The 246065-nt window shown below is 50.8% G+C and overlaps 3 protein-coding genes and 1 long non-coding RNA gene across 10 annotated transcripts; 2 read left to right on the top strand and 2 right to left on the bottom strand.

Moving 5' to 3' along the window:
• Positions 1–5682: 5682 nt before the first annotated feature.
• On the bottom strand, positions 5683–77839 carry ESYT2 (extended synaptotagmin 2). Of its 2 annotated transcripts, XM_072964056.1 has the most exons (23): positions 77426–77839; positions 52280–52321; positions 51073–51207; positions 48966–49042; positions 45156–45228; positions 44821–44910; positions 38118–38173; positions 34161–34281; positions 32105–32281; positions 31132–31214; positions 30288–30336; positions 29240–29329; positions 28733–28828; positions 23830–23892; positions 20449–20523; positions 19551–19637; positions 15393–15542; positions 13658–14043; positions 12613–12711; positions 11172–11303; positions 10165–10270; positions 9754–9803; positions 5683–9666 (listed from the first exon to the last, which is right to left on the bottom strand). In XM_072964056.1, exons 1-23 carry the CDS (start codon positions 77735–77737, stop codon positions 9621–9623), a joined length of 2595 nt encoding a protein of 864 aa, XP_072820157.1. In that variant the 5' UTR covers positions 77738–77839; the 3' UTR covers positions 5683–9620. The 2 variants fall into 2 exon arrangements, with proteins under 2 accessions (XP_072820157.1, XP_072820158.1); XM_072964057.1 differs by lacking the exon at positions 23830–23892 and having other exon boundaries at positions 77426–77747.
• Positions 76935–80814, top strand: LOC140697259 (uncharacterized). Its single transcript, XR_012074103.1, has 3 exons — positions 76935–77077; positions 80009–80244; positions 80495–80814. It is a non-coding gene; the product is annotated as an uncharacterized lncRNA (long non-coding RNA).
• Positions 80815–87021: 6207 nt separating this feature from the next.
• On the top strand, positions 87022–129702 carry DYNC2I1 (dynein 2 intermediate chain 1). 5 transcript variants are annotated; one of them, XM_072964039.1, is made up of 25 exons: positions 87022–87234; positions 94614–94667; positions 95290–95707; positions 97429–97520; positions 99056–99352; positions 99817–99872; positions 101135–101189; positions 103421–103486; positions 105390–105467; positions 106136–106355; positions 108395–108497; positions 109629–109758; positions 111986–112097; positions 112406–112494; positions 113460–113589; positions 115115–115287; positions 115994–116156; positions 118651–118764; positions 118855–118954; positions 119214–119278; positions 121531–121591; positions 123870–123969; positions 124144–124275; positions 125839–126062; positions 128727–128791. In XM_072964039.1, the coding sequence occupies exons 1-25, from the start codon at positions 87220–87222 to the stop codon at positions 128743–128745; spliced, it is 3066 nt and encodes a 1021-aa protein (XP_072820140.1). In that variant the 5' UTR covers positions 87022–87219; the 3' UTR covers positions 128746–128791. The 5 variants fall into 5 exon arrangements, with proteins under 5 accessions (XP_072820140.1, XP_072820139.1, XP_072820138.1 ...); XM_072964038.1 differs by lacking the exon at positions 128727–128791 and adding an exon at positions 126615–126952; XM_072964037.1 differs by lacking the exons at positions 119214–119278; positions 128727–128791 and adding exons at positions 119317–119368; positions 129238–129702 and having other exon boundaries at positions 87023–87234; positions 118855–118916.
• Positions 129703–146202: 16500 nt separating this feature from the next.
• VIPR2 (vasoactive intestinal peptide receptor 2) lies at positions 146203–209565 on the bottom strand. 2 transcript variants are annotated; one of them, XM_072964034.1, is made up of 13 exons: positions 209344–209565; positions 206914–207013; positions 190364–190471; positions 187749–187846; positions 171471–171568; positions 158293–158434; positions 154080–154230; positions 153353–153413; positions 151991–152060; positions 151400–151491; positions 148338–148467; positions 148220–148261; positions 146203–147199 (listed from the first exon to the last, which is right to left on the bottom strand). In XM_072964034.1, the coding sequence occupies exons 1-13, from the start codon at positions 209404–209406 to the stop codon at positions 147026–147028; spliced, it is 1329 nt and encodes a 442-aa protein (XP_072820135.1). In that variant the 5' UTR covers positions 209407–209565; the 3' UTR covers positions 146203–147025. The 2 variants fall into 2 exon arrangements, with proteins under 2 accessions (XP_072820135.1, XP_072820136.1); XM_072964035.1 differs by lacking the exon at positions 148220–148261.
• Positions 209566–246065: the final 36500 nt, after the last annotated feature.

The following is a 246065-nucleotide window of genomic DNA, read 5'->3' as shown; positions in this document are numbered from 1 at the left end:
CCTTTGTGACACTGAGACAGTTCAGAAAATAGCAAGTGAAGTAATGGCCATTAAGCACGTCACCTCACAGGAGTGACTCTACTGCGATGACTTCACTGTATTTTGATGTGTCTGTACCCCTAGTTCAGAAGGAGGGGATTCCTTAGGAGGCAAGTTTGTCATCCTGAAACGTCTATAAAATCTGCCGGTGGGACTACCTGGTTCTTTCGAGCAGCGGTGAGATCTTGGGCAAATCGTCTTCTTTGAGAGCCTGGCTCCTCGACTGGGGAATGAGAGGTGGGGCTTCAATGACCAGCGGTTCCTTCCAACTCTAAAACTGCACAGTGCATGCAGAAACTCATCATCAAACCTTCACCAGCCTCCAGGTGCTACAGTGGCTGCAGCATCACCTAGTGGGACCAAGGCTCCCGAGGGAACAGGAGGCATCAGTCACCTGCTGCCCCAGACCCATCAGGTGACCACCAGCGGATTCCTTTCTAGCAGGATGACATGTACTGAGGACTTCTGTTACGATGCGAATGAATGTATGCTTCTGCACGCTGCCCTGCTCCTAGCAGCTCCAAAAGACAGGATATAAACGGAGAAAACCACAAATGCATCGCTGTGCCATGGGGCGAGAATGGGGCGGGACTGCAGAGGCTGTGGGCGTGCCAGCCCCCGATATGCAGGTGCAGCCAGATGCAGCCCTTGGAGGACCGAAACGAGGGCTGGGTTCACCGCCAGGAGCCACCCAGGAAAAGTAGCTGAAAGTCTCCCCAGCTGGTGCCGCTGGCACAGAGCCGTGGACCAAGATACAGGCGCCGACCAGTGGTCACACCAAGCCCCCTCCCACTCGGTCACAGGAGCTGCTATCTGGAAATCTCAAATACCACCAAGAAGGGCATCTCAGAATGTCCTTGAAGACCTGCTCTGGACCTGGGGCCAGGAGGGAGAGACTGGACGGGGGTGGGTGAGCTTAACGCCCACCCCCTCAAAGCGTGAACATCGTGTGGACCACCTTCTCTGACCTCAGGGCAATTAAATTCATAACTGACACCAAAAAGGTGGGGGAAATGTGCTTTGAAATTTACAAATGGTCTACATCACTCACGGAATAAAAAGTCAGTCTGGGTGGAAATGGACCACGCCTAGATCCCACGAAATGTGTGCTCCCAACACTTGGGAGATGAAGCTGCAGCAAGATGTGGGGTGAGGTCTATAGCCTTAAAAAACTAGATTTAGTTGTTTTAAAAGAAAGACTGAAAATAAGTTTGATGTTCAACTCAAGAAGCTACAACAACAACAGAGTGAACCAAAGCAGTCAGAAGGGGCAGGAGCGGGTTTTACTACAAAAACAAGAATGAGGAACAAGTGACACAAAAAAACAATAAGCAAGGTCTTTACAAAACTAATAAGATGCACGGATTTGTCAAATCAAGCTACCCAGTCAAGAAAGAAGTAGAAGGCACCAGCAAATGACATTAGGAAACAGGCAACTGCAAACGTAATAGGGATGCTGCATTCACAAGAAATACTTTCCAATAAAGTGGAACGCATGAAACAGATAATCTTCAAAATTGATTTGATGAGAAACTGAAAATGAACTAACACAAAACTTGAAAGTGGATGGGTCATCAAAGTCTCAGGCTCAGAAAGTTTTAAAGACAAATTTCACCAGATTTTTAAGAAACAGATGATCACCATTTTATGAAAACTCTTTCAGAGAACAGAGAAAAAGGAAAAGGTCTCACTCTCAGGCCCACATTCCCAGACAAACCACATGCACACAGGCCTTGCCTGTGGCTCTGCTTTTCAGACTCAGACCCTGGGTTTGAGAAGATGGTCTTGGAGGAGCTAAACACACACGTGTGCACTCACACATGAGTATGCACACACGCGCACATAACATGCATATGCACAAAACACGTGCACACGAGCACATTTACATGCGGTCGCACATGTGCGTGTGGACACGTACGTAACATAAGGCGCATAGTACACTCAGGTGCACACACAGCGCACACATGCCCATGCCCACACACACGTGCACACACACGCGTGCCCGCACAGGCACATAAGTACGTTTGGTCCGTGTAGGCAGGTGCTGACCCCTCACAGCCTTGCACACATGGCCTCGTGCGTGCGTGCTGGGCTGCGATCTGAATGTCACTGAGCGGGACGGAGGGTTATCAGCGTTTTGCCTTTTATTTTGTTTGGAGAAGGTCAACCAGGTGCGTCTCGGGTTTACAGTTTTAAAGAAGGGGAATGTTGAGTCTACAGTAGAATTTCCCCAAGGCTGTCCCGATGCTCAGCCTGAAAGAACAGACGTCACAGCTGTGCCGGCCCTGGTTCCTCAGTTTGGGACACTCACGTTTGGAAGTTGTGAGGGACCCTTTCACGGCACCACCTCCGGGCAGGAGTTTGGAAGAACTGTTGATAAAAAGTGATCCAAGAAGCGCTGGTGTTATGTTTCATTTAAGTAACATTAAAATGTTCATAAATAAAAAGCTTAGTCTCTCAAACTGAGGGTTGAAGCAGCTTGCAAAATCGTGGACAAGTAAAAGGAAATCTCAGGCAAAACAAAGAGGTTGTTTGATACAAATATTTGTAAGGAAGGGAAAAGCGAATTCAGAAAGGAGAACCAAAGTGTACATCAGGAGGAGGTGAGGTTACATGTGGAACAGGGGCTGCGTCTCCACCTCTTTATTTAATTGGAAAACTTTCACAAATAGCTCTGGCTTTCATTACGGAGAGAAATCCAACTTCAGCAGCTCAAGGAAATGAAAAGACCCAAAACACACAGGACCGGGCTCCCCAAGGCCCTCAGTCAGGGTTAGATTCCAGGAAAGCTGTGGCGAGTGTGACTGTCCTGGTGAGACTGCGGACGGGGCGGCCTGCTGTCAGAGCCCCGTGAGGCGCAGCCCTCCACCCCATCCTCACGTCGGAGGAGATCCACGCTGCGCTTGCTGCGGTAACCGGCCTGGTCTCTGGGGTCCCGTCTGGAGTTCCTTCGAAGGAAAGAGGTGCGTGTGGTGGGTCCTGCTCCAAGGAGGACCCGCGTCCCAGCCAACGGGGGTTCCGTCTGGGGGAGTCTTGGGGACAAGGGAGGGTCTCTTTTGGACCTAGAAGTCCCTCTCTCCCACAGGCCTGGCCCCGCAGGTGCATCTGCAGGGCTGTGGGCCGGCTTCTTGGAGGCAGGAGGTGTACAAAGCCCGCGCTGACCAGCCTCACTTCTCTCTGCAACGCTGCTCTCGCCCAGCCCTGCCCCAGGCCAGAGACATCACGCGTCTGCCACAAACAAGCCCTAGAACAAAAGCCAGGTGCACTCAGAGCTCTGACTCTGACTGGCTCACCTGGAGGGCGGGTGCTGGGATAGGAGCTGCTGCCGCGGGAGGGGGCCCGGGCTGCCGCGACCTGGTCACGTGGCAGCCACAGGTGAAAATTCAAGGCAGAATAGTCAGGGTTTCTGCACATTTGTGTGTGTTTCATACCCCAATGAAGGAAAGCTGTAAACACAAACTGTCGCCCCTTTACACTGTGGGAGGGGAGAGGAGGCCGCATCATCCGAACCAGGCTGGGCGGGGCCCGCAGTCTCACCACCGAGCAGGCCTTGGCCAGTGCCTGGGATGGCAGGGGATGGTGAGGCTGGTGGCAGCCACCGCCCTGTCTGTGTGGCCGCCTGCCAGGTGAGCGTGGAGCAGAGGCTCCCACATTGCGATCTGAAGGGGAGGGCAGGGCGGGGAGCCAGCTCACCCTCCACCCTGCCCCTCCGCCTCCCGGGCAGGCTCACGGCCACCCTGCTTCACGGTGGGAAGCGGCAGCAGAGGTGTGTGGCTTGCTCCCGGTCAGTGGGGCCAGACGTGCATCTGAGCACGGAGGTGGGGCCCGGAGCCGCGGTGGTCCCCGGGGCAGGACCCTAGGGCTCATCTAAAGAGAGTGGTTAGGAGCAGCCCCCAGTAAGAGCACGCAGACACCTTGCGTGCTCCTGCAGGGCAGGTGGGCCAGCAGCAGTGACAAACGGGACCGGGGGCACCTGCGCCCCGGCCTCGCCCTGCTCCCCGTGGTCTCGCGCCAGCGGGCGGCAGGGTCTTGCTGAGGAGCCCTTGTGTGTACGGCCCCTCTTGAAGTGCTAAGATTTTGTCTTTGACATTCACCAGTTTGAGGAAGACGTGCCTGCTGTGGCCTTTAAGTCTGTCTGACCCGGAGTTTGCTGGGCTTCTTTAATGTGTCCTGTTTTCCACCAACTTTAAGCATGTTTGTCCTTTACTTCTGAATGTCCTGGTTCTGCTCCCACCTCCCCTCTGGGACGTCACTGTGTGTTGGTGACGTGTTGGTGGCCTGTTCACTATTCTTGTTTTTTGTCCTCAGACAAGATCTGAGTGACTTCTCAAGTTTTCTGACTCTTGTGTCTGCTCAAACCTAGTGTTGAAATCCTCCAGTGAAATTTACATGCCACTTACCGTACTGTAAACTCAGAATTTCTATTTCATCCATTTGATAATTTCTTTCCATTGATTTTTCACCGTTTTGCTGAGAATCAGCCTCAAACTTCCCTTGAAACCTTCAGACATAGTTGTACTTGGGTGCACTGGGGTGGCCGCTGACAGGTCCACCTGCCTGTCTGACATCTGGGCTTCCGCAGGTGCACTTCCTGCTGGCTGCTCTTTCGGCTGGTACGGCCCATTATGTGCGGTTCTTCACATGCCTCATGTTTCTCTTATTATTGTAAACTGAACATTTAAAAAAATGTTTGCGACAACTCTAGAGTGCTCCCCTCCAACCTGGGTGTTTCTTAGTAACTTTCTTGGAGTAGTCGGTTAAAAATTGTATTCTTTGTTATGTGCGGCCTCCGAAGTCTGCTAGGTTAGCCTTCTTGGTCAGCTAGCTAACAGTCGGAGATTTCCTTACGTACTGTGGACGGGTCTCTCAGCCTCTGCTGAGGGCCTGAGGGTATGTATGGAGAGCATGTGTGTACACGGGGGGAGTGTGTGTGTGTGAGGTGTGTGTGTGGGGAGTGTTGTGGGGGGGTGTGTACATGTGGAGGGGGGAGTGGGGGGAGTGTGTGTACATAGGACGTATGTTGGGGGAGCATGCGGGGGAGGAGCGTGTACATGGGGGAGTAGGGGGGAGTGTGGAGGGATGGAGGGGGGAGTGCATGTGCAGGGAGTGGGGGAGTGTGTGTACATGGGGGAGTGTGTGTGCATGTAGGGGGGGAGGGCATGTGTGTGTGGGAGGTGGTCTGTGTTCCACATCCCGTCAGGCAGTCGACAACTGCCTTTCTTTGCGTCCCGCTTGCAGAGCCTCAACACCAGCTGGAGGTGGCAGACCGTTCTCGCACAGGCCTCTCCTGGGCAGGTGCACACGTCTTTCCAGAGCCCCTGGAACACCAGAGTTTTTCAAAGCGCCCTTGGGACCTCTCTTTCCTAGGTTTTCCTTCAGAATGTTTTGGTCAGCTCTTGTCTGTCCCAGTCGGTGACACTGCAGCTGCCTGGGGTGGTGCCAAACAATCGCCACAAACTGTTCTCACGTGGCTGCCCCAGGGGCCAGACAGGTGAGTGGTGACAGTCCCCTGGGGGCCCCCACCCATTCTGCACCCCCGACTGGCTGCAGGTGCTCAGCGCAGTTGCAGCTCCAAGGCTGCTGCGTGACGTTTCCCGTCATATTTTCTAATAGCCGTTAATATTAGTGCATAAGACACAGAAATTTAAGTTTTTATGACTGGCCCTTTATTCAATACTTGTTCAATTCAAAAGTTTTCAGATGAATTTCTTAGGTTTTTCAGGGAGACAATCTCATATTTGAAAATGACCTTCTTGCCCAACACAAAATTCATAATCATTTTCTTTTCATATTGTATTGTCCAGGATTTCCAGATTAACACTGAACACAGGTTCCCGGCTCCCTTCCCACTTTCCTGCCTCAGTGGCTTCTCAGATAACTGGCTTTGTACCTTGTCTCACAATGTTACTATGAACTGTCCATGGGCGTCTGTCTTTAAGTGGAAAATTACTGTTGTTTAAGGTCTGCCCAACTTCATACACCCTTTATCCAACAGATATTTATCCACCAACCATGTGCGAGGAGCAGTAGTAAACGATTAGAAAAGACTTAGAAACACCCACATAACCCTGCCCAGGAGCCCTACAGTCCAGGCGGGAAACGGCCGTAAACAGGGCTAAATCACACTTGTGTTAAGCATGACAAACAGGAGCAACGTGGCCCTTCCAACAGAAGACTGAACCTGGACCGAAGGGTCGGTCAGAACGTGGAGGAAACCACCTGCGGTGAGTAGCGGGGCGGGAGGGGGAGGTCAGATGGGGCAGGGTCGGGGAAGGCAGGTGTGAGTCCTGTGCGGGGCATCACGGACGGGGTGGGGCCGACAGGAGCAGATCCACTGGGAAGGCCCCGGGGCCCCAGGGCCACACACAATACACCAGACCACAGCGGTCTTTGTTCTGAGAGCAACGGGAGACAGCAGATGGTGCATTCGATCTGGACTTAAAAAGGTCCCTCTGGCCGCCATGTGGAGAATGTGGGCCAGCTGCGTGAGCTGGGAGGTAACTGGGCTCCCGGGACTCCTGGCGGACGGGGTACACCGCCCGCAGAACTAAAGGGCTGGGCGTCTGCGTGTGCAGACACACGGAGGGGGCGTCAGGATGGTCTAGGTCTCCAGCTGAAGCACTGGGCAGGCAGACGGGACACAGAGCAGAGGGACAGAGGAGAGGGGCAGACGGTCCTGAGCTTAGCAGCACTGTCTGTACGGGAAACCACAGGTGCCAACGGTATTAAGCAGAATGCAAAACAATAAACAGACCCAAAACCTGCGCTCCTCCACACTTACAGTCTGGGGTCAGAAGACAGCGAAGAGCCTAGAGGCCAGCAACGCAGAAGGAAACCCAGAGGGCCAGGTGCTGGGGGCCGGGAGGGGCGGCCGCACACAGACCCGCCCTGGCCCGCGCCTCCGTTTGTTCAGACCAGGCCCACTTCCACTTCTCTTGGCGCTAGTTACAAAGTGAGTGCATTTAAAAGACTGTTTTCTACTCGTGAGTATCTTCCAGGAAATAATCCCGTTTTCAAAGCCCAGAGTCTGAGGCCGGCTGAGGACAGGCCAATGAAGACAGAAACTAAAGACTCATGCCAGTGATCGGACGTTCCTTTACCAGTGACCTGCTTCTCCTGAACATGAAAGAATTCACAAACAGCAAACATAAATTCTATCATCTCATCTGCTTTAAATTCTCTGGTTTCACACTAAAAACTCACTTCAAGAGACAAAGGGGATACAAGTCACAAGCGAGCTCACGTGGAAGTCTGACTGAGTAAATCCCTGCGCCGTCGTGTAATGTCAGCTGAGCAGAGAGGACCTTCGGCCGCGTACCAGCACCTGCCGCAGCATCCGGCACAGCCCCAGGTGGGCACACACGCTGGTCTGCAAAGGAGGCCTGGCCTCCTGACAGGAGCGTCTGTGTGCGGAATTCCCACAGGATGGACAAATCGTGGCAAATACAGCTACAAGGCTGCTTCTGTTTTAACCTGAAACTTGAAACAACACCTCAGACTTCCTACTTTCAGGCACAGGATGAGCAATACAGTAACTGAGTTCAAACTCGCCTACCTTAATTTTCCCTCCACGTAGAGAAGTTAAAGTTCCCTTTCCCGGACCAGTCAGTTACTGAGCACTGGCGATGCACGTCCTGGGCCTCCAGCGTCCGGCCTGACGGGGATGCTCAGCCGCCCCGCGGGTGTGTGAGGTCGCCTGTGATGGCCCGTCTGCCGTAAAGGCAGAGTCTACGTGGGAGGAGTTTCAGTGACCACAGAATAGTCCCTTTCCACTCCTCCTTCCCTTTCAAAGAGAATGGAGCCGGCCACTGGGGGTTGTCCAGCCCCACCATCCACAGAGGGTGGGCCTCGTGCTGCCACTGGCTTTGTGTGGGTTTTGAACCTATTTGCCTAAGTGAGGCATTCCAGCAATAAAACACACTGAAGAGGGGACACGCATGGCTGCAAAGCCCCGAAACTGAGGATGTTGGCAGAAATCACTGCTATCCTAACATTTCAGAGTATTTCTCCTCTTTTAGAAATTACACCAGAAGCCCTTCAGCAACCCTCATTTTAAAAAAATCTCCAACAAACTCAATGCCACGGGCAGAGCGAGGTCTATGAAGTACATGTCCTTGCCATGCTGCTAACACACCGGCCTCACGTGTTCCATGAGCCTGCGTCCCTGCACGTCAGCGTCCTCCTGTGACGACAGGAAGCAGCTTCAGCGTGAAGTTTCACTGCTGAGGAGAGCACAAGAGCCTGCGCCGCGAGGTCAGAGCCCCTGACACGTCAGCCATGGTGCACAGTGTGAGGCAGCCAACGCGCCCGGGCAGCCCCAGCGTGCCTGTCCCACGTCTGCTCGTGGCCTGGCGTCCTCACTGCTCGGGAGTCGTTGGTGTCACCCGGCCTGCCCGCACAGCTGGGATGCTGTGAAGGAGCCTCCCTCCCAGAGGCTTCAGCTGTTTAAGTACAGAAAGCATGCTTTTCATAATCTAAGAAGAAAAATATATTCCCCAATGGAAACTGTGAAACAGTGGCCCAGCGCCGAGGTCTGGCAGCACAAGTGGGGAAGCCTGGGAGGCGGTCACAGATGCCCAGAGCCGCGAGCGGAGACCCCTCGGGCGGGTGCCAGCCCGGGGAGCCCACCCTGCGTGCAACGTCCAGACTTGGTTTCCCGTCTGCGGACCCCAATCCACCTCCCAGCCTCTGGGACACAGTGCGGGCTGAGAAAACACTGAAAATTGCACAAGAGCCTAACTGCTGCCATTGAAGATCTGCCTGAGTGACATTCCAGGAAAGGGTCGCTGTGTACTGAGCACTGTCCCATGAGTAAGTTATAACAAGCAACTGAAAATACACTTAAGACACTTCATTTTATGCAAGAAATTTCAGATAAGCACACTATGGTTTATGAGCCATGACAACTCTTAATATCTTATATTACTCAGTTATACATTTTTCCTTATAAGCACTTCAAGTGACTTCTTGATAATACATGTTTGTATTTTTGGAAGTGTAAATATTTTGAATACATTCTTTCATCATTCATAATGGGCAGAAATATACTAATATTTACTAAACTTTCAGCCTTTCTTTTTAAAAAGAAACACCACAAAATAGGTCACTGAGAACTTTTTCCTGCAAAGACAAAAATTATTATTTGTCATAAGAATTTAATAAGTTTTAGAAGAAAAAATATATATATTTCCTTGATCTATTTTCCTCTGAATTGAAACCAGCATGTAGAGACTATAAAAAATAGAGTCTATTTACACAGCGTAAGTACCTCAGCGATACACACAACAAGGCCACCATAGAGCACCTCCTAGTGGATGCAACCCACACACACTGCACGTCACACGGCAGCTAACTGCCACCCTGCTGCAAGCCGTGACACCTGGCGGGAATACTGGAGTAAATCAAGCATACAAAATTCAAGGATAATATTGGCTAAATACGCCTAAAATGTCAACATGTTTTATAAAACCATAAGGTACACGTGACTGAACACACGAAATTATAAAAACAGCATTGGTGCGTCCGAGGGAGGCGTGTCCGGGCACAGAGGCGGGGCAGCGGGACGGCTCCCCGGGCAGCGCCTACGGCACCGCGTGTGGCCGCATCCCATCTTCCGTGAGGTCGTACCTGGGAGTTGGGAAGAAGGCAGACACGGTCATGGGGGCACCCCTGCACGAACACCCCGGGCTCCCTGCCTACGATCGGGACACTCACCACTGGGTCCAGCCTTTGGTGAGCTCTTCAGATGCCAGGCTGACCAGCACCTGGGGGAGAAGACATTTGCTGGAGTGGGTTCTAGGCCTTTCACCATTTCTTCCATCTTCTCGGTCTTACTCGGGGCAACATGGCACCACCCTCGTCTTGAGTCTCGTTTTTCAATTTTTCTTCCCTGAGGAGCTGCCTGTGAACCCCACACTGGTCACACCCACGGGGGCCCCTGTGCTCGGCAGTCTTGCACTTAAGTTATTATGACGCCTCTTGGGGACACTGGCTCCCGTGCCGCTGACGGCAGCGCAGCAGACATGGGCTGTCCGCCCGTGTGATGCTGGTCCGAGAAAGGCACTTTGGGTACGTGCTTAACTTCTACGAAACGTAGGAACTGATCAAGGATTGTGTCAGACTTACTTTGCCAAGAAGCCCTTTGTCTTTGGACAGGAAGCCACCGCTGTTCTTCACTGCGACGTCCAGAGTCCTCCTCTGCACCTCCGGCAACGAGACGCTGAAGTCGAAGCTGAAGCGGGAGAGAGGACCACTCCTAAGCTCCTCTGTGACCTGCGCTGTTTTGTAGCAACTAAAAGCCATCTGTCTGAGACCGTCCTCATGTCACGCTTTGCCTTTATTGTAAACCTGAGTCCCCCAACTGGATGTCTGCGCCTGGCATTTCAGGAAGACATGAAGGTTTCTCCATTGCTTTCCTAATGTGAGAGGAGACTCCAGCACCTAAATGTGGGCAAGGCCCGACCGCCTGTGACCCCATGTCCCGTCTGGACACAACTCCCAGCTCTTCTGGGGTTCAGTGTGGGACTGGACCACAGACTCGAGGAGACGGACTCCAGGACCCGGATGGGCGGAAGACCGGCATCATGGGCATGGCCTCAGTGGAGGGCGGGCTACAGACACTTCCAGCGGCTGGAGCCAGCTGCTGAGGAGTAAATGCCTCTAGGAGCCAAGTCCACAAGGCAGCCATGGGGCTGCAGGCACAGGGCCTCTGGAAAAGCAGAGGACAAGGCCAGAGGCCTCGCAGAGACACACGGCTGTGACTGCTTTCCTACAAGCAAGCTGCCCACAGCAGGACCGGGTGTCTGCTGGTCAGTTTCTGACCTTGCTTTAGGTAAGGTCACTGTGAGCAACCACGATACCTTCCGGGTGGACATAAGCTGGGTTGGCGGCTCAAGCACCATCGACTTCACTGTCCCCCAATCACTGGCGATGCGCCCACCCTAAGCCCTGCAATAGCCATGCCAAGATGCGCAGGGCTCAGCTCGTGGAGTGCAGCCTGAGGGTTCACGTGTGAAGCCCAGAGCCTACTTGCTTATCTACACTGTCAAGTTCATGACAGCTCAGCAGGGCTGTGCGGTTACATCCTGGGGCCTTCCTGCAAGGGTCACCCCACCCCCCGCAGATGGACACACCTCTGGTCAAACACGGGGTTCAGCGTTTTCTTGGACACGTGTGTTTTCCTCCTTCCCGACCTCCTCTTGTCTGGTAACAGATACAGGCGGACGTAGGGGTCAGAGCCGTCCTCGGAGAAGGCGATGAGATTTCTGAGGATATAAACCAGAGAGCAGTTGGGTGTGAGACCACGGAGGACCGCGGCGTGCCCACAAGAACAGACCGGCTAAGGTCGCACTCTCCGTGCTGAGGGCACCAGAAGCAGCTCTGTCTTGGCCCCTCGCCAGCTCCTCACAGCTGCTTTGGCCTCTGCCCACTTCCTGGGCCCAGAGTTCGCGGAAACTACTGCCTGGCCTCCGCACACAGCCTCACTGCACTCACGGCCAAACGAAGCCACCCCTCTCCCAACACTGTCCGTGGACCCCCAGTGTACTCGGTCCTCCTTGGCTCCTGCACAGGCCGCTGACCCCACTGTCTGCTGTGTCCACCTAATCCCTTCACGGAAGAGGGACAGCTCCTTCCCGCAGCCCACACCACTCTTGTCTGAGGACAACTGGGCCAAATACCACCCAGTGTGTAATCACAGTTGACCCCTGAACTCCACTGAGGCTGAGGGTGCCACCCATCTGAACACACGGTCCTGTCTCCAAGGATCCAGCCAGCCACAAATCATAGAGTGCTGTACCGTTTCCTACTGGAAAAACCCCGTGCGGTGGAGCCACGCAGATCTAACCGGGTCGTTCAAGGGTCAACTGCATGTGTGGCCACTTCAGATGGTTCACTTATTGATGGACCTGAAGATCCAGCCAGGGACAGCCCTCCGGTCAGTGCTCTGCTCCTGGACTTCACACAGCCACGACTCGGGAGCAGGAAGGGGCTCCGTGAGCAAACACGCACTGAACCGGGCTCTGGGGCTGTGAGGTCATAGTTGTAAATCTCACTAATTTTATTTTCCTGTGTTTCCAACACCTTTTTATAAGATCCAAATACTTGTTTCACAGCTACTAGTGAAACAGACAAGTCACATAACAGAAAATAACCCGCCAGCTCCAACCAGCACCGTCAATCAAGCACAACAGAAGCAACAACAGCGTCCGGCTGCACGCCTGCCCATCAGCCCCGCGCACGCTAAGCCCTCCTGACGGCGGGGAAGAGTGGTGCGCCCCTTCCTGCAGGACCACGGCTTCTGCTGCCACGACCCGGACTCGCCCAGACCCTGGGCGGACACAAATCCACTCCTGGAAGTCCAATCCCCCAAAGACACTTCAGTAAAAGAAAAACTGCTCACTTTCCTGCCCTAAACACTCAACCACAGGGAGTGTCACGCAGACCACAGAACAGCAGTTCCAGGGAGTGTCACAACGAAACCAAGATGGTTCTGACTAGAAGACATCATGCAACAAGTGCAGTGAAACTGGGGCTACAGCCTCCCTGCCACTGGGCTGGGACCCGCGCTCTCACCTGCAGGAGTGCACGACCACCACCAGCTTGTTCCTCTGGGAGCTGTGCCGGACCGTCAGCTGGACCTGCCCCAGGGGTGACTGTCCCAGGGTCGTCCCGCTGGGGAGACAAAGCAGAACAACACAGGGGGCATGTCACTGCCACAGCCACACGTGAGACTATGCACTCACGAGGGGCGAAGTGCCCACGGACGCGACCTGTGGACCCGGGCACAGACAGGCCCTGGGCTCAGCCTTCATGTGAGAGGTGGACGTAACTCCGTCACTAAGCTGACGGCTCAACCTAAAAATGAGACACTGCATCTCCTAACCACAAACCCCGTGCTGCGGAATTCCTGGGCCTGGGCCTTCCTCAGAGCCCGTGAAAGTCACTCGCTGTTTCTCAGGGATGGGCCAACAGGGTCACTATGCCCTCATCTCTGTGTCAAGGCCCAGCCCTGGCCCAGGCTCTGAGACAGACGGGTGGCTCTGAGCACGGGCCCCAGGAGCAGCCGCGTGCCTCTGACCCCACATCTTAGCCCACACTCCTTGGTGCAGCAAAGAGGAGAACTACTTAAGAGGGCAACTTCCTCCTCCAGTGGACAGAGAAGCTCAGGACAAGTGCAGGCTTCCAGGCCCTTATCCAAGGAAACCCCAACACACCTCCAACTCAAGGCGTGAGGGACAAAGCCCCACAAACCTCCAAACACAGCACCAGCTTGGAGGTGGTAAGGAGGTTGGACAAGCAGACAGAGCAGGACCTGTTCTGACGCAACAAAGTCCTGCCAAGTCCTGCCCATTTAGGATCCAATGGATCAGCTCTAGACTGCCTTCCTGGTCTGGGCAGGACGCACAGGAGCCCCAGGGCCTCTCCCACTCGTGGCCACATCACCCCACTGGGCCTAATCTTCAAGTGAGCCGAACACCAGCCCTGGAAACGGCAGGTTTACATGGAAGCCAGAGGCCTCACAAGGCAGGGCAACACCTGGAGGCAGCTGAGCCTAGCTGGCACCCCACCACAGCCCGGGGCCCTGCACCGACTCAGCCGGGGTGGGGAGCCATGTTACTTCTCCAGCTGCCGCAGCCTCTGGCGCAGCTCCTGCGTGGCGATGGGCAGCGAGATGTCTGAGGCGATGCTCGGGGTGGGCTCCTTGACGGAGGCGTGGCTAGGGGAGCAGGCGGCGCCGGCCTGCAGGCTGGAGGAGCTTCTGCCCAGGTCCCCTGGCTCCAGGGGACCGGCCTCTGCAGGCTGGGCTCTCTCGTCCACACCAGGCTTGTCACTGCCCCCAGTGACCGGTGTAGACGGGGCGGTGCCGCTGTCACCGGTGCCTGGGGATGCGGGTGTCTGAGATCTGACTGAAACCTTTCTGCCCTCCTTGGAGACAGAGGGTCGCTTTACTTGAGCTGAGTGCTGGTGGTCTGGAGGTCTTCCTTGCTTTTCAAGGTGGAGCACCTAGAGGTGAAAAGAGACCAAAAAATAAAGCCAGTGACACTGGTAATAGCCTCACACATGAACAGCTTAGAGATACTCATTTGCAAGTGTTTCTTTAAAGCTTCGCACAAAGCACAAAGAACAATCCGGTCTATCCATTCAGCTCTTCTACCGTGTGGAGGAAGCCTAGGACAAGGCCCGTGGGAGGGAGGGACACAGCACCGCACGCGCAGACTCACTCCCGTGCGTCCCATTCACTTCCTCCACCTCACTTCCTCCACCGGCAGCGGGTACGCATGGCAGGGGCGGCGTCACCATGGACAGGTCGCGTCACGCCCTGGCCGGGAGACAAACCCCACCCCACGTGGGCCTCCACCCTACCGTCTCCACCAGGGTCCAGCAGGGGCAGCCACACCCTCCCCTGCGTGGGCAGTGGGTCACTGACTCTGCCTGCTTTTCACATGTGCTCTGAATTGAGCACACGGCCTGAGCAGATCTACGTCTGTGACTCTGCATCTGGGGTCACCTTGGCAGCCTGAAGTCTGTTTCTGCTTCCATGAAGTAAAGCTGCAGCCAGCGTCTCCAGTTCTGTTATTACCAGAAGCCGGACGTCCAGGGGGAGGGCTCCAGCTGGACAACCGGAGGGGCTGTGGTCCCTGCGGGAGGCCGTCCCCACACCCAGGGGTGACCAGGCACAGGAGACCGTTTCCACTGCGCCCTCCACAGACCAAGTTTGTTTGACTTGAAAGTTGGTTCTTCATTTTAATAATTAGGGGGTTCTAACATTTTCCCATATGTTTGCCAGTTTTATTTTCAGCAATTCCTTTGGTACTTACAAACAAATCATTGTCTATTTTGGGCAAAATTTATTTTTCCTATGACCTCACCTCTGCCGTCCTGCAGGGCTTTATTAAATTTTCTCTTCTTAATGAACTTTGAAAACTGAACATTAACAGAAAACTTTGTTGATCAAGATAGCAAATACTTTCAGGGCCAAAGGATTTAGAGTCCCCTGTCCCGTGTCCCACACTCTGATTCCCACTCTCCCAGGTACCCCACCCTGCACGCCGATCTCCGTCCTCCCGGCCCCACCCTGCACCCCACATCCTGACCCCTGTCCTCCAGAGTCCCACACCCTGCACCCCACACCCTGAACCCCATCCTCCTGGCCCTTCCCTGTGCCCCACATCCTGACCCCCATCCTCCTGGGTCCCCCACCCTGCACACCGAGCCCCATCCTTCTGGCCCTGCCCTGCACCCCATACCCTGACCCCCATCCTCCTGGGCCCCCCACCCTGCGCCCTCACCCCAACCCTCGTCCTCCCAGCCCGTTCCCAACTGCCTGAGCGGCCCGCCGCACACCGCAGTACCCTGAGGGCAAGCTTCATCTTCAGCGAGCTGTTGGGGCCTGAGTTGCTGAGCTGGAACCGCTGGTTCATAGTCATGTCCTCGCTGCTGAGCAGCTGGCTGAGGGGGACCCTCAGGTTCCCCAGAGAACACTGGTGTTGCTCGTCTCTGACCTGCGGGACACCACAGCACACTCAGCTCTGAGGACAGAGACAGAAAGCCACACGGTCCAAATCCCAGTCTTTGAAAACACTTCAGCCACCTCCTTTTACGTGTGAGTAGTGCAGCAGGAAACCTCTTCAGGAGACACAAAGCTCTGTGACAGGTGTTACAACGTACCCGGGTCACATGCACCTGTGTCTCCTCATCGCAGTCATCCCGAGTGTGAGAAAGAAAACCATGCTCTGTGACTCTGCGCTAAGAGGCAGCGGTCTGCACAGATCTGAGGGTCCATAGGAAACGCCTCAAATCCTATGAAAATGGTGAAAGCACACACTCCTAGTGATGTACCCAGCTTCTACTGGTGACCCTGGTTCATGGAGAAAACACGTTTCTTTCTTTTAAGCCTTCCCTATTCAAAATCTACAATATCTGCTTTGAATGCCTGGTCATTTCTGTCTCCTGAATTACAATCCTCAGCTTTATCCCTGCAACAGGAATTACTCCTGTTAGGCTGTTGTGATACAAAATAACTAACCCCAAAGAGTAAGAACTCTGGTGGTTTCACGGGCTATACAAAACCAGTCAAGGAAGTTAACTGCATGTGAAAACCTAAGTGTGATGCTTACTTTTAAAACTATGACACGGGGAGAAGGCACAGCTCAGGTAGACTGCATGCCTCGCATTCACACGGCTCTTGGTTCAATCCCCAGTACTTCCATTAAAATAAACAAACAAATAAACCTAATTACCCCCCCAAAATACAAAGAAAAATTTTTAAAAAACTATAATCACAAAAGCATTTTTAAATAAAATTATCATTATAGAATTTCAAAAGTCATATTTTTAAATTCAAGACTCAGTTACTATAGATTGTTTTAAAGGTAGTGCAATTCATAAAGGAAAAAGTTAGCTAGACAAGCATAAAAGTAAAAAAAAGTAGCTGGACATACACATTTCGTATAAAACAGTGTGAAAATATAAAACAACAGACAGACAGTAACAGAGCAGGCTGGGCACACCCGACCGACTGTGGCTGGCGCTCTGTCAGGAAGCTGAGCGACCCCCACGACAGGACACCCCTCAACCCCCAGACTTCAGGGGCTGAGGAACAAGTTGGAGTCATACAAGCTAAACAAAACCAAGGCCCTCAAACTCCTCAGAGACTGAGTGTTGGGAAGCAGGCCGTGCCAAAAGGAGCGCGGGGGCCAGAACCCGGCCACAGGGACGCCCCCCGGGAGCTGCGTGACCCACTGAGAACAGTGCTCTCCTTAGAGCTGAGACATGTGGGAGGAGCAGGCGCACATCCGAGTTTAAAAGATGCCAAGGACTTGTGCTTCTGACCATCACGGAGCACAGCAACCACATGTACCGTCCCACCTCAGCTTCAAAGCCGGACAGGTAAGCGAGGCAATGGGCTTCAGGCTGGACAGCACCGACCCTGGACACAGGGGTGCAGAGAGGGTGGACACAGGGGAGGAGCCTGACAACAGGGCTGGTCGCTGGGCAGCGTTCCGGCCACAAGGCTGGCGTGAGGACCCCAGACGAAGCCAGTGCCCCCGCACCGAGAACCCAGGTGAGGAAATCAGGGAGCAGGAGGCCCCCGGCAGGGGAGGGCTCCCCAGAGAGCTGGAGGCCTCCAAGGGCCCCCGAATCATCTGCTGATCAGCGCGTGCAGGGAGCGAACCAGCTGAGGCCAGAAAAGATGCCTCAGGAAAAACAAGCGGGCAGCTCCCAGGGCACAAAGTGCTGCAGACAGCACCCACTCCCAGCAAGGAGGAGAGGTCTCACGGCACCCAGGGCATCGGACCCACGACGTCACGTGGTCCCAAGACCACAGAAGCTTAAGTCAAGCCTCCAAAGGCTCAAAGTGTTTCCAAGTAACTTGTCTGCAAATGAGGAAAAGGAAACATAATATCCAGAGGCATAAAAACCCGCAGCACTCAATAATGGAAACTTCACAATGGAAAACTGGAGAAGCAGGAATATATGACCCATAGTGAAGGTAAGTCACTCGCAGAAGCAGATCCGGCACTGGAAGCTAGACACCTCCGTGACACACACGCAGGAACAGGGGAAGACGCGGAAGGGGAAGACCCGAGTTCAGCTGCTAAGATGAAAAGTCTGCAGGATGATGAGTCTCGGGGTGGGGGAAATCCAAGAAATCACGGCTAAAAACCCCAGACTTCTCATCAGAAACAATGCAAGATGGGAGAAAGCGGAAGGAAAGAAACCTACTAGCCAGAAGCGTCCTATGTCTCGTGAAAACACCTCTCGCAAACGAAGGCGGAACAGACAGCTTCCCAGACACACGATGGCTGAGAAAGCTCTGCAGAGCAGCCCCACAGGAGCCCTTCAGCGGAAGAGCCACGCCATTTGAAAACCGGGATCTCAGCAGAGTGAAGTCACCGGGGTGCTGAATATTCGTCTGAATAGGAAAGGCAGCCCCATGTATTTATCTTTAAAAAGCTCTTTAAAATATAATTGACAGTTCAAAGCAGAAATAATACTGCACATGGTGGGTTTAAACACAGGCACAGACGCAGAGTATAGAGCCCAGGAGAGGACAAGCCACCGCGGCCTGGCACCTGCACGACTGAGGCGGTGGTCACGGTGAAAGGCACCCGAAGGCACCCACTGAAAGACCAGGACAGAACAAGGAGATAGAATGCAATCAGCAATACACCCAATTAATCCAGGTCAGGCAAAACCTACCAACCAACCGAAGAGTAACTGGGGCAAAGCATGGAATTCCATCAAAAAGAAACAGACACCCTGACAGACCTGTGTCTATCAGTGGGATTAAACTTGAACTTGACCATCTTCTCTCCACAGGCTCGGACAGCTCTGGTAGTGAGCTCTACCGCGCACTCGAGGAAAACAAGTTCTAAACAGACTCTTCTAGAAAAATGAAGAGGAGGAAATACTCCCCAACTTACTTCAGAGGCTAGCATGAATCCGACACAAAACTATGAAAAGGCAGGACAAGAAAACAAAATTATAGATCAGCATCCTCCATGACTAAGATGCAAAAATCACTTGTCTTCACTGAAGCATAGTTTACAATGTGTCAGTTTCAGGTACACAACACTGACTCAGTAACTTCATAGACTACACTCCATTTAAAGCTATTACAAAATAATGGCTGTATTTCTCTGTGCTGCATAACATACCCTTGATGCCTATTTATGAGGCAAAAGTTCTTAACAAAATTTTAGCAAATTAAATTGAGTACATAAAAAGTATACTACATCATGATCAAGTGACACGCAGTTCTTTGATGTTGATTATATTTCAACAAATTAATTTTAAAATGCAAAAAAAGGTTTGCTTGCAAAGTTTTCTAATGTTAAATCTTGAAAACCAAATAAAGGTTTGCAAGCTTTATGATTTGAAAATCAACAATGCATTTCACTGTATTTACAAAAGAAAATTTGTATATTTACGAAAGAAAACCACATGATCATCTCACTAGTTGTAGAAAAGTCTCTGGCAATATTCAACATCCACTTGTGACAAAAACACTCAGCAAACCAGCAGCAGGAAGAGAGGGAAATGCCCTCAAACGTCACACTTAATGGCAGTGAGACACATGCTTCGCCCTTAAGTCTGCAGGAAGCAACGGTGTCCACTCATGCTGAGAGATAACGAGGCACGCCAAGCCCGGGCCGGGCAACGGGGCGCCCAGACGGGAAACGCAGAAGCAGAAGGGTCACTGCGAGCAGACCGCATGCAGGAGAATCCTAAGGCGTCCACACGGAAGCTACCTGAACCGCAGCGAGGTCAGCAGGGCTGAGAGTAAGATGTCGGCACGCAAAAATCAAGAACAGCTGGTACGAGTGACAATCAGCCAAGAGCTGACAAGTAAACACTGAAACCACACAGCATTTTCTGTACGACCACGTCTGACAAAGACACACTGGTTGCGGGGAGGGGCCCATAAACGGCACCTTTTAGATATGTGCGGTTCTTTGATGCTGATCATATTTCAACAAATCTATTTTAAAATGCAAATAAAATACCTCGACTTCAAGCTCCTGGCGCCTGGGATTGTGAACGAAGAAAGTGAAGTTTTCCTCCCACACAGGTTCACTGGTTTTGTACCGAATCTGAAAGAAACAGCCAGGTATCAGCTCTGTGCTACTGCAGCTGCAGGTCTAGGACGGCGCTGATTAAGTTCCAGGACACCAGTTTCCTGAGCTGGATCATCACTTACTAGTTGCAGAAGCTCTAGAGGGTGTCAGGGGTGAACTGCTAGCCACCCTAGCCCGTGTCCCACCCCCGGCGACATGGCCTGCACCGCGTGGTGTGGCCTCCCTCCCACGACATCCTGGGGCTGACACAGTGCTGCACATCAGGAAGCTTCTCAAATTAATGGTTAGCAGTTTAAAAAAAGAGTAATTCCTGAAGTATTTCCTGCAAGTAGGACACATTACAGCAACAGCAATGCCCTCCCTTAATTCCTGAATAAAACTGTATTTGCTGAATTTTAAGCACACTGTTGGCTGTCCTTTAAACAAAATATTAATAGAGCACTGAAAGGAAACTTGGAAATTTGTCCCATGTCATCTACCCATGAAATCAACCAGAAGCACATTCACATGTTCATGTTATTTTTTGATGTTATTTTTAAATGAACAGCATATTTGATATCAAATTACGTAGCTGGTTATCAAATGACTGATTCAAGAAAACAAAAGAACTCAGTGATGGGGGCCCACAGGGAGCCCCCGGGGTGACAGTGACGGACGGTCACAAGAAGCCCCTCAGTGACAGTGACGGAGGGTCACAGAGAGCCCCCTGTGACAGTGATGGGGGCCACAGGGAGCCCCCGGGGTGACAGTGACGGAGGTCACAGGGAGCCCCCACTACCACCAGTGACAGTGATGGAGGGTCACAGGGAACCAGTCAGCACCTCACCTTGCTCTCCTGGGCCTTGTGACCGACCGACATCTGGACAAGTGGGTTTGGGTTGCTGTTTATCTTCTTCCCTGACTATCCACAAACAAAAAACAGACAAAATAAACATCTTGAAATGGGGATTACTAAAAATGGAATTATTGGCTTATATTAAGTCATTTCTATTTACTTCTGATACTTCAGTTATAGGGAGTATCTTGGAACAATTTAATTGGAAAATACTTGCTAAGCATACCCCAAAGCCATAGTTGCATCTACATAAAATAAATTAAGGAATTTTATATTTGCAAACAATTTAAAAATGTTAGGGCCTTCTATTTTTAAAGCAAGCTACTTTGGAAAAATGGAATCCTCTGAAAATCTTTATGTTAATTTCAACTCTCAAAACTTATTCTACCAGGATAACAAGATGAATAAAGAGCAAACACTGGAAACAGAAAAACACCAGGAGGACAAGCGTGAAAGAGCGGGCGACTCAGCACAGTCTTCTGGCTGGAATCGCGAAAGTGCTGGAGTCAGAGGCGTGTTCGTACACTTTCAGTTCAGTGTGGCTACCAGGTGTCAAACCCTGCTCACCAGCTGCTAAGTAGTTCTGACTGGAAGAATAAATGTCAATCTAAATCACATAAATTAAGCAGATTTAAATGCAGTAAGAAAAATCCGGGAATAAGGAAAAATGGTAAAAATCATACTTTAGCACAGACGGCTGACAGAAGAAAACAAGGTGAAATGCAACACATATGGGACATGAGGTTTATTTGTAACTTAGCCCCACAAGATGCAGGTAAACATTTGTGTTAGTGGAAATTAACGAGAAGGTCACAAAACTGTCCTTAATAATTTTAGAGTCAAGCCTCAACACTGCAGCAAAGACAGAGGTATCAAATTCATGATTATGGGGATAAAATATTACTAGTCCAAACCTACTGTGATAATCTATTTTCTGGTTCACCTTTTTGATGTGAATGAATTCTGCAAAATGAAATAAATACTGTTACAAATATGCGGCTACAAGCCACTGCAGTGGAGGACTAGACTACTTCCCCTAAATCCACGTCTCCTCTTCCCAGACTCCGGAGCCCTGGGGGTGGAGCTGAGCGCCGGGTTCTCCATCGGAACCTCGCCTTTGGCCAACCCGGCACCTTGACTCTGCTGCCCGCTCCTTGGCTGGAGGTGGTGAGCACGACAGAGCACAGGCCACAACTGTCGCATGCAAGGGAAATACAGACTCCTGTCTTGCTTAAGCCACTACTGCCTCTGAGTCTTGGACACAGAAGCTGAATTTGTTTCACTAATACACTTACTTAGTCTCTGAAAAAGTAGCCGTTCATTCCCAGAGATTTACTGTAGCTTATCAACTGTAATGGATCCTTATTTTTAAAAACTTTTCTAACATCTCCGAAAACAAAATGAAACGAATGATTGGTAACATTAAGTACTGCTTTTGGGCAGATTACAGTAGAGTGGTGGTTATCACCGCCTTCACCAATTTATCTTGCTTATGTTTTCCTTTCGTGTGTGCATGTGAGTGATATGATAAAAATCTATGTTCATCCTAAGCCTGAAAGTTCTTTCAATAAGTATAAAATAAGCACTATCAAACCTTAACTAGCCCTTTATTTTCTTTCTTAGAGGTACATAAAACTACGGTGTACAGTTGTCCCTCAGTATCTTTGCAGGACTGGTTCCAAGAACCCCCAGGATACAAAATCTGAAGATGCTCAAGTCTTGTCTATAAAATAGTGTGGGATTATCCTCCCCTATAATTTAAATCATCTCCAGGTTACATACGATACCTAATAAAATGTAAATACTATGTAAATAGTTGTAAATACAACGTAAAAGCTGCTACTTGGAACTTTCTGTAAATTTTCTTCCGGATCCTCAGTTGGCTGCATCTGCAGATGCAAAACTCATGGGACAGAGGGCCGACTGTTCTTAAAATGAGTGATGTTTTAGATTGTATGAAATAAGGTTAAATCAGTGACTAAGTTTTCTTCAAGGATGCAATACTCAAAATGCATCAGCACAAGTAAGCGACACAGGTACAGTGAAAACACGAGCTTCTAAGTCAAACTGTCTTGAACTTAAATCTCTTTACCACTTGATTACTGAGATCTACTCAATATTTCACGTATTTGAACCTCAGTTTTGATGTCTACAACATGGGCATAATACCATTTCTAGACCCGTCAGAAGGCTTAAACGAGATATTGTAACAATGGGAAACACATGTATTATGCTAGCTACACTGAGCACTCTGCATGCATGACCTGCTGCGACTTACTCAGTTCTCCCCTGGAGAAGAGAGAACACAGCAGGGGGTCAGCACCTCCCCGCAGGTCCTGCTGACAAGCAGCTGGGCGGAGATCTGCGCCCAGACAGGCTAGCCTAATTGCAGAGCCTCATAACCACCGTGCTCTGCTAGGCAAGGTCTTCAGTTACCAAGGAAACAGTGAGGAAAGACTGTGGATATGATTCCTCCCAGTGTTCTGGTGAGGAGCAGTTATCTGAACTCCTGTGCTAAGCAGTGCCCCAAGGAGCAGTCCACCTCACCTCCCCAGTGGAGGGTGCGTGGCGAGGGCTTCACCGACACTGCATCAGAGCAGAGCTTGTTAGTCTTCCTCACTTTGGAAATTTAACTTATTCTTCCAGATGAAACTGAATATAAAATAGTCCTGATTTCTTTGGATAGAATTTTCTTAAAACAGTGACATTTATTTTTTTTTAAACAGTGACATTTAACCTCTCACTCCCCCAAATATTTAAGCATAAAATGTTCAAAGAATCAGAGAAAAAATAATAAAACATTTTAAGCTATAGAAAACCTTTAACAATACAGCCAGAAAACACATACTCATGTCGTTTTAGGGAGTGGAGCTTAGTTTTCAATACACCTCATTTCATGAAATTCAAAGCTCCTTGAAAGAGCCGTCACCTGAACCAGCAGCGCCAGAAGCCACGAGGTCATCGACTCAGAGGCGGCCCTGCCTCTGCATATTGGAAGAGGTGATTTGTGAGCGGCAAAACAGTGCCTGGGGCAGAACTTTCAGCCATAATCTGAAACTGGTCAGGATTTCAGAGAGAACTTCTATTTCACCACTTTCACAAATTCCGATCCAATTAAAGTGCCGATGATTTAAGGCCTAAGGCCCACAGGGCAGAAGTCAGACTGGTCGTGCTGGTACTGACAACATTTGTCTTCACAGTCGACACATTCTACTAACCCTGACTCTCGGCGGCAAGAGCAGGCTCTCTCCAGCTGAACCACCGTTGACTCTGTTACTCCACAGAGAATTTGTCAGTAAACCCATGAGGGTTAGAGCATCATCTCTTTCAATATGTTTTAATTAACTTTTGAAGGGAAAACTGTTAGTTTACCTTTAAAGCTTTCTGAACTGCAGCCTTCTTCAAGACATCAGGGTTAAATTCTAATGGGTTATTCTTTCAAGTCAGAAGAAAATGAATATACCAAGGGTTAATAAAACATGCAATGAGATTTATGTAAGGTTAATGACATGAAAATTAATGAGAACAAAAAAATCTTTAAACAAAAACCACCAACAAGAATTACACAAAAAAACATTAAAGCCATTTGTAAAATTATTCTTTATGCCCAAGTGTGTATCTGAGAGTAAAGGTTTAATCTGTAGACATCAAAACACATTTCCTTCCCCTCTATGATTACTATTCCCTGCCCCCGCTTTGGGATTTGAAAATTCCAAGAGTGATGCTTTAGGAAAGGACTCTATTTACTATCCTTCCCTTGAATAAATCCCTAAAATACCACCCATAACTAACCTAAAGGTTTTATCTGAAGTTCAAATGATGGGCCACAGACCATCCTGGTGCACAGCACAGCAGAGAGTGGCCTGCCCTACCCGCCCTCACGCTTTTCCAAGTACAGATGTAGAGGCTGATCAGAGCCCCTCGAAGTTTCCTCTGTTATTATGGGTTTTATGCCCTACTTTCACTGATTTTTTAAAAACTCATTACTTCCTTGCCCTCCAGAGGGCAGGACTGAGTTGTTCTGCAAGATCCTTGGAGGATTAACATTTAAAGACGAAAGATTTTGTGTCACTTTAGTTGTAGTTACCCTCAAATGACAAATGGAACTTTATTATTTTTTAAACTAAACAGCAGATTTTGTAATGAAGGAAGACGGACACCCAGCCCCCCGCCTGCCATGACTGCAGCAGGCGGGGCCGGCAAGAGAGCGAGCACAAGGTCAGGCTGGGCCTCAGCTCACAGGACCCCTTGGGCCCCCCGGACCCGCCTCAGGGCCCGGACAGCAAGGCTGGAACCACTGTCCTGAGGTGTGAGGACTGGCAGTCTGCAGGCACCGTGAGAGCCTTTCACTCTGAGTCCTGGCGCCTGCACCAGTGTGCACATCACTCTAACACGTGTCAACTAAAGTTAAGCGGGGACAGGCCTGGGTGTGGGCTGGGGCACGAGGAGCGTGCGAGGTTGGGAAAGCTGCCGTGGGCTGGGGTGCAATGGGCCACATGGCCCAGGTGCACCAGGCCCCTGGACATTACTGCACCTTCCACACCTCCTGCACTTTTGACAAAATGAACTCACGTGACTTCCACATAGCGCCTGGGACCATCACACCCAGGGCCTCCATGCCTATGGCAGCATCTTCACGTATAAAGTAGATGTTAGAGCAAACACCACTCCTTTCCATACACAGCATTATGAACTTACACACTTAATAACACGATAGCAAATTCACTTTGTACTAGGATGGACTGGATAGGAGGGTGGAGACTGAGGGCTCTGGGTCACACAGCTGAGTTCAGGTCCCTGAGCCACGACCCTGGGTCTCAACCTCAGTGCCTCATCCCGTGTGGTCTCACCTGAGAAGCAATCGCGACGGCCCGAGACTAAGCAAGCTGTGCACAGGGAGCCAGTGGAAAGTGCTGGGAAACACAGGTGGCCACGGAGGCCTCAGGTTCTGAAGCCGGGAGTCAGAGGACACCCTCTCGTTCCTCTGGGCAAAAGGAGGCGGGCAGAGGGCTGAGGCCCGGGAGAAAGAGGTTGTTTCCAGCTTGGGAGAAGGTCCTGTTTTCAGATGGGGACCCCTGGAGGTGATGCACTCGTTGGGGTGAAAATTTTAAGTGTCCTGAGTAGCAGAACGTAAGAGAGCAACAGGGTGGCCACCATCCCAAACCTTTACCGGAACTGGTGACAGGTCCAGCCTTTGAGGAAACTGAGAACAGGACTGATCTCACTTCATTACCGAAAGCCAATGTGGGGAAAGTAACCCACCTATTCAGGTTTATCTTGCAGAACATTTTGTTGGTGCTTGTATCTGAATCATAAAGCACAGTATGTTGATCTTGGTAACGAGGGAGGAAAGCCAGTCTGGATAACCCAGCAACGCCTCAGCCAAATGTCAAAAAGCAATTTAAAAAATCTTGGCACAGGGTCAGCAGTACTTCCTTCAAAAGAAGCAGAAACTTAGAGAAGCTCCTGGAGGGCGGACTAAGCTCACTTGGCAGGCTGGACTGTCACTGACAGCGAGCGGCCCACAGCACAGACCTCCACTAGGGACCACCTGATGGGAGGAGGACGGCTGGCCGCACGCACGGCACCCTCGTCTGACCCTGCAGCAGCGCAGCTCACCCACCTTCAGGGGCTTGACTGTCCTCACCTATAAAATGGGATAAAACAACTATTTTTCAAGCTCCCCCTCTCCTTCTTTTTAATACTAAGAATAAACTGAGAAAGCATGTGGAAACAGAAATGAAGACCCTTCAAAAACATAAAGCACTACCACCATCAGAGTCAGCGGCCAAATGAACTGTAGGAATCTCACTAGTCATCGAATTAAATCAATAATTAGTTTCTAGACTAATGAACAAGCCATTGGTGGCTTTCTCTGACTTCGCAGCAAGTGAGAATAACTCTGCCAAAGGACCAAGAGCAGTACCAGGAATCAAGGCACCAGAGAAGGCCCCAGGCAAACACACAATGAGGTTAAAATCAGCTTCCCAGAGAAAGCTAGAAATGCTCAATTAGCCACTCCAGGAAATTCTTTAAGTTCCTTAAAAGAAGCTGACCATAATTCAATGTATAGTTTACCTCCCTGAGCTGCTCTGGTTAAAAGTGAGGGAGAAGGCAAGGTTTCAGGGTGGCAGGTGAATTTCTGTCTTCACTGACTGTCTTCACTGACTGTCCCCGGGGCCGCAGGTGGGACTTGAAAGAAAGCCAAGTTCTGACACTTCTGTGTTTGGTCAGGAGGAGAAAGTAGATTTAAGGAAGCTTCTGAAAAGCTTGCAAACATTTATATCTCACACTGAGATGAACCATAAGAAAATCCATTTTAGTCCCTGTGGCTTCACTTTTTGCTCAGATGATTTTTTAAATCTGTTACAGGCCAGGAGCGGTAGGAGCCCGAGGCTCCCCAACACCCCTAGGTCCATCCACTCATCAGCAGAGGCATCACCAGCGGTGGTTATGGCAAAGTGTCACGTTTTACCAAACAGGCACAACAGAACACGCACAGCAGCGGAGATCATGCGGGAAACAGGCCAGCATGCAGGTCATTCCGCACTGAGGGGGTGCGTGAGGCACTCAGCCGCATTCTGGCAGCCCCACCAAGCACGAGGAGGAAAGAACACTGAGAACTCACAAATAGTGCTCTACAGACTGAGGCGGTATTTTCACAAAACACTAGTCCCGACGCTCGCCTCTCTTTTAAGTAGCCACACCCAAAGTTTCCCTCGTAGATACTCTTGGGAGAGTGGAAACGGGAGGAGAGAGCAAATGTCAGTGAAGGCGCAGAAGCATGGTAACCAGGGAGCAGCGGCAGAGGCGCAGCGCCCCACTGGCAGTGGCGCGGGCAGCGGCTCTGCAGGGCCCTCTGCCTCCGCCGGCCGGAGCATGCTTCCTGCACAGAGCGCCCTTTCAACAGAAGTGAATAAACTCACTTTTCTTCCTTCCTTCCTTTCTTTCTTTTTTTCTGCTTATGGAATTTTTCTTATTTAAATTTCAATTTAATGTGACACAACACAGTTCTAAAGGACAGGTCTAACTCCTTCTTGACAGTTCACCAATACTGTTCTCTACATCCTAAAATACACAGTAAATTCATTTCCATCAGGCATTATAAGACTACCATACAAATAATTCTGCAGAAAGGTGAAATCTTCACTGAAAAAAAGAACAATTATATACGTTTACACACACCCAGTTCAATCACATCTTTCCAATACAAAAAAAAAGATGATTCATCAGATTTTAATTGCTAAAAACTTAAAATAAAACATAGAGATGCGCAAAATACACTGACTTTGCTTTTAAGCAAAGCCCACGTAACACACAATTCGAGCGCTTGGAAGAAGCAGGTGTGTACTGCACACAATCAGGGACAGTGTGAGCACGGCGAGCCCGCATGCTCCCTCCACCTCCACCGAGGACACGCCCACGGGGAGACTGCCCACAACGTACAGACAGGTGGGCACCTGTTATCAAGTCCCGGGAGGAAACAGCCTGCATCTGGTGCCAGTGGTCATTCTTTCAAAAAAATTGGGCTCCCGCACAAGAAACAGAGCAGAAAGACTGCTGAGCAAGTGAATGGGCACTCAAAAAAATTCATCATTTTTAGTGACCACATCACCCTCACTGGGGGTTAGGGTACAGTGGAGGGTCCCACCAGGCCTCGTGTGATGGCACAGTGTGACTCTTCTCCTCCATGCCGATGGTTATCATCTACAAAGACTCTACTCTACATCTTCTTCTAAGAGCAAGAGAACCCTGATGCGAACGAGGAGGAGCACGTGGTCCAGGCCGCGTGTGCAGGGCTGGGGGTCCTGCCTGCTGCGCCAGTGCGCCCTGAGCACCACTGAGCCCCACGATGCCCCATTCCCACCGGGCCACCGCCCGGACGGACGTTGCTCTGTTACTTCACTCCCAGGCCAAAGGGAGACAATTTTCATCTTCAGGCAACTAAATTTTAATAATAATAATAATAATTTTAATAATTTAGCAACTTCCTACAGAATATCTTCTTCCCTAACTACTAGCTGTACTCTCTTCCTACATCCTGGAGGCTTCTTCATAAAACATGCTGGAGTAAAGACAGTTCTGAACATCTTGCCAGTAAGATATAGAAACACAGAACTACGCTCCTGAGGGAACTGCACAAGAACTCGTCCCCTGCCGCTCCTTGGGCCGGGGTGAAGTGGAAGCATGGCTGCGTAGGCGCAGGCGCGGCTGAACACACCAAGAGCCGCCACCAGGACTCCAGCACCCAGGCAGCTCCCGCAGCCACACCTACCGGAAGGTTCCTCGCCGAGTCCAAGTACAAGATCAGCAGCGAAGAGGACAGCCCGTCGTTGGCCTGGTCTTTGTCAGCTCTGATGTCCATCAGCACCTTCAAGGGAAGGCATGGGCCTCAGCAGGTGTGTTTCCAAAAGATTCTCGGTATTTCTACCTGATTATAATGCTCAGGAAAATAAGAAAAGTGGAAAAATAAACCACCCAATACAGGCAACACAAAGAGAGTGAACATGACAAGATTCTACAGAAATCAATCAAATGAAGCACTCAGTGACCTGTGGCTCTCAAATCCCTGCACAACATTAAGTACAACATGCAAAGACCTTGTAACACAGGTGAATGACCTGCTGATCTCCTTTTTAAAAACCTCTAATGGGTACCGATGCTACTGCGGTGACTCTCAGCATGAGGGTCAGAACGAGGGCTGCACTGTCCTAATCGCACAGCAGCACAACCCTCAGCCCCTCATCCTGCTGTGGGACTGCTGTCGCGGGCACTCCAGCACCTTGTCCAGGTCCGCAGCACTGGTCACCAGCGTGAGCCACTCCAGCTTCAGATGCAGCTTTCCTCTGGGGACCTCGTCCAGGGGGAACCACTGCGGAGGAAACAAGCAGCTCAGCACGGGCTCCGAGCCAGACACACTGAGCGCAGTCTGCCCGCGGGACGGCCTGAGAGCGGTGGGGACCTCACACGGCGCCGCCCGCGGCGGCGACACTCCAGACGCTCCGCGTGCACTAGCTCGCGGATGCTAACTCCATCCCTGCTTCACACCGGGACCCACCTCCCTCTCGTGCTCTCCAGCACTGTGGGCCCCTACGTACAGAACCTAACAGAACCTATGGGCCCAGAGAGAACATAATACTGATCCCAAATACTGAGTGTCAACGTCAGGCAGGCCGACATGCTTGTTTCTATTCATCTCTATGTGCTTAATAAATAGTGCACCCTTGTTTCAGCTTACAAGTCACAAAGCAGTTAACCAGGGGCAGTCCCAGCGCTCAGTACTGAGAAGGACCTGCCCGGAGCACAGGGTTTTGTCTCTTCAGCCAACACCAGCACTCTTAAGTGCCCGGCACAGCACGTGACGGATGCAAATGCCTGCCGAGTGCCACGCACAGGAAGGAGGGCGTGTCACTCTGGAAGCAGGGACCTGGCTGATCCTGCCTGACATGCCCAGGCCCTTCAGTCCGCGGGTGCCTTTCCTGGGACCTTTCTCACCAGCCGCACTGCGTCAGCTCTGCTAGGAACTCTATCTACCTGTGAAGTGTCCAGTTTAGGGAGCTTCTCCCAGGCTCTGCCTTGACCCCGCAGGAGAGTGCACTGCCTGAAATGAAGCGGACTTCTGTTGGCTCCCTGGGTATTTTGAGCATACAGCAGGCGCTCAATACACACTATCTGATTTGGCTCTGAAACTTACTTCACTTTGCTGTTACTAGGAGGCCCAAGCTCTCGTGTCTGTGAGGCAGATGTTAAGTTCTCAGATCACCAAGTGGGGGTGGCAGCAGGGACTCAGTCAATACTTGTGAAATAGGACAAACCCAGAGGACACTTACTTCATCTAAAAGGCGCTCCTTCTCAACTTCGGTAAGGTCAATCATAAGACTACAGAAACAACACAACAACTTCAGAACACAGAAACACACTTCTTACAACTGAAACAGCCTTAAATATTAGTCTGTGAAAAAGCACTCCAGACATGCAACAAAACACTAGTCTATCAGGAGAGAATGTGAAGCGAGGAAGGGAGGGGCCAAGGCAGTGGAGCCGGAGGCCAGTCTTCCCCAAGCCCTCGGGCAGGCGCACTCCTCAGCTCTGACCAGCTCCCCCGCCTCTTGCTCTGGGCGCCAGGGGTGCGTTCCCTCCCCCACCATCCTGCTCTGCTTGTGAGCCCTGGGCCAGAGCCGAAGAGGACGGAGGACCACACCCTTCCTCCTGCAGCCGCTGGCTCTCTGCCCACCCTCCGCCTTGGGCTAGCCCAGCATCCTTCCAGGCTGCTCCAAGAGCCTCCCCATGCCTGCCACCTCCCCTCCTCCCCCTCCCCGGGGCCAGCCCCAGCCCAACACCCTGACCCAGCAGTGGTCTGGCAGAATCACATCTGACCTGATCACTGCCTGGCTCAGAGTCTTTGGGGGTGCTCCTTATTAAATCATCTCATGAATGAATTCTGAGGTCACAGCTTGACAACAGGCCATTCTTGATGAAGCCAGGCCTGTCCAATGTCACCTACCCCCATATCTTTTCTGCCACAAGAAAGTCAGTTAAATAATAAGGATTAGGCTAAAGTATGCTTTTTGAAAGCTCACCTTTTCAGCTATACTGGTTGTTCAATGTAAGTAAACAAATCAGTGTTTATTTTTCCAATATGTAAGCACAGCGTAAATCACACACAGGACTGACCTTCCCAGAAAGTCATCCTTGTCCGGGTCTTCATCGAAGAGCTCGATCTCCAGTTCCTGTCCGGGATGCTCATAGACCAGAGCCTGGAAGGTTAAAAATCGTAGTTATTTCACATTTTACCGTCGAGTGTGGAGACCACCGGGGCGAGAAGCTGTCTGGCACTGAGGTTTCCCACCGGCAGTCCTGACACACTGCTGGACGCCTGGGGGTCACGTGAAACACCTGCGCGCATGGTCACAGCCCACTGCATCTGTCCTCAGTATCGGGGTCCTGTCGCTCCAGGGCAGGGTCACAGGCTGGGACATCTCTCCAGTCCTGCAGCAGCTGCAGTCAGTGCTGGCCTCCTGCGACCCACAAGCCACCCACCCACCACCAAAAGAGATCTGGCCACAGACGGGGCAGGGAGGAGGGAAGCTGGTAGGGTACGAGCTGCACCCCTCTCTGAGGAACAATCCTGCGTCTGTGTCAGTCCCTCCAGACGCAGGTAACTCTGGATGCGCAGCTCCACTCTGAGGAGCGTTATCTGGGGGAGCTTGGCTAAGTGAAGACAAATCTGTCCCATGACACTGGTGCGGCACCGGTTGCAACGCTGAACCAGACAGCCGAGACCGCTCTGGGCAGAGAAACGATGGGGCCTATTCAACTGAGCGGCGGCATTTACTGACGCGTAGGGACATCCAGAGACACCAAATGGAAGCTCACAAAACAGTATACAGCGAACCTCGCTTTTGTATACGATTTGTGCTAGTTACTCCCTGTCATAGCTCCATGTGATTAAGGTTTAAAGTTCTGCGTGCTGGCCTAACAGAGTGCTGCGAGGTAGCAACACCAGGTACATATTTCAGACGATGGGAACTTAAAGCAAGAGTGAGACCAAATCAGCACCTGAAGGAAGCAGGCGGGAGCGGGGCGGGGTGGGGCGGGACGGGAGAGTGGTGCGGCATGGCGTGGGCGGGGCCGGGGAGGGGCTCACCTCGTAAACCTCGTTCCACTTAGGACTGAGGCTCTCCTTGATGACCTTGCTTTGGAAGATCTGGTTGCCCACCCGAATAACTCCATAGGGGTCTGACTTCCCCTTGACAAGTCCTTTAAGGTAAGTGTCCTTCCCCTGAAGATCCTGAGCTTCAATGAAGTGTATCCTCAGGACACCCTGGAAAGGAGCACAAAGCATACTGTCCGCTGGTTCACCCAAGACGGAACCACAGCTGTGCCAGGAACAAAACGGGCCCCTCCTGGTGCAGCAAAGACAGCACAGCTGCGCAGCGCCGGGCAGGGCTGAGGGACAGAGCCCAGGGCCAGCGTGAGCCCCACTCCTCCAGGGACCTCCCCGGGGCAGCTCCCAGAGCAACAGCTTGGGCAGGGCGGGGTGGAGCAGCAGGACCACAGTCCTGTGTCTTGGTAGTGGAGACAGCAGCGGTCACTGCAGATACACGTAAGGGTAACCAGCAGTACAGGATGCACGAGCTCGTTACCAAGTCCTCACATGCACGGATGACCCCATCCAGTCTCAGAACAAGCCCATGACGGCCTGCCACTAAACCTGCTTCAAGGATGGGACACTGAAACTCTGACATACATACCACTCACAGACTTTACACACAGTTCTCTTTTTCCCCTAAAATGTTGTCTAATCATTAAAGTAAAAAATATCCACTTACATTTCTTTCAAGGCAAACACAAATGTGAAGTTACCTTTGGAGGAGGGGCATCCTACCTCACAAACACGTTTGAAAAAATTACCAGGTAACATTCCTGACCCAATCAGCAAGGGAAGATACACATTTTCACAAATACACTTCTAAAAACTTAACAAGCAAAATTCACTGTTTATATTTTCACACATCTAAAGCTTAGATACTCTGGCACACACTGAGCAGCAACGGCTTTAACCCAGTTGCAGAGGTCAGGTCTGGGAGGGCTCAGATGTCACTCCGCTCAGAGAGTAACAAGCCTCATGGCCAAGGACCACGGGACTTCTACGTGGAAAGTCAGCCCTGCATTTTCAGAGATGAGAATCCTAAATTAAGGAGAAGATATCCCTGTCTTGTATGTGGTGTCCCCTCAGATCTGCTGAAGGCCAACACTAACTAATTTGGGCACAAATGACTGGGGTGATGCTACTTCACAGAAGTGCAGAAATGCTCACCGTGTGTGTTGATTTGTGCACTGTCACTGAGCTCTGATTTAACTAGTAAGAGCAATAGGCAGAGGCAGAGTAACCGCCCACTTCCTCTTCAGGAAACACACACTGAAATAGGGCCAGCTCAAGACCTTCTGCAGGAGAGTAACAGACACGTGACAGGCGGCCCGTCCACTTCTGGGGCCCACGGTCAGGGAGACAGACCAGCCGGCTGGTGCGAAGCCCCGTGTAGGAGGCGCTCTCACTAACTGGGCAGGACCATCCCTCTACCACGTCCTCCGTGTGCAGCAGATCAGTCTCATTCCTTGACTGGCAAGCTCTCGCAGTCCTGGGACAAAGCTGTTTAGTTTACTCAAAGGAGGGCAACTCCAGTATCTGTGACCGACCTCTGTGTGCCAGGTATCACCCCAATTTACAGGTGAAGAGACTGAAGCCCAGCCCATCCCCTCCTGTCCCATCCGAGGCAGCTGTAACACCAACAATGCCCCTGCCATGTGGCTCACCCAGTGACCCCACCGGTGGCCACACTGCCACATCTGAGAGGGAGCTGGTGTGAAGTCCCAGCTTAGAAAATGGTGATACTTGGATACGTACAAGTGGATAAATCAGTTGTCACAGCTGTCCTTTACGATCTGCAACAACACCTGCAGGATTAGGCCCCAGGAGCACCTCTGAGCTTCACAGCTGGGGTTTTGGAACTGCCCTCAGTCTCTGGAAGCTTTCAGACCAGATGTCCCTTGGCCAGTCTCCTGAGGAGCGAGGCAGGACAAGCCCCTGCACTGCACGGAGGGCCACGTGCCAAGGTCACCGTTAGGAGAAACACCAGGAATCACCACACCCAGGGATGTGAAAAGCTGCCCGGCCTACCTGCGAGTGTCGGGGTGCTTACCTTTGGTATAGGGAACCGCAGCTGTGCGATCTGCACCTCGCTGACCAGAGGAACCGTGATGCGATTGGGAAGCACCAGGTAGTTCGATATGACGTCCAGAATGATAGTGTCTGACAAGCCACTGTGGGGGAATGAGAATAAACCATCAGACACTTCACGGCTAGTTTCACCTCCAACAGTGAACTCAGCACAAACAAGACAACGTCCGAGTTACATGGCCAAAGCTGTCTGATTCCTTCAGAAGCAGGCGCTCCGCAATGCAGATGCGATGCTGCCACAGTGACTTACCTCGGATTACTTCGAGGACACGAGGTCATATTCTGGCTACATTTCACAGTGTCCCAAATAACACCTCATACATTTGACGTAACTTTATACTGATTTAATACTGAATAACTAAGACACACTTCGTTAACATAAATATTTCAAACACCCATAAAAGTGGAGAGAATACCAAAATGAGCATCCACTCGCTCAGCCCACATTCGTTACATTAGATTTCTCTCTCTGGTTATGTGTGCAGAGCTCCCAACGAAGCAAAAAAATGTACAGTTCATTCCCTCCTCACACTTTATTTGGGTACTAAACCCTGCAATTGCTTTGAAATACTACACACCCCGCACAAAGAACTCAGTAGCATGAAGAAGACCGTGGAGGCTAAAGAAACATACACCTAACTCATCTGTTGTCTCTTCTTTGGGGTCAGTGTGAGAATTAAGCAACGTGTGTGACAACAGTTCTGAGAGCACACACGAATGAGGTTTCCTTGCTACTGAAGAACACCTTGAATCAGAACTGCAGAGCCTTGAAAGAACCGTTCTTCTCACCAGTACTTCCTACAGTCATTGGGGAGCAATGCCCGAGCCGGGCTGCAAGTTGAGGGCCTCAACTCGGGACTTTCGGTCCAATGAGGGAAAATCAAGCCACACCCCAGACAGCACCGCTCTGGGGTGAAGATGTCAGTTAAGCAGGGTTAACGCCCCAAAGGGACGGAGAGGGTTAAGCTGGAGGACCCTGGATACGTGCTCACCGAGCAGAGGTGGAGGTGGTCCTTTGAAGCTTTACCTACTCTTACTACAGGTGTTTTCCTCCAAAATACTGGTTTTATTTACACTGAAAAGTCTGTTGAAACACAAAACCCCTCATTGGTGATGTAATGTTTCAAGAATCCCTTAGCTGCTGTGGTGATGAGTCAACCGCCACCCCCACAATGCCTACACCCGGCAGAGGGCTGCCCAGTGCCCGGAGCAGTGCTGTCCATCACCCAGGAGCAGCCTCCTGTGGCCAAGCCTCCCGCCAGCCCTCCCAGTCCTTCCAACCGTCCTGCTCATCACCTGACGGCGACTTCCGGCCCCAGTCTCACTCCTCTTACACCCCTGACACTCAGGTCAGGACTCTGCCCCCTAAAACAGCAGGACAGCTAAAATTTATGAAGTGAAGTGACTCAGGCATCATTGCCACTTTATAACACCATGAGCTCTGCTTCATCATCAGTGCAAGCAGCGTGTAGAATGTTCATTTTGTAAAGCCTGCGGCATGACCTCATTAAGTTATGTTCAAAGTTATAGAATGTGTAATTTTGTGACAAGGCTTGCCACAGCTATGAGTTACTTGAGAAAGTCTCTGAGTCAGAAATAGTAGCCCAAGTTTTATGTTAAGTATGTGTGTATACATTTTATTACATAAAAATACAAAATTATATACTTACAAATCACATATAAATATGTATAATTTAAAAAGGATACTTTAATATATCCCTTTATAGCCTCATTTTTGAATGGTGTGTTTATTTCACATGAATATTTTTAGTGATATATGTAATCCTATATATTGCTTATGTAAGAATGGTTTATATATGTATTGTGTATATGAAAATCTATGTACAAAACAATAGTGAGAAGCTATTACTGCATAAAAAGAGCCCGTCTACATACAAAATCACAAAGTGGAACGGAGCTGTACAAGTGTCTGCATCTCCAGGCGCACACATGCGTGAGTGCGCCCTGCTTAACGGAAGGACGGGGTCTGAGCACCAAAGCAGCGGCCCGGGGCTCACCTGCCCTTGGCTCTCCACAGGCACTGACCTGACGCTGTCTGCAGAGCGGGTGCCTGACGGACCCCAGGCTTCCTTCCACGCAACGCTGAGAGGGGAGGCCAGTGCACACCCCTCTGCCCTGAGTGACAGCAGGACCTGCTCCCTTTCCCCTGCTGCTGCTGCTGCCTTTTTTTTTTTTTTTTCGGTTTTGGTTTTCGGGTGTTTTGATACCCCAGGTGGGACAAGAACCTTTCCCCTGCTTCTGATCTTCTGATGACAGTTCTTTCTTCAGGGACCCCATCCCTGCACTGGAGCTTTTTCAAGCACTTCTCTGACTCCCCTCTGGGTGGGCACAAGACCCAGACCTGACCTTCAAAATCCTGGGAATCTGTCCAAGGAAGGGCGGAGAAACAGAAGTCAGCCCTGGAGCCTTGGCCCGAGCTAGTGGGAAGGGGCTCCGTCCCCTGAGGTTGCCCCGCCGGCAGCGCAGGAGCTGGAAGCTGCTCCTTCATAGCAAGTGCCTGGCTGGAAATGGCCCCCAGTGGAAACACAGAGCTGGGCACTGGACAGAGAGCCCACGGCACCACCTGGACACCAGCACCTGGCTGCAGCTGAGGTCACCCAAACGAGGCCCCAGGCTTCTTGGGGACTGAGCCAGGAACGTGGGCTCCAGAGGACAGGCATCTGGCCGCCCATCCACAGCTGCACCCGGCACTCAGCACGGCCGCCGGCTCCTGGCAGGCACTCAGTACCCATTTGTTGGGTGAATGAATACACTGGCTTTAAAAAACAGTATTTATTTACTCACTTAATTAAGACCCTGGGAATTGCAACTGTTGTTGCAACCAAGGATCCCTACTGACACTTTAACAACACTTTAAAAAAGTTGTCCCTTCTTTCCAAAGATCTTTTAAAGATAACAGTACTTTTCTACATCCAATAAACCGCAGTACCTAAAAGAAACTTTTATTAAGACTATGTCTCAATTTAGCAAAGTCTTAATTTTTCCTTGATAATGAAACAAAATAAAATTCTTCCTAATGGTCATTTCAGGGACATAAACAAATACGTTAAGATTAGAAAAAACAGACCGAAACCAAGACTTTCAAATTTAATTTCCAAGCTTTTTTAGAGGAAAAAAATTCAGAGATTAGCCAAGTGTCCACTGGGAACACATGAAACTTAAACCGATATTTAATGCATTTTAACCTTCAATTACAATAGTGAAGCCAGCAAAAGCAGGCTTTGAGGCTGCAGCTCCGAGCTTCCAGCCTGGGGTGGGACTAGCAGGGCTGCCACAGGCGCCCTCCACCCTGGGACGTGGGGGCGGGGACACAGCAGGGCGTGTGCCTGACAGCTTCACAGGCTCATCATGGGACGTCTCCTTGTGCTCCAGACACCAGACTGCACAGATGACAAAGGGACTCTCAGTGACCTGATGCAGGAACTCAGTTCTGCCCCACAACCCGGCTCCTGGAGCCCCTGTGTGCTCCCCGGTCCAGGCCTGGCTGCCACCCTTCCAAGGAGTGGATCAAGGCACCAGGGCAGAGGAGGTAGCACAGCTTGAAAAGAACCCAGAAAGGGACAGTTTTGAAACATACAGTTTGAAAACTTTTTAAAGTTTGCCTTATTTTTCTGGGAAAATAAATACAAGCAAAATGTAACAGTTCATTTACAGGAATTAACAGCCTACTACTTTCCTAAAACACCAAAACCTGAAAACACCCGACAGCAAACGGAAAGGCCCTGTCCAGCCTCACCGGTCCTCCCACAGCTCGTCCGGGCCGAAGCCGCAGATGCGCTGCGACCACCGCCCCGAGGGCCTGCGGAGAAGGCCCACGGATGCCCTTGGGTATTCACGACACCCAGAAGGCACCCCGCACCACCAACAGGCGAACTACAGCGCGGGACGGAGTACTTACTTCAACCCAGGGATGTCGAGAAGATTAGTCAGTCCTGTCCAGTTAATTTCTAAAAGCTGTAATGAGAAAAGGGCAAAAATATTATGCATGCAAATTATTTCCAGTTATCATATGCAATCACACAGGTGTTTCTTTACAAACAGACGGGCTCCTGCGTAATGCTGTCCTGGGCCTCGTTCCCCACGCAGGAGAACTTGGAGGCTGCCGGCCCTGTCGGTGTGCAGATGGCCTGCCTGCTCTCGTTTTGTCTCTTGAGCTCATAGTTTTCTCCAGTAAAATCATGTGATTATTTATATACCATTCTCTTATTGATGAGCACTTTGAATACTTACAGTTTCTCTTTTACTGTAAGTAGTGATTTAGTATCTTTTTACCACATGTTCTTACATGCATGTGGAGACCAGTGTTCCGAAAGTGGAAGTTGTCAGAGACGTGTGTTTACTTTCTATGTGATAGATGCCACCTAGTTGCCCCAATACTGTATCAGTTTGTATTACAGCAAAAGTGTAGGAAGATATCCTTTCTTCTATACTCTCATCAAAGAGAGACATTAAAAATCAGCCTTTCTGGTAGTTAAAATATGGTACTTTACCACTCTTTCAATCTGCATTTTCCTGATGCTGGCGGAACATGTTCCTTCCGTTCATTCAACATTTGTATTTTCTGCTCATTTTCCTAGTAGGCATTTAACTGAGAAGAATTCCTACGTAGTTGGCTGAGAGTCTCTTAAATGGATGTGGACAGGTAAAGAGCACCAGTTAGAAACGCTGCTTTTCCTATGAAGACGAGCACTGCATGTAGTAGAATCACCTGGGCCTTGTGTGTGCAGAAGATGTCAGGCGAGACTGCATGGCCTCCACCACCCACACACCCGAGTAACAAAACTGGGAAGTACAAACATGAACGGGAAGGGTTAGGATTCATCTGGATCAAAACTCAAAAGCAACTATTTCAACAAGTCCTGAAAGTAGAACCTCCCGGCACCCCGATCATGATCTCAAACGCACTTTCCACTTAAAGGACGGGGGATTTTGAAGAAATCCAGGCCTGGGGCAAAAACTGTTATCGGGAGCCTGGGCAATCCTGCTGAACCAGAAAGAGTAAAGAAACCTCCAGGGCCGTCTCAGAGAGCCACCTCTGGGAAGGGACTGCAACCATCACTAGACAATAAACTCTCAGGAGACAGAGGCCTGCTCACAGGCCCCTTGTCAAAATGAAGAGACGCTACCCAAGCTCAGAGAAACAAAGCGCCGGGGTGAGGTGGGGGGGCAGGGGCAGAATTCATGGAAGGAAGGACTCAGCTGGGTTTGGAAAGAGAGGAGATTTCAACACAAAAAAGCAAGCCCCAGGCCAAGGGCCCCCATGTTCAAGGTCCTGAAGGCACATGGTGGGGGGGGCACCAGAAGGGGCTGGGGTCGAAGGAGGGGTGGGAGGCAGGGGGAGAGGAGTGTGAGTGACTGTGTGAAAGTGTGAGCGCATAAGTGCCCACATATGGGGACACAGGCAGGAGCTCACTGGGAGGGGCAGGTCCAGGCAGCGCTTTGGAAAAACAGCTAAAATTAGTGCCTCCCTGCACCCCCCCTCCCCAACTGAGATCTCCTTCAGGAAACTGAAGAGCCAGTGAGACGCGTTTCCCAGTGATGGGAAACCACCCCTGGGGCTGCCATGCTCTCCTGTGAGGAGCAACGAGTAATGCGGTCTCACTGCAACCGCACCAGCGCACGTGTGATCCACGGAAGCTCAGACTTGCACCCGCGGCCTCCCTGGGGACCCGCGGATGGTGCTACGGAGGTGGCAACCACAACCCTCACTGCAGCAGACTGCATGCCAGGGCCAGGCGTCCTGTGTGGGACATTGGTTAAAAATATAGACTGCTGGCTCCTGCTCCTCTCCAGAGTGTTTGAAATGCCTATTTGGGCTGGTGGTAAAGGTCACGAATGCTCTCCTTACATCATAAAGCTCCTGGGACTCCCAGCCCCTACTTGGGACGCAGGAAACTGGGAAGAGCATCCTTCCTAAGTGCACAGGGAGCTGAGGTGACAGAGCCCCCGGGGCAGCACAGCCAGAGGGGCCCTATGGAATCCACAGAAATCAGCACACACCCCATGTGGTGTGCCGGCCGACAGGACTTCCTGCAGGGAGAGGCCAGGGAGGGGCAGCTGCTACTGGAGAGACACAGGCCTGCCTTCCCCAGAGGACACAAAGAAGGAGGCCCACTGCAGCTGAGAGGAAGGAAGACAACCCACCCTCTGTGCCCTGGGGGCGGGGGGGACACCATCCTAGGCCCAGACCACAGAGATGCAGTACTGCTGGGGTTGTGCGCGAGACTCTCTCTCGCACAAGACTCTCCAAGGGCCACTGAAAGTGCGCCTGGACAACGGTGACGAGACGAGACTCTCCAACGTATGAAGACACCAAACTCCAGATCCAGGAGGCTCAGAGAACACCTTATAAACACCCCCGAAGCTCCCCAGGTGCTCTCAGTCTTAACGTGCAGTCTAAGTCCAGGCCCTCCTTAGTCCGGCAGCCCTGCAGGCCTGTCTGCCTGGCCCTGCCCCTCCATCTCCCTGCCGCCCACCAAGGGTTGTGGAATTGGTTTCTGGGAGCCCTGTTCAAACACCGGAACTTCCACTCCTGGTCTGGGGTTAAGGGCCCGTGTTGGGTGTTGCTAGAACAGGGTAGGCAAGGACAGAGTGAAGACACAGAGAGAAGTGAAAGAGAAATAATAAAATGGCCGCGCTTAGGCTAACTAATTCCTGGCCTTATACCTGCCGTTTACTTTTAAAACGGTCAGCAAATCTGACCGGACACTGCCCCAGGCCCAGGCCCATTGTTACAATTAGAGCTGGAGTTATTAATTTTCCTGTTTGTTTTACTTCACTCTGGCAACTGAAATTTACAATCATGTTTGGATTCTGAGTCATCCCCCCAGGAAGGGAGTCACCGGACAACCTCAGGAGAGTGACCAGACCCTCTGAAGTCCCTCCTGGCGCCTATGAGCCTGATCAGATGAAGAAGGTCACGTGCTGATGACACTCCAGACCAGTGGACAGTCCCATGATGCTGGACAGACTCGCCAAGATTCGGAAGGAAGCTTCACCAGAGGCTCTTGTTGATAGATACCCCAACCCCAAGACAGGCTCACAGTTCTGAAGGCACGAGCCTGCTGTGAGTCCCCTTTGCCAGGCAAAGTAATAAAGCTGCCTCTTTTCTTCTAAGAAGCTCGAAGACCTTGTCTCTGGGTTATTTGGCTCGTCGGGGACGGGGGCTCATCTTTCAGCAACAGAAGGACGAAGCCAAGGCAGAACAGCATGGGAGAGGGACAGCGGCCCCGGCGCTCACGGCCCACGTTCCATTCTGTCCCTAACCCGCGACTGCAGCCCCGGCACGGGCTTCATGAGGCACCTAAATATGCTAATTTGTTTATAAAGCAAGCCCTTCCTTTTCCGTCCTCTGCTGAAGGTTCCTCAACACTGGAGTCCTGGCTGGGAGGACCTGGTTCCTTCTCACAGTCACTCTAGAAGGAAGATGCTATTCCCATTTCACAGGTGAAGAAACTCAACCTGTGACTCAGAGACCCAGGATAACCACATTTAGAGCAAGTCCCAGACCATGCCCCGGAGAAGTTCCAGAAAAGACCTCCAGAGTCAGTCCAGCCTACTCCACACTCCTGCGACAGACGCAGAGGTGACGCAAGGACTCCCGAACACCCTTGAGCGTGCGTGCTCAGACACTCCCAACGTCTGCCAGGTTAGCGCGTGCAGGTGGCCACCCGCCCAGCTGGGTCGCCCCGGCTAGTGCCAGAACCTCCATCCAAACTTTTGTGCTTACCAATACTTGACCTCTGGTGTCAGACTCCACCAGAGTAATAACCCTACATTTAGGAATACTTTGGATTTCTTAAAAACCTGAAGACTTACACTACGGGCCTGGTACTGTACTTAAGTGTTTTACACCCACTAATGCTCCATCTTCATATCTAATCTTCCCAGAGAGGTGTTGCTGGAATCCATCCCCAAGTTGCTGTCGGAGAAACTGGGGCTTAAAGAAATTAAATACATCTGAGGGTTCCAGTTCCACATCCTTGAATTCAACCAACCACGGATGAAAACTATCTGGAAAGAAAAAATTCCAGGAAGTCCCAAAAAGTAAACCTTAAATTTGCAGCACTACGGCAACTATTTACATAGCATTTACATTGAATTTTAAACTATTTACGCAGAATCTACTGTATTAGGTATACTGATAATTTAAAGTACACAGGAGGATGAGCACAGGTCATGTCCAAATGCTACACCATTTGTATAAGGAACTTGAGCATCTACAGATTCTGGAATCCAAGGGAGGCCTGGATCCAGTCCCCTGCAGACACTGAGGGGAGACTGCAATCTGTTCAAAGCACACAGATCAAGGAAGAGGAAGAACCCGGGTGGAGACGGAGGCTGGGTGGCGCCTGCCTCCACCACGTGACCCAGAGCAGTTCAGTGTAACCCGTCCTGTCTTCTCTGCGCCCCACAAACCCAGCACACCGCGTGCTTTCAGTTTCTTTCTTAAACAAACAGCATGTTACCAACACGAACCTAGACAAACCAGCAAGCAGACCAAGTCTTCGCCTCTACGTCATCTGGAGGGTCAAAACCCCGTCTTTCCCTGGAGTGAGGAAGGACCTGGCACCAACAGGGAGCTTTGTTTTCATAGTTTTCAGATGGAAGTGACTGAAAAAGTCCCCTTTCTCCGAACCCTGTGTTTGGTGATTGTAACTCACCATACAAGGACACGAGATTTTCAACCTTTCATCGCCTCATCCTTCTTTTCTGAGCACTAAAATTTCACTTGGAAGTTAATACTACGATGTTAGTTTTTAAACTAAATACACCTATGGAAGATCCAAACTAAGGAAGAATATTGCTAAGTTAAAGAGTAAGACTTACAGATTTTAATTTTGTTACATCTAAACTGACAAAAAGGTCTTTCTGTAAATTGTTAAAAATTCCCTGTAAACTGAAATTATTTAGCATTTTGCTAGGGACTAGTCTTTTTATACTTGTTAATAAAGTGATTTTCTTAAACATTCTGGCTTTTAAACAACTTGCGTGTGGGGAAAAAAATCCATGAATTTTAAATCTTTCATAAATCTCATTTCTCAAAATTTTAGTAAATTAAAATTTAACACAGAAGTTCCTTAATAGTTTTTGAATTTTACCTTGTTTTCTGTTGTTAAAGTACATTCAAAATAAGCCAATTATTTAAGCAATAAAAAGCAAAGGCGAATAATAATTTTAGTGGTAACAAAGTGATGACACTTAAGTCTTATATTTTTATACAGAAAAGTGCCACTCACTTGGTCTAGATAAACCTGTATGTTAAAAACCTGAAGACAATAATTTGTATTCAGTTATTTGAATCAAATTACACACATGAATATCCCCACTCCAAATCACACATGATGTTAACGGTGCCTCCAGAAGGGCACGTCACAGGCTACAAAAGTGGCACCTGGTGAAGAGACAGATGCAGAACAGATCGACCTATTCATCCGACATTTACTCTACTGTACGGAGACAGATGCGGCTGTGCTTCAAGAGCTCCGGAGACGGGAGCGACCAGGCACAGGGCTCTGGGCGCCAAGGAGGGCCTGACTATCTGTGTCCTGGGAAGGGGAGAAACAGAGAGGGGAGGGCAATGCTCTGGGAGAGGAGAGAGGACGAGGAGGTGGTAAAGAGACATGAGGTTGGGGGCACTACCGTGCACTGTGACTTCCCGTGCTCAGTCAGCAGGGGCTGAGCCAGGAGAAGGGCTGGGGAGACAGGCCTCACCTGGACCAGAGGACTGTCTGCAAGCGAGAGCCGGCCCCTGGGGGTCAGTGAGCACCTGGGAAGACACGCCAGTGGTGACGTCTTCTGAGGATAGAGCCAGACAGGAAGCCAACTGAAGGCTGTAGAAGCCCAGGCGAGCAGCCATGTAGGGACAGGGTCACTGGGGAGGAGTGAGGCCACGGTGGGGGGAGCGTCTAGGTGGGAATGACATTTCTGTTCTCTTATTTTTGTGCCTAATTAGTAATGAGTATTGACTCCTTGTAACCAAAAATGGACCACCACACATATCTAACAATGTGAAATGATACTATTTCCCACAGTTTATCAAAGTGTTAGAATATAATTCAGTCAAAAAGAATCTTCGTGACTTTTCAAAAACTGAGGGTGTGTCTGTGTGCTTCACGCACTGCCAGCTCGGGGGCCGTGGGGAGACCTGGGGGCCTGAGGACAGCACCTCTGCCGGCCAGGCTGGGCCAGGTGCAGACGCCCAGACTCATGGTTCTGTGACTTGGACAAATCAGACTCAGTTCCTGGCCGGCAAAAGGAAACTGTGTGAGTAGGTAACTACAGAGCTATGAGGACTGAATGAGTAAATATCTATACATCCTACTCAGTGATAGGTGCTGAATATTAGTTCCCACCCAGTGTTTTTTTAAAAGTCTCTTTTCAAATTTTCTGTAGCAAATACTTTATTTTTATAATCAGGAAAAAAACTGTCTACCAAGAGATGTGAAGCCCTCCACCAAGCATAAAGAGATGAAAACACATAGGAGTCATGCTCCAGAAAGGGAATGGAGTGAGTTAAACTCTCTTCCACCACTCTGTATATTCTTCGTATGTGCACATGCTTGTCAGTGAGCTGGAGAAGGAGATAAAGGTGGACTTACTGGCTTCCTGAGGAAGAAGATCGACAAAGCTCCCACCAAGGGCATGTCTCCAATCAGCGGCTCCAGGATCACCCGCATGGTACCATGAATCTGAATTCAAACAGAGACCAAAGTATGTGACAGAAAACAAGTCCACAGGCCACTTACTGATGCGAGGAGGGGGTGCATGATGTTCTTAGTGATTTCTGAGCATCTGACTTCAGTTTTCTCTCAAGTATAACCTATGAAGAAAAACTTAACTTCAAAGAAATTCTGAGTTAATAAAAACTTCACAACTTTTTTTTTGAATAGAGCATAGAGAATTTGAGAAGACCATGAAACTTAAAAAACCTTACCTGTATACTCTGCACACCAGCTCTACAAAAATACCGCTTGATCTCCAAATCAATCTCACAATTTCCTACAAAACTAGCAAAGAAAAAGTTCTGTATTACATTCTCTTAATCACCACAGACCCGCAAGATATATAATTTGAATACAATGACAGTAACGCAACAACATCAGACTGCAGGCAAAGCTGTCGCCTGCAGCCCCGCCCATGTCCGAGTACGTTCCTGCCGGGGCACAGTGCTCACTGCTGCAGAGCCAACTCCTGCCCACGGCAGTGAGGCCCACGGCAGCGAGGCTCAGGATGTGCCCGGTGCCGTCAGGGGTTAGAGACATGGCATGTGTCCGGGCATCAATTTTACTCAGTGACAAGTCATTTCACTCTTTAGCGCGAAGCACACCTGGACACACGTGATGCTGCATGTAAGGCGTGCACCTCTTTTTAACACAAACAGGATGCTTTGCATGGCTCCCACCCTCGACTCAAGAAGCAGAACATTATGCTCCTGCTGGGAATCCCCAGGGTCAGTTTGATCATCACTGGACACAGAGTGTCTAAGCGCACGAGCAAAGTACTAACGAAAGGCATCTAGGGCATGTTCTCCCCATCTTTGCGGTCCTGGTGCAAAAGTCAGTACCTACAGGGCCTTCAAACTGAGCACGGGTCTCCTGCTTGTGGGCACATCACCAATAGCCTGCTTCAAAACCATCTCAAAACTTTCCCCTTTTTCACTTGTCAACTGAGAAAAATGCATGTGAGAGCTGTGAGTTAAGTTTCATTTGTGGCAAATGAGGACTCTGCCCCGGGAGACAGGGTCTCAGGTGGCTCTGAGGCTGCTCCAAGATGCGGGGGAGGTGAGTGCACACGGTCCTGGGGAAGCTGGAGGGACGTGCGGTCAGCACACGTTTAGGCAGCACACGTGCTGCTGGTCCCGAGGAGCAGGTGTTCCCGTTAATGATTTCAGTGCTTTTCCAAATATGAAGAGACAAGGATCTGGGCTCATAAAGTTTTCTCCTGGAAGTCTCTAACTATCTGCAGGCATGGTCTGCTGTCTTCCCCAGGGCACAGAACACCTCATTCTCGTCTCCGCCCAGACCTCCCCTCGGGGTTCTAGTGCTCAGGGCTGCAGCTCCCGGCGACGCAATCCTCGCAGAGGCACACAGCCAGTGACAAGTTTTCACCAATGCACTTTAAGCCTTGATCATTTTGCTTCCTAACTTCATTCAATCACTCCTTCCATGTCTCTACTGCCAATAACTTAGGTCCCTGTCTGGAACACACAAGAAGGCAGAGTACAGATTTTCTGGAGACACGAACATCTGAGCTGCATCACTTCCATGTGCCATGATGTCTGCTAAAACCACAAAAGCCAGATGGCGTCTTCAAAATGGCATCAGTCAACAGGTTCATTCCAACAAGTATTTAATAAACGTGTGAAACGCTCCCTTGTTGCTGGAACAAGAGGACAAGGTTTGTGCCCCGGAATCGCATGCTCAGCTAGTGGACAGTCCTTCCCAGGCTTCCTCTTCACTCCCCTGGTGGCAGCAGCGTTTGCAGTGGTGCCAAGTACACCAAAGACTCCCGAGTTTTCCACATTACGTCCTTGGAGCAGTCCATCCTCCCTTCTGTAGTAACTAGTCCTGACTCTGCAGGTTTACTACATTAACGCTCGTTCCAAACTCCAGGATGACATTATAAAATAATATCCCTGCTGCCGTGTGTCAGTCGCTGCCTCACAGCAATGTCACAGGCCTCAGGGAATGCGGGGAGCACAAGCCAGGTTCACGAAGGACAAAGACAAGAGCCGAGAAAACCCTACTGTGGGCACAGCACCAGGAGGCCCCAATTCACTTTTCCCAATTACCTTTTACTGTGGTGAAACACACGTAACGTAGAATTGGCCACCTCAACCACTTCCAGGTGCACGGCTCAGGGGCGTGAAGCACAGGCTGCCGCGCAACCACCCCCACCACCACTGCCAGAACACTAGCAATCTTGCAAAAATTCTATAGCGCTGACCAGCGAGCTCCCCTCCCCCGCCCCCAGCCCCTTTCTGTCCCTGCGAATCTGACTCCTCCAAGGGCCTCGTATGAGTGGAATCACACGCAACTTGTCCTTCTGTGCCTGGCCTACTGAGTCAGTGTGTCACCCCTGCTGCCGCAGGATGGACGCTGCTACCCCAGCACCTCCTTCTCTGTAAAGGCTGAATGACACTCTGCTCTACGAACATGACACTTCCTGCTTATCCACTCAACAGTCACAGACACCTGGGCAGTGTCCACGGTTTAGCTACTGTGAATAAAGCCTCTGTGAACACGAGTGTAAAATATTTCTTTGAGATCTTGTTCTTAATTCTTTTGGGTACATACCCAGAAGTGGAGTTGCTGGATCAAATGGTAACACTGTAAGTTTTTTGAGAAACCACTATTGTGCTTCTACTTCACACACTCACCACCAGGGCACACGGGTTCCAACATCTGTGACCCTCACTGAGCCGTCTTCTGAGTGATGGATCCTGCTGGGTGTGAGGTCGTTAGGGCGTGTGTCTCCCGATTAACTGTGACTTCTCACGTGCCTCTGTCCACTTGTGTATCTTCCTCAGAGAAATGTCCATCCAAGTCCTTTGCTCATTTTTGAATTAGGTTATTTGCTTTTTTGTTGTGTTGAGTTGAAGGAGTTCCTTACACATTCGGGACCTCAGTCCCTATGAGATCTATGATTATACAGATTGCACTGATTCTACAGCTTGCTTTTAGTGTTGACTTTTAACAATACTAAATCTTCCAAACCATGAACATGGGATTTACGTCTTCTTGTGTGTCTCCATGTATTTGTGTCTTTAATTTCTCACAGCAATGCTTTGTGGTTTTCATTGTACAAGCCTTTCACCTCCTCGGTTAACTCCTAAGTATTTTATTCTTTCTGATTACTGTAAATGAAATTGTCTTCTTACTTTCCTTTTTGGGTTGTTCATTGTTAGTATACAGAATGTACCTGATTTTTCTTTTTTGTGTTGACTTCGTATCCTTCTACTTTGCTGAATTTGTTTACTAGTTCTGAAAGACTTCGTGGTGGAATCTTTGGGTTTTCTACATTTAATATAATACCATCTGTGCACAGAGATAATTTTACTTCTTCCTTTCCAACGTGCACACCTCTTACTTTGTTTTCCTCGCACCTACTTGCTCTGAAAGAACCTCCATGTTGAACAGCAGTGGCGAAAGCTGGCACCCCTGTCTTGTTCCCAATCTCGGAGGCAAAGGTCTCAGCCTTCTACCGCTTGCGGGATGCTCACTGTGAACACAGGCCTTTCACTATGCTGACATAGTTTCTGTCTCTTCAGTTTACTGAGTGTTTTTACCAGGAAAGAGTGTTGAACTTTGTCAAGTGCTTTTTCTGTATAACTGAGCTGATCATGTGGCTTTCTCCATATTCTGTGAATGTAGGGTGTTACACTGATCAGTCTCTATATGTTGACCCATCCTTGCATCCCAGGAATAAACCCTACTTGGTCATAGTGTAGAATCCCTTCAACACGTTGCTGAATTCAGCTTGCTAGCATTTCGTTGAGGATTTTTGCATCACTGTTCGAAAGGGATACGAGTCTATGATTTTCTTTCCTTACAATGCCTGTAATTTCTTTTATTTCACACATTTTATGAGTGGCAATCACCTAGGTTATCAGGAACTGAAACCCAGGAAGTAAAGCAATGTGAGTCTTCAACAAGAAGCTGGTCAGACCCCACCCACAGCAGGTGAGAAGAGCGCTCTCACACCCTCCCCCCTCACGGGCGCAGCTGACACAACACACACTCACCTAATCTGAAGGTCCAAAATGATCTGTCTCTTGTCCACGTTTTCAGTGTACACTTTAACACCGTTGATCCTGAGGGGCTGAAACATAATCAACTCACTTTAAAAACTAAGGAGGGCAGAAGACAACCAGGTGCTGCGACACGGCAGAGAGGAAGGAAGAGGAGACTCCGTGTTCACGATGCCCTAGCTGCTTCTCCAGCAGCAAGCCACGAACCCTTGGCCCCTCAGTGTCCTCATCTGTACAACATGTGATGAGGGGACTGCTCCCGGGGAACGTGAAGCTACCAGACACGGAAGTATGAGGCGCCTGGAGCACTCACTGCCCATTGCAGCAAGCGCTCAGGACGGTGGACGCGGCTCCAGCTGTGACTGGCTTTGCTCCTTCAGGACCCCAAGCCCCTCCCCTGGTCTCTGCCAAATGACCCCGACTCTCCCCCTCTGCCCCATCCCCCTCTGCCCCATCCTTACTACATAGTTTAAAACATAAGTTTCTTTCATTTTTTATGTCATAATCTTCCATTTCTTAAGACTTTCACAAAAGCAGGGCTTTTCAATGAATGTATGTATGTATATGCATGACTGGGACACTGCGCTGTACACCAGAAACTGACACATTGTAACTAACTGTACTTCAATTTTTTTTAAATGAGGCTTTTCAGTGAATCAAAATACTCGCTATATTTTCAATACCTAATACACAATATAAAGTCAGAATCAAACAACTCTATAAAAAGAAAAGGCAGACTATAATAGATGTTATATTTCAAGGGCCCCGTTATAACACCATTTCCAAACCTTTTCTGTATTCATTAATTTGAGACCCCTTCTAAGAAAGTTCTCAACATCATATTTGAGCATTAAAACTCAAGCTGAAGAAATATCTTACCTATCTTGCCTACTGCTTCTGTGACAGGATGGGTGTCCTGAAATCTCACTCTTCAACCAGCTGCAGGACTAAACTCTAAGTCTACCTTTCCTACCGTCCCAGGTTCCGGGCTATTCCCCTGATCACACAGCTCAGAGACGTGCAGGATGACAGATCACAGGACACAGTGAGCTCACCATGTGGATAAGTGAAAAGCGGCACAGACACTCAGGGCCCCGAGTTCAAATGACTGCACCACAGATTCCCTTCCTCCCAGACGACACCTCATATTAGGGGGAGGAGGGGCCAACCCTGGGGGACCAGCACCGACCGAGGATGGACAAAGACCCCTGTGTGGGCTCCCTCTCTTCTTCATCAGACAGCCTGAGTCACTGTGGAAGACACTGAGCCCTCTCTGCACATAGAAAATGGCCCTCGATGGGGGAGGGGACCAGCAGCCACGAGATGTCGAACAGGAAAGAGCCTGGGGGCAGTGACACGGCCAGGGGTCAGTCCTCAGACACGTGCACTAAAACCCCGAAAGGCTGGAGCACAGACATCTGAACACACAGTCCATGCCTGGCTCTGCTGTGGGTGTGTTTGAAAGTACTGCTCAACTCCCAAATTTTATTAGGCATAGAAACAATGTTACCTTGAAAGTAATACAACATTATGTGTCAATTATGCCTCAATAGAAAAAAATGTTACCTTCAACCGTTACTAATAATTGTAAACACTGACTTAAAAATATAAAAACAGTCTTAAGGCTTCCGTAGAGTTAGGATTAGTGACTTTCCCTCGCATGTGAGATGACTCCGATAACAGGATCTATCTTTCCCTCCACCTGTGTCGTTGTTGTGGGCCGGAAAGCCTGGCACTGGGGCCCTGAGCTGTTGCCTCTAAACGTCTGGAGAGTAAAGCTTTCAGCATGTGTCATCACAGCATCACTGGTATGTCTGTACATCAAACTCCTTTTCCAGCAGAACAGGTGGCAGAAAACTGTACAAACGTAACTCTGACAGAAGAACGTGGGGCAGACACTGGTGGGGACCACGGGGACCACCGATGAAACTGCAGTGGCTGAAAGACCACAGTGGATGAGTGAGGTGAGCCCAGATGGAGGAGGAGAGGTCCTGCAGGAGGCTGGCCTGGGAGGACCTGCATGCACACTGCCAGCCTTCCAGAAGTTTCCTCTAGACAATAACGTGTATGCACAGGTAAGAACACTCAAGAGGAAACAAACCTGCTGCCCCATGTCAACCCTCGTGAAGCTGAAGGTGCTGAGGTGGGGGTGTGCCCCCCGCACAGCCGGCTCTATGGTTTCTCGAAACAACTTCTCCATAAACTGGCAAATAAAAGGCCACATCTGTTTGACAGTCTGGAAAGAAGAAAGAGCACATGTTACACAAAATGGAATAGTACTCAAGTCATCATGAAAAATCACACTCCTACAGTTTTTCAGAATTTTTGAAAATGGGGGGGGGCTTTTTTATTATACAAAAAAAGTATCTAAATTTTTTAAATGTATTACAATAAGCTTTTTTTTAAGTAATCAAACAATCATTTACCTTTTTATTTGTGTTCTACACACATTTGAAGTTAGGCAGAGCTAAAGTCCAGAAACTTCACTTCAAATGAAAAATGGTGCCACACTATAAAGACACAACCCACACTGCTCCATGCTGGGACCAGACAGTCTGTTCTTAGACTAACAGCAAAACAGGTAGAGCTGCTCCCTCTGAAAACATCTGGAGCACCAGGTGAACAGTAAAGTATTGATTAACCAATATGCTGCAGGAATCAATTACTCTAGCTAAATATTCTCTTTAAGTATACAGGCATATTTAATGATTGCTAAAAAAATCAGAAAATCCTGTGGTTTCAATTCATTGCTAAAAGCCTCTTAAAACTGTATCATTCTTAATAAACATTAATGAGTTGTTTTCAAGGATGGACTAACTTCCAGTGATTTTCTGTGGGTAATCATTATCCACATTAGTTTTTACTATATAAATCTAAGGATATATAAAATACAGATCTACTCCAAAATATAATGACCTAAAAACATAACCTTCTCCAAAAAAGATTATTATCTATCACTAGATTTCCTGGGTGTTATTTCCCCCTTCATAATAACATTTCCAAATTTTTCGCTTATGATTATCATAAAAGAGATTTGACCAGTGGCTGATCAGTAAGGGAGACACAGGGCCAAACATCCAACTGTAAATACATCATTAATTTTCTCACGTCAAAGACACAGTTTGCACTGTTTAGAAAAGGAAAGCAACATATCAGTTATGACTGAGTTCTTCTGGGAGCAAAAGCCAACCCACTAAGTCCAGATGAGTTCACACACTGTCAACATCCAAATCCCCAAATATGGAAAAATGGCATCTTATCCTCTAATTCCCACTGATATTCTGGTATTAAGTGTATTCGACTCTTACCTTATTTAGCCATTCTGCTCTTTCAGTGTCTGGAAAATGAACCTAAGAGAAAAACACACACACACATGACTTACTGACTCCTAACAACTCTAAGATGTCAGGCAGGCCGTTTAGCATTCTTGCTGTTTATCTGTTGTTTGTATAATGTTCTTTAAACACCCTGATGGGAAGCTGGATACAGAAACATGTGGCCCTGGCTCTCCACACCCGAGAATACTCCGAGGCACTTGCCCATCTCCCCGCTGTCCAGAAGAGCACCCGACCCCAAGCCCCTCCTTCCCTGCCCCGCTGCCAGTACTGTCACCCCACACCAGGGATCTGGGCTCAGAGCCCTGAGGTCTGCCTCTCCCCTCCTGCCCCTACTGGCTCCAAGGAGCCAGCACACAATTTCCCATCCTGGGCTCCTCCCCACACCATCTCCCAAATGAGGATTATAATTATAGTTCTCCATGCCTGGGGCTTGCATATTGGAAAAAGTAAGTGTTTAGGCAGGAAAAACCCTATTTAGAAAAATACTGAGAAAGGGTTTTCTTTGGTGTTACAGCCATTCCTGCAGGAAAAGGCAGAAGCTGTTTGGGGCAGGGAGCTCTCCTCTGAGGTGCCACATACTCCCCTCCCCACCCCTCAAAGAAGAACACACTGGCCATGCCAACGTTCTGAAAGCCACACTTCTGGCTTTGCTGGGTGATGGACCACAGTGACCGAGATGGGGTCAGAGAAATGTTCTCCAGAACTGCCACACTTACTTTCCTAAGTAACACACATACTGTAGCCAATAAAAGACAAGCCCCCATCCCATACTCTGGCTGAGAAGAACTGGTCAGGGAATGTTACCCCGGGGTGGGGTGGCCCCAAGGAGACAGCTCTCTGAGAACCAACTCCACCTCTTCTGCTTGGCCCCTAAGAACAAATCACGGGATGGGGCCCAGGAGCAGCCAGTTCCTCTGTTAGAGATAGGCCACTCTCACCACATATGTTGCGGCCATGCAGCTCTGCGGGAGGTCAGGCCGGGTCCACCTGCCCCGTGTCCATGTGCCCGAGCAGACCTGACCCTTCACAGGGCACCAAGGGAAGCCTTTAATTTGCCTGAACCGTAAGGGTGGGCGAGACTGATGGAAATAAGCTTTTCTAAATCAAGTTAGCTTGAGTCCGTTCTGGGACAGAACCGAGTAGATGACAACCTTCCAGAATTTAGGAAAAGGCTCAAGACTCGGGGACGACACCACTCAGGAGGCCAAGGTTCCGGTGAGAACAGTGGTGACGATGGCTCCAATCCGAGGCTCTGCCACTACAGAGGGGCCGGCTCTGACCCAAGTGGATCCAGATGACCAAAGGATCGCACTTCCCCCAAAGCCAGGAGACATGTGGAGCTTGGGGTGGGGAGAATTGGAGGGCTTGCTGGACCAGCCCGACTAGGCCACAAAATTAGCAAGTGCCATTCATCTGCAGGTTGTGCTCTGCTGTTTCTGGAAATTAAATATTAGAGTAGTTCAGTGCTTCAAAAGTCAGGTAGGAGGCTGTAAAGCAGGCGTGAGGCCATGGTCCCAGGAAGCAATTTACTTGAGACCATCTCTGCATCAAGATGACCCTTGGCACACCCTGGTTTACACTCAGGGAGAACGCATGACGCTAGGGTGTCGTGAAAGGGCAAGGGTGACATCATTGCTGGAGAACTTCAACTGCCACTCTGCTTCCAAAAGAAATAACCCAAATGTTAAGCGTCTTTTGATAAAATTACAGCAAAATGAGCTTAGTCTGTCACGTAAGCCTTTTTAAAATCTGTTTTCAGATCCTTTCTTCTCCCCCAAATACTATGCAGTGACAGGATATGTTCATCCCAGGAAACAATGGGACCACCACTGGTGAAAACTGACTTTACGTGTGGCTACTCGCTCTGACACGGCAGTCAAAGCAGACACAGAGAGCATGCAGCCTCTCAGGGCAATGGCAGCTCCTCTGCAGAGGGACATCCCCGACCCGCATAACCCAGGGACAGGGCGCCTCAGGTCCTGCCAGACACACCTGGGCCAGACTGGCTGCACCCTTTCCCAGTGAGCAGGGGCAAGTGGTTGGTTCCTTTCTGCTAAGTGGTGGGGAGTCATTTCCTCATCCTGTGTACCTCAGAGCAGCACTGTTTCTCTGCAGCTTATGTGCAGAAGAAGGTCCCTTCTACTACTGAGGGGGACAGTGTACTCATAATGGTTTTAACTTTTATTTTCAAAATAGTCCTTGGTTTCTTGGACGAACCAAATTCTTGCTGAGCTCTGAACACTCATAAACAAGCATCCTAAACCCTGTGCCTGGTGGGGAGAAAGCTCTGACTAATCCAGACCTTCCGCCCACTTCAAATCTAAGGGAGGCTCATCACGGCAGGGTCCTGTCTGGGCATCCACATGCCCACAACTGTAGGCAAGTCTGCCTGGAGACCAAATTCTCAGATTCTCATGGGGCCATTTAACCAAAAAGGACTAGATCACAGCACAAGGCTGAGCCCTCTTCAAAGCCTGTCACATGGAAGGTCCAGAGGAGTGGAAGGTGAGGGAGGCAGGACCGGGGACCTGGTCCTTGGACAGCCAAGGGACAGACAACCACTCCCCTTGAGCCAGGTTTCTGGAAGACCAGTGAGGGCGGCTGACTATGCTATAAACTCTACCTGTTCAAATCAGCCAAGTAACCACCATTTATTGAGTACGAGTTGCTTCTGACATGGCAGGTTCTGTGCTAAGCTACTCACACACAGTATCTGAGTTAATTCTTACAAGTCTACAGACGGGAATTACGAATACCCCAAGTTTACAGGACAGCAACTAGTGACAGACTGGAGGTGAAAAGGCAGCTCTGCCTGCGCTCGGGAAGATGCGTGCATGGCAGCGAGTGTGCCCAGAGCTGCCTGTAGCACAGCTTCAGAGCGACAGGGAGGGTCTCTGCGGTGACAGTGCCCAGGATGATCTGAATAACGGCTGTGGAATAACTTTCAGGATTTGTTTTTAAGTGAAAATACAAGTGGAGAAAAGCAGGTACAACTAGCTACCATTCATCTCAGAAGGTGGCGGAGACACATAAAAATCTTTTAATAAAAAATTAACAAGAACTTTAAAAACCTGTTCCTTGGGGAAGGTGAGGGCAGGGCGCAGGAGGCGGTGCAGATGAGCTGGACCAAAAATTACAAGAAATTACTACGCTTGGTAATAATAGAGGATACTGCCAGATTTACCAATAGATAAAAATTGATTAATAGAGGCCACATATGCTTAAAAATACTGCTATGTTTATACGTGTGTATATAAACCTATAGCTTTACACACGTTGTATGTGTTTATAAACAAACAGAAAAGAGTTTGCAAGAATATATACCAAACCAGTGGAACACAGAGGGGAATGAGGCTTCCACACTCCCTTCTATTTTCATACGTTCCAATTACTTGTAAGAAGCATAAACTACTTTCCTAATTACTATTGTAATTTAAGACTAAAATTAAGAATTTTCTAACACAGAAGTATTATTTTATACAAAAAATAACTAAAATTATGTGAAAATATAATTTCCATAAATTAAACTATATCTTATTTTAGAGAGAGTGATATTAAACAAGACTCTCTTAGAACATGAGTAATCTACTTCAAATCTGCTTTAAACATTTTTTTTCTGACTTATCAGGTTTCAAAGGTAAAGTATAACTATGTTGAAAGAAACACTTTCATGATTAAGTATGATAAAACGACTCCTGCAAAAACCATTCCAAAATGAGATATCTGCTTCTCTAACAGCATCTGGTTTCTCTGAGTTCACCGACAGTTCTTCAGCTAATCTGCCAGGGCACCAGCAGTTCCAAGTCACCCTGTCACCAGTCCCACGAAGCACCCACACATCATACCAGAGCCCTGCTGCCCACCACCATGCGCCAGGCAGAAACCGTCACCCGCTGTGAGTTCTGATTCTGTTACTGCATTTTTGTCACTGTGCTATTATTCCTTAATCTACTGCACATGTGTAGATTGTTCTTTGTGGAAAACAGACGGAAGAAGCCATTTTTCGAGCAGTCACTTGGGTCTGGCTGGGTGCCCAGAGCCCGGGACGTGATGCGGAATTAGACCTAGTCCCGGCTCAGGAGGCTCGTGGCTGGCGGTGGGCTGGCGGGGGAGGTGGGACTGCCAGCCTAGGAGGCAAGAAGACTTGCCGCCCCCTGAAGGGTCCACGACAGCTTCAGGATGAAGACGGTGTGTGATGGGCTGGAAAGCATTAGCTGGGGTTTGCCCTGCAAAGAAAAGAGAATTTTCCAAGCAAAAACAATGGCACCTGCAATCCACTCTGGCTAGGTGAGGAGTGGGCAGGACGGTGGTGCTGAAACCGAAAAGTCAGGTCAGCCCAGCCCGAAGTGCCTTCTGTGCCACGCAGAGCAGTGCTGCTTCGTTCACCGCTGCGGTCAACGCTGGGGTTTTCAAGAGAGAAGCTACCTAAGGTTAGGATCTCAGGGAATCTATTTTGGAACTACCAGAGAAGACAAGGCAGAGAAACCATATGCATAGTAAGCTTTCAACACAAGTGAACTGGCTACATTACTAAAATTCACGGAAGACGGATTTTGAAAGTCAGGCCATCTCTTAGTAGCAGAATCCCAAGGCATTCAATAGTTCTGAGGTTTTTAATTTACAAGTGCCAAAGAAAAAGAATCTATCAAAATGGAAGAAAGTAAATCTGTTACCAAATTTTAATTCTATTCCCTATGTCGAAAATCTGCTTCTTAGTAATACATATTCATAAACACTTGTTTATGTTCCACAAAACAGAATTTAAAGTAGCAAAAACATGGCAGAGAAAGGCAGAGATGTGCAGGGAAAATACAAAATGTGTCCCTAAATCATACAGGGATGATGAACACATGTCATCTGGTTCCAAATCTTATTTTTCAACAGAAACTCCCCACGCCCACAAAACAAAACGCCACTCAAATCTCCTTTATAAGTCTTATCATGAAACAAGTTTCATATTTATTATACATAGTATCTCTACAAGCTAGAAATAATCACTGTATGAGTATTTAAGTTTTGATTATATTTAAGAGTTGACACCACCCAAGAAATCTCTTTTTATCTTTTCTTTAAAAAGACAAAGGCATATTTTGGATTCTAATATGATGTTGATAATACCAAAGTTGTTTGTTTAGAAAAAGCAAACCAAACACACAAAGGCAGAACACTGACCATATGCCAGAACTCCGAATACAATACCTTGCCCAGTCCTCACAACAGCTCGTTAACAGTGATGCCAGATAAGGAAACAGACCCACGAGGGGGAAGTGACTTGCTCAAAGTTAGAGGGGAAGTGGGCTAGAGAGACGAGTCCCAGACCCAGAGGACTCCAAAGTCTTCCCTGAAGTATGAAAGATAGAACAAACTAACACATAGCTGGCATTTCCTTAACTTAACTCCTATCTTCCCCATTTGTGAACATGGGATAATGTTCAAAACTGAAGCTAAACAGAAGGACTGTCTGTCTTCAAACAGCGCTGTTCCTGCAGGCAGTGTTAACAGTCAGACCTCCCTGCTCGGCCCAGGGCGACCACCCAAAGCACAGCAGGTGCCTCACCCTCACAGGGGCTGTGGGGACACCTGCTGAAACCCCACAGCATCAGCAGCGTGGAGACACGCTGGGTAAACACACTCATTCCTTCCTTCTAAAAATCCAAATAGGGTAACTGATGTCTTAGAAAACATGAGGAAAGACGTAGGTCTATTACAGCTGAAGCAATACTGATTAAGTATCTTTAGTAAAATACAGAAGATAATGGATAAAATGATGATCATCTTGGAAACCAAATGTTATTAAACTTCAAATAGTAAACTAAATATTCAGGTTCACTTATTCACATTCTTCCTCATTCCAAAGATTTGAGCTTCGCTCATTTCTGCATAGCCCTTTGGGCACAGTGTCAAAAAAAAAAAAAAAAAACAACAAACACAAAAGCCAAAAAAGACCAACATCAAGAAACCCACTCAGTTCTTACTTGGAGAAATGACTGGTTCCAGGGGAAGAAGTCGCTTCGTCCGGGCCTGCTGCTCGGAGCGGCCCTGGGCGGCTGGAGGAGGTCCCAGCCTGTGGGGCCTCCGGTCACCCAGCATACCTGGGTGCATCTCACCACCTGTTGCTGACCCCCAAACACCACCTTCTCTCACCAGGCGATGAGCTCTACGTAAGACTACAAATTGGAAAGATCCAAGCAAGATTAAGGTTTTCTTGTCTAAAATCAACACTTACACCTCGAAAACTATAAACGGATGAGGCAAGACTAGCACAACAGAACCGCAGGTTCCACGAAACCATGAGAGGCCCGTGCCCTGCTGTCTCACAACAGAAACTCAGCTTTCAGGAACCTTCAAGCAGTCAACACACACCTTCGCCTGGAAGTACACGGCGGGTTCACTTACACAGACCTGACGTGCAATCAGAGGTCACAGGCTGGGGAGATACTAACCAAAAATCGTCAGGTGTTTAATACTGTTTTGTCTGCATGGGGATTAGTCTTAAAATCAGAGCAATGGGGAAGGGAAACTCACAGAAAGTAAAAACGCCCAGAAAAATTTTGGTTCACACACAAATCAACCAAAGGGGACTCCAAGGTTCCACATACAGAAGGACTTCCTGGAGAACCCGGGACCTGGGAACTGTGGTCAGTGATGGGGAAAGAGTTGGGCTGGTGTCCAAGACAGCATCAGAATCATCTTCACTCTCCTGACCTTGGTCAGGCGGACGTCCACAGCTCTCTAGCCAGCCCTTCCCGATGCGACCAACACAGGAAACTATGACACAGTACATATGACCTGCTGAAACACTGCGGGCAGCTGGGAGCATCTGCATGGTGCTTGGAGGAAAACCCATTACAGTTCTTCCATACTAATGTAATTATGATGGGGAAAATATACTGACACTGGACAAAACTTCCAAATAACAGGATTTAAACAAATTTTACATTTACATCACCAGAGCACACGCCACCTCTCTGTGGCTCCACAGCAGGGAGCTCCAAGTATTCCCAAAGACTGGCTCATGACCAGGTCAGGAGAAAAGGGCTCAAATGTAAATTGGCACCAACAAAAATCTGTACCCTCCAATCTTTTTATGTTAAAATGTCTCCACCCATTCCCACAGGGGTTATTACACCACCTCTGTCTTTCCTCACACCCCCGATTCCAATCCGCCCTCCCCCATCTTCTCCAGAGGCTCAGTATGCATGGAAATTGAAAAAACAGGGTCAAGAAATGTTAATATTTTTTCTAAAATACTGGGATGCTTTCTCTTAACAGCTCTTTCCATAAAGAAGAAAGTACTCAAGATTTTCCAAAAAGGTGAGAGAGAATATCTCCCTAAGAACCTCTGTCAAGGGTTATTACCAGTATGGCCAAATGACTCGCCTGGATGGAAAAGATGGCACAAAACAATTGGGCTTGTCTATTTCTGGTGCACATAAAAAGTAGGCAATCAATTAATTCACGCATTAATCACAGCAATTAATATTTTTCAAAATCCACAGTTAGAATTTTCTCAGTGGTCTGTCTGTATGAGCTCTATGTAGACTTTGATTACTGTGTAACAGTGAGATCTGACTGACCAAAAAGAACACTGCAGTACAAAGACATTAAAATAAACCGACATTGCTGGAAAAGTCATCTGTTTATGGCCTTCCTACCAGGAGAAACTTTCAAAATTCTCTCCAAGGTGTTTTGTACGTTAATGAGCAATTTCCCAAGGGAGGAAGAAGCACTACTGTCCTGCATCACCGCCGAGACCTCAGGCAGGGAGGGCCCGTCTCCACCTGCGCACCAGGAAAAGACCCGGAGTGAGTGTAAATGCGCTTCTTCTGTCGTCTCTACAGCGGGGGGGGGGGGGGGGGGGTGGCCTGGCCTGAGGCTCTGCCGGGCTAACTCTGTTGGTCAGAGGGGCAGGGAAGGGGAAACAGGTACCCACCCCATGGACAAACGCTCAGTTAGCGCACGTTCATCTTCAAAACTTCCTGGCTATTTCTATGCTATATGAATGACTACTACCTACTTTTGTAGATCAGAAATTGTAAAATACAAATTAAAAAGCTAGGCTTACCCAGCACACCTTCTGTAACAACGCTGCCTAAATTATGTGAAAACCAACTCCTATTTCTAATTCACTAGAAAGGAATGCTATCGTGAGGCTTTCTCTAATTTCACGTATCTGCTATATTAGATATACCGTTCATCTACTTACTTATTTTTGTAGGGGGACTTACATTTCAGTGTGTGCATAGAGTGACAAGGACATTTAAGCCAAGACTGATCGTCAACGGCAGAGTCAAAACTGGGACATGGATAACTTCTATACAGCAGAACAATTAGACATCCCTTCATCAAAATACTAATGTCAAGAGATCAATTTAATGCCTTACATACAGATGTATGTTTATGGAAATTTTTCAAAGATTTGAATCGTATTTTAACAAAATTCTAAAGTCATAACATTCTTTCTGTAACTGTTAAAAAGAAAAGCACTCACAGAAGTAAATTATTTGACAATCCTGATTTAAAGTTGAGATTTTGGCATGAGATCTATCATTCCCACAAATTAAAATGAGTCCGAGAATAGGAAGCATGTCTTCTCATCTCCTTCTTAAAACACTTAAGACAATCTGGTTGTTTTTTTACTTTACATCAAATCCAATGCTATCCTTCATATTAAACTCTTATGTCTTGACTAGAATGGACAGAAAGATAGACATGTTAATTACAGCACTGAAGTAACTGTACTTGTTCCATGTACTGAGCGGAGTCAATCCAGCTTTGCTCTATTATTAAAGAGCAGAAGAAGAGGAAGAAACTATGAGACTGTGAAGTTGGGGTTAAAATCTCCTCGAATTACAGACCTGACAGGTATACCAAACATCTACATGAACTCAGAAGTCACATCATGTTTGAAACTTTACTGTGACTTTTTCATTTTCAAGAAATAGGTTCACATGAAATTTCTCAGCTTAATTTTATTCCCTCACACAGACAGTAAATATCTTGAGTTATTAGAATGAAGTGAGAGGAATTTACCAATCTAAAATCTTCTCGTTTTCTACTTTTATTCCTTTATTTGTGTGTAATGGAGAAACACTAGATAATTAGGCACTTGGAAATATTAGGACTCTTCACCTGAATATACTCATTTATATTAACTGGATGTTTTAGACCAAGGTTCCAGTAAATCCTCCATAATGCTTATTTGCCATTAACTGTGACCATGCAACACAGAAACACAAAAAAATAAGACAAAACAAAACCAAAACCAACCGACCAACTGACCAGAGAAAACCGTCAGCTTCATCATCACAGGAACAACCCAGGGGAAGCATGCGGCATATCTATCGTTCTTTGTTTTCTGCACAAGGGACTAAAAAAATATCGAGGAACCTCAGGGAGAAAATTACAAAAATGTCTGGACATCCCCTGATCAAATCCCAAACTCTCTCCAATTCTTCCTAGAAAGTCCTCTAGTTTATTCATCACAAATGGACAACTCTATACAAAAACCAATAATTAGATCATAACATCACCCTCAAAAATCTTTTTCTTTTGAAATAATTACAGATATTGCAAAAAAAAGCACAGCAAGGCCCTGTGTACACATTTCCCAGGTCCCTCCGATGGTCACACCTTACACAGCCACAGCAGCACCACCACCGGAGAGGGCTGTGGTGCCTCCCAGTGATCTACCAGTCCACCCCTGTCTGTCACCGACCTCCCAACCTCTACCATCCATCCATCACTCTGATAGTCAGGGCCACAGAGCCTGCGTGCCGTCAGGCTGCCCGTACGTGGGATGTCCAGGCCAGCGACGCCCACAGACACAGGAGTGGGCTGCCGACTGCCCAGGGCTGGCATCAGAAGTGGGGGGAGAGTGAGTGTTGGTGGGCATGGAGCTTCTTGGAGGGAGGACAAAGATATTCCAAAAATAGATTTTGGTGATGGCTACAAAATCCTGTGAATATTCCCAAAAAACACTGATTTGCATACAGTTGACCCTTGATTAACTCGGGGCTTAGGGGAGCTGATCCTCTGCACAGTCGAAACTCTGGGTATAATTTACAGTCAGCTCCCTGCATCCTGGGTTCCAACCAAATGCAGGCTGCTTACCTGAATACCATGCTTACATGAATAGGCATTTCCCTAAAAATAACAGAACCAAGTACGTAATCCAGAGGCCTAGAGGTAAACGTGCAGCCTGATTCTGAGCTCTTTGTCAGTGGATCAGTCAACAATCAAAGACACGTCAGTGGTGCACTTGGCCTTAGAGCATACCTGGTCCACTCACTGATGGAGCAGTGGTCATGTCACTGTAGGCCTCAGGTAATTTCTGAAGTTAGTAACAACTTGGACATATGACAGAACTGAAATACTTGGTGACACCACACAGACACATGAATAAACTGCTTTATCATATTATATACTGTGTTTAATGACACTTCCAGCCTACTGCCTCAGCTTCCTCTACCCTATAAATTATTCACCTCCCACTTTAAAGCACTTTCTCCCCTCCCCGTGCCTTATCCACGCTGTACTGCCTTCCCCCACCCCCTCATTCAAGGTCCAACTCCTGGTTCATTTTTAAAAGCTTGAAGGGACCTGACTTCCTCAGTCCCAGACTCTGGCTGGGGCCACGGCGCACAGTGGCCACACTGAAACTGGCCTCGGCTCCAGACCCACGCTGGGCCCCCGGACCCCCAGCCCTCCTCGCACAGGAAGGGGGCTCCTATGCAAAGTTTTACCATCCATTTTTCAAAACTTTTTCCTCCTCCTTTTCAAGCTGTCTTCCTCCTGGAGCTGTAAGGTACAGAGTGAGTGAGACAACAGTACCCCCCCCCAAGAAAGGTGAGTTCACTAAATGGTCATGTTGAATAGGTATTTCCAGGGTTTACCTGACCTGTCAGGTGCCGTATCACAGGTGAGACAAGTGAAGCCCAACTTGGAATTCTTCTGCAGCTGTTTACTTCGTGCTCCACTGCTTAAAATTTAGTAAACACCTCATACGTTGTGCTTCACAGTAACAGTATTTTCCTTCAAACAACAACCACCAAAAAACCAAGTTCTTCAAAACCGTGAAACCCACCTAAACTCATTTACCCAGGGAAACATTTTGAAATAAATTATGCAAGTAAAACTGGACACCTGACCCCTTTCTCCTAAATCTGTCTCGCCCTCCCCTTCCAAGTGCGCCCTCAGCAACTGAGCCCATCTGTTCTCACTCTCACAGGGCAGTGTGCTAGTTCCCAAGTACTTCCCCTAAAAACAACACGGGCTTCCAGCTCCGATGGTCAGAGCGCCTCGCAGGCAACCAGACAAAAGGCTACGGCACAGGGCTGGGGGGTCGACCTGCTGCGGCTGTTTCCCCCCACCCCGGGCATGGTGCCAGAGGCTGAGAAACCCAGAGAAATGTGGCTGAGAAGCCAGCTGAGCATACGGAAATCTCCCAGACCAGGGAGACAGGACTGGAGTTGGGGTCAGCTGAGCAGCAGGACTTGAGGGCCAGGACCCCTAGGGGCAGGGGAGGTAAAGTAAGTTACCCTGCAGGCATCTTCCAAATTTTTAAGCTACTAAAGGCAAAAAGCTAGCCTCTGAAAAGCAAAACAGCTTTCGGCAGGTGCCCTGCCCTGAGAAAGCATAGCCTGGACTCTGAAACAGACCGAGGGAGGCTCAGCCAACACCACAGGTCTTCAGCTACCACCTCCAGAGGACAGAAGCCCAAGAGTGGGTGAGACCAGGCCAGAGGGAGCTCTTCCCTGCAACCCACCCTCAGGCCAACTCAGAGCCCTGCTGCGCTAAGGTGATCTGTCCCATCCACCCTCAGAGGTCATGGCGAACCTCTCTGCAGGAGGGTACAGACACAGCTCAGAGCGGTGGCAGAGTGGGCACCGGTTCACGGCCAACTCTTGGGGACTGCCGACTTCCAGGGCGGAAATATTCCTGCCGTGGCCAACGTCAAACTACCAAAAGAACCTCCCTAAGTGTGGAGCTGGAAGGAAATGCAATCATGAGGTGGTGGCATCAGTCACAGGGAATGCAAATCAAACCCACAGTGAGATACCACTGCACACCCACTACGATGGCTCGGAATCAAAAAATAGAAAAGAGAACGTGCTGGCAAGCACGTGCAGGAACTTCCACTGGTGAGAATGTGGAATAGTCCCACTACTGTGGAAAAGAGTTTGGCAGCTCCTCAGAAAGGTAAACCCACCAATCCCACTTCTCAGTATACAGACTCCCCAAAACTGAAACTAGGTGTTCGAACAAAACATCTGCAAGTCAAGTAAAACAAGAAGAAAACCTACGGAATGGGAGAAAAATTTCGCAAGTGAAACCAACAAAGGCTTGATCTCCAGAATATATAAGCAGCTCATACGACTCAATAAGAAGAAAACAAACAACCCAATCCAAAAATGGGCAGAAGACCTAAACAAGCCATTCTCCAAGGAAGACACACAAATGATCAAAAAGCACATGAAAAAAGGCTCAATATCACTAATTATCAGAGAAATGCAAATCAAAACTACAATGAGGTATCACCTCACACCAGTCAGAATGGCCGTCATTCAAAAGTCCACAAATGACAAATGCTGGAGAGGCTGTGGAGAAAGGGGAACCCTCCTACACTGCTGGTGGGAATGCAGTTTGGTGCAGCCACTATGGAAAACAGTGTGGAGATTCCTCAAAAGACTAGGAATAGACTTACCATGTGACCCAGGAATCCCACTCCTGGGCTTGTATCCAGAAGGAAATCTACTTCAGGATGACACCTGCACTCCAGTGTTCATAGCAGCACTACTTACAATAGCCAAAACATGGAAACAGCGTAAATGTCCATCAACAGGTGAGTGGATAAAGAAGAGGTGGTATATTTATACAATGGAATACTACTCAGCCATAAAAACCGACAACATAACACCATTTGCAGCAACATGGATGCTCCTAGAGAATGTCATTCTAAGTGAAGTAAGCCAGAAAGAGAAAGAAAAATACCATATGAGATCGCTCATATGTGGAATCTAAAGACTCATGGACAGAGAATACATACTTGTGGTTACCAGGGGGGTAGAGGGTGGGAAGGGATAGACTGGGATTTCAAAATTGTAGAATAGATAAACAAGATTACACTGTATATAGCACAGGGAAATATACACAAAATGTTATGATAACTCACAGAAAAAAAAATGTGACAATGAGTGTGTATATGTCCATGAATGACTGAAAAATTGTGCTGAACACTGGAATTTGACACAACATTGTAAGATGATTATAAATCAATAAAAAATTTTAAAAAAAATCTGCAAGTGTTCACAACTCTACTCACAAGAGCCAAAAGACAGAAACAACCCAAAAGTTCTTCAAAGGGTGCATGGGTGGACAAACTGGGTCTACCTATATGATGGAACACTATTCAGCCATAAAGAGAAATGAAGTGTGCTACAGGGTAAAATCTTGAAAATGTTATGCTAAGTGAAATAAGCCAAATACAAAAGGTCGAATATTGTATGATTCCATCTATATGAAATATCCAGAATAGGTAAAATCATAGAGACAGAAAACAAAGTCATGGTTGAATGGGCAGGGGGAGGGTGAAGTGGGGAGTGACTGCTAATGGGGACAGGGTTTCTCTTGGGGTGATGAAAGTTTCGGGGACCAGACAGAGGTGATGGTGGCACAACACTGTGAATGTACTAAATGACACTGAATTGTACATTTAAAAATATAAAGTAATATAAAATAAAAAATTTTACATTTTTTGAATTTTATTGCAATAAACATAAAAGAAAGAAATGAACCATCAAGCCAGGAAAAAATAAGGAAAAAACTCTTAAATGCCTATTGCTAACTGACAGAAGCCAATCTGAACAGGCTGCACACCGTGGAAAAGGCAAAACTGTAGGTAGTAAAACAGCTCAGTGGCCACCCAGAGGTTTGGGCTTGGGAAGGAGGGAAGACAGGAGTGAAACTAGCCTACAAACAAGGAGAGACTCCCAGTGTAAACGGTGGGCTGCAGTTAGCACTGTGTCAACACTGTTTCAATAACTGTAACAAACGTACCACGCTAATGCTGCATGATAACAACACAAGAAACTGTATGCGGATGGGGTATGGAAACTCTGATTGCTCAGTTTTTCTGTAAGTGACACAAATTGAGAAAATTTGTTGCTGTCCAACTTGCATTAAAAGAAGTATTAAAGTGAGTTTTCCAGGCAGGAGGAAAATGACCCCAGACAGAAACTGGGAAATGGAGGAAGAAAACAAAGACCAAGAAAGAGCATTTCTATTCCTTGTCCCAATTACAGAGATCAGAACCTCTGAAAACAGACACTACTGCCTAACACGACACTCAAGAATGCTGATGCTGTACACCCGAAGGTGGACTTGCTGTCAGGGTGGCCACCAGCCCAGGTCAGGCTGCTCTGTCGGCAGCAATGCTGCCCCCACCCTTACAGGGGCTGGGGCTGCCCACCCTCTGGGTACCAAGCAGCAGTGGAGAGGGCATGGGGGGAGGAACATGACCCCAGCCCGGCATCACCTCTGGTCCTTGCGTGGCTGTGGGTACTTGCTGAAACCCCCGGCCTTAGTCTCCTCCTCCAGAAAGTAGAAATGATCAAAGTGACCATATGAGACGATGTCTACTCCCCAGTTTCTTCTTCACCACCATCTAGACAGGAGGGGAGCAGAGGGGCAGATGTCCCAGTCCAGACTCTACCCAGGACCACGGCAAGCCACGACTGTCTCAAGTCAGCATGGTCTGCCTCCTGTCTGCACAACAAGGGTGACAGGTCTGTTGTGGGGCTTCAGTGACTCCGCTCTGCAGAGCTGTGCAGGCAGACGGTGCAGAGTAAGCAAGCACCAAATGAATTAACCACTTTCCTCCAGAGCCAGAGGGTCTGCCCAGGCCCTCTGGCCTGGTATCTGCACACTGCTCTGCTTTCCCACCACCCTTCGCCCGAGCTGATGGAGCCCCGCATGTCTCCGGGCACTAACCACCATCGCTGACTGCTGTGTGCGTGACTGCCCCTTAAACTCAGCGTTTATAAGACAAATAATCCTCCACCCTTGTCCCTGGGCCTCCAAACTATGTTTCCCATTGAATCATTCCTGGCAAATATCATCATCATGCCCCAAGCAGGTCGCCTGTAGTCACCTTCCACGCTCCCTTCGCTCCCAGTGTGGCCCCATCAGACTCAGGCTCTCCTTCCTCGCACTGGGACCCAGCCACCAGTCTCTGTCCCCTCAGTCCATCTGCATGTCATCGCCAGATTTATCTTCCTACACATCCCTTCTTAAAATTGGGGCACACCATTCTTTTAAATATTTTGATGTCTTCCTGGTGCCCTTCAGATCAAGCCCAGCTCCCCCGCTCACACAACGCGAGGCTCTGCTCTGTGTGCCTCTCACCTCCCAACACGGACACTTTGGCCCACGTGGGCCACCTTTCCTCCAACCCTCTCCCCACCACTTGTCTCTCCAAGACCACACGCAGTTCTCAAGCACTAGGGCTATGGCAGGAAAAGGGAAGAGTCAGTGTCGAATCCAAGAGGTGGCCAATGACAACACACGCCATCACTTCTGTGCCACAAGACAGAAAGAGCACGCTACCGAAATTACACGCGGCTGACAGGGGAATCTGAGTCCGGGCGTTAAGAGTAGGGGACCGTATCTTTCAGAACTGATGAAACAAAGCTGACCTGCAATGGCTGTTGTTGAGCCACCCTAACTTCTGCGAATTCCAAGACACAGGGCAGTGCTGTCTGGAAAACAGGTCCACCGAAGTCATCCACGTCCTAATCCCTGCATGGCAAAACCAGGACTTTGCAGATGTGGTAAATTAAGGATCCTGAGTTGGGGAGATTATCCTGCATTATCTGGGTGGGTCCTAATGCAATCACACTCATCCCTTTAAGAGGGATACATACAGGTGACACGGTGGCAGTGGCTGCCAGCTGTGAGGGTGGAGAGCAGCCCAGGGCCCAGGAAAGCAGCTCCAGAGGCTGGGAAAGGCCTCCAAAGGGAGCAGGGCCCCAGTGAAGCCTTGGTTTCATCCACGGGAACCAATTTCAGGCTTTCGCCTCTGGAACTGTAAAAGATAGGTTTGTGTTGTTTTAAGCCACCAAGTTTGTGGCACTTTGTCCCAGTGTCCCTAGTGCAGGCAGTAAAGAGGGCCCACTGCCTCCCCTCTCCTGCCCCGCTCACCATGGAGACCACCCCCTAGGTAACTCCTTGGAAGGCTGCTCTCCGGGTCACGTGGTGCTCATGCCTTCACCTCCCCCACGGTGAAACCATGATCGGACTCAAGCTATTAAGCAGAAGCAACACTTTCCAACAGCTACTGGACAGACGTCAAGATCTTCACTACGTGAAAAAATGGACACTATCGCTATTTTTGTTTCAGATTATATTTGGGTTTTTGGTTTTAAAAACCCAATTCTCAGACATTAGAAAGTCTTAACAGATTGTATGCATTCACTTGCTAGGCATTTACATGTTTACAGCACAAAGGTAATGAATTAATGATCTCAACTACGTGAAGTAGCAGCCACGCAGGCCTTACGCAACGAGTTACAAACTGGGTGCAGACAGTCCTAATAAAGCAGGCAGTTGGAAGTTCACTGCTCCAACAGCTCCCCAGGTTTACTGAGCAAACTCAGTGCAAACACTCTGTTAGATGCTGTGGCAGATATAAAAAGTCCCCGTCTTCAAACTCCAGACTCTACATACGATTACAGGACAAAGCAGGTCTAACAAAGATGTAAGTTCTCTAAGAAGACAGAAGGTAAGAATATCACTCAGATTAGTAATTTTAGCAATTTGATGCTGGTATCTCAGAATGTGAGTGGCATAATGGAAATCCAGTATGTAATATGTCCTGCAGTGTGACATTCAGGGCATGAAGCAAGTTGCACAAGGTTCTCTTTGCATGTTACCGGGCTCACCTTCTGCAGATCCACCTTACTGTGGGAAACCTAAATCATCGCAACCCACAGATGCCAACAGAGGGAAACAACTCCACATCTAAAACAGATCAAATCAAATTATCACAACAGACCCAGAAATAGGGTGTGCATTTTCAAATCCCCACTTTAGTCACTAACCAACACTTACTCACAAGAGGAAGGAAATGAGTATTTGAATAAAAAAAAATTGTATGACATGATACTGCCATAACGTAACTGTGGTTATCGACTGCATCAGGGCAGCTGCTGCAAATAGAACTGAGAACCTGTGTTGTCCGGACAGGTTGTTTAAGGGAGACACAAGGATGAGGGTAATAACGTGGGCTCCTATTTCAGATGTGCACAGAGAGAAAAAGAGAAATTACAAGTGTGAGGAACAACAAAGCAAGATCACAGATAAATTCTTAGCAACAACACAAAATAAACAAACCACAGTGAAACAGAAACAAAGAGAAGCTCAGATTTCATCTGTCTGCCCGCTGAAGTGGGGAGGAGGTGGCAAGGTGAGGAAGAGAAGGACTCAGGCAGCAGGAAGCCGGTGGTAACACAGAGCAACTGAAAGGAAGCATCAGACACTCAGATCACTAGCCCCAGGGTCCCACTTGCCACCGCTGCTGTCCCAGGCCTGCATTCCCCGGCCTTTCCTCGGTCCAGCCTCAGAACCACAACATGGGGTCAAGTTCATTTCATGCCCATCTAGTGATGAGGAAACTAAGTTCTAAAGGTGTGACTGAGGGATCCAAGTGCCCAGACTCAGGAGAGGCGGGTCTCAGGTAGGAACCCACGTCTTCCAGACCTAGAGCATGTGCCTGAGCAGCAGAGCTGCCACACGTGAGATCGGGACGCAAGGGCGGCCCACTCAGCCGCTAGGAGCACACACCACTCAGTAACCACGGGTGGCCAGGGTACACTACGACACCAGTTGCATGGCTGGTTATTTTCAGACAAGACCAAGGACAATCCAGGGAGCCTTCTCAGCAATCTCCAAACAGCCACCACGACACTGGGCGACATGAAGCCATTACTCCAGTTTACAGTCTTCCTCCTGTTAACCGACTTTCACATCCCAGCACAGCACAGAGGGAAGAAAGCTGTCTGAACAGTGACTCTGCGTGGGGGGAATGCTCTTCTTCTAAAGGTTATTTACATAAGAGGGGCTCCGGATAAATCTACTGTGCTTATTTTAACATCACAGCGTTCAAAACACTGTTTTCTAAAGCTAGACTTCTACTTATAAAATTATCACCCAACTCTTTTGAGCTCAAAAATAGTTTATATATCCTGGATAGATCTGATAAATAGCTCAAGCAAATACTCTTTCAAAACTTGAAAAGAGCAGAAAATCAAATGTCTAAAATTCTATTTTCCCTTTCCCCAACACACAGTATCTAACAATCTAATTTTTGGAACTTGTCCACCAGATATAATTTACATAAAGCACAGCACCCCCATAAAATGGATGCTATTGCAATCATCTGTCATATTTCTGAAGAATAGTGACATAATAGTGACATGTCCACAACACTGTGCTTAATGAAGGAGAATACAACACGTGCATGAACCCATATCTTCCAAACATACTAAAGACTCAGAAAACCACCAAAATGTTAATAACGGCTATTACTAGTTAGTAGGGCTGCAGGTAACTTTTTCCCTCTTTATTCTTTTCCAAAGCTTGAAATGTTCTACAATGAGCACGCAGTCTTTTCACACCAAAAAAACTGTTTTTAAAATCTGTCTAGCCAAAACATAAGAAATAAAGGAAAACATGACCAAATTCCATTAATAGAAAAATAAGGATACATTCACTAAGTGAATGAAAAAAAAAACTTCAAGTTCAACTTCAATGACATTTTTACAAACAAAAAGAAAACTCAAATGAATGACTGAAAAATTGTGCTGAACACTGGAATTTGACACAACATTGTAAAATGATTATAAATCAATAAAAAAAGTTAAAAAAAAAAAAGAAAACTCAATAAAAAATGTCGTATCAGTATTTCCACGTCTGCCACTTCTGCGGTTATCACCAATTCTCCAGTGTTGTCACCAGCTACAAAAATGGAGCTTTTTAAAAAAGGAAATCACTACTGCCGACACAGGGTGCACTTAAGATGTGTTCCCACTTTGTGTCGATACTTTCATCCAGACATCCTGCTGGGATCCATTAAAAAGACACCAGATACTGAACTACTGGCCTCAGAGGCATCCACTGTGAGTAATCACAGAACTACCTTTCACAAAATACAAAGACAGGATAGCATAAACTTGAATTTACATGCACAGCTACATCTACAAACCCTGGAAAAAAGTTTTAATCCTCATCCACACAATCTTTGTTTTACAATAGACTGATTTAAAGAGTTGAGCTATTATTTTAAGTGTACAATATGCTCTAAATGTCAATAATTAAAAAAAAAAAAAGAACCCACCACTTCCCCAGCTGAAAGACCTAATAAAGGTCTCCCTTTCTTTTTCCATATGTAGTTAAGTCTTGAAAACTCTTAGATGCTAAACCATACCTTTCTGAACTAATTTTTTTAGCATGGTTTATCAGTACAAACAGACAAATTCACAGTAACAACTCCATTCAACATTGATACAGTTCTTCACCAACTACTATTATGGTGGTTTGCAATTTATGCATAATGTTTTCAAAATACTTTTTTTTAATTTAACAAAAATGAATATGTATTACTTTAATTTAAAACAACAAAAACTGCCAGTGCATACTATGACTAAAACCAGGATAACACCTAGATTTGTGTTATTACCAGCTAGGAGACTTCTGAGTTGAAGGCCTTGTTTTATTAATTACCTAGAACAAAACAAATACCTAATAACTGTTGGCTGAGTGAAAAGATGAATCAGTAAAGGCTCATTTTTAGTCCCTGCGTATAAGCTGGACTTGTCCTTAAAATGTGATCTACTCTAGGAAAAATTCACCAAAATAAATGGTTTCCTTTAACAAATTTACAAGAATGTTTTGAATAGTTAAGGAAAAACAAAGAAAGAAAGAAAAACCAGTGAGGGAGAAAAACCATGAGAAAACTTGTGAATAAAACATATTAAATGGAAAAATGATTCCCTGCAAAAGAAACTACTGACCTTGTTTATGCAAGAACCATGCCCCACCCAGCCCCAGAAGAACACAGGTGACTCAGTGCTTCGGGCACAGTAAGGTCACGAAGAGAAAAGAGGACAGTTTATCTGGGGGATAAGCAGCAGTAACCTGGGCTCTAAATGCTTCGGCAGCTGAAGCAAGAGAACTCCTGCCCTGCACGGGGGTCTCCACTGTCTGATTTCACAAGCTTGGTGCTGAATCCATCGCAATGCCCCCTCCTCCTGCATCCAAACCCTGCGAGCACAGCCCAGGCCCCATCTGAACATGTCTCCTCCTCACCTCTGGGCCCAGAACCAGTCTGAGTCTTGGTCCAACCTTCCATCGCCCTCCTCACCTCACGCCTCATGATGGCAGAGCTCAGGCACCCCCAGGGTTCCACCCTAGGATATGCCAGATTCCCCAACTCTGCACTTTCATGTCTCTGTTCCTACTTACTCTTCAACGTCCCTAGTGTGTCTATGCGTGCCCCTACCACCAACTTCGCCCATCCTCTGCTCTGACCCACCCACCAGGTCTCTTCAGTTGTAGCCCTACCTTCTGTCTACCTGGAAAAGAGTACACACGTGAAGGCAAGGTGACATCTTATACGTCTGCATGCAGTGGTCCTCAGACCTTTAAATGGAGGAAGCATTGTCATGGAAACTAAAGAAGATATGACTTAACAAAACATAATGAAATGCAAAAGACTAAAAATAGTACATTCTAAAATCATGCTATGATAGAATGTATCTTACATAAAACAAGCCAATCTACAGGATAAATTTCTGAAACACACATTGTAATTACATATTGATACCCTGAATTAAAGATAAGAGTTTAAAACTTATAAAAAAACATACACATTTAGGATATTTGTATCTTTGATGCACAGTCACATTTCTATTTGTTCGTTTAGCCAACAGAGAGTATCAATGTTTAAAGCAACATTAGGCTTAAGGTAAAAATATTTACTTAGTTACTTTTTTCATTCATAAGCTTCCCTTTTCATTAAATAGTCTTTAAAAGTAAATGCTTCCAAATTTATATTGAAACAATAATTTTTAAAGATTATAACAGCTTTAGCTGGAATTCCATATGGAGGTTTGAACAGCTGTCTTTGTACTATAACTCATCACTGTTTCACTTCTTATTTTTGAAAGAAATTCAGTGTCTATAATATTTTTTAACAGCATTACTGAGATATAATTCACATGCCATACAGTTCAGCCATTTAAAGTGTACAATTCAATGGTTTTTAATCTATTCACAATATCTGTGATATTATTCAAGAGGAAATGCTGTAATCAACGCAGAAACCATGAAAACCCAGAGATCAGAGGTTCAGCAGAGGCCTGAGGAGAACACTGAATCACTAGTCAGTTGTTCACAACTGGTTCTTCACAGAATCGAGATCTATATTTTATAAGTATAGTTAATATAACTTAATATAACATATATGAACTTACTATAAATACATTACACATATTTTAAATTCATGTATCTATTTAAATTACTTATAGTTCTATCCTAGTTCGATATTCTATCTTGAAATGTAAAGTGAGGCTACTATTCATCTGAAACAGAAGTATTACTAAAACTAGAACATACAACCTGATGGATGCATGTCCTAAATTCAAATCCATTTTTTAGTTTAAACTAAAAAAACAGGTATTTAGTGTTTTATGTCCACCAGCCATGGGGCATTCAGCTCTAACTTTCTGACGTATTTGGACGACACCCTTTTCCCCTCTGAACTACAGCAGGAGTGGGTATAAATGAGACCAGAGGGCATTTCCGTCCCTTTCACAGGTAGGAGGAGGGTTCTAACATTTTCCCACAGCACATATCGCCCTTGGATCTAGGTGCTAAAGTTGCAACCACAGTTTAAAATAGCTAAACTGTGACTCCTGATTTAGCCACACAAACTGTTTTCTGTTACAAGTCTTCACAAAAATTTTCAAAAGTATAACTCAGTGATTAACACTGAGAATAAAAGTATTTGCCCTTCCTTTACATGAGACCAAAATGTATTCTTTTCTTTTGTTCATTTGGTTTTTGGCCTATACTTATTAAATTTTGGCTAGAGTTAAATTCTCCCAGACTTCCCAGAAGAACCATGAGAAGAAGAAAACTCTTCCCCAAATAAAGATCGAACATAATAGAAAAAAAAAAAGACAACATGGAAGTTGACTATGCTTTAAATACCAATCATCAATTCTCAGAGAAACAAAAAATTGACCGTCACTTACGACAGGTTTGGGTCTCCACTCACCAGAAGCCGTAGAATCAGCATTTACTGTCAGAAGTAAGAGCAAGAAAGGGGCAGACACCACACCAAGTTATAATTTTTCATATAAAAAAAAATAGCAGTGGGAAAGTCATCCTTACTCATCTCTACAAAAATTCCTCAATACTCTTCACCTATAATCTAATCTTACAGGGCCCGTTAACAAGGGGAGACCACTGGTACAACAAAAAGGTCAGTCCTCAATTCATCAACTCAAACCTGCCATGCCTTTTCCCTATTGATGGGAAAAAAAGAAGGGAGAATGAGTAATAATGTGGTTTACATTAAAGCTGTAGGACCAAAGTCTTACAGAATTATCACACATTAAGTGATAGCCGCTTTTCATAACCTAATAGCCTTAATTTGAAGCAGTACATATATATTTTTTTCTCAAAGTAGTAAGATCCATTAATCATCTCATTTTACAAAGACAGTATAAATTTTTTACTAAATAAAAAGAAGAAAAGCTGTCAGTAGACATACTCACAAATGGGGTTAGGAAGTGAGTACCACATTGGGCCATGTTTTCCTGTTCCCCTCAGCTAGGAATCATAGCTGTCCATGACACACCATGAAATCTGCACAAATACATCTCATTCAAAGCAAAAAAGCAGCCCAAAGTTCAGAACCCCCAAACCTAAGCACATACAGTAAAAATCAAAGTACTACTAGCATAGAAACCTCCATGGTTCTTGTGCACAGCTTCTTCTATTGTTGATTTGCCCTAGCTACTTCTAGACAGTGTACCTCACTGCTTTTATTATGAAAATAACACATGGGGGCCACAATAAAAACAGACATTAAAAGAACTCGCTCAGCCCCCAGACTCCTAGTGCTATTCTGGGATATGATCACTGTCAAGTTTTGTGTGAATCCTTACAGAAGTTTTCTAAACAATACAGGCACGTTTGAGTAAACATATGTGTGATATGAGCACAAATACACATTTGAAATAAATAAGTGAAAAATTCTGGAGAAAATATAAATTCCTTACTGTGAGATGAACACCGTGTTCATCAGTTTAAGTCACACAGAGGAAAACCCAAGAAAAGACTCTCTGGCCAATCATCCTTCTGTTTAAAAAAAAAAAAAAAAAGAGGAAGAATCTGTCTTGTCCTTCAATATGGCAGCAACTGCACCTGTTAATTTATTATGTTAAAACAGTGTGCATTTCATGACTTTTACAAGCAAATTTGATGTTAGTACCACTGCTCCATAATCAGGTATCTATGCATGTCAGCACCACCAAGTTCTATGGATTTCAACCCTGATAACACCAGCTGTTCTGTTAATGTACCTACTCTGTTCTTAGCTACTTTCTGGAATCATTTAATCTGGTGGAAAGGAAGACCACAAGACCCCCTTGAGAGCTCTCCTGCTTCCCTAAGTGCACCTCTGTCTTGTCTCTTCCCACCCTGGTTACTTTGAGGTCCTGTTTTCTACACCTTCCTCCTCTTTCCTGCTTCTGGCTGAAAGCTACACCACACTACTTAATATGATTCTTCCAAATACAACAGCAGGTATTGACAGAACTTTAAATTTCCAAAGTCCCCAACTATTAGATTCTCACTGCACCTGCAACTTGTCATCACAAGGTGGTATCTAGTAGGTCCTCCTGGAACTGAGGGGCACCCCTGCCTTCCAACCTCTGCCTGGTGTCACGCACTCCACGCCTTGCTTCAAAAGTGTCTTATGACTGGAAACAGGGATCATATCCAAGCCCTTGTCTCCTCTAAGAGAAAAGGACCCTTCTCAAAGTCACCGACTGGTCACTTTTCCATGAAGCTTACATCAAGCCTAATATGAGCATCCTTTATCTTAGATAAGCACTACTTCCTGCGGTCTGAAACTGTGACACCAACTTTTGGTTAAAAAGAATGAGGGAGCCAAATGCATTCGTTTTCCATGCTGCATAAATAAATTATGCAGAGAACTGCTTGAGGTAAAAACAGTACGATGACTCTTCCTAATAGGGTAACTCTTCCAAAACTTCCTCCCCCAGCCCCCTTAAATTCGCAACGCGTTCGAGGTGACCCTGCATAAACGTTACTCAGCTTATGTTACTTCCAAAGAAGTGAAACAAACCTTCAGCTATCGTAACATCAGCAGATCTTTCAGGGGACCCCCCACTGCTCTTCAACAGTGTCAGAAACAACCGAGAAACGGCTGAGGCTTCTCAGGAAGGGAGGAAAAACGCCCTTTCCCCCCACCGCTGGCTGCCTTCTCCGCAGGGGAGGGAACACGTCCAGGCCGGCTGGGGAAGCCGGCGGCCCCGAGCCCACATTCCAGAGGCAGGAGTCACGGCCTCTGCACGGGGAGGCCTGGCGACGTGGCCAAGGCAGGACAGCGCGGAGCGCGCCTCACCTGTGCGGGCCTCACCTGCGCCGCCCTGCTCGGACCCGCGCGGCGGAGGGAAGGTGCCTTTTCCAAGAGGGACGGCGGGCAGAGGGAGACACTGGCGGGTGGGCCGCGCGACGGCGGCGAGGACCCCTGACTTACACGGCACTCAGGACCCCGACGCCGACCCCGGCGGGGCTGCCGGCGGAGCTCAGGACGCCCCGACGTGGGCGGGTGGGCTGGGGCAGGCGGGCACCCCCCGACCTGGGCGGGGTCAGGGTCGGGGCCGGCAGGGGATCCCTGACCCGGGAGGGGCAGTGGCGAGCGGGTAGGCGGGGTCGAGAGGTGGCGGACCGGGAACCCCCGACCCCGGCGGAGCCGTGTCGGGCGGGGTCAGGGGCGGGGCGGGGTGCGCGGCGACCACTCACCCAGGCGGGCAGGTCGCAGGCGCGCACCCCCAGGCGCACGGCGCGCTCCTCGTCCTCCAGCAGCGCCAGCGCGCGGCACAGGCGGGTGGCCTTGAGGCCGCGGCTCCGGCGGCACCACACGAGCAGCCCGAGCGCCAGCAGCACCCAGCTGAAGCTCAGGCCCAGGTAGCCGAGCGCGTACACCGGCAGCAGCAACGCGAAGCTGCGCGCCAGCTGTGCCAGCAGCCCGGCCACGTCCACGCTCAGCGCCGCACCGGGGGGCTCGTCCCCGGCAGCGCCGGCCGCCGGGCCCGGAGCCCGGGCGCCGCTCATCGCCCCGCCGCGCAGCGATCCCGCCGGTCCCGGCCGACGCGCCTCAGCCAGCGCGCCAGCGCCCCTCTGAGGGGACCGTACTGCCGCCCCGCCCGCGGCGCCGCGTGACGTCAGCACGCAGGGCGGGGCGGCGGCGCCGCGGGGCCCGGGCCGCTGCCGGGCGTGGCCCTTTGCGTGGGCACCGCCCAACGCGGGGTGCGCAGGGGCCAGCGTGTGACGTCATCCCACCGCCGCGGCGGGAGTGGGCGGTGCCGCTGTGTGGTGTCATCTAGGGTGGGCGGGGCCGGCGTGGGTGGCACCTCACAGGGAACGCGCCCCTGAGGTGGGATGGGCGTGGCCGCCGTGCAGTCGTCGCGCTGGCTGGCGGAGTGCCCCTAAGCCACGGTGGGCGGGGCCGCTGTGTGCCATCGCGCGGGGTGGGCGTTGCCGCCGTGACGTGTTCGTGTGGGCGGGCCCCAGGGGAGGGGGGGAGGGGGAGGGGGTGGGTTACCCGGTTCTGGTGTCCGCCCAGGGGCGTGGGGACGGTGCTGGCTCCTGGGCCCCGGTTCCTGCGGGGTTAGCGTGAAAGGAGGGGCGCACTGTCCTGCGATTGTGTTGTATTTGCCAAATTTTAGAAAGTTACTGTTTCGGGTACTTCTTTTTTTTTTTAGATCAATCCCAGTTTTTTTTAATATATATATTTTTAACATTTTTATTGATTTATAATCATTTTACAATGTTGTGTCAAATTCCAGTGTTCAGCATAATATATTTTTATAGAAGTACTGTCAGTTTACAATGTTGCACAATACTTCAGTCACATAGGCACATACATACACTCGTCCACATGTTCTTTTTCACTGTAGGTTACAAGATACTGACTATGGTTCCCTGTGCTATACAATATGAACTTGTTTACCTATTTTATATTTATTAGTCAGTATCTGCAAATTTCGAGCTCTCAATTTATCCCTTCCCACCCCCTTCCCTCCCTGGTAACCGTATGTTTGTTTGCTATGGCTGTGAGTTTGTTTCTGTTTTGTAAATAAGTTCGTCTTTTTTTTTTTTAAGATTCCACATATGTTTCAGGTACTTTTAAGATATTAAAAAACATAGATTCTGTGGGCCGTAAAGCCTGGTGTGCGTTTCCAGGCATGCGGACAGCCCGCAGCATCCAGAACCCCCAGCCGTCTTGGAGACATGAAAATACGACCGCTAGGCTCCTGGGTGGTCGCCCGTCTGGATGTGCCCTGGGTGCGGGGCTGCTGAACCTGCCCTACAGGTGCACACGGCAGCTTCTCCCGCAGGTGCTGGCACCTGCCCGCGGCTTCCCAGAAGCATAGACAGCTCTCCATCACTGGTTTCTGGCAAAGTAGCTAGTAATTGTATTTGTTCTATAGGCTACTTAAAGCCAAACAGTTGCAGAGGACAGTCTAGGTCAGTGTTTATAAGCGTATTTAGTGAGTTCCAAGGATATTTTAATTCAGTTTATAACAAGAGGGCTAGTTCCCCACCCCCCAAATACTCTTCAAGTCTTTGTGTTGCTGGCAGCCTTGAATGATCACCTTCAGGAGAACAGGGATTACTGGAGAGAAATGTAGCTTGCATATGTGTTTTTAAGTTCTTGATGGACGTGTTCATGTCACATGGCCCTTCTCTGCTATATTGTTTGGATTCTGGAAAATGACAAGACAACTATGCAGTAGTTGCAGGGGCAGAGCCTGGCATTTACAGGATAAAACTGTTATGTCCCACAGGCCACTTTGCTGTGCAGACAGAAGAGAAAAAGCCTGTTAAGTTGAAGAAGAACTACAGCTAAAGACTAACTGCAGTCACAGCCCTGTTAGACGCAGCCAGCAAAAGACTTACTGCTCGCATGAACCTTTGGGTGTGGGAAGCATTTGCATGCATTGGTAGCTTTGCCAAAGTCTCATTAGTAATTCAACTAGGCTCTAAGACCATGAGGACAAGAACCATATTTATTATGTCCGTTATCACATCTTCAGTACAGCACAGTGCCTGGCACAGCAGGTGCTGAATACGTAAACCATGCCTCCCCTCCCCCATTTGAGTCGGTACATACTGTGTGCACATGTGTGCGTGTGTGTGTGTGTGTGTGGCTATGCAGATAAATATGTATCAGATAAACTCTAGGGGCTAGAACACTCAACTTTGGGCAAGGGCACTAAACCTCAAGCAAGCGAAGGAAGTTGTTTTCCTTTTCTTGCTCTTCCCCAAATTACATTATGTAAGTTGTAAATACGTAAATTGGTGCCTCTCATCCCTTTTCAGGCAGCAACTTGATGCTCTAATGCCACCTTTCACTCAAGACCGAATCACAACGCAAAACAAGTAATTGCCTCGTTAACACAGGAAGGAGCATGCATGAGCCTTTCTGTCATGTGATCCTTCCTCTAAAGAGCTGTTGAATCACATCCTATGGATAAAGACTTGGGTGAACACATGTCCCAGGAGAAGTCCTGTGTGTCTGTGATGAAGCCTTTGACCTGGGGGCCTGGGGATGTCAGGTACACCCAAGAGACAGACAGGCCCGTGTTGTCCCCCAGTCAGCCTCAAGCCTCTGCCACCTTTGTGACCCCACTGAACTTCTGGCCACTTCCCACAAGGCAGAACCCATCTCCCCGCACCAAGTCAAATGCCAGGCCCAGCCCAGCTCTTGGGGTTTTGCCAGCATTTTACTCTGTACCCCAAATCTCCTGTGGCCTCTTTATGTTACCTCTTTCCTTACCTTCTGCATGGATGATTTTCCAATGAAAGGCCCTGCTTTCCCAGAAGAGAGATGAGCATCAGTGTGAGTGTTCTGGTCAGAAGAATGAAGTTTCAGCCTCTGCACTCGGCCTGTCCAGTTTCAGAGAAGAGTGCTGCCTTCCGTTTCAGTTCAGCCTGTTCTGCTTTGTCTTGGATTCCCCTCCCACCTGGGACTGGGGACCTGTCAGCTATTCCACCCACCCCTCCCCCTTCCCTCTTCCCTATCCACCCCCCAACCTCTGCCCAGGTGTCATTGCAGAGGGTGGGGGCACAGTCTGCTTCTCTGCTTTTATGCTGCTGTCAACTGAATAAAAAAAAAAAGCACAGTGTGAGAGCTGTGAGTTAAGTTTTATTTGTGGCAAATGAGGACTCTGCCCCGGGAGACAGGGTCTCAGGTGGCTCTGAGGCTGCTCCAAGATGCGGGGGAGGTGAGTGCACACGGTCCTGGGGAAGCTGGAGGGACGTGCGGTCAGCACACGTTTAGGCAGCACACGTGCTGCTGATCCCGAGAAGCAGGTGTCCCCGTTAATGATTTCAGTGCTTTTCCAGATATGAAGAGACACAAGAATTTGGGCTCATAAAATCTTCTGAAAATCTCTAACTATCTGTAGGCCTGTTCTGCCAGCTTTCCCAGAGCACAGCATTCTGATCTCTGCCCGGAGCTCCTCTTAGGGGGTGTTGAAGGTCAGCAGCTGCAGTGGCTCCTGACATAATTCTTGTAGAGGCAGATGATCAGCGAGAATTTTTAGGAGGCAAGCAGAGTCATTTTGCCCAAACTCGTGCAGACTCCTGGTCCTGGGTTTCTGAGATGCTTCTTAAGTGACACCACCACACGCTCTTCACCTGAGCCACCCAAGCAGGTCTCTGTTCTGTACGTCTGTAGGGATCAGAAAAGGCTTGGTCCTTTCTGGCTTGCTAAGCTTATTACGAAATTTTCTGAGTTGATTGTTATCCCTTAAATTATGCCTGCTTTAAAATCTCCTTGGAGACCTTCCCTCCCCGGCACGGAGGACCAGTAGTGGGCCTAGCACTAGTGACTAGTCAGCCTGGTTGTACTTGCAAATAGACACACACACAGCGAACATAATGAAATCAGGTTTCTTGCCATTGGTGGGCTCATAAGCATGGAAAGGGGGAAGCTAGAAAGAGCCGTGAAGTGTTGGATTGGAATTGGAGGGAGTATAAACGAGTGTGTTTTGATGTATGTGCACAGATGGACAGACAAGTAGTTCCTGATCTTACTTCTAAATACCATTCCCCAGTGACGGGAAGCAGGATCTCTGGAGAAATAGTTGACTTCTGGGCTAGAGCGGGGAAATTGCAGGATGAGCCTGAAGTCTTTTTTGTGCCAGAAAGTAAGAAAATGCTCCAAGAGTCACATGACATCAAAGAACACTGGAGACAATGAGAGGGGCACCCAATGATTAAGCCGGGGATCATTTGAGCAGCAAAATCAAGGGCAATATTAGTCGATTACAGCCCAGTGAGTAAAGCAGGATCCGTGAGTCCTTACGGATGTCAGTGAATGAGTGAGCCAAGAGTGCCTGGGAAATGTGATGGAAACAAAACCTCCATTTAGCGGTCATCACAGTGCCAGGTGAGTGATCAGTGGAGGCCAAGGATGGCAGGGGGAGGTTCTAACACCTGCTACAAGGGACATATCAATCACAAAGGGAAAAGCCGGCAGTCAGGACCCAGCTACCTGTTGCCAGTGGCGGGTGGGGGAACCAGGTTAGTTTTTGAGACCTGATTCTTTGTGCTGAGAGGAGCCCAGCAGCATTTCTGGGGCACTTCTGCCAGGAAGTTGGATCCATGTGTGGCTGGGAACTCATGCAGAGATGCGGTGTTAGGGGCCCCCTGGTTTTTTACTGAGAAACTGAAGTTTCTCCAGGTCCCAGGAGACTGAATGCAATGTAAAACTGCATGCAGTGTAAGTTCCTGAGTGTTTGGGGGACAGTCTGTGGATTAGACAGCAGAGTTGGTCGCTGTTTACTTCTTGACTGGGAGGGTTGTGGGGTGGAGGTTGTCCTTGTCTGGGGGAAATAGGTGCTGGACTGTTTCAGGGTGATAGGTAACCATATCTGAAGCTCTTTGTCAAGTGATTTAGAAGACGACTTATGTAAGTGTGTGCACATAGACGGTAAAGGACAGACAGGTGACAGGCTAGTGGGAGCAAGCGTTGGTGAGGCTGACAGTGGGGGTCCGGGTGATGGAGACAAAGGAGTTCTTTGTACTCACATAGTTACCTAAATGTGAAATTATTTCCAAAATTATTTCTAAAAGTCCCTATTTCTATCAAATGACCAATTTAAATGCAGATTTGATTAATTCCCCTCCCTGCTTAAGAACTGTAGTTTACTTTGCTTCTACCGTGCACTTAAAGCTCCTGTGCACTGCAAACAGAGCTCCTCTCCCTCCTGGGGTCTGGGGTCCGGGGTCCGTGCCTGGCTGTCCCGCTGCTGCGCACGCTCAACACACTGTGCCATGGTCTCTCTCTGTTGCAAAACTCCTGAGCATCTTTCAGAGCCCAGTTTGTGTGTCTCCTCCTCTGGGAAGCCTTTTGTGGTGGTGAGTTAATCCTGTCTGCACCTCATGCTCGTCTCCACGATGCAACTTATCCACTGATACAGCTCAGCCCTCAGGAGCCCCTGCGGCAGCTCCGTGCCCGTGAAGGGCGCCTGATGTTCATGGGGGAGGTCTCAATTACCTGGTACATAGTAGAGTTCCCCGCGGAAGCCACGCACCGAGTCGCAGGCCCCACTTCAGTGTTTGCCAATGATGAAGATGCTGTCTGCGCAGCCTCGCTGGGTCCTCTGCTCGGGCCTAGTAAGGCAAGGCAGGTGTTGGCTGAACTATGGTCTCCTTGGGGACGCTCACCTGACATCATCTCCCAGCCTCATTGAGCCTGTAGGACTCAGGTCCCAGTTTTTGTAGGTGGACATCGGGGTCCCCCTCAGCTGTCTCCACGTGGCCCCTTCTGTCATGGCCGTTTGCTTTCTCCTCTCCCAGCAGTGACTTTCTGACATGTCACCTCCTTTTAATGTTAGTTAGGCCCATTCAGGATAATCTCCCTCTGACTTAGGTCATCAGTAGGCTAGTCATGGACTGAAGTTCAATCACATTCACAGGCCTGCTCACACTGGAGGAGAGTAGACCACGGGAGACCGTGGACTTGAGGGGCACTGGGGTTCTCCACCACAGTCTCCCTGTGAGTTGAGATAAGAAAGACGTGTTGATGGGCTCTCTGAAATTCCAGAAAGGGCTCCAATTCCTTTCACACGACAACAGATAATTTATGAATTTACAAATGAAGGCTATGATTGTGGTACCCCACCCATTTCCACCTGCTCTAAATGCTTATAATTCAGATAATGGTAGCAATAGTAATAAAAAAAAAAGCATTCATAACTAACATTTATTGAGTGTTCAGTCTGCACTAGGCACAAAGTGCTTGGGACTTAACAGAATTACTCCTTTAACCCTCTCAGTCCCCACAGAGCAGGTACCTGGTAATTCCCACCTTCACCGGGGAGCTCACGGAAGCACCGGGCAGTAAAGCACGCTGCTAGTGACGGGAGCTCAGACACGCAGACTCCTCACCAGGTTTTAGGTTTTGTGTCACACCCACACTCTACAGTGACACTATCCTTACGTGGCTTTTGTAACAAAGTTGTTTATTACGGCGAGGGATCGGGGGGAAGTTTTGTTTTTATCACAACCTGCAACTGTGCAGGTTTACAGTCTAGTGAGGAAGTTGGACATTTTTAAATTACAGGGAAGAGGATACGGGGAACTGTGACAAACCAATCGGATGCCGACGGAGCAGTGGAGGCTCCGGGGTGAGCAGGGCTGAAGCTGGTGGAGAGAAAGGGACAGGACCCCCAGCAGGGGAGCACCCACACAAAGCCCACCAAGCCTCCCGCCTTGTCTCTGGGCTTCGGGAGTTCCCCAGCCGCCCAGCCGTCCGCCAGAAACACAGCCTCCTCTCCCATGTGAAGAACATCACTGCCCAACCTAACTCTTCAAACCTGGACACCATGCCATTCAAGGCCCTTTACAAATTGGCCCTGTCCCCTTTCCAGCCTTCCCACCCACCGCATGCCCCCCACCCCCACTCACACACCCTCTGCTGTAGTCCTGCACCTCCCATAGGGAAGGTACTGGCCGCATGGGGCTCTGAGCACTGTAAATGGGGCTCATCTGAACTGAGATGTGCTGTCAGGATAAAGTACATACTGGATTTCAAGGAGAGTACAAAAAAAGTATAAAACAACTCAATATTTTAAATATATTTTATGTGACAAAATGATAACATTTTGTGTATATTTCGTTAAGTACAGTATATGATTAAATTTGATTTAATCTGTGTCTTTTCACTTTAAAAAATGTGGCTACCAGATAATTTATAATCAGCCCTGTGGGTCGCATTGTATTTCTGCTGGACAGCACTGTTATAGACACAGCTATCCCATTTCCTGCACCCTCCAGACCCTCCCTCCTCCCTTGGACTTGCACCCATATTCCTTTTCCCCTAAAATGCTCTCTGTGTCTCTCTGCCTGGTGGGTGATTTGTGCTTCAAGGCCTACCTGAAGTGAGGCCCTTCCCGACCTCATTCCTTTCTTCCAGACAGAGCCTGTCACTTCCCACTCACTGCATCATACGAGGAGTCCTCACACTCACATTCTTCCACAGCGGTTCACACACATCTCCCTCCAGGCAGTTGTGAGGGCTAGAGGTCCAGGCTGCGTTCATGGAGCTGTCTCCAGCACTCTACCAGTCCCCATGTCCTCAGATGAATAGAGGTGATAAAGGGATATCACAAGGTAAGATGCGAGGGGCAAATGAGCTACTTAGAAAAGAATTGTTTTAAGAAGTCTGAGGAGAGAAAGATTTTTTCACTTCCTCGGAACATTGACATTTATTTGGCCAATATGGTGGGGATGGTGAGAAGGAGACAGCATTTGCAAAGCCCTGTGAATACGGTGCATTTGGGGAACGGGGTGAGAGCCAGGTGGGGACAAGCAGGGAGTGATGCAAGAGTCACCTACTGGACTGCTACCTGCAAAGGAGGAGGATAGGCTGGTAGGGGCTGGAGTGGAAGAAAAACAGAATCAAGACACAGGGATGTTGACTGGAGCTTGAGACTGCACTGGGGAGGGGAGGGAGAGGGTTCAGGTCATGCCAGCAGCGTCCGCTTGTGACTTGCTCTAATACTGCGGCTGGTGACTTTATCCTTACAGTCAACAGTCTGAAGCTTTTTCAGTATCAGTTGTTTTCAGCTGACAAAGAGTGACACAGTGGTTAAGAGAATGGACTCTGGCATCAGACCATCCACCACCCTAGCTGTGTGAGCTTAGGCAACTGAATTATTCTTTCTCGGCCTCAGCCTCCTCATCTGGAAAACAGCAACAAGCCTACCTCACAGGACAGCTGTAAGAATTAAATGAATTACCAAGTGGAAAGTGTTAGTGTGGTGCCTCCTTTGGGAGCAGTTCCTAAATTAATAGTAGCTATCACTGAAATTACCTTTCATAACCCCCTTTCCTGTTTGCGTCCTTCCTAAGTGCTGCTGAGTGAAAATGAAAAAGGTAGTAGTGCAGAGGTCAATTAAATACAAAGGCTTCTTGGATCTGTGTTTAATTTCTCTAAGGCAAGGAGCTGAGTAAATGGCTTTTACGTCCGGAGCAAAGCAGACAGATGCATAAACCGTAAACTGGTTCCTAATAGTATGTGACTCAACAACACAACGTCTGCAAAATGTGCATCTACAGAAAAACCGTGATATCAAAATCAGAGACCCCTGATAACACACTCCCCGGCTGCTCCTTAGCGCAGGACTTGACAGCCTCCCCCTCCCGGTCTGTCTCCCCTTCTCCACACCCCCCCCCCAACGTTAAGTGCACTCTTCAAGGAACATTGACAGTCTGCAGAAACAGAGCTAAGTGTCAGTTAGAACGCGCATCACCCGACTGGGACCCACACCTCTTCAGTCTTGGGCTGGCTTTTAAACTTCAAATAAACACGGTTGTGGTAAAAATAAACCTGAGAGGCAGAATGTGTCTCAGTATTTCAGTCCTCTGTCTCTTGTTTTGTATAAAACCTGAATCTTTCAACAGTGACTGTTTCAAATACTGTTGAGTCCCACCAGCCTCGCAGGGCGTGTCCCGTCAAACACGAGGGAAAGTGGGCGGAAGCTCACTCCGCCGCCGCCGGGCCCGCGGCCGCGCTTCAGCTTCCCCGCTGCAGCTGCGGTGCTGCCGGCGGCCCGCGGGCCCGGCCCAGCTCTGTCCCCGCATCTAGAGTCCCCGACCGGGGGGAGACCCCGCGCCCTCAGGACGCCCGGAACCGAACACCATGGGCAGGACTCCCTTCCGCGCCCCTCCCTCTGGGCCGCGCGGCCGTCCCGGGGCTGCGGCCGCTCGGCGCTCCGCTGCCCCGCCTGCCGGTTGCTAGGAGGCGGGGAGGCGCAGGCGCGCTGGGGGACACCGCGGGGCACGTCGGGCCGGCGGTCGCTCGGCGCTCCGCTGCCCCGCCTGCCGGTTGCTGGGAGGCGGGGAGGCGCAAGCGCGCTGGGGGCCGCCGCGGGGCATGCCGGGCCGGCGGTCGTTCGGCGCTCGCTGCCCGGCCTGCCGGTTGCTAGGAGGCGGGACGCCGGCCGGGCCCAGCGTGCGGGCGGGCGTCTCCTCCCGGCCTGGCCCCAGACGGCTGCGCGGCCCCGGGCCTGCGCGCGGCGATGGAGCCCGGGAAGGTGGGTGCGGACGCCTCGCGGGAGGCTGAGCCCGTGGGCGCACCAGGTGCCGGGGCTGGAGTCCTGGCCTCTGGGGACGTTCCCGACGTGGCTTGTGTCCCCGCGGATCAGGTCGGGACAGTACTGGTGGGGCCGGCGGAGCCCTGCAAGGAAAAGTGCCTAGAACGGTGATAGTTTTTTATTCACTGAAGTCTAGTCTGTTGACAGTGTTGTGCTGGTTCCTGGCGTACAGCAGAGTGGTTCAGTTTCACACACATAAATACCTGTTCTTCATGCTCTTGTCCGTTATAGCTTATTACAGGAACCTGAGTATGGTCCCTGTGCTCTGCAGTAGGTCCTTGTTGTTCGTCTGTTTTATACACAGCAGTGTGTGTATCTGAAAAGCCCAAACTCCTAACTTATCCCTCCCCAACACCCTTCCCGTTTGGTAACCATCAGTATGTTGTCTATGTCTGTGAGGCTGTTTCCGTTTTGTAAATAAATTCATTTGTATAATTTTTTAGGTTCCACGTGTAACTGGTTTCATACGGTATTTGTCTTTCTCTGTCTGACTTACTTCATTCACTCAGTATAATAATCTGTAGGTCCATCTATGTTGCTGCAGATGGCATTATTTTATTCTTCTTTTATGGCTGAGTAATATTCCATTGTATAAATATATCACAGCTTCTTTATCCAGTCATCTGTCAGTGGACATTTAGGTTGTTTCCATATCTTGGCTATTGTAAATAGTGCTGCTGTGAACATTGGGGTGAATGTGTCTTTTCAAATTAGAGTTCTCTCTGGGTATCTGCCCAGGAGTGGGATTGCTGGATCATATGGTAACTCTATTTTTAGTGTTTGAAAGAACCTCCGTAGCAGCTGCAGCAAACTACATCCCCACCAACAGTGTAGGAGGGTTCCCTTTTCTCCACACCTTCTCCAGCATTTATTATTTGTAGATTTTTTAGTGATGGCCATTCTGACTGTTGTGAGGTGATACCTCATTGTAGTTTTGATTTGCATTTCTCTGATAATTAGTGATACTGAGCACCTTTTTAGGTGCCTATTGGTCACCTGTGTGTCTTCTTTGGAGAAATGTCTGTTTAGATTTTCTGCCCATTTTTTGATTGGGTTGTTTTTTTGTTACTGGGCTATATGAGCTGTTTGTATATTTTGGAAATTAAGCCCTTGTCAGTTGCTTCATTTGAAAATGTTTTCTCCAAGGCTGTAGGTTGTCTTTTCATTTTGTTTTTGGTGTCCTTTGCTTTGCAAAAGTTTATAAATTTGATTAGGTCCCATTTGTTTATTTTTGCTTTTATTTCTATTGCCTTGGGAAGCTGATGTAAGAAAACATCAGTAGGATTTATGTCAGAGAATGTTTTGCCTATGTTCTCTTCTAGGAGACGTATGGTGTCCTGTCCTATATTCACGTCTTTAAACCATTTTGAGTTTATTTTTGTGTGTGCTGAGGGTGTGATCTAACTTCATTGATTTACATGCTGCTGTTCAGCTTTCCCAACATCAGTTGCCAAAGAGACTGTCTTTTCTCCGTTGTATGTGCTTGCCTCCTTTGTTGAAGATCAATTGACCTTAGGCACGTGGGTTTATTTCTGGGTTCTCTATTCTGTTCCATTGATCCATGTTTCTGCTTTTGTGCCACCACCACGCTATTTTGATGACTGTAGCTCTGTAGTATTGTCTGAAGTGAGGGAGGGTTATGCCTCCAGCTTTGTAGGACACTGTTTTTAACTCAGTAGCTGTTAACTGTCGCTGTCCTGCTTGTCTGTGGATTCCCGCTAAAAGATGAGGAATTTAGTTTGCATACGTCTCCTCCCACCCTCCCTCCTATTACTTTCTTGTTTCCGTCATTGACTTTTATAATGTTTGTAGTATTGAGCAGGAAGTTAGTGCCCTCGCTATCCTCCGCAACTTCCTGCCCTCTGTCACCTTCTCCAAGATTCCCTTAGATTTTCAAAAGTTATTGTATAACTTAAGTTTTTTGTGAGTTGTTTATAGGTTGCTTTTAAAGTTGTGTTAGCCAAAACTTTAGAAATGGAGACCTGATTGAAATAAAAAATGTTTATTTGGTATTTGCTAAGACTGTGGCCAGGGAGACAGGAATTGAAGAAGCATTTGAATTGTGTTCCCAGGCTGTAGAGTGGGGGAGGATGGTACAGGCACAGAATGGCACGATCACAGTTGTCTGCATGAGTTGTTTGTCAGGAGTTAAAATTGGAGCTGGAAAGAAGTGGGGGTGCTTGTTGGGGGCCTGCGGCTGGCAGCTGCTGCTTGGTGGCTGCTAGTGTCCTTGGTCTGGTGCTGTTCAGACAAGGTTCAGGTTCCTGGTGATGCAGGGACGGGTCTGAGGCCAGTTCCTCAGTGGCCACCGGCCCCACCCTGTGTGTGCCTGAGCTGGGGTCCCCCCATTATGTCAGTTGTCATCAGTTACCGTTGTCGTCCGTGCGGAGCCAAGAAATGTGGCTGTACAGCCCTGGCATGGGGGCAAGGGGGCGTCTCTTTTCACACTGAGTGCAGTGTATCACAGTGTAGTTTACTTCCTGTTTCCTGTAGTTTCTGTTTGCCTCCTTCGTTGGAGAGAAGAGCATGTTCTTTTTAAATTTCAACCTTATCATTTATGACTCAGCTTATTAATCAGTCACATTATCTGTTGAATGAAATCTCCTTTAAAAAACCCTTCGCAGGGCTCACTGACTTTCAGGGCTAATTGTTTCAAGACCTTCACAGAGCTCTTCTGGGAATTTCTTTTCTTCGTTCTTTTGGGTTACATCTACTGTTTCTTGGATCCAATGCTGTCACCGCCCTTGAAATTCCCCATTTTTCCCCTGGAGTAAATCCTCAGACACCCTTTCTCCAAGGGTGTTATGCTCTGAGAACACGTTACTGCGCTGATGGCCCCATGCGAGAGTGCGGCCCAGGGTGGAGATCCAGTCCCAGCACCTTGACTAGCGTCTGCTTTATCTCCTAGCTACTGCTTGGCTGATGAGATACCTTTGCAAGTAACATCTTCTTTCTCTTCAGAAGATTCCGGGTCATTCTTCTTGGTGCTCTGGACAAATACGGCAGGAATCTGTTGTGGGTCTTTTTTCATTTGTTATTTTTCACATTTGATCATCCCTTTCAAAATATAAACTCAGATCGCCTTCACTTCTAGGACAGTTTTCCTGTTATTTCTGTATTTCCTTCTCCTGCTTTCCCCATTCTCTCTTTCTGGAACTCTGATCCAGTCTCTTGTAGGATGTTGAACTCATGGCCCACATTTTCCATCTCTGTCTTTTTCCCCTATAATCCAAGAGATTTCTCCAACTTTACTGTTGCCTCATCTACTTAATGTTTTACTTTGTTAATTTTAATATCGAGGATTTTTTCTTGTTCTTATATCGTTCCTTTTAGCAGCATTTGTTTAACTTGTGCTTATAATATTTTAGAAAAATTTGGAAGATATTCCTTTTATGCCTTTTTTTAAAAAATAAAGATTTCTCTTTATTTTCTTGGTCACATTTCCTTTTAGGATCCTTTTCTCCATTTGTTTATCTTGATTCTTTGCTCTCTCATGTTTGTTTTTCTCACTGATCTTTCATATTTGTGTGAAGTGCCAGATTAATTGTGTAAGTTCTGGGATTCCAAGGGTTTTCTCTGCTGGTCCTCTGCTCTGGTTCCCTGTCAGGCCGCCTGCACTGTCTGCAGAGTCCTGCTGGAAGCAGGGGTTCCAGCACAAGCCCCGAAGCCCCTCGGGGCTCCTCTCCACCAGTCCTCACACTAGTCATCAGACACCCCTTTCAGACACCTGTTTGCCTCTGGGACCCCCGTGAGTTCCTTTCCCTCCAGTGTTTTTCTGTGGTCTGGCTGAGATCACTCACCTGGTTTATTACAGTTTGTGTTATTTTTGGGTCACTTTTGGGATTTTTTCTGGTACATATTTATTAAACATTTAAAGTCACAAAAGCCACGACCTCAGGGCTAATGTTCGCTGGCAGCTGATGGGTGTGCACCTTAGTTCTCAGTTTAAGCTGGTCACTTACTTCTTAGGAAGTTAACCCACCGGTTGTTAGAACCTGATTGTGTAATTACTGTGACTTCGTGGAGTTACTACTTTGTCTCCTGACGCAAAGGGAAGGGTCAAGGTGGCACCAGCTTCTTGATGGTGTTTCTTCCGGCCCATGTCCTGTGCCAGCCCTTCCCCTTCCTCTGAGCATCTGTGCACTCTGCGCTCACACACACACACACACTCTGTGCGTACACACACCGCGCTCACGCACGCACTGCACTGACGCACACATACTGTGCTCATGCACACACACACACAGCGCTCACACACACGCACACACTGTGCTCACACGCACACACACACTGTACTCACATGCACACACACACACTGCGCTCACACATGCACACGCACTCTGTGTTCACACACACACGCACGGTCTGTGCTCACATGCCGGCAGTGCAACGCAGCAGGGCCAAGGCCTCCCTGCCCTGGGTGCTCACGGCCATCCCTGGGACACCGAGCATGCCTCGTGTCTCCTCGGCAGCACACCTGCTGGTAGGACCAGGCAGTGCTGTGAGTGCTTTATGTATTACACAGTGTTGTACACCTGTTTTACCTGGATGAAAGAGCACACTTCAGCTTACCTTGCTTACATGGGAATGGCCAGGCCCAGCATCTGCCCCATGGACTGGGGGCGAGGCCTGGTGTCAGCAAACCATGCAGGGTGGACAGGAGTGGACACGGGGGCAGCCCTGGAGAGGCGGGAGCCCGCGTCTCCCCCGCAGCCTCACTGCAGTGAGAACAAAGGACAGTAGCCATGTTTAGGGAGCGCTTCCTCAGTCACTGAATTAGATAATTCAAAAAATTCTGGGATCAGGCATAATTTTAAAAGATTAAGACAGCAAGAGGGAACTGTCTTGACCCCAAAGCGGTGTGTGAAGCAGCCTTTCCCCCTTCGGGACTTTTTAGCAAATGTTAGGGTGGTCTGTCACCTCTGGGGGTGGACAGCATCCTGTGCCCCTGTGGTCCTGGGAGTCGCGGTGATGCAGGGACCCCGCCCCGGGGCTGCGGCAGGTCAGGAGATGCTAGTCTAGCCGGGTGTGGGTGGCAGTGGCCTGGACCGGAGGGTGGAAGCAGGGCATGAGTTAGAGGAGGACATGCAGGGACCTGGTGAAGAGCCGTGTCTGATCTGAGAGTGGACCCGCCCCTGGCTGGCTGTCCGGGCACCAAGACCTGCACCGAGGTGCTTGGAGACGGATCCTGCTTGGCCTCAAGTCTAGGGAGCAGGGACAGCCGTTTTCACCCAACTGATGGAGAACGAAACAGCCTTGCTCTCTGACCTGCGGACTGGTTCAGTGACTGGCAGCTGTGGGCAGGCAGAGGGAGAGGTCTGCTCGCCCGGGCGGTGCAGGGCACTGGAGGCAGGAGTGGAGGCCCCTGCGGGGCGGGCAGCTGCCCGGTGCTGCCTGATGGGACACCCGTGAGCACAGCACTGCCGGGGCAGCTGGTGGAAGTCACAGCTGGGGTGTGTGGGGAGGTCCGGGCGGCTGAGCTGTTCGGGTGGGGAAACTGGGGAAACCACTTTTCTCCAAAAGGGAAACAGGGCCAGCAGGGCCACCTAGAGACCCAAACATGACCCTGGGGGTGAGGCCATGGCTGGACGGCCTGTGCCTGGCTCAGGAGAGACATGGTGCAGGGAGGTGGACCCTGCGTAGTCATGTGGGCCCCGAGGCAGGGCACTGGGGTCTACGGCGCTGCTTCCCTGGGCCCACCTGGGGCCGCGCCTGTGGTCTGACACCCCTGCCCCCTGGGGGCCCTCCCCTGGTTCCCGCAGTCTCAGGATGAGCTGTGGGCCCTGCGTGGATGGGAAGGGAGGGAAGCAGTGTGACCCCTTTATCCCCGCGGAGGTGGACGGACTGCCTGTTGCCTGGGTTCTCACTGGGCGCCCAGCAGGGCTTTGCTGTAGAAGCTCCTGGACAGCAGCCGAGTCTTGGGCTGCGTATGAGCGCTCCCTGTGTCTGTCCATCCCGCGCACAGGACGACACGCACGTGGGGTGCCAGCTGAGGTCCCAGCGGTAGACTGGCTGCTCCTGTGGTCGGAGGGTTTACTGTTCAGGCAGCGCCCTTCATGGAGGACATGCGGCCTCCGGCTGTGGAGTAGGTTTTAACTGCACTTGCTGCTCCGCGAGGCAGACGGGGAACACGGGCGAGGGCGGCTCCCGTCTGAAGCCGTGTCCCCGCGCGCACTCTGTGGCGCTGCTGGACTCGTGTGACAGTGAGCTGTGGTGGGCGCGAGGTGCTTGTCATTTTACAGCTTAAAAAGTGTGAAGAGAAAAGGGAAAGAAAGAAAAGTGCAGGACTGAGACCTGAAGTTGAGCTTTGGTTGGTGGGAACGTAAGAGGCGGGTGGAGAACCCTGGGTGGGGTCTCTGCTGGAGATCTGTTGCCTTCAAGATTTTTACTTTTTGACACAAGTGCTATGATTACAGCCACTTGGAGAGCCATTCCGATGGGTTCCCGACGCCCTCGGTCTGCTGTCCGGCCCTGGAGCTGGGTGACCGCGCTGCCGGCACATGCTCTTCCTTGGGTTTGGACCTTTTGTTCGGAAAAGGTCACGTGTTAACCTCTCTAAGGAGCCTTAACTTGAGAGAATGGATTTTAAAGTTCAGCAGCTGTGAGCTGCAGCCGTGCTGGACGCTGATCCTCTTAACTATATCTTCCTGTGACCCGTTTTGTTAAATCGACCAGCTTATCGGACGAAGAATACATTTCCTAGTGAGCGTGATGGTAGAGGGCGACGCGTTTTGTGGCCACCCTTTGGCCAGGTTCTTCCACCGGCTTGCTTTTTGTTCCTTTCTGCCTAGTGTATTTGTGAGCGGCTGTGATTTTCTTCTGCTTCCCTAATCTTCACATCACCAGGAAGACTTCTGTGTTTTGTCTTCATTTGGGACACCTTGGCTTTAAAGTCGGAGCACTCCAGGTCGCCCTGCAGCTGTGCCCTTAAGACCGTGTTTCTCCAAGGGAAGGGGAGCAGTCCACCGGAAACGCCCTTAGTCCCGTCTTACTGTTTTCACCAGGCCGTGTCTTGCATGCGGCTGGGGACCCGTGTCATGGGCTGGTGTCCTCTCAGCACCTGGGGGGCCACCTGCCATGAGCCCCTGGGGGGCCTGAGCCTGGGAGCGTGTGAATGTCACATTATGAAGTAGCTTGTGATCACTTGTGGGTGGTTTTAAGATCTGTGTTGGTGGTAGTTTTAATTCCTGTAGAGAGACTTGTGTTTTCTGGCATATGAAGGGCTGATTGCCACTGACTGGAAGTGACAAAGCTCCCTGGAGCAACAAAATTCGATCTTTTAAACTTTAATGATTCTGACTTTATGCTTTTTGTTTCAGAGAAGAACCAAAGATGATACTTGGAAAGCAGATGACCTCAGAAAATACCTTTGGGTAACATACTTTAAAGATTTGGGAAGAAAGACATGGACCTTGGATGGTTACCTGGGGCAGTTTTACCTGGTTCTCAGGGCTGCACGACTTTGCTCACGTGTGACGTGACTCGTTTGGGGCAGTTTTCACACAGAGATAAAGCCACGTGGTTAATTGCCCTGGAATGGCCCTGGGATAGGGTCCCTTCGCCCCCCGCCCAGCACCCCACCAGCTCAGTCGGGTTTCTGTCGAGGTTCAGGGCTCGTGTGTGAGACAGTGTGTCACTGTGCATGTGTGTACACGGGGGGCATCCAGGTTGTGATCCAGGCCTCCTGAGGGCTTACAGCGAGGGTCCACGCTGGTGGAGTGGGCCCTGGGTGGTTAGTGTCACACTTACTGCCCAGCCCACACCCTCTCTCTTCTTTCTGCTCCACGTGGTACTTTAGGGTCAATTTGCCAACACATGTAGGTGTCCCTTAGGTGGGTGCTGTCACCAGTCGTGGGGCCGCCAAGTCTGACCCCTTCTTGGGTTCGAGAGTGTTGGTCTAGGCCCGTCCTGCTGGGATGGAAAGCCCTCAGCCTGCACTTTAAGGCCCCTTAGTGAGTCTGACTCTGTTTCTGAAACTTGCCATCTCTTGTTCAGGCGGCACAGTCAGCTGGTCCCAAGGAGGATAAGAAACACAGAGAGAAACAGCCGCAGAAGGATCTGGAAACGGACCTCCCTGAATGCCGGGAGCACAGACGCAGGGACCCAGAGCGGGACGCCAGGTGCAGAGACAGGGCGGCTGAGAGGGAGAAGCCACACAGGCTTCAGGACCAGGACCAGGACCGGCATCGGGACAGGAGGAAGGACACCAGGAGCCGGGACAGAGAGAAGCCCAAGGAGGGACACCGAGAGCAGGCCACTGCTGAGAAGGCCCCCAGCCGGGGGAAGGAGCGCGAGAAGGGGGGCCACAGGGCACGGCGGGACGGGCTGAGGCAGGCAGCTGGCTGCCACAACCTGCTGGGCTGGGACGCGCAGGGGCAGCCACCTGACAGGCCGGAGCGCAGGACGCAGGCAGGTGTGTGCAGGGCGGCCTCCTCCCCGCTGCTCTCCGAGTTTTGTAAATGCTGGGTGGTGGGTTTGCAGTGAGAGGCCTGGGCTGCACCCTGTGCACCTGCCCCTGCCCCCTTCTTATGTTTTACAGTTCATCTCGGCGAGTGAGGGGGTAACTGTTGTCTCATTGTTTGCTGGGGTTTTACTGTGAAATATAGTTTAGACTTAAGTCTCCGTAAATCTTAGTCCACATAGTAAATAGACAAAAATAATGCTCTTTGATAGAAAGAAATCCTGAAAAGGAACAGATTTATTTTAAGCAATGTTTAAATATCACTTGTCCAGATTCCTAGGAATTCTAGTGTAGAGATAAATGTGCTTTTTTTCTCCCAAGTACGTATTTCATTATCTTTTATTACACAAATGGTGTGTTCTTCCTATAAGAAATTCAAACCAACCAACATAAACAAAAAAGGGAATGTCAGAAGAGTTCGTAGTAACTTTGGGAGTCCCCAGGCTAGGAAGCTGGGCTCAGGCTCCGGGAGGGGGTGTGTCTGTGGCCTTGGGCAGGGCCAGGCTGAGGTGGGTCATCACTTAAGTACGTTGCCTCTTTCTGGGGTTATTATGTTGGTGTTCTCGGTAGTTTTTTAAATAATAAGGCTGCAGGCTTGTTAAGCCCCCGGTGCCCGACAGCCCCCAGAACCTGCCCCCCCACGGCCTTCCCTTCCTCAGGCCGGAAAACCTGGGGACCACCCTGACCTGCACTTCCTCTCCCAGCCTGGGGAGCCTGGCCCTTCTCCCCTCCTCTCCTGCCCCCACGTTGGGCGCGAGCCCTGGGAGGGCCCCCACCTCCTCTCCTGCCCCCACGTGGGGCACGAGCCCTGGGAGGGCCCCCACCTCCTCTCCTGCCCCCACGTGGGGCGCGAGCCGTGGGAGGGCCCCCACCTCCTCTCCTGCCCCCACGTCGGGCGCGAGCGCTGGGAGGGCCCCCACCTCCTCTCCTGCCCCCACATCGGGCGCAAGCCCTGGGAGGCCCCTCCTGCTGTTCTGGCCTCTTGTACCCAGGCTCCTAGAAAGTGGCCAGTGTTTGGTGGATACTTCTGGACGGAATGAACTTTGTTTCAGTGATCGCTGTATGTTTAGTTTTGTCCTCATCTTTTAAAATATCGCGTCTCTTAGGACTAAGCCTAGTAACTTTGAGCAGACTCAAAAGAGAAAGTCTAGTTTCTCACTGTTGGACAAGGCTGTAAGTGGTGTCTCCACTGGCTGCCCATGCCAGGGAGAGCTCGCGGGTCTGGGCAGCAGGCGGGCTGGATGGAGCCTCGTGGTGGGGCCTCCTGGTCCACTACGCTGTGCCCTCAGCAGCGGGGCTCTGGGAGGCAGGGGCTGGGCCCAGCTGCTCGGAGGCTGGCACCTTCCAGCAGCTGAGCCCTCGGAGGAGACGTCGGCCCTCCTGGCCAGTTTTCCTGGGAGGACTGGGCTCTGTTCCTGGGCTCCTCTCAGCGGCCCAGGGGCTCCGAGGGCCTGGCATTGGGCTGCTGCCCCTCTCAAGTTTCCAGGGCCTCCTCTGACACCTTCTCCAGGCTGCTGGATACCAGCTGCCATTTATTCCATTTTAAGCCCGATTCCAGAACTTGCCACCCTCGAGACTGGAGAATGTTAGTCAGGGGTGTGTTTACATACGTGTTACTGTGTAGTTCAGTTGAAGCTGGAGTTGGGAATGTTAAAACTTGTTTTATGTTGTAGTAAGTAAAGCAAGGCCTGAGGAGAGGGAGCCAAAGGGTGAGGAGCCCGAAGGAGGCGACGAGGAGAGAGAGAGACGGTACCGGGAGAGGAAGGTACGTGGGGAGGCAGGCCGCTGCCGACTTGGGCTTGGGCGCCAGGCAGGCGCGTCTGTCCGGTGCAAGAGTGAACCGTGGCCGTTTGGGAGAATTTAGGAAAACCAGGCCCCCCCCAGAGAGAACTGTGGGTCACATCATGCACGTGTATTCATGTGTGTGTATGTGGATGGACATGTACGTAGAGACAGTTTTCTTAGGTTGGATTGTTACTGTTTTATAACTGTTCAAACTGAATACATCTTGAGCATTTTCCTAAGCTATCGTGTGTCTATGATATTATTTTATCCATAATATAATACTTAATGATATGGACTTGTCATGGTTTTCTTGACACGTCTGCTTTTTTTGGACACTTCAATTGCTTCTAATTTTTTTTTATTATGAAGACATCCATGGTGTAAACTTTTTCACTTATTCTGAATTATTTCTTTATGATTAATTTCTGGAAGTGAACTTGCTGGATCAAAGTCAGGGTGCACTTGCCCGTTTGCTTTACCTCAGAGCTGTGATTATGTATATCACCAGAGCGTGGCACCCCACGTCATCACTGTCAGTCTTTGCTCATCTGACTCAGAGAAAAGGGCGTTTCCTAAAAGGCTCTGCGGCCCTGCGTTGGGCCCGACCTGTGTGTGTGTGCGTGGCTGTCCGGCGGGGTGTCGTGCTGGTTTTGGGAGCGCCTTAAGGTCACCTCTGTGCCTGTCACGTTTGCTGGGGTTCTGTTTGTTCTGTTCATGTTACTGTGGAATCTGTATTTTTATATGTTTAAATCATGAAATAGTCAAGTCTGTCCTTCCGAATTCCCGTTGCTGATGCAATGAGCTCTCCTCCCCACACTTGCGTCATGTTAGGAGTCGCCCGTGTTTTGTTCTGGGTCCTCATAACTTCTTAAACACTCAGGTCTAATCCCTCAGACTTTGTTCTGTGATGGGTGTGGGCAGCCACGTAATGTTACACTGAGCGTCTCCATCAGGACCTGGTTGTCACGTTTCTCTCTGGGAAGGTTGTCCTGGCGGCTGTGAGCAGAGTGGGTGGGGCTGGAGGCCAGGGGGTGGTCTGCGGTGGGATGGAGGGCGTGGGGCCCCAGGAACGGAGGTGGGGAGGCCCTGCATGAAGGAAAAGGCCAGTCCAGTTGGGGTTATGTTGAGACCTGGAGATGGTGCTCCCGGCCCGGCATCCCATCCAGCGCTGGTCCACGCTTACCCACCTTGTGATGACGTCATAGTTGTCACTGGGCTCCAAGGCAGTTGAGGGATGCAGAGATGACGTAGCGATGGTGCTGGTTTTAAGGATCTCCCTGTGGGGAGGGGCAGACGTGCAAACTGCCCAGGAGACCGAGGGACCTGGGGACGCACTGTTGGGAGGGGAGCCCACAGAAGCCGGCAAGTCCCAGACATGTCCTGTGGGAGAGGGTGTGCGCTGGGAAGACTGGGACGAGGCCCCCGCCGTCCTCGGGCAGTTCAGCAGCACCCTGGGCAGGGAGTGAGGGGCAGCCGCTCCCAGTCCTCATGCTCAGTTTCCATGTCACGCTCCAGTTGCGGTATGGCGACAGCAGGGACAGCCCTCTCAAGTACTGGCTGTACCAAGAGGAGGGCGAGAGACCGCACAGGTGGCAGGAGGAGAGGAAGCGCCGAGAAAAGAGCCACGCCAGGGAGAGGAGAGACAAGAGCGCGAAAGACAGCAGCCACTCACTGTCTGACAGGGGCGGGGAGGAGCGGCGGAGAGACCGGCGGCTTACGGAGGGCTTTCCTTCTGAGGACGAGCGGCTCCGGGGCCACGCGGACAGAAAGGACAGGCCGTGGAGGGAGGAGCAGTGGAGGAGGGTGGCCAAGGTACCTGCCCGCCCTGCTCCCGGGCTCCCAGCCGGTGGCCTCACCCAGCTCTGTGAGGTGCTCATGGCGACAGACCGTCTAACGCCGACACACCTGGGGACCCTGGCCCTTTAGGTGTTCTCCTCTAAGTATGTGGCTTTGTGACATAGCCATCTTCCATGTGTTTGAAAGTTTGTAACTTGAAGCAGTACAAGGAGCTAGTCAGATTTTCTGAAAATAATGTGACATCGAGAAGTATAAATTTCTCCTGCTCAGGTAATGTCACTGAGGTGACAGTCACTCTCAGTGCACCCTTATTCACCTCCCTTACTTAGGGCGACACCTTACTAAAGCTGAGAACCATCATTGTGAGACACGCCGCAGCAGAGACACTGCTAGGACTGAGCCCCGCTTGTCTTGCAGGCGTCACTATCGCTGATTTGTTGTGCTGTACTAATGAGTGGTTCTGGAATCTTTCCCGACAGAATGGTGAGCACAGAAGTCGAGGTGCAGGTTCCAAGAAGGACGAGACCGGCAGCCAGTAAGGCCCCGCGCTCTTGGGTGGTGGCTGTGGGTTGTGTGTGTGGCGCAGTCCTCACAGGTGCCGTGGGGTGAATTTTCCTTACTGGGCCTGGTTGGGGTTGGTAAGTGAGCGTACTTAATGGGTTTACTTCACTTACTCCAGATACAGCCCTCCCACTGTGTGTCTGCTGTGCTGGGGGCTTGAAAGCTTGTTACAAACGGTTAGTCCTGCTCTGCCTTTTGCACACTTGCTCATGCAGCATTAGGAAGTCAGCTCTCATGGGGCGGAGGGGGGACCGTCCTGAACTGTGAGCCGGGAGCCTCTGCACATGGGCTGTTAGGCACCTTTTCCCAGTGTCTGGTCCACGTCCCCGGACATGGAGCCGCCTGCAGACTCCCGCTCGCGGTGTCCGAGAGTCAGACGACAGACCCAGGGCCTTGGCACCACCGCTGCCTGTCTGCCTGCTCGGGTGCCAGGCCGTGGAGCTTTCTTCGCCTATAAAACTCAGACGATGCCCCTTGTGGGTTTTGTGAAGTTACAGATTAGAGTTTATAGAGGCTCTCATTTTGTGTATCAGCTCTACATTTTAATTTGTGCATTGCAACAACCATTTCTGGTCATTCTTTTTCATAGATGAGGAAAATTTAGGTTAAATGCCTTGTCCAAATTCTTACAAGTTTGAGCAAAGTTAGTCCTTAAACCTGGGGGTGCCAATTCCTAGATTGTGTGTTGCAGATCTGCCGCGGTGCACAGTGAAGCTTTTGTCTGGCTCTGTATGTTTTCAGCCACGTGCTATATTGAATTGGTATGAGTGTGAGTTCCAAAAACTGAAAATCAGTCTGAAATTTTGAAAGCCTTAATTTTAGGGTCCAATTAAACATATACATGCGACTAATAAATAGAACATATTTCAAGATAAATCTTTCTTTTGGAAATACAAATATTGCATTAAACACAAAACAGTATTTGGGATTGATTCTCTAATAAAATCGCAGGAATTTTCTAGAACTCTTATGAGGATCTATTACACAAGCACAGGTTTGTTCAAACACAGTTTCTTCTCTCTGCTGAAGGTATTTCCTATCTTGCATTACTGCTGAATTAGTAAAAATTGTTTTTAAAAAGACTTCAGTGTTCATAGTTCTAATAAACCAGGCTTTGCAAATTTGCCAACCTAATTGTATCAAATGCTGATAACAGCCTTCACTGAGGTGTAAATGTTTTATTTTTCACGTCGTCATTTAACATTAGTTTTGATTTTGATCATGTTTGCTTTCTAGGCATGCAGAGAATTCAGGGAGGAATAATGGAAGAGATAAAGACTCAAGAAGGAAGGTAAGACACTTTGCACTGATTCTTTCATACAGTGGGTGTGGTCCTGTGTCTCAGCCTGGAAGCTGGGCTGGAGACGGGCCTTGTTTCAGATGATTTATTTCAGTAGTGATTCCAGGAGGCACATAAGAGACACACTTTAGATTAAAAGACTCACATTGAAGGTGAAAAGATGGACGAGGTGAACTGTCAAGCAGCAACCGTGACAGAGCTTGAGTGACTGTTGTGTGCAGGCCGAGTCGCTCGAGAGGCAGAGAACAGTTCACAAGGATGAACTGAGCAGCTTGCAGGAGATGTGGCAATTGTGAAAGAACACACACCTCACGGAAGAGCCCCAAAATACAGAAAGCGAAAACCTGACAGTTACAGGGAGAGATAGAAAACCCAACAGTAGGAGGCTTTACCCCCCACTTCCAGTAGTGGACAGACGACAGCATTTCACACTACAGGCTGGACAGCTCAGACGGAAGGGACATCCCTGGGAGACGTAAATTAGTGAAATGGCCTCCGGGGAAGCGGAAAGTCTGAGTGGGCCTGTGGTAAGTAGTCGCGTCAGTGCTAAAAATCTTCCCACAAAGCAGCCCAGGCCCTTGACCTCGCGGGCAAATCCATTACACGTTTGTTACTGACGCTGGCCGGCTTCGGGGCTCCACTCCCTGCCTCATTATTTCGTGTTCTGGGCCACGTGTGTGTCATGTGTGTGTGTGTGTGTGTGCACGCTGGGGTGCGCACATGTAAGTGTGCGCGGGGTGTCTGTGTGTGCGCGTGTATGCAGGTGTGTGTACGTGAGGATCACATGCAGATCAGGCAGCATCACTAGGACACCAGCAGCTCCCCGTCCTCATTTTTACGCTGTCTTCGTAATTCTCGCCAAGTGGTCTTCAGAATGACTACTTCATTTCGCTGAAGTGGTGCATACCAGGGTGTTGGAGTGACTGTCAAAACATTTCTCAGTTTTCCATTCTGTTGTCGACAATGTGACAACCAGATTGGGCTTCTGTGGTTTCCCTTTCTGTGTTATTATCTGGGGGGCAGGACCAGGAGTAACTGTCTTTCGTGTCTTGTGCCCTGTTTTTGTGGATCTTTATTCCACACACACACAGAAAGCGCAGTAACTTTCCGAGTGGCAGGCGGCACGTGTTCTGCTGGGTGTGTGCGTGTTTTAGTCACCAGTTTGAGGCAGTGGTTGGGTCACTCACTGTCCAGTGCAGCCACTCCTTAGGGGAAAAGTCAGCTGTGCAAATGTTTCTTCCCACATGACCTTTTTTCTGTGTGATGGTTTCCAGTCCTGCTTTGATACATGCGTTTGGGGGATTTGGGTCCTTTTACTCGCCCCACCCCAGTGCAGCACACTGTTTTTCCCAGTTCATTGTGGAAATCTCTCCAGCTCTAATGATACAGGCCTCTCTCCTACTTTTTGTGGGTAAACTTCTGAATGTGGAATTATTGGATGAGAATATATCTTTTTCTGTTTTCCTTGTGTCTCCCATTTTTTTTTGTACAGGTTAACATTGTTCACTAGAATTATAACATGAGCCATATTTGTAATTTTCAATTTTTTGGTAATCACCTTAAAAAAGAAACATAAAATCAATTTTAATAATATATAACCCTACAGTCCTGAAATATTTTTCTTTCAACATGTAACCAATGTAAAAAATTATCAACGAGACATTTATTTTACATTCTCTTTTTCACCAAAGGAGCAAAATATGTTAAGTACTTTTTTCCTTAAGGTATCCAGAAGGGACCTTGAAGACATTTGACAGGTCGTTTTGGCTTGTGCTTGGGGCATGTGTTTCATAGCATCGGCACTAACTTGACCTTGATTTAGTTCTTGAGCGTTTATGAGACCCTCAATATGCCAGAATATGTTCTGGATGTGTGGACGACCCCCTTGTTCATGGGGGTACCGTGCCGTCCCCACACTCAGGCACTGAATAGTTCAGGGCAGTGACGTCCGAGAACTGTGCCTTCTGGTGCCAGTGACCATAGCAGGGCTGGTGCCCAACTTCTTCCGTCTTGCCCGCCCCTCGCTGGCACCAGGGAGGAGGCACCAGGAAGGCTCTCCCGCTTCTCAGAGGAGACAGTGACGCACGAGAGGCTGAGTGACTTGCGGGGCATCGCAGCACTGGGCTGCCTCCCAGCCAGACCCGAGGCCCCACAGAGGGATGGGTGGCCCGGGGGTTGCCTGGAGACGCTCCCTGGCACTGACCACCGCGTTCTGTCCTCAGCATGGCCGCGAGGAGGGCGCGTTGGAGTGGAAGCTGGCCCGGAGGCGAGGCAGCGAGGAGGCAGTGGTGAGGAGAGGGCGCGTGTCTGGCTGTCACCTGTGTTCCCTGCACTCGGGCACCTGTGACGGGGACTGGGGCGGGAGGTAGGGGTGTTGGCGTCCGTTTGCGAGGCCGCGGTCCTGGTGGGGCTGCAGAGCGGACTGGGAGGAGCTCGGGGTGGGTGGATGCCCAGCCTGCACCTGGGTGCTCTGCATTTACAGTCACCAAGTTTGGGGAGAACTGGAGAAGCTAGAGACATTCCAAAAGACCGAATTCAGGCTGTTGTTGGTGAGAGGTGTTCAAGGTTGCAGATACTTTTCAGAGATAAATGCCAAACCAGAGAGTTGGACGGAAGCTGCCCTCCGACCAGAGGGGCCCGCTGGTGAGACTGAGCCATTCTTTCCAAAACTGTGGGTGACGTGGGGGCTCTCTGCTCAGTGCCTCCACAGGATGGGGGACACTTTCTTGCCATCACCCTCCTGTCCCCCTGGCCGGCACCCTTCCCGCTGTCAGGCCCTGAGTGTTGCTGAGGGGGGCGTTGTTGGGGACGTGAGGAGCTTGTGTGCTGTGAGTTTTGTTTGAAGCTCCTGCAGAGCATTCGTTTCAGTTTCTCTCACCAGTCTCAGGGCTCCCGCTTTTGGTGCAGTGAGCGTGACGTCCCTCTGCTGCGACGTCAGGCTGGGAGGCCTTGTCTCGGGGCAGTTCTTCCTGAACAGCGTTTGCTTGGAGTCACTGCGCCACCCGGCCGCGCAGTGCCCTTGGGAATTGTCTCTCGGTCCTGTGGGCGCAGGCCCACGTGGCCACTGTGGCAGCGCCTGGGGGCTTGGGGTAGGACACCCACTGGCCTCACATCTCTCAGCATCTCCTGCCCTCCTCCCTGAGCTCCCCGCCTGTTGGCCTGTCTCCCACCAGGTCCAGGCCGCCTCCCTCCGCCATCCCCGACACCTGCCCTGGTTTAATCCTGAAAGGCTGACAGGCCTCTCCTTCCCTGGGGCAGGCCACACCCCCCCCCCCGCACGGCTGCTCTAACCCCCACGTCCATCCCATCTGTAGGCGCCAGAGGCTCCCATTGATGCCACTTTTATTTCTTCTCCAGGATAGAAACCAAGGCCCCTTTGGTGGGTGGATATGTGGTGGCTCGGCCACCCATCCATCCATCCCCCAGTGCAGCGAGCTGTGTGGTTTTGATCAGATTTCCCCTCACTTCTGTGACTGAGAGGGGACAGGGGACACGGGAAGGTTGGGGCTGGACTGGGGACAGTGGTGGAGCAGCTGTCAGGTGGGGGCGCAGGGCCCTGGGGGAGCCCCAACGTGGGTGCCTGTGGGATGCAGAGGTGCCGCGTCCCCACTGGGCGGGAAGAGCAGGTGGACGAGCAGGAGCAGCCGTGGGGAATGGGAGTTTTCTCCACCGGTGCTCGTTTCTGCTGCCTCTTCCCTGGAAACCTGGAACGTGCTCTGCTGGTTTTCCTGGGACCCTCTTCCTTCCGGCCAGGGAGGCCACCCACCCTCCGGAGCCCCACGGAACGCATGTCCTCCGATTTCAGGAGAGACCCTGAGGCCCACAGGGCGGGGCCGGGGCCAGAGCAGGCGTCCCTGCGTGCAGGAACACACGTGTCTGTGTCTTCACAGGGAAGACGCAGATGTGGTTGTGGGGAGGCGCTGCTGTGCGTCTGTGGTTGCCTCTTTTCTTTAGTCGTCAGCATTCCAGAGGCTTCTCAGAGTGTGACTGTTGACGCTTTCTCTTCGTGGTCATACTCATCATGAGGGTATTTCTGTAAGAATTTGTGGTTAGGTTATATTAGTTTTATAAACACATTTTAAAATAAGCAACGTCAAATGAATCTCAGAAAACATATGTTTTCCCAACCCATTTGCAAGATTCAAATTTATGATTGGATGTCTTAGTTATATGCTTCATTTCTTCCTCCAGGAGATTGGAAAGGAAGACGCTGACTCAGAAAACGCAGGAGCTGGTGAACATACAGCCGGTTTTGAAGATGATTTTGAAGTAGGTGTAATTAAAAATTAAAATTATTCTATTATTAGCATTAAAAGTGTTCTCATCTTAAAGATAATTTGTTCTAAAGCTAGAAACTTAACAGTTTTTCTCTCTCTTTTTATTGCTCTTAACACTCCGTATCTGACTTAGGTCTGTTACCTACGCGTCTACCAATGCTGACCAATGTGATGTGATTAAATGACTTAAGTTTACCCTGTTGTTGGTGCTCCCCAATCAAACTTGTGTGTGCGTGCACGCCAGGACGTGTGTGTACGTGTGTGTACGTGCGTGTGTACATGTGTTATACGTGTGTGCGTGTGCATGCCTGGACGTGTGTGTACGTGTGTATAGGTGTGTGTACATGTGTGTACACCTGTGTGCGTGTATATCTGCGTGGAGCACGAAGTACACGTGTCTACATGCACATACACGCACATTCCCCGCACTGAAGCGTTTGCACATGGTTGTCCACTCAGGTCTTGGTGGATGCAGGTCTGTAGACTCCGGTTCCTTTTTAGAGAAACACGTGCAGCCATTTACACGATTGGTCACTCAGTGACCCTGGACTTTACAGACTGAGCCTCGCTGCGGCCCTCTTCTGCTTCAGGGGACAAGTTGTGTATTTTCTTCCGTGTAGGGTTTGTCCTAGTAGCTCCAGGCTCTGTGACTGTTTGCAGGACTATGAGGATGACTTTGAGGTCTGTGACGGGGATGAGGACAGCGGGCTGGATGCACTTGAATCAGCAGAGATGGCAGAAGAGCTTCCCCCGGCCAGAAGGAGGGAGATTGAAGAAATTCGGAAAGCCATCCATGCAGAGAACGAACGGGTGGGCGAGCTGTCTTTGAAGCTGTTGGAGAGCCCAGGCCAGGTGGAGCGTGGAAGGGGTGCAGGGCCAGGTACGTGAGCCGAGCCAGTTCCCCCGCTCCCCGCTACAGGTGCCTGAGCACTGCTCAGTGCCCATGGGGCCACTGGCTGCAGACACCGCCCATTTCCCGGGGTCAGTCAGCCAGGCTGCTGTGCAGGCCGCTTTTTTTCTGACAGAGGAGATGAGTGTCACCAATGAGGGGCAGCAGGTCCCAGGGCCAACGCAGTGCTCAGGGGTCAGGGCACCTCCAGGGGAGTCTCCTTTCCCAGGGCTTTTCCTTAGGAAGTGTACTTTGCTCAGAAGTTCTTGGCATCTGGATACGATAAAGTCACTTGTATAAGGGCAGGAATAAATATTTTAAAACCACTTAAAGGGAAAACTATGATATTCTAATAAAAAATCAGCATTAAAATAACCCCAAAAATTCAAATAGGACAATATTAAAAACATTGGATAGTGTACTGCTTTAAATGGTTTCATAAAATAATTGTTAACGAGTAAATTAATACGATGTAATGATCCAGGTGAGGCCAGGCAGAGCGACTGTTGCCTCGTCTTGTGCGTCTGCTCTGGAGGGAGCAGGACTGAGCCGGGGTGCTGGTGTGCAGGGTCCTCTTGAACCTTGGAGCTGGGTGGCGGCCCGCAGGCTCTGGTGTGTTGCCCGTCGCTGCTGTGCGGCCTGGCGGTACCTTGGCCTCTCTGTGCCTGGCTCCTCGCCCATAGAACAAGGGTATGGCATCTTGGGGCTGCTGTGGACTTAACTAAACAAGCTGCCACATGCGAAGCGCTTGGGGGCACCAGGCCTGTGGTGACACAGAGACCTTAGTCGTTGGTGGCGTCCGGTCACCATCTTTCAGCGGCCGAAAGGTGTTGGCTCTCCTTGTCCTCCGCGGTCAGCCCCATGTCGGGGGTGGCTGTGGCTGCAGCAGTGGCCTGTTTGTTTGTAAATGATACGCCTCATCTTTGTCCAGGGCGACAGGAAACTGTTTGATAAGTAACTTTCCAGAGCAGTAAGTTACTCCGTGGTGTGGAAGTGTTCACATACCGCCAAAAGGAATTGCGTGCTTGGCTGGCGAGTGTTTCCCAAGGGCGGACACCTGCTCCGCGGGGTCTTTGTTCTCGTCTTGACCCTGTGGCCTCAGTCAGGGGCCAGTTTCCTCACTTCTGAAGCTGGAGCAGCAGTCAGCATCATCTCTGGTCCTGCGCGGTGCTTGGCAGATGCTAGGGTTTTTCTCATAAACATGACCTGCTTCCACCCTTGTCTCAGTCCTGCTGGTGGGTGTTCTGACCGTGGGAGGGTGGAGGCTCACAGACTGGCCACCTGCTCGCTGCAGAAGGCCAGCACCGGGCAGAGCTGGGGCTGTGGGATGGCTTCCGTCCCGCAGGCCTCGGGGATTTGGTAAAACTGTAAGCCAGCAGGGTGGTTCATGCTCTTTGGATGAGTTCAAACACAAATGCAGAAGGACTAAGAAGTTGGATTAAGATACAGTTGAAATGAATACATAATAGACATGTAGGTACATCTGTACGGAAACCGCAGAAACCCTTGGGGAAGAGGCGACGTGAGGAGGTCCATGCACGGCAGAGTGGTGGGCGGAGCTGCTGACCCTCACAGGAGCCTCTAGGCTGCTCCATGACTGGTCACCAGTCCAGCTACCTCTGCCCGCACCTGCCTGTTTGTCTCGGGGCAGCGAGTGGCCAGCCCCCAGGAGCTCACGTCTGCCATTTTCAGCTCTGCCTTACACATCTCAGTCCCTTACAGAGCGTGCAGTTTTGGAGGGGGATGGGAGTGGAGGACTGCATCTTCTGTTGTGTTCTTAAATATTTCTGAAACTAGTATGATTGGTGCATACGTAGGAAATTGTGCTTCGTTGCTGAGAGTTTTAGATGAAATGAGCAGAAGCGGTTCTCCAGATGCCCGGGGAAGGTGTTTCCCTTTGTCGTCACCAGTTACGTGTAAAGACTTATTGAGCATAAGTGGTATGCGTGCTTCTCATTCCTTTACTCTTGACTTCCTTTGCTTGAAAGAAATATTTCAGTTTCACAAAAATAGCTTTTTTTCCTAAACAGGTGCAAACAATTCCCCTTCCCAAACCCCTGTTTGTGGAATTCTCGTGGATTTTGCAACAGCCTCACACCGTCAGAAGAGCCGGACTCAGGCACTTAAGCAAAAGTAGGTGGACTGGGAAATTTGCAGAAGGTGTGATTAGTTTTAAAATGCTTCTCTTCAACGTACCTTTGAAAGTTAGCTGATGGGCAGGCAGGGTCTTTAATTTGTGCTGCGTCTCCCTGTGCCCAGTGTGGTGTTATTGCTGTGGGTGTGCAGTGTTGCACAAAGACATGTGGCCCTAACGTTGTATCAGTTTCAGGGGCCCTGGGAGCCCCACCTGTCACGGCTGCAGCAGAGTTGCAGTCAGGTGGTCACAGGGCTGGCGGCCAGGCCTGACCCCCTGCAGGTGCCACTGCCTCTCGAGGCATGGTTGGCATTGCTCAGGGTTTGAACAGCCCTGTGAGCCCTGCTGCTTCTCGGACATGCAGCTGGAGAATTCTCAGGCGAAGAGTCCCAGGTGGGCCATGCGGCCCAAGTGCCCCGGACACCATGCCCGTATTGATGTCCTTAGGTCCTTGTGTAGACGACCACAGGCTCGAGTCAGCCTCTGGGGTTGAGGGAGCTGAGTGTGAACCACGAGAGCTGTTCCTCCACGTGTCAGAGTCCAAGCTTGCCTTACTGTGAACTCAGAAATTTGTAGCATTCATAGATTCGTGGAAGTGAAGTTCTCAGTCGGTGATCTAGGACTGAGTGTTGGGTCTAGTGCAGATTCGATGGAGGAGTGGAGCTGTAGGTTCACAGAGGCCAAAGCAAAACCAGAGCATGACTGCTGGGGAGAAGGCGTCCACACTGACTGGAACTTGGGGGTTTCTCCTCGCCATGCCCCCCAGGTCTCCTGCCCACTAACCATCTGCAGCAGCAAAGCTCTCAGTGTTGGTATCAAGTGAAGACAGGTTGGGTGACAGGGAGCGCATGTGTCTTGGGTGCACTCCTGTGAGCAGGACAGAGTTCAGTCCTGTGGAGGGATGGGCGGGCCTAGGGCTCTGAGACAGAGCCGACAAAATGCCGTCAGCGTGGTCCAGCCACATGGCATCACCCGTCCATTTGCGGTGTCTTATCTTTAATGACCATTAATATCTGACTCACACCAAACGTCAGTTAGGTCCTCAGCAAGAGCTACCATCTCACCACGAGGCCTGTTCCCCCTTCTGCACGTTGTCCGTTTGACATTGTTTTGTTTCCAACTGTTTTGAGGATGCGCAGCACAAAGCTGCTCCGGCTCATCGACCTGGACTTCTCATTCACCTTCTCCCTCCTGGATCTGCCACCGGTGAACGAGTATGACATGTACATCAGGAGCTTTGGGAAGAAGAACACCAAGCAGGTGGGTGCAAGTGTGCTGACAGGTGAGCAGGTGGTGCAGGTGTGCTGGCAGGTGAGCAGGTGGTGCAGGTGTGCTATCAGGTGAGCAGGTGGTCCAGGTGTGCTGGCAGGTGAGCAGGTGGCGCAAGTGTGCTATCAGGTGAGCAGGTGGGTGCAGGTGTGCTGACAGGTGAGCAGGTGGTGCAGGTGTGCTGACGTGAGCAGGTGGTCCAGGTGTGCTGACAGGTGAGCAGGTGGTGCAGGTGTGCTATCAGGTGAGCAGGTGGTGCAGGTGTGCTGGCAGGTGAGCAGGTGGTGCAGGTGTACTGACGTGAGCAGGTGGTCCAGGTGTGCTGACAGGTGAGCAGGTGGAGGTGTGCTGACAGGTGAGCAGGTGGTGCAGGTGTGCTGACAGGTGAGCAGGTGGTGCAGGTGTGTTATCAGGTGAGCAGGTGGGTGCAGGTGTGCTGACGTGAGCAGGTGGTTCAGGTGTGCTGACAGGTGAGCAGGTGGTGCAGGTGTGCTGACAGGTGAACAGGTGGTGCAGGTGTGCTGGCAGGTGAGCAGGTGGTGCAGGTGTGCTATCAGGTGAGCAGGTGGTCCAGGTGTGCTGGCAGGTGAGCAGGTGGTGCAGGTGTGCTGACAGGTGACAGTGCAGGTACAATGTAGGGAGGGGATTGAGCCTGGCTCTGTCCTGCCATGATGTTAGAACCTGGGATGGTGTGAAGGACACAGACTTGAGGGAAGAGGGGCTCCTCCGTCACGGGCTCTTCCCTGGAGAGATTGTGCAACGTCCTCCATGTCCAGAGCCTTCCAGCACAAACGTGGTCACACAGGAGGACTGGGCAGGCTCCTGGCTCAGAGGACAGCTCGACCAAGGGAGGGTTTATGGGAAGTCACGGGATGTCACCTCTGGTCACTGTCCAGGTTCCTGTGGGGTGGAGCAGTCCTGCACGTCCTCCCTGTCCCGCAGGTATGACCACTCAGGTTCTTCCCGAGCTCCCAAGATGCCGGGCTCACCTTAGATTCCCTCCCCTGTTCCCATCCACCTGCCTCTTCTCCCAGGTCTTTCTATGCCAGGTCCCCATCACTGCCTGTGTCCCCCTTGCCTCACTAAGTGTCTCCCTTACCTCACCAGGTCCCTCGTCACCTGTGTGTGTCCTCCTTGCCAGGCCCATTTGTCGTCTCCCTGTTGTTCTCCATCATGTGCTCCTGCTGTCCCTGCCTCTCCTCTTGGCGACCTGTCTGTCCCTCCGTGTCCACGGCCTGTTCTCGGGGCTCCTTCCTGGTGACTCCTGCTGAATTGCCCCTGGCCCAGCGCTGCTCCCCCGTCCCCCAGCTCTGTCCCCCATCCTGCTTTCTATTGTTAATTATGTTTCAGTCTAGTTCCCAACAGTTGGCGGCGTTTTAAAGTCAGGGACACCCTCTGATGCTTCTCTTGCATCCCAATGGTGCCGCGGATCAGCATGCTCCTGGGTGAATTCCGTCAGGAACCTCTCAATGGAGGATCACAGGATGAAATTTAAGAAGCCGCCAGATTAATCCTGGCTTTGCAGCTGGACTCACTCTGACCCTGAGCAGATACTCTGACTTCTCTGCTTGTTTTCCTCATTCAAAGCTCTTAGTATCTTACTGTCTTCCCTGAAGCATGTACCTTTTTCCGCTTGTTTCTTCTGATTTTTATTTACTTATTTTAATTAATTAATCAATTAATTTATTGAGGTGTAGATGATGGACAGTATTACATGTTTCAGGTACACAACAAAGTGACTCACACTTTTTAAGTGTTTTATGCTCCATTTACAGTTAGCATAAAACACTGGCTCTGCTCCCTGTGCTGTGCAGTGTGTCCTTGTGTCTTACTCATTTGATACGTAGTAGTTTGTACCTCTTAATCCCCTACTCCTAAAGCATGTGCCTTTTTTAAATTAAAAAACTGGTTTTGCGAAGCCTCTGTGCTCTAAGACAGTAGGGTGCCGGTGGACTTGGTAACAGTGTTTTCAAACCAGAGTTGTCTTGTTTGATGTGACTTTCTGAAATCACTTCTGAGATTCAGGCCTGTGTGTATCGAATGTTTAAGACATGAGCAGCATTTGTGTGGCTTTATTTACGCTGTGGTACTTATTTTTCACAGAAGCAAGAAGACTGTCATTATTAACTTTAAACATTTTAATCGTTTTCTTTTCAGTTGTGAGAAATTGCTCTGAGGTCAAGACCCAGAGCTGACTCTGGCACACCTTGTTTTTAAGGCATACGTTCAGTGTAACGAAGACCATGTGGAGAGGGACGTGCAGACCGAAGAGGTGGAGACCCGGGAAGTGTGGACCCAGCACCCGGGAGAGAGTGCGGCTGTGTCTGGGGGTAAACAGCTCCTGGCCCTGGGGTGTGTTTGTTACCTTCTTGCCCTTTCTCTGTCCTGGGTGTGGTCACTGCTGTGCGGCTGTGGAAACACGTGCTCTTCCCAGCCGCCTCCTGGCTGTTCAGAACCCCTAGTGTCTGGGCCCCGATCCGGGCCCACACAAGGGAAGGAGCTCACCCTCAAACAGGCGCGTTGCAGACGGGCTCCCCCAACACTCCCTGCTCTTAATTTGGGCAGTCTGCGCTCCTCATTTGTTTGCGACAACTTTAAGGTTGTGACGTGTGCTGGTTTCACATGAGCTATTTTTCAGGGAGTGACAGGGGCAGCCCTGGTGGCGCTGCCGTGGTCCCGAAGGTCGACACGCCCCGGCTGTGCAGCTTCCTCCGGGCAGCCTGCCAGGTATGCCGGTCCTGGGGCTGCATCTTGCTAGTGCTGTCTGTGCTTCTGGATTGTATTCCTTAACGTTAATTGCTTGCATTGTAAAATCTAGACTGAAAAACAGGTATGTTAAGTTGGCAAGGGACACACATACCCAGGGTATTTGAAACTAGTAAACTTATGGCTTTAAAAACTGGTTCTAAGTACGTCCAAAGGCTGAGGGAGCGACGGGGATCCTGAGTGCCCGCTTATCTCATCTGAGCCCCAGCCCTGCCCCTCAGTTGGGTCAGAGCCGGTCACAGTCACCAGATCCTCCACGAAGGCTCAGTATGAGTCTCGGAGATTCTTCCCCCAGCGCATTACAGAGTCTGGTTTCATGTGACTTTAAACTTACTCAGCTTCTCTTAGAGTTGACGTGGAGTGAGGATGGGCGGGGGGAAGGTGGTGCAGGACGACTTGGGGACAGGCCCGGCGGCTTCATGTCACCGTGGTCCCTCATCTTCTCCCTGGGCCTCGCTCCGGGCCAGCTGCCTTCCTGAGTCCACTGCGTCTCCCGCCTCCTTGCCATCGTCCCAAGCTGGACCCCTGACTCCTGAGGGCAGAGACGCTGATCTGCTGTACACTGGGTCTCAGCGCAGCCCGGCGAGTGGGACGTGGGCTGTGCTGAGTTTCCTCTAGGAACGCTGGAGGGTCTACCTCTCCCCCTCCTGTTACCTTTAGCCCATGTTTTCTGTGACAAGCGATGCCTGTGTTGGACCATGGCTCCCCTGTGGAGTTTACGTTTTTGGAATTTTCCCTGCAGTCTCTGCTGTTGTGTGGGAGGAACACTCTAGTTTCCTTGTGTCAGTTGTCGTGATGTCTTGGACTTGGGCAGTTAGGTTTTTGGAAATGGGTAACTGCCCAGGTAGTGATTTGTGTGTGGTGTTTTTCCTGTAAAGCGAGCACGTTGGGAGTGCTCACCAAGGACTGCTCTCATGTCTTTGAAGGTGATTGCGGTTTTGCTGGAAGAGGACCGTGTGGCCGCGGAGCCGAGCTGGCCCCCCCGGGCACAGGACTGCACCCTGCCTCTCAGTGACGGCTCCGTCCCCTTCAACACCGGCCTGCTGTTCCTCCAGAGTAAGCACGGCCCTGCTCGGCGTCTGGGTCTAGCGGGAGACGTTCACGCCGGCACGGCCACCTTTACTGTGACACCTCTGTCCCCACAGTGGGCTTATCGAATGGAGATTCTGCGTCTGCAGACTGAAGTGTAAGGTCACGGTTTTGTGGGGCCCTCCTGAGGCGTGACTGGAGGAAGGACACGCGGTCATTTTCCCGTTTCCTTCGGCTGCTTTTGGTTTTTGGCGCAGAGGTGCAGCGGGAGCAGCGTGGGAGGGTTCAGGGTGGGAGTCGTGCAATGAACTTGGCTCAGCGTTTCCCATCGAGCTCCTGACTTCAGTTTAAGTAGGTTCCTGGGGACAGGGCACCTTGTGACGTCACACACGCAGTGAAACTGCACGTGATTGTGTGAGCCACACAGACTGCCTTCGCGTGACCAGGTGTGACTTCTTGAGCAAGTCGCCGCTGGGCTTTAAACAAAGTGGCTGGTAAGGGCGTGGGTGGCCAGGCTGGTCCGTGAGCGGAGGTGAGGCCCATGGGCCGTGTGCACCAGGCTCCGGTGCCGCCAGTTGGGGTGTTTTAGGTGTTTCCTGTGCTACCTGCTGTTTATACAGTTCAGATGCACTCACGTTCCTCCGCATTCAACATTAGCAAAGTTGGTGGTGTTAGTTTCTTAAAAACTCATATTGTTTGAGAGAGCTTTTGTTTTTAAAAGATAAGACTGATTCTCGAAAAATACTATTATTGCATCTGTAGCATCTGAAACGCGGACACGCAGGCTCCCACGTTCCTCTGCGTCCTGAGAAGCCGAGGAGGGACGGCGGCTTCACGGAGCTGGGGGCCTGGCTGAGCACGCACCAGGGCCCTTTGGGGAGGCTCGTGTGTCCTGTGGGACCTGCCCCTGTTCCATATGTGAACAGAGCGCAGGTTCTGGTGTGTTTTGCTTGGTAAAGTTGAGTTGTGAGGCACCAGGAGGAGACTGGGGTGACAGTGTCTGAGCCTGGGCCTGGGGCACGGGTCCTGGATCTGAGCTTGGAGGTAGGGACGAGGGCCCCCCCCCAACGCTATGGCCACCAGGAACCACGCAGTGCTGGCCGCCCACTTGCTCTTCTGTTGGTTCCACACGTTCAGGAGTGTCCAGTGTCCCAGGCCCAGGAGTCAGCAGTGGACACACAGACAGACAGACAGACATCACTGTGAGCTGACTGGATGGGGGAGTGGGCCACGACGGGAGGGCGAGGAGGTGTCACCACTGCTGGCGGACAAGGTGCTGATGGGCTGGCCGCGGGGCCTCCCCAGACCCCTCCGTGCCACCCAGTCTGTGGGAGCGGCGGGGGAGTGAGAGGGAGCGGGGCCACGTTGGCCAAGGGCACGGGTGGCCTCCGGTCGAGCTGTGGCCATCCGTTGACACCAGATCTAGGCGTGTGTGGCAGTGAAGGACCATGTTTGTCTCTTCGTTGAGCTGATGCATGTCTGAAAAGTGTTCACGTGACGTGGGTCCTGGCGGGTCACTAACCACAGGTGCGTTTTCTTGTCTCCTCCTCAGACCGAAGGGTGACCTGTGTGCATGCATCTCAGGCCCAGAGGCGGATAGTGGTGTCCGTCCACGGTCTGCCTGGCAAGGCCTCGGCGCCCCTGCTGGACAGCAGGCACCTGCTCTGCGTGTGGGACATCTGGCAGCCGTCAGGGCCTCAGAAGGTCCTGCTGTGCGAGTCGGAGGTACGGCTTGAGGAGTCGTCCGTGTAACTAGGGGGTGGGCCAGGGGTGCCAAGGAGGGGGCTTCCACGTGGCTTCCTCTGTCCCGGCCGCCGCCGCTGTGTGCAGGGGATGCGGCACAGTGCTCTCAGCTGGAAGGACGGCTCACCTCTCAGGCCCCTGGGGTCGGGTGGCAGCACGACTGCAGGATGAGGAAGACCTGGGCCCGGCGCCCTGGGGTCCCAGCAGCGGTGCCTGGCCTCTCGCTGCTGGGGACATATGTTGCTGGGGTTCTAAACAAGCTTGAGCCTTTCCGGGCCAGCTGGTGGGGCTGTGGTGTGCTGACCGTGCAGGTCCAATGGGAGAGCTGTGCTTTCAGACTGGGAGGATACACACGTGTTTCCAAGTCGTGATCTCCATGACCTCAGAATCTTCCATCTCCACACAGGCTGTGGAGAAGTGTAACTTCTGTGGGCGTCAGTCTTGGGGCTTGGGAATCACAGAGTGCTGCCGCGTGGGAGGCAGATGACATACCAGCGGTGGCCTGGCCACTCTGGGCGGCGGCTGGGCGGAACGGAGATGCCTGGGGCTCACCCGCGACTGCCTCTCTTATCCCTGAGGCCGCGGACACTCAGACACGCCCCCCCCCGCGCTGTGTCCCCAGCTTCTACGGGAGGGTCCACGGGAGCTCTCAGTGTCTGGCTTTTGTCGTGGCGGGGGGTCTTTCCAGGTCACGTGCTGCTGCTTCAGCCCCTGTAAAGCCTTTTTGCTGTTTGCTGGAACCGCGCATGGCTCGGTGCTGGTGTGGGACCTGAGAGAGGACGCCCGGATCCATTGCTCCCTGAAGCTGAGTGGGTGCTCCTGGACGTTCAGGACCTCAACGTTTTCCACTGGTCAGTGATGCCTGCCTGCCAGCCCGGACTTCCAGAGGGGCCCTGAAATCTCTCTGTTTTGTCACTGCAAGTTGCCCCAGAACGGTCTGGCCTACGAGCAAAAGGGTCCTTTGACGAGCAGGAAAAGTGGACCCCTTCCAGGGGATGCTCAGCCAGCGGCCGCGACAGTGGGGTGTCCTTTCTTGTTGAGCCTGGGGTTGCAGGTCCTCAGTGAGGTGACTTTCAGCTTTAAATCCATCGGGGGCATATCAGAGCCTGCGCTCCCATGGCTGAGACAACCCACAGAGGGCTGGAGGAGGAGGAGTGGTTGCCTCTTGCGTCAAAGGGAACTGGAAGCACTCGAGCTGCCAGGACCTCTAGTTAGACTCGCGTGACTGCTGCGTGTTGAGCAGCTGTGGCCACAACCACAGCCACAAACGACCACAACCACATTTACAACCACAACCGTTATTAGAACCACAGACAACCACGATTACAGCCACAACAACAAGCCACAGCCACGACTACAGCCACAGCTAACCACGATTAAAGTCACAACCGCAGCCAACAACAACCAACCACCTGTAACTGCAACCACAGCCATAATTATAACCAGAGTCCACCACAGCCACAACCACACAAGCACGACCCCCAGTGGGGAGGCACTCGTGTCCTGGGGTTTTCTCTGTGCTTTGTGGACTGGCTTGCTCAGTGCCCGTACCGGCCCACCTGCCAGTGCTGGGGGCTGGGGAGCTCGTGCACGGTGCACTGACCCCACGCTGACCGTGGAGGGGCTGCCCTTGGCCCGACTGCATTCAGCCCATGCTCCCTCTGCTCCGGCCCAGGAACCCCGGGTTTCTCCAGACAGCGAGTAAGGGGCCCTGTGAGCCCGGCCTCCTTCCCTGGCCTGAGGCCCTGGGGTTCCTGCACCGGGCGTTTCCGAGCTCCCTCCCCTCTGTTGGCGGAACCTCTGGCGCACCTGCTTGGTCTTTCCACCCAGCAGTCCAGGGGTTTCCAGGTAGTCCTGTGGTTGGCAGGCAGGACCAGGGCCTGTGGCACAGGCAGGCTGCGTCCTCACCGGCTGAGCTGTGGGGCGTCTCGCGGTTCTGCTGTGGTTTCCTCGAGGACGCGGGTGAGCGTCCTCCCTCGCCCTCTGTCTGGGCGGGTGTCTGCCAGCTCTTCCCCGGGGTGTAAGTTGAGTCGTTGCTGCTTACTGCTGCATGTGAGGGGTCTTTGTACGTTCTGGGTGCAGTCCCGTGTCAGATGCGTCTGGGCCGGCCTCTCTCCCAGCCGAGTAGCCTTCCAGCTCCCCCTCCTGTTCTGTGATACTGCCACGCATGTGGATGTCTTGCATCTGTTTGCACCGCGAGTGTGTCTGTGCTTCCCACGTGAAGACGCAGGTTTTCGTCTCCCAACAACCCATTTTTGCCCTTCTGGAGGCGACCTTGCCGCTGTTGGGAGGTGTGAGTTTATGGGTACGTGAGGGCTTGGTGCGCTAGAGGACGTCTTTTGAGGACGTTCATTTTCTGACTTCTGCTGATGGTGCTGGCCAACCTCTGACTCACCTCCGTGTTCAAAACACTGCAAGTCTTAAGCTTTTAACCTCACTTGAAGTCTTAATCCAGGAGGGCACTTCCTTGTGCTCTGCTGCCGTCTGAACTTTGTCACTAGAACCTCCAGTTCCCGTGGCCTCCCCTCCAGAGGGACACCGGCTCACCACGCCTCCTCCACTTCAGGGCACTGAGCCTGGAACCCTGTCCGTCCGCATTCATTCCTCAGACTGCTTTGCCTTTTCCCTCGGCTTTTCCTGAGTTCAGCTCCAACTCTCATTTTCTTTCTCCTCGTTTTCTACCCATTTTTGTTCTGGGTTTCTGATTTGTTTCCTTGCTTTAAACACATTTGCAAGTGCTTTTCAAAGAGACGTGATGTAGCTTGGAGTGTTGCGTTCTGGTCTGTTTTGTGCTTGTTTTGGGGGAGAATGTGCAGGGGCTGAAACACTGTGATTTGCATTTTCTGCCTTGTTCCTTCGGAGTCTGCGTGAGCTTGTCTGGTTTCTTCTGCTCCTGACATCGTGCAGGTGGATGTTTGTGGTCAGAGGAGCTGTGTTGTGTTAGGGTGTCGAGGGTCACTTCTTGAATGGGGGCGGGGGTCTGCAGCTCTGAGTCCCCCTCGGCCTGTGCCCCATGCTGCTCTGTCTGAGCCTCCTCTTCCTCCAGAAGCCGTGCTGCCCTGCGCACCTTCCAGCCCCGTCGTCCCCGCAGGTGGAGGGTGGCCCCAGGGTCCCGGCCAGGGGTCTGAACCTCGCCCTCCACACCCGCAGCCCTGCGTGCAAAGCTCACCCCTCTTCTCACTGGCGCAGTGAACTCTGGTCTCTGCTTCACGGTGATGCTGATAGCAGTGGCACGTGGACGTTTGTGTGTGGTCCACGTGGTCTCTCGTTGAGGAGATGCACCTGTGCCCGTCCCCGCACAACTCAGTGCTAACTGTGCTCCCTGACTTACCCTTCCATCCCCAGACGGCGTCCTGACGTCGGTGAACCACCGCAGTCCCCTCCGAGCGATAGAACCGGTCTCGGCGTCTGTCTGCAAAAGACAGAGCTGCGTGCTCTCACCTTTCTCTGCTCCGGAAGGTACGCCCTTCGCCTCATGAGCTCTGTAGCTCAGGTCGTGAGGAGTGGTCCCCTGGTCTCGAGCCTCCCTCCCCACTTCTGTCTTCATAGAGACGTCGGGTCTGTCGTTCCACATCGCGTCCTTGGACGAGAGCGGGGTTCTCAACGTGTGGGTGAGGAGGCCGCACGCCCGGGCCTGGTCTGTGCTGAGGTTGGTTGGGTGTGGGGGGCTCCATTCGGCTCGGGGACACAAGGACCAGACGGGCCATCGGGAATTCCTGCGGGAATGAGCGATGCCAGTGCAAGCGGTGGGGACAGTCGGGGCCACAGGACGAGGGTGGGAGACTCACTGCAGAGGACGTGCTGGACGTCGGCCCCTCATGGAGCGTGGAGAAACGGGTTGAAAGAAGGCGGTTTACAGCATGCAAGTATTAGTTCGGAAGTTATGACCCATCTCTCTTCTGGAGCAGTGATCCTTTTAGTGGCCAATGGAGCATGCTGTCCTCGTCAGAGCTCTGCGCTGCTGAAGTGTTCCGTGAGTGTAAAGTGTTTCCATCTTCCCATCTGTTTCAGGTGGTGGTTGAATTACCAAGGGCAGATCTCGCTGGTTCAATAAGTGACTTGGGTAATTATTAAATAAAAACACTAATTTTATTCAGTGTTTGCTAAAATGAATAAAACGAATAAAAAGATTCCAATACCTGCTTTGAAAAAAAAAGTAATTAGCTACCTGGAAAGTAAAGATGAAAGTTGTATGCTTCATGCCCTGTTGACCCTTGAACAGGCCCCGAGACCAGCTCGCGTGCTGCTCTTGTTACAGGAAGGGCTGCGTGTCCTGTCTGTGCTGCGGGGCCCTCTGTGTCCTGGGTCACCAGTTGGTGTGCGAGTCCCAGGTCCACCCCTCAGGGTGACTCCCACAGTCTTTGAGGCTGGGGCAGTGGAGGCAGGGGCCGAGGCCCGAGGTCAGCGGTTCCTGACGCCCCGTGGCCAGTCTGCCGTGTCAGGCAGGGCCCGGGCGTCCGTCCCACAGCCCCTCACCTGGTTTGAGCTGGGGGTGCCCCGGCAGACCCAGGCAATGGGTGTAACGAGAGTGACCCCAGCTTTGCCCCGATGCTCGAAATCAGACAGGGGCGCCCCCTGTCTGTGGAGCAGCTGCCGGGCTTCATGTGGGCCGCGGCGGCCTGGCTGAGAGGTGGACTCGCTCCCAGAAGCCAGGCTGGATGGAGGCCTGTCTGAGGCGAGGCCCCGCCTTTCTCGGCATTTTCTCCACCCAGCATCTGCTCATCTGCTTGGGGCAGTGTTCACTGTGTCTGTCGGGAATGTTGGGCGGGAGGGCCCAGGCGCCTCCTGGACGTGGGCTGGTGGGGCCCGACGCTGCCCTCGCCGGCTTACACCCTGGCCCCGAGACCCCAGCCCCAGCCTCAGAGACCTCAGAGGTCACGTACCCGAGGCCTCTGTGCGGTGACCAAGGCACTTGAGGGAATTTTAGGCGGTGTTGGGAGGTCAGTTCATAGTCTGCCTGTGGAGACAAAATTACTTTGCGTGAAAGTACTTTGTGATATAAATGAGAGAGTCTGACAAAGGGCGGTATCAGGCAGTGTGTATTTTATCAAAAGTTGCTGTAAGAAGACTCCTTTATCTGTAGAACCACTTGTGTAAATTCCAGCCATGATCTAGCTCTGCTTTTAGGAAAAGAGGGGGTGACATTCACACCAAGAAAGCTCTGGGCGTTACATGCCTGCGGGAGAGGCTGGGGTGGTTCCGAGCCCTGTCGTGTGCATATCAGGTTAGTGGCCTCTTGGAGAGCTCAGGTCACGCTTAGAACCAGTCCTTCATTCACGGATTCTCTGAACAAGCTGGGTCCTGGCTGCGGTGCCAGGGGAATGGGGTGAGGGTCGACAGCGCTGCCTGGGGAGTGGTTTCCTGGGGAGACTGGCCGTCGTGATGTCACTGCTGGAGCAGGGCTGAGGGCCCAGATCGGGGAAGACTTCCCAGGGAGGAAGGTTTGAGCCAAGACTCTCAGCCCCAGAGTCGGTCCGGGGAGCAGGTGCTGGGAAAGTGGGATCTGCAGTCGGTGACGTTGCACGCCCTGAAATCAGAGTTATAACTGTGACAGGTGGCAAGTCTATAAACACAGTCCCATGCCTTATAATTACAGCCACCCTTTCTCACTGCAGGTTGAGTTTTTTGTGTACTTTTAGTTCATCCACTGCCAAGGTTCTCGGCTGTGCCTTGCTAGGACGTGGGCCTCCATATAAGTAAGTCTCTAGTTCCCCCTCTGCAGTAATTACAGAAGAGGAGGACGAAGCTGGAAATGGACAAAGGAGGGAGAGCCAGTGGGGCCGTGAGCCCGTGGGGAGTGCAGGGAGGGGTCGCGGAGCGGAGCCAGGCAGCCTCTGAGGAGCGAGACCACCAGAGCGTGAGGACGTTTGCGGAAGAGGGTTTCTGTGGGAACCGGAGGTTCCAGTTATGTATTGATTTTTTTTTTGCTTAGTGTACTCCCTTTGTTTTATTTTATCAAATCTAAAACTAGGAAGGCTTTTTGATCTTGATCCCACCAGCCATTTTCCCGTGAAGCCTTGAACTGCAGACTCTCGATTCTTCCCCCGAGGGAACTGCAGGACCCACCCCCGCTCTAGGGAGGGAGCGCTCTTTACCCACCTGTGTTTTTATGTTACTGCCGGACACAGGTATTGAAGCAGTGGAAAGTGATTCCAGGCACGTGTGATTGGATTTTGGCTTAACTCATGTTAGAGGCACACTTATTTCTGGTTTCTCCATTTTCAGGGCTGATACCTGGAGGGAGGATCAAACTGCTGCACAGCACCGCCGTTCACCTGGGCGGCAGGTAGGTTTCCCACAGAAGGAGCTCACGCTCGTTCGTGAGCAAGCCAGGCGTGCGTCGAGGAAACCGGCTTCACACGCCGTGTGTTTGCTGGTTTATTATTAACGACTCAGAGTAATAGGTAAAAGTACCAGGTCTAGAGCTAACATTTTTTTCTTTGATTTAAATATTTTCTATCTTATAAATTGGTGCTATTTCACTATTTTTCATCCAGTTTTAATACAACCCTGAAGCTAAATAGACAAGTTTGAGAATTCAGAAACAGTGATATGAAAGTTTTATTCAGAAATTAGATTTATTTTTACTCAGATAACTTGATATGACATAAAATCTTAAGTGTACAAGTAGTATTTGCGGTATTTATATATCATGTTAACTGATTTCCCAGAGATGCCCTTTGTTGTCGGTAACCGCAGTCGGGCTCTCAGCCTACGACTCACCCTGAGAAGTTTTCATATTAGCCCGAGTCCTCTCTTCAGACAACCTCCTCTGGGCTGTCAGTGATCGGACACGTGCCGAGGCTGGTTTCAGTGTAACTGTGGCAGGAGTCAGTTATGTTTAAAGCTCACCGGCTACACGGCAGACCCCAGCACAGGTGGCCCAGGCCCTTTTCTGACTTCTGCCAAACCAATCTCATCTCATCTCGGTTCTGGCCTTTATGCATGTGGTACCTTGTGTTACATGTACCCTTCAACTATAGGCTTCTTCTGTGCTTAACTATACGCTCTTGAAAGGGAAGTGTCTCCTGTAGCCAATATTGGGTTTCCCCCCAAACACCGGGTGGTGCCTCCCCAGGTCTGTGCACAACCAGCACCATCCAAACTTGTGTGGCCCCTTCGCTCAGGCCCTCAAGTGCAGACGGTGACCAGTGGTCGCTGCAGCCCTCGGAGAGGGCGTCTGATGAGGCGTAGGCAGTGGACATGGCAGCTCGGGGGCTGAGCTAGGCCTGACACCCCCCTCAGCTGCAGACCATGGGCGTCCCTGGAGGTGTATGACCTTGGGTGATGCACCCCAGGCCCCTGGGGCAGCAAGCCCTCCCCCGAGGGGCTCGGTGGCAGTGTCCTCGTCCCTGTGGTTGGCTCTGGGGGAGGCATGCAGAGCTTGGGAGCTCAGGGAGGGCTGTGGTGACTTTTCAGAGAGATGACGGCTGAGATGGGGCCCAGCAGACCCCGATGCATCAGCAGCCTGCAGCAGATCTGCTTTGAGAAATGGGGATGAGTCGGGGCCAGGCCCAAAGAGTGTGCTGTGCTGAGGGCTGAGACTAGCCTCAGGGGGCAGGGACGAGACGGGCTCCACGGGGACTCCTATGGGTTCTCAGCAGTTTAGGGGGATCAGCTTGGCAACAGTGTGAGGCGGGAATGGAGGACGGCACATGGGGCTCTGGGCAGCCTTAAGGGGCTGACGCAGGGTCAGTCGACATCAGAGACGAAGCTGGAGCTGGAGCCGCGGCGGCAGGCACTCAAGGGTGGGCTCCCTTGGTGGTGGAGGCGAGGAAACCTGGAGCCGGCGGTTCCAGGGACAGAGGACCGAAATCTGGAGGGAGGAGGTGACAGGTCCAGAGCAGATTGTGGCTGGAGTCCGGGATGTGGGTGTGAGCAGAGGGTGGGCGGAGATGGGGGCAGACCCCCGCCGTGTGCCTGGGGTGGCCTCGCAGAAGGAGCAGCCCTGGGCCTTGCCTGTTACAGATAGGTACGCAGCATGAGGTGAAAAACCAACAACAGACCGAATATCGTCTTTCAGAAAAGAGAGAGGAAGACGCCAGAGCACGGTGGAACTTTGAGTTGGCCTGCAGTCTTCCATGCTGGGGTGCGGCCGCGCTGGCACCTCCTCCCGGAGCTGGGGCCCGCGGATGGGGAGCGGTGGGCTTGCTGGGCCGTGCGCTAGAGCTGACCCCACAGACTCCAGGACGCGCCGCCCCTGCAGCGGGAGAAGCCCAGAAACCAAGTTTCGGGTGGCCTGGGGTCCGCGCAGTGGCACAGGGGCTGCTGCCTGCGGGCGGCCCCGCACGGGGAGGCCACAGACACTCAGGCGCCAGGACAGCGCCGGTCATGGGGTCTGAAGGCGTTCCTAGGTGGAACCGTTGTCTCTGAGGTTTGAAAGTTGGAGCGAGAATGCAGACAGACACTAGAAGAAAGGACTGGTGACCCGCGGAGAGCACAGGAGCGAAGAGCAAGGGGGCTGGAGATGCTGGTCGGGGGTGGGCGCCCCGTGTGGCACAGGTGCCACCTCCGCCCTGCGGCTTCCAGGCTACCTGACACTGTTTGTCCTTCTCTTTTTCCAGCCTTTTCCATAAAGGCGATGAATTCTGGGTGTCCACACAAACACTGAACGTTAAATTTCTGCCTTCAGACCCTGATCGCTTTGTCGTGGGCACGGACATGGTGAGTGGTGCTCGGACTTCGCTCTGTGACTAGAGCTGCTCGGTGACCGTCTCCCTGCAGATGAGCTTCCGCTCGCCCTTGTGGTGCCGCTGTTTACACTGTCTCAAGAATGGCGGTTTTGTCCAGCCCGGGCCAGACCCCTCCTTCCTCACCGGGGCCTCTTCTCACCGCCAGGGCCTCGTCTGCCACGGCACCAGACAGGAGCGGAGGGTGTTTCCCAGGCTGTTCAGACCCCAGCAACAGGGCGTGAGACCCGTAAGGGTGAACGTGGTTGACTTTTCACCTTTCGGGGAACCAGTTTTCCTGGTAAGAGTGTCGGTTTGTTTTTTTTTTAAACATTTTTTATTGATTTATAATCATTTTACAATGTTGTGTCAAATTCCAGTGTTCAGCACAATTTTTCAGTCATTCATGGACATATACACACTCATTGTCACTTTTTTTCTCTGTGATTTATCATAACATTTTGTGTATATTTCCCTGTGCTATACAGTGTAATCTTGTTTGAGTGTCGGTTTTTAAAGCACCAGTTCTGCTGCGTCTACAGTGTCGGCACACGTCTGCTCTGATGTCCTGACGCCCCGTCTGTGGTCAGGGCAGCTCACTCCACGGGGCCGTCGCTTGTGACATAATTTCAGGCTTAGAGAGCAGTTTCAAGACCAGCACGAGGATTCCCGCCCCTGCCAGGCATGGGGGAACATCCCTGACCTGTGGCCAGGGTGTCCATCCCTGAGGAGCTGAGCTGGCCCTCCTCTAGCCTCCGTCCTGTTGGCTGTGGGGCGGAGCAAAACATCCTGTCAGTCAGCGCCCATGATGAGCGAGATCATGCCCCTCCCGAGTCCTGCTCAGTCACCGTGTCCCCTCTGCTTGAGACGGCCTTGGGCCCTCACCAAGGGCGTAGATGCCCTCCATCCAGTCTGCTGGCATCTCCTTGTCTGCAGACACCAGTCTCCCCCGTGGGCCCCAACTTCCACGTCTCACCCCTGGGCTCTGGTGGGGGACGCGGGGACACCACTGGAGCTCCTGGCACCCTGCTGTGAATTCTGTTGCAGGTTGGAGGACTTCCTTTCCTCCTCGGAGCACATTTACTATGTCTGCACGGACACGTGGCTCCCCACTCTCCCCATGGGTCACAATTGACTGCTAGTCCTTACTCTGCTGTGCAGGCTGTCCCCAGCGGTGGGTCTGCGTCCTGTGCATGGTTCTGTTCGCTCTTCCCACAGTGACATTCACTCCCAGCCCCAATCCGTGCTGACCCTGGGCCCGCCTCCCCAACAGCCCCGTTGTCCACGATGTGCTTAGTTACTTGGTCCTGGAACAGACAGACCGCCCGACATTGCTCACTCAGGCTTCTGGTTTTTTTGAAAGATTAAGAATGTGAAGGATGAAATATATTGAGTAAAATGGAATGAAGTTTCTCTTTTTAAGCTAAAAACTTCGTCTTTTACTAAACCAGCTAAGTTTTTTTAATGCAAATTTCACTCCAAAAGGAATGTACAGTCCTATTATTGGTGCAAATGTACGTAACTTTTAAAAAGTGGCACAGTGATTTCCACTTTAGTGTCAGTCTTCCCAGTCTCAGCGTCCTAGCTTGAATCGGCGACAGCCCATTTATTAAAAAAGCGCCCGTTTACCTGGTCACTGAGCTCACTGATCTCAGCCATCCTGGGCTGGAGGGCGTTCACAGTGAGTCAGTCTCCAAGGAGAAAGCTCAAGTTGGTAATTTGTGAGGACAACATTTACTGTTATAATTTTATGTTTGGAAACAAAAATTCAACCAGCTCTTTCTGCTGCACAAACAAAAGAAAGCTAATGCTCTGAAATTTTTCCTGGCTGTGAGATTGAGTGACGCCAGTCTGCCCTCCCCAGGCCGGCTGCTCTGACGGGAGCCTCAGGCTGCACCAGCTGACGGCCGAGCTCCCACGCCTGCAGTGGGACCACAGCACGGGCGGCCGCGCCATAAACGGCCTGCACTGGTCCTTGACGAGACCTGCCATGTTTCTGGTCTGGGACGACGCGTCCTGCATTTACGTCTGGGACCTCCTGGAGAGCGACCTGGGTCCCGTGGCCAAACAGTCCGTCTCCCCAGACAGGTAAGGCTCGAGCCCTCACGGGTGATTTCCTGCAGAAGCGTCACTGATGGTCTTCCTTGAGTTACATATAAGGCTACTACACTTTAAAGTGCGGTTATTTGTATTTAAATCTATATATTATCTTTATATACTTAAGCACTGTGTTAAAAATCACTTTAAAGTGTGTCTGTTTGATATTTAGCCTAAAAGAGTGTATGGTTAGAGAATTCACTCTGTAAATACAAGGAGCTTTTTTCTTCTTAGCACTTTATTTATTTACTAGTTTATTTACTAGTTTTATAAATTCACGCACGTTTGAGCGGTAGACAGAGCGTTCCTTCTGGGTTCTGACAAGGATGCTCCGTGGAAGTCAGGAGTCAGGGACTTCCACAGAGTCACAGTCCCCCTGCCCCAGGCGACTGGGGGCCGACTGCCCTGGGGCCCGTCCCACACACGCGACAGCTGGGTTGTCACCCGTGTGCTCTAATAATTTCTCATCTTTGTTGTTTTATGAGCATCAGGAAGAGTCCTCCTTGAGACCACTTTTTCCATTCACCTGTCTTTTTTTCTTAGCTTTTATGTCTCTTGTCAGTAGATCCTCCTTCTGTGAAGGCTTGTTATAACCTGGAGGATGGGGACCACATCCCTTTTGTGAAAGAAAGAAGATAAAAAGTGATCAAAACCAGAAGATCGTTTGACAGAATGTTAGGGGCATACTGATAAGATATGAAAAAAATTAAGAATTGCGTTTATTTAGTTCAAGTAGTAGGCATACTTACATTATTCTAATTATTAAAAAATTACATCATTAAAATCCAAACTGTGATTTGCTGATAAACACATAATGCTCATGCAGTTTGTTCCAAAACGTGTCTCGTTTATTTAATAAAACGTGTTTGTCTGTTCATTTATTTATTTGTATTGAGGTGTAACTGACATAAAGCATGCTGGTTTTAGGTGTGCAACGTCGTGATTCGGTGTTTGTGCAGGTTGTGGAATGATCGCCACGGAAGTCTATCGCCTCACATGGTTTCAGGACTTTTCTTTCTGTGATGAGAACTTGTAGTGTTTAGTTTCTTGGCAACTTTTCAAACACGCGGTTCAGTGATACTTAGCTACAGCTGTCGCAGTGAACGTCCCGCCCTTTGGTGGTTCCTTTACCACTGGAAATTTGTGCCTTCCGACCCCTTCACCCCCTCGGCCCACCCCCGCCCCTCCCTCTGGCCACCACCCGTCTGGTGTCTGTATCTGTGAGCTTGGCTGGGTTTTCTTGTTTGTTTCGTATATAAGCGGGATCATACAGTGTTTGTCCTTCTCTGTCCAGCTTATCTCGCTTAGCTTACTGTCCTCAAGGTCCTTCGATGTTGTTGCAAATGGATTTCCTTCTTTTTATGGCTGAATAATATTCCACATGTAATATGTGTACATAACGTATTCTTTATCCCTTCAACCACTGATGGACACCTGGGCTGTTCCCATGTCTTGACTATTGTGAACAGTGTTGCTGTGAACGTGGGGGCACAGATACCTCTTTAAGGTCCTGTTCTCGTTTCCTTTGAATACCTACCCAGGAGTGGAGCTGCTGGGTCGTATGGTAACCATTTTCAATTCTTGAGGAACCTCCAGACTGTTTCCCGCAGTGGCTGCACCAACTTGCATTCCCACCAGCGGTGCACGAGGGCCCCCTTCTCTCCACACCCTCGCCGACATGTGCTGTTGTCTGCTTGATGGTGGCGTCCTGACACGGGTGAGGTGACGTCTGTGTGGTCTGGGTCTGCATCTCCTTGATGACCAGTGGTGCTGAGCGCCTTTTCATGTGGCCGTTGGCCTCTGTGTGTCTTCCCTGGAGAAATGTCTCTTTAGATCTTCTTCCCGCTTTTGAATTGGGTTGCTTGTGCTTTTGCTCTTGAGGGGTGTGAGTTCCTCACGTGTTTAGGGTGCTGGCCCCTCAGCAGGGGTGTGGCTGCCGGACGTGCTCTCCCGTCCGCCGGTCTGTGTCCACTTTGCTGCTCGTTCTCCTGATCTGCAGTTTTTCAGCTTGATGTCACCCCATCTGGTTGTTCCTGTGGCCTTTGCTCCTGGAGTCAGATCCAGAAAGGCCATCGCCCGGACACTGTTGCGGAGATTGCTGCCTGTGTTTTCCTGGGACTTTATGGTTTCAGGTCCTACATTCAAGTCTTTAATCCGTTCTGAGTTGATTTCTGTGTGTGGTGTGATATGATGGTCTGTCCAGTTGTCCCAATCACCACTTATTGGAGACCGTCCTTCCCCCACTGTGTATTCTTGGCTCCTGTGCCGTAGGTGAATTGACTACATACGAAAACAAGTATTTATTGGGTCCTTCTTGTGCACCCCTATGGCTGTAGGCACCAGGGCTGTGACAGTGAACTGGTCAGGGGGCTGCAGTCCCCATGGGCTGACGGGTGACAAAATGAAATAATGTGATGGGCTCACGTCCTGGGGCCTGGGGGGAGGGCTGGGGGGTATTTGGGTTGTGGGCCCCGACGGGGGCTCCCTGCCACTGAGACCCCCGCTGCCCCTCGAGGGGCTGCCTGCTCCTGTAGTCTACTGGCGTGGCCCTCAGGTCTGGCTCCAGTCATGGTGGAGAAGACGGGAGGGCACATTGCAGCGGGCGTGGTTTAATCTCGGTGATTAAAGCTGTGACTACATGATGGGTGTTCCTAGGATACCAGGGCCCAACTGAACTTGGAAGTCAGGGATGGGGAGGCCTCAGGGAGACGGCACTGAACCACAGGAGGACGGTGGTGAGGCTGCAGAGGGTGCTGTGTGGGGACGGGGGTATGGGGTGGCCATGGAGGGGACATGGCGGGGAAACGGGCCTGCTCGGAGAAACGGGGTCGGCGAAGGTGCCCATGGTACAGCTGCCCCACGTGCGGTTCCTTGGCTGGACGGCGGATCTGGAGCTCAGAGTGAGGTCTGGGTGAGGGGTGCAGGTCTGTGGGCTCCCCATCTCAAGGCCACACGTCCCTGGTGCTTAGCAGTGACCATCACAGACGTCAGTCCCACAGTCTCTGGCTGCAGAGACACGTTTCAGTGTGGTTTCTGTAGATTGAGTCCGTCTGCCTCGGGTCTGATTTCCATTCTGATGATGACAGACGCTGCAGCCTTCCTCTTCCTTCCCTGGGACGCGGGTGATAGGGTGAGTCAGGGTCACACGTGTGCTTCTTGGTTCCAGGCTGGTGGCCATGACTGTCGTGGGGGAAGCCGAGAAGACCCGTGGCAGCTTCCTGGCCCTGGTGCTGGCCAGAGCCTCTGGCAGCGTGGACGTCCAGTACCTGAGGAGGGAGTGGGCCACCCCGGCGGGGGACGAGCGCAGGAGGCTGCGTCTGCTCCTGCAGGAGGCCCCGTAGGAGCCGGGAAACCACCAACTGCGGGCGCAGCCCTGGCCGCAGCCGGGAGGGCACCCTCGTGTAGACGGACGGCGTGTGTTCCGCACGTGGTTCGTTCCACAGGAATGCTACTTCAGTGCACCAGGAAGTAAATCACTGTCTTCGAGTGGAAGCAGCGAGCACTTTAGTGAGAGAGCCGCGCCCGGCTGCTCTTTTCTGAGGACATTTCCACCTGTTTTCAGAGCAGCTTTAAAATACTGTCACGTTTGTTAAGAGATTTTTAAACAATCCAAATGAAAATGTATTTTTAATTCTTTTCTTAGTCAAGCATAAAATGACAGTCACAGGTTTAAATTAAAGGAGTGACTCCACTAAAATGACCTCCCGCCTGTGTTTTCTTAACGCTTTCCTGGGCTCGTCCTGCTGGAAACGTCGGGCTGTCCGGTCAGACCAACGTGCTTTGGTGTTAAAGCATTTGCAGCTTTATGTAAAGATGATACTGATAAATACGTCCTCTTAATTCTAGCTGTCACAGGGATTCAAGGGCAGGAGGACCCTGGGTGGTGGCCTTGGCAGAGATGCAGTGTTGCCAACAATAGTCTTTGAAGGCACGTGTGGAGATGAGAAGGGTCCTGCTGGGCGTCTGCGCTGGAGAAGCTGTGGGTGTGCTCTAGTCCAAGAGACGTTGCTGGCGATGGCCTGCAGGCTGACCACACTGCTTGTGCAGAACGTTACCCTCTCTGAATAACGGCACTTCCCTGGGCGGGGAGGGAGGTCACCCCAGGTCTTCCTGCTCTTCCAGCGCCTGCTGCCCTTCGCCGGATGTCTTCCCTTTGTACGCAGCCGACACGCAGCTCGTGCTGTGTTGCTTTAGATGGTTCTTTCAAGCATTAGAAGGAGGAGAGGGGAGTTGGGTGGGCCACACCTACTGTGCTGCTGGCTGCCTCCTGTCCCCTCGGCCCGGGGGGCTGCCTTCGATGCTTCTCGGAGGCGAGGAGCGCTGGCAGGCAGCTCCCACTGTTTCTGTCACAAAAGCCTTTCTCCGTAGGTTTTGAAACACGTTTTTACCGGGTGTGGAGGTCTGGGTTGAGAGTTCTCCCTTCAGCATTTTAATGCAAGAATAGGGCTCTGCCCGGGAGTCTTGGAGCCAGAAGGCAGCCAAGCTGAGGAGGACCCCGGGGCAGCCTTGTTGTTGGGAGCAGGACGCCTGCTGTAGGACGGTGGGGGCTCAGGTGAGGAGGTTTGGAGGAGGGCCTTGAGCCAGTCTAGTCAGGGCTTGGATAGGGTCTGGGATCTGCTGTGACTTCAGAAATCTCTCTTGGCACCTGAGACGGCGCAGGCTGAAACCACAGGAGAGCACCTCGGAGGGTGAGGGCCGGCTCCTGGAGGCCATCCAAGACCTGTGCGTGGAGGACGCTGGATAGGTCTTCTGAAGGAAGACTCTCCATCCCCCGCTCCCCCAGCCCCTGGCAACCGCTGAAGCGCATTCTCTGCTTCTGAGCTTGACTGTGTGGGGCGTCTCGTGCACGTGCACAGTGTTTGTGCTGGGACTGGCTTCACGCAGCCTCGTGTCCTCCGGTTCATCGTGCTCTTACCAATGGCAGGATTTCTTTCTTTTTTGATGACTAATAACCTGTTGTCTGCATACACAACATTGCCTTTATCCATTCATCTGCTGATGGACACTTGGATTGTTTGTGTATCTTGACTACTCTGAATAATTCTGCAGTGAACGTGGGGGTAGAGGTAGCTTTCTGTGATTCTGGTCTCAGTTCTGATGAGTATATTCCCAGGACTGGATCATACTCAGACGTGGGACTGCTGGGTCACGTGGCAGTTCCACTGTTAATTTATTCAAGAGCCTGCAGACTGTTTTCCACAGCAGCTGCTCCATTTTGTATTCCCACCAACAATGTACAAGGATTCCGATTTCTCCACATCCTTGCCAACACTTGCTGTTTTTTTGTTTTTTGATAATAGTCATCCTGACAGGTGTGAGGTGGTGTCTCATGGCAGTTCTGATTTGCATTTTGATTTGTATTTGATAACTAATGATGTTGAATGTCTTTTCATATACCCATTAGCCATTTGTATGTCTTCTCTGGAGAAATGTCTGTTCAAGTCCTTTGCTCATTCAGAAATCGGGTTGTTTGGGTTTTTTGTTACTGAAGTGTAGAATTTTGTATAACTTTCAGGAATTAATCCTTTATCAGCTATATGGCTTAAAAATATTTTCTCCCATTCCAGAGGTCACCCTTCCATTCTATTAATTGTTTCTGTTGCGAAAGATTTTTAATTTGGTATAGTCCCATTTGTTTATCTTTGCTTTTGTTTTTTGCTTTTTTGGTTTCACGTCCAAGAAATTATTGCCAAGACCAATGTCAAGAAACATTTCCCCCATGTTTTCTTGTAGGAGTTGTACAGTTTCAGGTCTTGTGTTTAAGTCTTTAATCCATCTTGAGTTAATTTTTGTGTATGGTGCAAGGTTGAGGTCTAATTTTATTCCTTTGTGGTCATCTAATTTCTCAATACTGTTTATTAAAAACACTGTCCTTTCCCCTTTGTATATTATTGGCAATCTGGTCAGAAATCAGTTAGCCATGGGTGTGTGTGTTTATTTCTGGGCCCTCTATTCTGTTCCATCGGTCCATATGTGTGTCTTTATGCAGGTGCCAAACTCCTTTTACAAGGCCAGCATTACCCTCACACCAAAGCCAGAGACCCCACAAGAAAACTGCAGGTCAATATCCATGATGAACAAAGACATGAAAATCTTGAACAAAATAATAGCAAACTCAGTTTAGTAGTACATTAAAAGGATCGTGAGCCGTGATCAAGTGAAATCCATCCTGGGATGCAAGGATGGTTTAACATAAGAAAATCGATAAATGTGATGCACCACAGTGACAGAACGAAGCGTAAAAACCACGGCCTTCTCAATAGGTGTTAAAAAGCATTTGACCAAACTTAACACCCTTTTGTTATTAAAGTGATCAACAAACTAGATACAGAAGGAATTTACCTCAACATAGCAAAGGTCTCTTATCACAAGCCACAGTTAATACCATACTCAGTGGTGAAAAATTGGGAAGCTTGCCTCTGAGACCAAGAACACAGTAAGAGTGTCCACTGGCCACAGCAATCAGGCAAGAGAAAGAAGTAAAAGGCATCCAAATTGGGAAGGAAACAGTAAAATGATCTCTGTTTGCAGATGATATGATTCTGTATGTAGAAACCCCCAAAGACTCCACCAAAAAAAAAAACCCAACCCTGTTAGAATTAATAAATGAATTCCATAAAGTTGCAGGACACAAAAATCTGTTCCATTTCTAGACACTAATATGAATCATCTGAAAGGGAAATTAATGAAACAATCTCATTGACAATATCATCAAAAATAATAAAATACTTAGGAACTAGCCAAGGAGGTGAAAGACTTGTCTGCTGAAAACTGCAAACCATTAATGGAAGAAATTAGAAGAGGAACAGATACATGAAATGACACCCCTGTTCATGGATTGGGAGAACTCACATTGTTGAAGTGTCCATCCACACTACCCAAAGTGAGCTACAGATTCAGTGCTTATCCCCATCAAAATCCAAATGGCAATTTTTACAAAAATGGAAAAAAATCCTAAAATTAATAGGGAACCACAAAAGACCCAGATTAGCCAACGCAGTCTTGAGAAAGACGGGCAAAGCTGGAGGCATCGCACGTCCTGATTTCAAAGTAAATTACAAAGCTGTGGTAACAGACAAACATTTACTCAGTGAGCTTACAGACTGCACGGGGAGTGGGAGGACATCGCTGTCCCCACGCACACGTCACCCCGTGAGCAATGTGACAGCCACGCTCTTTCCTCTTGCGCCAGATCTTCCTAATGCTTGAGTCAGGAACTGCTAATCTTCCAGATTTCCAAGAGTTTACATGTTTGAGAGCTGTTATAACCTCTGCGAGGGATGGAGGGTGGAGTCCTTTGTACCCAAGCCAGCACTTGAGGGAGAGAGCTGAGTGAGGACAGTCTGTTCTCCAGACCACCCGCCGTCAGGCGGTGGACGAGGAAGGCCACATGCCTCGTGAGAGGCTGGTGAGCTGCTGGTCTGCCCTGAAGGGCCCTTGCTGTCCACGTGCTGCCCGCGGGCCACCTGCACCCAGACGGCTCATCCCCAGCCTGCGGCTCCGAGCTTCTCCAGGCTTGGGTTCCCTGGAGGCTTGGGGGTCAGGACCCACCATTTCTGCCGGCCTCACAGTCTAGGTGCCTCCGTGCCTGGAACAAGGGATTCCAGGGGCCAACGTGGACAGAGAGAGGGAGGAGGACACGTGGACTAGTAGCAGGTACTGGATTCCCGTCCTGAGATGTTCTGACCCAGTGAGGTGGGGATGGTCCATGGGGCCAACCGACCCATCCCTGTAAGCTGGGGAAGCGGTTCTTAGCAGCAAGGCCTGTGCCATTCTAGAATATTCTGCCCTGTCTGGCACCATCGAAACCCGTCCTTGTGACGTAGGACCAACACCCGACCGCTCTCAACTGCTGATTAACTAAATTAAGTGAAGTCCTACCCTCCCAGGGCAGGCCTGCATGGACCAGTGCCCAAGCAGGTCCCTCAAAGCAAGACGTGGCTGGTGATGCCGGTGCTGGCAAGAGAGAGTGCCTTCTGGAACACTCTGTGCTCTGAATTTTTAGTAAAAGTTTAGGCAAAGGCTGGAACAGACCAACAGCATTATTTAAACTCTTCTCAGTCAACTGCTGTTGGCTGCTCTTACACCAGAAAGTCTGACTCTCATCCCTGCCTTGAAAATGAGCAAAGTGACTTTTCAGGCCGTGTGTGTGGCAGAGTGTGTGTGCTTCCTCATTTATCCACACAGCGCCCACTGCTCCTGTGCCACACAGCGAGTGAGGACAGGCGCGTGGTGGCCCCCGAGTCCGTATGCCACTTGGCCTCCACACCCCGGGACCAAGGTGAGGCACCGTGGGGGGGGGCTCGGGAAGGAGCGGGCTGCGGGGATGTGCGTTCTGACCCAGCCTCGCCTCCAGGCTGGAAGCTGCAGTGGTAGGTGGAGGGTGTGGCTGCAGGGAGGGACTCGGGAGGTCTGGGGGACCCCAGCCCCCGGAGCACGGCTGAGCGGGGAGGAGGCCTCCGTAGCTGATGGACACTCGGCTGTTGAGTGGACGCTCAAGCTTCCCGACTCCGTGGAGCTCTGCCAAGCTGCTGCACCCGGAATGGGAGGCTTCCCCACAGAATCCTTGGTGTGCCTGGCAGTTTCTCGTGGGGGGACCGATGAGCCTGGAATCGTGTGGGGTGGGGCAAACACTGAACAGACTGGCTCAAGTCCTGGAGGGGGACTGACCTGTCCAGAGCTGAACAGAGGGTCATGGCACCCAGGCCTCCAGTTTCCAGCTTGGCCTCCTTGCCGGCAGAGAGCCGGGCCGCCCTGGGATGGCTTCCCGGTGGCCAGCCTGGGCTTTTAGCAGCCCCTCGCCAGGTCTCTGTCAGGACTGGGGGGTGGTCGTACACCTGGCCGAGGACTAAAGCGTCCTGTTGGGACAAGATCATGCTGAGATCCAACAGTAGTAAACGTCATAGGTTTTCCCCTAATAGCTAATACGCCAGGAATTCTGACATGTCACATGCCAGCTCATCTTCTAACTTTGGTGAGAAGCGGGGGCTCAGCTCGGAGGGACTGTTGCTGACGTGAGCCTCTGGGCGGGGGGAGGTACACGGCCCCCGAGGTGCCAGGGCAACCACTGTGCCAGGGGAACTGGGTTGGATAAATCTGGGTTTGGTGGTGTTTGCCAAGCCTCAGAGAGAGCAGTGGGGAGGGGTGCTTCGCAGAGAGAACCCCTCCTCGGGCTGCCAAAGCTTCCAGTTTCCTGATGATGCCAAGACCCTAGAGAAGGGAGACCCTCTGTGAGACAGGGTCTCTGGGCCCCCTGGGAAGGGGCACTGGGGGTGTGGGGGTAGCCAGTGCGCCTGAGTCTGGCTGGAGAGTCACGTCCAATCTCTGGTCCAGGGCTCTCCTTGGCTGCAATAACAGGACAACTTTCTGTAGTTAGAAACGGGTTTATTTCTCTCACATGAAAAGGGGTCCGGGACTGGGGGCCGCTGACACTTGAAATCACCACTGTAGAGAGTCACCGTCTGAACACAGCAGGGTGGTAGACGGTTATATTTCCTTGTTGGTAAGTGCTCTGCTTCTGTGACCAGACAGTTCATGCATTTTTGACCGTTTGCCTTGATTCAAGCAGCCAAACGCCAGACCTCCACTGTGATTCATCTGCGAAGGGGAATGACTGCCTTCCTGGAACTGTGAAAGCCAGCTGGGGGCCTGGACCCTCTCTCTCACGCGTGACCTAGATCTCTCAGCTCCCCTCACCTCTGGGGTGCAGTTGATCCAGCTGCTGAGTGAGGTTATCCACACAGAAGGGCTTCAGAGACAGCTGCTGCACTGCAGAAGCAAGACGCTACCACCACGTGCATGGCACGTGCCCCCCTGGGCCCGGAGAAGCCAGATATGGGAGGGAGGTGCTGACTTTTATAATTGATTAAATCTGAGCGACAAAAGGACGTATAATCCTTAGAATGGAGCGCGCTGATCTGAAAATCAACACCACAGAATTCTAGGAAGTACTCGAACAGTATTTGAGGAGAATAGAAGCTAGTTACTTCTAGTGCCACGCTTTCCTAAGACAGGAAGACGATGGGTTGGAAGGAGGAGACAATCAATCAGGGTGGGTCAAGACCCCAACATCCCCCAGATCAGGAGCAGCAGTAATTCAGCCCCTTCACCTGGACTTTGCGTGATTCCCAGGATGTCTGCCTCCCTAGGCATGGAGACGCCCCTCGGGTGCAGGTCTGCGTGTTCGCGGTGAGAGGTGGGGCTGGGAGGCCGGCTCCTCCCTCCCAGTACCAGCACCCCGGGCTGGGTGGAGGACAAGGCCATGAGACAGAACATGCGATTGTATTAAAAAGCCAGCACCTGAAATTTTGCTCTGGACTGGGAGCAACTTCGTAAGACACAAACGACTTTGATCAAAACCGTAAGATTTCATTTCCACTGAGAAGTGTGGTGATGGCTGGAACTCACCAAGCGCGTGTTTTGATAATAAATTGTCCCAAGTGTCTTACGTCCCTTGTCTCCAGGTGTTGCAGCCACATCTCAGGAAGGTGGTGCTGACTTCAGAGGAGTGGGGACCCACGGTGACTCCACTCCAAGTGGCGGGAGGGGCCCTCTGTGCAGCGCCCGAAAGCCAGGCTTCGAGAACGTTCATTTCCGTGTGCTCACTGCATTTTTTCCTTCTCGTTGTAACTTCAGTGTCCGAGGACCCTCGTTCGTGCTGGGGATGTCCCCGTGTCCCTGATCCGACGGCAGGCGTGCCCAGCGCTCACTGCGGTGTGTGCCGATTTGTGGTCTACCCTCCCGCCCGGAGCGCAGTCCCCCGGGGACAGGCGCCCGCGCCGTCCACGTGTGGCCCCAGAGCCCCAGGGACCCTTCACACGTTAGTTGGAAGAAAGGAAGGGTGAATTTGTGAGAGTGAATGAATGGTGCCCCGGGAACAGCCACTTTACTACTGTGTTTTTAGTATTTGTTAATGCATATTATATGAATAAAGGATTCTGTAGGCAGCTGAAGTGCTTTCCGTCCCCACCCTACCTCCGAGGCATTATCTTTTACAGCTTATCATCAGCGTCCTGTGGTCAAATTATATCCCAGGAAACAGGCACCTGTGGTCCACTCTTGTACAGAAATACTTGCTGAAAAGCACTTTTTGTTTTGTTTTTTGCTTAGGATGCTTCAGAAGCGAAACTGTCTGGTCAACGTTTGTGAACATTTTTAAAGTTATTTCTGTCTTCGCTGAATTGCGTTTTTGAACTTTTGGACCAAGCTAATCCTGTCAGTAACATTCTAGGCCCTGTCTCACATGGCCAGAGTCAAATATTACTCGTTTATTTTTACAAATTATTGTGAAGCATTGGGAAGTAAAAGTAAAAATGCATCACTTTGTTCACTTGTAAAGCTGAAGAGTTTCCATGTATCTGTTAGCCATTTTCCTTCATGTGTTCATGGATTGGCTTTTTAAGCAATCTGCCAACTTATCTCTTGGAGTTTTGGCAGATTTCTTATTAACTGAACCTTAGGAATGCTAATTCCCTCTCATAGTTCTTGCAAACACTTTTCTATATTGTTACTTGCCTTTTAATTTAGTTTATGGCTTTTTTTTTTTGATGTGCAGAACTTCCTTAAAATGTTTCTGTGGTAAAATGGAGGATTTTATGTTTTTTTACTTAAGAAGAGTTTCTCAACTAATCATTAAAAAATTCCCCAAATGGTGATGTAATTGTTTTGGTTTTGACTTTAAATATATTATTACCTTTTAAATCCATCTGAGGTCTGTATTTATCCATACTGTGAAGTACTAGAATGTATTAACTTTCCTTTTTTGGTTTTAAAATGAACTTTGATTCTTTTTTTTTTCTGCAGAGGAACCTCAAGAACCCCTGTTCGGGTAAAGCACCGTCAGCCCCGGGAAGTGCTGGTGGGACCCGCGTGGCTGGTGAGGAGCCGCGTGACTGCCGTGGGCCTCTCCGGGCTTAGGGAGCAGCTCCGGTCCCTCTTCACACGTGTGGCTCAGACTCACCTTTCCCAGGGGCCTTTACTGCGAGGGGTATGTCCAGTGGGACAGGGCCACAGATACCAGCCTGGGGCCTCCATCTGGGCAGTGCCCCTGACTCTTGGGGAACAGCAGACACGGGGTCTTAGAGCGGGCGGCTGGGTTGCTGGAGGGGGACCTTGTGGTCAGACTGCTGGGCTGGGAAATATTTGCTTCATTTGACCTTGGGGCCAAACCAGATCCATCTGCCATTTGAGAACAGAACTCTCTTAATGGAAAGATCCCATCCAAACAAAACTAAACATTTTTCTGAGGAAGAACTCTGGAATTTCTGGTCTGGTTATTTCTCATTCCACCCTGGTTGTTACGGCAATGAGAATCTTGTGCAAAGGCGGATGGTGGGAGCCTAAGTGACTTGCTTGAGATAATGAGTCACTATTTAAATTGAGTTTTGTTTTGTTTTTCTCATAGAAGTAAGTACTTCAAGTGTATTTCCAGGAAAATAAACACGAGGCCTATATGATTTTGGCCTAATCAGACATGGCCGCCCACCTGCCAGCCAGACCTGCCACACCGCGGGGCAGTGATTGCTGCCCGCACCATCTTTCTCCGGGTGCCGAGCTTTACAGCCACCCCTCCAGCCCTCCGGGGCCTTCCTGTGACCTCGCCCTACCATTAGGGAAATTTTTAATGAAATCTTGAACCTCTCAGAGACCTGTTTTTCCTTCTTAAGAGCATAAGTGCACGTTAACACATCTGTGGTCACTACTCCTAAAGCAACACCCACAGGCCCCTGGGCTCTCCGTCTGCAGCTGGTTTGCCCTCTCCCTGGAGGAATGACGGTCCCGGGTGCTTTGTGCAGGGGCCCTGCTCTCCTCTCCTATGGCCTTGGTGTCCCTAAATGCAGGGTTGTCCTCTTACCTCTGGCACAGCTGCCCAGGCCACTAATCCCAGGTGTGCTGGGACCACACCCCGCAGCCCTGGGGGCACCTGGGCTGCTTGTCTTCGGGTACAGAGGCCTCGTGTTCACCACCGTGTGCAGACGAGCAGCACCTGTGTGCGCTGTGAAGACAGATCGGGAAGGAACTGGCTCAAGACTCCCTAGATCTGGGTTCCCTGGAAAGATCGAGTGGGGACAGTCTCCAAGGTTTTCTGCTTCTGAGCAGAGAGGAAGCTAGCAGGGAGACGTCTGCACATCCCCTTCCCTGCGAACAGAAGGGGAAGGCAACCCTAGGCCTGTTTGTTTCTGTGTCTCGACACATCCACTCCTGAGTCTGTAAGTCCTGATGAAGTGGGAGACGGGTGACTTTAAACTGGGGCCAGATCGGGGAAGAATTTGAGGGGAGCAAGATTCAGCAGGGACCAGCTGAGAAGCCGAGGCGGTAAAGAGGGGGCAGCCCCAGGTAGAAGATGGTGGGTGGAGCTGGTGAGGCCCTTTGGTGAACCGGGCGTGAGGACTGGGTGATTCTGAGGCTTCTGTCTTGAACGTCTAAGAGGAAACAGACTGGGGAGAAAGCGTGCTGCTTTGTTCTTCCCGTGAAGTAGAAGCTTGGGTCACCGATTCTTCTGATTTGCTTTTTCCTGTCTGTATTGCACGTTCCAAAGTCTCCTCCAAGGATTGCTTTAGTTGTGCCCTACCAATTTTGATGCACTGTGTTTTTGTTCTCATTCAGCTAAAAATATTTTATAATTTCCCTGAGATTTCTTCATAGGTCTGTTTAGACATATGCTGTGTAACTTTTATTACTGGGTATTTTCTGGTTAACTTTTTGTTACTGACTTCCAGCTTAACTCCATTTTGTCAGAGAAACTGCTCCGTATGGTTTTATTTCTGTGAAGTTTATCAAAACTTGCTTTTGTGCTTAGCACATGGTCTGTTTGGTGAGCATTCCACGTGCACTTGCAAAACACACAATCTGCAATTGTTGGCTGCTGTGTTCTACGTGTGTTCTGTATGTATATGTTCTGCATAGTGTTCTGCATGTGTATATATGCTCCGTGTTGTAAACATGTATGTTCTACATGTATGTTCTCAATGTTTGTGGATGCTATATATATGTTCTCTGTATGTATATGTTCTATACATATTGATTACACCAAGTTGGGTGGTATTTTTGGTTAATATTTTGTTCAAATTTTCTACATCCTTACTGGTTTTGGGGGAAGCTTGTTCTATCAGTTACAGAGAAGTGTGTTAAAATCTCCAGCCACGACCATAGGTTTGTCTGTTTCTTCTTTCAGTTCTGTCCGTTTGCCTCCTGCACCTGGCAGCCCTGTCACGAGGTGCCTGCACACTGAGGACTGTCGCCTCTTCCTGATGAGTCGGCCTTTGTTGCTGTGAAAGGGGAAGGTGCTGTGTGTGGGACGGGTACGGGCAGACGTCAATGTACAGGCGGAACCTGGAGTCTGGGCCTCAGGAAGAGATGCCATGCTGCCACTGAGGGCACACCAGTCCTCGGCCCTGTAAGTGGCACTGCTTGAGTTAGGTGAGCTGGCTGTTTGCTGTTCCCGGTTTACTTGCTCAAAAAGGTGGCTGTCCTAAATTTCATTCCTAAATATCCTTGCTAGGTGAGTAACTGGACTGTGTAATTCGTACTGCACTATTAATGGTTCGCTTGGCAGAGTTAGTGACCACCGGGACTGCAGTGGAGGGAACTGCAGGCTGACTGTCCACGAGCTTCCTCTCAGGAGCAGTGAAGGTCTCAGAGTATGCAGCTGTTTCTCCCTCCCAGGACTCCGGCCTTGTTCGAGACTGCCCAGCGGTTTCTGACTCCTGGGAGCCCCCTTCCCCACGCCAAGGGCTCCATTCTGTGGTGCAGCCACAGCTTACTTCATCACGCCTTAATGAGTGAATAGCTCTGTTGTTTCTGATTCTCTGACACCGACATCATGAACTGCATCATGACGACTATTCTTACACATAAATTGTGCGCAGCTGAATGCTTAATTAGGGGAAATTCCTGGAAATGAAATTACTGGGCCACATGAAATGAACATTTTAAAGTTAGAATGTGTTTGAAGTTTATAGAGGAAACACAGGTAATAATTTGCTGTATTGTACACTGTATTGTGGTAATGCTGTGATACAACAGAACCACTAAATGCAAAGGTTATAGTGTTATTCCACACAATGTAGCTATAACCTTACCTCGTATCACAGAACAGTACCATATTCATAGGCAATTATGGGATCCAGTTTTTAATTTTACTTATGAGGGGTGCGATCGTTTCCTCATTCTTTTTGTCTTTCATAATTTTTGTTCATTAATTATCAGTTTCTGCTGGTCAGTTTTCTAAGTGTTGACATTTTTCTTACTTACTTACTAGCTCCTTGTGGGGAAATCACCAGTCCTTCCATAAGAGGAAATCGGGACTAGCGGACAATTACTTAGCTCTCACTGGGCATCAGCCTGTTTCTAGGGCTCCCACAGCCGACACACTCTGCCCCACAGAAGTCGTGAGGCTGGGTGTGGCTCGGGGTCTAGGGAGCTGGACACCCAGGCTGCTGCTCCGAGGGCCCCTCATCCAGGCACCTGTGGGCTGTCCTTGTCCCTCGTGGGAGCTGCCACAGTGTTCCCTGCACGTTTCTGCTGGGACGTACTCCCTGAGTCAGACCCTTGCTGGCTGAGGGAGGGAGGTGGGCCTGGGCACTGGTCACATCCTGGCTCACCCGAGGGCCAAGTGCCAGAATGGGGCTGGGGACAGACACCCAGAGCCCCATCACTACCTGGACGCTTGCCCCATCCAGAGGGGGCCAAAGGCAGGTGAGGCAGGGGCGAGTCTCAGCCCACTGGGAACTTTCTCAGATGAACTGACAGGCCAGCAACACTGGAACACATTTACTTGTCTGGTTTATTTTGCAAACAAACATCCTTTCAACTTGTTCTTGAATGTTATTTAGAAAACGCTCTTGAGCTGTCTCCCCGGCATGGGGCGGGCAGACAAAGGCACATGGAGGTCACCCTCCCTGCCAGGCCCTCTCGCTCCGGGGGGCATCTTGCTCAGAGTCGCCCTGCGCTTCTGTGGGACAGAGGTGTCTCCTGAGCAGTGTCGTGGGTCCATTGCTCCCTCCCCCACCACCTCCAGGGACTTCTTGTGGTCAGGCTGCCTGCCTCCGCGCCCCCTCCCGGCACCCACCACCGCTGACCCAGGTTCAGGTACCAGGCACCTCGCGTGGCCACCTGCAGGCCAAGCCGGGCTCAGCCTTCTCCCCGTCCCCTTGTCTTCCCGGGGTCTCATCAGTGAGGGCACAGGGCCGTGGGCGTGTGAGCAGGGCAGTGAGCGCCCTTGACGTGGGCGGGACGCAGACAGAGATGCTGTTGGGATTTAAAGAGAACTTGCTCTAGCAGCCGCCCTCCCGCCATTCTGCAGGGCAGAGGCTGAGGCCCAGATTATTCAAGAAACTTACCAAACCACGTCCGCGCCCCCCCCCCCCCGTCTCCCGCCACCAGTCACCTCCAGAAAAGCTGCCCCAAGGTCATTCCCTAGCCCTGAAGCCTTGGGAAGCTCCCAGCTTCCAAGAAAGCCACATTTGTCCTTCTGGACAGCACTGGTGGTGGCTGCTCTGCCTCTGCAGGGCTGGGTGTGGCCCGCCGGCAACCACACCAACTACATCTTTGCTATATTAACTTACTTCTAGGTCATTCCCTCTTACTCCCGCACCAACCTCGCTCAAGGCCCACCTCCCCTAAAACCTTTCACTCCTTTGCTGAACTCTCAGCGTTGTCTTCTGCAAAGCCTTGCACAACCTCGTGGTCAGATGGACAGACAGATGGACAAATGGGCAGAGGGGCAAGGAGACACAGTGCAGACTGTATGTGGTCGAGGGTCTGCGAGCCACAGTGATGTCCACACATCAAAAGCAACGTTAAGTTACACTCACGTCCTTCACTTGTGCTTTCTGTATAACACGGGCACCTCGTGGGTTTGGGGACTTGTGGGCCCCCTTTCCCATCACCCCTGCTCAGTGCACAGACTTGCTGTCTCCGGTGCTGCTCTATTAAACCGCCCCCCCACCCCGGCCAAGAGGAAACCCTCTCCACCCGCCTCCTTCCTTCAGCCTCCCCACCTCAAAGCCCTCGAGTCTGTCTGACCAGGAGGGAGGGAACAGGAAGACCTGGAGAGCCAGCCCGAACCCTTTCCAGAGGGTGGGTGGGCGGTGCCCCTTGTAAAAGCCCCTGACCCACATTCACCAGTGCGTTTCGTACACACATGTGCAGAAACTGGGACTAAATTTACAGATGCCTCACACACCTACAGCTTCCGTAGAACCAAGCACAGACGTTACTTGGGTTTTCACTGCTGGCTGATAGATTCGGGGAGACACCGTCTGCCTTTGCCTGTGAAAGTCTGCAGGACGATGAGGCACCTTATAATGGGGTTTCAGTAAAAATGGGTGTCTTTAGATCTGAAAGGGTTGTAATTATTTATGCTATGTTTGAAAATCACAAATTTTACGTCTTCTGGCTTCACAGTTGCAGTTGTTAAAACCATGCGAGCTCGTGTTTCTCAAGTGCATTGAGTGTCCCTGCTGCTGCTTACACTTCATCACCTGCCCCGCTCAGCACACGAGGGTTTGCAAAATCCTGCCTCCAAGAGCGAGCAGCTGCTTGGTCTCGTTTTTCCGCAGTGATGTTCTGACAGCTTATTCCCCCTGTTGCTTCCTCAGGGTCAGGTGCTGAACATCAGGCGCTCTAACAGAGATCCCAGTGCCACCCCAGGGTCAGTGTCCGTGCTGAGGCCCGCCGTCCAGGGCTCGGTCCAGGGCACCCCTGGGCAGGCGGGGGTGGGCTGTTGTCAGGAGCGAGGGGACCACCTACAGCCTGCCCCTGATTTCCTCCTTACACCTTCAGGAAACACAAAGGAAGTGACAGGCCCTTTTCTTTCCATCTCCCAAACAACACTCTTCTGTATAAAAGGTGCCCTGAATCCTTTGTGATGTCCACAAGCCAAGCGGGGCCTCGTAGAGGGCCGGCGGTTACAGTGCAAGCACATGATGATGACACACCGCCTACTGCCTCTGCTGAGTCTCGACCCCGTTTCCCAAGAATAAAGGATTAATCTGTGATCTTCCAGCAGGAACTGCATCTGGTGGGGGGGGACGGCCGCCTGGAGGAACAGACGGGCCTGAAATCTGCCTCAGTGGGTCGGGCTGAGGCTCAGCTTTGAATCAGACTAGACAACAAGCTTCCTGTGGAAAAGAGGTGCTCGCTGTCTCCAAGACCACGGACGGGCAGGTTGGGGCAAGGTGCAACCATAACACCCGTGGTGCTGGCGTCCACCCAGCCCCGGCGAGAGGGGAGCTGCTTCAGCCCTTCCAGGGCCAGCACCTGCCTGGAGCCCACTGCCACTTCTGGGAACTGATCTCTGGCACACCAGAGCGGACGCCTATGTGCTCAAACGCTCATCAGCAGCGGTGGATGGACTAAACCACGCATGGCCGTGCCATGCAGCTGTCAGCAATAAGGCAGGTCTGTGTGCAGACAGGCAAGACCCACACAATCCGTCTTAACTAAAAAAGCAAGTTGCAGAGACTTCTATACAACATGATCCAATTTCCATGGAAAAAGAGAAGACCGAGAAGGAGGGAGAGGTGTGCACAGACATCGAGGAAACTCACAACATTTACCTCCAGACCAGAGAGAGGCAGACGAAGGATGGAATTCAGAGCCTTTCACGTTTCAGATTCTATCTACCTATATCAATATTTGAGGTTTTGTAACTCCTCCATGTAATTTCTATAACCTGAAAACCTAAAAAATAGCCATTTAAAAACTGCCATTCTTGATGAGAAAGGAAGGTACATGCTACTTCCGTCTGCAGAGAGGAGGTATGTTCCCCAGAATGGCTCCTGGGCACCTGCCGGTCCTCAGGTCAAGCACTCTCTTCCTTTCGATGAGTCTGGAACAGGTTCCTGCCTTACCCTAGTCCTCACGAGGCCCTTTCCACCAGCAGACAGCTGACAGCTACCATCACCTGCAGCCTGGGGTGCGGCTCTTAGAATCTCACTGGAGGCTGGTCCGCCAGCTCAATTCTCCAAGTTGGGCCTCCAGAAAATCTGCCTTGTAGCAAGGTGCTGCATTCCTCTTGGAATGAAGCAGTTTGGTTGAGCACAGAGTTTCCTAGAAATAGATTTTGTATGTCTGTGGCACAAATGGGGGTAGACAGGTGTGCACACATGTGCACAGACATAAATGCACACTAGCATGTGTGTGCTCAGCCCTGCCCCTACTTGGCAGGTTCTCAGGTTCTGTGGAGCTGGGGATTAGATGTCGGGAGCTGCAGGCCCCCACCCTGGGGGAGCCAGGTGCATCGCCCCCACTGCTGACCGGCTGCTGTAAGGAACATGTCTCTGCAGGCTGCATAAGTGCCCTAGGGAAGGTGGCTGCCATGTGCCCCCCTCCCCACCCTGTCCCACATCCAAGCTCTGCTGCAGACGTGAGGAGGTTTCCTCTGAATGTCCCCAGCTCAAGGCCCTGGGGCCTCAGGATTTGCTGCTCAGAGTCACTCAGCACACAGACACGGACCGGGTTTTATTCAAGTGGTCAGGCATGGTGGCTTGGGGACATTCCACACATGGTTACAACACTTTACAAAGACATATGTTGACTCTGATCACCTGCTCCTCTGCCAACAATGAGTAACACTCACTCTCCCCTCTGCTCTTCATTGGTCCAGACAGTCCAGTTTCTGGCTCACAGCCTTGGAGGGCTGTCCTGGGAACATGTCTGACGTCCGAGCACAAGTGACCGTCCCAGGTTATGGGGGCTGGCTCTCCAGTTGGTCGTGTGGATCTGGTCACAGCAAATCTTCTAAGTCAGGGAACCCGGCTCCAGGGTTTCTGGGTGGTTCCTGGACACTGCCCGCTGCTCTTGTTCAGGCTTCTCGTAGCTCGCGCCAGCCATCCTGGTCACGGGCACTCGCACCCAGGCCTGTGATGTCTCAGGATGAAGATGCTGTAGCCTCATTGCTAACAGGGACCACTATCATAAAGAGGTTGGAGAACTGGCAAAGCAGTTGAAGCAGCTGGACGGGGTTGTGAGCAGAATGCCTGCCGGGGAGGGGGTTGCCTTGGACAGGGTGTGGGCCTGCTTTTCCCCGCACCCCCCATCCCCCACCCCCAAGGCCACTCAGCCCCTCTCAGACCCACGAACAGTCAAAGGAGGCCAGGCGAGGACAGCTGCTTACCAATACTGGATGGGAGCTTGATACATTTTAATCTTTCATTAAAATAATTCTCCACTCAAACAGAAATGACTTCAAGATTATTCTCATTAAGGAGAGAACAGGTTTCCACCCCCACCAGGTAAAATGCCTGGTCTCCCTGCCCCACGGGTGAGGTCACCACCCGCAGGGCCGCCGACTGAGCCCTGCCCGCTGCCTGCTGGGCAGGGCCTTCAGAAAGTGCAGGTGCCCTGGTGGAGGGGGGAACCGCTCCACCCGCTGTTCTCACCTGGCGCCCTTCTCTGCACTCTCCCTGCCAGCCTGGCTGCCCCGGTGGAGCAGCAGCGGGCGGACAGCCCAGAGGTGGCCTTAGCGGGACTCGGGCAGTGGGGTACGGAGTGGGCGCTGGAGGGGCGGGTCCGCCCGGGCTCGCAGGAGAATTTAACGGAAGCCCTCGGAGGGCGGCTACGTGTCCTGCTCACAGGAGGGCTGCCCGGGGGACCTGGGGGCGGGAGGCCAGTGGTGCTGGTTATTCGGAGGGAGGGCGGCCAGCATTCCAGCTCAGGCCCGCGCTCCCCGCAGAACAGGCACTGAGATTAGAAAATTCCTCATTTTTTCCCTCAGTCGCTGTACCCAATACCTGGGCTTCAACCGCCTTGGTCTCTCCTACTCTCTTTGAAAATAGGGCCGGCTACACAGCCAAACATTAACGAGACAATTACTAAATGCTGGAGTTCTACAATCACTAGGTTTAACCCCCAGGCGGTTACAAGGTAACCCGGCTGGCTCGCCCCGCAATCCTGGCGGGGACCCCGGCTCACGGCCCTCACCGCGGCTCCGCTGCGCAGTGGCCTCACCGCTAGATGACCGAGGTCTCCGTCTGCAGGAAGGACGGGGTGCGGGAGCCACGGGGCACCTGCAGGGCGCCCTCCGAGCCGTTCCTGGAGATGGACGAGCTATGCAGCCTGTAGTCCCGGCCGGAGGGCCGGCTCGGGCACAGGCCTCGCCACTTCCTTCTCAGCTCGCTCTGCACCTGCGGGCGAGGGCAAACGCAAGGCGGGCGGTGGGGGTCAGGCGGACGACAGGCTTGGAACGGGACCCCAGGTGCCCTCTAATGCAAACACCTGTGAACGAACCCCTCCCTCTTCCGCCCTTTTCTGTGTGGAGGGTGCGACATTCCTGCCCGCCCATCAGACGCGCTTGGGAGGGTGCGGCAGGGAAAGGGACGCGGGACCCGACGGGGGCCTAGGGGAGAGTGTCCAGACTGCGGAAACCAAGGCTCCGAGCTGCAGGTTCCAGGATCTTCAGTCCGTAGGACAGCAGCTGACACACCCAGAACCGAGAGAGCTAATTCGGATTTTCAGGGCATGCAGTGCTTTTACCTACGGTCCTGGTTCTGCTCCCTCAGTCCTGGTGAGGGAGTTCCCGGGGAGTTTGGAAAGAAGGAAGGGAGGCAGGTGTAGCAGTCGCTCAGGCCAACATGAGGGCCGCGAGGAACAGCAAGTAGCGGGAAAGGGGGAGCCAGCGAGGCGCCAGCTGGAGAGGCGGCCACAGCCCAGGTGAGTGGGGGCCAGCGGGGCGGGGGCGGGACAGAGCGGGGGGGGGGGGGGGCGGGGGTGGAGGGCGGGGGGCGGGGCTGAGGAGAGGAGCGGGGTGGGGTAGAGGGTGGGGTGGGGGCGGGAACTCAGGGCATGGGGCGGGGCTCAGGGGGGAGCAGGGCGGGGGCGTGGGTAGAGGGCGAGGCGGGGCAGAGTTGGGAGAAGGGAGTGGGGTAAAATGTGGGGCGGCGGCAGAGGGTCAGCAGAGGGCGGGACAAGGTGGACCCGCGGGAGGACTGGCCGTGGACCCGGGAGGGGCCCCAGACTCCGTGACAGCGCCTGGCGGGCGGCGCAGACCCCCGCACGTGCGGGCAGTGTGAGCGGGGCCGAGACCCCAGGTGCTGGGCGGCGGCACTGACCCCATGGAAGGCTGGGCCTTTTGCAGGGCTGGGGCATTTTGGGGAATTCCTCATAAAGCTAGAATCTGTGCTTGCTTCCCAGAGGTGAGCACTTACTTCACTGTTCAGAAAGCAGTAGAGAACCGCCACCACCAGGCCCTGCAGGTGGAAGGGCGGTCAGAGGCCACTCGCCCCCGCCCCCGTCCCAGGGACGCCCAGCCCCTGCTCACCGCACCTGAAAGGATCCGATGCACAATTCGAACAGGATCTGGTACTTGGAGGAGATCCCGATGGGAAACACGGCAAACACCATGTAGTGGACTCCAAACAGCGGAATGAGCAGCAGAGTGGACTTGGCGAGCCTCCTGCACCAAAGAGAAAGGATCCTGAGGTCCCCGCCCGTTCTGGAAAGAACGTGCGAACGGACCGTCAGATCACCTTCCCTCCTACCGCAGCGGAGCTCCTACAAGAAACTTGACAGGTTTGGCAAGAAGATACTGGTCTGAGGGGTCTCACTGCCCCGTGGGCCACTAGTTTTAATAGTTGAGACCCATCCCAGCATTTGAAGGGGGGGCAAGCTTTACTTTCAGATCAGAAGAGCAGACAAAACGGTGGTCCCTTGAGCACACATGTGACAGAGAGTGTCCCCGTGGAGAGCAGACTCAGAAGTCGGGGAGCCCAGACGGGATCTAACTTCTTTGTCACAGAGCTCTTACCCTCCCTAGTCCGAGCAGATTTTCTCCTCACCGTGTTGTTTGTAGAAAACAAAATAACTGAACGCAACTCCACCCTCCGAGGAGCCCCATTCCTTGTCTGAACCTTTCCCGCTCCCCAAGCGGGTGCTGGTCACGCTCCTCCAGGTCAGGGCTTCCCAGTTCCTCCTGCACCAGAACCTGGTCATGTTAAAACGCCGCTTGCTCCCAGCTCTGAAAGTCTGGGGTGTGACCTGAGAATGCATTTCTGTCAGGTTCCCGAAGATGCTGTGGCTGCTAGTTGGAACCCTGCTTTGAGAACTACTGCGCTAAGGCAGTGACTCTCACAGCTGCACTAGAGAGTCATCTGGGGGGCTCTTCAGCTTCCTCAAGTCTGCCTGGCCCTCATCCAATGATGTCAGCTCACTGCAGGTGGCTGGCATCTTCCCAGGGGATTCAACGTGGTCCTATGTGACCTTGCTTCCGCCACCTGGTCTGAGGGTCAGGAGCACTGGGGTCACCGGCTGGCCCACCAGGTGATGTGTATGCACATCAAGGCCCCCAAATGAACCACCAGCAGGTGCTCTAATGACCAGCCTCATCCTGGAAACTCTGAGTGAGGGGTGCCTCCTTGCTCCTCCCCCACCCAACACTTGGAAAAGTCACGAATTTCTCTACATATTTTAGAGTTGCCTGCCTCAAACCTAGCACTCAGAGCCTCAAATGTAAGTTCTAGAAATGTGTTCATTTCTCCCAGTTCCCTCAAAAAACCCACCTGTGGTGTTTACCAGAGGCTTGCCTCTGTATTGGACCATCTGCACAAGCCCAGAAGCCCAGCCTACTCTGCAGCAGACGTGAACGCCCCTGGGCAGCAGGGAGAGCCTGCCCACCCTCCAGGCCGCAGCTGCAGATTTGCACGTCTGACTTTACGAGGCCCGCTGTGCCCACACTGCACTGACACTTCGGCTGGTGTCACCATGCATGAGGACGGGCCCTGCAGGGAGCTATGCCGTTGGTTAAACTGCAGCGAGAACCTGCCTGAATTCCAATTATCCATCTGCCCAGAAGTGCTTTGTGCTGGTTTTTGGAAAAGGGTTCTAGAGGCTGGGCCCCAGGGACCCTGTGTGGGGAGACCTGTTACTACACTACTGAGACAGTTACAGGGAGAAGAAGAAGACGGCAAAGTACAACCAGGCGAGATCACAGACGTGCTCTGCCTTTTGTGTTATCCTGGAAAAAGACCAGATTCTATTATCCCCACTTTGTTTTGTTTCAAAAATAAAGCATCTGTCTCTAAGACCTACTCAGTGAACTTCCCACAGAACCCGGAGGGAAGGTCGGCGGGGCTGTGAACACGACTAGCAGAAACACTAGGAGTCAGTGTGAAGACAGCCTGGGTGGCAGGCGTGGGGGGCGGGGCGCAGGGGCCGCCCAGCTTCTCACCTGAGCCAAGGAAATGCTGCTCGGAAGGACTGCCCCCCACCCTGAGATCTGACATCTGACGTGGAAACCCATCTAGCCCGGCCTCTGTGGTGGGCTGGGCGGAGATTTCCACGCCGGGCACAATGAGGGGTGTGTGTGTTTCCTAACTCTGTCACAGCACTTATTGCTGCCAGGCACGAAATGTCTTTGAATATTAATTTAGTTAATTGAGTTTTGAATAAAACTCAGTTGATCCTCATAGCCTCAGTGACAATTACACTATTATTTCTACTTTACAGGTGAGGAGACTGAGGCTCAGAGCAGCCCAGTCACTTTCCCCCAGGCCTCCATGACCACCAGGATGCTGCCCGTCTCCCACTCTGTTTGAAGGAGGGGAGGGAGGAGACGGCTGCGTGGGGCCCACCCTCGGGGCAGGCTGGTAACCTGCGCAAGAGCCAGGGCCACACAGCTTTCAGTAGCTGCAGCTCCAACCAGGTCTGTCTGAACCCAACCACTGTACCAGCTGTACCAACCACTCACACCAAACTGATTTTATTTTGTATCTGAGTTGTGAGCTGTATCTTTTCCTTATAAATTCGTGACAGACATGTACAGAATCTTCAAGTTCCTTTACTGTCTCAGAGCCTCAAGAATTTTTTTTTTTTTTTTAGGAAAATTGTTGGATCTCGTAGATCCACAGTCATGTGGAGGAGGCTTAACCTCTGCTCCCTTTCCTGGGAAGGGAGAGGGTCTCAGCCGTCCCCAGGCTGTCACTCAGCATGTCCACAAACATCAGCGGAGTCATGATCAAGCACAAGGCCCGACACCAGGTGCCACCTGAGCCCTGAGGTCTGAGGGGGCAGAAGAATTGAACATGAGGTATAAATAAGGTGTGGCCAAGGAGAAAGGTCAGATGACAACACAGGAAAGTAGGCAAAGCACCTCGAGAAGCAGCTCCCTGGGGGACATCATGATGGGAGGGGGGGCCTGACAGTTGCCAGGGCAACCTGCCCTCGGACAAGACCCTCCGTCTCTGGGGGTCCCTGTGAAGTGGCCAAGGGCACACGCCTGCGACTGAAGGAGGAGAGCTGGGGCCCTCTGGGCCTGGCTCTGATCTCCTCACACGCGCTTCGTCCTCACCCTTGGGTCCTGGGTGACGAGGTGTGTCTAAGCACATACTCACTTGTACTGGGACTGGTCATTGCCACCGACATCTGGGGATGTCAACTTCTGCAGTAAAATTCGTATAATGCTAACAAAAAGGATGAAATTGACCTGCACAAAGAGAGATGACACATTTGTGTGTGATGCCCCCTGGAAAGGAGGCCGGGATGTCTGTGGCTGAGCCTCACCAGTTTCAGCAGGGCCCAGCACAGCTGCCTGCCGCCCCCCAACCCCGAGAGCGGGACAGTGTCCCCTGCAGTGTCACATACACTCTGGCCCTGGGCTGCGGCGGCTAAGTAAACTGACTTTGAGATGTGCAACGGACAGACCGAAATCTGGTTCAGCTCAGAGGCTGCACACTTGGTCCTCCCGACGGTGATTCCCCTGAGGGTCCCCTGAAGGAGCAGTCTCCTTCTCACCCACCCCCTTCCCTGAGACTCCACCCTGAAGGGGGGCTGAGCCCACCGTGGAAGAGCTCGGCCTTGGGGTTCGGGCCTCAGAAGACCCAGGAGAACGGGGCTATTTATATTTACTTCTGGGCAGCAGCCCGCTCTTTGCCCAAGTGTGCAGCCTGGAGGGTCACTCGTGTTTCAATACAGAAATGACTTACTATAATGGAAATTAAAATTGGTGTTCGTATAAGCCACCAGGGAACACTGTGGTCGTTGGTATCCCAGCAACTGTTGAGAGAGGGAGTCACATTACCACGGATGATTCCAGCTACAAATCCAGCACAGGCTAAGCGCACAGCCCGGGACTCACCCCTTACAGGGTGCTTGCAAAACAGAGCCCAAAGCCCCCTCCCCTCCCCTCCCCTCCCCTCGGGGTTGTTAGATGGTCCCTCTTGACTGCCGTGCTCCACCCTGAAGGCACAATTGCTCTGCACTTAGAGATCTGCTGATGCAGAGGCAACTCCAGAAGCTGGGAGAAGGGGCAGGCCAAGCCCCAGGAAGGCCCACAGCCTGGGCGTTGGCGCAGCTTTCTCCAGCTGACATCGCAAAGAGAAGTCTGCCTTCTGAAAATCAGTTCTCCTCAGCTCCCAAATGTTTAGTATTAGTATCTTAAATGAAAGCACAAAAATGCCATCAGAATAGCTGAGGCAGGCACTGCCAGGAACGTTTGTCCAGTAACAGGTTTCAGTTTTGCTTTTCAGCATAAGGGCTGGCTCCAGCGGGAGGCTGGGGTCGGGTGCTGGTGAAACGCCTCCCTTGTTCCCTCGGTCACCCGCACTCCCTCCCAGCAGGGGCAGAGGCCCACCCTGGACCCCAGCTGGGGTTGACAGTAGGATGTGGGGCTCCTGGAACCCACAGGGCAGAGGGGAGGCTTCCCACAAATGCTGTCTTAGACCTGCAGCCCTGGCCCACCCTGCAGCTGCTCCTGGTGTGGGAGTGAGCCAGGCTGAGGCCAGGAGAACTGCCCAAAGTGCCAGTGACAGATACATGTCACATAAACTACAGCCATACAACTGGACTTTGAGAGGCTCATTACCAGAATAGACAACTGGTAGACCACAGCCTCGTGGTGGGAACTCTTGGTGCCTGAGTTTGGGGTCTTGCTCTGGCTCATTGTACTCACCAGGCAGAATGTCTGCGGCCCTAGGCCGGCTGCGCTGTCTCAGAGGGTGGTTCCCAGCTGGCCATTGTGACCTGGCTCAATACTGGGCTCTGCGTTTGCTTGGCGCCCTTTTGTGAATACTGCTCCAAGCTCTGGGACGCTGTTCTGTCTCTGCCCGGTTTACCCCAAACTCAGCTCTGCTGTGAGACCTGGTTCAGTCCCATCTCTCCCATGGCTTCTCCCGATGAAGTTCAATGTCCTCTCCATCAGGTATTCAAATCCTCAGCTTGGCCACATGTGCTGCCTTCTGATCAGACACGGGGCCTCTCCCTAGTTTCCCAAGACTTGGTGATGCCAGGAACTTAGCGTCACTAGATGGATCTCAATTAAAAGGCAGAGGTACGGGCCCAGCACTCACCCTGTGTCTTCTAACGAGAGCCTGGCTGCAGTCCACGCACCTGTGCAGACAGTGGGGATGCCTGCAGAAAGACACCTGGTTACCACCACCCATGCTAGTTCCCTGGACCAGCCCTGCAGGGACAGAGTGAGCCTTCGTCGGCCCAGCCATCAAGGACCAGGGCTTTCTGATGAGCAAGTGGAAGCTCTTCATAATACAGACAAGTTTACGCTCATGCCTGATGAAGCAGTGAAGATAATCTGAATGCTTTGAAAGCTGAACCTTCACGGGCCTGAAACAAATCACCATTTTTTTGCGGGTGTCTGTGTCAACGTGCTGGCAAGGCTGTGTCCAGACATGGCGGTGACCTGAAGGGGTGCTCCTGGCTGTGAGTGTGGGGGTCCCGCAGCTTTACCCCCTTTCCAATTCTGGTCAGTGTGGAGTCCCACTGACGGACATGTGGTCGGGACTCAGGATGGACGGCCCCCTGCTCTTTCTCCTCCCAGGCCCCTTCCTTCTGACTTTCCCAGCATCAGGGTACACCTCAGCCAATGAGAGAGCAACCAGGTTCTCAGAAATATTAATGTACTGGCTGCAGGGACCTCCAGTGGCCCTAGGAAAGCTCTTCCTACAGGCTCAGCAAAGTGTTTTCGAGCTGAAAGAGTCTGCATTTACACGTCAGAGAGGACGGAATCAGGAACCTGGAGGGTTTGGGGGTGGCAGTGTGCGGCAGGGCAGGAGTCCTTACCCCATCCAATCAGGAGGTAGGCCACAAAGCGTCGGCTGGGGGAGAATATGGCCACCAGGAGGGTGTGGAGGTACAGCCCCTCCACCAGCAGCCAGTAGAAGTTGGCCATGATGCAGTACTGGAAGACCACCAGGCTCAGCTTGCAGCCCACCTGGAGCCAGACAGCAAGAGACACACACTCATGGCAGGCAGCGCCGGGCAGGGTGCAGCACGTGCTCACGCCCTCCGTGTAACCCGACCCTGACACAGAGGTGTGAACCCAAGTGTGTGCGTGTCAGGGCACGGCTGGCCGGGGTCGCTGGAGGGTAAACACCAGGTGAAGGCAGATGCCCACGGTGTCCCGGAGGTGATTTGTAACTCTGAGGGAACACAAGAGGCACCTGGCACAGCCTCCCTCTTCCTCATCCCACCTCCTTGCCGCCTGCATCTTCATCCTCCACCCTGCACCCCCACCTCTCTCCTTCCTCCTCCCCTCCCTGCACTTCCTCCCCTCCCTCCTCCTCCCCTCCCCCCTCTCCCCTTCCCCCCTCCCCTTCCCCTCCCTCTTGTCTCCCCTCTGCACCTTCTCCCCCTCCCTTCACCTCCTCTCCCAGCTGCATCCTCACCCTCAACCCTGCACCCCCACCTTTCTCCCTCCTCCTCCCTCCCTGCACCTCCTCACCCTCCACCTCTCCTCCCTCCTCCCCTCCCTGCACCTCCTCTCCCGGCTGCATCCTCACCCTCCACTCACTCCCACTTCTCTTTCTCTGTCTTCCTCACTGTCCACTCTTAACAAGAGATAGGAAAATAAAGGGGAAAAACAAGAGAAACCCAGCAAATAAATTTTCCCCAGGTGTTTTAAAAGGGAAAAAATATGTGTTACACAAAATAAATATATTTTAATCTCTCAGAACCCCACATAAGTAAACATGTCAGGTATTTCTACATCATGAGCAAACATGGCATTGAGACTTATAGTCACTAAGCTCATATAAATGTCCTACAAATCCAGCACTTTATTTCTATTTTTCTGTATCTTTGCAGCCTCCTCCCCAGATATGTATCTGTGGGTGGGGCGGACACATCCACATACGTGTGCAGATACACTCTTATGTGTATGTGTGTGGATTTACTCATACGTGTGCACAGGGCAGATGTGCTTGCAGGAGATGCGCAGCGGCTTTCAAGCTGCTGTCGGGCTGGAAGGAGCTCTGGCCCGCGGAGGCTCCGTTCTTTCCAGGACACCCAATCCCGTTACCTGTCCTCGTTTCTCTTGCCTCAGTTAAGCATGGTTCGGTTTCTTTCTAAGGTGCGGCACGGACGGCTGTTACCGTGTACTGATGCTGCGTGCGGGGAGTGTGGTCTGGCACGTGGAGGCTGCCCACGGGCCACCGTAAGTGGACAGATGCACATCATAACACAACTGTGAAAACAGGGGCACTAGCCCGGGGCCTCGGGCCTCAGCACCACCCGCTCATTGGAACAGTGGCAGAAGTGTGTGCTGCGTGTGGAGGGGGAAGAGCTCTCCGCCTCCCGGAGGAGGAAACCATGGGGCCCTGCTGCTCGTCCAGGGGGGCGGGTCCTGCACCCATGGCGGTGTCTCCCCCTTTTGCAAAGCTGCCCAGCACTGTTTGTTACAATTTCAATACAGATGCCCTTTGATCCGTCCAGTCCCCCTCCAGGGCCATCTGATCGAGGGAGAAGCACCAGTGCGCAGAGACATCTGGGCGGTGATGCTTGTGGCGGCAGAACGTAGAAAACCAAGGTGGGCATGCTGTTACTGGTGGGACGGCTACAGTTTTATCACACCTCACGCTGGGTTCAGGGGAGATCCTGAGACAGGGGTAGACTCGGAGGATTTCTGAGATATCCTGCTGAAGGGGAAAAGATGCAGAAAACGTGTGTTTAAGGTGATTCTAATTCCATTTTCTTGGGAAAATGTTTAAAATGCAGCCTTTACTCATCCACCAGTGAGTGCTCCCAGGACAGGAGGTCTGGGGAGCCATGCGCTGTCTGCTGACCTCATCTTCTTCAGGCCTGGAGGGGCTGAGCAGCCACGTGGCCGGGACAGTGCCCCACAGGGACCTCGCAGGTCTGCCAAGTCCAGCAGGTCCTCACCCTGCTCCGGGAGCCTCCCACCACCATGGCCAGGCATCTGGGGACCACACTGGTCATCCACGGGGGCTCCTGCTGCTGGTCAGCTTCCAGGTGGCCGTCTGGTCATTCATTTCTCTAGACTAGAGCATGACTTCCACAGGACTTGGATGAACCCCAAACCAACCAGGGCAGAGAAGGAGGCCCACATGTTGCAGGGCGGGGCCATAGTGGGGAGGGGATGGGGCTCTGTCCCTGGGTCCACTTTCTGATCCAATAAAGACACTGGCTTCTCCGAGGCCAAGCTGATCGAAAGGGATGGGACAGCCGCACCCACCCCAGGGTCGTCAAAGGTAAACATGTGTCCTCCCAGGCCAACAGGACATGAGGCGTCTCCCTAGGGTGCCGGGAAGACTGGCAGGTGCTGGTAGGAGCGAGTGAACAGGATATTTTACTTGAATATGTGACAGTGATGGTTGCAGGGCTGAGACAGCAGGTGAAGTGGGCCTTGGCGCCTATGCGGGGCTGACAGCTGGAGCCTCACTGTGCAGCAAGCAGCAGACGTGATGGCTGTGGCGACGTCCACTTGTGTGGTGTCACATGTCCTATGTCCACAGCTGCAGACACTCGCCAGACGTGGCTCCCCCAGCACCACGCAGAGCCCTGACCAGCCATCCTTCCCAGGCGGGATCCAAAACATGCGATGGAGCAGAGTCTGGAGAGTGTGTGAGCTGCACACACATGCCAGTGTGTTTCTGCATGCATGTGCACCTTTGTGCATGTTTTTTCCGTGTGTGCCCTCGTGCACACGTGTGTTCTGGGCACTGCTCACTTCCCCTCCTCCTGCCCCTTCTGCCTTTTCACCTGGGGCTGTGAGCCCAGGGCCCTCCGCCACGTGCAGACCCCTAGCCCAGCCTCCAGCCACTGCAGAGCTCAAGGCCTCTGAGTTTGCCCTGACTCTCTGGGCAGGTGGGACTCAGGGCAGGGACACTGGTTCCCGTTGCTCCCCCATCCCTCAGTGGGGGCCTGGCAAGGTCCTCAGTCTATGCAGCAGGAGACAGTTGAGGGCACAGCTCCGGGTCAAGTGCCTGGTGTTTGTGGATCCATCAGGGACACCGGGTCCTTTAACAAAGAGCCAAGTGGGGAGGGCTCCTTCAAGCAGAGGTTTGAGACGCATGGAGAAGTGATGGAAGGTTCTTGGCAGGAGGGAACCTGGGTCTCCCGCTCCTGGTGCTGGGCGACCCCCTCTACACTCCGGGGACACCATCTGGGGACAAAAGCCCTGTAGCCCCACCTCCACCCGGGGGCGGGATTTGCCAGGTGGAGGTCTCCTCAGTTTTATTATTACGCTCAGTCCACACGCGTGGCTGGCAAGGCTGCCCCCAGATGTGTATTTACGTGCAGGCCTCGGAGCAGCCACGGGTCTGTGCTGTTATAAAGGCTCCACTATCTTAAAACGACGTGTTTCAAATCTGTTCTGTCCAGGGCAGCGGTGCCAGTGGGTGAACCCACCGTTTGGAATGCGAGAGGGGGCCAGCTTTCTGGCTCCGAGCGAGAGAGGCGCCGGCCCCGGAGCCGGGATCACGGCGGGGAAGACGCTGCACGGGGACTCCATCTCGGAGGAGCTCGATAACCGCACCGCGCTGAACTGGCCCCAGAGACCCACGCGCGGCCACCACAAACCTCGCCTGCACCTGTGGAAACTGCAGTTCAGATGCTCATCCCCGTGTCGCTAGCTGGGCGCCGCGGGCACTGTCCCGCACGGGAGGCTTCCTCCCAGCCGTCGGGGAAGCACCCACTGCTCAGGTCTCGGACATTTGCGGAGAAAACACGGGGGAGCGGGAGGGGGAGAGGACGTGTGTCCACCTGTGCCAGGACCTCCCACCCCGGAGTGGCCGTGCATCCCGCCCGGGGGGCCGTCGCGGGAGCCTGGCTCTGCGGGGGGCCAGCCTCGCGCCCGCCCTGCAGCCCCTGGCGGTGCTCGGGTCCTGCCGGTCCTGGGCCTGCTCCGGCCTCCGGCCAGTTTCCTCTCCTTCCGCACCGACTGGGACCTCGGACCCGGGCACCGGCGCCGGGACTTCATCCCAGTGAGTATCCCCACCCACCTTCAGGGAGAGGACCCTGCCCGGGGACAGCCTACCCAGGAGGACGGCTGGTCGGGGCAGTGCAGCGTGCCGGAGTTGGAGTACAGGACGTCGTCCTTGACCAACACGGAGAGAGCTCGCAGGATGAAGGAGAGGAACAGGTTCAGGTGGATGTAGTTCCGGGTGCAGCGCAGCTTCCTGCGGGGGTGGGGTGGGTGGGGGAGGGGCGCGGGGGAGGGGGAGGGAGAGGACGTTGGGGACAGGGAGGGATGTGGGGGAGGGGTGAGGGTCGGAGGGGAAGGGGAGGAGATAGATGATCACTGTTTTGTGCACACTTTAGTGATTGCCTCTGTGGCTTTAGTCTTAAGGCTTCTTTTTTATGGAAGTTATTTATCTAACCGTTCCTTATTGTATATTTCAGATGTTCTTAGTTTTGCATTATGGTAAACTTTTTTTTTACATAAGTCTTTTTCCTTATTTCTGACTTATCTCTTTAGAAGCAAGATTTCAGGATAAAAGTATGAAGCAAAGATGTCTCGAGACTGCAGGGGCCTGCACCCACTTCACAGATGTGAAGACCACGTTGTCTTTACAGCAAACTTCCTGCAAGGCCCACATCAAATGACCTGTCTTTGAACTTAACTTTATGCGATATTTTGCTTCTCTAAAAAATTCCCAGAACATTTTGTTTATAATTCTTTTACAACACTTAAATTCTACTTTGCAGAAGACTTAATTGGATATTTGATTTAACTCTGACTTTTAATTGTTTGGAGTCTTTAAGAAACAAACTGCCCCACACAAATGCACTTCCAAGATCATTAAACATTAACTCTGGTTAAGTAAGGTTAAGGAAAGTTTAAAAATTTTGAAGAATGTTAAAAAATGTATACTAAAGTGGTCTTCCACTTGTGGCTACTAAAGGGGCGCTTATCTGACTACCCTCCCACCAAGGGGTCAACACGATTTTAAACTCTGGAGAGTAGCCAAAGCAGCTGGGACTCGAAGGACAGGCCCCTGGAGAGGAGGGAGGCATGGAGGCCCTGTGAGCACCCACCCCTTGTCACCTTTGCTGGTGGTTAACTCATGTCTCAGGGCACAACGACCACTTAGCAAGCAGAGGCTGAGAGCTTATGACAGTGTCACTGGACAGAATGGGCAACAGAGGAAGTTAAGGGACTTCAAGTAACAGATGCAAGCAGCAATCATTCTGGAGAAAAGGGAAACACAGAAAGTCCAAAATTCAGCAGGCAGTCACCTACTGAGGCTTTCCTTCTTTTATTTCCAAGGTGTTCATGTGCTGCTTGAGCAGAAGAATCCCCAGGTTTTCATTCAAAACTCTGAAGTGCTGTGACTTAGGAATAATGACAAACCAGAAGTAAACTGGCCTTCACAGAGCCTGGAATACAGCCTCAAATCAGCTCAGTCCCTGACTGTCTCAGGCTGGTCTGCCCATCTTGCTAGAAAAATTAAATCCTCTCTGTAGTCAGATGTAATCAGAAGCCTTTATAACTTAATTATTTGTGATTTCAATAATAAATTGCTAGGTATGCCAGAAACAGGACCAAATGATCAAATGCAGTTAAAAAGGAAAAGCAAAAACAAAACAAAGGACAAAAAGAGAGCCAGTTACTGGCATTTTAAGACATAGACTATAAAATTACCCTGATTAATATATTCAAGAAAATTGATAAAGTAATGAATTTTATTATAGAATGGAATTGATTATAAAAATCAAATGACAAACTGAAAACTTAAAAAAGAACCTTGAAACTAAGAATAAATTACTGGTGTAACATTAGACACAATAAATCAGAGTATTAGGAACTGGAAAATAGATCAGTAGACTATGTCTAGATTAAAGTAGAGAGAAACAAAATAATCGAAAATATAAAGAAACAATAGGAAATATAAGGGAAATGGTGAAAACATTAAACGTGTGAAAATGGAGTTTCAGAAGGAGAGGAGAGAGAATAAGGTAGAAACAATATTTGAAGAGATTCTAGCCAATAATTTTTGAAACTGATAAAATATAATAAGAGACTAAAGAAATTCCACTAACCCCAAGAAGGAGAATTACAAAGAAGACTACACAAGTCCCGTGATAGTGTAAATGCTGAAAACAAAAGACAAAGACAGAAGTCGTCAAAGCACCCAGAGAAAGACACGTCCTTCAGTGGAGTAATGGTGAGGCTTTTTCAAAAGAATTGATGATGTACATCTTTAATGTGATGAAAGAAAGTAACTGCCTACCAAGAATTCAGTACTCTCAAAAATATCCTCAGAAATGAAGGCAAAATTAAGATGATTTCAGGCAATCAAACCCTGTGAGATTTCATTGCCAGGAGGCCTGTGCTGAAGGAAACCCTAACGGGAGGTCTTCAGGCAGGAGGAAGATGGTCCCAGGTGGAAACATGAAAACACAGGAAGAACAAAGAGCAAGGAAGACAATAGACGATGACTCTAAGCAAACACCGACTTTGGAAACAGCAGCAGTAGTAACCATGCCTTGTGGAACTTAAAATACATGCAGAATTAGAACGCAGAATAATGACACAAAAGGCATGAGGGTGAGCAGATATAAATGCTGTAAAGTCTTGAATTGACTGGGAAGCAGTAAAAATAGTCTTTGGAGGTTTCTGCCTATGAGACAAGGATGCATGTTGTAAATGTGGTGTGAAAACTAGAAGAACACTAGAATATATAACTGGCAATCTAAAAAGGAGAAATTGGGATAATAAAAATACTTGATAACTTAAAAAGAAGCATGAAGTGATACAAGAGAAACAAGGCACAGCTGAAATAACAGGGCAAAGACACAGAAGGTGGACTGGAACTGTAAGCTGTCAGTCAGTAGTCTAACTGTGAGTGTAAAAATACTGCTCGTAAAAATAAAAAAGTCAGACCAGAAATAAAGAGCAGATCTCAATTAAATGGAGCTTTAAAACACTCACATTAAATACAAAACAGGAAGTTCAGATAAAAGCACAGAAAACAATACACTTTGCAAATATCAAACAAAAAAAGCTAATATAACCACATTAATATAAAAGTAGATTTTTAAGGCAAAAGGCATTACTAACCATGGACAATTTCACACGAATATATAACATTAAATAGGTATGCCCCTAATAACATAGCCTTAAAATATATAAAGCCAACAGTGAAAGAAATGAAAGGAGAAATAGACAAGCTCACAAATATAGCTGGATATTTTACTGCATATCTCTCAGTAACTGACAGGACAAGTACTTAAAATAAATAGTAAAGATTAAGAATATTTAAATAACATGATTGATAAATGATGTGAATGACACCTTTAACATACAAACCAATAACTGCAGAATTTACACTGTTTTCAAGTGAAAACAAAACTTTACTAAAATAGACCACATTCTGAGTCATAAATCAAGTCTCAAAAAATGTCACAGGGTTTAAGTCATGGGGGTATGCTCTTTGATTACCATGAATTAAACCAGAAATCATTAGCAAACTGAAAAGGAAAGTAATAACAGATTGGAAGTTAAGCTATGAATTTCTATAGCCTAAGAGTTAAACAAGATAATCAAAAGAAGAGTTTAGAAAAATTAGAACTAAATGATAATGGAAAACACATCTTTAACTTGAAAGATGGAACTAAAGCAGGTCTGAGAGGGAAATTTGTAGATATAAGTAAATGCATTTTAAACCAAGGAATGCTGAACATCTAACTTAAGAAGCTAGAAAATGAACAAATCAAAACCAGAGAATGCAGAAAGAAGGAAATAATAAAGATAAAAATGCAAGTCAGTAATAAAAAGCATACAAGAGAGGAAGTTAAAGGTAAAAATCTGTTCTTGGAAAACACAACTGATAAAGCTTTGCACAGGAAGATACATCAAGGTACAAAGAAGGAAAATACAGCTGGCTCACACCAGGAATGGAAAGGAGACAGCAGTATAGCTCTTACACACGTTAACAGTGTAGTGAGAGAATACAGAAACGCAGATGAAGCAAACAGATTCCTTCTCATGACTAACGTACGAAGAAACAGAGAATCTGAATCATCATGTGTCTTTTTTTAAGAATTTGAACCTAAAATAAGATTAAAACTTTCCCACAAGACAACTCTCAGCCCAGATGGCTTCCACAAACGTTACGGAAGAAATAACACCTTATCTAACCCAGACTAGTCCAAAGAATAGAAAAGAGGGGCACCTTCCTATTCACCTGTGGACCAGCACAGCTGTCAAGTCAAAGCCCAATGTTACGAGAAAGGAAAATTATAGATCAAATTCATGAATGTAGATGCAAAAATCCTCAACAAGATGTTAGTAAATTACACCTCGCCATGTAATAAAAGGGTGATATATCACAAACAAGTAGGGTTAATTTTAGGGATAAAAGCTACATTTAATATTAGAAAATCTATCTATGCAGTTTTTTACATTAAATGAACAAATGATAAAAAACCACCTGCTCATCTCAATATATGCAGAAAAATCAGTATGAAATTCAGCACCTATTCATGATGAAAACTCAGAAAACTGGGAATCAAAAGGAATGTTCTTAACCTGGTACAGCGTATCTTCAGAATGTCTGCTGCAATGTCATGCTTACAGTGACACTGTGAGCTCAGAAAGAAGAAAAGGTGGTCTCTTAGCATCACTTCTATTCAACACTGTACTTTACAAAAACAGGAGTTTCACATAGAAGAATCCACATGAAGTTACAGGATAATTATTACATTTGTAAATAAATTTAGCAAGGCTGTTGAGGCAAGATTAGTATGCAGAAATCAATTCCTTTTTTAGAAAGTTATATATACACAAATATATACAACAGCATAAACGAATACTTCATATGACTATTAGGAGATGTCCAATTCGATAACTCAGAAAACCACAGAACACTATTGAAAGAATTAAGGAAACTCAAACAAATGGAAAGGTCTGCTATAATCACTGGTCGGATGACCAAAGCTGTAAAGACATCCAGTCTATCCAAGCTCATCTATAGATTCAGTGGAATCAGAAGTGAAATCCTAGCAGGATTTTTTTAGTGGCTACTGACAAGCTGATTTTTAAAAATTCACATGTAAGTGCAAATGAGCAAGCTCTTCCTAGCGTGAAAGGAGAGTTGACAGACTTACACTGGGACTCAGGACTTCTCACAAAGGCCCAGCAACGGCAGCAATGTAAAAATGGCTCAGTGACAGACGGGAGTGTCCCGTCCCTCGATACACGGTCACAAAGGCACCATTGCAATGCACGGGCACAGGGTGGCCTTCCCAGCAAATGGTCCTGGAGAAACTGAACACACATACTGCAAAAGCAAGTGAACCTTAACCCCTGCCTCACGCTGTACACAGAAATACATCATCAGTGGATCCTAAAGCTCAACATGAGAATTTAGGATAGTAAAATTTCTAGATGATGACTAAGAACATGCTAGAGATTTTTAAACAGTCTCAGGAAGCCCTGACTATGCAATGCAAGTGGTCAACAGACGTCACTAAAACAAAGAACTTTCGCTGATCAGAAGACTCACTAGGAGAGTGTAAAGTTGAACCACAGTGCTGGGGATAAAAGCTGTGACACCCGTGTCTGACAAATGGTTCCACTACAGGTTTCCACTCCTAAAAATTAACATAAGAAAAAAGAGACAGCTAAATAGAAAAATGAGCAAACACTTGGAATAGTACTGCAAAAAAAGTTTCCAAACATACCCTCACCATCCACCAAGGAAATGCCAATTAAAACACAATTCTATGTTATGATGGACCCAACTGGATGGCTAAATTTTAAGAAGTTGGCAATAACAGATGGTGGCAGGGAGGTGATGTGAAAGGAATCTCCACACTGCAGGTGCACGTGTGATGTGTCTGGGAAGATTACATCTCTGCAGAGCCTCGGACAGCACACACAATGTAAGTATAAGATAAATGTAAGTGTAAACATAAGTGTGCGCACATACACACACCCCCACAGCTAAATGCGCAAGACACAGTGCATGAGGACGCTCACAGCAGCATTACTTGTCTGAAGTCAGCCATGTATCTGTGGACAACTGAAAGAATAAATACGTTTTATTATCTTCAGACAGCAATGAAGAGTACAGGATGGCCACATGCAACAACATGGGTGAATCTCCCTGCAAAAGGCTCAGTGAAGGGATCTGGAGGCTGGGGCTTCCACTTTGTATGATTCAAAGACAACATTTTCAAAATGAGGCAAGAGTAACGTGTGGTGTCAGGAATCTGAATAATGGCACCTTCTGGGAAGCGGGTGGTTACAGACACAGCGTCATGAGCACGGCTGCGGTGCCGACAGTGCCCTGCACCTTGGCCTGGGTGCTGAGCTCACTGAAGACCAGCATCACACTGCAGGTGGAAGACATACCCACTTCCCCTAGTGTGTACTTCCCGAATAAAAGTTTATTTTTATGTATTTAACACGGCTGCAGAGCCTTAGCAAATGAAGACATTAAGTATAATGCACAGCTGCTCAGGTCTCGGAGCAGTTCCGCAGCTGTGTGACCCAGGTCTAAAGGCTGCTGGACCCCTGCTTCTGGTGGTGCAGCCGCTGCCCCTACTGCATGTGTCTCGTGTTGGGGGCTCTCACCCCTCCAGGTCACTTTTCCTTTCTTTTCTCCTCCCCTCCCTCCTCCCCACGTCTTTCCCCTGAGAGGGGTTTGGGATTTACTGCTGTCACCCGGGTCTGCAAGCCACCCAAGCAAGTCTTGCTGCCCAGGCTCTTAGTGATGGTCTTCACAGACGCTGCTCACTTGAAGTTCCATCTCGAAGTGCGGCTCTGCTAAAGGACGGTGGATGTACCTGACAGTGAGTTCCCCGGTGAGCCAGGCGGGAATCTGCCCCAATGCGGGCTGCGAGTGGGCCCTCGAAGGTGAACGGGGTGCAGGTGGTCATGAATCGGGGCTGTGCCCTCAGCAGCTCAGCAGCCTGGGGCACGCGGCACCTCTTGGGCCTCCTTTCTCTAGCTGGCAGAGCTGGGACATGAGAGCACTGACCTGGTGGAGGCACTGTAAGGGCTAAACTAATAAAGCACACAGCGCAGTGAGGACTGGTGCTGCCACATTCATGCCTGGACCACAGGACGTGCTCAAGGATGTCAGCCACAATGACCCCCTGCGACTTCTGCACAGAACTCGGCCCTGTGTTTGTCACCCAAGTCTGCATACACTTTGCAAATGGGAAGAAATGAGCAGCTCCATTTCTCTGTCCTTAAAGTAAGAGCATGTCTGCTTAATGCTTTCTTAGCTCATGGACTATTATGGAGAATAAATGTTCAATGACTGCAAAGAATTCTGTTTCCTGGGTGTAATTACTGGGGCAATGGAGCATATTATTTTCATAAGATGGATTTTAGAATCAACTCACTCTCACAGCTGTCCAGGGAGGTGACATCGGGTGAGCAGGTCTGGCCGATGTTGGCAGGAAGGTGCCCGAAATGAAGGCAGAGCTGAGAACTGCACACCAGCCTGGGCCCTGGGCACTTTTTCTAGTGATTGTTACATATTGGACCAGCAGAATGACAGGTTCTTTTTTTAACCGAGAAGTGTCACCTGCAGGTGACTAATGACATCCAGGTATAAAAGATTGTGTTGGATACACGTAAAACCATTTGAGATTCTCTTAATGCATCATGTCCATATTTGCAATAATTCCAAAATGCTATCAGGCTGGCTAATTAAATAGGTCACACAGTACAAATCTGAGGGAAGCTGCTGAGGTCAAGTATTTGGATTGCTCAAGATTAGAGCTCTTTAAAAACAAATTTTTCTAATTCAAGTTACCCTATGCCAGCTTACCTCCCTAAATATTTCCTTTCATTTTTGTATTTCACAATTTCAATATTTAAAAATGTACATCAAAATACAGAACATAGCAGAACAAATATTAATATTGTATCAGCCTTTTTTAAAAGAACTAAAACATGATGGGTCATCCTCACATTTTTCAAAGTGCAGTTCTGGATTAAAGGCATTGCCTTGAGATTCGGCCAAGATGGTGGAGTAGATGGACCTTGAGCTCACCTCCTCTCATGAGCTCACCAAAATCACAAAAACAAACATTGATTAAAAAAAGACTGGACCCTACCCAAAAAAGATCTTCTATGACTAAAGACGTAAAGAAGGAACCACAGCGAGACAAGTAGGAGGGGTGCACTTGAGATGTATCAAATCCCATACCCTCGGGTGGTGACCCACAAACTGGAGAAAAATTATATTGCAGAGGCCCTCCCACAGGAGTGAGAGATCTGAACCCCATGTCCGGCTCCCCAGCCTCCAGGTCTGGCACTGGGAGGAGGAACCCCTAGAGCATTTGGCTTTGAAGTCCAGTAGGTCTTGGTGGCAGGAGCCACAGGATTGGGGGAAACAGAAATTTCATTCTTGAAGGGCACACACAGTATCTCATGTGTACCGGGACCAGGGGCAAAAGCAGTTCCTTCATAGGAACCTGGGCCAGACCTGCCAGTCTTGGAGGGTCTCCTGAGAGTGGCTGTGGCTCACCCTGGGGACATAAAAGCTGGTAGTGGACATACTGGGGAGTGTTCATATGTATGCACTCTCTTGGAGGCTGGCATCTTGGGTCTTGGGTCACCAAGACCTGGCCCTACCTAAGAGCCTGTAGGCTCCAGTGCTGGGACACCTCAGACCAAACAACACACTGGGTGGGAACACAGTCTCACCTGTCAGCAAACTTCCTGAGCCCACAGTCACCTCTAGACACGCCCCTTGACACAGCCCTGCCCATCAGAGGCTCAGTCTTACCCACGTGTGGGCAGACACCGGCCCCTCCCACTAGGAAGCCTGCATGAGCCTCTAGACCAGCCTACCTACCAGGTGGCAGACACCAGAAGCAAGAAAACTATGATCCTGTATCTTGCAGAACTGAGTCTGCAAACACAAATCCAAAACAATTTACAAAATGTCAATAAGAACATATGTACCAATAATTACCTTAAGTGTAAATGGAATAAATGTTCCAACCAATAGACAGTGGACAGATTCTTAGAAAGGTGCAATCTCCCAAGACTGAACCAGGAAGAAACAGAAAATACGAACGGACCAATTACCAGCACTGAAACTGAATCAGTAATTTAAAAACTCCCAACAAACAGAAGTCCAGGACTAGATGGCTTCACAGGTGACTTCTACCAAACATGTAGAGAAGAGTTAACAACTACCTTTCTGAAACTGTTCCAAAAAAATGCAGAGGAAGGGACACTTCTAAACTCATTCTATGAGTCCACCATTACCCTGATACCAAATCTTTGTGAAAAAGATATCACAAAAAAAAAGAAAGAAAGAAAATTACAAGCCAATATCACTGAGGAACATAGATGCAAAAATCCTCAACAAAATACTAGCAAACTAACTCCAACAATACATTAGAAGGCTCATATGCCACGATCAAGTGGGATTTATCCCAGGGATGCAAAGATTTTTCAATATCCACAAGTCAGTGTGATACACCACATTAACAAATTGAATAAAAACCACATGATCATCTCAATAGATGCAGAAAGAGCTTTTGATAAAATTCAACATCCATTTATGATAAAAGCTCTCAGAAAGTGGGCATAGAGGGAACGCACCTCAACATAATAAAAGCCATATATGCCAAACCTACAGCTAACATCATACTCAGTGGTGAGAACCTGAGAGCATTTCCTCCAAGATCAGTAACAAGACAAAAATGTCCATTCTCATCACTTTTATTCAACACAGTTTTGGAAGTTCTAGCCACAGCAATTAGAGAAGAAAAAGAAATAAAAGGAATCCAAATTGGGAAAGAAGAAGTAAAACTGTCACTATTTGCAAATGACATGATACTATACATAGAAAATCCTAAAGATCCTACCAAAAATTGTTGGAATTAATAAATGAAGCCAGTAAAGTTGCAGGATACAAAATTAATACACAGAAATCTGCTGCATTTCTATACACTAACAACAAACTATCAGAAAAAGAAATTAAGGAAACAATCTCATTTACCATTACATCAGAAAGAATAAAATACCTAGGAATAAACCTATCTAAGGAGGCAAAAGACTTGTATTCTGAAAACTGTAAGACACTGATGAAAGAAACTGAAGACAGCACAAACAGATGGAAAGATATACTATGCTCTTGGATTGGAAGGATCAATATTGTTAAAATGACCATTCTGCCCAAAGCAACCTACAGATTCAATGCAGTCCCTATCAAATTACCAGTGGCATCTTTCACAGAACTGAAACAAAAAAATGTTAAAATTTTTATGGAAACACAAAAGACCTGGAATAGCCAAAACAACCTTGAGAAAGAACAGAGCTGGAGGAATCACACTTGCTGACTTCAGACTATACTACAAAACTGCAGTAATCAAAACAGCATGGCACTAGCACAAAAGCTGACACACAGATCAGTGGAACAGGATAGAGAGCCCAGAAGTAAACCCACACACTTATGGTCAATTAATCTACAACAAAGGAGGCAAGAATATACAATGGAGACAAGACAGACTCTTCAACAAATGATGCTGGGAAAACTGGACAGCTACAAGTGAAATAATGAAATTAGAACATTCTCTAACACCAGGAACAAAAATAAACTCAAGACAGATTAAATACCTAAATGTAAGACTGGATACTGTAAAACTCCTTGAGGAAAACATAGGCAGAACACTCTTTGACATAAATCACAGCAATATTTTTTTTGACTCATCTCCTAGAGTAATGGAAATAAAAACAAAAATAAACAAATGGGACCTATTTAGACTTAAAAGATTTTGCACAGCAAAGGAAACCATAAACAGAATTAAAAAACAATCTATGGAGTTAGAGAAAATATTTGCAAATGATGTGACTGACAAGGGCTTAATTTCCAGAATATATAAAGAGCCCATTCAGCTCAATATTAAAGACAAAAACCCAATCAAAAAGTGGGCAGAAGACCTAAATAGACATTCCTCCAAAAAAGACATAGAGACAGCCAGCAGATACATAAAAAGATGCTCAACACTGCTAATTATTAGAGAAATGCAAACCAAAACTACAACAAGGTATCACCTCAAACCAGTTCGAATGGCCTTCATGAAAAAATCTACAAATAATAAATGCTGGAGAGGGTGTGGAGAAAAGGGAACCCTCCTGCACTGCTGGTGGGAATGTAAATCGGTGCAGTCACTATGGAAAGCAGTAAGGAGGTTTCTTAAAAAACTAAAAATAGACTCACCCTATGATCCAGCAATCCCACTCCTGGGCATGTATCCAGGGGAAACTCTAACTTGAAAAGATACATGCACCCCAATGTTCACAGCAGCACTATTTACAATAGCCAGGACACGGAAGCAACCTAAATGTCCATCGACAAATGACTGGGTAAAGAAGCTGTGGTACACTTATACAATGGAATACTACTCAGCCATAAAAGAGAACGGAATAATGCCATTGGCAGCAACATGGATGCACCAAGAGATGATCATACCAAGTGAAGTCAGTCAGACAGAGAAAGACAAATATAGGATACCACTTATATGTGGAACCTAAAATATGACACAAATGAATTTAATTACAAACCAGAAATAGACTCACGGACTTAGAAAAAACCTCTGGTTACCAAACAGGAAAGTAGGGGGCATGGATAAATTAGGAGTTTGGGATTTGCAGATACACACTACTATATATAAAGTAGGTAAACAACAAGTTCCTACTGTACAGCACAGGGAACTATACTCAACATCCCATAATAAACCATAATGGAAAAGAACCTGGGAAAGAACAGATATGTATGTGTGTGTATAACTGAACCGCTTTGCTGTACACCTTTGACACAACACTGTAAGTCATCTATACTTCAATTTTAAAAAGGCATTTTTTTCTTTCTGAGAATTATCAACACCTGGTACAGCCGGGATGCGTGAAATGAGAGCAGCTGAACGTAAGGATGTCCGCTGAGTCTCAGCCACGCTCATCTCCTCCGCTCATTCATTTTTCTTCCAAGTATGGATTCCCTAATGTCCTAAAATCACTCCTTTTGTTGTAGCACTGGTTTTATCAGAACATTGGCCAACATTTGAACTCTATTCTGGCAAAGAGAAATAAGATCTGTGGGGTGTGGAAGGAAGAGAGAAATGGAGTCAGCATTGCTAGCCTCTAAACTGAGGCGGAGGCCACGGCAGGAGCGGCGCTGGGCACGTCTCAGTGGATAGAGTCTCAGCTCTGAGCACTTATGTCCAAACAAAGCCGCCAGAAGATCTCTACAGAAACGAAAGATACTTATCAGACTCCGACCCTAAATAACTCGAGAGATCCTACCCCTCAAGGACAAACGTTTCCTCCTTGCATCAGAGCCAACCATAATTCCTGCCAGACAACCATGGCAACTGTGATTTCTACCTTTAACGGCTCTTTCTCTTCCTCGGAACGCTTTCTCCATTTTACCCAAATCTGTGTCTCCCAGATTGCAATTCCTAGAAACCCAAAAAGCTCTCTGTTTCCTACGGATGATTTTATGACAGGTGACCAAAACCCTGTTGAAATAAGCTGGATATTATCCGTTTTATTTAATGCTGGTGATGCTTAAGAAACAGATTTAATCCTAAAAACTAAAAGCTCTTCCTAGGGAGAAGTTCCTGCCTCCATTCGCAAGCCCTGACCACCAGCTGTACAATGTCCGTCATTAGTTATCAGAGACCTACCGAAGATTCAGGTGCAGGGAAACCAGAAGGCATTAAAGAGTGCCCACCACAAGCCCTGTTGGCTCCATCAGCTTCCATCCTTCACAGGCACACAGAGAGGTTAAGCAATTTGTCCACGTCACACAGCTGCTAAGAGACAGACCCAGGATTTGAACCTGTCCTCATGCTCCTAAACACATCACAGGGTCTCTCAACGGCGCTCCCACACATAAGCCCAGACTTCCGTGCTTCCGAGTGGGAAGGGGAAGGCCAGGCTGCGTCTTTATATTCAAAGTATTTGCATAACACTGTGTTTAGTAAATAATAGTTGAACTGGATTCCTATCCGTGGTCAGTATTGTCTCCTCATAGAAGAAATGCAGGGGACTTTAATAAAAGCGCCAGTGTTAGTTAGCATCACATTTCACTCTGGCGTTCTCCAAGACAGCCTGACTGGCACAGAGGAGGGCTTGGAGGCAGTGGTGTCTGCCTCCTCCGATGGCCGAGATGGCATAAGTGGATGATTTCCCATCTCATGTTTTTGGCAGAATTGCTCATTTCTGCTACTTACCTGAAGAGGCAAAGAATTATGCTGCTGGTTGTAAGGGAAATCAGAGAGACACTGTAGCCCAGGGTGTAAATGGCCTTTACCAGAATATAAAACGTGATCTGAAAGAGAGGAAAATAAATCTGTAAGTCATGCTGGCAGCATCGGACCCTACTGTGTGTTCCCTCAGGGAGGCTGCATACTGCGGATGCCGGAACACGGGACAGTGACCTCTCAGAGATCCACTTCCGCCCTGAACCCCAGTGGTCCTCTCCCCTAAACACCTGCTGTTCCCGATAATTCACTGTGAGTGCCCTGGGGTGGTTCCGCAGCAACCCTGTCTGGAGGGAACCACCGGGGGAAGCTGGGGAGGAGGCAGTGCTGGGCCACGTTCAGGGAGGCCTCAGGCACCGCGGGGTGGGCCACGCTTGGCAGTCTGGGGCAAGTCACAGAACACAACTGAGCTTGTCTGGACGGCGGGGATGATGCCCGCTGAGGCGGCGCTGGGCACAAGTCCTGCGGTCGTCCCTGAGGCCACCTGCCTACAGAAATGGCCAGTGCAGTTAGAAACAGGTGACGTCCGGGGACAGGATGGTGCTCCTACAAAGAGACACCCACCCTCCACCGTGTGCGTTCTCGTCCCTCGGTTAATCCTCGGCGAGATTGAGCCCTTAAATCAGTGCAGACGGCAGAGCTGAGCGTGAGAGAAATGGCCCATCCAGCCTCAGAGGCGACCCGTTCCGAGGCCCCAGTCGGTGTGCGGGTTTTGTCGTTGCTTTGAGCCCACAGGGGAGGAAGCGGGGGACCAGCTGGGGTTCCAGAATGTTCTGGAAACCTCCGATTGTAGGTTCCATCCTGTCCCCGCCTCCTCCCCAGTGGGGCTTACGGATGGGGTGGGGGCACGTCCACGGGTCATGCTGTGGGGAGTTCGGGTTAAACAGTTGGAATTGGAACACTTCAAATCCGCCGAGAGCACAGGAAGCAATACGGCGGCACGCACCTGCAGACAGACTCCGGACCCACCGCTGCGCCAGACCACGGGGCCCGGGCCCACCTCCCGGGGCTCCAGCACCCCGCGAGAGCCTTCACACCGTCACACGCGGGTGTGCGTGCTGCAGTGCGGACAGGTTTTCTGGGGCATTTCCTTGCACACGCGCCTTGGTGACCTCCGCCCTCCATCAGCGGGGCCTCTTGCTGTTCGGTGCTTTCCTGGGTCCCCACACCCACACCCCATTGGTACCGGCGGTTTAATCGTCTTTGCTGGGATTCCCCATGTTCACCTTCCTTCTTCCGTTCCTTCTCGACGCTCAGCTCTTCCTTCTGGTTTACCTTTCCCTGAAGCACGGTCTTCAGGCATTTTTAACGAGAGTCTTCTGGTTGTGGACCCTGTTGGCGTCTGCTTTTCTGAGACGTCTTTCTCCTCCTGTCCTGAGCAAGGCCCAGCGGTGGAAGCTGAGTGAAGCCAGCTCCCCTGCACTCGGAGGGCCTGCGTCGGCTCCCGTCCGTGGGTGGCCGTCTGTCCTTCGTCTCTGCCTGTTTCACGGTTCGCAGCGATTTGGAATTTTCTAGTTTCACCGCAGGTGCCTGGCAGTGATCTCAGTTTATTCACTGTACTCGGGGTCTCGCCCCTTCTGCTGAGACTGTGATCAGACTGCTGCTCGGCCCCCACCCCACCCCGGCAACCGCTCTATCTCCCGCCCCCTTTCCTGGGCAGCGCTGGGCAGGTTCTCTGTCTGTCTCACCCATTCCAGAACTCTCTTTTCACCTGTATCTGATTTGCTATTTGAAGTGTCTACTTGATTTTCACTTTTTTAGGTCTATTTTTTCCCCAGATCAGGCCCTTTTCTTTTTCTCCATCCCTCCCTCCCTCCCTTCCCTCCCTTCCTTCTCACATTGTAAGTGCTCTTGTTTGTGTCCTATGCCTGATGAAGCCGTTCTCTCAGGTTTCAGGGACGTAATTTCACTGTGCCATCTGCCGACTGCTTCACAGAGGCTTTCCCTCGTATGGCTGGTGCACCTGGAGCGTGGGCTCGTCTTTGGCAGTGACGGCAGGGATTCGTGAGCCTGGGCAGAGACTCCTTCCAGGAGGACCTGCGAATGCTTCTGCCAGGTGCCCCGATGCTTCACCTGGATGACTAGGCTCAGGGTCTCCTTTCTGGGCAGCGTTACAAGGAAGCCCAGCCTGCAGGAAGGCACACCCGTGCTGACGACTTTTGGGACAGACTTAAAGTCCCTCACGGAAGCAGATGCAGACAGGAAAAAGCCCTCGCCACTCTCACAGTCGGGCTCCGTCCTGCACCTGATCCCGGCTGCTCTCCTCATCCCTCTGCTTCTTGGGGACCCACTGGACGCTGGAACCAGCTGCTCTGGTGCCTGGTACCTGGTCTCAGCTCTGTGTTTTGAGATTTTTGTGCTTTCTTGAAATCTTAGCTCTGCATTCAAAAGCATCATCGTTATTCGTTATTCAGCATTTTTGGTGGATTTGTTGTAGAATTTTTACCCTCAATTTCTCATACAAGATTTTTGTTTCTCACAAACATGGTGGGTGTCATTGGCTAATTTAACTCGTTCTGTTCAGCACACTTCCTGAGAACGTAATCAGGCCTGGACACTGTGCAGGAGCCCGAGGAAGCAGGGTGAGTGACAGCAGGGTCCCACCCTGGGGTCACAGACCTGTTTCAGGACTGATGTCCCAGGAGACAATACACGAGCTAGAAACTGAGACAGGATGAATTTAGCGTCTTTGTTTCTGTGTCCATCAGAAAAAAAGGAACACCCACATTTCACTTATATTAGTTTGCTTAAAGCCGGGTTAGATTTTACATGTTTTCATCATTTAAGAGCCTAATTGTCCGGCTCGCAAGGTGTCTCTTGAGGCCTTGGTGAAGCAGAGCAGAGTCCCCGTGGGCTGGGGGCCTTGAGTCCAGGCAGCACTGGGACAGTCTTATCAGGACCAGAGTGTAAACCAGCCCCAGCAACCTGGAGCAATGGGAACCTCACCTGGTGAGACCAGCTGATGGCCAGCAGGCACAGCACAGGTTCTCCCGGAGGGAAATCTTTGCCCAGGCTCACAAGTCCCCGCAGTCAGCCCCAAGGTGAGCCCACGCCGGGGACGGCGCCCGCAGGGACAAGACCCTTTCTTGCTGCCAGCTTTCAGGAGAACGATGCAAATCACACGACAACAATCAGGGTCTCTGCTGGAGCAGGAAGGACGAATGGCCTTCAGGGTCAGGCAGAGCGGGGTCTTGGAGGGCAGAGGCACGCGGCCTTGCGCAGACCCAGCTGTCACAGCAGTGGGGAAGGACGGGCCATTCAGTGTGATTCTGGGAGAACAGATAAATTTCTTGGTGGAAAATCAGTCCTTATTTACCAGAGTTATTGCAAATAAATTCCAAGTGAACCAGAGAGTTCGTGTTAAATTGTTCATAAAATAAGAGGAAACAGTGCAGGTGCTATTAGGGTCAGATGCTGATGTGGAAGAGGTCAGAGGGCCTCGGGACAGCCCCAGTAATTTCTCACAACGAGTTAGGGCCAGGCCGTGGGCGTGGTGGGCGTGGAGGTCCTGGGTGGATGGGAAGGAAGGCAGCGACGGCGAAGCAGCAGAGTGAACAGGCTGACCACGACCTGGGTAAGCAGGCGCAGTTACAACAGTAAGACAGCTTTTGTTCTCGGTTTATAAATTTGGGGATTATTGAAAAAATAAGAAACTGCTGGTGAGGGTGTTAGCTGGATGGGTTGCATGTGTTCCTGGTGAAAATATACATCGGCCTTTTTTTGGCAAAGCTGTTTGAGGGTGTAATCAGAACATTAAAAATATTTTCATATTTCATGTCCTTTGACCAGGAATTGACCTTTGCGCATAGGTTTGTTTATTAATCAAAATAACAAGATGTTAGAAACAACCTAAGTTGTGAACGATTGAATAAATTCAACATATTCATAAAATAGAACATTAGATTGCCGTTAAGAATCTTATTTTCAAAGGATGTTGACTGAATTAAGAAAATGTACATAATATATAATATTTTATAGAACAGAACAAGCACAGCTTACATCAAGCACATTGGTGGTGTTGAAATAAACATGTAGGCGCCAGAGGAGACCGGGTCCCGCGCACGCGTCAGCTGTCACTCTTCCCTCCGCTTCCCTCTGGGAAGGTCTCCCTCCCCTGTTCACACTAGGGCACTTGAAATCAGAGGGGCAGAGTCGGGAGACGGTGACGCAGCAGAGGTGAGAACACTGGCCGCTTAGGGGCTGGTAACAGGGCTTTGCGGCCCCCCCGTAAAATCACTGTCTGGTTCCTAAGGGAGAAAACACCTGTTTTCTTTACGATCCGTGACGTCTGTAATCTGCACCTCAAACAGCGTGAGTGTGAAGCTGACAAGACAGACCTAAAGGTGCAAACACTGAGGGAAATGCAGTGGATTCCAGCCCTCTCCTCTCCCCTTCAAGCTGCTTTGAAATCAGAGTGCACTGCTCCCCTTCAGGGTGGGGGAATTATTTAAACGTCAATAACTTTTTGATACACACAAGATTTATTCCGAACGTCTGGCTGAACTTAACACTCATCCTGAACCAAGCGGGATGAAAGGGCGAGCTCAGCCCCAAACTCACGGCTGCGACTTTATGACTTCACGGGAGTCCCGCGACCGGACGTCTGCGAGGACTTGCTTTCCTCAGGCCAGCAAAAGGTGATCCAAGAACGCGCCGGATGCGCTGCGATTCCTCGCTCTTTCACTCTGTGAGCACTTGGGGCACCCGCTGTGCCTGAGGTCCCTGAAAAGTCAGCTCAGAGAACACACTGCTTGGCTGGTGCTTCATTCCCGTGGGTTCTGGACCCAGACGATTGCATCTGGCTGCACCAGCCACACGCCTCGCGGTCCTGCTGGCCTCCACTTACCCACGTGGCCTTTGCAGACCTTTCAGATGTTCAGACCCGGGCCTGTTTGCTCACACGTACGGAGCCCGGGGTGGTGGTGTGGGGTAAGATGACGGAGGAATCGCCTGTGGAATGCAGATTTTGCTCTTTTCTGCAGTCAAACAAGTCTTTCACTAACATCGAACAGAAAGCCTCTAATCATACGCCTGGATTATACTGGGCTCAAGTTCGTATAATTGGGTACAGATTCCATGTCTTTTCCCCTCACACTAACTGGGTCCCTGACAACTGTCTGGGCCTTCCCTGAGGCTTCTCGGACGGATGTCTGATCGGAGGACACTCATTAAAGCAGCAGGTGAGTGTGAGGTGGTCACGGAGAGCAGGTTTTGCAGGAATAATTCACATGCCATCACTGTCTCGGGGCTCCCTACACCCCTCAGATTCTGATTCTCATGCGTCTTCAGATATTCCTCAGACCAATGAGGGGTCAGGCTGGCGCAGCCGCAGTTCTGCTCCGTGAAGACGTCCATTGCTGGCCAGAGTGAGGGGTCCGGCTGCCCGCCAGAATACGGTCGATGCTCGTGTTCCCCTGAATTAGTAAAGCCCCATCATCCCAGAAGCAGGGTGAAAACTAAAAGCCCAGTCAGGCAGCTAATTCGGCCACAGCGTTCGATCCAATGGCTGAATGACTTTGTCTTCCCCAGTGAGTGGCGGAAGCGCGTTCCCACTCTGGCACACGGGGTACATCCGCGGCCGTGAGCTCTGGAGGGAGGAGCAGCCCTGGAATGAGGCGGCCTCGCCCGACACAGAACCAGAGCCGGGAGCCGGGGCTGCGTTCCTCGCCGGCGACACGGCTGAGCCAGGGCCCTGCGCAGCCTATGGGAGCAGGAGGCCCTCCCAAGACAGGAGGTCTCAGGAGGAGAGGCCTCAGCGCCCGGCGCCAGTGGCCTGTGGTCTCATTTCTTATCCTGAAGAGACATTCGCTTTTATATTTAACGTTGCATTACTCTCCTACAGACAGTCCTCAAGCTGCTTAGGCGTCAGGCCCACGGAGTGGTTCCTGGGCTTCCCGGCTGGTCAGAGGCCAGGAGGGGAGATGCCGGTGGGCGTGTAAGCCGTGAAGGGAACTGACCCTGGGGGTCTCCTCACACAGGGCGATGTCAGCACTGATGGGCCCCAGAGCCCCCGGCAGTTCCATTCCAGGCCTCAGCTCGAGCCCCCGGGCCCCACACGTGGTGGGACCCCACAGCCCTGCGGTTGCATCAGGGGAGACGGTCTCGAACAGACTTGGTGTTACGACCACCAGCGTGAGCCTCTGACTCACTCGTAAAAGACCTCAGCACCTGTCGTCCCCCGTGTGAGACCAGGACTGCGCACCGTCCAGGAGTGCCAGCCTTGCTCAAGGCCTCTGAGCCCTGGGGGCATGTGCTGGGCAGTGGTGGGGACGGGACCCCGCGATCCGAGGCCCTCCTGAGTCGGGCGGGCAAACCCCACACCAGCCTTGGGTGGGGGCCCTGCCTGGGAGGAGACGCGGGTCCCCCCCAGCTGTCACCACCGCGGGTGTGTGGGACCCAGGGACATTTCTGTGATCAGGCGCGCCTGGGAGCTGCACACAGAGAGCCCTGCGGGCCCGGCCAGTGTTTCCAAACAGGGAGTCCTAACCAGGCGACCAAGGCCCCGGCTTTGCCGGGCCAGGCCTGGCTTGCGTCTGCTGTCCCGGGCTGACTATTAATAGCTCCCCCTTCTCTCCCGAGAGCCCGTGCTGGGCTGATGCTTCATGCAGTCACCCTATTTATAGCCCAGCAGTGGGTTATGCAGTTGATTTTGTGGGTACCAACCAGTGTCTGAAAGGGTAGCACGGACGTGTGGCTTTGCAAAGTGTTTGCTGGGTCCCGGTGTGAAATGCATTTCTAACTGTGGATTTTAATCAGGAAAGCTGAAAGCCAGCCCAGAGATTCCTGACTCAGGAGCCTTCCTGAGGAGAGCCTCACCCCACCTGCCACCCAACCCACCAGGTCACGTGCAAACACGGGTGTCTTCTCTTCTGAAACGATGGTTTCTCCCAGAACCCTGCTAGCCATGATTAACCTTCACACCTGGGGCTGCGGGGATGCAAATGGAACCACCTCTGACACCCAGCGTTGGTCGAAGTCGGGTCCCACTTGAATCAGAAGGCACAGCTCCTGTCTCCGGGGTGTGTAAGGGCTTGTTGGGTACCCACGACCAGCACACCCCACCGAGAAATGAGCGTGTAAGTGCCGACTGGAGTCTCTAACTCCGAATGCAGACCCGGGGCTGAGGGGTGGGAGGAGCAGGCGGAAGGGCAGGAGCCCTTGGTGGGTGACAAGGAGCAGTGACGCGCGGGTGGCTCGGGGGGCCCTGCCCGGTGCTGGGGCCTGGGGATGTTGCTGGTGGGGCAGGGACGCCTGGGCTCCACGCGGAGATGACATTCATAATAGGCCCCCGGCCTCCCTGTGCAGCCCCACAGCCCCCACTCCGCCAGGTCTTCAGGCTCCTCTGAGAAGGTGCCGAGAGGGGCCCGCACCCTCCAGGTCCTGGGAGGTGGTGGCGGCCGGGGCCGAGCAGTGGTGCTTCGCATGGCAGGACACGCCGAGGTTCGGCCAGACTGAGGGCTCCCCTCGGAGCAGGATGGGGCAGGATTTCTGGAGCCTTGGCCACTGGACAGCCTCTGTCTCAGGTGTGAGGAGGTGCCTGTTCTCACCTGACCATGGAAGGCTGAGGCTTCTTTGTTTTAAAACAAATATTTTAGAGACCACCGTAGACAACTGCCTGTTTTCATGGGAATGTGGCCCACGGTGCGCGCAGGCCATCGAAACCCCTCCCAAGACTCACACACCACCTCGGGACACGGGACAAAGTGCACAGTCACCCGGCGTGAGAGTGGGATGAGCGGAGCTGTCCTTCCCGAGAGTCATTAGCAAAGTGACTTTCAAGAGCCACCCGTTCTGCCTAGGAGGCTGTAATGAGGGTCACGAGACTGTGATGGGTGTTTTGCAGAATGTGACATGGAAGTTAACTCCTCCACTTCTCCCAGCAGCCTGTGAAGGAGCAGACGGGGTGTTACTGCCTCCGCGTTGCCTGCACACAGATGAGGGACCTGGTCCTGGGGGCGAGAGGCCAGTTTAAGAACACACGGCCTCCACGGCGCAGAGGTGAGGCTCCATCCAACCCCACAGAGTCTGTTCAGTTTTCTCCCTTGAGAGGCATCGGTTGGTTCTGCATGTTAGGAGCTCGGGAGTCACCACTCCATCCTAACAATGAGTAACACTCTGAACAGACTGAAACCAACCCTTCTTTCCAGATCTGCAAGAGAAAGGAGGACACAGGACAGACAGCTTCCCTGAGACTGGACAGACAGGCAGGCGGCTGCAGGAGCTGGGGCTCCCAGAGCAGAGGCGCGAGACTGTCTGCTCGGCTGCAGGAATCAAGACAGTGTGGTGCAGCCGAGAGGTGGACAAATACATCAGTGAAAGGAATAGACTGTCCAGAAACAGCCACATAAACACAGTCACTGACCTTTGACACAAAGCAAAGGCAGTACAACGGGGCAAAGACAGACTTCAGCAAATGTCGCTGGAACAACTGGACGTCCACGTGCAAAGAATGAATCCAGACACAGGCCTTACGCTTTCACAAAAGCAACCCAGAGTGGGCCATAGACCGAAACGTAAATGCACACCAGTGGAACTCCCAGGAGACGGCACGGAGAGAACCTAGGTGGCCTTGGGTGTGGCGACAAGTCCTAAACACAACACGAAAGCACTGACCGTGAAAGAAGTAACTGATAAGCCGGACTCAGCAACATTTGAAAGTTCTGCTCTGTGGAAGACAGCATCAGAGAACGAGAGGACGAGCCACAGACGGGAGAAAATACTTGCAAAAGGTACATCTGACAAACGAGTGTTATTCAGACCATAGAGAGCACTCTTAAAACTCAACAGTAAGAAACCCAACAACCCAGTTACAAACGGGCCAAAGACCTTAATGGACACCTCACCGAAGAACAGGTCCGGATGGCAACCGAGCGCATGAAAAGGTGCTCCAACCCCAAAGCGCAGACCGCGGCGTCACGAGGCTGGGCCAGGGCGGCCAGGGGTGGCGTGCACCGCACATGGAGGGCGGGCTGCAGGGGCCTCCCTCGACTGCAAAACAGCAGCTAATACCAGGGCTACACCTGGGGGCTTGTCGGGGGGTAATGGGAAAGGCCACGTCCGGAGTCGTGCATGCTCGTGGTGATGCTCAGTAAGTGACTGTGTTACTTGGTCTGGTCTTACGATGAAAACTGTTTTAATGATGAAACAGATTTGAATGGTTATTAATCCAGTGACCCAGGTCTCCCTTGTTCAGGTAAAGAAATACTTCTCCAGCTTCCTTGTACATGTTCTGCCTCACAGAGGATCTTGCACGCTCACTCAGGGTGTTCCCTGCCTCCCCGTGGGGCCCGCACAGCACTGGTGGAGGGTGCTGGATGGTGGCTCCTTCTCAGCCTGTGTGGGTGATGGGCCTGAGCTTCTACCAAGTTCTCCTTCAACCTTCGATGCAGCCTTCGGTGATGGCCAAGGAAGTTGGGACCACCTCCAGGTCAGAGGCCCTGGACAGCACTGCCCAGCACTGCCCTGGGCGGGAGTGACCAGGCGCCGGTCACAGCAAGTCTGGGTTGGCCCGGGGGACATTGCAGGTCACAGCTGTCCTGAGGAGGGGGCAGAGACGGCGGAGAGGGCGTCTCACGTGTCTGAAGCCTCATGAAGGAGGGGGCGTCGCAATTGTCACTGTGACTGCCCCCACTTGGAACAGGGCTGATGTCCCGTGGACACGGGCTGCCTTCAGCTGGCAGCGGGCATCCAGAGTCTCAGGAGCGCGGCCCGGCTGCGGTGTCCAGAGGAGGGTGGGGGCTGTCGGCAGGGTCGCCGGGACTCCGTGAGAGGCTTGCGAAGGGCACCTGAGTCTCAGTCACGTGGGGAGCGGGCCTGTGCTGGTGTGGACAGGCTAGAGGAAAAGCGGATTTTCTTTCAAAATCCAGGTGTGACACCTCTGAGGGAAGGCCGCAGCTGTAGATGCTTGGGAGCGTTTTCTCCCACCGAGGCCTATTTCGAGCAGCGTTTATGGTAAGAAAAAGCAACAGGCCAAGGGATGGGAGCCTCTGCTTTGCTCCCGAATGTCCTCAGCTTTGCGTGAGTGCAGGCAGACTCCCCAGCCTGACCGGCCGGAGACCATCACACGCCCTGCGGGGCCGCCTGGGGATCAAGGCCAGTTCAGACACCACGACGACACAAGAGACAGAGAAAGACAGAGGGGTGTTCCCGGTGGGAGGAGGCTGGGGTCACTGCCCCGCGACACATGGGCTTGTCCTGGTGAAGACGCCGCGAGGACGGCACTGGGAGGTGGACGGCAGTCCAGAGAGCAGCACTAGGTCGCAGAGGGAGTGCCTTCTCTTAGGAAACACACTCTCACAGCCACCAGCTGAAGAGGCACATGTGTGTGAGCCCGTGGTCCCACATCCACGCCCGCCACGGCCCGCTCCCGGAGATGCGCGGAAGTCACCAGACACACCGGGTGCGTCGGGCTCCCTGCGCGGTTCCTCCAGTTCCAGGAAACGCGCGACGGACGGGGTAGGGTGACCGTCCAGTGTCCTCGCTGCCTGACAGAGTCTAGGGTGAGGAGGCAAATGTCACTGTGAAATGACTTGTCAAACGGCATAAATTTGAATTTTGGGGGGACTTAAGTTTTGATTCTATTTGAATACAAAGGTAATACATGACTACCTTTGGGAAAATAGAAAACACAGCAAAGGCGTTCAAAGGACCTTGCTGCGCGAGGCCCTGTTTCTGCCCTTTAGCAGCAGATTTGCTGGCTCACGGCCTCCCAACACCCACGTCCAGACCCTTGAATTTCCCCGAACCGCACCGACCACGTGACTGTGTGCTGACTCGACAGTCAGCAGGTGAACCTTCCCAGAAGTCTGTCTGCCTTTTTCTGAGTCATTAACGGAGATCACAAGGACCCAGTAAAACAAATAGTGCTAATTTACAAACTTTCTTCAGTTATTTCTTAGGACCACAAACTTTCAGTCACATGGAGAAGCTAACAGGATTAATTGCCCAGTGAACGTCTTGGTCGCCCTCAACCTACCCCAGAGGCAGTATCTTCCCTCCTCTCCCCACTTGAAGGGCCTGGCGGGGACAGCCAGTATCCCCAGCTTTGCAGACTCACCGCTGCCTGAGCCCTAATGTCTGTGTCCCCAGGAAGGGGTGTCACCTACAAGCCCAAATGGAAGGGGGGCATCGGGGAGACGCCCCCCCACCCCAAGCACTGTCTGGGCTGAGCCCTCTGCTGCGGATGCAGCCTGCAGCCCTGAGTCCCGCCTGACACCCCGGCCCTGTGGACACACCTGGTCCCGGGTCGTCCTACAGAAACGGGGTGTCACTCAGCAGTTCAGGGCCCTGGTGTCCGGGGGGGTGGGCTCACTGCTCGGCCTCCCTCCTCTACCACAAGGCTGCGGACGCCCGCTGGGTCTCCTGCGCTGACGGCAGGCCTTTTCTTTATACTTCCCTTGACTCACTGCCTTGTCTCTTGGTCGGACGTTAGCCCCCCGGGGGCCCCTGGGCTCTTTCTTCTTCACTATTTGACCCTAATCTCCGTGCCTCCATCTCCCTTCCTGCAGGGGGGTCTCCTAGCCCCGGGAACCTGCCCTGGGACTCACGTGCTTCCACAGATTCTCTCTTAACCTCCCCTCCCGCACCGACTTCTCCTTTGCCCTCGGGAAGACGCCTTCCTTTACTGGGCAAGCATTAAGCGTCACGTTTACAGGTTCAGTTAAAACCAGCATGAAAACAGCTAATAACTATGTCTGTCATGAGTCTCCTGAATCACGTTTTGCCGGTGGGTAGCGGCTGCGTGTGGGCTCAGGCCCCGCTCCGCGGACAGTGGGGCGAGTCCTCCCGTGTTGCTGAGCCCGCAGGTCTTGCTGCCTGACCCAACGTCACCCCGTTGCTGGTGAGCCATCCATGCAGCCAGCATGGCCCTCACGTGCCCTGCAAACCGCCATGGGAGGCTTCCTCCTGCCACTCACTGCGAAATGAGGCAGACACTGCCCTTGGCGCTGGTTTGGAGGCAGAAATGATTGTGGAGTGTGTGCACCCAGCCCCCGGGTCAGCTCACACTCAGGGCCGCCTGCACCTGTGGGGCTCCGGCCCCGGCTCTGCCTCCCGCAGGCGACTCTCCTTTCACACAGGACCGTGGGGCCCTGCAGGACCTGGAAGGACCAAGGGGGAGGCCGAGGGTGCCTGATACGGAAGGACGCTGCACGCCGGGGGTGGGGACCCTTGGGAGGGGACCTTAGCAGTCAGTGGGAAAGTAACTGCCGTGGTCTGAAAGCTGAGAGGAGACCGCACACATATTTTTAGGAATATGGCATAACATGGAAGAAATGTGTCCACTTGAAGTGTGGGAAGGCTGAAATGCCAGGCAGTTCTCTTGGCTAAATTTAGCAGAAGTGCTCTTTGTGCAAGGGCTACGTTAGCATATACATAATGCGGGAGACATGGTGTGCGCTGCCTCGCGTGTCTGCCCAGCACAGCACGCCAGCGTGTCGCTGGGCTGCTGTCTTCTGTGGGCAGCCGGGCAGCGGGCCAGGGCAGAGTCATACGTGTGTCTGCGTCACAGCGGGCAGCCAAGAGGGGCACAGCCATGGGGTCCTTCTGGAGTCACCTGGGAACCCCCCCCCCCAGGGCCACATTCTGTACTTCGCCAGCTCCCAGCATCCCTGGGCAGTAGAGGGGACACTGAGGCTGGCCCCAGGGAGTGCTCTGACCAGGAGCCTCTGGGCAGCCTTTGATGGAGGAAGAAAGTCAGGAGACCAGGGTCCACCTGACGTGCTGCGGCAGGAGCCACCCGGGCAGAAAGTCCAGGGTCTGGGGCACGATGGGTCGGGGGCCTAGGGGCAGGTGACCAGGGAGATGACACCAAGTGGAATGACCAGCACTGGCCATCCCATCTGAGGCTGAGACCATGATGCCAGGATAACCTCCGTAGTACAGGAGACCCACAACTTCTGGTAGGGAAACCCATGCACGCCCGTGATTCGGGGGGGCAGCTGAGAGGGTCTCTGGCTGGCCCGATTTCCCCGCGGTGCCCAGCAGGCTGGGACATGGGAGAAGAGGAAGAGGAGCTGCTGGTGAGATGCCTGTGGGCGGGGCGGCAGGGTGGCGGGGGTGGGGGGGAGGGTGTCCTTAAATCTTCCTAATGGGATTAAACCCTTTAACTGGTGGTTAAAAGACAAAAGGCCTAAGGTGAAGGTGCACACGCCTGAGGCTGGTTTTGCTGGGACAGGGACAGACTAGGAAGGCCATGGGGTAAGGGCTGCACTGTAGTCCAGACCCAGCAGCCCCACGACTCCGCGGGACCCCTGGGGTCTTCACACCCTTTTCTCCTTCTCAGGATTCCGCCTCTGGACTGTTTTATCTCTTGATTCCCTCACCGTGTGCAGCCAACCCTGGGGCTTTTGTGGAGGTTAATTTATTTCCTTGAATTTAATTAATTTTGAAACTAACAAAGATTGCACACACAGACCCAGGGCTGCAATGGGAGCAGGAAGTCCAATTAAAATCATAAAACTTGGAAGAAAGAGCTGCTGACAAGATGAGGACTGACGGGGCGGCTCGCGTTCCCTGGGGGCAGGGCCCGGCGCCGAAGCACCCTCATGCCCGGTGGCTTTCATCCGCGAAGGGGCTCCCCGTGCAGCCGCGGATCCCGGGCTGCCCAGCGCTGGAATCTGCAGTCAGGAAGAAAGTCTCTCATTTTGGTTTTCTGCCATTATTTTCTTCGCTCTCACAGATGAAAATATTTTGACTTTCTAATCCATTAGCAGAAAATATGCATTCAGGATATTTGCAGAATCTCGGAAATGTTTAATTAAGAACAAAAATAGCTCTTCATCCTGAACTGAAAAATAAACCTGCTGGTGAGGCCTCGGGACGTCCGCTCCTCACCACGCACGCGAGTCCCGAAGCTGCAGAGTGGGTGGAGAGACGTGGGTGGTCAGACGTGGACCCGCCCCCCCCGCCCTCCCTGCCTACAACAGGCCGACACCCTCCAGGCGCCGGGGCCTGTCTCCCTGCCCCGAGAGAGGTCTGCCCACATGCCACAGGGGAGGCAGGTGAAATGGGACAGGGTCCCTCTCCTGGATCCCTGGTCACTGTGGGGCCTCCCGCTCCTGGTCAGAATTCAGGGTGCTTCCCCAGGAAGCTCGCCTGGGTCTAATTTTCTCTGGTCTGTAAGCCCAGCCAGGCCGTCAGCCAATCCTCGTGTCTCCTCTGGGACGTGGCCCTCCCGCTGGTGGAAGGCGGAGCAGGTCCACCCAGGGCTGCCTTGTAATGAGTGATGGGGCTGAGGCTGAGACCCGGGACACAGAAGAGCTCACTCAGCACCACGCACACCCGGAGCGGAGGGAGCAGAGCAGAGGAGCTCAGTCCAGCAGCACGGAGCCGCGCCCCTCACACCGGGTCTCCCTTCCCCACAGTGGACGCCCAGTCAGGGCCCCGACGTCCCACAGCAGAGCTGAGGATTGGAGACGGAGTCTGACAACCTCCTGATTCCCTGGCTGACAGTCTGGCTGTAGGTTCCCAAAGAAAAACCCAGACCAGCCTTCATCTCCCCTTCCTGGGGGCTCTGGACGCTGAGCCTGAAGCCCAGGCCCCGACATCCAACCTGGTTTCCTTGAGACCCTGGAAGGGCAGTCATGGAGGCACCCCCGTATTGGCTGGGAGGGTCAGCGCAGCCTCCGCCGGGCTGCCGGCCCAGGGGTGTCCCACATCCTCTGCGGCAGCTCCCACCTGGGAGGAGAGAGCGGCAGGGCCAGGGAGCGGCCCACCGATGGGGGGGCCAAAGGGACTGGCTCCAGGCAGGCAGACCCTTGGCCACGTCACATCATTTCTCTAAACCTCAGCTTCTCTGTCTGTGAAATGGGTGGTCACCAAGACTAAATAAGATGGAGGGGACTCGGGGGCGCCAGTCAAAGAGCACAAGCTTGCAGGGAGAAGGCGAGTGAGTCCTGCGTCTCACCAAGTCCAGGTGAGTGCGAAGGGCTGGGCGTCGTTGCACAGTGTGCACACGAAAGCGTCACACTGTGCACCTGAGGTGTGTGTGGTGTTCACCGGCCAGTAAGAAGACGGCGAGGCAGTGAGGGCGCACCGCCATCTTTCTCGCTGGCCGTCGGCCACGGGCCACGGGACTCATCTTCCAGTCAGAGGGACGCCAGCTAAAATGAGCCACTTCCTTTTCTAGGGTTTACTAACTCGGTGGGAAGAGAACTGGCTTTAAATGATAAACCTTAGAGAGGAGAGCACACAGAGCCCGTCTGTGGAAAAGGATCATGAGGAGCTGAGCCAGGGAAAGCTCCCTGACTGCAATGCCCCAGTGGTCTCTCTGGTGTCAGGACCCAGGGACGTGGGAAGTGAGACTGACGTGGGGGGGCCAAGGGCAGGTGAGGGGGCGTCACCTGCACAGAACAGATTTCCACTCACATTTTGTGGGCTTGTGTGTGTAGCAGGCACCCCCAGGGCTCTTTAAAGGGGCCAGTGTGCCCCCACACCTGGCATCGGATGGGGATATGTGTCTGGAACAGCCCCGAGTTTGGATTCCTAAGGCGCTCACGTGTCCAGACAGGGTCCCAGGGCAGGTCACCGGGCCCGAGGCGAGGCAGGGACCCAGTTTTCTGGTGTAAGCAAAATAAAGCGACCATCGCAGGACACTGCTAGGTGAGTGTGCCGGGGCTGAGGACAGTCTCAGAAGGCCGGGATGGAGTTTAGCTGAGCTGTAGTGGCAGGTCATTTAAATGATCGCATCTCTGGAGAAAGGGTGTCCCAGGAACACCCCGCCCCCAACACTCTCCTTAAGCTACGGGGCGGCCAACAGGGTGGCCCTGAGGGGGACGCTTGCCTAGCCTGAGTCCCCACCCCAGCCCGATAAAAATCAGCAGCAGCCAGCCATGCCCGTGCGGCCCCAGCCAGGGACACAGCCGGAGCGTCTTTGCAAAATAAGGGTCCCATCTCCCACTGCTGGCTCAGGGCTAAGAAAACCGCGGCTCACAAGGGGGCAAAATCTTAAATGGGACAAAGAAACCCTCACGGCAGAAAGGACGCCCATTAGAGCTCATTTCGTAGGTAGAGCCACGCTCGGTGTCCCCTTTCAGACACAGGCGAAGAAAACCAGCCTTTCCCGCCCCAAATCGTGGAACCATCACAGGATTCCAAAAGCCGGGCAACCGAGCTGAACCAGGGACCTCGCTGGATTTGGCCAATGAGGAGTGGGAGGGAATCTGGGCAGGTCTTGTGGCAGCAAACGGACACGGCTCAACGCGCCCCCGGGAAACGGGCCGGAGAGTGAGGGCCACGCACCGCCCTTACCTTGCTCTCGTCTTCGGAGTCACTGTAGCCACACGCATCCACGAAATCCGGGAACGTCTCTGACCACCCGTCACTGGTGCAGTTCTTGCTTATGTTTCCTGGAAGGTGAAGCCGAGGCTTTAGACCTGTGTGTGCATGGACTCTGGCCTTGGTGGGGAGACCAGCGCCTGCACCTGCGTGGTCCTGGGACACTTCCTCCTCTGGGGTCAGCGAGAGCCCCATCCGAACCCCGAGCTGCACAGCGTGTCCACCCTCCTCTGCCTCCTCGAGGAACCTGGGCGGCGGCCCTCACGGTGGTGTTTACGGGGAGAGGGTGGTAACGAGAGTGTGTCCTGATCACCACAGAGCAGAGCGGGAGTTCAGAGACTTACGTGCTGTCAAATGAGCGGCACCTGGAGCCAAACCCCATCACCCCGCAGCCACCGTCCTGCCCTGCCCTGCGCTCCCCAACTCTGTAACAGATGGGCAGTGAGGTCCTGAGGGTTCAGTAGCGACCGAGATTTCTGACTAAAAAGTCCCTCGTTTCCTCTACACCAGGGCAGCCTACTTGTTCACCTGCTCTGATGATCATCGGGTGAAATGAAGAGCATGGCATGTCCCCACTGAGGTGGTGACACTCTCGGGACACTGTGTGGAGGGGGCAGGAGGGACTCTGATCCACTGGAGGTGGGGGGGCGGTGATCAGAGCCGCTGAAAACACCGCCTGGGTTTGCCCTGCAGTCACGTGCCAACACCCTCCCTGCCCCGGGTTTCTCTGATTCTGACCTAAACCCGCTTCTGCTCCCGCTCCCGGCGCTTGAGGGGCAGCTCGGATGCAGGGGCTGCAGTGGACAGCGAGGAGAGACAGAACCCTGAGGGGCAAGGCTCTGCGGCCTGGCCCCCCTGCCCCACCTCACAGGCAGGGAGACCGAGGCCACAGAGGACAGGGATGGCCTGCCCATCAGAGCCACAAGAGTCAAGAGAGGGACAACAGTGGTGGCAGCAGGTGCTCAGGCCACCCTGACAGCTACGCGAGGAGGCCCTTGGATGAGAAACCTGAGGCTCAAAGGGGCTGGGCCTCCTGCCTAAAGCCACACAGTGGAGGGCCGGGGGCCCGGCTTCAGACCTAAGCAGTCAGCTCTCACCTGCACAGCACACCTGTGGCCTGCCTGCTCTTGGGACCAGACAGCAGAGGGCTGAGCCAGTCACTCCTCACTGGGTGAACAGCAAACACTAAAGAAGACGTGTAAACAAAACTCATCCTGTGACGTCGGGATTCCCCACGGGCTCCTCATTCTGCCTGGCTTCCCACACCTCCGTGACACTGGAGAAGAGGTGGAAAGTGAGCTCCCGGGAAAGGCCTGCGGCAGCAGCACGCAAAGTTCAGGAGGTGAGGGGGAAGGGGAGGTGAGGGAGGGGCCAGGTGGGGGCACAGCTTCAGGACTCAGGAGCCTGGATCTCCTCTCCCTCCTGTGAGCGAACTTCTCCCCAACCCTGAACCTGTGGGGATCTCTCCTATCTGGGGGACCTCCCCCCACTTTGTGGGGACCCCATAATCTTTGTGACCTCTCCCCACTGTGGCCCTAATTTAGCTGCAGTGAGTGGGGGCCCTCAGGACAGTGGCAACAGGTGCCCCCCAGCTCCCCAAAGCTGAGACACACTCCTGACCTTGCTCATGGAGTGTACATTTGTGTGTGATTGTCCCGAAAAGAGCCTCGGTCACAGCATTGGCCCTGACCCCTGCTAGCTGGGCTCAGACCCCGAGCTGCCAGGCTGGGGACACGTGCACCCCGCCAGGTTGTTGCCGGTGCAGAGCACACACGCCCTCTCCCTAACTCTGAGAACCCCTAGTTCTCGAAGGCATCCAGCCCGCCCCAGGTCCCAGTTTGTCAGAATAAATCTCCAGGTCCCTAAACCCGCCCCACCTCTACCTGGCCTTACTCCTTTCAGAGACCTGCTCTCTGCGGGCCCCGTTCTGTCCTCTCCACTGTCCCCCAATGGAGGTGGAGCCCCGCCCACCCAGGGAGCAGACTCCCATCCTGTCCAGCCAGCTCAGGGGTGTCTCACGTGGGCCTGGGCTCAGGCTGGTTGCCATGACAGTATGCACAGACATCCGCAGAGCACCCCCCCATTTCCCGCCTGCCACGCTTTATAAAAGACATAGGTCTATTTCTTGGACATTGAGGTTTCCCGGGCCTGTGTGCAGACCTCCTGGAGGAGGCGGCACCCCAGCCCATCAGCACCTTCTGAGGCTGGAACCCCAGAGGCTGTGGGTCCTCAGGTGATGTGGGGCTGAGAACCTGGAGAGACGCTTCCTGCGAAGGAGAAACACAGTCCAGGGCCAGGACGAAGTCAGGCTGCATCCCTGGGCATCAGCACCTGCAATGCCCTGGAGGACACTCTCTGGGGTCACGGGAGCCCATGGGCGGCAGGGCTACGTTCTCTCCCTGCCTGGCACCATGGCCCCGGGTCAGCGCCGCCACCATGCACATCCTGGCACCTGCCTGTCTTGGCACAGCTGTTCCCCACCCCTCAGTCAAGGAAACCAACTCCTGGCATCTGTGCCTTGATGCAGAAACCGGCCCCTCAGACGCAAACCCTCTGCTAAAGCTCAGGAGCAGGGCTGGCGACAGTACCTGGTTTGCTGTAAAGGTTGCTGAACAGTTTTGGGCAGGGCACCGTGACGGTCTCGCCGACATCCGCAGGGCGCCAGCATGTGATGTTGTCCCAGATGCCGCTGCAGGCTGGAGGGGGAGACGGAGGGGGAGACGGAGGGTGAGGGAAGGCCCGACCCCCGCGAGCATGGCGCACGGGCCACGTGTGGGGGTCCCAGGGTGGTGGGCCGTGTCTGCTCAGAAGCTTCGTAATAGAGAGCCTATTAATTAGACAGCTGTCTTCCAAGCGACTTTTCTGTGAAACAAACTTGCACCACAGTATTACTGAGAATGTACTTGGCGTGTGTTCATCGTAAGCAGCTTTGGAGAAGTGAGCAGGTTTGCGGTAGACGGTACTTGAGTAGCCCAATGTGCACCATGAACTGCTGAATTTTAACAGAATCATTACTTTCCTGCTGCTGACGCGGACCCCTCCAGTGTGACAAAATGGGCACCACTGGTATTTGTGTAAGTCCCGGGGATGGGTTCCCTGGATGAACATACACTTCAGCTTTTACAGATTCTGATTTCAAGATAATTTGCAAATTTAAACCATAAATGAATCCACATTTGAACTCAGGTATTTTTACTACAAATCCAAGGTATTTCTACTGTATTTTGTCATCTCTAAAATTTTATATTTCATTTAAACTTCAACACTGGAGGAGCAGTGCGCTAGCCTCAGCAAAAACAAAGAAAGAGACAGGAGTTCTGCTCTCTGACGCCGTCTTGACCTGTACCATGCCAGCACAAATACACCAACGGGGTATTATGCGTTTTTGGTTTGAACACTGGAATGTATTACTTCCAAGAACACAGATACTGAAAAGTTGGCTACAAACCGAATTTTGCAAAGAAATATGAAAATACTTTCTAAAATAAAAATGAATATATATTCGTTCTAAAAACTGAACTACATGCCATAGATTGAGCACATAAATTCACACTATAATAATGTTCTTACATATTTAAAGAAAATGCTGCTGTAACGGGACAAGTAACTCAGTACAAGCTGGGTGGGAAGGGCGGCCGCAGGCCCAGGAGTGGGCAGGTGGGCGGGCAGGCGACGGGGCCCCAGCTGCGTGGTGAGTCTCAGGGCACGAGACTGCCAGTCGGGATGTGAGCTCTTCCTTCCACTGCCCAAACCGCAAGAAGTGACAGTCAAGAGTTTGCAATGGTAGAACCAGGAGATGCCAGCAAAGACAGAAGACAGAGGGCATGTGTGTGTGCGTGAAGTAAGCAGGCAGCGCAGCCTGCAGGAGGGGAGTGGCGGGCAGCCCCTGGAATCAGGGCTCTGGGTGCCCGGACGCCGGCCCCTGCCAACTAACTCGAGGCCTTGGATTCCCAGCACTGAGACATCCAGCCTCCCTGCCCGCTAGGTCCTCCTGGGAGCTCTGCCGATGCCACCTGCAGGGATGGTGCCCACAGGAGGCGGGAGGTTCGGAGCAGCTGGGCCACCTGGGCAGGGGTGGGGGCGCGGATCAGCCTGTGAGCCTGACTGTCGTCAGGGCTCCTTGTTGTTTGGCACAGAGGTGTTGCCTAATCATTGATGGATTACAGAAAACTAGGGAAACGAGGCACTTAGCGCCCCAGGGAAACAGTTACACAAGAATGGGGACGGTGGACGTGACATGTCACTGTGATCATAAAAACGTAAACCAGCGATGTGATTGGCCCCCCCGGGGTGGGGGCAGACTGGAGGAGGAGGCCTGACAGGCAGGCCCGTTCCCAACAAGAGGACAGCTTGAGCAAAGAGACATTTGGGAAAAAAGGCTGGTTGCAAAAGTAGAGACTAGTCTACGGTGCCCAAGACAAAGAGGCTTGGATGAGGCCACCAGGGTCTGGGCGAGAATTTATTTTTGTTACATGTTGGTAGCAACCTAGGTGTTTGAGATGGTGATAATAAAAATCAAGGGTCAGTCTGAAAAGAGGAAAATTTTGTTCATATTGATAGACTTGGAATTTATTTGATATGGGGGGCACAGCTCAGTGGTAGAGTACGTGCTCAGCATGCACGAGGTCCTGGGCTCGATCCCAGAACCTCCACCAAAAACAGAAGTAAGAAAACCTAATTACCCACCCCAGGCTGTCTGATGAGATTCAGCAGCCACTGCTATCTTCTAAAAGCTCTAAATAAAATAACACAATGAGGCCTCCTAACGTAGCAAGCCCAGCAGCTAAGAGAGCAGGCGTTGTTAGCAATGGTTAGACCCAGCCTCAGCCCAAGGCAGGGCCTGGCCGGACCTGCTGTCAGCATTGCTGTTCCGCAGGGCGTCAGAGCTTCAGCTGAAACAACAGACAGGAGGAGACGAACCCACGTGTAAAGAAGAGAAAAATCCCAGAACCGCACTTCGCAGTGTGGCCACCACTAGGCGCACGCAGCCATTTAAGCTTAAACCTAAATCGACTGAAACTAAGTGCAATTAAAACATCAGCCCTCAGTCACAGTGGCCACATGTCTACTGCTTGGAAGCCACGTGGCTCTCAGCTCACAGCTCAGATGGAACGTTTTCATCATCACAGAAAGTTCCAACAGACAGGGCCCCCTAGAGCCGTAGTTACAACAAACAGAAAATAAAATTAAAAAGCCACTCTTGCAAACTAAGAAAGCAAAGAGAGAAAATAATAAAAACCCATCACTACTGCACAGAAACTATTACAGAAGGTAAACTGGCCCAGACAAATGAAGCCTTCTCTGTGTCATGGTTTTTCAGCCAAAAATGTCCATGCAGATTATCTGAAATGGCTTATGAATGAATTATGAATGAGACTTTTTCGGTAATAAATTTATTTTTCACTTATCATGCAAACCTTCTCTGTCTTTCAAAACCCACCACAAGGAGGAGACCAACCGCTCATCCACAGTTGTGGTCTGCGGCTTCATGAATTGGAAAGCATGGGAGAGAACCAGAAAAAATGCCTTAAATACCACCTATTAACTTAAAACACGAGATGTGTGTTTGTCACTTGAACACAGCACAGCCAGCCAGAGCCCTTCCTCTGCGTGGGGCCTGCTGACGGGGCTGTTCGCGGTTCCTCTGGTGGAAGTCACGACCCGCGTGTCGCCCATGGTTCCCAGTGGCAGGGCGTTGATGCGGCTGACGGAGGTGCGTTTCCAGACAGTGGGCCCACCTGCCACTCTCACCTCTAACTCCACAGCCGCTCAGCAAAGCACACACATTAGCTGCCCTCAGAGCAGGCGCTTCCCTTCGTGCTGTCGGCTCACGTGTTTAATCAAGCGACTGGCTGAGCTGGCTTGGGGGCGTCAGTATCTGTCCCCAAGGCCGCGGGGAGGTGACGGGTGGCGGGGGACCTCACCAGGGCCCTGGACCGGCGCCTCCACAAACCCCCCAGTTTCACGGGAAAAGACAATACGGGGGTCCAACGTAAACCAACGGTGCCTCCTAAGTTCCTGGGACGGCAGTTTGGTCTCTTGAAAACAACATTCTAGACCAAGTGGTTCAGAAAAACCGGTCCTATGAACAGTGCAGCCTTCAGCCTTCTTAAACTTCCTGGCACCGTCAAGGGCATGTACTCGGACATCGATGAGAGTTTAGGAAGGGCTGCTGTTCGAACAGGCTCCAATCAACACTCTGGAAATAAGGGCCCCAGAGGGCAGGGCTTTGAGGAGACGGCTGGGACTCACCCTGGCTCGGGGAGGGGGGCGGTCCTGGCAGTGGGGAGGAATATATCATAACGGAAAGGAAACTAACCCCCTTACACCTGAAAAACCGACTTTCTCTCCCGAATGTCCGCAGGCAAGTCGTGCTCTCACAGATGATGGCACACGTGTAGTTCTGAGTCCTAGATGGGTTTATTTTCTCACTGTCTCAATGATATAAACACTGATTAATTTTCAAGGAAACCACATGAGTCTCACGACTTCATTTCTGACAGAGCTTTTACAGACACTGCACTTCCCCTCACAGGTGCCCGGAGCAAAGACACTCATTCTGAGATGAAGAGGGAGACTGGGGCCAGAACCCCCGCCTAGAGGCCACCGTCCCTCTGGCCTCGCTGACCTCACGGGACCTGTGGATGTGCTCCCACCACTGCAGCCTTCCACATTCCAGGTGCTTCATGATGAAAGCACCGGACACAGAGGCAGAGGCAAGTGTCCAAGTCCAGGTTCCTCCTTAACCTCAAATGTGATGGAGATAAACCCCCCGCCCGCGTACACGCGTGGACAAGGGGATGGCCCTGTGACCATGCACAGAGCAAACACCAAGAGTTGAGTTTCGGGCGAGGCTGTGACCCTGACCTGCATGTCCGCCCCCCGTCTCCGGGTGAGGGTCCTGGGGTGCCCCATTTCTACCCTGGGAGAACTCCAGGCCCCTCAGTAGCAACTTGCAGAGAGAGCACAGTGCTGGGACAGCCGAGGGAGTTCCGGCGGGCTGACTCTGGAGATGGAGCCACGGTGCCCACGCACAGGGTGACGGGGTTCCCCATGGCCACCAAGAGCCAGGCCTGACAGCGGAGGAGGGCAGCGGACCAGCGTCAGAGGGCTAACCCTCCCAACCACCGGGCGCCAGATGGAGCTGGGGAAGCGGCTGCAGGGGCAGGGAGCCGAGGGCAGGGAGGCGAGAAATAAAGCTGCTTCTGGCACTACGGTGCGAGGCCAGACAACAGCTAATGCTGCGAATAACTTCTTCCATCCAAAACCCTATTTTATTTTAAGTTTAAAGTCACATGCAGCAGAGCTTCTTCCAGAATCAGACCCTGCAGAGACGCCCGGCAGAGCCGTCCTGCTCACCGACGCCCCCCGCAGGCCCTGGGCGGGGCTGACAAAGACCCTACAGGCAGCAACGCTCCCCTCTGAGCTGCAGTCCCGGGCACTCTCGCGATCCCACTACCTCTGCCTTTTGTGGCAGCAGCCGGGACCCCAAGGAAGCCGGGGCAGGTCCAGTCTAGAGGACTTCCAGTTGCCTGGTTGTGATGGAGGCTCCACGGGACACCTTTTCCTTGTTTCCAGGAGTTTCTGCAAAGCGGAGTCAGCCACGCCCGTCTCAGTGCACAGGGGAGAACCAACGGTCTGATGCAGTGAGAGCGAGGCGGGAGAGCAGGAGCCCCCTTGCCTCCCCCCAGGCTCCTGTCCCCAGCTGGGCGGAGGGCCGAGTCCAGCAGCTCTAACGTGAAGCAGGCGGAAGGGGAGAGGGTGAGACACCCGGAATGCCGCTGCTACTTAGCGGCAGGAGGAAGGGTGGTAACGGCTCTGCTCGGCTGGCCCTGCAGCCCACCGTGGACGCACCCCCACGTCCAAGTCCCTCCACCACAGTGGCTTTTATCTGCTTTCTGACTTTTTAACCTTGCTCAAGAGAAACAGAGAAACAGCATTTCTGTACCCTGGTCACTCCTTGTACAGAATCTGCTGAGGACAGAATAGCAGAGTCCCCAAGGGCCACCTGACTGACCAGGGAGGAGGCCGGGGCTCTGCTGGGCAGCACTGCGTGTGCCCGCTCAGAGGGACGCCGTCAGAGGGCAAGGCAGCGCCACCCCCAGCCCCCGCTGAGTCCCGGAGCTGGGCGGAGCCGTGGCCGGGGACAGTGGCCGGGCATGCCCAGAACACAGCCTGGGTCCTTCCCACAAAACCCACCCGGGCCCTGCTGGGTTCTGGTTTGACTCCCTTGGACAGTGTTTCTCAACGTTTAGATCGATTCCTAGGGTTCCAGTGTGTAGCTGGGCCTGAGGGCACCGCACCCACGGGCCCTACACTATGTGCACACAGACGTTACATGTGCTCTTTTTACAAAAACAGGGTATTCTGTGCACTGATGTCTTCCCTTCTCACCTAGCAACACACCACTCGTGTCTTCTCCTGCTGCTCATGTAGTGGGCCATCGCTTTTAACGGCTACCAATATTTCAACCACCCTTTTATCTGTGATGCAAGCAGGAGGTGATGAAGCAATGCCCTGGAGCACCACCTGTCAAACACTTGACAGGAGCCCTGAAGTGTCCGAACTTTCATCCTGTCCTTTGGAAGGAAATCTAGTCCTTTTCCAAATGACGAGGACAAGCTCTTCCTCACAGAGAACGCTAACTAATAAATACCTACAGAATGGTTAGACGAACACGTTGGCACTCTGGGTGCCTGAGGTCTGGCTGCTTCAAGCACGACCCATCACAAGGTGCTAAAACCATGAAGCAGGGGGGGGCTGCTGCACCAGAGCCCATACAGTGCCTGCAGCCCCACAGGTTACCTGCCAACTGCAGAGCGTAAAAAAGAACTTTGTATTCAGGATTCTGCAGGTCACTTTTTAACCAAGTGACAAACAGCACTAAGGGGCCACCAGGGTGGTGTGTGGACAGGACAGCACACACGTCACCTTAACGCACTCCTCCCAAAGAGCCTCACCCAAGTCGAAGGAAGTCCTCGCAACCAAACTGCAGTGTGGAGGAGATACGGGGCCTGAAGACTTCAACCCCGGAAGGGAACACCGAGACACACTCCGAAAGGTCCTTACTCTGGGGAGGCTCAGGCTGAGGTGCCCACAGGGTGAGGACGGCTACGTGGAGATGGGCCACGGAACGTGTCCTGTACAAGCTGCCATGGCAAGTGTTGGAGGCCGGTGACCTGGGTGTGGCCCCTAACTCCCTTCCAACATCTGATTATACAGATTTTCAATCAGAGAAAGGAGCGGCCTTTCTGTTGGAAAACTGCTAACATCGCACCCAGAAGCCACAATTCCTTGACCTGCAGAGGTATATCCCGCCCTGGAACAGCGGGACACAACGTGGAGTCCTGGCCCCGGGCAGGAGGGAGGTGGCCCCAGGGCCCCCAGGAGGGAAGGCTGCCCGGCTCAGGCCTCGGGCGCTGGCCACTGTGGCCACGAGCAAAGGGCACACGAGACAAGCGGGTACCTGGTGGAGGAGGGCACTGGGCCACGCAGCACAGGAAGGACCCCCGGGCCCGTTCCCCGATGCGGGTGTGCGCGGCTGAGCGGTGGAGGCTGCCCCCAAGCGGGCACAGACAGCACTGCTGTCCTGCCCTCACCCAGGACTGTCTCAGCCCGCACCTGAGCAAGGCTCCTGCGGGATGTGTGTGATGGTGAGCGGGGCCAGACCCCTGCCCGGAGGACGGTGATGTGATCGCTGGAGCCCTCTGCTGGATCTGGAGGCCTCGAAACACTGGCCACACTTCCCATCAGTGCCTCCCTTGGCCCTGGAGCTGGTCTTTGGGCACCTGTGATGCTGCCTGTCCAGGGTCCAGTTGCAAGTATCCTGCTCCTCTGAGTCTTACAGAGTCCAGCCCACCTGAACACTGACGGTGATGGTCAAATTCTACCTAATGGAGGAGTCCTCTGTTGTTCTGAGGGTGCATTTGCATCTTTTCTTCCTGAAATACTTTCTGTGAGACGAGGAGACAGCCACGTCCATGCAGCCGCTCAGCTGGGGGTGGTGCCCGGCCCAGTGCCTTTTGGGAAATGCCGCAATGAGGAAGCTGGCAGTAAGCAGTACTGGCAGAAGGGGAGCGGAAAGGAGCCTTCTGAGGGAAACGCCCAAGCGCTAACCCACTGGAACTTACAGAGCCTCTGTGGGGACGAGCTCTTCTCAGAGGCAGTCAGGGCAGCTGAGGTGGCACGTGCGGGGAGGGCTTGCTGCCATCTGGAGCTGAAGGAACGACTCGAGAGGCAGCCTACGAGGACCAGCTCAGGGCGTGGCAGCAGCCCCACCGCCTGTGGGGACAGAGACGGTACAGTCGTCGTCTGTGAGCTGCACTCTCTTCATGACTCCACTGCTTTTGCACAGGCTGCAGCCACATCCTCTTAAACCCGGCACGGGTGAGTGTTTGTTTCCTCAGCACATTTCTTCCCCTGGCCCCAAGGCTGCTCTCGGGAGCTGCCTGGGCCCGGAGGCTGGGCACCACGGGTCTTCCTGCAGCACGAACACAGCAGGTTCACACACCGACAGAGGCGCCACTTGGGGCTGGCTCTGCAACACCCCAGCTTGTAACGAGTCCACATAGCAGGTCGGTCCCAGAAAGAAGCAGCCGAGCAGGTGTGGACCGTGGCCCAGGGCCACCTGCGTGAGGGCCCGGGCTCTACGGAGGAGCAGACCCAGGCCCCACGAGAGCTCCGCTGCAAATGTCTGCAGAGCACGACGAGGAACGCTGTAGGGGGCTCACTCTTCAGTCCACTCCAGATACCCCCATAGTCTGGCTAATTGGGGTGCAACAATATCGTCATCCGGTGGCCTGGAGGTGAGCTGTGAACTCAGGCCAGGAAATCACCACCTGGGGTGGGGGGCAGTGCCACTGGATGGCACCTTGAAATGGGACCACTCTGGAATTCTGAACACAGAAGTGGCCGAGTTTAATTTTGGCTCAGGCAGATTCCATTTCACATTCTGGGATGTGAAGTAACATTAGACTAAGACTCAAACTCCAGAACTAGCCAACGCTGTCAACCAAACAAAAGCGTTTTCCAAAGAAACACAGAGAAATCCAGCATGAACCTGCTTAAAAGATCTGCTGAATCCAATAAACCCCAAACATCAGAACGTCCTCCAAACTGAGCTGAGTGAATCCGTGCCTGAGGCTGGGGTCCTGGCAGCAGGGCAGACCGAGAACTGACTGCACATTCCTCCTCGACAAGACCAGCACTTTCCGGCCTCCCCTCCCAGAGCGCAGATGCGGGCCCGTGGGAGGCCCCGGGGGGCCCGCAATGGGAAACAGATGGGAGGCTGAACCGTGTGCCCATGTCTTTTGTACAAATCCCCAAACCTTCCCTGCGATGTCTGTGACCACCTGGACGCTGCTGGTGTCACACGAGCTCCCAGGCTGCCAAAGCCAAGCATGTCCTGCAGGGGAGGCTGGACTCCAGCTGACAAGCGGTGGTGAGGGCGCGGGGAACTCAGCCATGTTATTCCCGGGATCATCTCTCGTGGATTTATGAGCAGGGTTGGGCGACTTCCCGGGATGGTTCCAAGACATCCATCTACCAGTGTTATGACAAACCATCCTCCCAGCACAGCTGAGCATGACCCCGAGGGCAGCATCCCTGCTGAGACCGGCCTCACACAGGAGTCCCTCCCAGGCCATATGCAAGTTCTGCAGGACGAGAGGACAGTGCGCACAGCTGCCTGGGGCCCCTGGCATGTCCGCAGGTCAATGCCCGGGTCACAGTCTACTGGCCTCTGTGGCCCCAGCCTCCGAGAGCTGAGCCTCCTGGGGGTCCTTGAGCCTCGGGTCCCTCAGTGCTCTGTCCTCTCCATCCTCACCCTGCCCTCCTCCGCTTCTCTTCCTTCCAGGACAAACCCTTGGGGTCTGTGCTTGGTCACTCCTCCTGCCTCCAGGACCTGCAGCCTCCTCAGGCCCCTCCTTCCACAGCCCAGGCTCCACAGTCCTCCCCTCCAAGGTGCTTTCCTGGCCCCAGCCCCCCCCCCCCGTTACCCCTCTTTCTCCTGCATTTCTGGAGTAGCTCACCCCATGTGTGGCCACAGGACCTCCCCAGCCCCCGTCTCCCTGCAGCCCGGCTGTTGCTCCAGCAGCCTGTGTAACAACTCCCTCACCTTCCACGGGGGGCGCCCACAGCATCTCCCACCTGGAATGTCCCTCACCCTGTGAGCTTCCCCCTTCCAGGGCCCTCCAGATCCTCTCAGAACTGTCTGCTTCACGATCCTTCCCGAGCGCAGCTCAGCCCAGATGCCCCACGCCTCAGAATCCTCAGCGGCTCCTTGGCCCGACTCCAGATGTGGGTCCACTCTGCTTTCCCTCCTCCACGTGCCCCCCGGCGTCTGAGTTCCTAGCCCCTGGCCACCGAAGAAGCTGCTCTGTGTGCCCAGCGTGTGCCCCACCACCGCACGTCCGGCTCCACCACCTCCAGGCTCCGGAATAGAGCCAGCACTGGCCCCGGCTGGAAACCTCCCTCTCCACCCTCTGAACATTTGGTTTTGGGGTCACACACAGGGTCAAGAGGAGAGTGACAGTGCTCGCTGGGGGACAGTGTTGTTCTCATCACTTGGGCGCTGTGGGCAGCCGGGCAGCCTGGCCTCACCCTCAGTGTCCACTCAAACAGGCCTCAGTCCTTTTCCCACAGAGAAGGAGCAGCTAAGAAGTCACAAGTCCCCGACCGGCGGCAGTAACCCCTCCCTGAGAGGGAGAAGAGGTCAGCTCTCGGGCGGCTGGCGCACCGCCCAGGCTGTTTGCAGTCGGTGAGGCGAGGGGTGTGGACCTGGGGGCTGCGTGGGGCCCTGACTCAACGTCCTGTCCTGCGTGGTCTCCTCCTGCAGGTGGACCACGGTTGCCGTGTGGTCCTTGTGTGTAACAGGGGGTGCATGAGGGAACCGAAGCCTAGGAGATTAAGGTGGACTCCCCAGTCCAGGTCCTGCCCCCAAACCTCACTGCAGGTGTAGGAGAGGAGGGCTGACTTCACAAAGCGAGCAAACGGTGAAAACCCTTATTCAACGAGGAGGCTCAAGTGGATATGAGGTCAGACGACCAGGGCAGTCCACGTCGGGGTTCAGAGGAGGCCCCTCCCCTTGGAAGCAGACTTTGGAGAGGAAGAAAACCCTTGTCTGAAGCACTCCTGCCTCTAAGATGCCAAATTCAGATTCGTGACGAGTGTTTGACTAGGGGTCCAGGGAGCTGGGCCCTGACACCAACCCGGAAGAGAATCTCAGAAGTCCTCTCACATTTCTGTGTGTGACTGCCTCATCTCGCTGGGGTGGCTGGACATCACCTTCCAGCACTGAGCCTGGGACCTCTGTGCCTGCTGTGTGGACGTCTCCCACTCTTGTCCTGAGGGTGGACCCTGCATGGCCTCTCCATGCCTTTACTCTGCCCTGGGTGCTGCAGGGGGTCTGCGTATCTGCTCCTGGGTCACAGGCCCAGAAGGAGGGTCCCTGGGCAGACGCCTTGGTGCCAAGAGGCTGAGGGGCCCCAAGACAGCCTCCTGCCTAGAATAAAGAGGGCGTGTGTTCACCATCATGGCGGAAGCAACGCCGACTGCAAAGGACGGGGAGGCTGGGGGCTCGGCCTGGTGGGGGCACAGCAGTCAGTGCAGGTGGAACAGGGCAACGGGGTGGAGTGAACCCGTCCCAGGCCCGAGCACAGGACAAACATGGAAACCAGGACCCAGGTCACCGAACAGAACCCAGACATGGAGCAAGTTTGTAATAAGCACCCAAAGTCCTCATCATCGACTAGCTTACAACAAAAACGCTTCCATTCTTCTCCGTGGTCTCCCACTCACCTCTTTCCTGCCTCATCTCCGAGCAAGGATAAGTAAGTCCTCAGACACTTTCAATCGCTGTCAGTTTCTGCTTCCTAGTAGGCCGACGTTACTGCGTGTTCAGATCCTCTGGTTTCCCCTCGGAAACCCTGCTGTCCTTTGATTTGGGGCCCTGTCACCCCTGCTCATCCCCATGCACCTCCACTGGGGCCTTGATTCCGGATGGGAGAGGACGACATGTCCATTCAATTTCTCATCACCCCTTCCAGCCTGGTATGTACTCAATAAAAACAAAAACATGCTGGAAAAATCAGTGACAGAACAGCCAACATACCAGAGTGATATTTTACTCACTCCAAGATCCAGGGCAGCCCCTCAAAAGCAGGCCTGGCTACCAGGGTTCTCAGACACCCACTGGAACTCGTGCTTGACCCCAGACACTCTGCAAAACCTCGTAACTGAACGGGTGCAACTCTCCAAGGTGTCCACGAAGGGCTGCAATCAGCCCCAGCAGTTGACACAACCCATGACCCCAGGAACCTGCGGGGGGACGGGCTCCACCCCACGCGCATCATGGCGGCACTGCCACGTGCCCACGGGGCTGCAGCCCAGGACCAGCCGTGGCTCCCTAAAGAGCGGTGAGGCCCAGGCCTGGGAAGCCGCTTGCGAAGCCCGCCCGGGTGCACGAGCCTCCAGAGCCGCAGGGGCCCCTGTGCTGTCTCCTCAAGCCTCCAGAGCCGCAGGGGCCCCTGTGCCATCTCCTCACAGGACGCCAGGTGGTCCCGCAGCAAATCACACCACCTCAGGCTGAGGTGGACCCGCCAGGCTCATCTCGAGATGGAGCAGCGGCTGCAGAGCCAGCCCCACCAACAGACAGAGCGACGGGACGTCCCCAGGATGTGGGGGACGTGGACAGGGAGAGGTGCACACGGGGGAGGAGACCGTCAGCAACGGCCAGCCGTGTGTCGGGGTCACCAGCAACAGACTCGGCCCACCCCAGAAAGGAGGACGGGGAGCGACTAGGGCCGGATCAGCAGCAGCAAACCCACTATGAAGCCACACCTGTGGCTCCACAGAGGGGCAGGTGCAGCTCCTCCTCCTGGGGACGCCGAGGGCACCCCGTGGATTCAACGTGCCGATGCCCCTCCTGCACCAGGAACTGACTTCGTGCTCAGGATTCCTTTTTTGAGTCTAAACACAAAATTTTACTTCAGTGTGTCCTAGCCCAGTGGGACTCGGGCTGAGGGGAGCCCGCAGGAGTGGGGACGGGGGCCCTCACTGTCTGCTCTGCAGGAACAGGGGCCACCACTCTGCTCATCTTCTCTGACCTGGTCTGCTGCCTTCTGCAGGCATCCATGACTTGAAGGGGGCAAAATCCAAACCCATCAGCTCCTGACAAGTGGATCAAAACTAGTCCGGTATTCTTCGTTTACAAAACATCAAAGGAAAGTAAGTTTTCCATCTTAGCACCTCCTGCGGCCCTGGTCCTAAGCTAACGCTGGCTGTCAGACTCACCTCAGCGACGCACCTTAAGGTGTGGTGCAGCTTGCGGAGTATCAAGGAAAGGGTGGTCCCGCCTCTGCCCCTCTGAAATCCAGGCCACGCCCACTCTGATCCAGGCAAAGAGAATGCAGAGTCAGGGGCAGGAGCCCCGGGCAGAGCCGAGGCCTGGCTCGTGGCCTGTGGGGGTAGCGCTGCCTTTGGCTGCATGTTCAGGCATCCGTGGCCTTGGAGCGCCCTGTTGGCGGGGTTCAGTTAGTCTCAGCAATGAATCAATATTAAGTCACAGAGTTCTAAACACCTCCCAAACTTTTCTTTTTCACAAAGTGAATCCTTTAAAGGAGTTCAGACTTGAAATTGGTTTTTGTCTAGATTTATGTGGTTGGTTTGTCTGCATTTGTTTCAGATTCAACATGTGATAAAAAGAATTCCTTGTTAGACTTACACACAGCAGACCTCACGAGAACTGAAAACTGTTTTTTTCCCCTCACTCTTGGTGCTTTCGCACCAGTTTCTTGATCCTACAGAATTTAAGAGCAGCTCCCACAGACCCCCAGCATCTCATGTCACCTCAGCGCCATGAAGCAAGTGTGCACTCTTGACGCTGGACCCCCGTCACCCCTCCAGTCAGAACACCTTCAGCGGCTCCCAGTCTGTCGCATCTGCAGTGTCTTTGTTCTCCTAACTCACAACTACTTACACCCCTGTGTTTGAGCCACACACACTTCAAAGAGCAAGAAAAATAAACGGACATTTAGCGCACATGCTGCCTCTGTCTATAGAAACTGACGGTGGCCGGGCTCAGGAGGCTGTCCCTTGTCCCCCCCGCCCCCCAAAGGCAGCTGGTGTCAGCAGGCCCCTCTGTGAGGCAGAAGGAAAAAGGACTCGGGCAGGTGTGTTTGCTGTGGAGCTGATACTAACACAAGAGTCGTCAGGGTAAGACTCTCCAGGGCTGACACTCGTCCCTGAAGAAGAGCCACACCTCTCGCCGCCCTCCACACGGGCAGACACTTCAAGCTCTTGACCTGAAACAGCGTGTCCTTTCTGATCAAGCGGGTGCCAAGCTCCTCAAACCCAAATCGAGGCAGGAGAGCTGGCGAGGGGACCATAACGAGTGCTTTAAATGTCCTGACACCGCTCCAGCGGGCCGGGCTGGCCCAGCCACCCACAGAGCAGCCTGGCAGCTCGGGCGGCGTCCACGCAGGTCTACCTGGCTCCTGCAGGGCCTGTTTTTCAAACGTACTAGTTGCAAACTTTCAAGAATTTGGGATATTTTGCATAAAGGCTGCATTTCTGATGTGTGAAAACAGACACCTGGCTGACCCGGCGCCTGCATTTCCCACAGTAGCCAGCCAGGTAGTGACGACAGCTGCCGTGTGGCCACAGCTCACACTGGTGAGCGGCTGGCCAGGCACCAGGGCAGGCCTGCGCCTTTGGAAGCACAGAACGGGAAGGAGGTTGTTTCGAGCTAATTAAGGCCACACTCCCCCTGCGTGAGCCAGCCAACGATGAGGAGTCTCTTTACTGGAGGCCTGACTGAGGCTCACACACCCTGTTTCACGACGGACAGAGCCAGCCTCCTGGACCCGCCCACTTCTCTGGAGCAGCATCTGTCAAGGAGCGTCACTGACACAAACTTGCAGGTGCTCCATCCACTGTCCGGTCACCTCTGACCAACCGTGAGGCCATCTCCCCTGACGGAAAGTCACAGACTGACTCCAAGTTTTGAAAGCTAAATGCTCCCTGCCGCCTGCCCTGCCAGTTTTCTCTTTGTTAAAGAAACATACTAGATGAATATGGGAAATCAAAACAGTAAGACAGTGTTGTAGGAGGTTTTCCCTAAAATGCGAGGAGGGGGCAGGCTGTCAGCAGAGAGCTCATCGGCAGAAGGAAAACTGCAATCCCATCTGCCTCGCAGTGTGTCAGCGGTACAGCTCTCCCCACTTCCGTTCTGGGAGCGCCTGCGTGTCCCAGGAGGTGTCCCCAGAGGGCACAGGGGTCAGAGGGAAACTGGAGCTGCAAGTGCCCGCCCCTCAGTGCTGGGGACCCCTCACAGGAGGGAGATGCTTCTGTTCACCTGAGCGGACGCTGTTTGTGGGCAGCTTCGGGGCCGGGCAGCTTCGGGGCCGGGCAGCTTCGGGGCCAGACGGCTTGACTGCCGGGTAGCGGGGTGGGTGCAGGGCTCCTTCCCAGGGGTCTCCCAGCGAGCTGAGGGCCACCTGCCGCGGGGCTGGTGGACGGCGCCCACCTTCCCTGCACACGTGGTGGACCACGGAGGCGCTGCAGGCTGTGCCCACGGGACCTGGCTTCTCTGCCGCACACCAGATGCTTCTGAAGCTCTCAGCCTGTCTCCTCTCAGCATTTCATTTTCCTGTATCTTAACTGTCACTGAAGGGAACCGACCTCAGTGGCCGGGACACCTGTCTTGTCGTGAGGCCACAGCCAGCAGGATCCAGGCCTCCTCTACCCGTGGAGGCGGCTAATATCACATGTGGCTTTGCAGGGTGGACCCTCACCCACGTCTGTGGTGGAGCTGAGCACCTCACCACCTTCCGCTGGACAGAGCTCAGCCAGACCTTCTGGAAGGTGTGGCCTCAGGACCACGTGTGCACTGCAGGGACACAGATCTTGAAGGCTGGAAGGAACCCTGGGCTCAGAGTCCTCATTTTCATCTGAGGAGGGGGCAGCTCCAGGGAGGACAGGAAGATGCATGGGATACTTGTTTTAGTGCCAGTCTAGAGCCGCACTGTCCAGCTCCGGAGCCGCCGGCTATGCATGAGTACTCAGAACATGTGGTCCAAGTTGTGATGCGATGTAGGTATAAAATGCACACTGGGTTTCCGAGATGTAGTATTCAAAAAAGTAAAGTTTCTCTTCAATATTTTACATTGACTATAAGTCGAAATGCTAACGATTTGTATGTATTTCGATAAATACAATACACTGTTAAAATTAAAATCACACTTTTTCACTTATTTTAATGTGGCTCCTAGAAAACTCAAGATCACCTGTGAGGCTTGCAGCCTGCCTCTACTGGGCAGCACCCGTCTAGGGCAACGCCCACGACGGTGGCTTCCCACCTGAGGTCCTCTGCAGGACACCAGAATTTTCACACATGATTGTACTTTGACTTTAATTTTTTTTCTTGAAGAGAATAAAATAATGACACAGAACAGAGAAAGAAAAGCTGAAGGACAAAAGGTTTTTGCTACTGTTTATAATCTGGGTGTTGTCCCAGAACCCTCAGAATTTACAGACATGTGTCAGTGCCCTGGTGAGTGCATGCTGTCTCAGCATTGCTTCTGGGACCTGGAGAAATAAAACCAGCAAGTTCACTGTACTCATAATAGGTCTGTTCTCTGGGAAGACAAAAGTCTCATTTTCCTGTTTGATTTCTGATAAATTTTCACTGTTCTTAACAGATCAAAATTATCCGTGATGTAACTAAGAATTTAAAACGCAAGAAATCAGATTAAATACCTGTGCCATGGAAAACAGAGTTGCGTTTGCAAAGCATAACAACACCCATTAAGTTACTTCAGTAACTGTTGCTACCACCTCAAACCATGGAAACTACTGCTGCTGATGATGAGGCTTTCTTTTACCCCCTCCCCTCCCCTCCCCCTCCCCCACTGCCACAGCGGATGTCTGTAAACCACCCTCCCCCCACCCCCCACTACCAGGCTGCCCATTACTCACAAAGCTATGAGTTTTGCCAGCAGTTCATTAAAAAACACTGCAGACTTTTTCCTCCTAAGACACAGATGATCTGAAAACATGAATTTTCCGAGTGAGGTGCAAGCTACCTGCACGTCAGCTCAAGCGTCCTGGGCACAGTCACACTCACACGCATCCCCCTTACCTTTGTGGTTTTCTGTTTGAATCCTTAGAAGCTCTGCACATCTTGTTTCCTCTTCCTGTATTTCCAGATGAAATCGGCATTCCGGGTGAATGCTGTACACCTGGACAAGGTGAAAAGAAACAGAAACAACTGAAAATTCCACTATAAGAGGAAAGTCAAGCAAACGTTTTACATAAAAGATCCCCAAAACTCACAGTTCTAAACTGCTTCCAACATAACACTCACTTAAAAGCAGTTACCTTCATATTTTGGAATGGTTATTTTAAAAAAGCTTCACTATTTACTTTGTAAAGGAATTATTAAATAAATCTAAAATCTGCTAGAATATGTTTTCTGAGCAGGAAGACAAACTAACATAGTCCACTGTCTGTTGTTGGGACTAATTTGGCGGCATAGAGGTCTTTAATCCAATAATCTCTCAATATTCGAGCCCTCCATTTCATAGTCCTTGATTTAATCAAAGTAAACACATGTTTACTCGCAATCCCATTCTTAATGGCTGCACACAGCCCCAGACGCCAGTGTGCTTCATCCAAGGCCAGCCTCTGTACTCACTGCAAAGCCCTAATAGGATAACTTTATTTTTAGAGGCTGCAGGCTGCATTCAAAACTGAACTTTAAAATTTGGTGTGAGGAGCTTTTCAAAAAGGCCAGGGGTAAGTAGCAAGAGGCCCAGGGGAGAGTCCGCCCTGCGACCTCACACCGGGATCTGTCACAGGAACTAAGGTGTGACACAACATGATTAGTGTTGCCTGTTCCCATGTGTGAAAGGCACAGCCCCATACGGTCTCGGTCTTAGAGATAATATTCTCTCGTCTCTGTTTTCATCACCACCTCCCACCCCAACAAGTGCTGACCCTGCAGGCTGAAGCTGTGCCCCTCACTCTCATGTCCGAACAAAATTTTATTTTCACTAAAGAAAGTCACTCTTGTATACGCTATGGCCGTCTGTGTGTACTTACTCTGCTGCTGAAATAGCTCAATCACAATTCTAACCAGGAATAAAATTTCCTAACACAATGAAGAGAAGGAACTTAATGCTGGATACTTTTGCTACCTTTACCCTCATTTAAAAAAAAATCTGAAGCTTGTTTGTTTGCTTGTTTGTTTGTTTGTTTCCCTAGTTCATTGCTGGACAGCTCCACTGTACAAACTCCTGGTTTCAAGCAGGCTGTATTTTTCACTTTTTAATGGCTTAAATTTTAGAATTAGGGAAATCACATCGGCTTAAAAGGAAAATGGATTTTTTTAAGGTATCAAAAGACTCCGTAGTATCTGACATTCTTGGAACATGCACGGTTCTGACATATTTTGGGACAGCCCAGAAATTAAAGCGGCATTAACGATAACAATTCCTGGTACTTTCAACAACCAGCTCTTTCAAAGCATTGAAATTAAGATGGAGGTTCACATTCTCACTACATTCTCAGGGAGGAAGACCTGTGGGCTTTCCTGCTAGACAAGGGAGTTTGGCGATGGTGAGGGTGGGCTAGCTTCATGCTCTCCTAACAGGGAAGCACCCTCAGCAATTACAATCTTCCCTAAATAGCTCCATCCTTGGCCGCACAACCTTAAGAGGGGGTATGAGTCAGTACAGGCAGTGATTTGGCTGTGATGTAAAATGCGTGTAAACACACACAGGCCAACACTGTCTCCAGCCTGAGGCAGGAAAGCAGGGAACAGGCTCACAGCTTTTCAAGGGTCTTCAAATAAAAGGAAGAATTCTTGGGAATTCGATAACCCATACGTGCACTCACGTAACAAACTTCTGTTCAGCACAGCATTTCCTCCCGTGCTCTTAAATGATGATAAAGAATAGCAAAGCAGAGCATTTCCGAAAGGAAACTTTCTTCAGCCACACCGTCTCCCTAACGCACACATCAAGCAAACAAAAAACAGTAACAAGACTAGGACTGCGTACTAGGGGAAGTGTTTAACGACAAAGCAAACTCCAGTTTCCCTCTGAAACGCGAAATCTGCGCAGGTGACGGCAGTCCTGTCCCCGACCCGGGGTTCCAGGGCCCGCGAACTGGCCTCGCGGGTCACAGCCTGCGGGAGGAGGCGTCCCGAAACCTCCGCTTTAAAGAGCGTCGAGCAAGAAACTGGATCCCGTTCCGAACAAAACCAGAGCAGTGCGCAGGGTTGGGGGGCAAACGCATCTTCCCAGCGCCAGGGTCTCGAACCCAGCCGGGCGGGAGCTCGGCTCTTCGCGCTCCGCTGCGGAGGGTCCAGAGCTCCCCGGCGGCCCTGTTCCCTCGCCGGAGCCGGGGAGGAAAGTGGGGACCCTGGACCAGCCCGGCTCCCCCAGAGCAGCCACGCGCCCGGACTCGGGAGCGAAGCGCGGCGCGGCGCGGCGCGGGGAGCGCTCCCTTCCGAGGAGGGACGGCGCGGCGCGCGGTGCAGTGCGGGCGGCGGCCGGGGCGCACTCACCGGGGCGAGCAGCCAGCCGCAGCAGGTCAGCAGCGCGGGCAGCAGCAGCGCGGGAGCCCTCATCCCGGCTCGGCTGCGCCGACATGGGCCGGGCCGCCCGTCCGCAGCGACGCGGCTCCCCGGCCGGCTCCCGGGCTCCCGAGGTCCGCGCGCTGCCGCCTCGTCCCGGTCCGCCTCTCCCGCGGCGCCCCGCGCCCGCTGCTCCGCCCCCGCGGCCCCGGGTCCCCGCCCAGCTCTCCCCGCTCCGCCCCAGGCCCCCCGCCTCTCCACCACTCCCCCTCCCCTTGCGCTCCCCTGCTCTCAGCTCCGCGCCCCGCACCTCCCTATGCCCACCCACCACGCTAGCCTCTCTCTGGTTCTCCTCTCCCCGCGATCCCCTCGCCGCCACGCACCACCACCGCCGCGCTCCCCACCCCCTCCCCCCCACTCTCCACGCCTCTCCTTTCCACCGATCCTGCGCTCCCTCCCCTCCCCCTCCCCCGCTTTCGGCAGCAGGTGAGGGGGTGGGCATACTCCAAGCGGAGAGGTCAAGGGGAGAGGAGCTCTGGAGTGAGCCATTTACGGGCTCTGGTTAGAGGCGTTTGCACCTACTAGAGTCCTCCCTGTTAAACAACCTGAAGACTCCCAAGAAGGTGGTGGGAAACCCACTGGGTGCAGGTGGGCTGCCTTGGAAGCCACTGGGGTTGGCCGGGCAACCGAAAGTTAGGAAGAAAGCTGGCGTGCCTCTCGGTGGAGGGCAGACTGAGCGCGGTGGCAAGTCTTCAGTCCTGCCTGTCACACCGGGCAACTCATTCTTTCTCCAGACTCCCTCCACCCTTCCTCAAAACACCGGAAATGAAAAATAAAACAGGTAAATTTTCGTCTGGTTTTAACTTTTTACTTGGAAATAATTTCAACCTTACACAAAAGTTAGAATAAGAATAGGACAAAGAACACCTTTTCACCCTTTGTTTAGATTAGAATTGTGCGTCATTGGCTTTATCATTTGTATTCCCTCCAACCACCGTCACCCCCAATAGATCCATCACTGTCTATCAATCACTATCATCTGTCTTTCTGTCTGGTGGGGAACAGCAGTAGAGACAGGATCTGGACTCTAGGTGAGAGCTAGACTCTGGGTCAGATCTAGCCTCCAGGTCAGGTCTAGACTCTGGGTATGCAGCTTGGGATCTGGAAGCTTATTGACTCTGGGCCCAACTTGACAACATTTAATTGCTCAATATTTGAAGCTGGACAAGCCAACTTTGAGCCAAGTGACCTTGCAGGTAGGAACGATGATACCTGCCCTTCACCTCGAGGGTCACTGTGAGAATCAGGGTGGTTCCCGTACACAGGCAGCCTATGCTCTCAACATCAGCTACTTCAGGTACAGGCAACACACAAGCTCTCTGTCTTGTTGGAGTTCGTAGTCCAGCAGATGGGGGTGTGTGATGCGGAGAGAAAGTGTAATAATAGCAAGATACAGGCAAATGGGAGGAGGAGGAGTGGGAGGAGCTTGGAGGAGTAAGTGTCTAAAGGAGACTGAAAAATGGTGAAGACTGAGAGATCAGGTGGGAGCCTCTCAGCTCATGGCAGACGCCACACAAGGTTCTTTATATTCTGACTGTTCTTCCCTTGTTCAAAATTCCCACTGGTGTTGGGATGGGTAGCACTTGTCCATTAAAGGCTACTCTGTTTCTTTGGGGTAAATGCCCATTCTCCCAGGAATTTTTCCACTTCCCCTCGCAGGGGGAGACTACGTCCTCAAGGCAGGGGGTGAGGAGCTCCTCGGTGGTGCCTGACGTGGTGGGGCTGGCGGTCTTGTTCCTGGGCCTCTGGCACTGGCCCCCCTAAGGTGTGGCAGCCTCCTGGCTGTGCCATGCTGACATCCGTGGAAGCCTGGGTCCCTGCCCACGGCTCTGGTCCCAAGGGCCCCACCTCTGTCCCCTCAGGCCTCTTCCACCCATGACCAGGGTGCCCTCAGCACCTGCATTGGCCTGTGTTCCAGGGGGGGTGGGCCCTGTGAGGCACTTGTCAGCTGCCCTCCCTACCCTCCTGCCTGGACACCCTTACCTTCCCTGGTGCTCCCACACCTGCAGCTTCCCCGGATTTCCAGGCTGAGCTCTGAGTGAAGGATCAGATCTCTGACAGTGAATGCTGACCGACTCCTTGTGTGCTGTGCCTACAGTCAGAAGGCCGGAAACCCACTGATTCGTGGTGGGGGGTGAAATCACCTCAAAAATAAATGCTGCGCTGGCACTTCACACTTTGTTGGAAAGAGGAAGTAAACTTCACACATACATGACTATCTGAGGTCCATCTGGTCCCTCTGCCCCATTTAGATCCGTAGTCCTGGGGACCACATCTGCTTGGGTGGAGGGGACACCACAGCATGAGCCATTTTTACCTTGTACCTATGAAGAATCACAGCCTTTGCCTCTGTCCCTCTTCATGTCTTTACAAAGCCTGGAGTCGAGACTTGAAGGAGAAATTTCCTTCCTTCTCCACCTAAAAGAGCCAGGGTGTTGGAGAATGCTGTCAGCTTGGAGTCCTTTGCCCACCCACAACTGTGAGTTGGGGGTCTGCAGGTGGTCTGAGCTCGGACCCTGGCCTTATGCCTCCTGGGTTCCTGGAAGCAAAAGGAGAGCCCATCTTCTGTGGCAGTTTCCTGTTCCTGCGGGCACACGACACCCCAGGATTTGGCGCCCCAGCACTCAGGCTGCGCTGCGGCCCAGACCTAGGGCCCACGGTGTGCTCATCACGTAAGACTGAATCAATTCCCCAGGCTTTGGAGTAGAATTCCTAATATGTGCTTGGCCTACTTCTCAAGACGATTATAAAGATAAAATCAAATACCAGCCATGGAAAACCTTCACAAACATTTCTAAAGTATACAGACAGAAAGTGCTGCCTTGGAGATGTGCCCTCTCGGCCTGCTGCCTGCTCTGAGCTGCCTGGGGGACACAGGCAGAGCCCAGGCCCTGGTTCAGGTTGGGTCGGCGACCTGCACGTCTGCCCCGTGTGGCTTCCAGCCCCTCCTGTTTTCAGCTGTGAGGATCTGTCCTGTGAGATGGATTCATTAGTGCAGACCTCTCTTACAGCTGCAGCCCTGCAAGACCCCGGCCGGCTGGGCCCTTTTTTGGTGTTGGTCTCCTGGGGTTAGGAGCTGTGGGCAGCAGTGGCGGGTGCGGTGGTGTCTCTTCTCTGCCCGCTTCACCTCTGCCCCCTTCACCACTGCAGCCAGGGCACCTCCAGGCTCAAAGGGCGGGTGGAAGAAGCCAGAAAGCCCTCCTTCCTGGCACAGCTGGGGTCACTTTTGGAGGATCCTCAGGCCTCTCCTGCCCCAGTGTCGCTGTAGCCCCTCAGACAGGGGAAGGGTCCCCTAAGGATGCCTGCTGCTCCCAGAGGTTTCCCTTTCCGCTCCAGACACCCTCTTGGGGGAGGACTTTCAGATGGTCCATGGTGTCAGCATCAGGCTAATGAGACTACAAACCCACCCTGCGCTTGGCCGCCCAGCACAGCCTCTTCTCCCAGCTCCGGCTCCGCAGCCGGGCAGCCAGCCAGCGGCCGCACCTTTAGATTCCCGGGAGAGGCCCAGAGCCCGCCCTCCACCCGCAGGGGACACAGGCCAAGCTCCCCAGGCAACCTCACTTGGCTTGAGGGAGGGGAAGCACCCTAGCTCCCTCACAGAGAAGGGAAATGTTGAGCCCAGTGGACACTCGCCACTAAGAATCTGTCCTGCTGGCGCCTCCTCTGTCACAGCTGGAGGGGGGCTCCGGGTGGCACCCACAGGCCTTCAGCGTCACGCTCTCGGCAGACCTCCCCATTGGTGGTCCAGCACCTCACTTTGAAATGTGGGCACTTGATCATAACCATATAGGCCTTTGGGCTTAAATGTTGACATCCGTCACGTGACTCAGCCTGCGGCCTGGGCCCAGAAAGATCTGGAGAGAGACCTGTTCCTCAGGGTTTCCCGGAGAAAGGGAAGCAACGTGGTGGTGGTGTGTCAGACGCACCTGAAAGTTTGTGGTTTGCAAATAAACTGTTTTTAGAGCACGGTCACAGTAACACCGGGTAGAAATTGCCGAGAACCATACCCTCATCTTCCACGCAGTTTTCCCGTTACTAGCATCCTGCTCTGCTGTGGCACATTGTTAAACTGCTGAGCCTACGCTGCTATTAATGAATTTAACATCTGTGGCTCACTGTCTACAGTGTCACCTTTTCCACAGTGGGATGTCAGCGGACTCAAACAGTCTGTAGCCTTTTCAGATTGTCTTCTTTCACTTAATAATATGCATTTAAGTTTCCTCCCTCTTTTGGAGGCTTGACAGCTCATTTATTTTTAGTGCTGAATAAAATTCCATTATCTAGATGGACCACAGTTTATTTATCCACTTATCTACTGAAGGGCATCTGGTTGCTTCCAAGATACGGCAATTATGAATAGAGCTGCCAAAAACATTTGTGAGCAGGTTTTTATGTGGACATAAGTTTTCAGCTCATTTGAATAAATACCTAGGGGCTTACCTTCTGGTTCATATAGTAATCGTATGTTTAGTTTTACAAGAAACTGACAAACTCTGTCAAAGTGGCTGCACCATTTTACATTCCCACCAGCAACGAGCTAGGGTTCCCGTGCTCCACATCCTTGCTGACATTTGGTGTTGTCACTGTTCCAGAGGTTGGACACTAATGTCTGTGTAGTAGTATTGCATTGTTTTAATTTGCATTTCCCTGAAGACATGAGGTGGAGCATTTTTCATATGCTTATTTGTTATCTGTTTATCTTATTTGGTGAACAGTCTATTCAGATCTTTTTGCTGATTTTTAAAAATTGCATTTTCTTTCTTCTTGTTGAGTTTTAAGAGTTTTTTGTACATTTTGGATTCTAGTCTTTTATCAGATAGGTGGTTTGCAAGTATTTTCTCCCAGTCTGTGGCTTGTCTTCTCATTTTCTTAACAGTGTCTTTCACAGAGCAGAAGTTTTACATTTTAATAAAGTCTCACTTACCAATTTTTTCTTTCTTGAACTGTGCTTTTGGTGTTGTGTCTAAAAAGTCAACACCAAACCCAAGGTCACCTAGATTGTCTCCTATTTATCTCCTAGGAGTTCCATAGTTTTGCACTTTACATTTAGGTCTGCGACCCGTTTTGAGTTAGCTTTTGTGCAAGGTGTAAGATTTGTGTCCAGACTCACTTTTTTGCATGTGGATGTCTAGTTGTTCGAGCAACATTTGCTGAAAAGACTGACGCGGATTGCTCTTGGTCCTTTGTCAATCAGTTGACTGTATGTGTGTGGGTCTGTTTCTGGGTTTTCCATTGTGTTCCACTGATTATTTGTCTGTTACTTTTGCCAGTACCATGTGGTCTTGATTACTGTAGCTTTAGGGTGGGTTGTGAAATCTGGTAGTGTCAGTCCTCTGAGTTGGTTCTTCTCTTCCAGTATTGTGCTGGCTATTCCCGGGCCTTTTGCTTCTCCACATGATGTTAGAGTCAGTTTGTCCATAGCCACAGGATAGGTTTAGACTGGGATTGCAGTGAATCTGCAGATCAGCTGTGGAAGACCTGGCATCTTGATGATATTGAGTCTTTGTATCCAAGAACGTAGGCTGTCTCTCCATTTATTTAGTTCTCCCTTGGTTTCACTCATCAGAGTTCAGTAGTTTTCTTCATATAAGTCTTGTACATATTTTATGTGATTTATATCTAAGCATTTCTAGTTCTTTGGTGCTAATGTTAAGGGCATTTCATGTTTCTAATTTCAACTTCCAATTGTTATTGGTACATAAGAAAGCAATTGACTTTGTATATCAAACGTGTATCCTGTGACTTTGCTATAATCATTAATGGTTTCAAGAGATCTTTTTTTGCTTTTGATTCTTTGGAATTTTCTATATAGACAATGATGTCATTTGTGAAAAAGACAAATTTTTTCTTCATTTCTAATGTGTATACTGTTTATTTCCTTTTTCTCTTACTGCATTATCTAGGACTTCCAGTAAAATGTTGAACAGGAGTACTGAGTTCCTGAAGGGGAAGCTTAGATGACCAATTTTAGATCTTTCTTCTCTAATGTATGCATTCAACGCTATAAATTTCCCTCTAAAGCACTGTTTTCCCTGTAACATGCAAATGTGATTAGTTGGATTTTATTTTCATTTAGGTCAAAATAGTTTAAAATTTCTCATAAGATTTCTATTAATCCAAATGTTATTAAGAGTGTGTTGTTTAATTTCCCAGGACTTGGGGTTTTCCAATGATCTATTTGTTACTGATTTCTAGTTTAACTCCACAGTGGTCTGAGAGCACACATTGTATGTTTTCTATTATTTTAAAGCTGTGAAAGTGTGTTCTGTGGCCCGGAATGTGATCTGTCTTGGTGAATGTTCCAGGTAAGCTGGAGAGGAATTTGTATTCTTCTGTTGTTGAATGGCATATTCTCTAAATGTCAATTAGATCCAGCTGATTGATGGTGCTGTTGAGTTCAGCTAAGTCCTCACCGACTACCTGCCTGCTGTATCTGCCAACTACTCAGTGAGGAGTGTTGTCCAGCTGGAAATAGCAGATTCTGTTTTCTACTTCTCCTTGTGGTGCTATCAGTTTTTGTCCGATTTATGTTGTTATGCACATATACATTCAGGATTGTTACATATTCCTGAAGAACTGACTCTTTAGTGATCGCATAACGCCCTTCTTTATTCTTGATCATTTCCCATGTTCTGAAGTCTGCTTTGTTTGAAATTAATACAGCTACTTAAGCTTTCTTTTGATTACTTTAGTGTGGCGTATCTTTCTCCATTCCTTTACCTTTAATCGAGCTGTGTCTTTATTTAAGATGTTGTAGACAACATACAGTTTGGTCTTGTTTTTTTAATTCACTCTGACACTCTGTCTTGTAATTGGCATATTTAGATCACTGAAGTTTGAAGCAGTTATTGACATAGATTAATCTACCTTTTTCTTACTGTTTTTGATTCATTGCCCTTGTTGGTTGGTTTTTTTAATTTGTTTTTGTTTTTTGGTCTTCCATGCTTTTCTTCCTTTTCTTGTTTTAATTTATCATTTTATATGATTTCATTTTATCCTCTCTTAACATACAAATTATACTTAAAAATACTACTTTTTAGTGGTTGCCCTTGAGTTTGTCATATACATTTACAACTAATTCAAAACTAATTGAAGTCCACTTTCAAGTAACACTATACTATGAAAGAGAATATATCCCTGCATAGATATGACCACAGGACAGTCAAAACACAGGAAGTAAAAAGCCACTAAAGTCATGAGCTTTGGGTCTGCGTCCCAGCTAGGGGCTGGATTTGCTGTGTGGCCTTTCTCTCTCAGGCCTTAGAGTCTCCATGCGTAAAATAAGAAAATTGGCAAGTCAATTTCTCAAGTCCTACTCTGATTTTAACACTTGAGATTTTACCAAGTCTTTTGGGAAATCTGTTAATGTATGACAGTATCTTGTTGAATAAGTTTTATTTCACAAAGTTAAAAAAAACCCAACATTATACCACTTCATAGGTAGGACAAGTACCTTACTAAAGAGTATTCCAGATAAATCCTTCTGTCCTTTACAATTTGTCATTCAATTTACTCATCCATCAGCTATAAAAAAATGCACTGTTTCTATTACTATTTTGAGCAAACTGTTATCTGTTAGATCAATTAGAAATAAAAATAAATAAAAGATTTTATTTGACCTTCAATTAACCTTTAACACTCTTCTTTATGGAGATTCAGATTTCTAACCTATAATTTTTTTTTAAACTGAAGAATTTACTTTAATTTCCTTGCAAGGCAGGTCTGTTTGCAACAAACTCCCTCAATTTTGTTTGTCTGAGAAAGCCTTTATTTCTCCTTCACTTTTGAAAGTTATTTTTGCTGGAAACAGAATTCTAGGTTGATTTTTTTTCTTTCAACACTGTAAATATTTCACTCCACTTTTTTTTTTGCTTGCAAGTTTTCTTTTTTTAATTGACATATAGTTAATTTAAATGTTATATTAGTTTTAGGTACATAATATAGTGATTCAATATTTTAATAGATTATACTCCATTTAAAGTTATTACAAAATAATGGCTATATTTCCCTGTGCTGCACAATATACACTTGTTGCTTATTTTTTAAAATATGTAATAGTTTGTGTCTTTTAATCCTATACCCTTAGCTTGCCCCTCCCTCTCCTCCTCCCTAACTGGTAACCACCAGTTTGTTTATATCTGCAAGTCTGTCTCTTTCTAGTTATATACATTTGTTCATTTCATTTTTTAGATTCCACATCATTCTGGCAGGTGTGAGGAGATATCTCATTGTGGTTTCAATCTGCATTTCCCTGGTGATTGGCAATATTGAGCATCTTTTCATGTGCCTGTTGGCCATTTTTATGTCTTCTTTGGAAAAATGTCTATTCAGGTCTTCTGCCCATTTTTTAATTGAGTTGTTTGTTTTTTTAAATATTGAGTTGTGTGAGCTGTTTCTATATTGTGGATATTAACTCCTTCACAGTCATTATTTGCAAACATTTTCTCCTAGTAGGTTGGTTTTTTTTTTCATTTTGTTGATGGTTTCCTTTGATTTTAAGTTTAATTAGGTTCAATTTTTAAATTTTTGTTTTGACTTCTTTTGCCTTAGGAAACAGATCCAAAAAATATTACTGCCATTTATATCAAAAAGTGTTCTGGCTATGTTCTCTTCTAGGAGTTTTATGGTTTTGGGATTGCATTTAGGTTTTTAATCCATTTTGAGTTTATTTGTGTGTGTGGTGTGAGGAAGTGTTCTGATTTCATTCTTTTGTGTGCAGCTGTCCAGTTTTCCCAGCACAACTTATTGAAGAGACTGTCTTTTCTCCTTTGTCTATTCTTGCCTCCTTGGTTGTAGACTAAGTGAACATAAGTGCATGGGCTCTTTTTCCCCTGGCTTCTCTGTTCTGTTCCATGGATCTATGCATCTGTTTTTGTGCCAGTCCCATGCTGTTTTGATTACTGTAGCTTTATATTGTACTCCTGAAGTCAGGGTACATGATGCTTTCAGCTTTGTTCTTTTATCTTAAGATCATTTTGGCAATTGAGGATCTCTTGGGGTTCCATATAAATTTTAGGATTATTTGTTGTAGTTCTGTGAAAAATGTCATGGATGTTTTGATAGGGATTGCATTAAATCTGTAGATTGCTTAGGGTAGTATGGGGATTTTAACAATATCAGTTCTTCCAATCCAAAAACACAGAATATCTTTCCATTTCTTTGTATCATTTAAAAATTCCTCCATCAGTGTTGTAGTTTTTAGAGCATAAGTCTTTTATCTCCTTAGTTAAGTTTATTCCTAGGTATTTTATTCCTTTTGATGTGATTGTAAATGGAATTGTTTCCTTAATTTCTCTTTCTGATAGCTCATTATTAGTGTATAGAAAAGCAACAAATTTGTGTACACTAATCTGGTGTCCAGCAACTTTACTAAATTCGTTTATTAGTTCTAATAGTTTTTTGGTAGAGACTTGAAGGTTTTCTATATGTCGTGTCATGTCATCTGCAATTAGTGACAATTTTACTCATCCCTTTCGATTTGGATACCTTTGATTTCTTTCTCTTTTCTGATTGCTGTGGCTAGGACTTCCTATACTGTGAAAATAGACATGGCAAGAGTGGGAATCTTTGTCTTGTTCTTGATTTTTAGAGGAAAAGCTTTCAGTTTTTCAACGTTGAGTTTGATGTTAGCTGTAGGTTCATTATTTTGAGATATGTTCCCTCTATCCCAGCTTTGATGAGAGTTTTTATCATGGAAGGATCATGAATTTTGTCAAATGATTTTTCTGCATCTGTTGAGATGATCATATGATTTTTATCCCTTCTTTTGTTAATGTGATGTATTTTATTGATTTGTACATATTGAACTATCTTTTTATTTCTGGGATAAATCTCACTTGATCATGGTGGATGATCCTTTTTATATATTGCTGATTTTGATTTGTTAATATTTTATTGAAGATTTTTGCATCTATATTCATCAGAGATAATGGCCTTCAATTTTCCTTCCGTCCGTCCTTCCTTCCTTCGTTTCTTTCTTTTTTCTTTCTTTCTTTCTTTCTTTTTTCTTTCTTTCTTTCTTTCTTTCTTTCTTTCTTTCTTTCTTTCTTTCTTTCTTTCTTTCTTTCTTTCTTCCTTCCTTCCTTCCTTCCTTCCTTCCTTCCTTTCTTTCTTTCTTTCTTTCTTTCTTTCTTTCTTCCCTTTTCTTTCTTTCTTTCTTTCTTCCCTTTTCTTTCTTTCTCTCTTTCTTTCTCTCTTTCTTTCTCTCTTTCTTTCTCCCTTTCTTTCTTTCTTTCTTTCTTTCTTTCTTTCTTTCTTTCTTTCTTTCTTTCTTTCTTTCTTTCTTTCTTTCTTTCTTTCTTTCTTTCTTTCTTTCTTTCTTTCTTTCTTTCTTTCTTTCTTTCTTTCTTTCTTTCTTTCTTTCTTTCTTTCTTTCTTTCTTTCTTTCTTTCTTTCTTTCTTTCTTTCTTTCTTTCTTTCCTTTCTTCCCCGTGGTGTCTTTGTCTGGTTTTGGTATCAGGGTAACTGTGGCCTCATAGAATGAACTTGGGAGTGCGCCATCCTGTTTAATTTTTGACATAGCTTGAGAAGGATAGGCATCATCTTTTCTTTGTATTTGGTAGAACTCCCCTGTGAAGTTGTCTGGACTGTGAAGCAAAACTGGAGTTTTGCTTGCTGGGAGTATTTTTTTTTTTAATTACAAATTCAATTCACTGCTAGTGATGAATCTGTTTAGATTGTCCGTTTCTTCCTGTTTCAGTCTTGACATACACGTTCCTAGAAATTTGTCGATTTCTTTTAGGTTGTCTAGTTGTTTAGCATACAGCTGTTTGTAGTATTCTCTTATATGTCTTGTATCTCTATGGTATTGGTTATTATTTATCCTCTTTCGTTTCTTACTTTATTGACTTGAGTCCCCTCTTTTCTTCTTCATGAGCCCGGCTAACGTTTTGTCAGTTTTGTGTATCTTTTCAAAGAACCATATCTTAATCTCATTGATCTTTTCTGCTGGTTTTTGGCCTCCATGTTGCTTATTTCCTCCCTGACCTTTAGTGTATCCTTCCTTCTGCTGACTTTGAGCTTTGTGTATTCTCTTTTTTCCAATTCCTTTAGACGGAAGGTTAAGCTATTTGAGATTTTCCTCATTTCTTGACTTATCATCATAAGCTTTGCTCTTAGAACTGCTTTGGTTGCATCCCATAGTTTTTGGGAAGTTGTGCTTCCATTTTCATTTGTCTCAAGGTGTTTTCTGATTTCTTCTGAGATTTCTTCATTGACCCACTGGTTTTTTTGTAGCATGTTGTTTAGTCTCCACATGTTTGTGCTTTTCCCATTTTTCTCCCTGTAATTGATTTCTAGTTTCATACTGTTATAATAAGAAAAAAATGCTTGACATAATTTCTACCCTCTTAAATGTGTTGAGGCTTGTTTTGTGGCTTAGTATTTGATCTATCCCGGAAAACATTCCATGTGAACTTGAAAACTATGTGTAGTCTGCTGTTTTGGGGATGGAATGTCTTGTAGATATCTGTCAAGTCCAACTGGTCTGTCATGTCATTTAAGACTACCATTGCCTTATTGATTTTCTGTCTGTGTGATCTGTCCATTGATGTATCTGGGGTTTTAAAGTCCCCCACTTTTATTGTATTGCTGTCATTTTCTCCCTTTATTTCTGTTAATATTTGTTTTATATATTTAGGTGTTCCTGTATTGGGTGCATATATATTGACAAGCATAACATTCTCTTCTTGGCATTTATCCCTTTGTCATTATGTAATGTCCTTCTTTGTCTTTTGTTACAGACTTTGTTTTAAAGTCTATTTTCTCTGATATAAGTATTGCTCTTCCAACTTTCTTGTTGTTTCCATATGCATGATACATCTTTTTCCACCCCTTCACTTTCAGTCTGCATGCCTTTAGATCTGAAGTGAGTTTCAACATATAGATGGGTCTTATTTTTATCTAATTCTGCCACCCTAGGTCTTTTGATTGGAGCATTTAGTTGATTGACATTTAAAGTAATTATTGATAGGTGTGCACTATTGCCATTTTATTACTTGTTTTCTGGTTGTTTTTGTAGTTCTCACCTTCTCTTTTTCGTTTTTTCTCTCACAGTTTCGTGATTTTCTTTAGTGGTATGCTTGTTTTTCTTTTTCTCTTGTTTTTGTGTATCTATTATAGGTTTTGATTTGCGGTTGCGCTGGAGTTCATATATGTTGACCTACAACTAACTATATAGTTTAAACAGATGATCTTTTAAGTTCAAACACATTCTAAAAGATACACATTTTCAATCCCCTCACATTTTATATCTTAATGTTTATCTCTTTACTGATTATTATAGTTATACTTGATTTTAAAATTTTTGTCTTTTAATCTCCACACCAGCTTTTTTAGGTGGTTGATTTCCAGACTTTACTATATATTTGCCTTCACTAGTGGGATTTTTCCATTTCTGTAGATACTTCTTTTTATAGCTTTTTCTTTTCCACTTAGAGAGGACCCTTTAACATTTCCTTTAGTGTTGGTTTAGTATTGATGAACTCTTTCAGTTTTTGATCATCTCTTCAATTCTAAATGATGGTCTTGCTGGGTAGAGTATCCTAGGTTGCAGATTTTTCCCTTTCAGTACTTTAAATATATCATGCCAGTCACTTCTGGTTGCAGTTTCTGCAGAAAAATCAGCTGAGAGCTTTATGGGGAGGTGGGGGGGAATCCCTTGTATATCTATTTTGTTCTCTTGCTGCCTTTAGAATTTTCTCTTTACCTTTGACTTTTGCCATTGTAATTATGATATGTCTTTAAAAATTTATTTAAATTATTTGGGGGGAGGTAATGAAGTTTACTTATTGAGGAGGTACTGCAGATTGAACCCAGGACCTCGTGCATGCTAAGCATGTGCTCTACCACTTGAGCTATGCCCTCCCCCCTCTAATTATGGTATGTCTTGATTTGGGTCCTTCAGGTTCATCTTGTTCGAGACCCTCTGTGCTCCCTGTACTTGGGTATTTGTTTCATTCTTCAGGCTTTGGAATTTTTCAGCCATAATTTCATTACATACATTTTTCACCCTCTTTTATCTCTCTTCTTTGTCTGGGATACTTATAATGTGAATGTTGGTATACCTGATGTTATCCCAAAGATCCCTTAAGCCGTTTTCATTTTTTAAAATTTGTTTTTCTTTTTGCTATTCTGATTGTGTAATTTCCATGCTTCTGTCTTCCAGATCACTTACACACTCTTCTGTATCACCCAGTCTTCTGTTCATGCCTTCTAGTGTGGTTCTCATCTGTCCCCTTCTTCTGGAGCCCTGCCTGCTGCTCACAGTTTCTCACGCCCACCAGACCCAGAGCCCTTCACTCCTCCTTTCCCAAGAGGGTTCACCACCTGCAGGTAGACTGTTATACACATAAGCTGTAATTACATTGTCTTATCTTGTCTTCTATTCTATTTAGAGAGATTATCTGATTAATGTCTGCCTCTCCTAACAAAGGTTTTCCTTGCAGAAACCCCAGGTTGTTCGTGGCAGAGGCAAGAACTCACTATCTGCTGAATGGCCAAAGGAGTGAGCGTGGCTTGAACTGGGTGTGCTGAGGGTCTGGCCTGTCTGGGACACACGGCTGGTGCCACCTCTTCCCAACACATGAGGGCTCCTGAGGGTGAAACCACTCTCCTGGGTTGTGCTGCAGAATCAGATTCAGCACACAGGAAATAAAACCCAGCAGTTTCACAGAACATCCTGTCCCTTCTGTCATCCACTTTGCTTCCAGCTGTGCCAAGACTATTTTGGCCGTGCACTTTGGATGCTGTCCCCTGTGTTGGCCTCAGTGAGGAGTCTGGGGCATGAGGCTCTGTCACCACCCAGACATGGCGTGGCCTTAGAGCATCCAGTGCCCTAAAACTGGCACCCACACTGTGGAGAGTCAGAAAGGAGTGCTGAGAAAGAAACCTCAATTTTTAAAAGTTTAAAATACACAGAACAGGAAAACCAATGACCCTCCTCTCTTTCTGTTGGTAATCATAAGATTCACATGAAACGCAGGCTATGAAGAGAGCTCTTCCAGTGGAGGGCAGTACGCGGTGTTATCTACCGTCTCCCCAGAGCCCCTAGTTTCTGCAGGTCCACTCCAACCTCTAGCGTTTTTGACGTTTTGCTACACAGACGTTCCAGACTAGAAACACGACACAGAGAAATGCTGGGAAAGAGAACTGGTCCAGGAGTTAGAAAATCTGAGTTCTCCTGTCTCTGCCCCCATTCCAAACCTGGGTAAACCCTGACCTTCACTAAAACTCAGTTTTCTTACAGAAAAAAACAAAGTACCATCTATGACTGCTTTGTAAGTTGGTGGGAAGGACTGAGCGAGATAACACATCCTAAAACACTTCTTAAGTGGCTTGCATTAAAGGTATCGGTGTCACTGCTGCACACGGGGAAGAGGAAACGTCTGCTCTCCAGGGGAAAGACACGTGTGGGACGGCAGTGTGCTTGTGGTGGGCACGCACCCCGCCACCTGCTCCTGGGACCTCGCCCACAGACAGGAGCTTGAGGACCTGCCTTTGGGGAGTGGGAGGCCCTCCTCCCCAGGCATTTCCCTAGCCCAGGACTCCAGCATTTTTGTGGGCTGCTCTGTTCCCTCTGATTCCCTTTCAAACTGGTGGCATTTTCCGGAGAAGCAAAGGTGTTGTTAAATTACGCATGTTTAACAAGAATGGGTAAATCAGACCTTTCCTTTTTGAGAGGAGGAGCCCGGCACTGGCGGAGGGAGGGGTGGAAGGAGGACGCTCCTGTTCCCCCGGGTCTGCCTGGTGCAAGCCTTCTGGTGGAGAAGGCGGGGGGGCCCTGAAGGCGCCACTAGTGGACGGGTCCAGAGGCGGGGAGACCTGCAGAGCAGGACGCAGAGGTTGGGAGCATCGAGCGGAGACGGGGAGGCACATCCGGGGGCTGGAGAGCCACACCAAGGGCCTGGGGGGCTGTCAGAGGCTTTGAGAAGGGCCCCACCTGATGTTTCTTTCCAGGGGCCACCCAGACCACGCAAGGAGAGAAATCACATGCACAAGAGGTCCAGCCTTTAGAAGCGGTTGGCATCGGAAGGACGGCACTGCTTTTAAAAATGCCTTGTTTCTGTTTTTAGAGAGAAGAGAATGAACAAATTTAAATGAGAACAAAACAAAGAACTCCTGTTTTGGCCGCATCTGCATCAGAAATGAGACTCTGAGGAGTAAACTAGCAAATGGGACTAAGTTTAGAAGTTTGCTTCTAAGATGAACAGGGGAGGGCAATTAATTACTCAAGTGGCCCTTCGAATAGTGAGTAACGTCCCCCCAGGAGCAGCTGAAGCATCACATGGAAGGGGGGTGGTTTCTGTGCCTGATTATTCTCCATCGCTGGCTCCTTTTACAGACAAAACCAAAGGCATTAATAAAAGTATCTAAAAGTTTGTGCCAGTCCTTTCATTAAATATTGCTGTCCTCGTCTCTAATCTCTTTTCTGAATCCCTTCCCATAATTCCAGACGCACTTTGGAAAGGGAGGCAGGAAGGCCCTGCGAACCCTCACGGTGAACACAGAATATTCAGGTGCCATTCACTGTGGAGCACATAGGTTTTTCCAAGACCTTGTAGTGACAGTGGCTACTTAGAGCTTCCCTTTCTGACAAAGCTGCCCAATCACTAAGTAACTGGGGTAGCTCAGGAAGAAGAGCCTTGGAATCTAGGAATTTTGCCGGGTCCTGCTAATGAACCCCTCAGACAGGAGCCCCCTCATTTCTGCAGTGAGCCAGCAGATGGGCTAATAGGGTTCTGACTACCTCCATCACTCTGAAAGCAAGCCAAACTGATACTTAAAGTTAGATTTAGCTGCATTTTCATATTTATTCATAGTCTTTAAAAGAACAAAATGAGGCTTTTTACCTACTATGCTGTCAAAGCTGGGAAAAAATTTCCTTTATTATAGTTTATTTTATTCTGCATCTTTAGAAGACAAAAGTTCGGGGTTGTTTTTACTTCTGGAAGCAGAGAAAACAGCCTGTTATCAAGAAGGGTCTTACCCTCACCTGGTGATTTGACCTACAACATGAGATCCAGTGTCAGCCCTTCCCCTGAAAGGAAAGTCCGGCAGTGGCCAGTCACTTCTCAGAGACGGCTCTCCTGGGAGTGTCGCCGAGGGGAAAGCTGGTCGGGGACTCTGTGCAGCAGGCCAGCTCAATGCTAAGTGCTGACGTGAAGCTGGATTACCTGATTTCCTGATGGCCAAGTTCAGAGCTACTTAGAAGCTTTGAGTCAAGTTCACTGACAATCATAGCAAACGAGAGGAGTAGACATTAAATTAAAATACAGATTCAGGCACTAAAAACACTGCTGCCAGATGTCCCTGCATTAAGGAGACAGCATCACCCAGGGTCATGGAGATGCAGTGGGAAGACCTCCAAAATGTTCCCTGCAGGGTACATCCAGAAGGCTGAGAAGTGAGGCCCTTTCCCACAAAAAGTGGCCTACAGAGGTGATACCTGCTTCTATGAGCAACCTGCTACCAGCTGAGGCCAGGCGAGGCTGACAGCCCTGTCTCAGGAAAGCGAGGACGGAGGCTCTTTCTTGAGCGTCTCCGAGGGACCCACGAGAAAGGTCAGGCAGTCTGTAGCCAAGGTGCTGGGGTCACGGGCTGGTAAGTGTGTGACCGTGCACAGGGTGTTTTGAATCTCTGTGGGAGAGGTTTACGATATATGTCAAGGAGATGTTTGGTCATGTTTGTGTGTTGTTATCAGAAATTCTGAAACCCGACTCTGGTACTTTCTGGACTGCGATGTTCAGAGGACTACGAGGAGCCAGGAACCCCTCCCTGTCGGGGACCCACGACCTCAGGGCAGGCAGGTCCATGTTTTGTTGTGTCCTTGGTTAAAGAAGGCTGGAGTGATTGCTTTCACTTGCAGAGGGGGAAAAAGCCGGTCACATAGCCTGGGCACTTGGTCTTGGCGGCACCGCCGCCGGGGGGTCAGTGGAAGGCAGACTTGGGTCTGAGTGAGCCCTGCCGGGGCCCGCTGCTCACGTCCGCGTCAGGCTGCCAGGTCAAAAGTGCGCCTGACAGCTGTCAGGTGGGGCAGTCGTGGCTCAAGCCGGGGCCCAGGTCTCCGAGGCATTGGGAGTGGAATTGGGCTTGGCTGCTGTGCCGTTAGGTAGAAAGACGATCTAATAAGCTGTCTCTTAACCAGCAGCTGGTTGGTGACCCGGCAAGGGAGGACCCCGGGGCCCTGCCGGCCGCCATCCTTCCCTGGGTCCTCAGACTCCAGAGCCAGCACTCGGGGTCCCGTTGTCAGCCTCTGGGCTTCTGTCCTGGCCTTTGGCCACTGTTCAAGTACAGTTGCGGGCCTGTGGGAGGCATGTGGAGAAAACTGGGTCACGGAAAGGGGAGAGATCGGGGTAGAGGCTCTGAGGATAAATGTGTCAACTTCAGAATTTTGATGTGACTTTACTCTCATTTGAGCTCCATTCTGCAATGGCCAATTTTTATACACCAGGATGTGAAGAGTTCTGATTTTGTTACATTTTTCTTCTATTTCTCTGTATTTGCCAAGTTTCTAGACAATTATTTTATAAACAAAAATAAAAGATGGTTTTGAAGTTTTTAATGTAACAGTATATACCTGCAAAAATCCATTTCTTCTGGTTTCACTCTTTCCTGTAGTTCCTACTCGTATGAAGTTTAGTTCCTATGTACACACTCAGTAGTCCATCCACGGGGCTGGGCCCTCCAGGGTGAGCACAGCCCTTTAGGGAGAAGATGCACACACACGACACTTCTCGCTGAGAAGGTGGACAACTGCACCCCCATCTTTGTGCCGAGATTTCTCTAAGACTTCGGGACACCCCGCTTGAGCCGACACAGTGTCTTCAGCCTCAAACTGTGGGACAGCGGGGGCTGAAAGAGGGTCAGAGAGTAGCTCACAGAACATCAGAGGGCAAGACTCAATTTTCAAATATTTAATTACTCTGTTACTCACTTGTTCAGTTTTACAACATTAGATGGAAAACTTCCTACACAAATAGGTGGACAGGAGAAAAACCCATATAAGCTTCAGGCAAGTAGCAGCCACTGGTGCACTTTCAAGGCTCACCTCCGTCTGCCTGTCTTCTCCAGGTCCTGATGATGCTGCCAGGGGCCGGACGAGGCTTTTGTGTGCCAGGAATACACATGTTTCCAGATTCAACTAAACGGTGCACGTGGCTGTACTCTAAAAACACCCTTTCCCTCTTTACTTTTTAAAATTGACGCACAAATCACACGCAGCAGATGGGACAATGCACAAGGGTCCGGCTGGCGAGCAGTACACTGGAAACAGCTGGGGAACCGGGACCCAGGGGCCCGCGGTCCCCTCTTGTTCCTGCCCCACCTCACCGCCCGATTAGGCTGTGCTGACGCCAGAAGACAACCGAGAGAACACTGCTGGACCCGGTCTCACGGACCGTCCCACAGAGACGGGGCTGGGCCTGTGCCACCCATTCGGACATTTACTCCCATGCCAGTCTGCACGGCTGTCTGATTATTTTATGTCCACCCCTCCCAGAGGGGTGGAAAAGCCAGCAGGTATGGGCAGTGACCAACGTTTCTGCATCCCCTGTGGTGGGGGTCGAGCCTTTAAAATGCAGTATTTGTTGCGTACTGATTTGTAGCATTCCAGCCTCAGCTGTCTTCAGAGGACCATGCGCAACAGAAAACCTAAATGCCCAGCTGACTAGTGACCAGTCAGCATGCAGCCTGTGCAGGGCACTGGCTGACCTCTGAGAAGAAACACCCCTGAGAACTAGAAGCCTGTCTCAGACCCCACAGGGCTTCAGTCTGTGGCCAGCAGTGCTGGGAAAGCCACGTTGCCTCGTGCTTTGCTCTGGTAACTCAACCAGCAGATCACATGGAACTTAGATGATTGTACAGGAAATAAACACTGAGCTTTAACTTACACGCCTTTATGAGTCAACAGAAAGTAAACACATCAAGTTGGACACGATGCAACTGAAGAAAACAAAGCTCTATTAAACCCACGAACCAACCCACATTTCTCCTGGGAACGTGCCCTGCTGTAATGGAAGGCACTTTAGCTGATTGCTTTAAGATGTTCCATCCCGCAAAGGTGTGAACCCTGCTGTGATTCTCTTTCCACAGTGAGCTCTCCTTCCTGCTTGTGAGATACAGAGCGCGAGGCAGAGGAAGAGGAAACTGAAAAGCTGAGTGTGATGGGATGATTAAACTGGGGGCTGGGCCCAGGCGCGTCTCAGAAGGAGGGTTGTCCCGCGGCATGAGGGCAGTGGCACCTGGATCTGGGGAGATGGCCCACTTCATGACCATCACCAGTGGGGCTCCCCTGGGAATCTCACAGCAGCACCGGGGGCTCCACACCACAGACCTGGGAGCCCCAGGCCCGCAGTGCAGACGGCTCACAATGGCCCTGGTTGGGGTGTCTGGCTTCTGGGAAGGCCATGTTGAGGGGTTTGGAGACCAAGCCCGGACAGCAGGACGGCACTGAATCACCAGCCCCTGCTGGGGAAGGAACAAGGGAGTGGAAGCCATCGTTCGGTCCAGCCCCTCAGTTCTGAGCAATGCCGGTGGGGCGGCGAGGGCCGCACCTGCAGAGAGAGGACTGTCCCGCCCTCCAGGCTGCCGCCCTCTTCCTGCGTCCGTCCACCCGAGAGGCATAACAGCTAGTATTTATCGTCAGGCACTTTCCATGATTATTTTATTAAGCCCCACTAAGCCCTGCGGACTAAATGGTGTTAGCATTCCTGTGTCAGTGACTAGGAGCCGGAAAGTGGAGGCGAAACTGAGATATTAGGTAGAAGAGCCCACGTGGGTCCCCGTGGTCTAATTTTAGGGGCCCCGCCCCCTCCTTCTCCTTCTACGGTGCCTGCTTTCTGGGGTTCGGAGAGGCAGGACCTGGCATCTAACTCTGCACCGGCTGAGCCTCCACCCTCTCAGGGTCAGAGCGAGACCCAGGCTGACCCAGAGGAGCTGACCCCGCCAGCATCAGGCCTGCACCATCAGACCAACGAGAAGGGGCCCTCAGGTGATGACCTGAGCTCACGCCAGGCCCCTTCTCTCTCTGTCCTCAAGGAGAGGGCCTTCCCGGCTCCACGTGCTGGTCCTCGCCTGTTCACCGAGGAGGTAAACCTCGGTCATCCAGAGATAGTCATTACACTTCAGAAATCGTGTCCCCCTTCAGCTGAAGACAAAGCCCAGCCCAGGCCCCGCTGTAGATATCACGCACATGTTTTCTTTCTTTCTTTCTTTTTCAATGGAAGAGCACTAGTAAAAAAAAACACTGATTTCATTACCAAACTGCATAGTCACCCAAAAGGCTTACAGCAAACCCTCGTTTTCAGGACAGAATCAGAGAAAGTTAAGGACAGATTGAAGAGATGGGAGAAGTCCATCAAAAACAAGTCAGTGTGACCTTGTTAAATGCAATTTTACTGCTTCACATTCTCTTCCTTTTGAACTAGAAAATGTTTCTTTTAATATTCCCATTTCCTTGCAGTTCTGTTTATGAAATGCTCTTTTGAAATGCAATTTTAATGCCATCTTCTTGGACTTAATTCCTAAGAAAATATAAAAATAAAGTGCTATGTCTCCCACTGGAGCCCATGGCTGGGAAGTCAGGACATCAGCGTGGGGACGATGGGGGGTGGCTGGGGAGACGCCCCCGTGGCTCTGATGTTTCCCCAAAGCCACGTCTCAGTGCCGAGAGCAGGCCTCTTCCCTCCCCTGACTTCTCCACTGAGCTACACGCTTTTGCTACCTTCTAAGCTGGACACTCGGCTCAAATCAAGTAGGAGTAGCTTACTCCCACCGGGAATAACTTCTCTGGAGCCATTTCCCATGTTAGAATTCCTTCCTCGCTGCTCCTTCCTTGGTCACAACACCCCGCGCTGACCACACCCTCCTGGCCCAGTGGCTTCTGCTCCCCACCCTCACCCTCTGAACCCTGAGGCACTTGTAGCCCAGTGAAGAGATCCATCTAACCCAGGTCTGAATGAGCTCGGCAAAGCCCCCTGCGAGAAGAAATAATTTCACAGTAAATTTTAAAAATCAATGAAATTGTAACCTATTTTTGAAGTCAAAGTTCATGAAATAATTTTGATTTTTAAATGTATTTTATTAGCTGTGTTTTTAAAGACACTGCCAATTTGTCCTTAAAACTCAACTCTGAAGTTTTCACTTCTTAAAAACCAGATCGCCATGGCTTCCTCCAGGTTCTCTTGGGACACTCAGTGGGGACGGCAGTGGGAGGCTGTGTGGGACGGTATCGTGGGTGCTCCACGCCAGCCGAACCCCCAGAACGAGCTCCCACAGAGGGCAGAGCTATCGAGGGTGTGCAGCCTCCGGGCCCTGGATCAATGCAGCCTCAGATGACCTTGAGCCATGAGTACGTGAAGACCCCCAGGATGGCACAGCCCCTACTTTTGTGTAAAAGCAAAATAAAACGCTTGTTTGAATCCACTAGATTTTGAAGTAATTTTTAATGCTGCCAAGTAGCTGAAAAAGGTCCCTAGTGATTCTAGACGTCTTGCAGCTACAAAAGGAACTTGACTGATGATCCCTTTCCTCACCTGATCTTCACACCCCAAGGAAGAGTCCTGCTCATGCCTCGAACCAGAGCCACCAGGTGAGCTCAGATCATTAAACCCAACACTCCCCTTGAAGGTTCCAGGTCAGCCTCTGTCACAGATGCAGGCCATGCAGAAGTCATGCTTCAAGCCAGAAGTCTTTATAAAGAGAAGACTCGCCTGTAACTAAAACCACTGAGCACCAGGGTATCACTTATCAGGTGCTGTGCGTGCCCGGCTCCAAGCTCTCCACCATACACGTGGATGACTGTCTGCACCGAAGGAGGTGAGAGCCCTCTGTCTTCACTTTGCGGGAGAAGCTGACTGACCGGGAGGCCTCTCAGGTTCCACAGTGCCACTCCTGAGGCTCACGTCACTAAGACAAGACAGGAACGTGGCTGAGCCCTGCACAAAAACCCTAACACCTTTTCCAGAATGAAGTCAGTGACCGTGTTTGCTCCCTGCTGCATTCTGTGCTTAGAAAGCACGTGGGTGGACCCGCCCCTCCCACCAGTGCATATGTTGGTTATTTATTGCTGTGCAACAAACTATCACAAAACTTAGTGAATTAAAAAGCCACTTTAAGGGGGTAGGATATAGCCTAAGTGGTAGAGTGCCTGCTCAGCATGCATGAAGTCCTGGGTTCAATTCCCAGCACCGCCTCTGAAATAAATAAGTAAACCTAATTACCTCCCCCCACAAAAAAAGCCATTTTGCTTTGCACGTGATCCCATGGGTCAGGAGTGCAGGGAGGACCGGCCTTCCATGTCTAACACAGCTTTTTCACTCATGTGTCTGGAGTCCCCGCGCTTGCTGGCCTCTCTCGGTCTCTCCGTGAGGCCTCTCCTCCCCCAGGCCTGTCGAGGGCTGGCAGTGGTGGCATCAGCGTGGCTGGTGAGGGCTCTGCCCTGCCTTGCAGTCATGGTGGGGTGGCTGGGAGTCCTGCTTGGAGAGATGGTGCCACGGGTGTTACGTAACCCGCCTGTTTTGTTCAGAACTAAAAACACGTGTTCTTCAGGTACCTTCAAAAGAGGGTCCCAAATGGCTAACATGCGTGTAAAAGTACGCTCAGTGTACTTATTCATCATTGTTTATCAGGGAAATGCCCTGCACACTCCAAGCAATGGCTGAACTAAAGACCCGCGTCTTAGCAAGGAGGTGGAGTGAAGAGAACTCACGTCCTCCGTGGGCAGGAGTATAACTGGGTACAAGCCCTTTGGAAAACCACTTGGCAACAGTTACTGAAAACTGAACGAACGTTCTCTAGCGACCTGCTGGCTCCATCTCAGGTAGCTGCCCGAGACGGGTGCGTGCGTGTGGCCAGTGCGGCTCACGTTCAGGGGTCCTGTCAGCAGTCTTAGCAGCAGCAGCCCCAGGGGAATCAACCCAGTGTTCATCGACAGCAGGCTGACAGTAGAAAGGGCAGGTAGCCACTGCCGCGGTCGTGCCCTGGGACACGCTGTCGCAACAGAGAGAGAAGGAACTGCTGCCCCACGGCGGGCGTGTCCTGTACACCGTGTGGGACAGGAAGCCAGGCAGAGTCCCTGAAGGCCGAGCCGCTATGCCCAGTCTGAGAGCAGACAACACCAACCACGTGCTAGAAGCTGGAGAGTGAGTCCTTCCGGGGGGGCGACGGAGAGACCCCAGGGCACCTTCTCTGGGGTGTCGGGAGTGTTCTGTGAGTTGCTGTGGGGGCTGGTTGCCGGGGCTGTGTGTCTGACATTCACATGTGAGTGACAGGCTTAAGATTTGTTCACTTTATGCGTGTCATTTTCTTCAGAAGTTTTAAGCAGCAATTTTTACTGTCACAGAGAAAGAACTTCATCACCAGATAAGGGTGCATGCTGAGGTCCATTGGGAGGAAGACTGAGAACTCTGCGTTTAACTTTTGGATTCTTTTCAGCCAGTTATTTAGTGGATTTAAAAAACATTTCTGCGTTTTGTTTATTTTTATACATTTCACGTGGTTTTAAAGGACGGTGAAAATGTGACAAAACCGAAAGTCAATCAAAAACACTCCTTGAAGAGAATAACAAGGTTAGGCACCATCTCTCGGCAACAGCGGAGTTCTCAGCTCCGTTGGTAGGAAACTGGGGCTTTCCTTCTTTATCACAAATAACCATGCAGCCAACTGAGCACGTGGCTTATTCAGGAGGCAGACCCTGCGCCGCTGGTGGGGCTGTGGGCGGGAGCGCCAGGGAAGGGAGGGTGAATGAATAAGCAGGACAACTAGGGGCAGCTGGGAAGTGACACAGGACGTGCCCCAGAAGCATCCCATCCAAGGGGCGTGATGCCAAGGCCTTCCTCCTCCCCTTCTCGCAGGTCACTGGGGCTCCTGGGGCAGTGACTCCCCACCGACGTCCCAGGTCCAGGCTTGGAATCTGGAGGTGGGCATGTCCTGGGGAGGGGATGCTGAGGGCGTGTGGCGGGGCACAGGAACCCCCTCCCCCCACCCCGCCATGTACCCTGTGCTCAGGCATCAGAATTGTTTCTCAGTGACAGCTGAAAATCAAAATAGACTCCTGTTACCTTCAGCAAGCTTTCTTTGGTCCCAAATTTGGTGTTTAAAACTAAAATGAAGGGGAGATAATTACTCAGATATTTCAGTCCATATCTCCCTACTCAATGTAAAGTATTTTGGTCCAAGTGAAATCCTTTCCTGAATGTCTCATTTACCAGGGACTTGGGGGTGGTCTGTCTCCTTCCCCACCTTGGAGAGAAAGTCTGCTCAGGGTCCCTGGTGCTCTGCACAGCGAGGCGACACTGTTAGGACTCAGTGAAGACCTGCTCCTGAGCTCCAGTTTTATTTATTTCCAGTATAGAGAAATATTTTGAAAATTAATTTTTTTTCTATTTTCTCTTACTGGCAAAAGTCAGTTCAGGCCCAGACACAAGCTGTAAATAGAGCAGGGCTGTTGCAGCGGAGAATCTGGCAGGGAGCGGAGCCAAGGGCAGAAGACCAGGAAGTACAAGCAACAGCTCTGAAGTTTACATCTTTCAGGCCAATGTCCAGAAGATGCTTGGTTGGCTGGAAGCTGTGCAGGGACTGCTGCCTGTTCCCAAACTGACATTGTCATGTCCTGGAATAAACTTTGGGGAAACATAAAGTCCATTCCGTCTACCAAACGAAGCCAGGGATCTGAGGCTAAGCCTAGTACTTAAGCATATCTTCCTGGTGGTAGAGGTGGATTTGCACTTTGTCAAATAGAGCCCTTCGCGTTACCTTTCTTACAGCATTGGCTGTAACTTGGGATGTCCCTGAGAGTCATTTATAAAGATTTGTCTGGGAGACAGTCATCTGTGGGGTTGGCATTAGGGAAAACCATCGCACTGCTTTGCTTTGGCAGTGGAGGGGAGCGTAGGTTTAGACCCAGAACTTAGCCCAGTTTTAACTCTCTCTGGTCTTTGTGTGTCACTTTGTGCAAGTTTCTGACCTTTAGAAGGCAGCAGGGCTCTTGGGCTGCAGAATGAAGCTAGGAATCATGTCACTGATGTAGGCTGCTGTGAAGATGAAATAAGGTGAAACAGATGATCTGGAATGTCTCCAGGCATCGAGTGAGGACCCCGCAGGGGCAGCAGGCCCTGCCGATGTATGGGCTCTGTCAGCGGCACTGCCCTGTCTCCTGCCTGCGCCCTCACCACCTGCTCAGGGCCCTCCGTGTGCATCGACTAGCCTGGGGCTTCCGTACCCTCAGCCTTTTCTGACCCTGCTTGCTCAGATAACTGGACCAGTCCCTGTTCTCTCCCCAGATGGCTCTCAGTGGGGCAGCCTCAATCCAAGGACGTGTTAGCATTAAGCTGTGAATGTGGTCATGGTTTCATGTGGCAAGTCGCTCAGGCGAACTGCTTTAGGCTTTTCTTATCAGCTTCCAAGGGTTTAACCCACAGGAGAGAGTTAGCAAAAATTAAAGCCACTGGAGGAAAGTATGACAGGAGAGGTTGACCTGCTGATGTGTCCAGCTTCCACACTTGACTCTGATCTTGGAGAACCTCGCCTGCTAACCAGCCCCTCTGAGTCCCACATGGCCTCTGCTGAAGAGCAGGCATCTCGACATCCAAGCCAAGGGACCACATCCTGCTGCTGGCAGGACGCAGGCCTCCAGCTCCTGCCTTCCAGACGGTCGGGAGCTGGAGCCGCCCCCCCACGCCTGGAGGATCGCCCGCAAATCTCCTTACCCCTCTGGGCCCTGCCTTGATGTTTCCCGTCTTCCCTGAAGAGCAGTACCTTCCTGGAAGCCTCATCTTGGCCAGAGGTGCCTGCGCTCTGAGCCAGAGAAAGTTCTTCTGGGTTTCCGATGGGTGGATTGACTTGCACGACCAGAATTTATGATTTTATTTTCCAGATAGAAGAAATTCTAGCTTCTTAGCATTTACAAGTTGTCTTTCCAAGAGAGAATCTTGATTTATTCGAGTCAGTTGTGGGCACAACTTTGAGGCAGGTCACTGTGACTTCTGGCCCTTCTTGCTTTTTCTCTCTGCACGGTCGGGGGGCTCTTGAACACTGAGCTGCCTGGGGGACTTGGTGCTGGTCCTGAGGAAGCCCATGTTCCTTCTTGCCCGCGGATATCTGGCCAAAACCCTCATCTCCTTAGGAAAGAGAGTCTAGCTTACTGAAGCTCTGTGAAAAACACTTGTTACCAATGTATAAACATCTACAGTGACTTAACATTGTGCTTTCTGATTGCATCTCTTGGCATTGACCACGATGATAAAAAATTTCACTGCCTTCTTTTTCTTACTATGTTAACACAGAGGCATTTGAGCCACGACCAGCTCCATTACTCTCTGCTCCCAAGCATGTGCTGCGGAGGCTCCGTCCTGGGCAGTACAGCCAAGAACCTAGGAGCGCCCTTCCCCAGCACCCAGGCTGAGGCGTTGGTCTGTCCCAGGAGGGCGCGCGGCGGGCATTTCCGCCCTCTCTCTTGCACTGTGTTGCAGAAGCAGGTGCAGCTACGAGCATCAGGTCTGTCGTCCCCTCAATCTCCTCTGTAGGTAGGAAGCTCCACCCCGGGCATAGCAGGCTGGAGTGCTGAGGCCCCAGGATCTTCACCCTGACTCACTCCAGGGCAGAGGCTCTGTGTTGGGGGGCAAGGTGGGTGGGACGATCTGCACCTCCCCATCCCAGCACCCACCTGCAGAGCACAGGGAAAGAGGCTCTGGTTCCGGGTGCAGGTGCTTTCCTAGGAGGAGGGCGGGACAGCCGGTGGAAGGGCTCTGCAGTCCTGCCTGTAAGCAGAACGGAGCACTCCAGCCAAGGGCATTGTCAGTAACAGCAGAGCTCCCGGGCGGAGGAAACTGAGGAGCGGGCTGGCCGGGCAGCCACGCTGAATGGAGGGAACCAAAGAGCTCGCTGGAATCACATTGGATCTGGGTATTGGCAGTGGGGAAAAAAGTAACATTTCAGAAATTTTTTTTGTGGTAGAATGCTTAACATGAGATCTACCCTCTTAAAAAATTTTTAAGTGCACAATACATGATTGCTGACTGTATGTACAATGCCGTATAGCAAAAAAAAAGCATTTTTGCTGAAAGGAAAACTTACTGTATGCTGTATCAAAAACAGAGACATTGTTAAGAAAAATTCAATTAAGCAAGTAGTCCTAATGTAATATTTTGTTTTGTTAACCCAGGACCTCTTGTCCTTTAATTGTTTAAAAGAAACAGCCAGTGAAGTCTGACTGAGGAGTAGCACTGGGCGGCTCGAGACCCCGACCCCCTCCAAGAAGCCCCTACTGTCACACCAACAGCTGCCCATGACCTCACTTCAAGGATGAGGACCCCACGGGCTCTCTGGCTGTAAACTCCATCTTCAGAAGACATTCTCTGGTCACCAGTAAATCTTCACTGAAATAAAAATAAAATTACATGTAGATGGAAATGCAGAAGAAAAGCAGAACTCTATATTTAAACCGTATGGTCTGAAATAACATGAGAGCAGACCTCCTGACAAATTTATGTCAGGAAAATGGAATGAAATATGGGGGCTTCTCAGCCAACCAGACTCAGACAGAGATCGACCTGGATGGTGGCTGAGGTCCCGATTTTCCTTCAGCATCTTGCCGAGTCTTCCAGCAACACCCACCTCGTGCTGGCATTCTGCGGTCGAGGGTGTCCAAGCTCCTCACCCCCAAGAAGGGGTTGTAAGAGGAACACATAGAGCAGGGACTGATCTTGTTTTGAAGTAGGAAGACTTTTGTAAAGGTCTGTCTTCAACTTTTGAATTTTCCCAGGCAAAACAGACTGCTGCATGAATCGCTATTTACTGTCTATGCTGACCTGCTCCCTTAGCAGGAAGAGGTCACAGCGTCAGACTCGAAAGAACAGCCATTTTTACAGCCGGTTCTCTCCACTTTCCAGACCTTCACGTTTGCACAGCTCTTGGGAGGGCTGCCGGCGCCGCATCTGCAGGTGGCTGGCGAGCTGGGTCTCTGAGGAGCAGGGGTAGAGACGTCTCCAGTTCCGCAGGGACTTGCTCCGTGACAGTCACCTTCTCTCCTGAGGCGTCTCCTGAGCACTTCCCTCAGGCCGCCCAGGTGCCCAGGTCATGCGCATCCCAGGAAGAATAACTAAGAAGCCAGGTGGATGTAGAGCGCTCCCAGACGTGCTCCCACCTAGCTGCTTTGAAGCTCTTTCTGCTCAGCTTCTCAGCAGAGCTCACCGCCTTCTCCTCCTCGTCACACGTTTGCTCCCTTGCCCACTGAAGTCCACAAGTCACCAAGCCAGGAAGGCTGTGTTTGCACAGCCCACTGTGACCTCTGACCTGTCCAGGCCCAACATCAATCTTGGTCAGTGTGCTTCTTGGGGGCTCTGGGCCTGGGGGCCAGCACTGCTCCAGGCTGTCCTCTGCAGATCTCCGTCTGGTCCACTCGGGCTATTGTAACACCACCGTGGCCTGGGGGCTTAGACCACAGACGTTCATTTCTCACAGTCCTGGAGGCCGAGATGTCCAAGATCGAGGTCCTGCCGTCTGGAGATCCGGATTTCGTGCCTGTCTCCCTCAGTCTAACCTCCCACTGCCCCCATCCTGGAGGACAAATGCAGTCAGTGAGAGGCTCAGGCCAGAGTGGGCAGGGAGCGGACGTGTTCCTGCTGCACCGGCGGGACTAGGTGGGACGGGTGGAGGAGGCACCACGAGTCAGACGTGTGTGCGCCTCCTCCGCTCATCTTCCGGTGGGAGCAGCCGGGAAACGGCACTCCTGACCGCCGGGCCCGGGAACCCGGGCTGACGGGGCAGCTGTGCTCTCGGGGGAGCCCCATCAGAGTAACAGAAGGGCAGACTGTGGGTGGAAATGGACCATCTCAGCTGACGGCTTGGGCTGGATTTGTTGATGAGGTTGGCAGTAAGTTTAAGATAGGGTATTTATGTTTACCTCAAATGAGTGCTTTCCGTAATAAAGTTCAAAATCAGACTCCCCTCATCACCCAAGTGAGCATTTTTGTATACTTATCCAAAATTCCCTGAAAATAAATGCTGTCTCTGCAGTGTTCGCTCACACAGACGTCCACACAACATGCAGACACGCACAGGGCCAGGTGAGTAACTGTAAGGCAGTCACTCAGGAGGAAGAGAAAAAGCTAATTAGTTGAAATGATAACATTGCCTATGTTGATGTCACGATTTCCAGTAACAGCCTTTTTTCATGTTTTTTTATGACCACAAACATTCCACTTCTTCCTAGTGGATTTTTAATTTTTAAAAAGTGTTTGCAAGAAATTGTTCTGTGGAAACTCTTTAGCACACTTTATATGGAGAGGTGGCCCCATTTTCACAGTCATATCTATCTCCTGGAGATTATGCTTCAGAGTAAAATTTGTAAGCAGGTTGTCTCCCTGCATCTCTCAAGCCAGGTTTCCCCTCGTGAAATTTCCTTCTTGGAAAAAAAGCAAAGTTCTTTAGCAAATACTTTTGCCATCTGACAATGTAGTGATAAAACGTGTTGGAAGGATAGAAAAAATGTTTAAATCATCACAATTTCCCTCTGCATCAAAATTTCTGGTTTGGTTTCTGGCTCCCTCCAAGGTAATAGGCTCCACTGACTGTTTTCCTCATCATCTTTCAGCCTTAAGGGATTCCGGCGAGCGGTTTTCCATTCCATGATCTGGAAACCCCTTGTCCTGGCTCTCCAGCTCTTAGCAAGTGTGCTAATGCAGACCACACAGGAATAAGCTGCCTCAGGTGGTAATTCACGGCTTGGACCAGTCCTTGGATGACTTCGACTTTCAGACTCATTAACTATTTATCAGGTTCACTCTGCTATCTTCTTCAAATCCTTCACTGAAGTTAGCAACTGCTATCTGATTCCACTGTCCATCTCCATCTGCTTATCACTCTGTTCGTGTTTCTCAGCATCTGTCACAGGGCACCTGCCCCAGGGCACCAGGCACTTGGTCACTGGTCCGAACGTTAACAATGGCTCAGCTCCCTTGCCACCAGGCATTCTCCGCTTCACCTTGGAGTAAGCTCCCCGTCATTGGTGGTAGGTCATTCAGCTCCAAAACTGTCTCCCAGCATCTGTCCTCTCGTACTGCTGCAGCATGAACTGTGCAGACAGGGCTCCCGGGTGACTCTGAGATGGCAATGACCACACTGGAGCTTCATTTTGGGGTGCTCTGGGGGCGGCACTGTGGAAGGAACAAGACAGGATTGTGCAAAGGCAGAACCTGAGCTCGGACACAGTCTCGACAGGGTTCTCAACTGACTTGCAGAAGACACTGAGGCTGGAGTGACGCTTCGCAGGGCCCTTCATTTGGGACCCTCACTCCCTCCTGGCTCCGTCGATGGCTGGGAGGTGCCCCGTGGAGAAGGGGTGACTTTGGGCACACCAAGCAAGTCCTGACCAGAGCTGATGGTTGTGGCTCCTCTGCTGACAGCGCTTCCAGCAGCTGGAAGAATCTGGAAAGGAGATCTGAGTTGGTCATCAGACCAGACGCTACTTGGGCCAACAAAGAAGCCAAACCCAAAGGAATGCACGCTGTTCCATCCCACAAAGTTCAAAGCCAGGCCAAGGGTCAGGGAGCAGTTCCATTTGGGGAGCAGGCAAGCGTGTTGGTGGGGTGAGGGCCCGAGCACTCTAGGATGCGGGCGCATGCCTGACTTTTCACCTGGGTGGTGTTTGTTTTGTGTTTGTTCGTTCGACTGCGCGTCTATATTTTGTACACTTTCCCTGTATGTGTTATTCTTCGGAAAATGTTAAATAATTTGAGAGAGGACGAGTGTCTGCGAGCGCGGGAAGCACTGTCGTCTGAACCTTGCTTACCTCTTGTGGATACTGACGCAGCCTGGAATTTCCTGGCTTGCTTGCTGAGGAACATTTCATCCAGGTGCAGTCCATCTGCTTTCCTTTTCCAGTCACTGAATTTGGAAGATTCAGATACTGCCTTGGACTCCTTTCCTTGATTTTATTTTATTTTTTCTGGTTGAAATGAGCAAAGCAATATGTTTTTTTAGAATGGAAAGCTTTCACTAACTGAAGCCAAAATTACTTCTTTCAAATCACAGTGCAAGTTGCCTGCATTTTGTATCATACTTACTATTAAAGTTAGGGTATGTGTCTACTTAGGGTAATTTTGCTTTTAAGATGAATCAAGATAATGCCTTGTTTCTAATGTTTTAAAAAATTCTTCACAGCAAGAAGGAACTTTGCTGATTTTAGAACACAAGCAGTGAGGGCAGAACAGTAGAAATCAGTCAGTTCAGTAACCCTAAGACAAAGCTTCTAGTGCAAGGGAAGTCAAGTCCACGCCGAGTGTTCCCTGATGTGCCACAGGCACCAGCGCGCCGTACCTTCTGAGGACGCCGTCGTGAGGACGTTGTCTCCTTCCCCAGGTAGACGGAGGGCCTTGCGGGGAGGCCTGTGAAGCCTGTTCTCAGCTGCAAGGTGAGACCTCACATCAGACGGTCAGGGACCCAGACCCTTCATTCCACACTTAGGAAAAACGCTTTAAAAGCAAGTGACCTTGGTAAAGCTAACACCTCAGCTGCCGTTTTGCACAACTTGAGAACACAGCTGAAACTGTGCGTGTGGTGGCACTGTTCAGATTTATTAAAAAGCATAAAAGATGGTAGACACCAGTAGAAGACACAGATGAAATACAGATGTCCAGATCTTGACAGCAAAATGTTTGTTGGATGAGCCCACAAGTGCTGATAACAGAAAGCCCAGATACCTTAAAGAAATTGGAAACACATCACAGAATGGGAGCAGATATGTGGAACACATAATTAAGAAAGGATTTTTACCTATAAAGCAAAGAATTGTTATTAATCAATATGAAAAGGACTAATAAAGACACTTAAGATGTCCAAAAGCAGTGGCACATACTTCACAGAGAAGGAAACACGTGGTTAGCAGACGTATGAAGAGGCCTCCGTGTCACCAGTGATTGGGAAATGCAAACCGCGACCACGAGGAGATGCCAGTCTCCTCCCCTTCAAGCCCAAGACGGGAAGGGCTGACGGCGGCCATGCTGGTGGCAGGAAAACGCGCAGCTCAGCGGGGCTGCACCCACGGCTGGTGCGGGTGCAGGCAGGACTCTGGCTTTGGAGGCAGCTTGTCCTGTTGGTTGGAACATCAGTGGTTCCTTGCACGTTGCACACAAGACATGCGTAGGAATGCTTCACGTGATAGCAAAAATCTGGAAACAGCCCAGTGACTGCCAACAGGAAAAGGATCAATTGTCACATATTCAAACAATGAATTATTTTTGTACCTCAAATTAGGAACCATAGCTACATGCAACCATAGGTATGAATTTGAGCGATTTGATTTTGAGTGCTAGATGAAAATCCCCGAAGGATAATAAAATCACTAAAACTGCAGCCACATGATTTTCAGGAACGTGTGTATGGGACAGAAATACGTGGACAGAAAGGCACGAGACACAAGTCAGCAGCAGTTAAAGAGCGGAGTGGATGGGAGCTGCTAAGACAGGGGGCTTTTACAAAGTCCTGGCTTTTATTCTGGGTAGTGCTTTTACAGGTGTTTGCTAAACTGTAAAGTAAATTAGTTGTTAAAAGGAGGCTTTGCGTAAACAATAATGAGAGTATGTTAGAAACTGGTTTCAATTAGAAGAAAATAAATAGGAAAAAATCGGCATGTGATTGAAGTCCTCAAGCAGAGGAAAGTCCATCAAAAAGTGGGAGAACAGTGAAAAACAGAAACGTGTAGGAGGGAGAGTCTGAGGTGAGTATAAATTCGGCTCTATTGCTTCACTGAAGACCAGCCCGATGAGGATGCTCGCGCTGGTCAAATTCCAGGGAAGCTGTTTCCCTGAACAACTTCATCTTCTCCTGGGGGGACTTGAGGCTGCAGCCTCCACCCGCGAGGCTGTGTGCTCTCTTCCTCCTGGCCAGGGGTGGGGGAGGCCACAGAGTCCTCCCAGAGCTTGAGGGCTTGCGTCTTGGCTGCTTGCCTGAGATGTACTTTAAAGGGACAAGGAAATGGTATTTTCACAACTGTTTCCTGGAAACTTTTATAAGGTAATAAATCAGCAGGAAAGGTCACTGGCCTGCTCTTTCATACTCCTTCTGTAATGAACATGAGTCTCCATTAATATTTCCTGTGAAATTTTTAGCCTAAACATGATTCTATCAATTATCTTACAGAGAAATGAGCTGTGTCACTAACAATTGTCGTCCCAATGTTAATTTTTTCTGCTTGGCTTTTAAGTTTATAAAACCTGTATCATCTTATTTGGAAAAACAAATCCTATGAAATAGGGCCTGAAAAAATAATTTCCTTTTAACAGACGAAACAACTGAATTTAGAGCAGTTTAACGCACAGGCCCAGGCTGGGACTCTCAGCCTCCTCGCTCTGGTGTTTTCTTCACAGCGCTAATGCAAACAGTGAGCCTCTCGTCTGCCAACCCCTGTCTCCATGCAGAAATGTCAGTGCCACCGGGATCTCTCTTGTCCTGGCCTGGCAGGCAGTCGGTGCTCAGCTGGTTGGTTGAAGACTGGCAGGCGCTTCCCTCCCACAAGGGAACGAGGAGGCTGAGCAGGGCTTTCTACGTCCTTCTGGCTCTCAGACTTAAAATGCACCAGGGATGACCGTGCAGTCCAACAAGCAAACGCTTCCCATTACTGTAAAAGTGAATTGCAAAATTTTATGTATACTATGATTACTTTTTTTGCACAAAATGTACAAATAAAAAAGAATGTAAGGAAATTTATCCAAATGGTTTTTTTAGCCATGCCCAGTGGTGAGATTAGGGGTAAGAATTTCCGCCTTTACTTTTACCAGCTACCCTAACTGAGGCAGCAGTGTGCTGAGTCCCTGTCAAGTTTGCCAAGGTGATGCAGTGCTGTCTGATCTGTTTCTCCTCCCTCTGGGGAGGTGTGGGCTTGGCTGAGGCTGGACGCCTGGAACCAGCCCCTCGGCCCCAGCCCTGCCTCGCCGACTCTGTGAGCTGACGTGTCCTGCCCTGTCCTTGGGCACCTTCCCTGGCCATCCTGCAGTCCATCCTGGTCCTTCATGACTCGGCTCCCGGGACCTCTCCAGGAAAAGCCTCCTGCCTTCAGGGTGAAATCAAGGTCGTCTCAGTGTTACTGTTACAGCTTGTAGGGGCCTGTTTGCCTGTTTGCTCCCCCAGGGACAGAATGAGAGAACTGTGTTTGTCCTAGAATCCCGGTCCCAGCACAGAAGCCCAGTGTGTGGGCGCTGGATATGTGGACCCAGAGAGAAGGGACACGTCCTGGGTGCCTGAGCTCTTGCCGCGTGTTTCAGGACAAGTCATGGACCCACTGGGGGACACACTCCCTCATCTGCAGTTGAGAACGCTGGACTCTGATGCACGAGGTAGACTTTTATCCTTTCTCCTCTTTCCCTCCTGTCCCTCCCTCCTTCCTTTTCCCTCCTTCTTTCATCAGTTATTGCAGCTTCTGCCATCCGGGTGCCAGGGAAGGAGCGGCCCTGGGCACTCGTCCCACGTGATCTGGAGCTGAGAGTCTGCTGGCCTTGCCCGCAGCTCCTTCACCCACTCTCAGGGCTTACTGCCTCGGAGCCCCTAAAATGTTGTTGATATAAGCCATTTATTATTTGTCATTTAGGCCTAAGAGACAGTGGACCTCTTGCTTTGTGTGGGGGGTGGGGAATGCCTAGTTCTGGGTCCGCTTGGGGCAGGGTTGAGTCTGGGACCGTGGTCCTCGAGGCACCAGGCTGGGACCAGGCTGGGTCTCCAGGGAAGGAACCGCGTGCTGTCCTCCTGGAGCCCATGCATCTGTTTCCAGGGGAGGGACTGTTTTCCCAGTGAGCGGCTAAGGGTCCTGACAATGGGGTGTGTCTGTCATCCCCTTGGTGCGTGTAAAATGAGAGGCCTGGCCTGTCTGCCCTACGTGTGTACTTCTGTCGGTAATTTCACTTGAAAACCCTGTGTGCATGAAACTCCTTTTCAAAGAGACCTTTTCAGGGTCTACTGCAAGGGAGCCCCGGGGGCGTCCACACAAGGGGCTGTGTCTGCCCTGGGTGGGGAGGGCAGAATCAGAGACAAGCCTTCAGAAACCGTACAGCAATGCGGCCCCTCCCCACCACCCCGGGTGCCATCAGGGCCCCTGCCTTGGTGGCCAGGCAGACACTGGCCTGGGGGTGCAGGTCCACATCACCCCCTGTGGCATCTCAGATGAGTGTCGACCCCGAAGAGAGTGACTCTGCTTTTCTGGCGTGTGCAGCTGGTGCTCCATTCTGTACGAAGTTAAAAGCAATGTTCTAGGCCTGCTGAAATGATTTAACACTTCCTATGCCACCAACAGCCCTCTGTCAGGTGGTTTCTCTAAGCTTCTGAAGACTGGAGGTGGCAGCAGCTGGGTGTTCATTACCCGTCACGTGCGTCCTGACATCTCTCCCACTTAGACGAGATGGACAAGGCAAGCATCTCTTGTCACGTCAGAGGCTTTACATGCTGGCATCCACAGTGTCCTTTCAGAGCATGCACGCAGGCATTGCCTTTCCATAAGTTTTTGTTTACTTATGACTGCAAAACAGCAAAGAGTCACACGTGTACAGGCATGTGCACTTCCCAGTGAACTACTTGTGTGTTTTTGGTAATCTGTCAACACTGTACTTGACTCTGATTTACTGAAATGTGATTTTGTCTTTTAAATCTAATAAAAACCGGGCTCACTTTGGTACATCTTTTAAAATTTTTTTTCTAGAAATTCATTTCTATTGTCTTGTAAATTTACTGGTCTGTAATGGCTTGGAGATTATGAACACAATCAAGTCTTCTCCAGAGATGGTTGGGAAGCCTCCACTGTGAGCTCTGAGCCCCAGGCCAACAGTCCCCAAGAGGCGAACAGGTCCACAGTCAGGGCTCTCAACGTAAGACTTACAAACTTGGAAAATACCCTTCAGTGCCAGTGAGGGAGCCAGGCCTGGTATCTAGTAGTTTAGTCATAAAACGATGAAGGACATTCCAGTTTATCAGAGCCCAACAGTTCAGGACTTTACAGGAATGGGGCTTTATTTTACTTTTGAGAGAGAAGCAGATGGCTGACTTCACTTAGAATGACGATCTCCAGGTCCATCCATGTTGCTACAAATGGCATGATTTTATTCTTTTTTATGGCTGAGTAGTATTCCACTGTATAAATACCACAGCCTCCTTACCTGTTGACAGACATTTAAGTTGCTTCCATGTCTTGGCTATTGTGAATAGCCCCATGAACATTGGGGTGCATACATCTTTTCAAATTAGAATTCCCTCTGGATACATGCCCAGGAGTGAGATTGTTGGATCATATGGTAAGCCTCTTTTTCGTTTTTTGAGGAATCTCCATACTGTTTTCCATAACAGCTGCACCAAACTCCACTCCCATCAGTAGTGTAGGAGGCTCCCTTTTCTCCACACCCTCTCCAGCATTTATCATTTGTGGGCTTTTGAACGATGGCCATTCTGACTGGTGTGAGGTAATACCTCATTGTAGTTTTGAGTTGCATGCCTCTGATAATTAGTGATATTGAGCATTTTTTCACATGCCTGTTGGCCATCTGTATGTCTTCATTGGAGAATTGCTCGTTTATGTCTTCTGCCCATTTTTGGATTGTTTTTGTTTTTTTATTAAGTTGTGTGAGCTGTTTACATATTCTGGAAATTAAGCCTTTGTCAGTCTCATCTTTTGCAAACATTTT

Source organism: Vicugna pacos, chromosome 7 (genome assembly GCF_048564905.1).
Source record: "Vicugna pacos chromosome 7, VicPac4, whole genome shotgun sequence".
Lineage (NCBI taxonomy): Eukaryota > Metazoa > Chordata > Mammalia > Artiodactyla > Camelidae > Vicugna > Vicugna pacos.
Note: the sequence above shows the minus strand (reverse complement) of the source record. Positions and strands in the feature narration are given on the sequence as shown.

Bases quoted from the DNA above. Each gene is read 5' to 3' on its own strand.
- DYNC2I1 (XM_072964036.1), top strand. The intron at 105,468-106,135 runs GTAGGTGTAATT...GACTGTTTGCAG, and splicing joins GTTTTGAAGATGATTTTGAA to GACTATGAGGATGACTTTGA. The intron at 112,495-113,459 runs GTATGCCGGTCC...ATGTCTTTGAAG, and splicing joins TCCTCCGGGCAGCCTGCCAG to GTGATTGCGGTTTTGCTGGA.
- VIPR2 (XM_072964034.1), bottom strand. From the start codon at position 209,406: ATGAGGGCTCCCGCGCTGCTGCTGCCCGCGCTGCTGACCTGCTGCGGC. The intron at 152,061-153,352 runs GTGAGTGCTGGG...CTCTCTCAACAG, and splicing joins CTCTCGTTAGAAGACACAGG to TTGCTGGGATACCAACGACC. The intron at 148,262-148,337 runs GTGCGGTGAGCA...TTCCACCTGCAG, and splicing joins TGTGCATCGGATCCTTTCAG to GGCCTGGTGGTGGCGGTTCT.
- ESYT2 (XM_072964056.1), bottom strand. From the start codon at position 77,737: ATGAGCGGCGCCCGGGCTCCGGGCCCGGCGGCCGGCGCTGCCGGGGAC. The intron at 30,337-31,131 runs GTCAGTCCTGTG...TTGTTTCTGTAG, and splicing joins AAGGATGACTTTCTGGGAAG to TCTTATGATTGACCTTACCG. The intron at 9,804-10,164 runs GTAAGTCTGACA...CTTCTCCCCCAG, and splicing joins ACAAAGGGCTTCTTGGCAAA to GTGCTGGTCAGCCTGGCATC.